This window comes from Periophthalmus magnuspinnatus, chromosome 17, assembly GCF_009829125.3.
Source record: "Periophthalmus magnuspinnatus isolate fPerMag1 chromosome 17, fPerMag1.2.pri, whole genome shotgun sequence".
Classification (NCBI taxonomy): domain Eukaryota; kingdom Metazoa; phylum Chordata; class Actinopteri; order Gobiiformes; family Gobiidae; genus Periophthalmus; species Periophthalmus magnuspinnatus.
Window position 1 is genome coordinate 11,416,308 of NC_047142.1, and position 215,517 is coordinate 11,631,824.

General features: G+C 39.4%; 10 protein-coding genes and 1 non-coding gene across 13 annotated transcripts; 4 read left to right on the forward strand and 7 right to left on the reverse strand.

The window, feature by feature from the left end:
* Positions 1 to 7,825: 7,825 nt before the first annotated feature.
* kdm4ab (lysine (K)-specific demethylase 4A, genome duplicate b) lies at positions 7,826 to 46,592 on the reverse strand. Of its 2 annotated transcripts, XM_055228399.1 has the most exons (23): positions 46,454 to 46,579; positions 44,152 to 44,314; positions 43,006 to 43,181; positions 42,273 to 42,387; positions 41,999 to 42,192; positions 41,198 to 41,247; positions 41,015 to 41,118; positions 39,330 to 39,467; positions 38,152 to 38,363; positions 37,596 to 37,765; positions 36,061 to 36,581; positions 34,526 to 34,627; positions 34,284 to 34,398; positions 32,686 to 32,843; positions 30,224 to 30,425; positions 29,771 to 29,850; positions 28,131 to 28,186; positions 22,719 to 22,827; positions 13,749 to 13,940; positions 11,954 to 12,124; positions 10,793 to 10,912; positions 10,079 to 10,171; positions 7,826 to 9,330 (listed from the first exon to the last, which is right to left on the reverse strand). In XM_055228399.1, exons 2-23 carry the CDS (start codon positions 44,287 to 44,289, stop codon positions 9,193 to 9,195), a joined length of 3,354 nt encoding a protein of 1,117 aa, XP_055084374.1. In that variant the 5' UTR covers positions 44,290 to 44,314; positions 46,454 to 46,579; the 3' UTR covers positions 7,826 to 9,192. The 2 variants fall into 2 exon arrangements, with proteins under 2 accessions (XP_055084374.1, XP_033838505.1); XM_033982614.2 differs by lacking the exon at positions 34,526 to 34,627 and having other exon boundaries at positions 46,454 to 46,592.
* Positions 46,593 to 47,251: 659 nt separating this feature from the next.
* Positions 47,252 to 61,251, reverse strand: LOC117385381 (protein ABHD8). Its single transcript, XM_033982677.2, has 6 exons — positions 60,949 to 61,251; positions 55,898 to 56,001; positions 54,022 to 54,702; positions 52,953 to 53,123; positions 52,114 to 52,330; positions 47,252 to 50,850 (listed from the first exon to the last, which is right to left on the reverse strand). Exons 2-6 carry the CDS (start codon positions 55,990 to 55,992, stop codon positions 50,638 to 50,640), a joined length of 1,377 nt encoding a protein of 458 aa, XP_033838568.1. The 5' UTR covers positions 55,993 to 56,001; positions 60,949 to 61,251; the 3' UTR covers positions 47,252 to 50,637.
* A 4,936-nt stretch (positions 61,252 to 66,187) lies between these two features.
* mrpl34 (mitochondrial ribosomal protein L34) lies at positions 66,188 to 68,351 on the forward strand. The gene is made up of 2 exons (XM_033982703.2): positions 66,188 to 66,315; positions 67,834 to 68,351. The coding sequence occupies exons 1-2, from the start codon at positions 66,260 to 66,262 to the stop codon at positions 68,144 to 68,146; spliced, it is 369 nt and encodes a 122-aa protein (XP_033838594.1). The 5' UTR covers positions 66,188 to 66,259; the 3' UTR covers positions 68,147 to 68,351.
* A 3,596-nt stretch (positions 68,352 to 71,947) lies between these two features.
* On the reverse strand, positions 71,948 to 82,182 carry LOC129457004 (uncharacterized). Its single transcript, XM_055228395.1, has 6 exons — positions 81,785 to 82,182; positions 80,507 to 80,908; positions 75,284 to 76,028; positions 75,109 to 75,174; positions 73,512 to 73,589; positions 71,948 to 73,311 (listed from the first exon to the last, which is right to left on the reverse strand). The coding sequence occupies exons 1-6, from the start codon at positions 82,097 to 82,099 to the stop codon at positions 73,094 to 73,096; spliced, it is 1,824 nt and encodes a 607-aa protein (XP_055084370.1). The 5' UTR covers positions 82,100 to 82,182; the 3' UTR covers positions 71,948 to 73,093.
* A 237-nt stretch (positions 82,183 to 82,419) lies between these two features.
* On the forward strand, positions 82,420 to 86,289 carry LOC117385323 (DET1- and DDB1-associated protein 1-like). Its single transcript, XM_033982617.2, has 5 exons — positions 82,420 to 82,736; positions 84,397 to 84,477; positions 84,917 to 84,968; positions 85,865 to 85,926; positions 86,009 to 86,289. Exons 1-5 carry the CDS (start codon positions 82,728 to 82,730, stop codon positions 86,111 to 86,113), a joined length of 309 nt encoding a protein of 102 aa, XP_033838508.1. The 5' UTR covers positions 82,420 to 82,727; the 3' UTR covers positions 86,114 to 86,289.
* Positions 86,290 to 89,402: 3,113 nt separating this feature from the next.
* Positions 89,403 to 92,377, forward strand: LOC117385667 (THAP domain-containing protein 11-like). Its single transcript, XM_033982969.2, has 2 exons — positions 89,403 to 89,623; positions 91,057 to 92,377. Exons 1-2 carry the CDS (start codon positions 89,446 to 89,448, stop codon positions 91,293 to 91,295), a joined length of 417 nt encoding a protein of 138 aa, XP_033838860.1. The 5' UTR covers positions 89,403 to 89,445; the 3' UTR covers positions 91,296 to 92,377.
* Positions 92,378 to 96,332: 3,955 nt separating this feature from the next.
* Positions 96,333 to 122,373, reverse strand: LOC117385594 (anoctamin-8). Its single transcript, XM_055228622.1, has 19 exons — positions 122,190 to 122,373; positions 114,534 to 114,644; positions 113,748 to 113,880; positions 111,900 to 112,038; positions 110,441 to 110,537; positions 110,215 to 110,331; positions 109,138 to 109,265; positions 107,333 to 107,494; positions 105,015 to 105,167; positions 104,462 to 104,588; positions 103,839 to 103,894; positions 103,672 to 103,746; positions 102,493 to 102,750; positions 101,630 to 101,857; positions 100,365 to 100,562; positions 100,030 to 100,221; positions 98,768 to 98,899; positions 97,893 to 98,003; positions 96,333 to 97,054 (listed from the first exon to the last, which is right to left on the reverse strand). Exons 1-19 carry the CDS (start codon positions 122,371 to 122,373, stop codon positions 96,413 to 96,415), a joined length of 3,243 nt encoding a protein of 1,080 aa, XP_055084597.1. The 3' UTR covers positions 96,333 to 96,412.
* trnak-cuu (transfer RNA lysine (anticodon CUU)) lies at positions 105,834 to 105,906 on the reverse strand. Its single transcript has one exon. It is a non-coding gene; the product is annotated as a tRNA-Lys (tRNA).
* Positions 122,374 to 136,406: 14,033 nt separating the features above from the next.
* On the reverse strand, positions 136,407 to 145,057 carry plvapa (plasmalemma vesicle associated protein a). Its single transcript, XM_033983100.2, has 6 exons — positions 144,518 to 145,057; positions 143,022 to 143,067; positions 140,602 to 141,359; positions 138,812 to 139,982; positions 138,426 to 138,486; positions 136,407 to 137,766 (listed from the first exon to the last, which is right to left on the reverse strand). The coding sequence occupies exons 1-6, from the start codon at positions 144,902 to 144,904 to the stop codon at positions 137,733 to 137,735; spliced, it is 2,457 nt and encodes an 818-aa protein (XP_033838991.1). The 5' UTR covers positions 144,905 to 145,057; the 3' UTR covers positions 136,407 to 137,732.
* Positions 145,058 to 166,356: 21,299 nt separating this feature from the next.
* nr2f6a (nuclear receptor subfamily 2, group F, member 6a) lies at positions 166,357 to 181,535 on the forward strand. Of its 2 annotated transcripts, none has more exons than XM_033983061.2 (6): positions 166,357 to 166,977; positions 167,310 to 168,102; positions 170,981 to 171,075; positions 175,968 to 176,302; positions 178,394 to 178,640; positions 180,695 to 181,535. In XM_033983061.2, the coding sequence occupies exons 2-6, from the start codon at positions 167,834 to 167,836 to the stop codon at positions 180,967 to 180,969; spliced, it is 1,221 nt and encodes a 406-aa protein (XP_033838952.1). In that variant the 5' UTR covers positions 166,357 to 166,977; positions 167,310 to 167,833; the 3' UTR covers positions 180,970 to 181,535. The 2 variants fall into 2 exon arrangements, with proteins under 2 accessions (XP_033838952.1, XP_033838953.1); XM_033983062.2 differs by having other exon boundaries at positions 175,971 to 176,302.
* A 2,404-nt stretch (positions 181,536 to 183,939) lies between these two features.
* On the reverse strand, positions 183,940 to 211,946 carry LOC117385649 (uncharacterized). Its single transcript, XM_055228633.1, has 13 exons — positions 210,877 to 211,946; positions 208,445 to 208,629; positions 207,548 to 207,713; positions 207,293 to 207,343; positions 206,709 to 206,801; positions 199,966 to 200,529; positions 196,733 to 196,936; positions 195,814 to 195,975; positions 188,781 to 188,998; positions 187,592 to 187,888; positions 187,013 to 187,184; positions 186,291 to 186,332; positions 183,940 to 186,207 (listed from the first exon to the last, which is right to left on the reverse strand). Exons 1-13 carry the CDS (start codon positions 211,909 to 211,911, stop codon positions 186,106 to 186,108), a joined length of 3,291 nt encoding a protein of 1,096 aa, XP_055084608.1. The 5' UTR covers positions 211,912 to 211,946; the 3' UTR covers positions 183,940 to 186,105.
* Between the last annotated feature and the right edge of the window lie 3,571 nt (positions 211,947 to 215,517).

Genomic DNA, 215,517 nt, shown 5'->3' on the forward strand with positions numbered 1-215,517 from the left:
TAAACTTTTTGTAGGTCATCATGACTCATTCTCCGATTTACACGACTGTAGTGTTTTTAGAGACTTATTTTGAAAGAGAATCTGAAGTTGATTGATACATATGTGACACCATGTGCTTATTTCCAATCGTTTTCTGCTAAAAATCCTGGAGACGCTCCGTTGCTGCTGGAAAATTACAACTCCATCCTATTTTAAATTATGCACATGTGACGTTGCTGGTGTACATTAAAATGCAGTGATTCCTGCTCTTATGCTGCTCATATGCTGTGCATTTGCTGCTTTGGTGTAAATTGGGGTCACACCTCACTCTGACTGCACCAGTCCAGCTGTGACTCCAGTGTCGTAGTGGTTTTGCTGTGGTGTGGCATTCACACTCAGAGCGATGTCTGCTGTGCTGTTATGTCACCGCCAGGCCACATGTTCACACCATAACTATTCATTTACAGTAGAAACCAGAAGTTTACAGACACTGTATAAAAACACATACTTTTTTCCTCACTATCTAAACTAAATCCTCACTAAATCAGACTAAACATTTCCTGTTTTAAGTGAATTAGGATTACCAAAATGATTTCTATTTGCTAAATGCCAGAATACTTTCTTCAAAGTCACAAGTTTGCATACAGTAAAATGACTGAATGTCTTAAAACAATTCAGGAAAACCCAGATGATGATGTCATGTCACACACTGCTTCTTTGTGTAACTTTATGGAAAAATTAAAAAAAATCAGCCAAGATATCAGATAGAAAATTGTGGACACAAGTGTGGTTCATCTTTGGGTGCAACTTCCAGATGCCTGAAGGTGCCATGTTCATCTGTTCAAACAATTATACGCAAATATAAACACCATGGGAATGTCCAGCCGTCACACCACTCAGGAAGAAGACAGGTTCTGTTTCCCAGAGATGAACGTGCTTCGGTCCGAAATGTTCATCTGAATCCAAGAACAACAGCTAAAGACCTTGTGAAGATGCTGCTGAAGCTGCTAAGAGTGTGTCATTATCCACAGTGACACGAGTCCTGCACCGACATGGTACAAGGTTTGAAAATTCATGAGCAGACCTGAAAAGACATATGCGAGTATCGTGGCCTACAAACTTGGCTCAGTTACACCAGTTCTGTCAGGAGGAATGGACCATCATTCCTGCCCACTGTTGTGAGAAGCTTGTGGAAATACCTGGATGAAGATGAGTTTACACTGTCATGTTAAAGGGGTCATATCGTGTAAAATTCACTTCTATGAGGTTTTGTTAGTTTTCCTTTATCATTAGTTTACTCAAAGTTGTATTTCGATTGATTCGTGCACGTTTGATTAATCCTGTATCACCAGGCTTCAGTGATAAACCTATGCAGGAACATACGAAAAAAACAGAGGAACATACTGTATTTTCCACTGGAATTTATGAAAGAAGTGCTCCTCCAATGACAAACCCGCCCCTCTGATGACAGACCTGCCCCCTCCTCTCTCACGCATGAGTAGAAGCTCCACAGAGCGCTGACAGATTAAGGGTATGAAGATTTGTCACTGAAACTATGGGCTCACTTGTATTATTCTAAAATTAACACATTTTACATAGAAATAGCTCTGATCCTACAAGCAGACAATACCCACGACGGCTCTTCTGCAAACCTGGCAACACTGCAGGTACCACAGTGGGGCGGAGTCCTGTTTTTATGTCATTAGGCAAGACACGTCACTCACTTTACCTGAGTATGAATGTGGTGCATGAGTGAGCCTCCACCCATTACACACTTAGAGTAACTTATTATCTGCAAAAGTCACAATGCAGTTTCCTTTAGGCCAAGTTACTGTGTAGAGGCGACCCCACTCCCAAATGAACTTTTTAATGTATATTTGAGCAATAAGATCTCCATGGAGACAGGCACTCCGTTAGAAAAGTTGCACATTGCACTTTTAAATCATGTAATGGCAGGTTTAAATGCAGTTTTTACGCAGGGAAAGGGTCAGGGATAATCTCCAAAGTCTGAGCCCTGTCACCCGATCATCATGTGGCCTCAAGAATTCAGACGAGAACGGTCAAAAATGTACTTGAGTAAAAGTACTATTACTTCAAGATAACAAGGGATTATGTCATTAGTGGCGCAGTTTCTATATTATTACCAAGACAAAATTCATAGTTCCAACCAAGATATACATTAGGACTTACTCAGTGAAGTACAGACTTACTTATAGACTTTTCCACGTGTAGCCAGGGGTGTAGCAACAAATCCTGGGCCCTCGGGAAAAATCATCTTGGGGGGGCCCACACTACATATTGTCTTTTGAGAAATAAAACAATATGTAGTGCCCTCTCTCTCATTCTGACACCCCTGAGTGTAGCCAAAAATGTACTCAAGTACTTCTCAAAATAATGTTATTCATGTTTTGGTAGTCTGATGAAAACTTATGGTAGTAGTAAAAGTAGCAGTAGAAGTAGAAGTAGTCGTCCTATCCACCTCTAAGTACTTGTTTTCACCTGTATCTTTGCCCTCTGTACACTAAAATTCAGACTAATATGTGTCAAACAAGAAGAGTTAAAAAAAAACAAAAAAAACTTATATGTGTCAACAATAAAACACAGAAATGAAAATCTGTTGCTTGAATTTTCACTATGAAGGAACTAGAGGCACTGCTCTGTCTGAGGCTCTGTGATTTAAATTAGGCTTTAAATCTAAGTTTTGTTTTAACAGGAAATTCAACAAGTGATAAAGGAAATAAAAGGTACAATGTTCTTGCCCAATGAAGGGGATGTCAAGTAATAAAGCTTTTTAGACGCATTATATAATTCATATATCATATCAAAACATAATAATTCATATCTCCTTTGAATATTGTCATGTAAGCACCATTTTTATACTGAATGCATATATTCTTTGAATGCTGTATCCTTTTGAGGTATGTCTAACAAGCACTATATTCTAACACTGAAACTATTCACTCATTATAACAGCCTCTCTTTAAAGGCAACATTGTGAGATGTGAATTATGGGAGACAGTGGGTGCTTTCCACAGACTCCCGTACAGAGATAAGGCTGCCGGAGACTCAAGGCCGGAAAAACAGACCGGTGCGGCTCGGAGAGGTGAACGAGGCCGGAAGGAGGGATTCAAGGCGTCTACCTTCTCAACAATATTTGCATATTCATGCTGCATGTTACATTTTTGTCTTTGGGGCCAGGGAAAGGCAGACAGACCGCCTGCTGCACATTCGAGTGATAGATCATTTGACCCTGGGTACTGTATTAGATTGTAACTGTCAGGGGAATAAACTTTTGAGATTTGAATTGACCGAATCCAGTCGTCATTTTGATAGAACACGCCTAACACCAAGGACACAACAACAGAATGCACTGGAAGAAGTAGGGATTGAACCAGCAACCCTCTGGTTCAGAAATGGTCCAAAAACGTGCCTATCGTTTTGAATAAAAGCCAGGGCTTAGGAGACATGGGTGGAGACTGGATTTAGTATTGATAGCATGACTGGCAGAGTGGGCACCACCTCGGACACTCCTCTGACTCTGGTTTGTTGTTGGAAGTAAAGACAAAAAACTGAAGTAGGTGTGAGGAACTTTGACCACATGATGGCACCTGATGGGTTTCAGCTTCCTCTTATATGGTGCCATTTTGACAGACAGCATACTTTTACTCCTACTTGAGTTTTTTTTTTTTTTTTTTACATCAAAGTAACAATTCTCTTGAGTAAAAGTTTTTGTTTTTATGTGAAAAACATGAGAGTTGGGTTTCCTCTCCACATACCTGTAACTTGGCCTGAAGACAGTTCAATGCAATATTGTGGTACATTCCAGGCAAAGCAATCACAGCTCCATAGAGACAAGCAGGTGACAGAGTGAAAAAAGTTACGTACTTATCCTTTAAAGGGCCTGTATCTGTTTTTCCCCATGTAATTAAGTCTGTTTTACCCCAATACAAATATATTGTAAAATAAGACCTATGTCAGCTGTCTCCATCCTATGAAAGTATTTTAATTCTTTGTGAAACAGGAAGTGCAGAGTTAGCATGCTAGTTCTTGTTAGCTTTATCATGGCTGCCTATGACAGCCATGAAAAGCTCTTATGAACTCATCAAGGTGAATAATTAGGATGCTCAGAATGCATAAAGTAAATGAGGAATAACTTCGGACCACTAGTTCTGTTTTTCATGTTTTTAAGGCAATAAAAATCAGGTACATCCCCTTTAAAAAGTGTAAAGTAGCCTTATCATTTATTCTCGACGTTGGCAGCACCAAACCTGATATTCAAGTTACCCTTTAACCTCCAAAGCAACAGTCCAAATCGTACGTGTGCAACACTCACTCTCCCACCGGTAAAAGCCTACAGGGGCTTGCAAAAGTATTTATCCCCCTGGAACTTTTTCAAATTTTTTCAAGTCACAACCACAAAATGAAATATTTTTTAATTTGCCTTTTATGTAACACAAAGTGGTACATAAGTGTGAAGTAGAAAGAAAATTATACATAATTTCCATAAACAAAAAATACAAAACTGAAAAGTGCAGCATGCAAAAGCATTCAGCCCCCTTAAGTCAATACTTTGTGGAACTGCCTTTTGCTGCAAATACAGCTGCAACTCCAACAGGTTTTCTTCCAAGATTACCCTGTATTTAGCTCCATCCATCTTCCCATCAACTCTGACCATCTTCCCTGCTCCAGCTGAAGAAAAGCCCCTCCTCCATCATGATGCTGCCACCACCGTGTTTGACTGTGGGGATGGTGTGTTCAGAGTGATGTGCAGTGTTAGTTTTCCTCCACACGTAGCGTTTTGCTTTTAGGTCAAAAAGTTCAATTTTGGTCTCATCAGACCAGAGCGTCTTCTGCCACACATTTGCTGTGTCTAAATGACTTCTAGTGAACTGTAAATGAGACTTCTTATGGATGGTTTTCAACAATAGCTTTCTTCTTGCCACTCTTCCATAAAGACCAGATTTGTGTAGTGCACGACTAAGTTGTCCTGTGAACAGATTCCCCACCTGAGCTGTGGATCTCTGCAGCTCTTCCAGAGTCATGGGCCTCCTGGCTGCATCTCTGATGAGTGTGCTTCTTGTCCGTTCTGTATTGGTGAGCGGTCATGTCTGGGTCGGTTTGCAGTTGTGCCATACTCTTTCAATTCTGGATGATGGATTGAACAGTGCTCCTTGAGATGTTCAACACTTGGGAAATCTTTTTAGATCCAAGCCCCGCTTTAAACTTCAACACAACTTTTTCTCTGACCTGTTTGGTGTGCTCCTTTGACTTCATTTTGTGGTTTGCTCCCCAACACTCTGTTAACAAACACAGCTGCATTTATACTGACACACACAGGTGGACTCTTTTTAGTCATTATTTCAACATTCAATTTTTCAAAAATCATCAGGCAACTTCTAAAAGCAATTGGTTGCATTCAAGAAAAAGGGGCTGAATACTTTTGCACGCTGCACTTTTAAGTTTTTTTATTTAAAAAAAATGTGCAAATCTTGTAAAATATTTCCTTCCACTTCACACTTGTGTGCCATTTTGTGTTGCTTATTCACATAAAATGCTAAGAAAATGTATTTAAATTTGTGGTTGTGACGTGACAATATGTGAAAAAGTTCCAGGGGGATGAATACTTTTGCAGACCACTGTACAGTATATGTTCTATAAGTCAGTGCAGGAATTCCCAGTTTTTCACGTGAGAGAATGAAGTGTAGAGTGAAGAGAGGAGCCTGCCCAGAGCCATCATCCCATCACTCACTCAGTACCCCTCTTATAGCCCCCCCATACCCCCCTGTGCGCCCCCACTCACCCCCTCCCAGCTGTGGACCCTCAGGCAAGCACATAAAGAGACTATAGCAGGGTGCAGGAGGTCTATTGCTCATATAGTGTTTCTAACAGGGACAAAAGACCTGCACTTCTAAATGATCTGAGTCTATGTGAGGGTAACACTACAGGGGCATTTAAAGTGGCTGTACCAGAGTTTTTTCCCTGTGTATTTGAGCAAACGTTGTCTTGCCGCAGTATATTTATTGTTAGAGAATCAGGAAGAGAATCAGGAAGAGCGTGATTGGCATGCTAGTAGTGATTTGCTTTACCATCATGGCAAAACTCCGCTCTTGTCTCTGGGAGCTTTGAAAAGAGCTTATAAACTCATCACCGTGAAGAATTAGGATGCTCTGAATTCATGAGGTAAATGAAGAGTGTCTGCTTTAAGTGAACTTTTAAACATGTAAACATTAAACTTGCACTGAGTAACTTTTCTGACAGAGGGTCCACCACCAGCTTAACTCTATGGTTATTTACCTGGAACATCCTACAGGTATTTTAAAGCAACACTGTGAGACTTTCTGGAGGTGGCACATTACCTACAGGTTTCCTTGGAAATACAGCTAAAACTAACATTCTCCTTGGAGACAGATAGTTTTGAATGCCATACTGTGGAAGATTATAGGTTGAAAAGATTATTTAGGTCTAAAAATTTGTGGAATAAACAATTTACTGAAGAATGTTGGTCCAGAACACTTTGTAAGACTGTACTTGTACAGTACCTGTTCAGTAGTTGCTTAAAATGATAAATAACAGTTACTAAACACAGTTGGATGTTTTAAAATATGCCTTCTGTGTTCAAAGGAAATAAATTACATTTTTAGTTTCTTCACTGACATCACTTGATATCGAGTATCGGCAGATACTTAAAGTATCGACATCAGTATTGGAGAAGAAAAGTTGTCTCAAGCATCTCTACCTGTGACCCAGGTTGGTAATAACGGAGTGATATTAAACATCGCACAGCTGGTCAGTTATGTAAAAAGATCGAGAGCAGGAAACCACCAAACATAGCTCTGTGAGCGCCCGAGGCTCTGCAGGTGCACCTGACAAGGCACAAGTCTGCACAGCTTTATATGGACCAGTGCACCTCATCTGATATGAGACGTAATTAACCGTTGGATTTATACAGCACCTCCCATGATCTCCAAAGTGCTTTAAATGCATTATTCATTCACTCATTCAGTTGGTGGTGTTAAGTTACTATTGTGGCAAAACTGTCACTGTGTTGTGCCACTAGCGTCCCACTGTGGCACCTGGAGTTCCCCCTGGTCTCCCACCCAGGTACTCACCAGCCTCTGAGATCTGACGAGATCAGGCTTTGCCAAGTAGGTTTGGCCACAAGCTAAAAAGATAATAAGTACATGACAGAACTATTTATCATCAAGTTTAGTCTAATTATTTTAGCTTTGTTGCTGCTTGAGTAATTTTTTTTTTTTTTTAAGTAACAGTACTCTTACTCGAGTACAAACTGTGGTTACTCTTCAAACAAAAGCAATATGAAATGATCTGAACATTTGTGTTTCTTGCACCATTTTTGCTCATTCAGATGATATGTTTCTCATTTTTGTATCTACATTTTGAATATACCAATAGTACCTTCCCCAAATATTTTTTATTCTTGAGCAATTTATTCCACATGTACTTCTGCACTCTTGCTTATTGAATATTCTACCCACCTTTGTTAAGCCAAGTTTAAAATTAAAAGATGCTGTACATTTTTACTGTCTTAAAAACATGAACAGAACAAGGTAATTTTAAACAGTTTGCAGTGCTCCAAAGTTATTCCTCACTCACCTTTTGCATTCAAATCTAATTAATTTAAGCGTTCCTCAATTCTCAGGAACCAGAGTGGAGTTTGCGTCACAGTAAAGTAACAAAAAGTAACAAAAACTAGCATACTAACTGTGCACCACCTGACAATCGGACAATAACAGTTTATAATTAGATGTAGATTAGCTCAAATACATGGAAAAATCAGGTACAGCTCCTTTAAGTTGTTAATAAATTAAACCACACACATGTTTTTCAATTTCCCAAAACTTTACTGAAATAATCTGTTACAAAGTGTGTACAGACAATCCTTGGCCTGATGAGAATTTCCTTTTTTTACACCAGATAAGACACACAAGTCCCACAATGAAATCAGAGAGTCATTATTGAAATATACATTACTTCAGTTGAAAAGGTCTAGGAGTCTAACAGGCAACATTAGCCGAGCCGGAGTTACCATTCGGGAACATTCACAAACTTAAGACTGGAAAAATAATAAATATATTTGGGCCAAAAATAGTTTTAGCTTTTCAAAACGCGAGTCACTCTTATAAATAGTCTACAGTAGTTACAATTCTCAATAGAAAAAACTAAAATCTACCAAAGTTTGAAGCTCAAAATAGCGAAAGACAAAATATTTTCTTTACAATACAAACATTTACCTCATTTCATTAAGTGCTTGTGTTCAAATTTGGAGCAGAAACGGATGATGCTTGAAGGGATAGAATAGGTATGGCTAGCCAGGCTATGCTAATGACGACAAACGTAGCAACGGGTACGAGGATTGAGTGAAATGACGTAACATTCTATTGGAGACTATGGCTAAATGCTATGATATGAGCTAAAGTACATAATTTGGTTTTGACGAATACAATACTGGGCATTTTTAGCAAGTAATAAGTAACCACATCAAGGAAATAAGTCGTTAGCTTAAAAACAGACTGAACTAAAAGAAAAGAACGTTTATGTTGATTATGTATCTTTAAATAACCTTTAACCCCATGATTTAAAGTCGCACTATGTAACTTTTCCATCTTCTTGGCTCAATGGTTGTTGCTTAACCTGGAATGTTCACACTATGTCATTAAACTAATCCATCAAGTAAAAAGTCTGATCTGTGGAGAGATGACCCCGCTCCGTTTTTCCAAGATATTTTTGACCAACAGAAACGCTATGTGCAAATGTGACACAGGGAAGTTTAATGCCATACTGTGGAACATTCTCGGCTGAGCGTACATAATTCTCCAAGGGCAAGGAAGTGATGGACTCCATTCCTGATGCCAGCATTAGATATATTATTTGACAGATAGAAGTCATAATTTTTTTGAGATGTCACTGTAAGTACTACTCTCCATCTATTCCCCAAAACTACTATACTGAACATTTATTAATTCTACCCTAGGATGAGTCCAGTTTCGACAACTTCAAAAGTGATAAAACTTGATAAAAATAAACACTTTTCTTGAATAAATAGTACTGCCAACAGTCATTGAGTCATTGTGAGTAGCTGTAGAGTTTGTGATAAATGGTTCAGTCCTGAGAAAAGGGAGCAGACAGGAGTGACGGGGGGCTCTTAAAGTCTTAAAGGGGCAGGGCTCCAGCAGGATCTTAAAGGGGAGGGCCTCACTCCAGGATGGCCCTGTAGATGCTGGGCTCGATGTAGTCCTCCCTGTACCTGGAGTTGATGACGCGCTGTCGTTTGGAGTTCTCTCTCACCTTGGGTTCGGTGAAGTTCTTGAAACGCATGTCTGAAGCTACTGACTGGAAGATTAAAAGAAAAAAAAGTTACATTTACTTAAACTGAATGGCAAATGTATGACAAAAATGTTTCTTTCTTTGTTGAAATTATAATAAATATGTTGACACTGAGTCAGTTACACTTCTGCTTCAGCTTAAGTAGTCACAGTAGTTTTTAGTTTTGTCCTGGTTGCCAACAGGTTTAGTTTTGGTTTGTTGTGCAACTTGTTTTATCATATTTTCATTTTGCAGTCAAGTACTTTTCATTTTGCATGTTTCTAAACAGGTCAATAACAGTACCAATAAAACATGTGTGTTTTAATGTACACAAGTATCTCATGCTCTCAAAATAACCTAAAATGCATCATCAACAGAGAAGGTGGCATTTTAGGATCAAATGTTGTGGTTCTCCACATCTGATCCCTAACTGTTAGATAGATAGAAGGAATACTTTTATATTTTACAATACAGATGACATGGCCAAACCTCCTTGTCTAGCATAAATGTGGTGTGTGCATGAGTGCAACCTCCCTTCCGCCAGTCTGCCCCAGGGCAGCTGTAGCTATAATAGTAGCTTACCACCACCAAGTGTGGAGTGAATGAATGATGCATGTAATGTGTTTGGAAAAGTACTATATAAAACTAATGTGTTATTATTATGTCATCTCAAGCTTCTCTTTCCCGACTGTGAGAATGAAACCTTTACTACAGACATGTACATGATTCTGAAGTCTCTGTACATAGTGTCTGGTGCTGGGGGTTGTGTAATTACCATTCGGGACTTGACTCGTTTGGGCAGGTCCTCCTCCAGTGTGTAGATGTCGTCTGGCTTCGCACTCACCTGAGAACCGTCCTCAAAAACCACCTGTGCAAAAACATGACATTACCTCAGACAGTAAAGTCACTGGTGAAAAGGTTTATTTTTGTTAATACACACACACACGTTTGTACATATTGTATGTATTACAGATGTTTGTGCTGTGAGGACAGGCCCCTAAATGCTGGGCTTAGTCGTAAAGTGATTCATGGAAAGGTAAAATATTGTAATGTTTGAATTTGTTAGGTTGACTGACTTATATTCTTGAGGCCTTCATATTTCACATTATGTAAATTTTCTAGTAGGGGGGCGGCCACCTGTGGAACATTCTAGCATGTGGCGGTGGACCAATGCAATTATTAGTGTAAAAATCCAGAATAAGCCAATATGTGTATAAATATAAGCTACTGTGATCTATTACTATGCAATAATAAAGAAACACAAATTTAGCGTCATGTCTGTTATATAGAAGATCTGGTTTCAAATGGTTTGGACATTTTTAAAACTGAGCTGGTAAACAAAAAGAGACCATCCCAGCCGACATAATTAGTTATGTAAATAAAAACAAAAGCTATAGCAGGTATAATGTGCCAGGGCAAATTATATCATAGTTGAAAGCTCCAAAAAGTGGATTTAGCATAATACAGTAAAAAGTAGAGAGTTGCATACCAGAAACACGGGGTCTGAATGCGCTGCTATGAACTTGGCGCCGTAGAGCAGCCCGTCTGTCCATCTGACCTGTACTGGGTCTCCTTCAGGAGGAGGGCCCATAGTCACACAGTCCCGGTCCTGTAAAACAGCACTCACTTTTACATTCTATTACTGCATCTTAAAGTGCATATGACTAGGGCTGTCGCAGTAACTGCAATATTGCAATACTGCAGCATGACCAATCACACCACACATGGGCTCAAGTGACCGCGGTAACTGCATTTTAATGAGGCTCCACACACCTGCCCGTGGGAATTTTACTGTTCAACTATAAACCAATCATGTTTACACAGCTCTAAACTGTGGAGACGCTGGGAGTATGTGTTGGAGCACAGTGGCGAGAGAGGAAAAGATGCCTCTGCCCCTTTAAGAAAAGTTGTGACTTTGTCGGCGCTTAAGTTAAACATCCCTTCAGATGGAGCTGAGTGTAGCGGCAGATTTGAATGCAAATCCACTTATGGGGTAGTGCTAAAACCACATGAATTCTGGCTCTGCCCTCGATAACTGAAACTAATAAGTGTCCACGAGCGCTCTGCCCACAATAGTTTAGTACAGGACAGTGTTATACCATAATATATTCTTGTAACTCATCTTTAAAAGTACATTTAGTGAACAGAAGTGGCTGTTTCTGATGTGAGCACACGTACATGTCTGTCACTCATGCCTGGCAGTTGTTTTATGTTGCTATTTTTCAAGTACTACCCCAATTTACATGTATTATTATGGGTCTACATGATATACAGCACACACTGCACACCGTGATACTGAGGCACGCAACGGGTCTTCCTATTTTTCCACTAATTACTTTGTTTGGCAGGGAAGTTTTAAGGGTAAGTTACAAGAAAATTACAAAAATACTGGACGTAGTTATAACTATTTTGTAATTTAGATCAGGTTCATAGTTTGCATAATGGCCTCTTTTTTGATATGATGGTTGCTAGAAAAAAATAGAAAAAACTAGGCAAGATATTTAGTAAAATCTTAAATACAAAGTTATGTTAACTATGTTCTGGTGAAATGAGTAGTCAAAAGGGCCATATGCACTTCAACAAAGAGATTTTATTCAGCTATTTCTAGTATTAGCAGCCAAAAAACTTGAACAGAAACAATAGTACTGACCACGATGTCTTCAGGGAACAAATTGTCACTGTAGGAGCCATCGTCAAACACCACCTCGTAGAAGGTGGCTGTGGTGAGGGCGGAGACTTCACTGTGGTAGTAGCGGCCATTTTTGTGCTTACAGATAACCTTCTGCCCCACCTTCAAGTCCTTCTGCGCGCTCTTGTTACGCTGGAAAGAAAACAACACAAGAAATGTGCTATTTTACATATGTAGTTATTTCTAATATTTTACTAAGCAAATTTAAGCATTTTGTGGGTGGCACCATCCTTAAGTTAAGATCCTACTTGAGGCACAAATAAATGCTTTTGAAATTCCATTGAGGAACCTCAGCCTTGGTCTAAATAATGAATGTATTGAAAACTAGTAAATGTATCATGTTTGAGTGTAAAAGACAAGCGGAGACCACAAGGACTGTAGCCTGTGGTGCACTGAAGAATGAAGCAGTTAATGAGGCTTAAAATAGTTGTATAAAAAATCTGGGGGCAAAAATTTCACATATCTTTATTTCTACAGGAAGAGCCCAATGAGAGTAGCAGACACTTTACATGAGCGCCCTGTTAAAAAAACAATACAAACAAAAAAAAACCCCAACAAAACACATAACTGCATAGGTCTGGGGAAGCTGCCTGGACCTGCCCCGCTTCAGCCCTGCAGCATAAGCCGTTCAATGAATCCACTCAGTCCATGTGTTGAGCCCACAGTCTCACCATCATGTGCGGCGTTAAAGTGCATATGACAGGTTTTCATGTTTAGTAATTATCACTTGGCTTGGTGAGATAACATCTGTGGTAAATATTTATCATAGCATGGAGTTTAAAACACTGTGGATCAATATCCTGCAAGTTTAACCTGGCAAAGCAGGTTTTCAGATATTTACCACATCTCCAGCTTACGTGGCTTTGGGCTTTTCCATTGTCTGTTTTCTTGGAAATCTTGGTTGACTGGTGGTGAGCCATGTCTGATGCAATATCTATCTGTTAAGACTTGAGCTTGGATTGACTACTGAATTTTTCTCAAAGCGTTTTACAGTAATGAATTGAAAGCGATCCCAACTTTTACATTACTTTGCTTCATTCAACTGATTGCATAAATACAGTTTGCCAATGTCATTTTATCCATGTTAACTAAAAGTACAATTGACAGTACTGATGATGGCAATGGAAAACCCAATTTCAGTTTTGTTACATGGGCTGTAATGTGATCAGAATTATGTTATCATACACACAGTCACTATAATCACTACATCGACTTAAAGAAAGAGTTTCATTCTGCTGTTTATTTATTGCAGCTCATGATTTTTTAACAGTATTGTAGATTTAGAATATTTTTTGTGGTTTAAATCTGCTCTTGAGTTTTTGCGTCAGTGGCATAAATGTGTGACTGACACGTGTCTGTGTCTGTGAACACAGATTTTCCTGTGGGGACAAGATAGTAACTGATAGGGAAATAGCACTGCTGTTCTATACTGAGGACACTGCCAGCTCAGTCCTTGTTATCTTGGCCTATGTCATCTAGGGTTGTCAAAAGTATTGAAAATCAGATACTAACTGATACCAAAACTAGTATCGAAACTAGATTCCATTTGAACAAGTATCAACAAGTATTTTATTTTATTTGTGCCATTTGCTATATAAATGTTGTTCATAATTGAGATGAACAAAAGGCCATGAGTTTCTACTGCAGCAGCAAAGAACCACCTCAGCCTCTCCATCTTCTATTACACCTTTCTCTCCCTTCGTCACATTGCTGACTGTGTGTGAGCGTGTTCATTTGTACTGTATTTGGTTCTTACCTCTGGAGCGCTGGGAGCTCTGTGTCTGTGGCAGGTGATGAAGACGATGAAGGGCCAGTCATCGGGGTGCATCAGGATCCCGGCGGCCTGGGCACATGTGGGATGAAAGGCCGTGGAGCAGCGCCCATGGGAGCACTGCACACAGCACCCGCGGGTATCGGAGGTCAACCGCGTTCGGCACAGAGCGCATTTCTGCAAGAACACAATGAGCATTGAGTGGTTTGGTCATGAAGAATGATATTGCTACACTTTAAGACCAAGTGAAGCTCACAGGGGTCGGGAAGAACGCTTTGGAGGAAATCCAACTCAAAAGGAGTCGTATCAGACTGACTTTGTTTCTAGAGAACAGAGTTGTCAAAAGTAGTTTCAATACGCAGATACTAATCTATAATAAAACTAGCATTGAAACAAAGCCCATCAATATACATCAACCTGAACTTTCTACAGAGCAGAAATGTGTGCACACATTTGCAACTATGACAGCAGTAGCTCACACTCACCACTGAAAGGCTGAAAGGAGCGCTGGCTATTTCTACACCAATTATGCAGATATTGCAATAGAATGGATTTTAATAAGTGTGTCTAAGTGTTATAGATAAGTCTAATAATATCAGACGTGAGACTGTAAGAGCACACAGAGGAAGTCTCACTTCCCTTTACCGTTTTGACATCATTGTCACAAATAGTGAAGGCCTCTGCTGGGGCCACTGAACAACAAAGGCCACTTTAGTCTTTGCTGACCAGTTTATTCTTTTATTATAAGTTTATGGTTTTGCAATGAGCCACAAAGTCTAATTTTGTTTCGCCAATCAATCGTTCAGTTTAGTTAAGACTATGGGATTGTGGTGATGTCACGTCTGGGGCCGACTGGCATCTTTACAGCTAAGCTTTGTTTTTCATCAAACAAAAGACAATTATCTTAGAAAAACCTGTTAAACCACAAACTGTATCACATATGTAAATAATGTAGTAATAATCTTGCCTAACACAGGATTACTCATGTGTATATCACTAACTGCTTGTTAGCGTTAAACAACTGCAATCTCTTTTTAACATGAGATGTGTGACTGCTTTAAAAAAAAAAATTAAAATTAGTAAACATCCGTCCATTGTTTTAATCAGATGACGTGCCTTGGACCTGGAAGTGTTGTCATACTTAACGACTATTTTAGACTCACAGAAACACTGGAACAATGATAAAAAGGTTTACTATTGTGTCCCATAGCTCCAGCAGACTGTGGACTGTGAGTCATGTGCGGCAGGAGCAGGGATGACCACACACTCTACACACTAAACACACTGTAGACACTGTACACAGAGTAATACAACAGGAGTGGGAGTGGAGAGGTCACTTCTGAGGAACAGGGAGGAGGAAGTCTGGAACAAAATGGTATTCATCTCATTTTGTTCCTATTTACTGTAATTCTTTGCCTTTAATGCCTTTATTTTAATTGTATTTCGCTTTGAATTTTATATCAATTTTAATTTGACAGATTAGACTACACATTTCACTAAAACAATCATAAAAAAACAAATATAGCATCATTATATTTAAAAAAAGGTACAGTCTGTGAAGGTGAAGGTAATAAAATGATACTTGGGAATATTTTTTTGCCATACTAAGGAAGACTACAGCCAATGGAAAAACATTTCCATGGAAACAAGCAGGAGACCTATTTGGCCTCATTCAGGCCAAATAAGAGTCACACTCACAATAAGGACCGTTTGTTGATTAGCCTGTTTTTTGGCTAAAAAAGGTACATACTGTGGCTTTAAGATTTTACTAAAGATCTTGCCTATTTTTTTCTAGTTTAAAAACAATGAATGGTAATGTAGCGGTAATTCCTTATATTTTTCTAACTGTTTCCTAGCAACCATAATGTAAACAAGGGCCAAAACTTGTCATTTATTTTTAATAATTTAATTATATCAATTGTGCAATTTAGACAACACATTTATTTTGTGAAATGAATGTTTAAACTGTCAGAAAAATGACATGTGCATAAATTGTCTCATTTTCATGACATAGGTGGACGGATTCAGTTTTAGAGCGCTACCTTCCTGTATTTTTTGCAATTTTCCTCAAGGTTTTCCGACAAAGTCTCATTTAACTGATATGCCTGTATGATAAATACTTGCTCAGAAATTAAGCATGAAAACCTGACATATGCACTTTAACGTTTAGAATTATGCATTTTATGTCCTATCACCACCTATCACTCATACACCACATTCATACGTAGGCCTGGTGGGTCAAGTCTTTTGCCCAAGGACACAAGGACAGTCTGTACATGTTTAGGTGGGGTTGTCACACTACTGGTGGCCAAAAAAAAATTCACTACCTGGATTTAACTAAGCAAATAGGTCCGAGCCTCCTCCAGTTGGTCAGGTCTAGGTTCAGCAACAGTCTGTGCTCAAAGAATGAGGTCAGCTGACACCTGAATATACTGAATGACCAGGTTATTCCATCAGTGGATTTTTTCTTCCCTGATGGCACGGGCATATTCCAAGATGACAATGCCTGGATTAATCGGGCTCAGATTGTGACAGAGTGGTTCAGGAGCATGAGACATCATTTTCACACAGACCTTAACCCCATTGAGAATCTTTGGGATGTGCTGGAGAAGCTTTATGCAGTGGTCAGACTCTACCAGCATCAATGCAACATCATGGGGAAAAATTAATGCAACACTGGATGGAAATAAATCTTGTGACATTGCAGAAGTGAAATCAAAACAATGCAACAGCGAATGTCTGTCATAATCAAAGCTAAAGGCGGAACAACCAAGTATTAGAGTGTGTGACCTTTTTTTTGTTGGTGGCGACTTTTTTTTGGCAAGTCTGTGTATAATACCTTGTATATGTATGGAAAATATTTATGTTTATGGCAAGACTTTCCAACAGGGGCATATAAAAGAGATGCTAAACAAAAAAACTCCATGAACTCCAGTACTACTACCACTACACTGCCTTCCAGATGCAAAAAATATATTTAAAATGTCCGTTTGTCATATCTCATGCTTCCCTGAACAGCACGTTCAGAATCCGCTACTAGTCAAATGTCCTTACTGGTGCGTGAGGCTGTGCACAGATACCTTATTTGAATGATCTCAGTTTTCATTGAAACTCCAGTTTGTCAACACAGATGGCTCTATTAATCTATCAGGCTTTTTTTTAATGCTCTCTCCTTGTGCTATTCTGCCAAATGGACTTTTCAGAGCTTTTAACCATGTTATAGTTGTTTTTAATTCACATTTACCCACTCTATGTTGCATTTAGAGTGATTTATGCATGTTTGAGTAATCTTTATTTTCCTGTATTCAAGACGTCTCAGATGAATCACAATTTTCTCCGCCACTGGTACGCGCCCACTGGTCTGTACTCACTTTGCTTGCCAATTTTATTTTCTTAATCGATGATACATGTACGATTTAGCAGCGTCACGTAGCCATTTTAGGACAAATGAAAATAAACAGTTTGCTATGATCTGTAGCTACACATAGTTGTGATGATATTTAGCCACTTTACTGTAACGGAGGCAGAAGGGAATCGGCACCACAATTTTCTGGAATCCAGCAAACTTGTTTCTTTTAGAGTTTATTTAAAATGTCCAAAGTACAACATAATGATCCACGGGTGTCATCAATTGTAATTATATAGCAGCAGTGTTGTTACGATACCAACTCTCATATTAACATTTCAAAGTCTATATCGATACTAAGGAATACACTCGATACTCAGTACAGATTCCAATACCACAATGGTAATTTTTTAAAAACAACACTCTTTAGACAATAGAATGTGATTTTCAACATTAAATTGTACTTTCTTTTATATTACCATGTGGACTTATATCGCTGTAATCCCTCCATGGGCCATGAGTGTATACAAATATGTGGGCTTTTACTTCGTCTGATACAGCTCAAGGTCATTTTAAAGCTATTCAGGAATGGTTCATTCTGTCGTGTGAACGTGACTTTTTTAGTATTGATACCTGCTCAAAAAAATCTACTTTTGATACTAGTTTTAGTATCGATTAGTATCTGATATTTGTTACTTCCGACAACCCTATTCAGCAGACAACAGCATAATATGTCCTAACAAATATTAAGACATTGTCGTAACACCAAGGTGAGAACTGAAACGCCCCTGGTTTGCAATTCTCAAGGCACCACGCAGGTTTAAGTTCTTCTGTTTGGGGAAAGGGTGTTGTTTGTGTAAACAAATACAAATGCCACCACAGCCAAATGTGTCTATGTCAAATGAATAATCAGGAAAAAGAACAGTAAGTAACAGTAAGGCCGGTTGGATTTTCCCACACACTTTTGGGTGTCTGTAGCTGTGGCACAAACAACCACACAATAATAATATTTGCCAAGGACAGACAGAGACTGCAGCGCATTGTGCGCTCTGCTGAGAAGGTGATTGGCTGCAGCCTTCCATCGCTACAGGACCTGTACGTCTCCAGGACTCGGGGGCGAGCAGGCCGTATAGCAGCTGACACTTCTCACCCTGGACATGGACTATTTGAGCCACTTCCCTCTGGCAGGAGGCTACGGTCCATTGGGACCAGAACCTCTCGTCATAAGAACAGTTTCTTCCCCCCTGCTGTTTGTCTCATGAACACTTTATAATATTTGCACAAAACTGGACACTTTATAACACCGGCCACTTTAATAAGCCACTTTGCACTGTTGTTCTGATGCTGCTGTTGTATATATTTTCTACCTTTTATTTTATTGTTTTTTAAGCATATATTTTTTTAACTTCGTGCATGCCCTTATTTGTATTTATTCAGTGTGTTTTATAATAATAATAATAATAATAATAATAATACATTTTATTTGAATTGCACTTTACTTTTCAAAGAAATCTCAGAGTGCTACAGACACAGAAGAAACATAAAAACATTATAAATCAGAAAAGGTAATAAGCATATAAAAAGACATTACAATTGACATTTGCAAACATTAAATAATTAATAGCAGTTATGTTGCACTTTATCACCAAAGTAAGTTCCTAGTTTGTGAACTGTGTTCACAAACGATGGCAATAAAAGGATTCTGATTTACACAATTCATTTTCACGCTTGGAGTGAATCTGCAAGAATTAGTTTTCAGTCCTGATTGACAAATGTAAAATATGTTACTATGTGGTCTTTTTTCATTTATACAACCTATGCAACCCTGTAGTTTAGTTTACATCTGAACATCTACGTCTGAAATACATGAAATTATGGCCAATATTTCTAGGCTGAAGCCATATATATCAGTACTCGAGTAATTGTTTATTTACTTAATTATTATTAATAATAAAAATAAGTTATGATCTTATACCCAATGCAGTTTGGATTTGGTTTTCCTTGATCTGAGAAAGGCATTTGACACGGTTAATCACAAAATTCTGCTGAATAAGTTGCAACACTTCAACTTCTCTGCCAATACAATATGTTAGAATTCAGTCACATCTTTCCTCCCCCCTTAGTCTCTCCACTGGTGTCCCACAAGGGTCAATTTTAGGTCCATTATTATTCTCACTATTAGGGATGGGACGATATTAAATTTTAGACTCACGATTATCATGGCCAAAATAATCGCGATTAACGATATTATCACGATAATTATTAACCTGTTAACGTTCCGATGGCCCGGGCCTACTTTACAACTTTACAGCAATGTACATACACTTCTACGTCACCCGCACAAACAATCTACACATCAAATGAAAGCTGCAGCGCTCGTCTTTCTGGATATGCAAACCATTTTCACCTGCAATCACCACAGTGCTGACAGGAAAGACGTTTTTATAGAAAAGTCACAAAGTGTGAATCTGGACTTCACTTACCATTGAGCGCTCTGGTTCTGTCAAACGTCAACTTATTCACACAAAGTTGGCCTCATTTGTTCCGTAAAGGTCCAGAGAATATAATCCAGTCAAGAAATTATGTCCACAAAATAAGATCCTCCATGTCCAATCTGCTGCAAGAAAGTACTCAAAATATGAAATCTGCTCCGTCAGTTCTTTGTATTTCTTTTGTCGATTTCAGGCATAATAAACGTCTGACAGCACCAACTTTGTTCCCCAGTGCTAAACACACGTGTTAGCTTGTGATTGACACCAGTGTTGGCCAATAAGGTGGGGGTTGTGGGTTACTGAGGCCGCAGACAGAGAATCAGTGCTACAGATGACTGAAAGTTTACACCCCACTCTTCCCCTTGTAGAATCAACCAATTACATCACACACATTTAGTGACATTTTCCCCTTACAGCCAATGAGCAGCGGGACAGGATGATGTATCACATGCCATGGTTTTCCGTAAACAAACGTACCCGGAAGAAAATGTGTACTCCTCAATGCCATGCTGCTGAAATGGACCGGTCCTTGTTGCGACGGAAGTGACGCAAGTGCCCGTCGACGAACACTTAATTTTTTTAATTAAGGCACTTTGGTGAATTGGGAAACGAGTGGATGCAGAAATGTGTGCATAATGGCGCATTTTACGCACTGTTGTTTTGCGTTTTAAACATGACGAAACTGACAAACCAAAGGGAGGACGTGACCGAGGACACTGTGGATGTTTGTACCAGTTAAACTAGAGGCATCTCTGACCTGGCAAAGAGTAAAGATCCCCCAGTGGACTCAGGAGTAAAGGACCTTATTTTTTGATGGATTGGATGCTGTTCTCGATCGGTAAGCGTGGTTTATTCTGCTATTGACTTAATTGTAGATAAAATATACCGTGTATAATCGTTAGCTTTGCTTCTGTACACATAGTGTGCATTCGGACCATGCGCTCTGGCACATTTGTGTTCAGCTGTATGAATTAGACTTAATTTGTCTATTGTTTAAAAGGTGTTGTTTTATTCTGCAGTTTGCATTATTGTAGGTAAAAATCTAAGATGTGCACACATTAGCGTCTCATAACGTTGTATTGGAACTGGAAACATGAGGCTGTGTGATGCCGTAAAGGCGATTATAATCGTGCGCGATGATCGCGATTATTAAAAAATGCCACGAACGATTAATTGCGGACCTTATTTATCGCGATTAACGGTATTATCGTATATCGTCCCATCCCTACTCACTATACATCAATGATCTCCCATCTGTTTGCTCTAATGTCTCTGTCCAGATGTATGCTGATGACACAGTTCTTTATGTCCATGGAACAAACATCTCCACCGTATCTGCCAAACTCACACAGGCCCTAGTTCATGTCACAAATTGGTTACAGCACTCATGTCTACAGCTAAACACATCCAAAACAGTCGCAATGTTCTTCACCAAATCTCATAACAGCTCCTCCATAAATCCTGATGTCCGTGTGTGCGGTGAACAGCTCCAGGTGGTTCCAGAATACAAATACCTCGGTGTCAGCCTTGATTCAAAACTCACTTTCAAATCCCATATAAAAATCATCAGTAATCGCATCAAATTTAATCTCAGCAATTTTTGACACATTCAACCTCAAATGTCCATACAGTCAGCCAAAATGTTCATACATTCCATGATACTTTCCCATATCACTTACTGTCTCATTGTCTGGTCTCACTCAACTTCTACAGCTCTAAAACCCATCCACTCTCTTTATAAACGGACCATCAAAACTCTCGATCAGAAACCACACTCTTATCACCACTGTCCAATCCTCCAAAAACACAATCTACTGAACTGGGAAAACATGGTCAAATATGCTCATCTCTGTCTCACATATAAAATCATTCATGGCTTGTCATCTCCTCCACTCACACAGTTTATTCACATCAGGACCTCTGACCACAAAAGAACCAGAGGGGCATCGAGAGGGGACTGCATCATCCCACTCAGAAAAAGTCTCTTTGGCCAAACCACCTTCTCTGTGAAAGCTGCCCATGACTGGAACACTACCCCCACCACAAATAGAAGTCTCCCCACTTACACCGCATTTAAATTACAGTTAGAGAAATGGTTAATTGAAAATCAGTCTCGTCACCACTAACATCCACCTCTTGATGCTCCTGTCTCCATCCTGCCTCTGTTTGAGTTTTGTTGTATGTCTGTGTCTGTGTATGTATGTAGACAACGGTATGTTGTGTTTGTGGCTGAAAATGAATGTATGTGGCTGAATGTGGCTTTATGACTATAAGAATGGAGTTGTATGCGACTGTATGTAAGAATGATTTTAGAGTGTAAATAATAACCTTGTTTTTATTCTATTGTATTTTATTTCCTACAGGTGGACATTTTACACTTGTCGCGGGACTACGGATGAAAAATAGCCCTCGGGCTAATTCTGGCATATTTACATGCAAATGTTTATTAATGTGCATTGTCCCTGAAATAAATAAATAAATAATTAATATAGTATGTTTTACTTTCTTAAACATCCTTATAAGCACATTAGATACATTTTATAAATATTATCGTTCATAGTTAAAAGAAAGTGTTTTTGCTTGAAATAACACATTTTATTCTCGATGGCCCATCAGTATGTCTCCACAACAGACAAACCAGTCCAAAGTTTCCCTACAGTATTTATGAAATACTCAATTAAGCATTGAGGTGGTGGTTATTTTGCACCCCTGCCAACCCTCTTAAATCTATGGAATATTTTGATGTCTGCTGGGAAAATGTGTCTGCCAATCAATTAGTCGTCAAAAAAGAGGGCATGGCAAAAAGTCTCAAAACTATAACGTGTGTCCATGTATCTGACTACACTCAGACGACTACACCTGCACGGAAGTTCATGCAAAAACAAATATTTATGCTGAAAAAAAGTTATATTTACATAGAGCCAGATTAAACGGTTTTACCAAAATCGCAGATTGAGATCATCAATCCATTCCATTTTTCTACCATAGTGCAGTCCTATTTTGATGTATGAAGCAACAATACTAGCTAATCTCTGACAAGGTTAGCGACCCATTGAATATTTCATTTCACCCACTGCACTCTCACATACAATCCAATGAAAAATGTGTGGTGCCTACCAGTCTGAAGCGCGAGAGAGGGATGGCAGACAGGTCAACGGGTCTCCTCTGGGTGATGTTGACGAAGCGCGCCTCCAGAACAGTAATGGCACACAGCACATGCACCCACCTGTGGACATAAACACTCCAATCAGGACACACTGAGCGAGACTGCGGGTTCAATATGAGACCTAGCGTAAACTCAATAGGAGACCTAGCGTAAACTCAGTATGAGACCTAGCGTAAACTCAGTATGAGACCTAGCGTAAACTCAGTATGAGACCTAGCGTAAACTCAGTATGAGACCTAGCGTAAACTCAGTATGAGACCTAGCGTAAACTCAGTATGAGACCTAGCGTAAACTCAGTATGCTATGAGACCTAGCGTAAACTCAGTATGCTATGAGACCTAGCGTAAACTCAGTATGCTATGAGACCTAGCGTAAACTCAGTATGCTATGAGACCTAGCGTAAACTCAGTATGCTATGAGACCTAGCGTAAACTCAGTATGCTATGAGACCTAGCGTAAACTCAGTATGAGACCTAGCGTAAACTCAGTATGAGACCTAGCGTAAACTCAGTATGAGACCTAGCGTAAACACAGTATGAGACCTAGCGTAAACACAGTATGGGCTCTGGAACCCAACTTCTTGAGAGGGGTTGGACATTTCTCTGGCGTTGCCCGCGGGGAGCGGCGGCGAGCTGGTGTGGGCTTGCTCATTGCCCCACAGCTCAGCCGCCACGTGTTGGAGTTCACCCCGGTGAACGAGAGGGTCGCGTCCCTGCGCCTTCGGGTCGGGGACAGGTCTCTCACTGTTGTGTCGGCCTATGGGCCAAACAGCAGTGCGGGGTACCTGCCTTCTTGGAGTCCCTGAGAGGGGTACTAGGCAGTGCACCTACCGGGGACTCAATTCAATTCAATTCAGTTTATTGTAGTCAGTGTCACAAAAAGAACAACGAAATTGTGTTTGGAGCATCCCATAAAGTGCAATCCAGCATCCCATAAAGTGCAATCCAATAAATACCCTCCGGACTCCGTTGTTCTCCTGGGGGACTTCAATGCCCATGTGGGTAACGACAGTGACACTTGGAGGGGCGTGATTGGGAGGAATGGCCTCCCCGATCTGAACCCGAGTGGTGTTTTGTTATTGGTCTTCTAGTCAGTTTGTCCATAACAAACACCATGTTCGAGCACAAGGGTGTCCATCGGTGCACGTGGTACCAGGACACTCTAGGTCGGAGGTCGATGATCAACTTTGTTGTCGTGTCATCTGACCTCCGACCGCGTGTCTTGGACACTCGGGTGAAGAGAGGGGCAGAGCTGTCAACTGATCACCACCTGGTGGTGAGTTGGATCCGCTGGCGGAGGAGGAAGCCGGACAGACCTGGCAGGCCCAAGCGCATCGTGAGGGTCTGCTGGGAACGTCTGGCGGAGCCCTCTGTCAGAGGGGCCTTCAACTCCCACCTCCGGGAAAGCTTCTCCCTGATCCTGGGGGAGGCTGGGGACATGGACTCTGAGTGGGCCATGTTCTCCCCGAACCACCCCGAACCTGGTGGTGGACACCGGAAGTAAGGGATGCCGTCAAGCTGAAGAAGAAGTCCTATCGAGCCTTGTTGGCTCGTGGGACTCCTGAGGCAGCTGTTGAGTACAGGCGGGCCAAGCGTGCTGCGGCTCGGGCAGTCACAGAGGCAAAAACTCGGGGTTGGGAGGAGTTCGGGGAGGCCATGGAGGAGGACTATCGGACGGCCTCAAAGAGATTCTGGCAAACCGTCCGACGCCTCGGGAGGGGGAAGCAGTGCTTCACCAACACTGTTTACAGTGCGGTTGGAGAGCTGCTGACCTTGACTGGGGATGTTGTTGGGTGGTGGAAGGAATACTTTACGGATCTCCTCAATCCCACTGTCACGTCTTCCGAGGAGGAAGCAGAAACTGGGGACCCGGAGGTGGACTCGCCCCTGGCTGAAGTCACTGAGGTGGTTGGCAAGCTCCTCGGTGGCAAGGCTCCGGGGGTGGACGAGATCCGTCCTGAGTACCTCAAGTCTCTGGATGTTGTGGGGCTGTCTTAGCTGACACGTCTCTGCAACATCGCGTGGCGGTCGGGAACAGTACCTGTGGAATGGCAGACCGGGGTGGTGGTCCCTCTGTACAAGAAGGGGGTCCGGAGGGTGTGTTCCAATTACAGGGGAATCACACTCCTCAGCCTTCCTGGTAAAGTCTATTCCAGGGTACTGGAGAGGAGAATCCGACCGATAGTCGAACCTCGGATTCAGGAGGAGCAGTGTGGTTTTCGTCCTGGTCGCGGAACACTGGACCAGCTCTATACTCTCCATCGGGTCCTTGAGGGTTCATGGGAGTTTGCCAAACCAGTCCACATGTGTTTTGTGGATCTAGAGAAGGCATTCGACCGTGTCCCTCGTGGTGTCCTTTGGGGGGGTGCTCTGGGAGTATGGGGTCCGGGGCTCTTTGCTAAGGGCTGTCCGGTCCCTGTATGACCGGAGCAGGAGCCATGTTCGCATTGCCGGCAGTAAGTCAGACCTGTTCCCGGTGCATGTTGGAGTCCGCCAGGGCTGCCATTTGTCACTGGTTCTGTTCATTATATTTATGGACAGAATTTCTAGGCGCAGCCAGGGGCCGGAGGGGGTCTGGTTTGGGAACCACAGGATTTCATCTCTGCTGTTTGCGGATGATGTTGTCCTGATGGCTTCATCGAGCCAGGACCTGCAGCAGGCACTGGGGCGGTTTGCAGCCGAGTGTGAAGGCTGGGATGAGAATCAGCTCCTCCAAATCCGAGGCCATGGTTCTCGACCGGAAAAAGGTGGTTTGCTCTCTCCGGGTGGGTGGTGAGTCTCTGCCCCAAGTGGAGGAGTTCAAGTATCTCAGGGTCTTATTCACAAGTGAGGGAAGGATGGAGAGTGAGATTGGCAGGCGGCTCGGTGCAGCGTCTGCAGTGATGCGGTCGCTGTATCGGTCCATTGTGGTAAAGAAGGACCTGAGCCCAAAGGCAAAGCTCTCGATTTACCGGTCAATCTACGTTCCTACCCTCACCTATGGTCATGAGCTCTGGGTAATGACCGAAAGGACAAGGTCGCGGATACAAGCGGCTGAAATGGGTTTCCTCCGCAGAGTGGCCGGGCGCACCCTTAGGGATAGGGTGAGGAGCTCGGTCACACGGGAGGAGCTCGGAGTAGAGCCGCTGCTCCTACATGTCGAGAGGAACCAGTTGAGGTGGCTCGGGCATCTGCTCAGGATGCCTCCTGGACGTCTCCCTAGGAAGGTGTTCTGGGCATGTCCCACCGGGAGGAGGCCCCAGGGAAGACCCAGGACACGCTGGAGGGACTATGTCTCTCGGCTGGCCTGGGAACGCCTTGGGGTCCCACCGGAGGAGCTGGAGGACGTGTCCGGGGTGAGGGAAGTCTGGGAGTCCCTGCTTAGACTGCTCCCCCCGTGACCTGGTCCCGGATAAGCGGAAGAAAATGGATGGATGGATGGAATGCCCCGGGCCCCCAATTTTCTGTCGACGGGCCTGCCTATACTAGTTTCTATGTACTGTTATCAAAGTATCAAAAACAAATTGATACTAAAGCTAGTATCAAAATGAAATACCCATGCGAGCAAGTATTGATTCCATACTGATAAAAAATACATAAATAAGAGGAAATTAGATCTGTTTAGGAATAGTCTTGATCCAATAGAAGAACATTATTAACATTATTTTGTGTTAAAGATTACATTGCATCTATAAGGGAGTATTTTTTATCATTGTGGTATTGAAATAGAAACTGAATATCAACTTTAAAGTTTTCTGTATCATGACAACACTATTAAAATAATAATAATCAAATAATCAAATAATTACAATTGTGCAAAACCGTCTAAATGTAACACGTAAACTGCAGTACATGTCTTTTGGTGGTACTCCGGGTTCTCTGCCAGTGTGAGAGCCACTTTTAGCAATACATTTTTTTGTGTGCAATAGATTTAACCCAGATGTTACGTGTGAGTGGTTCATTGGAGGTTGAAAGGTGCTGTATAAATGTGACCATGACTACTTGCAGGCAAATAAAATTGACTGTTGATCAAATGTAGACCTAGATCAAGCCCATAGACTTTATGACCTTTTTACTACATAATTGGTAGCTCACAATAACACAGAAATCAAACCTCCCTGATAGTGTCGCTTTGGGGCCTTAGCCAACCTTTAATCTGAACGAGCATCTGACTTCAGTAGCAAAGAACACATGTCTCAACAGTTAATAAAGCAATGCATTATCAATAACATGGGCACAGACAACAAAATGGCTAGCTCTAGGCCCTTTCCGTTTGGCTCTGCCCGATCAAACAGAAGCAGAGTGTCGCCTGAGTGAGGCTGCGTGCGGGTAGCCTGGATGGAGCGGTTAGCTGCAGGGGCTGGATGCACTACATGGATTTTACGTTTAAAAGACCCGAGCGGAGACGTCATCAATGATTCACTGGCTCAATGAACAGCGGGGAGAGGAAGCATGTCCGGAAGACTCATTTCTCTAAGCAGTTCACTGTTTACGTGACCTTTTTGTAGTAAGTAAATAGTAAGAGCATTAGAACAGTGAGGGCGCCATAGTTTTTAGTACTTGCTTTTTACAGTGACAATATATTCAAAATTCATAATAAAAAAAAATAAAAATCTTAAATGGTATGTTCATGTTTGTCAAACTGTAGTGAGTGTACCACTGGTAGGTCTGTCATGATAACTATAACGATAAAACAATTTTTAACACAGTACACACAGTAAAAATGTAATCTTCATATAGTAGGGTACCGGCCCTTTAATATTTAGTAATTGGTTCTTGATGGCTTGACACAATTACAATATCAACTGACTGTTCCATAAATAAACGATAAACACTTTTTTTTTTTTTTTTACTCAATATTTATTTAAATGTAGGCCTACCTTTAATTTGCACTAGTGGCATTTTTTTCCCTTTATTTTATATATTAGAATAATTAACATTGATGACTACAACTATACTGTATATCTTTTTTCTGAAGTGCATTACGTCTTATTGTGAGATACACAATTCATTTTTTATCATGTTATTACAACAGGATCATTAAGTTTTACAGTGGCATAAAATGGTATTCAACAGAATGGTTTATGGTGTGTTTAAAACTATCGATGGATTATTAACTTCATGGAAGGTATAATAAAGTCACATAAAAATAATGTTTAGTTAATGAATGGTTTTGAATTGTACAGTTGAAGTCAGAAATTGCTGGTCAATGCTCAAGACGCTTGAGGCTGGCAAGATCTCTAAAAATGATTAACATCTGTACAAAGAACTAGTAAAAAGCATCTTCAAATTTATCGCTTTTTTGTATTCTAAAAATGAAAGGATGAAACAAGGATGCATGTATATCAAAACATTAGAGTTTTGTTTATGTAAACTAGAACTTACTTGTCATTGTTGGCCCTTTGCAGTGCTCCTCCTCTGAGCGTACACAGACAGCAGTCCTATGGAGACACACAAAGTTACGTTTGAACAGTTTAAACAGCTTCCTGGTTTTAGCACCATCAGCACACCTGTCTAAATACACAGTTCCTTTGCTTCGTTTTGGGGAATAATTTTTTTGTCTTGAGTGTAATGGTGAGAGTAGAGGAGGCATTATACAGCGCTGGACACCTGGTACGGCAGCTGTCAGGAAGCAGCGAGTACAGTACGTCAAAGCTCCAGTGGAGCACAGAGAAGCAGCAATAAAATACAAGCCATTTGGCCCCAAACCAGGTGGAGAGGTACCTGACTGTTTTATGTAACATACTTGTAAAGGGCTGTACGCTTTTTAAACATCTTATTTCACTTTGTACCATTATTAAACGAGAACTTTCAGTAGTAGAATTTGTACAGAGCAAAAAAATATGTCTAAAAAAAGGAAATAATAATGCTTTAGTCTTACATAGTGCTTTATCCTAAAGCTTAAAGTTGCTTTACTATTGCATCCATAATTCATCCACTCCACACTGTAAGATGTTGATACTGTAGCCACAGCTGCCCTGGGGCAGACCGACAGAAGCAAGGCTGCCAATCTGCCTCTCCGATCACCACCAAACCATCACACATCACATTCATATTAGGCAATGGGAATGGAGTAGGAAGTGCCTTGCCTAAGGACACAACAACATTTTGCACCAGAACCACTGGTGACACATCCAAGTTCTATCCAAACAGAGTTCAGCTGTTTGGCTTCAGATCAGGCACTAACAAGAAGATATGGCCTTTTCTGTTACCGGTCTAATACCTGCCTACTACTATGGGTATCAATATAGTAGAACAGTTTTTAAGCTTTTAGGAATGAATTACTACTACATTTTAAATTTAATGTTCAACCATTCTACTGTAACTGTCACATAATCTAATCCTCTGATAAAATGAATGTCCTGGATCTTGGCAATTAAATGAAAGAATGATACAAAATCTTGCTTCTGTATTTCCCCAGAGTTTCATCAAAGTGTATTCATTACCCTTCAAACACAATCATTGGTAAAATAGTATTAGTCATTTTTGAAACTAAAATCCCTGGACCCGTTGAGTGCTGGTGCTGGCAGGTGCATAAGCCAAGAATGTGCCACATTCCTCCCATGTTTCCCTTTGGCCCATTGTTCAGGACTGAAGTGAGCACTCAAAGCAGAGGAAACTCGGTTACATTTGACGGCCAAGGCGAGGAAAAAAACACTGTAGATAAACAATGCTATGAGACAAAGGGCCCCTCTCCACCAAGGACCACCTCCAGACCATGGCTCTGTGGTGTGGCACATCCAACAGGCCATGATTTTCCTACGTTTAATACAAAGGGAATTGAAAAGTCAATGCCAAAAGGTAGAAAATGATAAATATGGACAATATGTACTTCCTTTGTATAGCTGCGATAGGAAGCAAGGCCATTAATACAAGGCCAGTGCTCCATCTATGTAACAGGAAGACAATCAAGAAAAGTCTAAATTGTGCATCAAAAAATGTAATAAAAATTGTGTAATAAATTAAAAAAAAATCTAAATTGTGTAATAATAATGTAATATTTGAACCAAAAAGAGTCCATTTACCTGTGATGTAGCTTTGTCCCTACAGCGAGCACACTGCCAGTCTTCCAAGTCCTCATCGTCTTCAGAGATGCCATAACAGCCTAAAAACAGGGGAAAAAGGGATTTGTGAAGTTGTGTTGTTTTATATCATACTTTTGCACATTTGCATATTGTTGTGTGAGAGCATGGGTGCTGAGCTTTGAAAGAATCTTAAAGGTAACCATAAAAGGAGGGTTTGAATTACTCAAACATGCATGGATGACATCTAAAACCTCTTCAGGCATGTTTTTTGATGAGGAACCAACATTATAACATGGTAGAAAGCTCAAAAATGTTTTTGTATAATATCCCTTCTTTAAAGAATAGAAAACTATTCATTTCTTAACATATTGTCCAACCTAATCAAAAGACTACACACAATTTAGAACTCAAACCATAAAAAACAAAACAACAAAAACAAAAGTGCAGCCTTACTGGTGTGCACGCGGACACAGCATCGCCCGCAGGTGACTAAGCGACTAGTTCCATCCTCTGCTATGTAAGGGTTGGACAGCTGGCCCTCGGAGCTGTCAAAGGCCTTAGATGATTGGGTGTTGAAGCACATCTCAGGGATCAGAGGTTTGGACCACTGGCAGTTTCCACGGGTTACTAAAGAAGTGTCGCCACCACACTCAGACTGAAAACACCACAGAGACTAGAGTCACATTACATTAGTCTGTACTAGTGTTACTAAGTACTAAGTGCCAATATTAGTACATGGGAAAAATCACATGATGCATGTTTTATCACAAGTTATTACTCAAGGTATTGCTTTAAAGCCTATTGAAGTATATCCAATGAAACTATTACATAAGGTCACAGTATGCAACTTTTCATCCATAACTTGCACTGAAAAACATACAGCCTTACTGCGAGCGGGCTTGCATCTCCACAAACCCGACTCTTATCTGGTCTGGAGGAGGGCCTCCACCTGTTTGTTTCCATGGAAATGTTGTTCTTATGACTATAATTTTCAACAGTACGGGATTAACCCTATTGTGTCGGACGCTATCGTCGCCGACAGAGCGCAGTTGTGGACTTTCCATTACCGTAACTACGAAACTAATTGTGCTATTATATAAATTCAAAGGGCATCTCAAAGCAGAGGCATGGGGCTCTTTAAATATTTTACTGGTCATTACGGTAATCTGCTTATGTTGTACCTCGAAAATGACCAATCAAAGCAGAGGTGTGAAAAAATGCAGTAGAAGCTGATACTTCCTTTAACATGATTTTTATGGCTAAAAAGAATAAAAGTCTAGGTGAGCTACACTGGTCTATAATGTGCTCAATCGTTAAAGGGTTAAACTTTTCCCATGGAGAATGTTCCGAAGTATGCTATTCACTTTCTATTTCCGTGGAATCGTGCAAGTGACGTGGTGCCCTACATACTCTACCTTTAATCAAAATGTTTAAAATTACCACAAATTATGAACAAGCAAACTTTAGCTGGTGAAACATTTTCACTCAGATTATCAGTCACTTGGCTGTGCTGTTCTTCTCTTGTGCGTGTGCGCCCTGTGCTGGTACCTGGTGGGGCGTGTAGATGAGCAGGCGGATGGAACAGTATTTACCTGTCCAGCCACAATCACATGCATCGACAAAACTTTACAAAGACAAGTGTTTCAGGAATCGTATCCTGTCTAGAGGTAAGATCGGGCCTAAAAAATCCAGCCCGACCCGACCCAGGCCCGCGGGTATTAAAGCCCGACCCAGCCCGAGCCCGACCAATTAACTTGATTTGCAGGCCCGAGCCCGAAGCAAACCCGAAATTTCATATTTTATTTGTGAGGATAAATAAAAAAAATAAAGAACCAAACAAAGTTAAACATGCATAAAAATAAGCCTACTAATAAAAAACCTTCGCCACTAACTACTGAAAATGGTCTAAGGTCCTGACAGCAAAAGTCCACGCACTTGTCTGTGATGGCCTGCTTAGCGCGAAGAGGTGCGGTCTGTGGGACAAATGATAATATAGATGTTTGACGATCATCACTTTTGCCAGTACAGCTGTTTAAATGCCTGCTCAGCGTCGAGGTGCCAGTCTTTTTGCTCTCGTATGAAAGCAAAGCGCCACATTGACTACATTCAGCGAAGCCAACGCAAGTTTCTGTAGCATTTTCAACAATCAATTTGAAGCATTTCCACACCTCACTCTTGCCGGTGCGTGTTTGCCTTTTCAGTTCCCCTGTCTTTAGTTTATCCTTTACTTCTTGCTGCTCCATATCAGGGATACCAGGTCAAAATAGATGCGGACTTGCGGAGGGGAAGAGGGGGCGTTCACGTGCGCAGAGTGTGCTCTGGCTCTGCGGCTCCTGTTTAGTAGTTAAATAGCAATTACCTTACAGCGCCTTCTCTGTTTTATCCAAATTATTATTTTTTTTATAACTAGTATCCACACATTGTTTTAGTATACATTTTTATAAACATATATTTATTTTTTAAAAGTCAGGTAGAGAGAAGCCCGGCCCGACCCGACCCGAATGTAATGATTGACATTTTAGGCCCGACCCAGCCTGAAATTCGGGTCGGGCTCGGGCTTAAGATCTTACCTCTAATCCTGTCTCCCCAATTTCAGAGGTTGTGATTGATGAGGACGCATGGTCCATTAGTGTTAAAACAAACATGGTGGCTTACATGTAAAAATAATGCAGAGGACTGACAAACAGTGTGGATTTCTACAAAATCAACGATTGAAGCACCTAACTCTAATTTATCTCAGGTCAAAGAAGTTATACATTTTGTTCTAAACAATATGAGAAATCACTTCACATTTGAGAGACACGTGATACAAATCACCTGAGGTTTTCAGGTTTTGTCATATTCAAGACCATTATCGATTCAAACAAAATGTTTGAGTGAAGAGCAGACATGAGCAGTACGCCCTCTGCTGGTACCTGGTGGTGTGTGTAGAAGAGCAGACAGATGGAGCAGTATGGGGGCTGTTGGCTCATCCTCTGGTTGTATTCCCTCTCTGCTGTGGGGTTCTCAGGCCGCTGCTGCCACAGATCTGTCAGTGGCTGGGCCCACTCCTCGTTTATCTTCCTTGGCAAGTCTACAAACACAAAGCAAAGAAACAAAGCAAAATTGTTTATTCTTACTTTGTTAGTGATCAAGTACAAACAAGGTTTCAAATTCAGGTATTATGTGTCAAAATGCAACCAAAATCACTTCAAACAAAAGCCAATACATTGTATTTCCACATATTTTAAAGGAACTGTATGTAGTGACTAAACTTGTAGATAGAGTACAAATACAGGTTTTTCCTCAGTATATGCATCAAGCCTCACGTGAAAGCTCAGAACCTCCAGCATTCACTCACTGCACTGGCTGCACTAGCACTGATTCATGATTGGTGGCAAGTGCTGGAGTTAGGTAGAGACCATTCAGGTCAAGAGAGTCCTTTTAGCTTTAACCACCTGGATGTCAGCATTGACTGGTAACCCAAACAAGAGACTCATGTGAGGCTCATTCTGCTTTCTGATTGGATAATCATCTTGAACTAAAACATCAAATTATAACAATTGTTATAATAATGTGATTTAATAACATGTTATGATAACATGTTTATTTGGGGACACAAATGGGTGAAGTGTTTGGAATTTAAAGTAAAAAATGTACTATACTGTAAGGACTTTGAGTAAGTATAATACAGTACAGTATGCTTTGTGAGATTTAGTTAAAAGATGCACAATGTATGTTTTCTGGGTGATGGTCGGCCAGCTACTATAGCTTTGGAGATGTTAATTTGCCAAGAATCTTCCAAAGAATGGCATTAAACTTACCCATCTCCATGGAGGTACCACCAGGCCAAGTTACAGGTCAAATCTGTGTAAAGTTGGCCAATGCTCACAATAAGAATGCATGTTTTTCAAGGGCATTTTTGAACCTTAAAACACATGTAACTTAATCTAATTTGAAGGGCAATAAAGCAGACCTATTCTTCCGTCTGCTCTATAGTTATAATCTCTGACACGCAAGGATCATTATGTTATAATTTACACATTTTAAAGCACAATATTCATCTAAAAGTACTTAATAAAAGAAAAAAGTCTGCTGACTTCCAGGTTACAAAACTATGGCGCTCTATAGGAGCTGACATCACCATACACAGCATCACAACAAAGAGCTGTGTAGGCCCCTTCTATACATACATGCAGATCATGCTAATAAGAAACAGATTTTTTGATCATGGATTAAGAAAAGAAATCTGAAGAACAAAGTAACTACAGAGCAGTGGGTGTGCACCAATGGTCAATGAAAACAGGGATTGATCAGCAATATGATGTCTGAAAAATTTGCAATTACAGATTGTATTTGGATTGATTTGTGCATGTTTGAGCAACTTTGAGAGGGTAAATGAGAAGGGGAAACTTTAAAGTGGTTAAAAGGTCTGAAAAGTATACATACCTGCTTTAACATCTCTATAGAGTCAGAAAAAAGACCCTCTATTAGAAAAGTTACATAGTCAACAATGAGGTAGGAAAGTACATACTGGTCTCGTGGATGACCTCAGCGAAGAGTGGGTGGGAGGGGGGCAGGGAGGGCAGCCCCATCTGCCTTTGCCTCCTCTTCACCACCGATTTACAGTACGATTCCTCCTCTGACACCTGTTGGACACAAAATACATGACAACTGTGAAAAACCAACACAGATCTGCCATCTCACAACACATATTCACTGCATGTACTGGTGTATCGCCTTATTCATGATTCATGTTCTCATAATCCTACTTACATCCCCAGAGACCACCTCAGTATGAGCACAAAGCGGTGCTGTGTCAGTGAAGGTGTCTGTCACAATTACAATGTCACTGTCCACAAGCGGAGACTGGCAACTCTGTTTGGGAACAACACAGTACACCCAGTCACTTTTCACCGTGCTTTTGGGTAGGGATGTCAAGACTCAACGGGTAAAGAGGGGGGATTTTACTTCTATGTGGTATTAACTGTTAACACATAACATTTAGATCACCATGTTACCTTTTATTGTTTTAATATAAAAGGCTGAAAACAACACATTAATACATATTAATATGTTTAAATTGTTTTTGTTTTTTTTTTAGATCAGAGTAAATGGTAAATGATCACATTTTTCTATAGCACTTTTTCACCTTCAAGGCATACCAGTGTACACAGGCACTGGGGGCAAGGAGGGTTAAGTGTCTTGCCTAAGGACACAAAAACAGCATTCATTTATGGGAGCTGGACTCACACCGCCAACATGTGGGTCAGTGGATCTACCAAAGATATTTATGTTGAGAGAGGGATTTGATCCGTCAACCTTCCGATCAGTGGACAAACACTATCAACTGAGCTACTGTCCCCCCTCTGTACTCCCCCTTTTTGCTCTCCATGCCAAATCACCCCTCCTTCAGAGCGCTGTCACAACACAATCAGTGTTCATTCCGCTAATGAAACTACTGCACATCGCATCAAGTTTATCAAGTTGTTGTAATGCGTAAAACTATGTCTGTTTATGCCACATTTACTTTGCTTCATCATTCAAAGAGTTAGATTTCATAAAGCTGGTCACAGACTAGAGGAAAGTGGTGATCTATTGGACAATATGAATTAAGGCTTTCACTGTTATGGCCTCAAAGTCAATAATCATGAATAACTGTGATGTTTTTGTCTCAAAAATGTGATATCGTGACATCCCTACTTTTGGTCTCAGTATAATAGCAAAGAAAGGGCTTTATTTGACAGATATTTAGCAGCGAGATTGTTAGAGAGTTATGCAAAGGGGATCCACCAGTACATAGTGAAAAGCTTGTGATTATTATTATTTAGTGCATGCAAAGAGAAAGAGTGGTGCTTCTACAAAAAGAATTAAAGATACTCAAGACTAGTTAATTATAATTCTCTTCTTCCTACAGATATTCTCATCTATATCCGTACAGCTGATATGCCGTTTGGGCCTTTAATTGGTTTTAACAAGACTATTAACTGGCTGATGTAGGCCCCGGAACATCTCAGTGTTTGAACATTTACCAATAAAAGCTCTTCTATAGCTACTTGTAGAATAAAGTATACAATTTGATCCATTGTGCAGTATGTTAACTGCGTTTTGAGAGAAAGCCATTTTCAATCCTTACATTGGTGTCGGATAATGTCGGGTATGGGCAAATACTTAAGTCCAAAGTATTGTTATCAGTATCAGAACTGAAAAAGCTTGATCCCTAATCCAAATGGTAGGAGAAATATTAGTATGTGCATGCCAGATGATCTCACCACCCGATTATCAGACAGTTTAGTCCTAACCCTACCCACCTTTCTCCTGTTCTTGTCCACTTTGACTGGAGAGGACATGGGACTACTGGACTCCGAAGAGGCTCTGCTCTCACTCAGCTCCTCTGCCTTCACCTGCACCTTCTCCACTGGCTCAGGCTTCACTTTCGATGGACTGCCTTCTTCGCTTTCTTGTTTAACCGTTACCGGGGTTTGAGGGGTCACTTTGTTTGGTGGTGGCCGTGGGTGGTGCTGATGCTCCCTCGCGTAGCTGTGCACTTGGAGCTGAGTGGGCGGCCTCTTCTGTATGTCCTGGGTGTAGTTGTGGACTTGCAGGATGTCTTTTGGGCTGAGGGGGCGGTGGAAGAGCAGACTGGCCACGCCCATCTTGCGTTTGGGCGTGGCGGACAGAGACAGGTGGCCATTCTGGGAGGAGATCGAGGGTGGGCGGGTCCTGGCGTAGTGTGGAGGCTGGGAAGGGTTGGAGTTGGTTTGGGAAAAGCTTCGGTGGAAGGGGTCCAGTAAGGTGAGCTTGGTGGGGGTAACGACCAGCTTTGGGGGACCTGGGAATGAGATAATGATTTTAATAATAATTTTGAGTTTAAAGTGCCTGTACCTGATTTTTATCGTCTGAAACGTGTGAAAAAAGCATTCTAATTATTCACAAAGGGGTCTGATGTCCCGGGACACAGGGTCTTAGGGGGCCAAAATTTGACCCTCTTCCTATTAATTTATATTAGAGGGAGGCCCATGTGAGGCTTCTTACCCTGAGCTGCCAAATTTCTGTTGACCTGCCTAATTCACTGTGATGAGTTTTTAAGCGTTTTTCACAAATTTCAGAGGCAAGAGCGGAGTTTTGGCACCACGGTAATGCTAACAACAACTAGCATGCTAACAGCACATCAGCCTTACTTCCTGGATTGGTTGACAGTAGCCTCATTTTACAATATAGATGTACAGGGGCAGGACAATTGTTTACTTTAGTACACTTCAGATAAAAGACCCTTTAGAGCCCCTTTAAGAAAAAACAATGAACATTTTGACAGTTTAAGACACAATATATGCCCAATAAGACAAATTTTTGAATGCTAATCTTTTTTTCCCCCCAACACTGCCATCTGGTAGCATTTGTTGTACTTTACTGAGATTACGATGCTGGAGGTTTTCTAAATGTGTTGTAATGTTTTGGTGAGACAGAATTTATTTTTAGGTTCTAAGCCTGACAAAATTAGGTGGTCCATCAAACATCAGCTAAAAGCACCCATTTGAATTACTGACCAACGGTTAAGCACCTAAAGAGGACCATGAATGTTCACAGTGATCACAGGCTACTGAAAATGTGTCTTTTTCAGATGTTTTCAGATGATCTTAATTGTTTATTCACTGATAATCTCAAAACTTTTTTGGCAGTGTTAATGTGTGCATTGTGTCACCATGGTAACAGCTGAATATTCCCCCATAGATTTTTTTTTTACATTACACTAAACCATTTACTCCCACCATGACATGTTGGATTCATCACATAACAATAATTAACGCTGCATTAAAACAAAGTGTGCACAAGACAAGAGTTGTACCTTTGTTTCTCTTGGCGTCCAGGGAGATGTTTCGAGGAGGAATGAGGCTCAGTCTGGGGCGTTTCCCGTACTCCTGATCTTGCTCGTCCAAGTTTTCCTCTTTGGGAACCACTTCCACTGGAACATCAAGGCAAACCCTGTGTCTCTTCGTCTCAATCCTCTGAGTAGTGCTAAAGAGAAGAAGAGAATCAAGAATACTGTACTCTACTCTAGAGTCTACTACTCTACTAGTACATGTACTTAGGCAGTCAGTGTGGCTGTCTAAGGTTGTGATAAAATAAAGAATTAAACAGTCACCAAATACTTTAGTAGGTATGAGGAAATGTTACAGTCGTCCAAGTAGGTTCCATAGTGGTCCATGGGTGTATACTAGTCTATGTGTCTTATACTTGTTCTGATACAGCTCAAGATCATTCTAAAGCTATTCAAGAAAGGTTCATTTCTATGACTTTTTTAGTATCAATAACAACTCAAATAAGTATCTAGTTTCGATACTAGTTTAATATTGATTAGTATCTGAGTTTCTATACTTCTGATAACCCTAGAGCAGACCGACCTCTTGCAGTCCCCATTCTCCTCTGCAATTCCTCCACAGAGGTTGCCCTCGCTGGAGCTCTCCCCCAAGAACTCTCTGGCCTCTGGGGTGGGTCTGGAGTGGTCGATGGGCACCACGTCTCGCCCCGCCAACCACTGGGCGTACCGCTCCGGCTGGTACTTCCTCACAAACACGTCCATGGAAATCTTCACCATGTCTTTGCGGCACGAACACTGGAAAAGAAATACAGACTCAAATTAAAAGGGGCTGTATCTGTTTTTTCAAGTAAAAAAGTAAAATTGGATGTACTGTATAAGCTGTTGTTAGGATCAAAAGGAGACCCCTATGTGCTGTTTGCCTCCAATTATAAAGCAATTTATCAGCCACAAACAAGGGAGTGATACTGGTGTGCTGTTAGTATGCTAGTTGTTCTCTCAGATCTATAAAAACTGGATAAATCACTCCCTCTGTCCTAGTGCAAGTTTGATTTGTGGCCACTCCAAAACTGCATCTCTGGTCTATGAAGAATTCTCACACAGAGTGCAGTGTTTTTTTGTGAAGTCAAACTGCCGGTGTTGTGCTGACAGGGCAGCCAAAGCTTTCATAAAGAATTTCGTAGGGCTTCTTCTCCATTTTCACATGAACTTAAATTTTTGAAATCTTCACACAGATGAGAGGCACTAGCCCATATTGAGGAAGTAATGAGACAGAAAACATATTTTGGGGCATTTCGCACCAATGAGCACAGGCATTGAAAACAATAACACTCCATCTTTGGTTCATCTTCCAGATGTTATTATACTTTCACAACTCAGTTCTGTCCTCTGAAAGCTGTGAAAGTGCTCATAAACTTATAATGAATGAATACAGTCAGTAATTAGGATGCTCATTAGGAAAGTGAGGAATAACTTTAAACTGCTGCAAATAGTTAAAAAATGACTAGTTTTCCCTGTTTTTAACTAGAAAAATCTGGGACAGCATCTTTAATAGATCTGAACTACTTTTAAATAATGGTTATATAATTCTGTTTTTTAAAGTATATCTGCATTGGTAACATTTTAAACTTTTGTATACATTTATGGAAATGTGTTTTTTTCCAGTACGGCCAACATAAATACTAACTGATGGGTTTTATTTCAACATGTGTTCAAAGATTTATTTCCCCTTTTAAATGCAGTACAGTTGTCTGAATCACTTACCAAAATCGCCTGCTTGCCATACTCGATCCATCTCTCAGTGGCAAAGTTAGTGGACTCAGCACAGTTAAAACCATGGTTAAATCCAGCGTGATACGAGTAGGGAAATGTCACCATGAACTGACCAGCCTCCTGAGTTATCTGGAGAAAGAAATGTAAACGTTTATTTACATTTTATTAAAGATGGAGTATTACACTTCTAAGGGGAATTAACTGCTAAGACATAACATATTTAGATCACCATGTTACCTTGCTATATTCACCAAACACAACCTATTAACATGTTTTATAAGTTTTACTTTTGTTTTTGATGCCATGAGCTGCCCCTCCCTTTGCTCCCCATGTTAAGTCACCCCCCCCTTCAGAGCGCTGTCGCAATGGTTTGAATTCTTGGGGTTCAGCTTCCTGTTCTATGAAACATTTTAAGGACTTAAGCTGTGTCCCAATTCAACGGCTGCATCCTTCAGCGGCTACATTTGAATGCCCGTTGCGTCACGAACAGCGCGATAAGGCTGTCCCATTTCAGGCAGCCCACAAATGCGGCCGACAAATGTGGCCCGCTTTTCCATTGGGATTGGCCGTGAGTGAAGGACACATCTGAGCATCATTCACAGCCTCTTATATCCCATCATGTACCATGCAGTGCTGGTCAGATGTTCGAAAAAAAACTAAGCGGAAAGCTTGTCCGTAGAGTGAAGAAAACATGCAAGTACACACTTTTAACTTTATAAAATTATGACTAACACAACTGTAAATGTGACATAAGGCCATAACGTTCTCAAAACTGCCAAATAAGTTTTGTAATAATCACTTAAGTCTCAGAGATTTGAGGTAAAAGTTTGACTGTAATCTGGTAAAAATTTATGTATTTAATTCTGTGATTTATCTGATTTTTACAATCCATGAATGTTTTTAAACGAACGAGTAAATTACACTGTTTGGACTGGGCATATTTATGATGGACAGTAATAAAACAGATATGTGCTCACACTGATGTAGAGACTAGAGACCTGTGTCTGTCCATTAAGCCCATCAAACAGAATCATATAATAATGAAATCAATGAATGTCAAAATCCTACTTTAACAATTTAAATTATTTAGTTGAAACTTTAAGGTCATTTAGGCTATTAGGCAAGAACAATGTCAAATTGGTTATATTGGTTTTAATTTTTGTGTTTTTAGTCATAAGATTTGGATCAGATTTATTATAATATCTTGGGTTCACGGTGCCACAATTTTATCACTAGAGTGCAGCATTAGCAGTGTGTCTCGGTTGCTGGGTGACAGGAGCTGCTCCATGGGCTAGACCTGTCCCATTTTGGCACAGCCTTTTGCGGTCCACGAAGGCTACACGAAGAAGCAACCTTCATTGGCCGGGTTCCTTGAAGGATGCAGCCGTTGAATTGGGACACAGCTTTAATCCATTCAAAAGATATCATATTTTGTTTTAAATTATTCATTGCTATAGTAAGTCCTAATTACTCATCATTCTGAAACCAATGAATAGGGCCTGGGAGATTACTCAAACATGCATGGATGACATAAAACCTCTTGAGACATGTTTTGATTATGGAACAACGTTATAACATGGTAGAAAGCTCAAAAAAGTACATTTTGCATAATACGCCCTCTTAAAGATTTTAATACTTAAAATGTGCCTATATTATTCAAACTTTTCTTGCATTACCTTTTCAAATGGAATCCCATATTTCTTGAGTATTGATGGAGAAATAAGAGTCATCTTGTGTCTTAAAAAAGCTTCACAGTTTTGTGCACTACCAGGAAAGAACCCTGAATAGAAAAACAGACATTTTATATAGACATTTGAATAGTATTAAAGAGCAGACGCTTCATAGAACTGGCCTGGTACCTTTAGCTAGGCGCTCCAGCCGTTTCCCATGCTCTGGTGGAATGGAGTACCTACAAAAATACACTTATTAAACTGAATGCATTATATAAGAATTTGTGTAAGTATTATGGGATTACTTTTGGAATTAACTCAAGGACAGTAACATTATTTAAACATTTCAATGATCATTTCTGCACATTTCTGATTTACCCTATATCTGGGGACAGTTCATGAAATTTAAAATCTAAATTCCTTTCAAATCAAGTGGACTTTTTTGTTTTATTTATTTTCATATAAAGCAAAAAGTAAATATAAAATAATAACAAATAACCACAAAATATAATAGAAATATTACAGAGTAATGAGATTATTCATATTTCTTTATATTCTAAGACAAAAAATGCTAATTATAAGTGCACCAATATTTGAGCAATATGTTTGAAGATACAACCACAGATATACATCGTACTCCTGTGTCTAGGGATGCAACTATGCCAATACTGGTATCGGCACAGGTGTAATTTTAAATGTAACTTTATTTATATAACTATAATATAACTTTATTTTTTCTAGAATGTCTCAAAATGTTTGAACTTTTATTCATACAAAGCCTGTTTAGTAGTCATATGAAAAATAAATAACATTTACATAACACAATTGGCTCTCATGTAATAAGTGAACTGTATTTTATGGAAATGAGTGCCAGTTTCCCTACACAGGTGTCGGTTAATATTGGGCATCAGCTGACACTTAAAGTCAAAGTATCATATTGGAGACGAAAAGACTGAGTTGGTGCATCCCTAGTAATGACATGTGACTAACCAGGACTTGGGCTCTCCAAAATGCAGGTAGTTGATACTGTAGAGATCCATGTCCTCCGTGTGCCAGGCAAACGTGGTCTTCCACATCCCAAAGTACAGGTATGGAGTGTTCACGCCCTCTATGGTGATGCCACTCTCACTCTCAACCGTGTCCAGAATAGTGCCCAGGTTACAAATGTTCCACTCCTTCACGTTCTAGAGAGGGGAAGATGCAATATGAGAAATGTTTGGGTACAAAATAAAGATGGGTTTTGTATAAAAGTATACTAACTTACTGGATCATAGAGAGATCCATTGACATCTGCTCCATAAATAGGTGGGTTAAAGGTGACGTTCTTCCAGTACTTTCTCTCCAGATCTTCAAAGTCATCATAGTTAGGACAACAGAACCTAGATTCACATACAAAGAAATAGTTAGTTCAACCCAGCTCTTCTTTTTATACACTTGTGGAAATCATTTTTAAAATCACATGACATGTGCAAAAAGTATTTGTCCTGAGGTAAACAACTGTTTCCTCTTAGGATAGATCTAAGCATAAACTGTGTTCAAACAGAAGAATCAAGAATGTGGAAGCCACTGCCTAGTACACACTCACATTAGGCTTTTTGAACCATAGCATGCTTATACTCATACAGAGGTCTGACAATATCAAGAAGTCAAGAAGGCTGTTTGTAGTGGAGAAGGTAAAGCCAGGCAACAGGAAATATCTCTAAGTTTTTGCCTAACATATGCATTTCTCCATCAAGTTTTGGACTGAACAGTGGCTATGTTCATATACACACCATGACAAATGATCAGATTTCTTCACATTTAACTGAAAAAATCTGACGTGAGTAATACAAAAACAGTATAAAAATCATATTTGGAGTGCACTTGTAACTGCAGCCAGTGTGGAGCAGTGATAGCAACAACATTCAAGTTGTTTGTACTGACACTGGACATGTGCATGTGTGGCTGGGGTGATTGTATGATTTTTAATAACACAGTGCTGTTTCTATCGTTCTCACTTGTCACTGTTGGCCATCTTCCTGAACTCGCGCAGACTCATGGCCTTTTTCTGGATGTTGTATTGAGTGAAGAGCCCTGATTGGCCGGTCACCACCTGCTGAATGGGAGCGGGGATGACCAGATCATCAATGTTCTCATAGGTTGCCCGGGGCTTCCACTCTTTAGGAGGCACAATCTGGAGACAAATTTTAGAGAGAGCATTAAGCATTAAGCTGTTTCCTTAGTATTTTAATCATGTTTAAAATTGTGGTATCCTGAGTCTGACAAAACTAGTGGAATTATGATGTTTTTACCTTTAAAAATGCCCTGACAAGTCTCTAGTGTTACCTCTCATACTCTAATTCATTAAAATACACACATTTTTGAGAGAGGAATTATTATTTTTTTTTCAATTTTAGGGATTTATATTGGACAACAGAGGCAACACAACAGCAGCAACAGCAAGGTATGGAATGAGTGAACTGAAGATTTGGAAGTGAATCATGAGTTTAATCTGCATTTTTTTCATAAATATTCAGAGTTTCCTCATACTTCCTTTCTGCATAAATAGCTGCTTTTGCATCAACTCCCGAGCAGTTGTGGTCTTGTGAGTGCAGCTTTGGTCAAATGCATGTTCATACTACTGAGATGTCTATTAGTCTGGAGAGTTTTGCCACACCTTCATTTAGTTTACTAATCCATCTGCAGGGTATGTTTTTAATCGACTAAGAATTTCTAACTAAAGAACTAAAAAGGGGCATGGTAAAACTTTCAAAACAATTAAATTATATAATTTATTGATTATATAATTACAACTATACTACAAAAATACAACTGCACAGGAGTCCATGCCAGAACAAGTATTTATGCAGAAAAGTACTTGGAAACTATTTATATGAAAGAAGAAAATGCAAAGTAAACTCATGATTCACTTCCATGATTCCTAACTCAATACATATCTTGCTGTTGTTGCCATTATCCCAACTCAATCCCTAAAAATCAAAATGAAATAATCTGTCGGCTAATACAAATATAGATTGACTAAGACACCATCGACTGACACCATCGACTGACACCATCGACTGACACCATCGATTGACACAATGAGCGACTTGATCAGCTGCAACATCCATTTCATCTTGAATGCACTGTATGTATGCACTTACTTTGGCTAGACCAGCTTTATGTGCTCCCTGTGACTCCATATATGCTATGTAACGGTTGAAATTCTTGAACTCTTCCATCGTGGGGTGAAAAGTCATGATCCCCTTGGAGGAACCATGGTTTTGGGGCGGCGCCTCCATCGCGACGCCAAAGGACAAGGGCAGTCTGTGCACAAGAAATACAAAGAAAAGGTAATCAATTATGACATGGTTAATACACAGGGATTACATAGATATGGTCGTCAATGTACACTTGAAACTTGACTAATGTATGTATTAATATTATTCTTAATCCTCAAAACTCAGAACGATTTGACCAAGGTATCACCTCACAGTTCCATATTTACTGTGGTGTTGTGGGGAGTAGGGTTGTCAAAATATAATCAATACTAAAACTAGCACTTTTGTTTGGAAAATTGCACTGTATGTTTTTTATTATTTTGTGGTATCAAAATCAATAAAATCAATAACAAGCATGAGGCTGTTTCCTTAGTATTTTAATCATGTTTAAAATTGTGATATTCAGAGTCTGACAAAAATATGGAATTATGTTGTTTTTTCCCTTTAAAATGCTCTGACAAGTCTCTAGCATTGCCTCTCATATTCGGTGCATTAAAATTGCTTTTGATTACATATATTTTGACAGCCCACAGTATTTTGTAGATGGCTACTTGACTTTTGGGGCTGTAATACTTTTTTTTTCTGTTTTGTGGTGTGACACGCTTTTGTTGCAAAATCCAAAAAATGTTTTTCAAGAACAAATCAGTTCTATAGCTATTGTAAGGAAGCCATATCACAAGCATTCTAACATTTTCTGTGCAACTCTTTTAATTTGAGACATTTTAACCTGCCCTGTGGTGTGACCTCTCCAGTCACCTCTCTGGACATTGATTACAAATTTGCCAAGTCAAAAAATTGTAATGGCTTAATGTGTCTATAGTGCTAGTTTAATAATTTTGTAACTGTCCCATTGTAAAGAATATATTTTTATTTTAACAATTAGAAATGTATTAATACAGCATCGTCATGTCACAGGACATCAAACTGGCGTATGTTAAAAATTTTACAAAAATAAGAATATGGTCATTAAATCCTTAAACACATCACAGTCATGTCTCTCTCTGTCTCTACATTTCTCTACTTAGTAAATAAACAGCCTATTCTCCATGGATTCTTTTTCCTAGAATGTTCCACAGCACTGATTTCATGCCATATCTGTTGAGGTAAGCATGCTGTATTTACAAGTACTTTCAAGCAATAGATGCAAGATAGATGTGTTTAATGCCATATTGTGGAACATATACAGAACAATCCATTGAGACAATCAGCTGGCAGACGTCTTTAAAGAAGTTACAGAGTGCCTCGCTCAGTATAAGTCGTATAGTTCTGTTCTGTATTATATTTCGAATACCAAAATTACATGAAGAAGTACCGTCATGTATTCTTTTGATTTTAAAAAACTAACTATTCTGAACACCACCAAATGAAAGAGTAACTGTGCCAGAATACAGGTTCAATATTAGCGCTTAAAATATGTATTTTCGGTACATGTATACAGTTACCGAACACTGATTGTACTGAACAAAATGTATTAGAAAAAGTGACCCACAAAGATACAATGAGAGTCGCGCGAGCCAGAATGAGCGCCTCTGATTGGCTGGAGCCGTGTCTCTTTAATTAGCCCACAGTGCTAACATTAGCCCAGCTGTGACACACACGGGGCCACGGGGAGATTCACGGACAGATCCTTTAACAGTGCCAAAAATACGACGCAAATCACTCGACTATATCCATATGTACGTGTAATGTTGGCAAGCCACGGGTTGCGCTCCACTCCACCATTTTGTGTGATTATTGTAAAAACTAAAGCGAAACCAACACATTACAAGTCTCAAAAGTTAGACCCTGGCTATTTCCTGCATTATCAGTTGTAACGTTACAAAGATCATCCCATTTGAATAGCACTGCATGTAAATCCGTTTCTCTATTACACATAATAATACAGTTATTAGCATAAGAGCAGCACAGCATTTGTTTAGTTACACGAGCATCACAGACGAAGAAAAGTGGAAATGTAAACTAGACGAACAGTAATCAGCAAAGTATACATTTAACGGTGTAACTTGCTTGCAGACTCGTTAATGTGTCTAGTATTCGGATAATACGCGAGTTACGCAGCCTCCAAGAACTAGACGCACCCGCATCGCAGTAGCATCAGCGGCTAACACTCGTGCTAATAACGTCCTGTTCACGTTTTGCAGAGATAAACATTACTCCTGCTCAACTTTAAAGTATACATACTTACCGCTGTCCGCTGGCTAATTAGGTACGTGCAGTTCGCGATATAAAGAAGCTAAATCAGAGGAGAAAACAGTACTAAAGAGAGCATAAACGGGAGCAGTTTGTTCCGTAAGCTTGGTGCCAGGGTATCCTCCATTAGCACCAGTACGCATGCGCACGTACGGGCTGGTTTTGTTTACCGCAGACGCATGGGGCACGCTCAGCCAATCAGAGGCCGAGTCTGCGCCGACCTCACGGACTGATGAAAGCATCTCTGGATTTACAGTAATGACCATTTTTAACGTGAAAAAGATATTGTTTGTAATCAAAGTGTTTCAGCACATAGACTATACTCTCATTAGTTGTATTTATAGTACTTTTAATCAGAGGTAGGTAGCACTCAGTGAAGATAACTTTTTAAAGATTATTATGATGATGATGATGATGATGATGATGATGATGATGATGATGGTGATGATGATTATTATTATTATTATTATTATTATTTTATTTTTTATTATTGAAGTAACGGTACTCTTACTTGAGTAAGTTTACAGGTGACAAAAGTTTTATGTTGGCAATATAAAATGATTTGAACATTTGTGTTTCTTGTACTTCCTTTTTCTTAATTTCTTCATGTTACATCCCATTACTCCCAACTACTTTTTACTAATAATAAGAGTAATTTCCTGGTAGTGTTGTCTGCTTGTCCTCGTGGAGATAAGTTTAATGGCATATTGTATTATATTACATAGTGCACTTTGAAATAATACCTTTAATACAAAACTATTTGGAATTATTAACAGAACATATACACATGGGTAGACTGTGAAGATCTGTTTATTTCATGCCAGGAAAGGCACATTGAGACAATAAATCCAACTGTTTTGATAGATATAACAGTATATATATGCATCTACATTCAGGCAGTGCATATAATATGACTTTTATGAATAAATGCAAGAATAACATTAATACATTGGATTAACCACAACGGGAGGAGAGCACACCGGAGCACTGACAGTTCGTGAATGCACATTTTGAGAAAGGAGAAATTGTTTTAACACCTTTCACTCACCAAGGAGACAGCAACAAACAAACAAAAAAACAAAACAACACATCAGCAGCACTTGGCGGTTTTGGAAAGTCCATATACTCAGTTCCAGTTTGTTTGTCGTCCATGATTCCTCCGTGTACATATTTGTTGCATAAAACTAGTCCTCCATAACAGACCAGTGTTGTGGGTGCCCCTCCTCTCCAGCGGGACGTCCACCTTTGGTTAACTCAAATTTACACGCTGGCAGGGGTGGAAGTAACTGAATACAAATACTGAAGTTACTGTAATTGGGTACATTTTTTGAGTGATCATACTTTTTTATGTAGAATTTCAAACATGTACTTGTAATTGTAATTGATTACAATACTACCCATGTAAATGTAATTAGTTACATTCAAAACCATAGTAGTTACTGATTACAGTATAAAATACTGATCTAAAATGCTAAACGTCCTGTTGAATTATATGTAATGTTGTGTCTCTAATTGACCCAGTGGCCCACTTTCTGGTTTGTGCAATTGTAAATAAATGGCAGCGGCTCATTTCCAGTTCTAAGTGCATGCTGGCCAAACCACATCTACGTCTCTGCATCATATTTTGTCTTCCGTTATTATCCAGCAGTATTAGCTCTTACTGCAATGGCTGTGCTACCAATTGCTTTTGAAAGTAACTATTACTTTGAGAAATATTTTTCATGTGTACTTTTTTTCCTTTAGTACAAATTTGGCAGAAGTATCTCTAATGGAAAATGTTGGGATGTAAATACATGTACCAAAAAAGTGAGTAAAATTGGTGGTATTTCGCTCTGCAGACTGCAGGTATTCAGTATTTTGTAACTACACTTTCAAAGTATTCTTGCCAACACTGGTAACTGAGTGCATTTTTTGCTATGTAACTGTACTTTTACTTGAGTACAAATGTTCAGTTCTCTTTCCACCCCTGCACACTGGACACTTTTCCACAACAGTTTGAACAATAGAAAAGCACTGCCCGGGAGCTTATATTCAGTGTGCTAGCATCTGCACCATACTGTCCCATTATGAGACAAAGTAACACCCAATACTTGAATGTTTTTGAGTGAGCTTATAGGTTCAGAATTACATTGACAGACACTGAAAAATAACATAAGAGGATAGTTTCAGTTTTCAGTTTCAGTTTTCTTGAAAGAATACAGTGGTGTTTATCTTTATGGCAGCCTATGTTTCTGCATAGACAGTAGAAATGAATGGACATGAATGATTGATAACTATAATGCATGGACTAGATCAGAGGTTCTCAAGCTGTGGTACGCAGACACCACTTAAATTCTATTGCCGTAATTCTGCCCCACCCACTTTTACCTGCACTTTCTTTGTGGTGACACTTTTGGTTAAGTGAAGAATCCTCTTAATTTCAATGAGGTGAATTTGAGTGTCTTACAGGAGGTGTATCGAGTATGTATTCACTGGGGTGGCCCAAGGGTGGCACTATTATTTATAATTTACCAACTATATCAACTATTTATGTCCTTTTTGTTATAAAATGGTGCAATATTATGACTAAAATTAAAATGTTATTTAACCCCCATACTCATGTAAAGCCTTTGAAAGTCAATTTAAAATATATGAATACGTAATAAGGAATAATAAGTACATAAAACTATTTTGATTACAGATGGTCTGTATAGGCTTAAGTGGGTGCAGTAGGCGTTGACACCATCAGGTGCCCCAACTGTTTTAGCAGCACGCGAGTAATATTAGTCGCTTGAAACTTTTTAAGGTTAGTAATTATAAACATTTTCAATTGGTATGAGTGGAATACATTTGGAAGAAGGGCAGCTCTCTTTCCACATATTTTACATACAATTTTAAAAAAGACTGTAGCTAGTGTTTGATACTAAGGCATTTACGAACACTAGTCACTTTAGTCACTTGCTATATGTAGCTACATAGCAATAAATGAGCATAGTATCACATTTGAACAGTTTTGTTAGCTAACATTTAGCATTCAGTCAATCCGTTGCATGTTTAAAGTGGAACTAAACACTAAACCAACTTTTTTGGTACTAAGTTGTGTATACAGAGTTTGAATAGCATTATCTTCAGTCCATTTTTTGGGCAATTCTAGTGTAAACTAGCTTTGTGGTCAAACATGTACAAAGTCGGTGTGTCCTGGCTCCAGTAGCCAATGCAATTTCAAGTAGTTTGTGACATCACATGCCTCTGCCCTGTTTACAGCCAACTGTTTCAGATTACAAACACCTGGCTGCAAGGGCAGAGTTTGAAGTGTGGATACCTGTTAGACCAATCACACTGTTCTTCATATGTCCAGACCAGGCCCCTCCTCCCTCCTCCCTCTTTTCTTTAGTCCTCCAGGTACTACCCAGTTCAACAGCTCTAGTTCAAATGTAGTAAATGTCAAGTTAACTTTCTTGTTACATGGTCCATTCATTTCTACCATCCACTGTTAGTTGTACAAATACACAAAGTGAAACCTACACATTTATTTGTATATCTTATGTTTTTGTTTCACTCACTGTTGCATTGTAAGTCATGCAGGGCCTTTGGATACTGATGTGAGTACTATTTATGAAATAGCATTTAGAAATGATATATTTGTGTATTTATTGCAACCACTTCAGCTATAGAGTATCATTGTATTCTCATGCATGAATGAAGTTGCATTGTGCTTCACACCGACACACTTTTAGGTTTGGATCGGGACAATAAGTTACGAAAATAAATATCTCGCATGTATAAATAAATCCACCAATGTGTGAGTGTTAGAATTGACAATACTTTTCATATTTTTCTGTTAATTTTTTTTTTCTTCACAACACCAGTCGCAGAATATATAAGTAACTCAAACACCATATGAGAAGACGTGTTTCTCGCAGCAAAAACTGACATAGTCCTTTCAAACCCCAAATATTATTGTGAATATTTCCATAAGCACAAAGTTGAAACTATATATTTTTGTGTCCCATTCTCCAGAAACTAGTCCATTCTGCAATCTGCTTTTAGTCCGCCTTCTTTCACATCACTCACTGGCCTTCCTCATCCCAAAAATGAGGCTGCGCTTACAACAGCAAACAGCCAATAGGACGCCACGGACATAAATGCCAAAACCAATCTGATTGGTGGAGAAATATTGAATTGTTTTCAGCTTTTTGGTTATTTATCTCCACCCTTTGAGATTCTTAGTGTCTGGTAAGTGTTACTGAGGGGTAGGGTCTTCTCTGTGATGGAGCTGGTTTGATTCTGGTTGGATAGGTCTGGTTCCCATAGAAAGAACTCGTGTAGCAGCGTGTTGACGGTGTCGGGGCACTCCATCATGACCATGTGACTGCCCTCCTCGATCACTTTGAGAAAGGCAAAGAGCAGGATCTGAAAAGAGAGGAAGGATTGGTGGTTTTCAGATTGTAGAATGTGACGACATAATACTCCCAAATCGGGGCAAGAGGCAGATTTCCCTATTGATCACATTGTACTTTGCCACAAAATATACAAAAGGTAAATTCACAAATGTTGAACCTGATCATTTCTATTAGTGAATGGACCCAAAAACCTTTGTATTACAACAAAAATGTGCATTTTAACAATATTAATTTTAGCCCCCATCTGTGTTAAATATTATAGACTATTGCCTGGAAGAATAATAGCGCTCTGTAATTTTTGGTTGCTGGATCTGCCCTGAGCAAAACTAGATCTATGCCTAACAGAAATAAGATCAAAATAAACACATTCTAAAAGTACACATTTTAAATTTATATGTATTTTTTACTTTATTGAATCATTTCTGCAGTAAACTTTATCTGAAGGTTAAATTGATGCGGCGCTCTAACCTGAGACCACTGAGCAGTGACAGCAGCTTATTGCTTTTAATTTAGTGGCGGACAGTGTATTCTCAAAAAGGAGCTGCGGGGGGAGCGACGTAATAAAAGAAACAAGTCCGCTGACTTCTACGAAAACTGAGGGGCCCAGTGGGAGTTGACGTCCGTAAACATCATCAAAAAAGAGTCATGAAATTGTCAGCACCTCCAATGGATGGCAACAGATCACACTAGTGAGCCACAGACTTTTTTCATTTGTACCAAAATGACTACATGACGCTGCCGAATCCAACAAGTATCACCGATTGAGAAAATAAAATTGGAGAATGGAGAAAGTAGAGAGCAGAGCAAAAGTATTAAAGTACCTGCTTAAAAATGTACTTAAAGAGTAAAAAATAAAAGTATTTTTCAAAAATTTTGAGATTTAATGAGAAAGTAATGATTTTGACGCTGGAGTTTCTTCAACAAAAACAACTGAATCAATAGTTTTTTCCTAGCTGTTTTTATTTGCATATTTTTGTTTCCTCAAATTATGAACTTGATAAAAAAAATAAACCCTCAGCCTTTTCAGCAGGTCTCAAACAGTAATAAATAAAAACTTTCACTTTTAAGTCCTGTTCAAAAATGTAGTAGAGTAGAAAGTACAGACCTGCTCTCAAATGTAGTGAAGTAAAACTAAAGTATCCCCTTAAAAATGTACTTAGGTAAAGTACAGATACCTAAAATTTGTATTTAAGTATGGTGATTTACTACTTTTACTTTGTTACTTTCCAGCACTGTAGGTCTACTTTGAACTCAACATAAACTGTGCCCATACCTCTGCCATGCGCTGGTCCTCCTCCATGGGTACAAACTTGTCACACAGGCCGTGGACCAGCAGGATGGGTGTGGTCAGCTCGGCGTGGTACACCTCGTCTCCCTCGGGCCAGTACTGACCGCTCATCATGGCCCTCAGCACAAACGGCGACACGTTAAAGGCATTCCCCTGCTTCAACAACTGCTTCTCTTTGGCACCTTGTCGAGCAAAGCCAGCCCTGCAGATCAGAGAAGCATGGTTCATTATTTTTTACAACAAGAGTACATTTTCTTGAGTGGTATTTTGATAAATTGTACTTTTAAGAATAGTCGCCATAAGAAGTATTTTTGTTATACTTGAGTACAATTATGTAGCAGTAGCATTCCACTACATTTGAACAGACTGAACATCATGACGTGGTGTAGTACTAGTGATTTTGATTTGATTTTGAGAATTTGAGTGGAGAGTTTACCATCTGCTTGTCTCCATGGAGAAGTTATTACTTTGTCTGGAATGTTCGACAGTATAGTATTTAGTTTATCTATCTGCATGAAGACAAGCAGCTGATACCACCAGGGCAAGTCACGGGTCAGATTCGTGGGGAGGGGATCCTGTTCACATTAAAGAATCATATTTTTTACTTTTTTTAAATTTAAGTGATAAAAAAAAAAACATGTAACAGAATATATGCAAGAGAGATAGTGGTAGGTTTAATGCCATACTGGAACATTCTGAGCAAAGCAACAACATCTCCATAGACACGCTGGTGGTGGACCCTCCAAACTACATCAAATACCAAAGCTAAGATGTACAATAGTACCAGAGCCTACAATGATACAGCTCTACATGGCGTGTCTTACTTGAGGAAGCTCCAGGCCAGGCAGGGCGACAGGCAGTGCAGAACACAGGAGGGCAGCTGGAAGATGGAGCAGAGGCTGGGCTCCAGAGCAGTGGGGCCTCCTCCGTTTATCATCACCACCTTATGCACCAGCTCAGGGTACTCATGAGCCAGGAACGTGCAGAATGACACCCTACGGGGGACAAGAGAAAGAACTCATATACCAATGACACACCATAAAGCACTTCTTATATGGGAGCTCAAAGTCAAAGCTGGGGTTGCTGGTTTGGGGTGGGGCTGTTGGGATTTATGAGGGAGTGTACTTTCAGACACTTTTTCATTGATTATACTCTCAGCTGTGACTAAACCAGTTTGTTCTCCTAAGCAGCACATTTTAAGACAATTTAACCACCTTTGCTAAAGCGTCATATTTTTGGCCCTTGGGCCAAGAATATGTTGAGTTTATGTCCTGCCAATGAAAAAGGGTTTATACATGATATTTACGAGGTTGTTTTTGATTAACTGAGGATGTCTTATACTTTGTTTAGTTGTTTGCTTGGTTTAGTTGTTTTCTTGTAGAAATTCCACAACAGACACATGACTCTAGTATTTCCAAACCTCATTCAGTCCAATATGGAGTAATACACATTTACTACTGACATCAGCTTAATGGCCCTCGTCCCTGCACAGGTGCTGGGTGAGGGTGAGTCAGCAGCTCAGAGGGACAGTGCACGTGCATGGGCACGTGAATGTGCACATGGATGTGCACGTGGAGGCTGCTCTGCCAGTTGTGCGGAAGCTACAACACTGCACCAGGGCGGCAGGTCAATTAGCACTGTTCATATTGTCATCTAGACAATGAAATATGATAAATGCTTTTGGCAACGAAATTGCCAAATGCATTTATCATGGAAACCAATCATACATTTCAGCACAATTTTATTTGCACTGTGCATCCTTGTTTATAACTGATTGAAAAATTGCATGCATCCATATACTTTTAAAAAATCATTGCAATGAATGAGAGGCAACTTGCAAGAAACAAAAAGTTTACCATTTTAAAACAGATGGACAAGCAGTGTAGCACTCACCCATAGGAGTGTCCGATGAGGATGTTGCGTTTGCGTGCATATCTCTTGAATATGGCCCTCAGGTCCTCTGCCAGGGCATAGAACGTGTACGCTGCTGCGATCTGTGGAGCTCTACTGGCCCCATGTCCTGCCAAATCTGGAGCAATCACCTCGTAGCCCAGCCGCGAGAAGAAATCTAACTGGCTCTTCCAAATATCCGAGGACCCCCCCACCCCATGCACGAAAAACAGTGCTACGTCCGAGTGTGTGCCTTTGCAGCTGGAGATGGTCCTCTGCGAATCGATCAGGACAGTGCGCTTGGGTCTGCGTCGGCGTCTCCGGGGAGGGGCCGCTGGTTTTTGTTCATCAGACACATGCGGGGGGACGGGGTTAGGGTCCGGGGATGAGGGCATTTCCTTGTAGTCGGCCAGTTCCACTTCCACAGTGCTGCACGGCTCCAAGTCTCCGTCCTGGCACTGAAAGAGTTCAGAGTGTAAAACATCTCCCAGGTTTTCAATGAGGAGCTGGCCGTTGCGGTAGACGGTGATTTTCCGTTTGCAGTGCACGGTGCTGTCGTCTTCTCTCAGGTCATCCAGGTTCAGTTTGGAGTTGGTTGTGTCGTTAGGTGTCACCGGGGGGCGCTCTGGGACGATGTGCCGGACTCGAAGGACCCGGCCTGGTTTAACCTCCACAAATTCATAACTGTAATGTAACAAATGTTTTAGGAATTTTAGATTTTACAATTATTATGAGATTATTGATTAGTGACACTAAAAATCCTTAATGCACTTTCATTTTTGTAGACTGGCACATCTACATCAAGTTATTTGCAAGGTTTATATACAAGTTTAATGCCATACTGTGAAACATCTCAGGTAAAGAAACAACATCTCCATGGAGACAAGAAGATAGTGGACCCCTACCAGAAAAGTTACAAAGTGCACCTTTAATCTTGATTTCAATAGTTTTGATTCATTTAAAAATACTGGTATAGATCGGATATCGGTTCCATCTGCTCTTGTTTGAACCTTGTAATAAGAATATTTTCAGACCGATTTTGTCCTAGAACTTCTCATGATGTTTGAACTTTTATTCATTTATTTGTGAAGCTGTATTGAGTAGTAAGTTAACTATGTTTTAAGGAAATAAGTGCCATTTTCAGTCCCTGCACTGATATCGGTTAATATCAGTATTGATAGATATTTAAAGTCTCGATATCGTTATCAGAACTGAAAAAGCTGTATCAGTACATCCCTATTTAAAAACACTTAATACAACAAGATTTTTTTTAAATGTTTTGAAAATGTTATTTCCTTTCTTGTCATATTTCCAGATAAAGGTCCTATAGTACACAAAACTGACTCATGTGAATGATTCAAAATGTTATAATGTTGTTGCCTCCTCAAAACCGCACCCTGAGTTGTGTTTTGTTTCATTCACACATGTTTAAGTAATTCTGTATTATTAGTCTGTCTACATCTCCAAAGCTCAAAATGCTCTGTTCCACCTTGTGATGTCATGAAGCTGTAGTTTTAAGGTTGACATCAATTTTTAGTCTCAGCTGAACTGTTTTACTTTTCCATACTCTAAAATAACCTTAAGTTACTGCTTATATTTTTGAATATTTTTGTTTTACCTTTTGTTCAATTCAGATTGTTAATAGAAAGTGGAAGCATTTCCTGCATTACCACTCAATGGCATCACAAGGAGGAACAAAGTGCTTTCAGTTTTAGAGAAGAACACAGCCTAAATATGCAGGACAACTCCACGTATGTTTATAATGAGGAAACATTATAATTTTGATTAAAATAGTGCCATATAAGCCCTTTAAATTTCCTATTCCAATTCATCAGTTATAGAGTAACATTTCCCAAAACCACACAAACCACAGTCGTACCCGTCTGAGGGCTGGGAGGACTCCAGAGGCAGGACCAGGCTGTTGGTTTTCCCCGTCAGACAGCACAGGATACTCTCGGTGATACTGGTCAACATGCTGCCCACCTGAACACATGAGACACACACAGTTAGACATTTAACAACAAACAAGGAGACCACTTACATGCCTTTGATTAACAGGTTGCGTTCATGTGATGTCACAAAGACAGCCTTAGGGATGCACCGATACTGACACTGATATCGGATATCGGTGCCTAAATCACATTCTAGTGTCTAAATAGAGTATTTCTATTATCATTGTGGTATCAAAATTGAGTTTTAAATGCAAGTACCTACAGAGTTGTTTGTTAACTCTGCAGCTCTTACAATAAGAACAGGCAATATGCCTGTATGTAAGAACAGTGTACATATTTAGACTGACATTATGAACTAATTCCCAAGTGACGCATCCAACAGCAGGTGAAGTATTGCATAATGATTTCATAAGCTCATTAGAAGATTGTATTCTCCTTCCTGTATAAGTGTGATCAGAAATGCCAGATCTCCATAGGAAACCATCTCCATGTGGTGCCATTAAACCCAACCAGTTACCTAGCAACGCACTAACATGGCCGTTCACTTCCTCCATCTGAGAAGTGAGGCGTAAAGCAGACACACACATGCACATCGCCATATTAGAAAAAAAACATAAGGCAGTTCTGATGATAATGCTTTTATATTCGCAACAATTTGTGCATCTTTTACTTCCTGTTGTTTACTAGTGCTGCACTTTGCTATCCTTAAAGGTACACTATGTAACTTTTCCAGCTGAAGGGTACGTCACCTGCATGTCTCCATGGACATGTTATTGCTTTTCCTGGAATGTTCCATAGTGTACTATTAAACTTAAATCTCAGGCCTGCTTACAGTAAAAACACATGCATTTTTCAATGTTATTTTTAAACAATAAAAAAATGTAAAATAGATACATTTAATGCAATACTGTGGAACATTTCCTCAATAACATTTCCATGGAGACAAGCAGGGGGGTATTGAAAAATTCATAAACTTGACCAAAACCATAGCACCTGGGGCCAATCATGAATCAGTGCTAGTGCAGTCTCTTATCTTTTTAATTTTATGTAACCTTTATTTTACCAGGTAGGTCAGTTGAGAACCAATTCTCATTTTCAACAACGACCTGGCCTCTGCAGCTCAGTGAATGTTTTCTGGAGGTTTTGATCTTTCACATGAGGCCTGTTCATTCACTGAGAATGAGACAAACATGCATGTGTCCTCTATCTGCAGGTTAAGGCTTTGTCTACCTTCAATACTTGGTGTGCTTTTTGTTAGTTTTTGTTAGTTTGTTGTGTTCTTTGTGGGTTTTGCAGTTGCTGTTTTTTTTAAGTTTGGTTATCTGAATTTTTAAAAGCAAAGTCAACTTTTTATAGCTTTTAACCATGTTGTTCTGGTTTCCCCATCACATTGACCCTCGCTAAATTGTTTTTGGAGTGATTCATGCATGTTTGAGCAATCTTTATATTCTTGTATTTAAGAGGGCTTTGCACCATTCTACTGCCATTTTCACCGGCACCAGCATACGCCCACTGCTCTGTGCTTACTTCATTCTTCAGTGGCAGCGTCGCACAGTCAAAAAATTCGCTAGTTGCTAGTGTGATATGCAGCTGTCAGACTGATAACTGCACATCTCTTTGTTGTGATGATATTTCCAATGACGTCCGCTCCAATTTGGCACCACGGTTTTCTAAAGTGGAAGTCAGCGGATTGTTTCTTTTATTGAGTTGTTTTAGATGAATACTGTGATTAAAATATGCAAATTATAACATAATGATCCACGAGTGTCATAGATTATAGAGCAGACACACGAACGCACATCTGCTTTAATCCTGATTTTGCAAATTATCTTTTAGGAAATGATTGTATTTGTTGCTTAGTACATCGAGTATTGTTATTTGACTTTGGCCTATTCAAACTCAGTATTATTATTATCAAGAGGAAGCAGAGGAGGAAGAGGCTGTTGCTAAGAGACCGACCACAGCTGGCAGCAGAAATGAACAAAAGACAATTTAACAAAGACTTTATCCTCATATTCTACTAACCTACATGTGAAGTAAAGATGTTTAGAGGAGCTGTGGTGGAGCCTTCATTGTAAAGTGCAAACAACACACAGTTATGAATATTTCAGCCAGATGTTTTTGCTCATAAGAAATTAATGACTCCAGCTTAGTGCGAGGAGCTGCTTAGTCACAAAGTCAATATGAGAAGGAGAGATACATCAGTTTTTTCGTGGATAAATTGTCAAACTTTTATATCGTTTTGAATTTCTAGACATGTAAAAACAATTGATCGATGCTCCTACAGGTTAAAAACTGCAGTACAATCACAACTGAACCTTGGATGCCAATATCTGTAATATACTGTGGACATATACTGTAATAGAAAGCCTTTTTGGGTTTATCGCAAGGTCATCGGATCTGGCAACCCGAATTGAGGCGCTCATTCTGCTTTCTGATTGGATATTTGGCTTGAGACGTAAGCAACTTTTACATACAAAAATACACTGTTGTTAATTAATCAACAAAGCATTTTTACTACATTTTAGATACATACCTTTTCCTTTGTCAAGAAATATTTAGTAGAATTATTTCACTTTTTTTTCTACATAATTCCATACATCCTGCTTCATATATTTGATGTCTTCTGTGTGTATATAAAATGTAGAATGTAGTACAAATAAATTAAAAAAAACATTAAATGAGAGGGTGTGTCCAAACGTTTGACTCATAGTGTAAATAGCAAAAAAAACTGCAAAGGCTCAAGACCAGAGGTGACCCTTTTTTGTGGCAGCGCCCTCTGCCTGTCAGATCCTCTCAGTTTAAGACTAGACTGAAAACCCACTTCTTCTCCCTGGCATTTAACACTAGGAAGACATAATATCTTGGTGTTTTATTGTATTGAATATAGTGACTTTTGCAATCTGCTGCCATGCTATGTTTCCTCATCTGTTATTAACTTACTACTACTTATTACTACTATTTTTTGACGTAGTTTGAGAACTGTTCAATTTTAACTGGAAACATTTTTTCAGTGTCTGATGCTGTGTCATGTAGCCTCATCACAGCACGTGCATGTTGTTTACAGGAGCTCCACTTTCAGTCAATACACGGGCTATATACAGTTCATTGATGCATACGATATATAATCAGTTTTGTCTTATGTTAATTTTATTTAAAGGTCCTATATTACGCAAACTTGACTCTTGTGAGCTTTAAGTCATGTTATAATGTTGTTACCTCCTCAAAATATAGCAGGAGATGTGTTTTGTTTCATCCACACATGTTTGAGTAATATTGGTTTATTTGTCCGTCTACATCTCCAAAGCTCAAAATGTTCTGTTCAACCTTGTGATGTCATGAAGTGGTAGTTTTTATGTTAACAACAATTTTTAACCTTTTGTTCAGTAGAAGTTGGCAATTCATCCAAATGATTCTACTGAAGGTGTATGGAGTTTAAAAACACAATGGAGCACATGTGGAGTATCACCACATGACATCACAGTTTTTTTTTCGTCTGAGAAAAGAACTCAGCCTAAATATGCAGGGTTTATGTGTTAAACACATGTGAATGAAACAAAACACAACTCTTTTGATGAGGAAACAACATTATAATATAGATCAGAAATACCATAATATGGGCCCTTTATAGGAAATAAACACTATTTTCAGTCCTGGTTGGTATCGGGGATCGGTAGATTAGACCTGTCACAATAACACATTTTGAAGCAGGATATATTGTTAAAGAGAAACATGATAATATTTAAACTACTTTACACCACTTACACAAAGCAGGAAAGCCCCAGTAAACACACTTCAAAATATACAGCATCATTAAACGGCCTGAGCTGCAACAAAGAGCTACCAGAGTGAAGCATTAAAAGCCATAAAAGTGACTTATTAAACCCTCTACGGCTTAAATGCTGTCATATTACAACAAAAATAACAAAAACCTGATGATGTTTGCATGGACAGAACAATAGTGGGATATTTTAGTATGATTGGTCCTCTTTTATAGAATATCACTCTTTTGTCACAGCACTATTTCATTTCCTTAACTAACAATTCACTGACAAATATTAATAAATAAGTTCAGTTGAAGGTTGATATTGATTCAGTATAGAACTACATATAGTAAGTCAGTCTATGGCGTTTGTTATTATAATCTAAATAACATGCTATAGATTTTGCATAATGTTACAAGTAATGTCTCATAGTGATTTTTTTTTCTTCTTCTAATTATTATTTGAGGTTTGGGTGAATTCTTATTTTATGAATGTGTGCAACAATTTCCACGCATATGAACAACATTTGTCTGTCTTGAATCATCATTTTACTAATACAACCACTCCAAAACCTCCGACAAATGTGTCCGAAACCGGTGCCAAATTACGCACGTATCCTTTTTACGCATTTCGCCTCGGAGTAGCGGTCACTCGGCCATCTTCCAATAAGCGCAGCCCTCCCCTGCTCCACTGCGGGAGAACTGGGTTGATATGTCTGTGCCAAGTCTCCTACAACACAGTCACACTCGTACACTGTGTCCTGCTTATACCCGGCGCGTAACCGTGGCCTAGTGCCCTAACCAAACCTAACCACTCCGCATTCCCACAAAAACACCATCACGGAGCATTTTAGTGGCTCAACAGGCCGCGCTGACCTCCAACCATCAAGCAATTAACCGCAATGCCACTCTGCGCAATTGACACTTGCCTTGACGCACGGCAAGGGCACAGGGATGAACTCCAACCTGAAAAAATGCGCAATTCTATGTCATTTGCGTCAGTTTGCAATGCGTACGTGGATAAAAATGTCCAAATTGCAATTGAAATACGCGTTTTTTTGCAGAATTGATGCTAGCAAATGCGTAAACACAGACACACAGCGCATTCGTTGTTCGTTTTCTCTCCTGGGGTTGTTTTTGCGCGTGGACTTTGCAGAGATTTCATGCGTAAAATATGAAATTATGAAGAAACTGTGCGTATTGATGGTCGTTTACCTGGATTGCGTGTGTCGACGTAGAATGCTGCAGAAAAGCGACTCCCAAAAATAAACGTGGAATGCATCAAAAAACTAGCATTCACTAATTAGCTTAAATGGGTTTTTACTAATGCCTGTTCTGGACAATTCCGTGCGCCATTTGCGTTTTAAATCTAATCCCATTTCGTCAATACTAGAAGAACAACAAGGAGCTGTCTGTTCTGAAACACAGCATCCATGCGTTTATCCACTGCGCACCAGCCCAACCCCACCGTGCGCCGGGCCCTCGCTGCGCCCTGTGTCCGCAGAAGAGACGTTTCTCTTCGGGCGGGGCGGAGAGGAGCACGCGCCGCTGGAGTGAAGGCGCGAATGGAGAAGGGGGCGGGGCCGCGGAAGAGGAAGCAGCCAATGGGAGAGCGAGGACTGCTTGTTGCTAAGGCTGGGCGCGCGGGGAAAGGGGGGATGCCGGGGAGCCGTGCGCGCGACCACGGTGGAGACGGTAAGTTTGGTTTTCTAGAAAGAACACCATTTTTCATTAAATAAATATATGGGCTGTTATTTGTAGAGGTGCAGGGGTGGTAAAACGCTGTTCAGACCCGCAGTTTAAGTGGAATTCTCGTCTTAACTGTGATTTTGAAATAATTATTTAGCATTTTGACATGGCTACAACTTATCGTGTTGTCATGTTGTTTCCTCATCAAAAACAGACCTGGAGTTGTGTTTTTTTCCATTCACACAGGTTTAACACACAGACCCTGCACATTTACACATTTTAAGAGTTCTTCTCCTGAACTGAAGGTAAAAAATAGCTTGAAAACTACCACTTCATGACGTCACAAGGTGGAACGGAGCATTTTGAGCTTTGGACATGTAGACAGACTAATAATAAAAAGTCACTCAAACATGTGTGAATGAAACAAAACACAACTCCAGGTCTGTTTTTCATGAGAGAACAACTGTTTAACATGGTTAAAATGTATTGATTCATTTTTGCCTAATATGGGACTTTAGCTGTAAAGGTTTGGAGGTGAATTCTAGTTTAGGGTTAAATGCACCGTAATGCTATTGCTTTTTCTGTGAACCAAGTTTATAGTTTTTTCCTTCCTGTTTCCTTCCCTCCTCCCTTATCCCCATCCTTCTTTATCTACTGCCTTGTTTCTTTCTTTCCTTCCTTCCTAGTTTCCTTTATCCCTTACTCTCTTTCTCCCTTCCTTCTGTAACCTCTTCTTTGTTTCCGTACTTCCTTATTTGTTTCCTTCCATCCTTTTTTCCTATTCTCCTTGTTTCCTTGTTGCCTTCTCTCCTCCTCAGTGCTGCTGTCTTGTCTGGTTCTGTACATTTCTCTGTGTAAGTGCTGGTCAGCGGATTTCTCGGGTTTCTGGAAGGTCCTGTGTCACATTATATTAACTCTATAGACTGGCGTGTGTGTGTGTGTGTGTGTGTGTGTGTGTGTGTGTGTGTGTGGGGGTGTGTTGGTGTGTGTGCATGTGTGTGATTGATAAAGTACAGCTCTATCTCAGCACTGCAGTTTCCACCAATAGGACGTATCATTCTTATATAAGTTGCAGTAAAAGTATCTTAGTCAAACGATTCCTCAGGCACTGAAGTATATTTGATGTAGAAAATATTCAAAGTGAGTAAAAAGTTTGCTGCTTAAAATATGAGGATTGATTATTTGTGAAGATAAGATGGAAATTCTGCTGTGTTAAAGGATCAAATTAGTTGTGAAATAATTGTGCTACCATCTTATGAATCGTCCGAATAGCAGCTGTTATGAAATCTGGTCAGGTTAATGTTCCACAGTATGTCATTAAATTATCTGTTTTGCAGTTATTCGTATATGTATCAGGTGTTATTGCTCAAAAAAATAGTTTAACAATATCATTTGCTTGTCCCCAAGGAGATAGACAGGTTTATGCCATACTGTGTAACATTCCAGGCAAGTAATAATATATGGAGACAAATAGGTGACGGACACTCCATCAGAAAAGTTACATATTGCACCTTTCAGTACACTGACTTTGTTCTCTCATTACAGATGCAATAGAGTTGTGTCTCCCCTGCAGTACGGGTCTGTTTGGGACGTCCCGCCTGTGCCTGGCTCAACGCGGCCCCTCTGATGTGGACTGGACCAGGGCTCGGTCTGTGTCACACCACTGCTGCTCCGTGTAGTACTACAGTCTGTCACAGGGTTTCATGTTTTTTTTAAATTCTCACTTTGTTTGATGGAAAAGTATTTAGATCATAGTTTTACACCAAGGGCCAGTTTGGGAAGAAAGCTGAAAAAACATGCTTTTATTTTAGTCTGTTGTTTGTCTAAAATGTTACATATTATGGTTTTAAGGCAAGGCAAGTTTATTTGTATAGCACAATTCATACACAGAATAATTCAAAGTACTTTACAGAATAATAAAGACATTAAAATCACACAAATCAAAACATAAATAATCACCTAATCTGCAACTCTCTCACCCACTCGTTTGCACCCTTTAAAAACTCTCTCTCGCACTCTTTAAACACTGTCTTGCTCAGTTTAAGAACTTTCCCATTACTTTACAAAACTTTCTTGTCACTTCTCAAATACTTTCCTGTCACTTTACTTTGTCTAATAAAAGTCCATCAGTCCATGTTTCTTTTGTCATCATAAAATTACCATTAAAGGAGAAGAGTGCAGAATAAAAACCTTTCAGTCGTATGCACAGCTAAACAGAACCGTTTTGAGTCTGGATTTAAATATTGTCAAAGTAGAGGCCTGTCTCACATCTTCAGGAAGACTGTTCCAGGTTTTAGCTGCATAAAACTGAAACACTGATTCCCCATGTTTAGTCCTGACTCTGGGCACCAGCAGGAGGCCGGTCCCTGAAGTCCTCAGAGTGTGAGATGGTTCATATGGCACTAACATGTCAGAGATGTACTTTGGACCTAGGCCATGGAGAGACTTGTCCACACAGAGCTGCTTTAAAGTCTATTCTTTGAGCTACAGGAAGCCAGTGCAGAGACCTGAGCACAGGACACATGTGCTCGTACTTCCTGGTTCTAGTGGGTGGTGTCCTTTTAAAGAAAGGATTTATACATTTTGAACTATGAATGTGATGGTACAATGAAAGCCTGGTTTAAACTTTACATTCAGACTTTAATAACAATAAGATTATCAGTGTGTGTGTGTGTGTGTTTGTATGTATGTGTGTGTGTTTGGTTTGTGTGTATGTGTGTTTGTATGCATGTGTATGTATTTGTGTGTGTATGTGCATATGTGTGTGCATTTGTGTGTGTATGGTTGTGTGTGTGTATTGGTGTGTTGATACTCTGTAGTGACATGGGGGTGTTCTACATGCAGCTCTATTGGTGGACTGTTCAGCAGTTACCATGGTGACACGATGCACATACGATGGAAATGTAAGTATATTCATGTTGTGAATAAAATATTCTTATCTTATGTTTTTAAAAGCATTTGAACTGTGTGAGTCTGTCAGACCCAGACCAGAAACTCATTGTTGTTCTACCTCTAAGTGTAAAAGTTCATTATCTCATGTGTGTGCAACAAAAGTCACTCTGCTTTGAAATGTATGAAGAAAAAACACACAATGGATTTAAACAACACATTTACAGGAACCTGTGATAAACGAGCTCTTTATGGTCAGATTATGCTAACAACAAGCAGTGCCTTCAGCTAGCATCACACCCCCAGGAAACTTTGATGACATCAGCTGCAAAATATCAAAACTTCTAAAATGCACATGACTCATCCAAAAGCACAACCCAGTGGCCCAGATACCCAGAGCTGAACACACGTGGGCCGCTCTGATCTGCTCGTGCCTCCTCCTCTTCACTCGCAGCAGGACACAACAAAACAACACAAAACACAGCTCTGAGATTTTAAACACACTCAGATGGATCATTCAAACTCGGGCCTCCGGGGGTCTCATTTGGCCCAGAGACTTCGAGAAGAATCTATTTTCACCCATTTTGTGCTGAAAAGACTGTCAAGAGGCGAAAATGAGCCCAATCATGTCTATTTACTTATATTTAATTCAACTATCATTTCTTTGCACTTTTCATTGTTTGTTTTTTGTTTCTGTTATACCTTCTTTACCTCCTTTCTTTTATCCTTCTTTAACCCCTTCCTTGTTTCCTTACCTCCTTTTTGTTTCCTCACTTCCCTCCTTTGTCCCTTCCTTCCATCTTCCCCTAACCTCTTCCTTGTTTCCTTACATACTTTTTCTTTCCTTCCTTCCTTCCTTCCTTCCTTCCTTCCTCCCTTCATCCCTTCCTCCATTCCTCCCTCCCTTCTCCCTTACTTTGTTTTTGTTCCTTTCCCCACTTCTTGCCCTTCCTTACTTCCATTGTGTTTCCTCCCTTCCTTCTTTACATCTTCCCTAACCTCTTCCTTTTTTCCCTACTTCCTTTTTTGCTTCTTTCCTTTCTTCTTTCCTTAACCCCTTCCTTGTTTCCTTACTTCATTTTTTACTCCCTTCCCTACATCCTTCTTCTCTTCTTTCTATGCTTCCCTAAACTGTTCCTTGTTTCCTTTTGTGTTTCCTTCCTTCATCCCTTCTTTGCTTCCTTTCTTCTATTCTTCTTTAACCCCTTCTTTGTTTCCTTACCTCCTTTTTGTTTCCTTCCTCCCTTCCTTCCATACCTCCCCAAACCCTTCTTTTTTCCTTACTTCCTTTTTTGTTTCCTTCCTTCCTTAACTCCTTCCTTATTTCCTTACATCATTTTTTGTTGCCTTCCCTACTTCCTCCCTCCCTTCTTTCCATGCTTCCCTAACCCCTTCCTTGTTTCCTTACTTCTTTTTTTGTTTCTTTCCTCCCTTCCCTTTTATCGTAAATAATAATAATTTGTGATGAAATGTCCCAAAATGTTACAGAATGTGATCATAATAATTTCATAAAATCTATATTCCTTTAATTCTATGAGAGACTGGTTGTTTAAAATAAATAAAAATCTCCGAATACGCTCTACAAAACACATGTGAATGAAATGAAACACAACTCTAGGTATATTTTTGACACTGTAACAACGCTAAAAGTTAACAATTTTGCGTAATATAGGACCTATAAACTATGTATTTTAGAATATTTGTGTTGTCACGTGAACAAAATCTATTCAAGAATCAAATTTGTCAGATGGTTGTTGTTTTAGTGACTGTGCACACCTATAACCAGCAGATGTCAGTAAAGTAAGCGACATAACTCCCAAGAAGAAGACGTATCTGCGCTCTGAGCCAATCACGTGTTGCCCTGTGCACACGTGACCTAGCACGTTCAGCCTGTGTGACATTCAGCCCCTCTCTTCTAATGCCTGGGTCAAGTCTATGAGAACTAAACATGAATATTGTCCGATCGTCTGTTTCTAGGCTGTGCGGGGTCGCCAGACTGCAAAGGTAATGTTAAATGTCATTATTCTTGCAAGAAGCGGCGTTATTTTGAGCTGAAAGTTGTTAGCAGGCGGCTAGCAACAACATGGCTAAGTGGCTAAAGGCTACAGACAGAATAGTGTTTTGAATTACCACACTTATCACACGTTTATTGCACCTTTATGTCTGAAATAACTGTTGTAATATTACGTATAACTAGCTAGGTATAAGTCTGAGGTTGAGTCTAAAATGTGTTGTTTTGCATTGGCATGGTATAAATCTGAGTAAACTAAAAATGGTTCTTGTCAGTGCAGTCAACACCAAACATTTCTGTTATCAACACTTTTTTTAATCTCAATTGTATAAAATTACTAAATATGAGGATAATCATTGCAACAAGGGTAATTCTTGGCATCCCCGTGGTAACAGCTAATAAATTAATAACCAGTGTCACTATAATTAGACTACTTATTGTCCAGTACAAGATAGGCCAACATGTATTTGTGTTTACTGCTGTAGATGATCAAATACTGTACATCTACGGCTTATTGTAGTTAATTAAGTACAAAAATTGAGCTGTTACTTATCGCAGCTCATATTTCATTAAAAATGTGGTTAACTTAAAAAAGGTTTACTGTGATATCCTGCCTAGAGTAATTGTCTGGGACATGAGGTTGTTTCAGTATTTTCATCCATCATTACATTTTATCGTCACAAAATATCGCACTTCAGATTGTGTTTTTATGACCATACCTAAGACAGCGATAATACCACTGGATAATGTTACAGCTAGGGATGCACTGATACTGGTTGCAAATATCCAAATACCAAATAATGGTTCAGTCGATATCCTGGTTGGATCTTGATGCAAGAAGGATATTTTTTATTTATATAGCATCTATTTTACTGGTTGTAGTTGGCCCAGAAAGTCTCATTATATTTAAGATGTATTTATCCAAGTTGTTCAGTAGTTACTTGAGGGATAAATAACAGCTACACAACACATTCAGAGCAGTTTTGTTGTATGTTATGTTTGTTTAAAGGAAATGAATGCTATATTCAGTCCTTACATAGGCATCAGGAGATATCAGAGATTGGTGGATACTTAAATCCTTTGCATCGGAATTGGTATCGTAACTGAAAAAGCTGTACTGGTGCAGCTTTGATTATTTACTGTATATTACTGAGGATGTAACTAAACTTAAACTCAAACTTAAACTGATTGAATGATTTATTTATGATATATATTTTTAAATGTGTACATATATATTATACATATTATACTAAGGAATAGACCTGATTCACGATACTGATTTTGATACCTAAAAGCTCACTATTGGAATTTTATCATACAATGTGGTCTTACACTAGTTATGATAAAACTCATGATAAAACTGTTCAAGAAAGGCCCAGTTTTATCCAGTTTATGTGTTTTTTTCAGTATCGATACTCGCTCACATGAGTATGTAGTTTCAATACTAGTTGCAGTATCGATCCGATTTTTGATACTTTGGACGACCCTAATATCTAACTTTGTTTCTCCAGTCTCTCCATGGCTAACCCAACCATTTTTGGACACACTCACCTCCGCCTCTTCAGCAGCTTTTTCCTGCCAAGAGCCACACCAGGATTCTCCAGCCCTGGTTCTCTATCTGCACAGGCCGAAGGGTCCGGAGTCTTCAGACAGCTCCCCTGGCAAATCCAACAAGTCCGTACGCGCAAGAGGGGCACAGAGTATCAACCCAAGAACTTAAAACGCAAGAGGACCCACGGCTGGATCAAAAGATGCAGTACCCAAGGAGGGATTGAGGTGTTACTGCGACGTATGCTTAAGGGGAGGAAGTCTCTGTGTCACTGAAGGGGTCTGCGGGTGGACGTTTGGACATGAGAGACTTTGGGGACAAAAGGGGTGGTCCCATACATCTGTAAAGGACAGTGATACTATGGGATGGGTGTGGTTTTGAATAAGTGTGAATAGAAGGCGGGAAAGATGATGTTGAAAAGGGGGTTGTGAGTATCAATGTTATTAATATGTGAATAAATGAGATGTTTGAATTGACTTGTTTTGGTCTTGAGTTATGTGATAATGACGAGGGATTACTGTTGTCACTCATGATACCAACATTTGAAATTTTGAGTCTAAGGAATAGACTTGCCTCATATCTGTGTAATCCCTCAGTCGTTTCTGTTTCTATTTGTTAGGTATGTCTAATGAACTACACTAAGTATGAACTGTGTCTCAGTCATATTTGCATAGTCCTTGAGGCCCCTAATGGATGCTTTCACACCTATTTGCATATGGCCGTCCATCTCCATTTCAAAACCACTAGCCCCTCCTTTGAAGATACTGAGGTACAGAGTTTAGCCAAAGAAAAGAAATGATTTGAGGGGAGTTAAAGAGACAATTTTGTTTGGAAAGGCAATCCATCTTTAAACAGGAATAGGAGGCTTAGAGTTATCTATCTCCTATTTATAACTCCATCCTCAGACCTAAATCAAAACAAGAAAAACAACAGTGATAGCTAGTACGCTCTAGATAAGAACACAGTGGCTCAGATTAAGGGGTTGTTTTAGTAGACCACAGGCCTACAATAAGCCTCTGGCGTTGAGCCCCCACAAATCTAAAAACAGCCTTAGATTTGATTTTAGGTTTTGTACTAGAATGACATGTATGTGCTCGTGTTTGTTGTACTAGGTCTCCCCCTTCTGGATATCCAAGTTTGCACATGAAATGGTTTTTATACAATTTGTTTTTTATTATTTCACTGTTGAATGTATTTATACATTTAAGTTTTGCAACGGGCTCTTTTTTCCCAATGAATCACACTCAAAATCTTTTTATTTAAAAAAATTAAGAAACAAATTATTTAACTTTTTTTGTTAATATCAGGAAAGAAGAATATAAATATCAGTGGTGAAATGTAAAAGTAGTAAAGTATTATACTTAAGTACATTTTTAGGTATCTGTACTTTGCTGTATATTTTACAGTGGATATAATTACTTACTTTTCAGCACAGTTAAACATTTTTTTTATTTTTAACACATTCATAATTTGAATAATAATAATAATAATAAAAACAGAATAATTGATTCAGTTCTACTGAGCAAAATTCAGAACAAATCTTTGTCAAAATAACTTCATTTGAAGCGTTATTACATGTCAAAATCTGCACAAAATACTATTACTTTTTACTCTTTAAGTACATTTTAAAACAGGTACTTTAATACTTTAAAATAAGTAGATTTTTTTTCATGTGAAACTTTTACTTGAGTATTTTTTCCTCCAGTTTTTGTACTTCTACTTAATTAACAAAATTGAGTACTTCCTCCACTACTGTTAAAGTTCCAGTTTGCATTTTTATGCTTAAGAGCTTTTAAGTATCTTGTAATGGCTTCCCCTCATCATTCTTGTACATTTGAGTGATTCATGCCCGTTTGAATAATTGTCCTACATTTAAGGCACGAGAGCTCAGAAAAATGTATGTTTTTACCAGTCTCCTGAAAAAATATCTACTCTACAGTGTTAGAAAAGTAGCCACAAACACTAAAAAACATAAAAAATCAGCCTCTTTCTTCGGTGAACTGCCCCTGTGAAGAGGCGGACAAGCAGCAGAACATCAGTCTGGCAGTTTGATCAGTCTTTAGTTACATTGTGTCATGTGAGTTCTCATGTGTTTCTTCAGATGGTGTCTATGTGTATATCCTTTATAACAGATGCAGCAGGTGTAAGGTCTCTCCCCCGTGTGCGTTCTCTCGTGCGCAGCTAGAATATCTTTGCGAGAAAATGATTTCTCACATGCAGAACAGCTGAATGGTTTCTCTCCTGTGTGAACTCTAATGTGTCTTTGTAAATTCTGCTTACTCCCAAGCCTCTTTTTACAAACAAAGCACTGGTGTTTGTTGCCCTCAGCTCTTTCGGCTGTTCGCGACAAGTCTCCATTGTTCAAACTGGCTCTGGTCTCTGGTGCAGACATGTTTATGGGGAATAGACCTGAGTATGGTGCAGTGCTTGTGGCTCTGATCTGGACTTGGTTGTAGTGATCTCCATCAGCCTCTGTCTCCATCTGTGCAGCTGAACAGCTGAATGGATCTCTCCAGTATTCATCATTGTCAGTGTCAGAGGAGTACTCCTTGTGTCCTTTGGTCTCTGGATGTAAATGTGGCTCTGTGCTGATGTCCTCTCCCTGTGTTTCCTCTCTGGGCTCAGTTTGTCTTTGTTGAAGCAGTGAGGACTCTCCTGACTTCAGACACACAGAACTGGACTCTGCAACGCCCACTGGGAGCTGGGGTGAGGAAGACACAAATGAACATTAATATTTTGACACTCCTGAAAACAAGAATCTGAATATTTCGTGATTTAACTCATAAAAGTGCTAAATGTTTCTGTAATTGTCTTGGTTGCGGTATGTTAGAAACATTTTTATACATGCATCAGTCTCAAGATGAGAACTACTGCACAACCTCCACATTTATTTCAGTTCTCTGTATTTTTACAGTGAGAGTCCAATGAGAGAACAGGACTCTCTTTTTCATGAATGCCATACAAATAAATGCATATGTCAATTTAAAACATGAAAAACAGGAGCAGGTGTGATTATAAATGTTTATCACCAGATTATTTAAGTGCATTAGTGGCACCAATGTGTCCAGTTTTGTCCTTAAATTGTATGGATGAAGGTATCGCCATGCAGAAGACAACTGGCCATTAGATATTGTCTGTATTAGATGCTTGCTCCCTTTTCCTCACTGTATCAAAGACACTGCTCCCGTTTGAACATTTTCATTCTGCAGATCTAAAGTTTAGGGCTTTAAACATTTAGTTTAGACCATTCATCAGGTCCATGGTGTCTTAGTCAACTAAAAACTCAATTAGTGGACTAGTTATTTGAATGTAATTTATGTGAATAAAGCCGAAAAGATGGAGCGTGGCTGTTTTTTCTTTTTACACACTTTACTAGTAGTTCTTTAAATATACTGTAGTTTATGCATGAGCCGTGAGCCTGTGAGTGCCGTTTGGGTCAGATTCATGGCCACATCATTGAAATACTTCATCTCATGTCACACACATCTCCCTGTGTCAAAGGCGCTGCAAACTGAATGTGGTAGTGTTCCTATTTTGATCTCTGTAACTGTGAGAAGCACACCTCCACCATCGCCATGGTAATGGGCATAAGTAGAAAATGTTGGCTACAGGAAGATACATCCTGATGCCTCCCGCCCCCCCTCACACCAGACCTAAATCCTCTAGAAAGATTCATGGATAAATGGATGCACAGTTGAAACTTTGGATTAGACTCTACAAGAAAGACAGAAATAAGCCATTGACTGAAGTAAAGTCAGATGTACCATGACCACGATACAAATAGAAAACAGCAGTTTCATTAAACAGATGATGACTGTCTGAACAGAAAGAAGAGGAACAATGTTGTTGTCAATGAATGTTGTCAATATTGTTTGCATATTACTTAGAACATGTAACATTAAAAACACTGCAATTTTACATAACAAGAGGTTAAACTAAAGTAATTGTCAGAAGCGATGAGAGAGATAAAATAAATCACTTTCTGTATATTTTTCTGTATATTCTGTCTGTATATTCTAACACCCCATTTGACTTCAAGTTGGCTGGATCAATAAAATAAAGACATAAGAAAGTGTAAGTGTTTACTTTTGTTTTACTAAAAAAAAGTATTACATTTACCAACTGTTGTCAAACAAACGTGAATAACCTGAACATCAGCAACTGGAAAATATTTTTTACATTTTAACATTATGCCTCAGCATAATATGTACACATGTGCAATACAACTTACAGATGCTGATGGCTCAACAAACACACAACAGATTAAGTAACAGGTGTTTTTTTTAAGGTGACATGTGCATATGACATACAGTAACAAGCCACAACACCAACAAACTGTAAAAGAGGTTTCACCATCATCTCCATGTTCAAAACACTAACGTGGAGCAGACATTACCAATGTAGGCACTTTACTGGGTTTTACCTGCTTAAACACAGAGGGGCAATTATGCTGTGAGGATAACAATGTGCACAAATCATACACACATGCACAACAGTATGTGGAAGTGTTGAATTCAGCTGTTTCTAACAGAGGACACAAAACAATGACAGATGCCACAGTATAGCTTTAAACGGGGATAAATATCAGTGCATTGGTGAGTTTGGTTTAAATTGTTATCTTTGCTTTCAAAATGCCTCAGAGATGGTTTGGACTTATTTTAGAGCATGTAAAAACATGGATACAATTTTAAATCAATGTTGATACAAATTATTTTTTGTGCTCTGACTGTAAATAAGAATTTTGTTACAACGAACAATCTCACTGAGAAACAAAAATCTACCATTAAACTTCAAAACTATATGGACATAAATAGTGGGGCACATCTTGTCTGCAGCTGTAACTATGATATGAGCATGAAGAAATGTGAATGGAAACTGAACCGACATTTTATTATAGAAAATGCTTGTGCCCTGCCCAATATAGTTATGCTTTATGTTCTATATTCTGCGTTAGCCTCTATCTACCTTTAACAGCACCCATGAAACTCAGCATTAATGTAAAACCCATGGGCGACTTTTCAGGAAATACTGAAATAAAGTTGTTCAAGTAATCTCTCCACTTTGGAACACTTATTTTCACATGACACCAGACAAGTACAAGAAATATTTGTGATGTACCGTACAAACTGGTCATGGTTATAAATACTGAAAAAAAACTCCAGCTGATCTCCATAACAGGGCGGTGTCATCTACTGAAGTAGTGAGAACAAATCCTTACGGTTCTATTTTTTTGGTTTCTTCTTTAATGCGTTGATCCGATTGTGGACATAGTTTTTTATGTCAATCCAGTCTCTGTCCTTCAGTGCTTGGGGTTCAGATTGGAGGCAGGAGTCACAGCTCCTTTTACCAGGTACTTGACCATGTGTGATGAAGTCCATCATATGCTGCTCCACCGCGGTAACTTCACAATGCGTCCAATTCCGTCTCTTTCTTCTCCCAACTTTGAGAAATAAAAACAAACAGAATATCCAAACTTTTCATTCTATCATGTATGAAATGTTTATAGATGATAATGAACGTAGAAATACCTTATTTAACCAAAGTGAATACATCCATTAATTAACTAATGAAACTCATTACGTCTTCTTTTATAAGTTTTGCTAGTCGGTCAATTATGTTATTCCTAAAAAGTCCGTTTACCTTTCTCGGAAATGCTGTGCTCTGGGTTTGCTTCAGATGTGTCCTTTGGAAGTGCTATGTTGTCTTGTGATTTGGGATCTATTCAAACAGACATTTAAGTAATAATTTAAAAAGTATAAAGTACCATTTCTTGAGTTCATCTTGCTCTTGGTTTTTTGCCTTGATATTTTGCAGTTATTAATGCCATTTCATTAGGCATGCTTTTTATTATAGCTACAGAAATCTGAACTCAACACTGGAATCACTGAAGAAGTTAGAAGTAATACTTACACACTTACTCCAAATACAAGACAGAATGATTTGACTTGATGTACACAACCAGTCAAAGGTTTGGACCATGGACTGTATATACATGAGTGGACACATCTATCCTGTTAGCTGAAACGTTCCAAATAGGAAGTGAGCATGGGCGTGCTTTCGCAATTCACTTTCTATTGAAAAACTGTGTCCCCTCTTTCTGTAACTGCTGCTGTCAGGCACATCATTTTGGCCTGAAAATGTTTATTTTAACTCACTCTACATGATCCTGGTGTTTTTATAGAGCTATTTTGTCCATAAATCAAGATATGAACATTAATAACAGACCAATGAGGCACCTTCTTCCCCGAGGTTGCTCCCGCTAGCATTAGCAACAGGTTTGATTGACAGTGTTGCTAAGCGCCTGCCCCCTGCTTAACCAGCAGTGCAGGCATGAAGGGGCGTTACCTTCAACAGCCTTTGGTTGCTATGATATTCGCTCAAAATTCCAAATACAGAACTTGGCTCCAAATTCGCCGCTATAACTTCTAACTTGGATGAGCTTCGTTTTGCATTTACGTCGTTCACTTAGTCCACTTCTGTTATGCAGTCTATGGTTTGGACAAACTTTATTTTCATTACTATGTACATTGCATGTATATAAATGGCTATGAATGAACACACATGGAATGTAATAAACAAGATATTAACTAAAAATAATTCAAAACTTAATTTGAAAATTGGATTTAAAAAATGTGCCACCCTTTACTTTGATCAGTGGTTTGCACTCTTGACACTCTTTGACCCTGACAAGGCACAGCTGTTAAGTGAAAACCATTTATGAAGACTTCATTATGAAGTTCACTGAGAGGAGGCCAAGGTTTTGCAGCTGTCAACAAAGGAAAGGCTGAGGTATTTGAATATAAAATATTAGTTTAACTTTTTCTCACTATGCGTCATAAGTCCATGCATCTTGCGTCATATATTTGATGTCTTCTGTATATATACAAAAAGTAGAAAGTAGTAAACAAAAAAAACAAAAAAAAATACTGAATGAATACTGAAGGTGTGCCCAAACCGTTGACTGGTAGTGTATGTGCCACACGAAAAGGCAGTGTGATGATGGATATACAAGCAAAAATGTCACACTGTAAATACTATAAACTCAACAAAACCCATGAAGATGAGGAGTGTGCCTTATGGTTAATTAAAAGTTTGGATTTAAGAATGGCAGTAATTTCACAATCCTCTTTACATTGGGTTTATGAAGCCTTATTTTTTTTACTTTTTTCACATGGATATTATAATTAAATCACAAACACAATTATTATGAAATAACTGCACAAATAAGCCAGGATACCTTCGATCTGATGTTGGTCAGTACTAACTCCTTCACCGTAATCATCCTCAGAGATATCCACTTCATCTGATTGGGTGAAACATATTTAGAGCAAAGTAAATTTCATACATTTACAATTGTTTAGTTTAGGTTCAATGATGTAAATTTCAAGCCATTACATAAATTTGAATCTCACCTTGAGGACTGAAAGCTGACTTTGATAAATGCATATGGATCCTTTTCCGCCTGGCTCCAGACTCACCCTGGACAGACTCCTTGTGGCTGTATTTCATATGTCTCCACAGACCTTTTCTTGCATAAAGTCCTTGACAAAACATACAGTGTACAAAGGCTTGAGGTGGTTGAGATGCACCTGGACGTCTACAAGCAACCAACTCTCCAATCCCAGAGGATGCCACTATGGCATTGTGGGAAAAATTTCCTCTGTTCTTAAGAGAACGCAACATCTCTTTTCTTTTCTTGGAGCCCTTCCTGAAGCTAAAGGCCAATGCCACATCCTGCTCGTCTCTGTGGACAGTTCCAAGATGTCTTGCTATTTTGTAAATAGGCTTTTGACAAAAAAGACAGTATTGCCTTTTCTTGTACTTGCCCATTTTTGCAGTTACTGGAACTGATGAAACATTTGTGACCATGTCTGTGGAGGACCTTACTGCGCTGTGCTCTGAAGAATTATAAACAGAGTTTTGTGCCGTACTATAATAACAGAAGGTGTCGGTCTCCCTGTAGCCAGTGTATGTCTCCATACTACATGATGTCACATTCTTTATTGAAAGTTGCTTTAATTTTTGCAGCTGATCATCCATGATTTCAAGTTCTTCACCATGAAAGACTCCATCAGCAGAATTGCCATCTGAATCTGGAACATAGTCTGCTTTTTCACAGTCTGTGATGTCAGAAACTTCATCCATGTTGTATGACATCTGCAGGAAAATAAAACAATATGAGCTGTTACCAATGACTAGTTAGTACAGATTTCATTAAGTAAAGGCATTTATTAAATATTTGTGTTCATTGTGGCTCATGCCTCTATTATCTTATCAACAGCTCTTAACATCTTTCAACACGGTAAATTGAGCTTTCTCAACAATCCTGTAAGCAAAGCTCAGAGTCTTTATCATAGCAAATTCCACTGTAGCTTTATAAAACCAATTTGATCGTGATGCAGCTTCAAATATCGAAGACACTGCTGCTGCTCTACACTGTCATTACACATAAAAACAAATCTAATTCCAGTGTCTAATCTTTTAAAGCAATTTAGATCAATGCATTCAGACCCTTCTTCAAACCCAATAAACTTAATGATGAGAGGAGAATAAATAAAGGGCCAAAAGTCTCTCCACACTGACGTGAGGTGAGCAAAAGCTATGAAATGTGCTCAAGGAGACTGAAGATATAAGTATTAACATCACTGACGATGTGAAAATATATTTAACATATTTTACATCAGTGATGTCATTTAACACAAACTAAATTCATCTCCATTAATCTTAGTAAATCCACAATGCCCAGTTTTAGTGGGGGTCCATCATGAAGCTCACATGCTCAAGTAACATTTTTAACACACTTTTAAAACACAGTCTTTCTGATAATGAGTGAGGTGAGGACCTCTCTCTGTGGTTTAACACTCTCTTCCAAAACACGGCCTGGTTGTTACCTACAAAATGAGGACCTGACGACTGATTACACTTAAAGTCAGTCCAAACCTCTACTGAGGGCTCAGACTCCCACAAAGAGAAATTCATCAATGTACTGATCTCCTTAACAGGTCGCAGAAGTTTAAGGAACGTGCAACCCTGCAAACACCTAAACTAATGCCCAATTTTATTCAATTTAGATCATTTTATTATAGAAATAGATCTTGTATCCCATTGATTTACAAAAAATTAATTGTTCCAGCAGCCTTTCTATCTGTACTAGATTATGGAGATATAATACTCATGCAGACTTCAGCCTCTACTTTGAAAGTTTTAGATTCACTTTCAGTCAGCCCTTTGTTTCATAACAGGTGATGAATTTAATACCTATCACTGTACACTCTATAAAAAAGTAGACTTGCCATCACTATGTGTCAGAAGAGAACACCACTGTATAACATGTATGTGAGCATGTATTATGAGGGACTAGGATGACAGACAGCCTGAATATCTCACATAAACTTTAATACAGGAACTTTTAATGCAAGATCCTATGATTTTCTATGTTTACAAACTGAACTGAAATGGGGAAAAAAGCTTTTGGTTATTTTGCTTAACAAAAATAGAATGCATTTCAAGTACATGCGAAACTGGACACACTGGTGCCACTAATGCACTTTATCAGATGTTATTTATACTCACACCTGCTCCTGTTTTTAATGTTTTAAATGGACCTATGTCTTTATTTGGTTTTGTTTGTATTGTATTGTATTTTAACAGGGAACTCATAAAAAAAGTCTGAGTCTGATAATCTCATTGGGCTCTCCCTGTAAACAATCCCAAGATATGATGTTAAAAACTAAGCTAAAAAAATTAAGTTTCAAGTGCTGAAGTGTTAAAGTAATAAAACATCATTACATGGATCAAATCTGGACGGCTCTACTTTAATAGTGCGTGTTGTGAGCTCTTGGGAAGCTGAAGTCAAGCTCTGGCTGGTTTCTGCCTCAGAACCCTTGGTGTTTAGATACTGTAACAAAATTGAATTGGTGAATGTTTGAAGTCAGTATCAGCACTGGCAAAATCCATCTCTGACCTTAAATGTAATGGTAAATGTCGAGGCTTTACACTTAGACTACTATGGGCATTGTTACTCCACACCCTTAAAGTCCTAGATTCCTACTAAACATTTTAATTTGAGAACATTTCATTTAGTTTGTATAATCTATTTAGTGAAGACATGTCACTTACCTTTGTGCGGCATGGCCACTGACATTTTCCATAGTCGTAGGGAATTTCACTGTTTGCTTTAGTGTCCTGGATCGCCATTACGACCTGCCTAACAATTTTCCGCTCCTATCCACAAACTCAGATCACTGTGTTGTGGCTGAGAGTTTATCAAGACAAAACTGATGTGAGCGCACGGTGAACACAAATTGTACTGCAGGTCTGGAGTTGGCGTGCCACTTACACCCATTTCTAATAAATGTCAAACTGCACAGGGAAAAAAACTTTTAACTGCATGAAACCCCTTAATATGTTTTTTTTTGTTTGTTTTTTTAAAGAATCAGTCTAACCAAAAATACAGTTTCATTTTTGACGTTTGGCAATCATAAGTGTGTTTTCTGGTTAACTATTGTTGAGGCTATGCTTTTAAAACTTCAGCACACCCCAAGTTATCACCATAAGCTCATTACTTTAAATGTAAAACAGCAGCATGCATGACTTTTTTTTTTGCTGCACCATCAGCCTGGAACAGAATTCAGTTAAAAGCAGTAGTCAACAGCAGTGAGGACGTGGTTGAAACATTCACCATATCGCACTGTCTTTCAAGTCTGGACAGGCCTGGGGGTTCAGTCCTATGGTGCCATCTCCCTGCCGGGTTATGACAAAAGCGAAGCTGCAGTACACTCTGATCCGGATGAATTTGTCAGGTGGCTCACAGGGAAACAAGACCAGTGCACAGTGGACCGGGTCTGAGCAGTTCTCGCGCATGACTGGTTCCAAGGTCCAAGCATCCAGGGTGATAGATCTGAGTGGAGGCATCCTCCAAGTGCGGGTTCTGAGAGGGAAAAACGAGACCATTCTGCAGTGGACTAGGTCCAGGCACTTTGGCTCTCCTGCTGGTTCCGAGGTGGAGCAAAGATCCAGACTGACACGTACATCCGGCCTGGTTCGTTATATCTTGTTCTGAGCTAGACACCTAACACCACTCCCTGCTCCAACTCATGTGCGTCCGGCCTGAACCAGAACTGCTCCCTGCTGGTTCAAGATTAAACATCTTTTTTAAGTAATTAAATTTCCTCTTCAGATAAAAGCAGAATTTTACCGTATTCGCTGAGCCAATGACAGGGATGAGGCAACTTCACACAATAATATTTTGGGGCGTTTCATTCAAATGATGCTGGTTTTCCTCAGTCGTACTTACCAGCAGCTGCTGGTGCGTATGGCAGGATTGGAGCTGTGTACACAAGAGCACTTAGCAGGGAGTACTTTGAATGAAAAAAAAAAAAAGAAAAAGGAAAAGATGGAATTGAATACTATTTGAATAGATTGTCTTTTGTAGTACTTTTTACTGTGGCTAGCACTCATGCCTCACAGCAAGAAGATTCCATATTCAATCCCCACGTTGCCCGTGTCTTTCTGTGTGGAGTTTGCTTGTTCTCCCCATGTCCTCTCCATGTCTGAGTGGGTTTCCTCCGAACACTCCAGTTTCCCCCATTAACCCAAAACAAGCACCATAGGTACAATCCCCAAGCAAATCCTCACCAGGACTAGCAACAAGATCATGGAGGTGGGTGGGCGCTGTGGTGCCCACTGCTCCTGAGGAGATGCCCCAGTGGTGGGTCAAATGCAGAGGACAAATTTTCCTATGAGGAAAATAAAGTGTCCCTTAACCTTACATTAGCCTTAGTCTTAAAAATCTTTCTATATGATATTTTTTTATGGCAGTATCTTCAAAACAAGAAGATATAATAATTATAATTGACAATATATTAGTTGTATGTAGATGTATGTGATATAGGGGATACTCAGAGTTTGAAACAACACGTTTGGGGCAACTTAAGACAACTAATTTACAACAGTGTAGTGTTGCTTAGAAAAATGGGAGCATTTCCCTGTTTTTCATGGTGTGTTTTCATACAAATTTCCTCATTTTGGGAGAAAACAAGCACAGACACGCACAGACAGGCACAGACACACACAGACACGCACAGACACGCACAGACACGCACAGACACACACAGACACACACAGACATCTTTCTCTCAAACCCTCAAACCTACAGACCTCCACGTGTGGCGACAGCTGAACATGCACTCACGCACTCAAACCTCCACGTGCACGTGGGCTATAAGGGACAGTGATATTGTGTTTAAATGTTGTCTTAGAGAAGCAGAGTTCACTTGTCTCCCCCTCAGCCTCCCCCTCTTTGCCGTGTGCCAGTCAAACCTGCTTGTTATTGGTTCATGTTTAGGCAAATCTCATTGGGAACTTAATTTGCATTGACCTTTTATGGTAAAATGGAAGTGTGGAGGGGGCATGGCCTGTCCTTTTATGGTGAAATGGAGGAGGGGAGGGAGTGTGAGGTAGGATTATGTGCACAAACTTCTGCTGTAGGACGCTTTTATAAATCCCAACATTTTTTCAAATAAGAATTTTACATGTTGTCCATACGTACGCTTTCAAGTGGATTTTTATGCACAAATAATTACAACCCTAGTCAATTTTGTTACCATTTTTGTCTGTTTGGATACATAGCCCACCTGTTCTTCCTTCTGTTTGACGCTCTGCTCCTCTGGCTCCTCTTTAATCCATGGAGTCTGTGGAGTGTCCTGGTTCAGACCCATCTCTTCAGCAGCCATAGTCAGCTGCTCATTCACCAAAGCTCTTAGTGTTTGGGCTTTCTGGACTTGGTTGTAGTGATCTCCATCAGCCTCTGTCTCCATCTGTGCAGCTGAACAGCTGAATGGATCTGTCCAGTCTTCATCATTGTCAGTGTCAGAGGAGTACTCCGTGTGTCCTTCGATCTCTGTGTGTAAATGTGGCTCTGTGCTGATGTCCTCTCCCTGTGTTTCCTCTCTGGCCTCAGTTTGTCTTTGTTGAAGCAGTGAGGACTCTCCTGACTTCAGACACACAGAACTGGACTCTGCAACGCCCACTGGGAGCTGGGGTGAGGAAGACACAAATGAACATTAATATTTTGACTCTCTCTCTCTGACTCTCAGAATATTTCTTGATTTCATTCAGAAATGTGCTAAATGTTTCTGTAATTGTTTTAGTTGAGGTTTTGAGGTTTCAGCATCATAACAAATGCACAACCTCCAGATGAAGGAATCACCATAACATCATGTCGTCAACTGGCCCTGAATAGACATTGCCTGTATTGCCTCCCTCTCCCTGCTGACCCATTGGGTCAAATGACAGGTATTGAAAAAACATATTTACTACACAAAACAGTACAAAAGTTCAAACCCAAATATAAAATGGCTGAGCCCCGTCAAACTAATTTAGAATGAACATTTGACAGTTGTTTGGGGTCACTGTATCAAATGCCTTAAAAGTTATTGGGGGAAAAAAAAGTCCAATATTCAACCAGCTTCACAACAGTTGTTTTGGCTCATTCTAAAATGCAGAGAAATTGTGTGATATTGCAGAAAAAAAAAAAAAACATACAAGCTTACATTTGATTTAATTAATTAATAATAATTAATACATATTGTTTGGCCAGTTAAATTGATTCAAATAATAATAATTGACTATAATAGGCCTGTATGCGATGTGTTATGGACTTGATGAACAAAGCCTTTTACGCTGTGTGTTAGTGTGAATACTGAGTCTGGTGTAAAATCCCCTCACAGACTAGAGATGAGCCATCACAGTCTGATGGAACAAACATCCGCTTTCATGCTTTATGCAACTGTATATGGTCCTGATATAAAAAGAGGTGAAATTAAATATGAACACACAAACTGTGTGCCTGCAGCCTTAGGTGCTCTGTTTCACCTAACTTCATCCTACACAATACACTGGATGAAGCCCACCTGAGCTGTGAGCGTGTCCTTCTCCTGTTTGACGCTCTGCTCCTCTGGCTCCTCTTTAATCCGTGGAGTGTCCCGATCTGAACCAGGACACTCCAGAGACTCCACGGAGAGGATCTGAACCTCCGACCTGAGCAGCTCGAGTCTGGGGCTCAGCACCGAGTCCAGACTCTCCTGGTTCCTCTGGTTCTCCTCTTTGGAGCGGCACAGTTCCTCCTCATAGTCCGCTATCGTTCGTTCAAACAGCGCAAATATCTCTTCCGCAGCCGCAGTCAGCCGCTCAGTCACTAAAGCTCTCAGCGTTTGGTGTTTCGACATTTTTATCAAACTGTTTTTAGCTTTAGCTCCGAGCTGTCTGGACTCCCTAAAATCTCGGCATTTCGTCCAGGGGCGGGGCTTAACGTTCTGCGGCGCCGCTGTCTCCCCTTCACTTATTTTTTGTCCACCACTCACCGCGCATGCGCCAGAAATCCCGGAAAAAAACAACAACAGCGATCGCTCGTATGACACAACACTCGCGCTGGGGGATTGTCCGATTACATAATCACCTTTTATCCAATCACAACCCCGCTTTTCCCTTCTCGTCCGCTGCCAGCCAATCAGAGCCCTTATTTGTCGGAACGTGCCCGCCCCTCCGTACACGAACAACAAAAATGGAGAGCGCACTCGCTGTAGCCGAAGGACGCTAAATTTAGGGAACTTTTCTCAAAATATCTCCACAGAATCTCGTGTATTAAACTCGGACGAAGCTCTAGAATTATATTGAATCAAATCTACCGGTATTTTGAGAGTTGTCTTCGTAAAGAGCGTCGGATCTTATAAACTAACCGGTTTCTTGGATACGACAAAAGAGTACACAGGCTTCGTTAGCTGTTAGCTCAAACGCTAGCGTTTAGGTTTCACCCTCATGGTACTTGGATTATAAACTTGAGAAACCGAGATCAACATGGACAAGGTAAAAATACGTTTATAGATTCATATATGTAAGTGGGAATCACGAAAATACCAAATTCTGACTGTGTAAGTCTAATGTTATTGCATGTTAAACAACGTGGTAGCTTACGTCTGATTAAATGGTTTACAGTCTGTTGAATACACACCATAACATGTGATCCCTCTCAATTGTACGAGTTTGATGCACTAAACGTGAACAAAAGATGAAGCTAAATGAGTAGAGGTCATTCACTCTGATTATTTGAAAATGGAGAAATGTTGCCTCAAGTAGTAGTGGGATAATAGACAAATCTGCACAGGTGGAAATTGACAGGATCTAAACCCTGATCAGCTGTCCTCTATAGGACCAACGTCCAGGCTAAATTTAGGATTAAAAGCATTACTAAGGAATTTCCATGGTTAAGTTAGGACAGTGTTACTGGAGGTAATAAGAATACATTTTTTGAAAAGAATAGTGAAGCCCTAACAGGTAAATTAAAAAAAAGTCACTACTTTTTGCATATTGATTGATCACAATTTTAATTAATGAAAAAAGAATAACTAGGCTTTCAATTAGGATTGTCAAGAGTCATTTGAGTCAAGATGATGAATGAAGATGTTTGGCTGCTCATCCAAGCCACTTCTTCAGTTCTCGTCAGGTTATTGGTATGACACTGCCAATATATCTGCCTGAAAGGAGGAACTAACTACACTGAAACTAAGGTTGTTTTCACATATTTTAGTATGCACTAGATTTAGTTCTGCTTACTATGATTTAAGTAAACAAGTAAATTGCCTCATCGGACTTTTACTGTTACTGTTCCTGGACTGCCTAGATCAGCCCGAGGTCAGCCCAAGGTCAGCCGCGTTCACACCATACTCACTCCGCTCAAGAGTGCAGGTGGAGACCTCCTGTTTCAAGTGCTGTTAGACCGGCCGTTTACTGCGGTCCAGAGTGCGACTGTTGGGTTCACACTGGCCCAAACGCACCGCTCTCAAAGAGAATCATCTTATACGTCAACATAACTAGTGGCAGTGTAAAAACAACCTAACACACCTATTTGTTTACAGTTTCTGTTTGTTGGCTAGGTCTACTGAATTACACAAATTGAACTACACAAAGGCCTTGTTTCAAGAAGCCAGTTTAGTCCAAACTCAGACTGTGCTAACCCTGAAAAGAGGTCAGCTCAAGATTTCACAGAGAGTCACCAAGGTAACTCACTGTGAGACTAACCTGGTCCAGAGGAGGTTTTATTCCTCTAACTATCAGTCTGCTCCTGAAGGAGAGCTCAGATCGGACAGTTCACTTTTTGATCCATATATAAATAGTTATCAATGATATAAATATCTATAACTCCATCCTCAGACCTAAATCAAAACAAGGAGGTAGTGATAGCCAGTATGTTAATAGGCATAAGAGCACGCGTTAGTGGCCTGAATGATTATGCAAAATATGACTTGGGCATATTTCACACTTAGTGTAGTTCAATAGACCTAACTAACAAACAGAAACTGAGCGATAAAATATCTTCACTCTAAAACTTAAATTAAATTCTGTCAACTGAATTATTCTTTTGCTATGTAAATATGTTTATACTAATATTAATTTAAAGTTATATTTAAATAATACTAAGAAAAAAAATATGGACCTTTTGTAATATGGCTTCCCTTGTGTTCCACAGGCAGACTTCTTAAAAGGACTCCCAGTCTATAACAAGAACAACTTCAGCAGATTCCACGCTGACTCAGTTTGTAAAGCATCAGTAAGTGTTTATATTAGAATAATACTGTCTGTGGTAATTCGTGTTTATTACAACTAGGGGTGGGTAATATGACAAAAAAAAAAAAACATAACTATTGCCCGAGGGATTACACAGATGTAAGGCCATATAGAATAGTATAAACTCATGGATCACTATGAAATTTACCTGTACAACTGAGGGACTACACAGATTAAGGCCACGTGCTAATATAAAAGAAAATGCTATGATTTAAGGTTGAAAATTACATTCTCTTGTCTAAATGAGTGTTTTTATTTATCACGGTGGTATCGGATTTGGTATTGAGTATTGTGTGAGTGTTTAAATCCAGCTGCCACTAACATGAGCCTTACAGAGCATAAGCAATAAGAGGAGTGTATGGGGAAAAAGTGTCTGTGTTTGAGCACAGAGCTGCAATAAAAAGAGATGTTGTTTATTACAGAACCGGAGGCCGTCAGTGTATCTTCCAACCCGAGAATACCCTTCAGAACAAAGTAAGTGCTTTCTAGTGTTCAAATGACTAAGAGCAGCAGGATGGAGGGTGTAAGGGCAGTTGAGTCAAGAGTCACTTGAAATGACTGCGATGCCATGGATAGTACTGAATGCTTAAAGTCTGATCAATTTGTTAGAAAAATGTCTCTGAGGCTATACACTGATAGGAAAGAGCGGGAGCAGGGTTGCCAGATTTTTTGAGAGTAACAAATGCTAAGCCTTTGAAAAAATGCCCACAACTAGAAATCCGAGTCCTCCAAAAAATCCTCAATAAAAAAGCACTTTGTTAAACGTTTTGTGTATCTGCTGAACAAAAAAAAGAAGATGATTAGGGGATGAAGAGGCTGATGAATGCGCTGCTCCAGTGCAGATGGGGTTGAAAATGGTTTATAAAACAACAGGATGAAGAGGTGAGAGCGTGTTTTTATGTGAATGGCTTTAGAAGTGATTGGTTATTGGTTTAATATTTAATTTTTATAGGTAAGTAAAATCAGTTTTGTCTCGTACGCTCTGCCCCCCTCCTTCATTTGCTCATCGCACTAAGTCACTCCCACTTCAGAGTGCTATCTCTATACAATCAGCGTGAATCCCGCTAATGAAGCTACTGCACATCACATCAGATTTGTCAAGTGTAGTGTATTGTTCTGTATTGTGTTTTTCTGTATTTATGGAAAATTTCCATGTGGGAGCATGGGTGACGTAGGCCTGTGGACAAGAATGCAATGACATATAAAACTTCTTCAAGCATGTTTTTGATTAGGGAATAATGTTAAAACGTGGTAGTAAGCTCTTAAAAGGTCGATTTTGCATAATACCCTGTCTTTAAGGCTGTAAAAATAGGTAGAAGGCTTAGGCATTTTACAATTTCCTTAACCCTAACCAACTTGTCTTTTCCCAGTCATCGTCACAGAGAAGACAAACATCTTGTTGCGGTATCTGCACCAACAGTGGGACAAAAAGGTGAGGAGTTCAAAGTTTACTGGCTGAAATGCATTCTAACATGTAAAATCTAAAACTACAACGCATTTCATTCATCTTCCAGAATACAGCCAAGAAACGGGAGCAGGAGCCGGCCGAGGGTGAGAACACGGCACCTCCTCGTAAAATGGCGCGCACAGACAGTCGAGAGCTGGGCGAGGATTCATGAACTGAGCCAACACCAGGCACAACCCACAATGCACCTGTGTCAGGGCTGATTAAAGCACATGGAAGCACAGCCCTCTGCCACAGAACTACAGTGTTGTTCTGTTACCGTGGAAACGTTTATGTTTTTCAATCGCAGAATCTCCTTTACCGTCAAACATAAATTTTACGTACACTTAAGTTTTTATTTAAGTTTTTTTTTTTTTTTCAATCGCATCAGTCAGTTCTGCATTACTGTTGCAAGAGTTATTTTTGATAAGTAAAGCTGGGGCACTGAATCAAATGTAATTAGTTTGTATACATTTGTGCATTTAAATGACCAGCTTCTAATGAAACTGCCACCTAGACAGTTGTAAGCTACACTAAGGTCACGATGGACCTCACCAGTCCCTCGGCCACTTAAAAGTCCTGGTTCTGGAAGTACATTTTCCCTTTACTTTCCCCAAAATTTAAAAAAATGTGGTAACTAATATCCAAAATGCACAAAAGCAAGATTCGGCAAAAATGTTTTAACTTTAAACAGTTTATAGAGTTTCAGAAACAGATTTTACATAAAAGTATAGGGGTTGTGATCATTAGTTACCACATAGCCGAGCTTTCAAACTTTTAATATGATCCTTTCTTCCCAAAGGTTTATGGGGAAAAAATGAATGAGAAATTTACTTCCAGACTCAGGGAGCGGGCGGTCACTGCAGAGCTTCATAAGTTTATACATTGGAGGGAAAGGTGTCTTGCTCAAGGACACAGTGGCAGTACAAATCCAGGGAGGCAATGTTTTTTTGTAAATTTTTTCTTTATGTATAGTTGTGTTGGTTCTGTGAATTTAATTTGTGCTGATAATGCCATTTCAAAAGAAGAAAATGTTTAGTTTTACAGTTAAAGTGGTGTACAGTAAATGTAAAAAAAAAAGTTTTGTCCTAATGCCTTAAGAATGAGACATGTGATTTATTTTTTTAGAGTGTTCTTGGTTTGCAATATTGTTTTCAGAGAAGAAGCAAAAGGAATAGATCTTTTTTCATCTAAATAGTTGTAGAGCCTTCGCTGCAGTGGCTTTGAAGGGCAAGTCAAAGCAAATTTCAAAATGTAATATTTTTTGAGACGATAAAATTGACACAATTACAGCATATCAATACAAACAATATAATAAATTGGTAATTCTATTTTGTTTAGATTTTATTTAATTTTTCTCAATTATTATATATTTTTATTATTTATTTTTATTTTTTTTATTTATTTGTTGTTTTTTGCCCTAAATTGTATCCTCTCATATCATCAACATTAACTGTCTACACACTGCTGTTTACTCTTGCCTTTCAGTTCCACGATGCATCATTTTTATCTTATTTTTCCTGTAGCCCTGTTGTTTAGCATGACATTGTCCAAGGGCTGCATTTTGTTTCTTTGTATTTTAATAGTAGCAAACCTCTCCATGCAGCTGTTAGGAGGCTGCTAAACGTAAAGTGCCTATGACAGGTCGGACTACTCATTTGACTAGTTGAACAGTTAAGATCATTATATTTAAGATGTAGCTAAAAATTTTACTAGTTTTTATGTTTCAAATTTTACTTCCTCTTGGTAAATCATGACATCACACTAGGGAATTTCATAACTGTTACCTAGCAGCCATGATGTACACTGGGCCAGGGGAGTAGACGGGGCGGCCCATGTGAGGTTTCTTAACCCGGGCCCTGAGATTTCTGTCGACGGGCCTGAACTAAGCCAGCCTAATGTACATAGAAATTAATATTTGACAAATGAAAATATGGAAAAAACACCTTTATTTTGTTGAAACAATTTTTAAAATGTGTTTCTTGCATGTAAATTGTGCCAAAGTTTTGGATAAAATTCTCTCTAGAGTGATGTCATCAATATGAAACTCTTAAATAGAACTCTCTACTTAAAAAACAAAACATATTTTTCAATGTTTCTTTGCAAACTGTCGGTGTGAAACCATAATTTATATTTACACCAAGTATTATCACCCCAAATTAAGTCAAAATTTGAGAATCGTCAGAACCTGTTGTATGCACTTTAATGTGTATATTGTAAATTTGTACAGTAACTTCTGACCAGGTTAAAATTCAGGGCTTGATCTGATGTTGTCTTCCCACTTCCAATTACACTGTCCTGTTTAAACCAAAGCTACACCAGACAAACTGTAGACAGCATGGACTAATTTTTCAAGTCATCTTTACATCTTTTGATTTCATAGGTTGCAAGTTCAAGAGCATGTTTCGGTATTTCAATAAAAAAACTTTGTTTCAGGCAAGTTAATGGGTCATTTTGGATAGATTTTTTTTTTTTACCAGTGTCAGACGTCATAAACATCAGGGTAAAGCAAAATTTCCATTCCTTTTTTTCCCATAAACTTTTGGGAAAATTCAAACATTAAGAGTGCAAAGGCATCACGGAGGCTAACCAGCTACATGCTAACTAAGATCCTTAATGTGGTTTTAAGTCCAAAAAGCACATTTAAAACACAATATTCGGCAAAGTTTTAAGAACTTGTCAGCTTATAAAGATTAAAAAATGTTTTTTAATAAAAGTATATAATTTTTGTGGTCATTAGTTACCACAGAATTGATTAGCCCTGAGCTTTCAAACTTGTAATATTAATTGTTTTGGAAAGTCTGTGAGAAAAATGAATGGGAAATTTACTTCCAGAATTTCCATAAATCATTGCTAGCATGATTGCATTTGAGCTCTTTACCAAAATTCATGCTTAGTTCCCCTAGTTTGAACATTTTTGTGAATTTTATCATTTTACTTCCTGGTTGGACATGGGCAGCAGATAAGACATACGTAGAGACCATTCTGGAACTTTCCTAGCAACACCACACACATTTTCAACTTTTCTTTACAAAATGCCACCTGAATGATCTAAAACTATGATTAATACGTCTATTTACCACAGGTGCTTTCCCACCAAACCAAGGAATAAGCTGAAAACCTCTGAAAGTGCACTATGTAAAATGTAAAATTTCAAGTTTTTCAAGTGTGTACCACCTTTTCATGACAATAGTGTAAATAGGCTAAGTGTTCCAAGTATTGTTGCTGACAGAGAAGAGGGGAGTATATAATGTTGCATATAAGCTATTTCTAAATTTATCTTTAACATATTAGCCATAAACCAGGTTCAAGCATTTGTATTTAGAGTATTTTAGAGTTTTAGGACAGCGACTAGCAACAGTTAAATAAAAAAAAGAGCAGTTATAAACGTTAGCAGTTATAAGCGTTAGCCGTCACGTGCGCCCAGTCTATTCACGTTTCCCCGTTGACGCGCGCGCTCATTCTCGCTTCCTTCCTCCCGGTGCCATTTTGAGGACGGAAGCCGCGATGCCGTCTGTCTGCTGCGCGGTCGGCTGTAAGAACAACAAGTCTCAGAAGAAGGGGATCATCTTCTACAACATCCCCAAAGACCCGGAGCGGCGCCTCAGATGGATCGCCGCCATCGCCCGAGAAAACTGGAGCCCAAACAACAACAGCCGCCTCTGTAGCCAGCACTTTGTGTCAGGTACAACACAGAGGGGATATAGTGATAGGGGCGCAAAGTAAAGTGCATCAGACAGCGGCATTTAGGGTTAAAACACTACTGTCATTTACAATAGACATAAATATACAGCTGAGTTTATAAAGGTAAGGCGAAAAGAAAGCGAAACAAAAAAGAGGCAACTGTATTTGAACCGTTGCCATAGCACTACGCTCACGTTAGAATAATATTATACCTAATAGGTAGTTAACAATTTCAAATAAGCTAAATATGCGCGTTAATTGGAAAAAGTCCTCAAGATGGCGTCCACTACTAGGCTATTATAAACAGGAAAAGACATGTGATTGACGTGAGTTTCAGTCACGTGACCTACTGAGGTCCACAGGTTACAAACTGCACAAAAGGGAACTAAAATAAAGACAGGTAAAAAATATCAGTGATTGTCTGTTTGTAGTGTTAATCATGTGATCATTTCTGTCTAAGTGAAACGCGTGGCTGCTCATTGGCTGTGTCCTTGAGTTTTAGAGGGATGAAAAATTAGCACTGTTGCCATAGTAACTGTTAATTCAGTCTTTTGAATGGTTTAAAGTGCTCAGAAATGTTGCCTATTCATGGGTTTCTTCTTCCTGTTGTATGCAACATTTTAAAGTCTTTTCCTCATTGAAGTTACTGTATACTATTTTGTTTTAAACTGTTTATCACTATAGTAACAGTGCCAGTTTTTCATCATTCTGAAACCCACGTATAAACAGGAAGTTAAAATGCATGCATATGAAACCCAGAGTAGGCGTACAGTTAACCTTTACTGTGTCGTTTACATTTGAATCGTTTAATACAAAACTCTGCACTGGGGCAGGTTAAAATGTGCACTCATCACTCTGACACCTATGGAGCGGACATCACTTACAACTTCATTATTACCATATTTTCCTGACTAGAATTTTTTTTCATAGTTTTTCCCTAAGTGCAGCTTACATGTGAAGTACTTTTCTAACGGCATACTTTTACTAATAATATTAATATTTTTACTGAAGTAACAGTACTCTTACTTGAGTAAATCTTGAGGTCTCTTCCCACTGTGACTAAATCTACAAGCAACAAAAGGTTTATGTTGACAATATGAAATGATTTGAACATGTCCTTCCAGATATCCAGATATAATGTGTTTTTCCTAAATTTTCTGCTTATTGCTAGAACTTGCCAGATTTTGTGCATTATTTAATATTTTGTCTTTCAAACTATATTCATTTCAAATTATAAATCATATGTTATTCTTTAAGTTACTTGAGTAATACTAAACTTCCAATAGTTTTTACTCTTACTTGAGTAATTTCTTAGACCGCTACTCTGTACTTCTACTTGAGTAATACTATTTTGAAATAACATTACTCTTACTTGACTACCCATCTCTGTCCATACAATATCACATGCTTATTACACTGTGGTTTCTTTTCCAGGAAAGAAAAGTGAAAACCAGTTTGACCCAGATTATGTCCCGAGTTTGTTCCCCTATCAGTCATTGGAGCAGCAACAGAAAATCGTCAACAGCTTCGAGCGATTCCGGAGGCAGTGGGCCAAACGGAAAAGACCGGAATACACAGAAAACATGAGCAATAATATCGAACATAACTACTGCAAGCCCCCACCAAAAACTGTCTGCAAGGGCGCTATTACCAAAATCTTCATGCCAAAATAAACAAGTCAGTTTTCATCATGCTGGCCTCCTGTCACATGACCCGAAAGGGGCGTGGCTAACTTGGATATCAGCTTTTCACTACTTTTTAGTGAATTGTTTTAGATCAAAATGACAATGGAGGGATGGGCGATATTGACAGAAGAGATATGAACATTTATTTTTTACAGAGGACGATACTCAAACAACAAAAATGTGCTAAAATGTGCCTTTAAACGTGAATGTACTGTAAAATTGAAAATCACTTTATAACTGTATTTGAGAGTTTACCCTGTTTGTTTTTGGGCTCTTTTTGTAGCATTTTTAGTTGGCATTTTAAACTCGAGACAGAACCATAGGCCGATATTTGCACTTTACACTTCGGCTGTCAGCCTTCAATCTCCAGCAGAGGGCGATATTTATTTTTCCCCAACCACCTGCCCAAAGAATACACATAAAGCTTTATTTAAAGTCGATAGGGGTGCTTGTAGTAAAGTCAAATTATATCATTTAGGGAAGATAATAAAAATCAGCCCTATATATCAGCCAAAAACAATCTGTATCTGCATCAGACATGGAAAAAACGTTGGTTGAGCTCTATTATAAACAATACTTAATATTTTTATTCTCTATATCCTTCCATTTTCTTCATATCTCGTATGTGTACTGCACTTTTTGACATTGGCTAAGTTTGTACAAAGTGTCACGGGTCTTTGCCAAAATTACTTCTTGATAAATATTTTGAATAGTCCACCTAATGATTAATGCTTGAATGTACCGGCCTGTGTGAGGGAGTATTTCTTACTATAACAGGGTCAAACTGCAGATGTTTGTATTTGTATTTAATATTTATTACATTGAAAACTGATGACTTTTTTTTTACTTTGTCATTATGTTTCACGATTTAGTGTAACCAATGTCAGTCCTGCTTTTGTGGCCAGTTTCAGTATCAATATTTCAAACTTTATAGCAAGGCCCATGAATTGAAGTTAAAGGTGCACTATGTAACTTCTAAAGTGGAGGACCCACTACTTGCTTGTTGTCATTGAGATGTTTTTTATTTGCATGGAATATTCCACAGTACAAAATAAAATTTTTGTAACAATCCTCATGTGGTTCTTTAGAAACTAGTCTTGTCACGATACTAAAATTTTGAAGTTCTATTTTGGATACTAAGGAATAGACTCAATACTCAATACCGATTCTGATACTACTGTGATAATTAAAAACACTTGTCCAGGAAGGTTCCATAGTGGTCCACATTCCATCTACCTGGAATGTTCTGAGATGTCAAAAGACAGGAGCCGCTGACTCCACCAAACAAGTACCGGTATTTACTAGAATCAAAAGCAAAATAAATCTTTACCATATATGGAGTACAGAGGTTATGCACTGAAAAATGCTCCTCAACATTCTGACTGAATGACACTGAGGCAGGGCTATAAATGCACAACAGACAAAATATGTTTCTTTGCTTAGCCTAATTTTTGTCCATGGAGATATTAATGTAGATATTTTGTAACTCAAAGTAGTTTCTCTGTTGTTGCTGACATGTGCAGAGCATACCTAGCTTGTTAGTTAACAATAGGAGGACATAAAGGACAGTTCAACTTGTCCCGGAACAATGAATCTCCTCAACACACAAACTCATAAACCTGATAAATGTGAGTGTGTCTGCAGTGTCATTGTGGTTTCACTTGAACTGTTTTTTTTCTCTTTTTTTAATGTTTACTTGAATTTCTTGTTTTAGAGTCAAGTACAAACTAAATATTTCCATCCATCCATCTATTTTCTTCCGCTTATCCGGGGCTGGGTTGCGCAGGGGCAGCAGTCTCCCAGACTTCCCTCACCCCAGACACGTCCTCCAGCTCCTCCAGTGGAACCCCAAGGCATTCACAGGCCAGCCGAGAGACATAGTCCCTCCTGGGTCTTCCTCAGGCCTCCTCCCGAGGGGACATGCCCCGAACTCCCTAGGGAGGCGTCCAGGAGGCTGGCTCAACTGGCTCCTCTCCATGTGGAGGAGCAGCGGCTCTACTCCGAGATCCTCCCGTGTGACTCAGCTCCTAAACTAAATATTTACCAGCTATAAACTTGTGTATTTGTTATTAAACTGTAGCAGCTCTTTCATATTTTACATGTGTTTCGAGCTCTTAGAGGAGAAAATGTCATTACTTACCTTTGACTCACATAATATTACCCATCACTAATAAAGTTCCTCCGGTCATGTGCATAACCTCTATAAAGCAAAGCCATCTCTCTATGACACCAGCAGGTGGTGCACCCTCCACCAGAAAAGTTACATAGTACACCTTAAAATAGTATACAAAAAGTATACTGTACGTACTGACAGGCCTGCAGCACAACAGAGTACATGAAAGAAACTCAGTGTTTTACAGCCAAATCCATTTGAATGACCAAATAATAAAACAATGACTTCTGACGGTGAGTTCAAGTGTGTTTAATTGCATCGACCCAATACATTCGATCACCACTTCATGTAGTAAAATAATTCAATACAAAAAACTGAAAAGTTAAGAAAAATAGATTCTTTTCATGGTCACAGTGCGTATATATTTGGACCTATTGCAGAAGAATTAAAATGGCTTCCTAAAAGTGCAATATAAAGAGTACAAGATGGACAGGAGATACATGCAGAGATCACATGCACCAGAACTGAACTCAGTCATTAGCCTCATAGCACAGCTGGCCTATGTTTTTGTCATATTAGGATTTACTATCTGTCGGCCTTCATTTTATTTTTTGTGTCTGTTATTGACAATTAAAGGGCCTGTACCCGATTTTCCCCCATGTATTTGAGCAAAATATGCCCCAGTACAGATGTATTCTATAGGCAACTCTTGAGGTTAAAATAAGTGCTGCTAGGCTAAACTCCACACTTGTCTTTGAGAGTTTCATATTAAAATCAGGTACAGCGCCTGTAAAGGTGACATATTATGTAAAATGCAGTTAAACAGAGGCGGAGTCTATTAGTTCTGCAGTTTTGAACAGGAAGTTAATGGACCTGTTTCTATTATTAAGCTGTTTTAGACCAATATTACGGTTTACAATGAACAAAATGTATAATATATTATACTTTCAAATGAAATACTCCAAAAATGCATTATATGTCTTTAAATATTAGGTATTCAAGGCTAATAAAATGGGTTAATTTAGGTTTCATTCTATTATATAAGGCTATACATAAGTCTTTATACAAAAAATATTATGGATATTATGGATTATGGAAGCAATCGAAATACAGAGACGTGCCCAGGGTACTTTAAACCAGGACTAGGGGGCATTTTTACTCTCACACACCTGGGATACTGTGCTGAAGAAGTCGAACTGCAGATGGCGCTATTGTCGTGACTCTACCAGTAGGAAAAGAGCAACAAAACTTTTTTTTTTAAATCATCTGAGTGGACACTTCACAGCTACATCATGTGACTACTCTGAGGAAGAGCGCTAGTGAGCAGTGCAAACTGTCAGGTATGAAAACAAACTAAACTTTGGTCTGAAAAAAAAAAAAAACAGCATTAAGCAATAGTAAATTCTGCTAAATTGATGATGATGTAATTTCTGATGTTATTTCTCTCTTTAAAACCTTCAAACCAGGCTAGAAATCTAGGGGTAATAATGGACTCAGATTTGAACTTCAACACCCACAAATCAATAACACCAGTTTTATACCATCTAAAAAAACATTGCAAAAATCAAAGGTAAACTATCAAAACCAGACTTGGAGAGACTTATCCATGCATTTGTCTCCAGTAGGTTAGACTACTGTAATGGCCTGCTCACTGGCCTCTCCAAACGAGCCTTAACACAGCTGCAGTACATCCAGAACACTGCTGCTCAGGTCCTGACTAGAACCAGGAAGTACTTCACACATGTGTCCTGTGCTCAGGTCTCTGCTCCTGTGGCTCAGAGAATAGACTTTACATTAGCTCTGCTTGTGAACAAGTCTCTCCATGGACCAAAGTACATCTCTGACATATTAGTGTCACATGAACCATCTCACACTCTGAGGACTTCAGGGACCGGCCTCCTGCTGGTGCCCAGAGTCAGGACTAAACTTGGGGAATCAGCATTTCAGTTTTACGCAGCTAAAACCTGGAACAGTCTCCCTGAAGATGTGAGACAGGCCTTTACTTTGACAATGGTTTTACATTCAGACTCAAAACGGTTCTGTTTAACTGTGCATACGACTGAAAGGTTTTTATTCTGCACTTTTCTCTTTTAATGTTAATTTTATGATGATTATTTATGTTTTAATTTGTTGTATTGTGATTTGAATGCTTTTCTTATTCTGTAAGGTACTTTGAAATACTTTATGTACCAATTGTGCCTTTATAATCCAACTTATAACTTAAAATGTGCCAGTTATGCTACGAGGCCAACACGTGTAAAATCAATCACATGAGAAGCAGTTTTCTACATAAAAACATGAGAAAAACATGACATTCGCTTTGAAGAGCCAGCAAGGGGCGTCATGCAGCGTTCAGACCCCAAATACAATCGGCACATACACTTTCTGTGACTGTAACTGTACACAAGTGAGAGAGGTTAGTGGACAGAGCAGGAGATGGGGGTGTCACAATACTAAAATTTCAAACTTGATTTTGATACTAAGGAATAGACTCGATACTGATTCCGATACCATGATGATAATAAAAAATTTCCCAAATTAAATCCTAGTACGTTATTTTATATTACCATGAGGCCTTATATCTCTGTAATCCCTCAGTCGTCCATTGGAGCACTTCCTGTATTACCACATGACATCACAAGGTGGAACAGAGTGTTTTCTGTTTGAGAGAAGAACTCAGCCTAAATATGCAGTGTTTGTGTGTTAAACATGTGAATGAAACAAAACACAACTCCAGGTCTGTTTGTGATGATGAAACAACATTATAACAGATCAGTAAATCGCGTAATATGGGCCCTTTAATGCCATATGGTGGAACATTCTAGGAAAGCAATAACTTCTCCATGGAGCTAAGCTGGTGAAAAGTTACATAGTGCACCTTTAAGTGTTCAAACTACTCAAAATTCCCCATCTGCTGCTCTGTCTGTGTGGTGAGAACATTTGCATCCAAAGTGTCTCTTAAAGTTCAAGCGCTCGCACGAGGAAGCTTATATTAACTTTTAGTCCCAGCGCTGTCCGTCTCTGCTCCTCTGTCCGACTCATTCGACGGCAGCTCCTCTTGAGTCCCGCTCTGTACCTGCGCTTGTGTCCCCCCATTAGCGCACACCACGCTCCCCTCCGACTTGCTAAAGCTAAACAGTTTCCCCGGGCTAAATGTCCTATTGGGAGACTGCGACCTCTCCTGGTTGGATGAGGGAACTGTTGAACTGGCTGAGGAACTTGGACACGCCCCCGTTGCTGCTGTTGTTGTCGTCGACGCCACCGCTGGCTCTTTCTTCACTTCTGGAGATTTGAGAAACTTCAGAAACCCCGGTAGCTTAGCCTCACCTCCCGTCGGTGACTGGGCGGGAGACTTGGAGCCGCCCGATGAGAATTTGCCCTGCAGTGGGATAATCTGCTTTAGTTTCATGACGTTGTTGTTCCCCAGGAGGGAGCTGGGTCTCTTGGGCTTGTCTCCGGATTTGCCCCCTGCGCTCTTGTCGTGGTGGTGGGGGTGAGAGGGGTCGTTTCGGGGGCAGTCGGAGTCGTGGGCGCGGGCTTCGGCCTGGAGCTCCGCCTGCCGCTGAAGCTCCTCCTCCTCGCGCCGGCGTCGGAGTTGCTGCTGGAAGTGCTGCTGTGCCTGGAGCTCGTGTTTCTGGGAGGAAAGAAAAGAGAAGGTCAGGACTGGAAGATTATGTAGGAAAAGATGTAGCCAGAGGATGTAACTTTTTAAGCAAAAAATAGACTACAATAGAAGCGTTTTTTTTCATTTTGGTTGTGTTTGTTGCACTGAAAAACATGCATCCTTATTGTGAGCGGGCTTGCATCTACACAAACTGGACTTCTGCTTGTTTCCATGGAAATGTTGTTCCTTTGGGTATAATCTTCCACCATATGGCTTAAAACTGATTTATGTCAATGGAGAAAATTTCAAATTTCTTTGGCTGTGACTTTGCCTGAAAATTTTGCAGTTACAAATGAGTGTATAACCATATTAACTTTATGAGCATATCAAGGATTCTCATTGAATACTGCCCCCTGTCTTTCAGGTCCTGCTTATATAAATCTATCCATGAGTTTCAAAATGATGAGAAATTGTGAACACTGAATATTATATATATTCAGACTAAATATTTGAATGGTCAAAATGGCAGCTCAGCTTTAGGCTCAGTTTTATAAAGGCAACAGCCACACCTCAGCAGCACCACTGCTCCAGTAGTGGATTAAACAGGTACAAACTCAATCTACAAGATCATCAAGTTTGAGACATTATATGGAGTAATGTTTTTAAGAAATCCCTCCAAGGTAAAACAGTTAATACAAAATAACAGAATGGCAGCTATCCATGAATTTCAGGATGATGAAAACCTTGTTTCCATAGCAATGAACAATTACAAAATATTACATCTTTTGAATGGTCAAAAGTCGTCACAATATCACTTATGAACAAGAAGCTGAAGCCCATGATAGGTTCTAGTGTTAGATGGTGTTACCTTGAAGGCCTCCCTGCGCCGGTATTCCAGCTTGGCCATCTCGTCCGCCACCCAGCCCGGAATATCTGGGATGGCCACATGGATCACATACTTCAGCAGGATGGCAAAGTGCTGGAAGCAGAGGACATGGTTAGGATGAGGCATGGGAGGATATCAGTGGTCGAACACAACAAAGTAAAATTTTAGGTATCTGTACTTTACTTAAGTAGATTTTAAAGTGGATACTTTTAACATTTACCTGACTACATTTAAGAGCGGCAGATGTGGGTCTACAGGGGTGCAAAAGGGTGCACTGCAGGCGGGATAAATAATGACACTTAATATATTTTGCACCCCTTGACACTAAAAGTAGGGGTTTGTTTTTAACACAATTATAATTTGAGCAAACAAAAACATACAGATTAAAACAGCTTATTCAATTGTTTCCATTGAGAGGGTGTGTCCAAACTAGTAGTTGTGTATATGTATGTGTAATCCTTCATCCAAGTAGGTTCCATTGCAAAAGACATTTTATTTAATGAAGTAAACAAAACTTGTGAGTAAATACATTTCATCAGTCAAGACACTTCTTCAGTTCTTCAGGAAACTGGCCTTATACCTGTTTGATCACTCCAAAAACTTTTGTTCAGTTGACAGAATAAAATCCCTTTTGTTCAGTTTTATATTGTTATAAAAGATGCAAACAGAGATCACTTAAAATGGTTGTTTACACATTTCAAAGTAAAACATTATATAATTAGTAGCCCTGATGAAGACGCATGTCGAAACACGTTGGCATTAAAAAATAAATAATAACTACGCATATCCAAGTGCCTTGGATCTCCTCTTACATCTTGTAATAAAAAATTGTTTGTGTTGTTTGTAGTGAGGCATACCTCGAGCAGGACAATGGAGATGATGGTCATCTCAGGGCTGAGCCAGGGGAAGAGCCTCTGCAGCTGCCCACACTGACCAATCAGGTAACAGTTCACTATGATGGCGATCAGACCCATGGCCTCCATTGCTGTCTGCGCAACAACACAGAGGCACCAAGGGTTACACATCCACAGCTCCAAAAAAACATCTCACAGCCCATTTAACTGACACACAGGCAAAATGATTATTGATAAAAGTGCAGGACAAGTGAAGGTCACTTACTATCTATGATCAAACAACCTATATAAATGATGAGTACTTAGTAAAAATACAGATACTGTAGCAAAAAAATACTGAGGTAAAAGTATCACACGAAAAAATCTCCTTTGTAGTTTGGGATACATTTACCTTGAACATTTACCAGAACTTATGTTTATATCACGGCCCCCATCCTTAGATGAATTACCGTGTGTTATGTTATTACTTTGTGCAGGTGGAGCTGGATGATGCACTCCCGATGCGTGCGTCAAGGGCCCGACGTACTGCACCTTTAAAAGCTCGTGCATGTCAGAAGCTCGTGCTGGCTTACCCTGCTCCCAGTCGGTCACCTGCACGTCTCCTACTTCTTTTTGTTACCTTATTTCGCAATTCATTTGGGTTAATAAACACCTTATTTAATTGAATACTTGGTTTTGTGTATTTCCCATCATGGCTTGGAGCCGTGTTATGACATTTACATTTGAGTTTCACTATTTCATTGTTAAATCATATTTCTAGATTAACCATGTACTCAAATCAGGATAAATACTCTTACACTTTTAACCTACATAAGCAGTGTAAGAGATGCAATACCAAGGCAATAGGGCCCAAAAGTATTTCAAAAGCCAGATTAAAACATACTCTTGTCTTCAGCATGCTGGGTACTAGTACTAGTGTTTAAAAATTTCAAACTCCAATTCAGTACTAAGGAATATACTTAATGACAATGAAAACATTCTTTATTTAGACAACAGAATGTGATTTTCAACATTAAATCATAATACTTCCTTTTATATTACCATATGTAATCCCTCAGTCGTCCAGGTAGGTTCATAGTGGTCCATGGGTGTATACTAGTCTATATGTCTTATACCTGTTCTGATACAGCTCAAGATCATTCTAAAGATACTCTTGATACTATCTGGTTTTCCATACTTTTCACGGCTCTACTTGGTATTTTATTGGACATTTAACTTTTATGTTTAGCGCGGCAGAAACAGTTTTCTCTGCCGTAGTGTCGTACCTGCCACTGTCCGATGTTCTCCACCCTCTGTCCGAAGGGCCTCTGCAGCCCTGTACACAGTTTCAGGGCGTCAGAGCGAATCTCGATGATGTTGTTGATAAGCGCACACATGGCGGCCAGCGGGAATGCCGAGGAGAACAGGACCACGTACCCGAACTGGATGAACATCTCCTGGTAGTCCTGCAGTGTGTCCTGGGAACATGCAAAGGATCATTTCTGTCCTGATGATGTGATTTTTTTTTTGTATTGACACTTACTCAACTTGGGTATCTAGTTTCGATACTAGTTTTACTATCTGATTTTTGATACTTTTGACAACCCTAGTTCAGTCCCACCTCATATGTCTGCATGCAGCTCTCGATTTCGGCCTGGGTCAGGGTCACAGTTTTGGGCTCCTCTGGGGGATCCATCCAGGACTTCTTCTCTCCTCCTCTTTCCCCAGGGCTTTTCTTTTCTCCTTTGTCCCCTGTGTTTTTCCGTTTATGACAAGCTGGATCTGAAGTCTTTGACACTGTGGCATTCTCCTTGGTCTCCTGGAGGGGAGATAATTGCTGGGTTTTAGACATAGACTGTATAAAGTGGACTAAGGGAGTGTGACGTCACCCATAGCACTCAGCTCCAGTCAAATGAAGCTCATTGAGGCTAGCAGAGTTCCATATTTGGAATTCCGAACATGAGTATCATAGCAACTAAAGAGCCAATCAGGAGTGAGGTGGTTGAAGGAAACACCCCTTCCCGCCCGCATCGCTTAGCAAGGAACAGGCATGAGGAACAATGTCAATCAAACCTGTTAACAATACTAGGGGGCACAACCTCAGGGAAAAAAGGCGCGTCATTGGTCAGTTATTCATGTTGATCTTGATTTACAGACAAAATAGCTAAATAAAAACAGTAGGATATAGATCAGGTTAACACGAACATTTAAGACCAAAATGACAAGGCTCACTGGAGTAGTTACACAGAAAGGAGCAGTGTTTTTTCAATATAAACTGAATTGGAGCCAGAGCCGATGAGCCGGAAACTTGCCCACGTTCACTTCCTATTTGGAACATGGCAGCTAGCAGGCATAACCATGGGAACTAGGGGTGCTGCACCCTCTGCGGAAGAGGACATTGATGTTTTACGCTCAGGAAGTTAGACTGACTCTTGTGAGTCCGTGATATAACCAGTGACATTATATCCACATGTAGACGGCGAGTTTCATTATTTATCAAAATCTGAATTCCTTTAAAAAAACAAAAAACAAAACTGCACCCCCATCCAAAATTGTGTTCCCGTGGCTATGCTACTCGGCTAGCTATGTCCATTTATATATAAAGTATTCGGTCTCAGATCACCTCCCAACATTCTATAGGCCAATAATATTTAATACTGGTGTAATAAAAGAAGTTTACAACTCTAAGGTGACAATATTACTTGTTGTTAAGTTCTATCTGCATTCTGAGTAGTTATGAATAAGAGACTGATGTTTAAATCTCTGACCACAATGCAAATGGGAAATGGGTTTTTGCTCATAAAAAATGTATGACTAATCTCGCCACCCTAAGTGTAAACATACATTTCTGGTTTATTTTGTACTTCACAGATTGTTTCCTCTCACCTGAGCAGCCGCTTCACCATCACTGTCATCGTCACAGCTGTCAGACATACAGGCCGCGTCCATGGCCTCGTCCCCCAGGGTTGGACTGTCCTCCCTTGGCTCCTCCTCCGTGCCCCGCCCCTCTGCTCTGGAGGCCTGGTAGTCCACTCTCTCTGTGAAGCTCACCTTTCGGTTCTTCAGTGCGTTCTCCGTCAGGTCCCACTCCTCCTCCGACAGCCTGAACCCAGCCTTCAGTAGGAATATCATGATATCAAATTTTTGTGTCATGATTATTGTAAGGAAAAAACACCATGATTTAACAATGTAATGATTATTCACAGTTATTGACACCAAGTGAAATACTTAAAGGTCTTATATTACACAAAACTGACTCATGTGAGCTTTATTTTTACTCATTTAGTCATGTTATAATCCTATTACCTCTTCAAAAACATATCTAGTCTTGTCATTTAATGGTAGTTTTAAGGTCACCAGTTATTTTAAAGCTCAGTTGAACTCTTCTTTAGCTGTTACCTTTATTTTTTAATATTTTTGTTTTACCTGTTTACCTTGTTTTGTTCAACTCAGATTGTCAATAGAACAACTCCAATCGAGGACTCTAGTTTCAATGAGCTAAATGCTAAAACAATGTACTCATAAAATGATTCTCGTGAACTTGTATGGAGTTTAAAACATAGTGGAGCACTTCCTGTTTTAGCACAAGGTGGAGTATTTTCAATTTGAGAAAAGAACACAGCCTAAATATGCAGGATTTGTGTGTTAAACATGTGTAAATGAAACAAAACACAACTCCTGGGATGTTTCTGATGAAGAAACATTATAACATAATTCAGAAAACAGCTTAATAATCTTGACATCCCTACTTTCAGATCCCCACGGCGCTTTGGTATCTCGCTGTGGTTGACGCTGATGCCTTTGGGGCCCAGGAAGGAGTAGGCCGTGATGGAAGCCTGGGCCTTTCCTAGCACCAGGCGGCCGTACTTTAGCGCGATGGCCTGGAACAGCTCCCACAGCACTTTGGGGGTGAAGACGCCCAGCTTGTTCTGCTCGTACAGGTAGGGCTGCAGCACCTCCTTGATGTTCTGGAGAAACTGGCGGAAGATCAGGAGCGTGGCCAACATCTAGGACCATAGATATGAATGTGATATGGATGAGGCTCTGACCAAGAAACATGTTTGAGGAATTATTGGCCTTTTGGCGTATTTTTGTGTGCCTTTGATCTGGCATTTTAACTTTTTACTTAAAATATGAAAAACAGAACTAGTTAATTCTATATGCTTTGTAGTAGTGGTCCAAAGTTATTCCTCACTTACCTAATGCATTTTGAGTATCATAGTTATTCACTGCGATGAGTTTATAAGTGTTTTTCTCAACTCTCAGAGACCAGTGTGGAGTTTTGCCATGATAGTAAAGCTAATATACAATGTATTTGTACTGGGGCAAGACAAATGTTTGCACAAATACAAGGACGAAAATCAGGTACTGGCCCATAAAATAATAATGTATACAAAACAAGCATTGTTTTTGCATCAGTTGCATTCCCCATATGCAGATTTGGTATTAGCCTGTCATCTACAAGCAGCTGTGGGAATGAACCATAGGACAAAACTAAAGCTAGCCAAGCTAATATAAGCATGCAGTTGTAATGAACACAATTTGATGGCTGAAATGCTTGGAATGAGTCTGGCAGTGATTTATAGATTTATGAACAGCAACTTCTACCTGAGAAGCAACAATCCATGGAAAATTGAATGGAGTAATTTCTGAATGAAGCATGAATGAAGCAAAATGCTTGCTATATTTTTGAGGAAACAACATTGTAACTCAGTTAAAAGTTCAAACTATTCAATTTTGCATAACTGTCCTTTATCTTCTGTAGATACTAATCTTATAGTGAGTAGCTCTCCTGTCTATGCCCTTGTCCACATAGAAATGCATTAGTGTTATTTGTTATTTATGTGAGAACAGATTTTACACACGGCTCCCTCAGTCCTCTGAGCACTAAAACTTTCATGCTTCTATAAAAAGAGAGAGTGCAGAACCTCTTTGAGTCGCTCCATGTCTTTGAGGTAGAAGGCGATGTAGAAAAGGCTCAAATATGAGTTGATGAATTCAAACTGCAAAAGAAAGACAAGAGAGCTGGTTTGTACATAAATATAGTATAATATAATGATTTTACCAGAGCAGGAGCGGAATAGGAGAGGCTTACAAAAACCATCTTGATGATGAGATTGTTCTCGTAGGCACTCTGAAGTCTGTAGTTCTCTGCAGAAACACAAGACAATGAGAAACAGTTACAGTATGTATCTTAATGCCTCATCAGTACCAACCTTTCAACACTTTTATCAATGCCATATTGATCTACAGTTAGCTTCTAATTTAAAAAGCATTTGTAAAGCGTCTCAATACTTATTCATACAGGCACTAGTAGCTTTAGTATTAGCCGTTCATCATTAACTGATCAATGCAGCTACAGAAATGCAGTGCTCTACTTTTACTTTATGATTAGGTGTAAATGGTAAATTAAATGATCACAATTATATAGTGCTGTTCTACTTTAAAGCACTTAAAGAGTTTTACATCACGGAACCACTCACCCCCCCCCCCCCCCCCCCCCCCCCCACACACACACACTCAAACACCAGTGTGTGCAGACACACACTACCAACTGAGCTACTGTTGTCTCTTTTGTTTTAAAAGCCTTTAAAACAAAATCAGTCTGCTATCTATAGTAAAATATGTGCTCCAGCACCACTGATTTTCAGTTTTTCTCTCAAATGTACATGTCTATTTCCAACACAACTCCAAACTCCCTGTCTAACCCTCTCATACCCATGTCATTGAGCCAGTAGGCGATCTTCTTGTACACCTCATCACAGATGGTCACAGTGATGGCCAGCAGGATTTTGGGGATGAATCTGGTGATGCTCGGCAGCTCCTGGATCTCCATCACTACCTCCTGTGTGAACAAAAACATCAAACTTTAATGGACTCATTTTATATCAAGTGGAACTGGAAGAAGTCCCACAGCTATTTTTATACCAGTGTAATGAGCCTTACAAATGAGAGAGGAAGTGCTCAAAGGAGGCACAGTAAAATTTAGTTATATTTTTGGACCCTTTGAACTTACATTCAGTTTCACAGAAAACGCTAGAATTATGTTTCTGAATTAGCAGCATGATTGAATGATATTGTATTGAAGGAAGTTAAAGAACTGTAATCAGACTGGTTAAGATGTATGTACTTATGTTACATTGCATCACATCTTGGGACACTAAAATTATTTATGTATGAGAAAGAGGTCAAAGTCATTCTGGTCACGTAGCATCCAAAACCTCACTGTAGCTTACAGAAACCGTAAGTTATAAGACATGTTTTTTTATACCTGTAGCTCCAGACAGAGCAGCATAGCGAGGAAGACAAAGCAGAGGCAGAGGAGGCAGATGGGCAGGCTGACCAGCCACTGGAACAGCGCCCTCTTCCAGGGAGGGTAGTAAAACTCCTCACAGCCTGTGATGGGGCTGCAGCGTTTCACCCCCTGAAAACAACAACATTCTACTTTAGAATGTACTACATCTACATTTGTGTTTTTATTTATTTGTTTTAAAGGTCATGTTATAATGTTGTTACCTCCTTAAAAACAGACCTGGAGTTGTGTTTTTGTTTCCATTCACACATGTTTGAGTGACACTTTATTATTAGTCTGTCTACATCTCCAAAGCTCAAAATGCTCTGTTCCACCTTGTGATGTCATGAAGCGGGAGTTTCAAGTTAACAGCTCCTTTTACCTTTAGTTCAGTAAAGATTGGCATTTCCAGGCCTGAAATTATCCAAATGATTCTAGTGAAGGTGTATGGAGTTTAAAAACACAGTGGAGCACTTCCTGTATCACCACATGACATCATAAGGTGGAACAGAGTGTTTTCTGGTTGAGAGAAGAACTCAGCCTAAATATGCAGGGTTAGTGTGTTCAACATGAGGGAATGAAACAAAACACAACTCCAGGTCTGTTTTTGATGAGGAAACAACATTATGTCATTGATCAAAAATTAGTGTAAACTGGGCCCTTTAAGAGAGTTTTTGGTGACATCTACTGGCAAACTCACACTCCTCCTACACCAGCAAAAACCTTTCATTGTCCTTGAGCAGATTTTCAGTCAAGGCACATCACTTTTCTCACACATTCTGTGCTGAAAAAGTGTAGCGCCCAACGTGGGGCTCGAACCCACGACCCTGAGATTAAGAGTCTCATGCTCTACCGACTGAGCTAGCCGGGCTTGAAAAACGAGCTTCCTGTGAGTCTTTTCAAAGGGTCCCCCAGGGCCCCCTCCTCTCATTCCTTCTATTCATATCCTTCAGGAGAAGGGGAGCGGGGGAGGAGTGGGGGGCTGCCTCCACTCAGAGCAAGGGTGCAGGGCAGAGGTGAGTAGTAGTCACATCACACATTACACATTACATTTACTTATTTTTATTTTTATTTTTTTTAAGAAATTGTACTTTTCAGAGTAGTTTTCCAACAGCATACTTTACTCCTACTTGAGTAATATATTTATTGAAGTAGCAGTACTCTTACTTAAGTAAACATTTTGCTTTCTTTTCCCAATGGGTAAATCTACAAGTGACAAAAGCTTAATGCTGACAATGTGAAATCATTTGAACATTTGTGTTTCTTTCAATGCTCCTCATATGATATTTTTTTTTTCATTTTGTGCAGATTTTTGTGTCTTTGTACTTCTACTTGAGTAATACTACGCTGAGGTAATGTTACTCTTACTTGAGTACAATTTTTGGCTACTCCACCCACATCTGGTCCAGGGGTCAGAGAAAGAGTGACAGACAAAAAATGGAGATCTCATTTGTCTGTATTCATGGATGAGCCACTAAGGCTAAGTTTAAAGAGAGACGCTGCAATGAGCCAAAGTCTAGACCGACCAGCAGTAGGTCCATAAACTAGCAACAATAACTCAACATGGCAATCCCGGTTACTGGAGTCTGTATGTGTTGTTTTTTTGCAGAGAGCAAAGTGAACTACAGAGACCAGAATCCTTTGCTCTGGCTCTGTGCAGCACAACATGAAGAAATTTCTGAACGTCTAAACATCTCACTTTACATTTATACAGTTTATTTATAATATCTAAGTAACAAGATCTGCATGTCAGTAGTGTATTTCAGTTTCTGTGTGCTAGTTTGTAGTTGTTTAGTTATCTATTGAAGTGAAAATGCCCTAGAATAAAATATGCTAATTACAGTTTAAGATTTGGCAATTCCAAGTCACTGATATAAAAAAGGCAGTGTAATTTAAGTCTAATTTAGTTGCCGTTTTAATAAATACATTCTTGTGAGCTTTTAGCCATTTTAGAATTCTGTTACCTCCTCAAAAATATACCCAGAGTTGTGTTTTGTTTCATCCACATATGTTTGAATGATCCTGGTTTTCTCCAAAGCTCAAAATGCTCTATTTCACCTTGTGATGTCATTTAGTGGTAGTTTTCAAAATATCATCTACCGTTTACACAGTGGAGCACTTCCTGTAATACTGCATTAAATATGTGTGAATGAAGCAAAACTCCAGGTCTGTTGAAGAAACAACATTATAACATAGATCAATATGACCCATTTAACTGACCTGTGACCTTTATACATAACTACAAATTAAAAGTAGAATTAATTATCATGCGACTGAAATTCATAGGCAGTGCTCACCCTGAACTGTGGTCGCGGCTCCTCCAGGGACTCGGCGGGGGTGTCCAGGGTCCCCCACCTGTAGGCCAGCTCCGCCTCCCTCCTCTTCCACCTCTCTAGGAACAACGTGGCCCATACCACATTGAACAAGGCGAAGACCACGCAGCAGATGTCCTGGCTCGTCTGACAAGCAATAAGAAAAAATAAATAACCAAATTACTTTTTCATTCAGCAATTTATAACCAGTTAGTAAGTACTCAATTCTGGTACCTAAGTTAAAATACAGATAATTGAGTAAAAAGATACTCAAATAAAAGTAAAAGTATCACATGAAAAATTTTGAGATCTAATGAAGCGTCAAATGTAGTGATTTTGATACAGATTTGTGCTGAATTTTGTTCAACAGAAACAACTAAAGCAATAGTTTTTTTCTAGTTGTTTTTATATTTTTATATTTTTGTTTGCTCAAATTATTAATATGTTAAAAATAAGCCTTCAGCCATTTCAGCAGGTCAAACAATAACAAAAAAAAATACTTTTATTTTTCAGTCCAGTTAAAAAATGTAGTGGAGAAGAAAGTACAAATACTGCTCTCAAATGTAGTGAAATAAAAGTAAAAAGTATTCACTTTAAAACGTAAAGTACAGATACCTAAAATGTGTACGTAAGCAGAGTACTTTACTTCTTTTGCTTTGTAACGTTTCACCACTGACACAGAATCGTTTTATGTTTTAGTATCAACAATGTGAATGCGTTAAACTTTATCTAACCACCTAAGATGTTACGTTACGTGTTACGTGTCATATGTTCTATTGAGTTGCCTTGGATCAAATTGATAGAATCTGGGTTGCTGTTGTGAACCTACAGACCCACCACAACCATCAAATGATTTACACTGACATATTATTTATATAGACAAGGTAGATGAAATATTAAATCCAAGGACAAAACAACAATATGAACTGGCAGTGCAGGAATGGATTGATGCAATTAAATTAACTCATCATAGGAAAAGAAACATGATTACAGTATATAATAAAAATAAATCAACAAAACTATTTATTTATTTTGGAAAACATCAATTGTCACAGCTAATTTCAAATGTGATAATACAGGGGAATGGGTATTACGACAGAAGCTTCATTTAGGCAAGGCCACAGTACCATTTTTAGCTCAGAAAAGCTTACACGGACAAAGGGACACCTGGAAATACTGAAGTCTTTTCCTGCCGATTCTGCACTTACTGAACGTCATATACGCAAGCAACTGTCCGGAATGACCTAAACCGAAAAATTGAATTCTACTTCGTTTTACTAAACTCAAAAGTGTTGTTACGATACTGAGGACTTGATACTCAAGACCTATTCCAATACCACGATGACAATAAAACACTTTCTTTAGACAGTAGAATGTGATTTTTAACATTAAATGGTAGTACTTCTTTTATTTTCCCATGTGGTTTTATATCTGTGTAATCCCTCAGTGTCCAGGTATGTTCCATAGTGGTCCATGGTGTACACTAGTCTATGTGTCTTATACTTGTTCTGATACAGCTCAAGATCATTCTAAAGTTATTCAGGAAAGGTTCATTTCTGTCCTGTGAATTTGACTTTTTTAGTATTGATACCTGCTCAAATTAGTAGTTTTAGTAATGATCAATATCTGATTTTCTATACTTTTGACAACCCTAATATCCAACACTATACTAGGAATATATTCCAACTAGGGATGACATAAAAACAGCTTTTGTTGTTTAGATTGATATGTGCCCTGCTTTATGAAAAGACATTTAAAATTCAGTTCTTATTTTGGTTGTACTTTCGTACCTGGTCGGCCTCAGCCAGGATCCACAACAGGAAGCCGATGACGGCGGGGTACAGCATGGAGTTGGTGTAGAAGCCCAACCAGGCAAAATACATGGAGATCTTCACCCCAAAGTAATCACAGATGTCATCTAAAACAGACCACAGGAATTTAACACATATGATAGATTAAAGTATCATAGTTTTCCATTTGTTGGGTTAAACCAGACATGCCTACCTCTGATTCTGTAGTACATTTTCCATTTAATTTCCGCATCATAATAACAACCATAAAATGTAAAGTTGTAAAAAAATAAAAAATAAAAAAATAATATATATATATATATATATATATATATATATATATATATATATATATATATATATATATATATATATATATATATATATATATATATATATATATATATATATATATATATATATATATATATTAAAAACTTGATAAAAGGCTAAGTTAAAGAGGCTGGATATTTTTTTCCCCATGTAACAAAGTAAAATGAGTTTTGCCCTAGTACAGATAGGCCTATATTGTAAAAGTAGCTCTTAAGGTCAAAATGACACAGCCGTGTCACACAGTTTCATCTGGTGCACTGGTAGCGTGCTAGTTGTGGTTAGCATGGCTCTATGTTCCCATATTTTATGAGTTGTAGATTTATTACACTTAAGACTAGGATGATAAGAATGCATTAGGAACACCAAGGATAAATTTGGACTTTGATGTATACATTTTTTATTTATTTATTTTAGCATGAATTTACAATTTTACAAGAAGCATTGAGTTCATATCAGTGTTTAAATACATTAAATTACAAACTAAAATGTTTAAAACCACAATGCTCAAAAGGAGTAGGAAAAAGATATTTAAAATTAAGGTGTCCCCTGTTGTAATGACTAAAGTAGATTTATCCAGAATGATGCATATAGTTTAAACGTTTTACATGTACACTGCAACTACAGTTTTGAAATTAACTTAGATGATAAAAACCAGGTGCAGTGCCTTGTTGATGGGTCTTTACTACCATATAAATGATTTTATAGGTATAAGTGGTCTGTAAGTGTTATCCCAGGAGGCCGTACCTAAAGGCTGGCGCTCGCAGACCGCTTGGACCCAGGACGTCATGAGCTGGTTCAGGATCCTCTGCTCATGAAGCGGGAACATTTGGTGGATCACTCCTCTGGCCACAAGCTCTGGGACTGTTCAAAACATCCACAAATTTAGATTAGAAAACATTATATAATATTTACTGCAGAATGAGAATAAGACGATGATTTTGGTCACTGTCAAGTCAAAAGTGGCACGTACTGATTGGCTGTCCCTCCAGGAAGTTGATGTTGTGAAGCACCTCCCCCTGCTTCGCTCTGAGGTTGTCCAGCCAGTATTTGATGATGCTCTGACGTTCCTGAAAATAAAATAAAAAGACTGTGAGTTTAGCTAGTTAAATTAAAGATTCACTATGTAACTTTTCTAGTGGAGGGTCAGGTATCTGCTTGTCCACTTGAAATGTTATTGCTTTGCCGGGAATGTTCGATAATATGGCATTAAACACATTTATCTCCAGGGACGCAGGTAGGGGACTCCAGAAGGCCAAATCTGTGGAGAGGCGGATTTTTTAAGATATAAATCCCTGTCACAATAAATCCAGGATACACAATGCCATACTGTGGAACATTCTAAGCAAAACAATAACATCTTCAAGCATAGAGACAAACAAGAAAAGTTACACAGTGCAGCTACTCAGCTGGACAGTGTCAAAGGGTTAAATTTCATATATATTTTTTTATATGCGTCCCACCTCAACAATGGAATAGCTCCTTATTGTACTTGTTTTAAGGGGGAACTCCATACTGAGTATCAAACCTAAGACCTTCTTGCCCTGAGGCCTTAGTGCTTATCATGTTACAACCATGAACTGTAACCAAATACTCAGATATCAAGGTGTACACCAGTCAAAGCTTTCCATTTTGATTTTTATCCATTTACATAGTAGATTCTGAATAGAGGCATCAAAACTATAAACATGGCTATGAAAATGGAATGTAGTAAACAGAAAATAAAGTCAGAATAACTTAAAACTAGTTTAGATTTTTGCTTTTACCCTTTGTTTGATCACTGCTTTTGACATTTCTTGACCTTGACAAAGAGCAGCTGTGAAATGAAAACCATTTCAGAAAACTTCAGTGAGAGGAAAAGGAAAAGGAAAAGCGTTTGCAGCGCTGTCAACAAAGCAAAGGGTGCCTCTTGGGAGAAATTTTTATAAAAAATATTTGTTTAAAGGTGCACTATGTAACTTCAAAAGTGGAGGGTTGACTACTGCATGGTATGTTCCACAGTATGGCATTAAACATATCTGCCTTGCATATATTCAATTACAAGAGTTTTATGACTCAAAAATTCCTATTATGATTCTTATTATGCAAAGGCTTGCTTCTCCATAGATCTGGTCATTAACTTGCCCCCATTGTGATAACCACATTTATTTTCATACTGTGGAATAATCAAGGAAAAGTAGTAGAATCTCCATGGAGACAAGCAGGTGGCAGACTCTCCTCCAGAAAAGTTACACAGTACACATTTAACTTTTTTCTTCCCTACATAATTCCACACATCTTGCCTCATATATCTGATGTCTTCCGTATTAATAAAAAAGTATAAAATATCAAACGTAAAGAAAAAACAGCAGTGAGTGAGTGGGCGTCTTTGACTGGTGGTACATTTAGCTCCTCAGGGACAAAGAGAGTCATATTGATTGACTGATTGTGACCTGCGAGGTGAAGAAGCAGAGCTCACTGTCGATGTTCTCATAGATGTTGTCCTCGTCACAGGAGAAGCGCCTCATGCCTCCTCCAAACTGGGGCTTGACGGCCTTGTGCATGCCCATCTGCTCGGCCCCCCTCAGCAGGCTGATGACGGAGCACACATGAGCAACGGGATTAACGCAATGACGACACAGATGTTCAGCAGATTAAATACAGACACACACATCTATGGTTTACAGCAGGCGTCCTGGTCATGTTTTGTTATAGGCAAAAAAACGACTCATAGCAAACTGTATGTTGAATTGCTGAATAAAGTAAATATGGTTTAAACAGGATATATGTTGAGATTTGTAAACTTTATTTTCTCATAAAATTTTACTCTCCATTTTGACCCATTGAAAGCTGTATATTTTGTGAAATTAGGTCCTATCCATAGACCGTATATATAAATGGAAATAGCTAACCTGCTAGCCGTCTCCATCGACTCTGCCTCCAATTCACTTTGTACTGAGAAATTGTCACCGCTCTCTCTGTAATTGTTGCTGTCAGGCTCGTCATTTTGGTCTCGTATTAACTCTCTCTACATGATCCTACTATATTTTGTTTTTGTGTCTATAAATCATGATATGAAAATGAATAACAGGCGCCTTCTTTCCCAGAGGTCATTCCTACTAGCATTAGCAACAGGTTTGATTGACAGTGCCCGCTCCCTGCTAAACCAGCAGTGCGGGCGGGAACAGGCGTTACCTTCAACAGCGTCACACCAGATTGGCTCTTTGGTTGCTATGATACTGGAGCTGAACGTCACACTCACTTAGTCCACTTCTATTATACAGTCTATGGTGCTTTCACACAATGAAACTATTCAAATAAACAATATTACCCTGAGTTAATAGGTTTGGCAGGTCAAAATTAATACCAGAGTTAAATTAATTCCACAGTGGTCCCGAGTCGGTTGCATAGTTATTTTGGGTGTCCCCGTCTCCAGATATTGAGAATACCTGCACTAGAATGCATGTCTTGCTAAGGCAGCAAAAAGCAAGTACGACCCTGTCATCATCTATTTTGTCTCTGCTTGGCATAAAGTCAGTCAGTTCATGCAGATAAGTACAGTGTTTCTCTCCTTATCCAAGGCTGGCTGACATTGACATAAACATCGTTGGTTTAGTGGTCAGCTCCGTCTACCGACCCACAGGTTGGTAGTGCAATTCCAGCTCCCACAGATGAATGCTGCCATTGTGTCCTTGGGCAAGACTTTTAACCCCCCTCACCCCCGGTCTCTGTGTACACTGGTGTATGAATGTGTGAATGCATGAGATGTAAAGCGCTTTGAGCGGCTTAAAGGTGGAAAAGCGCTATGTAAAAATTTGACCATGGACCATTTTAAATAACATTAATTGACAGACTGGATTACAGTACAGTAGAAAGACCTACAGAAAACCTACAACCAACCAGCAACATCCTTCTGTTTCCATTTACAGCTGTGCAGCTATGTGTGCCTATGGCGTCCCATGGGGATGTGCCCTTGAAACATCCCCTTCACACCAGGGGAGAAAACTCTACAGTATCTGTTAATGCTGTTAAAAATCTATGCTGCACAATAATTGATCAGAAAAAAGAAAACGCAAAAAGGCTTTTAGGCACAGTTTAACTGCGCCACACCAGTCCATGCACCCTGTGTTGGCCATATTGATGTCATGTTTGCTCAGAAATTAGAGCTGAAGTACTTTTACCTGTTCTCCACTTAGTACATATACATTTAGTTATATCAGGAGAAAGACCAATGCTACAGTGCCTAACGTCTCAAAGACAGTGATGAATGGAAAGCTGAAGGTTTTATCTTATAGTCTTACTTCTCAAAGGAGGTGGTGATGAAGAAGGCGTTGGCCTGCGTGTGCTTGTGCTGTCGGACCTGGATGTTGACCTGAGGGACGCCCACTCGGATCTGATTCAACAACCACAGCAGCGTGTGGTCGTCAATACTATCTGCAACAGCAAAACATTCATGTTTATATTTGGCCAAACGAATAAGATGTGAATTGCTGTGTTTTGTTTATGTGTGATAATCTTTTTATGTGTCTGAAATGTTTTGTCTTGGGGTCTTTTTATGTCTGCGTTTGTTATTTGTGTGTGCTGGAAACTGATTCTTTTAGCAAGTAGAAATAAAGATACCTGAATCTGAATTGTACTATTTAATGACTAAAATGGATTTGACTTTTTAAACTTTGATAAACAAAGAGTGCATTTAGAGCCTTTTTTTTTTTTTACACCAGCAATCAACATAATTTGTTTCTGTTTGTGCAAATGGACTCTCTGCTTTATATGAACTTTTCCATCCTCTTTATCCAGCATTCTTTTGAGATCTATTTTACATTTGAGTGGTCACATGGACGACCAGTCAAAGGTTTGGGCCCACCTTCTCAGTAAATGTTTTTTTTCTTTGTTTACTACTTTCTACATTTTATATACACAAGAAGACATCAAATATATAAAGCAAGATGTACGAGATGATGTAGTAAAGAAAAAAAGTTCAGTGAGAATCTACAATGTAAATCATCCTAGAAACAAAAAAAAAAGTGTGTCCAAACTTTTGACGGGTAGTGCTTATAGTTTACATAAAGTAGTTGATGTGATTGTACCTGGGAAGGTCATGAGGATGTCACAGTTCTCGGTGGGCACCATCTTGAGCCAGGACTTGCGGGACATGATGTAATGCCGGGCCTGCAGCAGACGCTTCCCAAACAGTTTATCTGAACAGACATGAAAGCCACAGGGGGCTACAGTCACAAAGTCGGACATTTTTAACTAGAGCTAGACCTGTCATGATAACGCATTTTGAAGTGCGATATATTGCTGCGGAAAATATAGGCGATAAACGATAATACTGAAACTAATTTATGACACTGACACGAACGATTCAAGACCAAAGACAGACGCTTTGGAACAGCCTCCATCCAGTCTGAAAACGCACCTCTTCTCCCTGGCATTTAATACTAGCTAGACATAATACAGTTGTTTTTTTCCTATGTATCGTTGTGTTATCTGTGTATTTGTTTTTGTTGACTTTTATGTGAAACACTTTGGTCAAATGAAGTAGCTTTAAACGCGCTATAGAAATAAACTTGAATTGAACTGAATAATCTTAAATCCGCTTCAACCCTCTTGCCCCCAAAAGTTATTGTTCCATCAACATCTATTGAACGCGGAGTCGATATAGTAATTATCATGACAGGGCTACTATCAGCGCTAACTCACAGAACAGAGAAGAACTTGTTTAAAACGTTAGCTAGAAATGTGTCACTTGTGTCACAAATGTGATAGCAGCTTTTTTCCTCACCTGTAAGAAACTATCAACTTTAATGTATCGACCAAAAAGCGATGACTGTTTATTATATGAATATTAACCATTTGAACCAGCAAGAACAAAAAAACAAAAATCACAATAAACAGCAGGTTAAAAAGTAGACATCCAATTAGCTTAAGCTCATATTAGCCTCAACTGTGCAGGTAAGAAGCAAAGAGGCAGGTCAAATCACCTAATATTGCCCTAAACACCAACTATTCCTTGCTTACGCTACCTTATGCATTTCGACCATCCTAATTATTCACCACGATGAGTTTATAAGCACTTTCCACAACTCTCAGAGCCTCAAGAGCTGCTTATACAATATGTCTGGACTGGGGCTAAACTAGTGGTGAATGAAAGATACCGAGGTAAAAAGTTGCTCAAGTAAAAGTATCACATGAAAAAAATGTACATAAGAAAAAGTATTATAGTACCCGTTTAAAAATGTACTTTAAGAGTAAAAAGTAAAAGTATTTCACACAAGTGTCAGGGTAACAGTGATATTGTTTCAAAATGATACAGATTTTGCTCAACAGTAACAATACAGACCAAGTTCTTAGTTTTTCTCATGAAATTTGCATATTTATTTTTGTTTGCTCAAAGTCGAAGCTTGTACACAAAAACTTTAGTCAGAATGTTACCACAAACATGGTAAAAATAACTCCTCAAATCATATGAAAAGTACTTTTTAGTTTTCAGCCCAGTTAAAAAGTGTAGTGGAGCAGAAAGTACAGATACTGCTCTCAAATGTAGGGAAGTAAAAAGTTTCCACTGTAAAATGTACTTAAACAAAGTACAGATACCTAAAAATTCTAAAGTACAGTACTTTACTACTTGCACTTCGCTCACTAGGCAAGACACATGTTGTTTAAATACATGGGAAAAATTGGGTTCAGGGCAAATTAACTGCTTAAACTACTGTTAGCTTCAGCACACAAGCTAGGAACTACAACGACAAAGCAACTGCTAACTTTTTTCAACTGCACAGAGGCCTGAGTTAGCGAAAGTGCTGCTAGTACTCAGGGACATTTTACTGAAAGAATCCAAATATAAAAGCTTCACGGAGGCAATCTGAGCAACTTCACTGACTGTGTTCTGCCAAAAAAAGACTTCTGAATACAGCTTCAAAACGAGCGACATGGCAACAGGCCTGGTCTCGCTAACACTTGTATTACATCGACTCATTGTCAGATTTGGAGTTGTGTTCGCAGTGCTAGTTTCTTCCTGTTTCTCTCACACATGGGGAGTTTGTGGACGCTGACCAAGTCTCACTGTCTGTGTCACAAAGAAATGGTCTTTTTACAGTTCACACTAGTTTTCTTCAACGTGGACATAATAAAACTATAGCCTATATGTGGAGTAGGCTACAGCACTAGGTGAGTGATATTGCAATCCTTAAATATACTTAAGGTTATGCTCAGGTACAAGTCATTTAGTGGCCTTCTAGTCCGAGATGAGTACGAAATAAGTCCATACGTCTCCCAGTGCAAGTCCAACTAGTCCAAGTCCACGGCCTTTAAATAAAGTTTTGACTATCAGACTATTTTACCATCAGACTCTAAATTATTCACGGTTAAAAAAGGTCAAACCAGCTCAGATTATGTGATAAAACTGCCGACAAAACTAAATCTATCCCATATGAGCTTGCTATTAGTTGCAGACTATTATTTTGAAATATGAACAGTTTAGATTGGTCGTTTTAATGAAGAGGCAGGAGGCCATTACGATTATTGATGCACCGGTCCCATACTGGTATCAGATATCAGCGCCAATACTGACAAAACTCACTGGATCGGATATGGGCCTCCAAATATCAGTTCAGCTGATTTACTGGTTGGACATGTAAACTGATGTAGTGAGATTTACTTTTCGTAGTTGACCCAGAAAGTCTCATAATAATGTTTGAATTTTTATTTATACAAAGTTATTCTGTAGTTACTTAACACATTTGTTTTCTTTTGTCACTCGATTCTGCTTATAGGCCAAAGTGACAATGATTATTAAGACACTTGTAGTTGTTGTGTTTTATAGTTTAGTTGGTTATTTTCCTGTAGATATTTTAACTCAGTTTGTTAACTTATCTTTTACATTTCTGTTAATTAAATCACAACTTTATTTTACAATTTTTTTCTGTTTTTTGTTACCTCCCTGACCCTGGCCAAGCTGGGTCATAACACCATAATCACTATATAACATGATTGTCTTTACAAACAGCATCATTCACCGCTGGAAGAGTTGTAGGTTTGAGGAAAACAGACTCCCCCCTTCTGTTGGTCATTAATTGCTGTCATAAACTTTCGCTTATGACAGTGCCCTCAGTTCTTTTAAATGGTTTTAATAAAAAGGCTATGAATGTGCAGTATATCACAGATCCCAGGAGGCCCGATGGCTAATACAGACATCCATCACCCGTTTCATTGCAGCCAGTGAAGGTGAAGCCAGTATAGTGCTCCTATCACATCAGGTGGGGTTTGTCCTTGTAAAAATATGAGCCAGAGACCTTCCGTTTAGGACTGCGTCATTAATCGCAATTAAACTGAAATCGTAATTTGCATGGACGCAATTAGCAAATCAAAAACGCTGCAGTTTTTGAAGTACCATCATTTCCTCTACATCCTGTCTTATTCTGCATAAAAACGGCTAACCTTGTAATTTAGATCTGTACAAACATGTTCTGAAATGTCTTGTATTAGTTTGTCAGTTCAGATTTCAGTCTTTTTGTCAATTCTTCTGGACACGTTTAAATTGTACTTTGAACAGGATCACATTATTAAGACATAAATCGCAAAATCTAATGGCAATTCATATATTTTTTTCCCCAAATCATTCTTGTCTGAGCAGCCAGTCCCTGATATACAGAATAAATACAGAATGGTCTAGAATCGGACCAACGAGCGTCAAAAACCCCTGTCCTAACCATAGACTGTATAAAGAAGTGGATTAATTGAATGTGACGTCAACCATAGCGTTCGACTCCAGTCAAATGAAGTTCATCGAGGCTAGAGCAGTTACAGGGGCCAATTTGGAGCCGAGTTCTATATTTGGAATTCTGACCACGAGTATCATAGCAACGAAAGAGCCAATCCACATTCATTTATATATACAGTCTATGATCCTGACTAATTTGTATCACGTGTTTCTAAAAGCAGAAGACGTCTCCTCTCGAAAATTCTTGTATGATTCAGGACAAAATATACAACTTTTACCTGAGTCTGGTGCTTCTATTGTGGATTCTGCAGACATCTGCTCTGTTTTTCAGTCCTATGTGTAGTTTTGAAATGTGTTTATTTTAACACGACTCTCTGATTGGTTATTCCGCCTGTCAGCCCTCACCCTCTGGAATCATGGAGACAGGATACACTTCCAGATTCACTCGTCTTTGTAAAGTTTTGTCAAAGTCGTTTTGGGTCAGCCCTACCTACCAGGATGCTCTTCACTTCCTAGTCTGCCCTGTTAACATTGTATTTGCATAGTGGAATAACTTGGGTCTGTCAAATATTGTCTTAAGCATTTAGCCATAAAGAGCACATGGCTGTTTGTATGTTCGGCCTCTTTGTTTTAAGTGTATAGCGAGGTGCTGTTTGCCAACTAAAGGTCGGAGAGTCATATAAACTCATATGTTTAGCCTACACAAAATATGTCACGGTAATACAAGCTCAGTAATCCTTTGTCCTTTATTATTATGAGTAATGGGAAGTATTTAGTTACACAATACTGAATAAATTATAACGTAAAAATACAATACAGGATTAAAAACAGCTTCATGTTTGTTTCACTGGTTGTTCTGCATTTCCTATCGTGGATTAGAGAAGAAATAATCACACATGCACACGCTATAGGAACGACGCTTTCCATTTTTCTCAAGCGTAAATTGTGTGATCAGTTACCGCCATGTATTCCTTTGATTTTAGAAAGTGACTGTAATCTGAACACCGCCAAATGAAAAAGTAACTGTACCAGAATACAGGTACTCACTATTATTATTCTGAATGCCTATTTTCGTTACATGTATTTAATTACTTCCCAACACCGGTCATTATTGTGGTTTATGGGATGGGCTAAATTACTGTTGTTCGTTTTGAGATACATTTATTTTGTGATATAATATGATAGCGGATCATGATAATAACTATATCGACTTCAATCAATATATTTTGGGGATCAGTATTTATCGTGAGTACTTTTTCTTTGTAAAAAGGGAGAGATTTGTGGTATTTTGGTTGCAATACAATAAGATTTGCGCTGTAAAGGGTTGAAAAAGTGACTTCTGTGGCTCATTATTGGTTTGTTCTGCTGTTTATTTGTTGCAGCGCAGGTCTTTTAATGATACTGTCTATTTTAAATGGTTTACTGGGATTATCTTGCATTATTGTTATTGTGTCAGTGGCATAAAGTAGTTTCAATATTATCATTTATCGCTGTATAATGTTGTTATAAATCGAGCTTCAAAATGTGTTATTGTGACAGGTCTATGTGGTAGTGTAAGATAATGGATCATTTTTTACCAATAAATGATCCGACTTAATTTTTAGATATGCCTTGTAATGGTGTTTGTGCCATCACCTCAAAAAATGAAATTATACTGACATTCATTAAAAAATGTCTAAAATAGACTGATCTTTCGGTGCACATAAATGCTACAGTTGAGTAGGCCCCAGCTGCCAGCGTTGCTACACTATATTTTTCAAACATTCATAAGTTTCACTATCTGATCAGAGGAAATGAGCCGACCACAATGAGTGAAAAAAACTGTCAGTGAGTGTAAAATGTAATGTTAAAAAAACACTGAACAATTTGGCAAAAAAACTGAACTGCAATTTTTCTGACAAACATTATGATTGTGATTTTAATGATGTGATTCTGTTCAAATTTCACATTTTAAACGTGTCCAGAAGAACTGACAGAAAGACTGAAATCTGAACTGACAAACTAATACAAGAATCACATTTCAGAGCATGTTTGTACAGATACAATGATTTTAAGCAGAATAAGACAGAATATTCTGTTGTCTTGTCAGATCTCAGAAGATAAGCAAAAACTGTCGTTGTGTCCTCAGGCAAGACACTTGGTGTGTCTTGCCTGAGGACACAATGACACTGTTGAGTGGTGGTCTCAGGGTCGACTGGCAGCTTTGTTTCCGTCAGTCTGCCACAGGGCAGCTGTGGTTACAATAGTAGCTTACCACCAGCGAGTGTGGAGTAAATGAATAATGCACAAAATTGTAAAGCGACTTTGAGCGTCTGGAAAAGCGTTATGTAAGACTAATACTTTATTATTATTATTATTATATGCCCATGGACCACGATGTAACTATGGCTGAGAGATAACGCAGATATGAGGCCACATGGGAATATAAAATAAATACTATTATTTAATGTTGAAAATCACATTCTATTGTCTAAATAAAGAGTGTTTTATTATCATCATGGTATTGGAATCTGAATTGAGTATCAAGTTCCTTAGTATCAAAACTGAGTTGAAAATGTTAGAATTGAGACAGCTCTATAAGCAGCAGCACCAGCAGCAGTCATCTGACGGCCCGCCTTTGTGTCATTGAGCAGGTGTATATCTACCTCTTGATGTGCTGTAACTTGTCAACTTGTCAATTGCCTTCAAGCAGCTGACCTAACTGCCTTTGGGGTGGTAGTTATTGTTTTTAACTTGATTTAACATATTTAGACGTCATATTATTAGGCTATAATGAGCATGAGCCTCTTGCTGTGGAAGTGGTCAGTAGTACTCTGTGTGTAACATGGAAGTCGAGGGTTCAATTCTCACGTGGCAAACACCCCCAGGGAGAGCAGCTGCCAGGAATAACTTACTGTACTATAGTGTACACACTGTGACTTTTTGTGACTCGAGTTAGCTCGAAGGGAGTTAAAATACTGGTCTACTTCAGCCAATATCATTTTAAAACATAATAACTTTACTTAATTAAAAAGCTGCACTATGTAACTTTTGGGGTCCACTGCCTGCTGGTCTCTATAGTGAGGTTGTTATGTCACCTGGAACACTGCATAATATGACACTAAACTTTCAGTGTATCTCCACGAAGACAAGCAGTTAACGCAACCAGGCTAAGTTACAGATCTGATCTACGGAGCGGCCACCCTGGTCTTAGTAAGAATGCACGTTTTTCAGGACAATAATAACACCTGTATTTGAATAAAAGCTTGATATAGAGGTTTAATGCTACAGCCTGGGCCAAAACACAAACAAGTGACGGGACTGCCTACCTGAAAAGTTCCACAGTAAACCTTTAAATCACACCATGTAATAAAAAGCTGCTAATTCAATAAATGTCCTTTGCTATATGAATGTGTCATGGGTATTAAGATAAGTGAGGGTTGTTTTAAAGTTGCTGTAAACTTATTTCATTCTAATGTGGGCTTATATGACATTTGCAGGTTACATTTTTGACATTTATATCTTTCTTTGAACAGGCTGCCATCCATTGCGCACTGCTCCTATAATAATTGTCATACATAACGCATGCAATCACTCAGAATAACGAGGCTTGAGCTGTGCCACATTAAAAACACCGCCGCATTCTCGTTTCAAAGTGCTCTCGGTCACATCCCGTCACCGTCCCGGGAGCAAACGTGCCCTTGTCCACCTGCGCACCGTGCACCAAGACGCATACGTGACGCACACTTTGTTTAACTCCACGTTCGTTAGCATACTTGCATTTTTTGGGTGGTTTTTTTTTGGTCTGAAAACGCGAAAAACACTGGAGGAGAGCTTATTAATGAATGCAGAGGTGCTGGGAACGCCACTACACCGGGCCTGGCAGCGTCGGAATGCGTAAAGCTCACGTTAACCGCGCATAACCGTAGCGATACGTGTTTAAATTGTTGTTGCTAATTGTTATAACGGTCATGTATGCTGCTAATGTTTTGGTGTGTTCACGCGGGCATGCTGCACGTCGGTATGTTTGGCGTGGACTTACCGAGCACGCCGTACGATGCCGAGGACGTCTGCGGGGCTCTCTGCTGCTGCTGCTGGCTACTGCTGTCCGGTTGCTCACTTGGCACCGTCCTGGAAGTGTCCATCCTGCCCGCTGCCCCCTCCGTGTCGTCTTCCGCGGAGCTCGTGCTGGTGCCGTTGCTGGTGATGTCGCCGTCCGTCTGCATCACGGTTGGGTCGGACGGTGAGACGGGTGGGTGAGCGGGTTGGTTGGTTGGTTGGTTTTTGGTTGGTGGTGCAGGTTGGAGAAGGAGGAGGAGAGGGGGGGGGTGCACCGCAGGGGGTTAGGTTGGAGGTAGGAGGGCCGAGGATGTGGGTCACGGCATCTCCGAGTCGGTTCCGCGCGCGCACACACGGGCACCAGTCGTGACCGGGAGACTCCACAACAGGTCTGTACGTGCGGTGACGTCACGGAGCGAGGGCGCACGTGTGGACCAGGGTGGACATGTGGAGCTCGCGTGACGTAAACAAAAATAGACTACTACTGCAAAGTGAGGTGGGTAAAGGAGTCAAAAAATATACTTAAGTAAGAGTGAAAGAGGAATGTGACATCAAAATAATATTACTCAAGTAGAAATACAAAAAAGTAAGAGTGAAAAAGTATTTGCTCAAGTAAGAGTAACTGCTGGGACATAATTTGAAGTTAATATAATGTGAAGGACAAAACAGTAAATAATGCACAAAATCTATTTTCAAAATATAGACAAATCAAATCACTCATATTCAACATAAAGCTTTTGTCACTAGATTTACAGTGAGAATAACCAAAACATTTACTCATGTAAAAGTACTGTTACACTGTCAAATAGGATATTACTCAAGTAGGAGTAAAAGTATACTGCTAGAAAAGTACTCTGAAAAGTAAAATATCTGTAAAAAAGTTACTCAAGTAAATGTACTGGTAAAAGTACTACCCACCTTGGAGTACAACCACTTAAAGTTAAAGCATCTGGTCTAATTAGGCTGGTTACTAACAACATCAAGCAGTGTTGGGAAGTAACTGAATACATGTACCAAGAATACGTATTTTGAATACTAATATTGGGCAACTGTATTCTAGTAAGTTACAGTGTGTCCAGTTAATTTTCTAAAATCAAAGGCACACACTGTGATATCTGATCACACATTTAGGCTTCAAACTGCACAGAATCAATGAGAAAAACAGAAAACAGTGCTCTTGTGGTGAGACATGTGAAATTTTCCCTTCTCCAATTTGTGATGAAGAGTGAAACAAATATAAAGTTGTTTTGTTGCATATTCACACTATAATTTAAATGCAACTTGGTGTAAAGGTATTCTAAGTATTCAGAACACAGTACTCTGATGGAACCATGTAGCGGAATATGTGACAGAATACATTTGGACGCAAATATTCAGTATTCTAAATACAGTTTCAAATTATTCTTTCCATCGCTGCCAACAACACCACTACTACTATGGGCCTACTACGATAGATTAACACTAGACTACTACGGCAAATCTGCACAATGTACCGGTAAGTAGGTTTAAGATTGAAACCAGTATTTGTCAATGAAGACCTACACTCCTACAGTGCACTTGTAAAGTAATAGCTGGGCAACAGTAGCTCAGTTTCGTAGAGCGTTTTCCCAATGATGTGAAGGTTGGTGGTTCAGATTCACTGATCCACAGGTTGGCGGTGTGATTCCAGTTCCCACAGATGAATGCTGTTGTTCTGTCCTTGGCCAAGACACTTAACCCACCGCACCCCCAGTGTCTGTGTACACTGGTGGAAAAGCACTATGTTACTGTAGTTGTGAGGCAAAGACTTGAATATTTTACATTTAAATATTCAACTGTCCAAATTTTGCAGAGGATACAATAGTCTACCAGCAAATTGAGTTGATTTGTGCTAAACTTATTCAAACCCAGGAGTAGGTCAGTCTCTATATCTGATAACTTGTAAGTTCTTGCATGCAGACTTCTGTGTAAACATTTGAAGATTTGAAGTACATACGGCTCCAAAGCTCAAAACCAGTTCATGCTTGCTGTCCCCAACCAGTCCAGAAATAAACACATTTCAAATGACGACCACTCCTCACTTGGTCCATGCAAAACATATCTTTTAAAATAGAGCTAAACCCAAGGACACAACCTGAGCCTGTTCTTTAAGCATACATCATGGTGAGTTAAACATGTTCAGATGTCAGCAGCACGTATGTCTGGCATTTGTGTTGACCTGTATAGACTACTGGTGGTTTTCAGGTTCAGTTCTAGTGCGGCCAGATTCGTGTAGGAATGGGACAATAAACAATAATATTGTTTATCGTAAAAAACTGGCCAACAATAATCGTTCATGGGACATTTTATATAATCATGATAATCACCAACAAAGATAATCACCAATGTATCACCAGAATGTGCAGAAAAAAAAAATAAAAAGTTATCCACAGAGAAGTTTACGGGGAGGGACAAAGAGGTCTGTTGTCCCAGGGTTTAGGGCCCCAGAATTGGACTCTCTTCCTATTCATTTGTATTAGAAGGGGGCCCATGTGAGACTTCTTGCCCCAGACCGCCACATCTCAGTCGACGGCCCTGCTCATCCTGAATATTCTCCGCTAGATCCTAGTTGTTTTCACTGGTAACAAAGTACAATACTATAACAGTTATTTAAAAATCAAACTTAGTCATTACATTAAAATTATAATTATTCATATCCATAACATTTTAAAACTGTCAGCAACTTATCGTGTAATTATCGAGACATAATAATTAATCGCAATTATTTTGTCCATGATAATTGTGACATTGAATTTCAGTATCGTCCCATGCCTAGTTTCATGAGATTTTGTTTCTGTATCAAAGTTCAACAAGCAAGTGAGATATTCAGGCAGTCTAGTGTCGTAGTCCCTTAAAAATACATTTATACAGTGTTGTTCTGACAAATAGCGATGGCCAACCTGCTTTTTCATAGTGTACAGTGATGGGTTTTAAATTCATCACCTGATATGAAACGAAAGGCTGAGTGATAGAGCGTATTGATTACATTGTACTTTGATGTGAAATATTCAAAAGCACAAATGTTGAACCCAACAACTCAGTGTATAACAACAAAAATCTGTATTTATCTGCTCCCATCTGTGTTAAATATTATTGTCCTGTAGAGTGTGGTGATGTCATCTGAAAGACAGCAATAGTCTTTCTTTGGACACTTCTTTGGATAGCTACAAAAACACAAGTTAAACCTCACAAACAGCTCCTATAGCAGGGTTACGTAGACGCTTGGACATACTGTAATCCATCACTGTCATTAGTTCTGGTTTGGTTAGGATTTGAATATGTTTTAACCCTATCTCTGAAAAAATTAGAAATAGCCAATCCTATCATTGCTTTAAGTATGATGAACCTTATGTACAAGTGCACACAGTCTGATCAGGAGGCAAGTCAAGAGCGAATCATTTAAAGGTGGAGGGTCTGCCATCCACTTCTCTCCATGGAGTAGAAGAAGAAATATAGAGCTTGCATCTGGTCTATAGTTATAATCTATGACACCCATGGATTATTGTGTTATATACTGAACATTTGAAACTGCAATAACAATCTAAAACAACTTAATCGAACAATAAACAAGTTGACTTCCGGGTGCAAAAACTGTAGCACTTTCTACCTATGGAGAGCTGCAGATCACATTTGCAAGCAGCATTTTTTCATTTGTACCAAAATGACTATGCAACACTGCTAAATAAAATTACTTTGTATTAAATGATCGGCAATATGGCGTCTTGAAAATAAGCAACTAAAGATTATTCCTCAAACATGCACGAATCACTCCAAATACACATCACTGTCACTGTGACGCTAACGACAACTAGCATGCTAACCGTGCACCAGCATCACTTCCTGGTTCGAGGATGATAAAAATACTTTAAAATTAGATGCAGACAGCACACAGTGGTCTAGTTTTGACAATTTTCACTTTATTACATGGGGGTAAAATCACGTGCTCCTGCTTTGGTCCACATGGTTGGGTTTGGGCCTAGTTTTATCCAAATTTTCTTATACATATATATATATATATATATATATATATATATATATATATATATATATATATATATATATATATATATATATATATATATATATAAAATTTTCATGTAGGGTTTTTATTTTCTGACGTTAACAAAACATAATTTACACACTTCTGCCGCTCGTGTCAACAGTCGGCTCATATGTGTAGTGCAGTGTATTGATCGCAGCTCTCAATGATTCCGTCAATACGTTCATTTGAAGTGCACACTGGGGAGCTGGCTTTCACTGAACTCACACGTAAATCCTTCAGCCAAGTGTCTAATACCAAACCTGTCTTATAGATTTGAAAGCCACATGTCAATACACAAAGACATATTGCAACTATGGGATTATTTTTTCTCTCCCCTCTCACTCTCCCCTTTAGTCCAGTTCATTCCATGTTACTATAATGCAGGCAGCTAATAATATATACTTTGTTTTTATATTTTCTTGTATGTTGCCAGATAACAGTTGTTTGAAAGTTAAAACCATGAAATCAATAAATTTTGCAAACACTAAAATGTATGTAAAACCGTGCAATTGCAATCTCCAATCTCCAACCTCTAGATATTGCCCAATCCCTTACCTTAAAGAGCTCATATTACACTATTTTCTTTGTTATACTGTTGTTTCCTCATCACAAACAGACCTGAAGTTGTGTTTTGTTTCATTCACACATGTTTAACACACAAATCCTGCATATTTAGCCCTTGTGATGTGACTATGTGGTAATAAAGTTCAAGATTACTCTACAACTGTTCCAGAAGGGTCACAATTCGTTTTTTTTCATTATTGCTGCTTGTTAAATCAAGTATCTATTTCCGGTAATGATTTTAGTATCGGTTAGTACCTGATTTTGATACTAATGACCACCCTACTGTAAACATCACGCACACATGACCTTGAGCAGTTCACTTGATCTCCAGGAGCAGCAGACACATGCACAGATCAGGTGTCTCTAAGGAGAAAGAGAATCCTCCACACCGGTGTTTCTCAAACAGGGGTCTGCGGCAGCTTAAAGGGACAGTATCATGATTCTTTTGAGCTGTTAATCACGTTACAACAGCGTTTGTTTATCAAAACCTGGAGTTGTGTTTGTTTCATTTATGTGTGTTGACTTAGGCCTTTCATAATAATTACTACATCAACTTATTCAGTATATGACACATGGAACTGTTATTATGGGGCTCAATTTTGACAGATTTTTTTCCTTTTTTTCATTTATTAGTTAATTCTGTTGTTTATTTGCTACAGCTCAGGCCTTTTAATGATTTTACATATTTAAAAATTGGTTTACTGGGATTGGAATGGCATTAAATAGTTTCAATATTATCAGTTACTGCATTATTTCTCTGTAGCGATGTGTCGTGTTGTTGTGACAGGTCTAGTTTGGCTAATTCTGTGTTATATTTCATTTCTTTTTTTACATGTGTAGAATTAATAGAAGGGTTATTAGTTATTAATTCGATATTGTGAAAGCTTAGGTTCAAGTTATGCTGCACACATCAGGAAAATGTTAATCTTCACTGTGCTTAGTTATGATAATACCCGGCAGTGGCCACTAGAGGGAGCCATTTAATTGTGTTGTGGATTGTATTTAAAGTGTTACCAGTTTTATTACTATCTCATCACTATCTCATCCTTTGCAAATGTATTTCATTTTCTGTCAGCTGTTTAAAAATAGGATGTAGGCTATATATTTTGTTTACCCATAATTATATTGGTGACACCCTAAAATAATTGTATTGTTTAGTATTTTAACGTTCAGTTTATCATGAGAGACCAGTATCTGTCTTTTAGATTAAAACGTAACAATGCCATATCATTAAGGCGCTGTACGTGATTTTTACCATCTTAAAAACATAAAAAACAGAATTATTATAAACAGTTTGCTGTAGTCCAAAATTATTCCTTACCTCCTTTTCAAACATCCTCGTTATTCACCATGATGAGTTCATAAGTGCTTTTTACAGAGCACAGTTTTGCCATCACTGTCACTGTAACAACAGCTGGCATGCTTGCACGCACTTCCTGATAATCGGACAATAAAACGCTTTATAATTAGATGCAGACAGCACACAGCGGACATATTTTGAGCTGTTTATACAAAATATCTGTACTGGAAGACAAATTTTACTCAAATAGTGTGAAATACATGTGACAAAATCGGGTACAGGGTCTTGAATTTCTGAAGTGTCATCGTGACTTTACAAAACACAGATTTGTCAACCAAAAGTGCAAAACCTAAATAGTTAGACTTTCTCTTGTTTTGGTACATTCTCAGGACATCCTCCATCTTGTATTGTCATTGTGGCTAATAGTTTCTTAGAAGTAGTTACCAGCTCATTGTAGGCTCCAGGAAACAGGAAGTAGTAAAATTTTAACATGTGTGGGATTTTTTTTTTTTTTTTTTTTGTTGAAACAGCATGTTACATATTTCTGTTCCTTTTAAAGCAGACCTATTATATAAAATTCAGAGCTTTAACCATCTTATAGTGGTTTCCCGTCACAATTTACAGTTTTCTAACGCGGAAGTCAGCGAACTTGTGTCTTTTATGAAGTAGTTTTAGATGAATATTGTGATTTAAAATGTGCAAATCATGACATACTGATCCACGACTGTCATAGAGTACAGCTATATAGCGTACACAAGCACAATGTCTTCTTTAAGGCATTTATTTTGTCCTCGTACCAAAAACACACCTGGAGTTATGATTTGTTTCTTTTTTTTTTTTGGTAATCACATTTAAATATGCTCTACCTGATTTGTAAGATTTTTAAACCGTGAAAAACAGATCTAGCCCATTTCAAAAGTTATTCCTCACTTTTATGCATTCCAAACATCTTAATTATTCACAGCACACCAAATTTTTTCCCCAGAGGGTCTCACAATGAAACATATTTGAAGCGAAGGGCCACAGCGTCAATACAGCGAGTCAAACGGTGCATTTAACACAGGTTTAACAGAGCTATTGTATCTTTAATAAGACTTGGAAGATTTTTATTTTTAGGTCTTTGTCAATGTGATGTTATTCAGGTTATAGAGGTAGAATCTCTTCAGTCTGTAATAAAAAATGTTTCCTGATCAATTGGGCCAGTTTAGGAGGAGGCATGAGGGCCAACAAAAATTGATCTGAGGGCCACATTTGGCCCCTTGGCCGTAGTTTGGACTGTCTTTGTTTAGAAGCACTTTTCACAACTCTCAGAGACAAGAGCCGAGTCTGCCGTCATACAAATGCTAACAATATTTTTCATTGGTATTCATCAACACAATACAATAAAACATACAGTCAAAATACAATACAATCATAGACTGTATTAAGAAGTGGGACGACCATTTATACATACAGTCTAAGGATACAATACAAAATACAATAAAATAATGGGACATTTGTGCACTTGACAGAACTGATCATGGGTAAAACTTCCACACAGCAGCACCAGCACCGTCCCAGTGTCCAGCAGTGATGCAGTGTGAGGCTCTAATAGACTCCTGTCCTGCACGCACTGGCTCTACAGCAGAGCATTAGGGATCCATACTATCGGATTGTGGATCACCCGCACTTCACTAAAGACAGAAGAGCAGCTAACACGCTCAGTTAACCATCTCATTACGATGTTCAGTGTGTGGGGACAGTTCAGCTGGAAAAATACTCACGCAGTACGCTGATAACTCAAGGTCTTTGCTAACAGGAGGTACAGGAGGTATAGGAACAATGGATGCAGATGAGGAAACTGCCAAAAGCTCCCAGGAGAACAGCTTATATAATAGTATGTAAGCATGTATTCTATAGAACATATGCCTTAGTATCGAAATCAAGTTTGAAATTTAAAGTTTCATGGCACGGTACATATTTTAGAGCGACCCTTCTTTGGAACATTGCTATTTTTCAGATATCATCACAACATTCCGTAGACTATTCGGAAATGCTATAAACAGCCTATTAACATGTTTAGCGTATTTCAGTTTAGTTTTTCTGTTTTACGCAGCTGTGTCCTCGCCCCCGCTCTCTGTGCTAAGTCACTCCTTCTTCAGAGCACTATAACATTACAGTTGGTGTACAATTCACTAATGAAATTACTGCACATCGCATCAGGTTTGTGAAGTTGTAGTGTATTGTTTTGAGCTTTGGACAGAATCGCACTGCTAACCTTAAAGAGGATCCAAATAAGGCCTGGGAGAGATCACTAGATTACTCAAACATGCGTGGATGACATCTAAAACCTGGAAAAAAATGGAGTACCGTAATAACGTGCGGAATACCCCCGCTTTAATGTGTTTTGTCCTGGGCAAATAACAACATGCCATACACGTGTACCATAAAATGAATGACGTCTTCAACCACTTCCTTATTACCCGGTCTCATGCTTTGTGCCCGTACCTCCTGTCTGCTGTGCGGCTGGGGTCACGGCTGGGGTCACGGCCTCTTCGCGGTGCCCTCCGTTCCCTCGTGGCTTTTCAGCGTTCCGCAGCAAGTGATGGGTGTACCAGCCGGAGGAGAAGGGTAACAGGTCAGGGGTAAACAGGAACTGTAATCAGCGGCTACAGTGAAGAAGGGAGGTTTAGTACCACGACACAAAGAGCACTCACAGAGGAGCCCAGGTGAGACAGGAAGTCATAATCTTCAGACTTCCTGTTTGGGAGCAGCAACAATGGCGCTGTAAGTTAGATGACTGTAGCAGGAAAGGACTGGGGGATCAGTTAGAGACGCTTATCTGAGGCTACAGTGACAATGATCATTTTATTATTTTAGAGGTAAACTGTGTAACTTTCTCCTGTTTGTCTCAATGGAGATGTTATCGTTTTGCCTGGAAAGTAACACAATATGGCATTACAGTAGATCAAGATACAGCTCAGGTTAGTGGAAAGGCAAGCCATCCAAATAGTAAAGACAATTTGAGCTGTGAAATGTGAAATTAGCAGACTGGCACAACTGAAACAAAAACACAACTCCTCTGGCATGTTTTTTGAAGGATTTTATAAGAATAAAAGCAAATATAAAACAAATGTTATTAGATTATTGTAGCTAATTGTAGGTTAATTTTGACTCTCTACTTTCCCAATGCATTCAGAGTATCTTAATTATGCACACTGATGAGTTTATAAGCACTTTTCACCTTTCAGAGACCATGCAATGTAATGGTAGCAACAACTAGCATGCTAACAGCACACTTCCTGGTTTGCAGATGATAAAATGCTTTAGATGACTGCTTTTACAATATATCTATACTGGAGCAAAACAAATATTGCTCTATTACATGAGCCATTTTATGTAGTAACACTATATTTTTAGTGTCTTGCATAGTGACACAACAACAGTATGGTCTCTAGACACGATTGAAACTGATAAACTGATTACTGTTTATGTCATAAAGTATTACTGTATGTTGGACATTAATGAAAACTCTAAACTTTTTCATAACAATGGAGAGTTCTTATCGGGCGACTGGGACTAGATCTCAGAAACAGGAAGTGGAGATGGCAGGAAGTAGTGACACATACAGACAGCGGCACTAAGCTAACATCACTAGCCTGTAGCGCTGCTCTTGTTGTGTCCAGTCCGGGACACTGTTGGCTGCAGGATTTCCTCTGAATGACAGAACGCTCACTTCTTCCACTCAGATGGAGGACAGTATCTGTTGGTTTAGCAGAGGCTTGGAGTTGGGCCGGTACCTCGGAGCTAGCTAGCCGTGCTCTAACGCTATGGGTGTTTGTTGTTTCTCATGCCTCCTGATTTTTTCACTTCTCTGCTACTACTATGTGTACATGAAATGAAATGAAATCAGATCTTATGTCCAGACAGTTACTCTTACTTGAGTCGTAGTTTCTCAAAATACTTTTTGTCTCTTCTTTGTACTTGTATGTAATAATTAGAGGTAAATATACACTCCAACTTGCGTGTAATTTTGTACTTCTCTTTGCTCATCTAACTGCTTTGTGTATATTAACTTTACTGGCAAACTTCAATTGAAATGCCCATTGCTACTTCGTTCATTTAACGTTTGCTAAATTCACTTCACAAGGTTACAGTGGCTCAGCAGGTAGAGCCATTGCCCTTTAACTGAAAGGGTCATACTGTTATTGTGTCCTTGGGCAAGACACTTCACCACCTTGACAAATAATGAATAACTGATCCTGTGCAGATGTGAATGCAAAATTGTATATTAAACTGCCATTTATTAACAGACAGTGTTTGGAAGTAACTAAATACATGTACTGCAAATATTTATTCAGTATAAGAGTATAGTATAGTATAGTATAGTATAGTATAGTATATTCTACTATACTATATTCTTAGGCATTCATACTTAATTGGAAAGTGCACATTACTGTTCTTCAGACAAAGTTAGCCAAAATTGCTGCTATAATGAGTAAAATTGATTTTTTGCTGAGTCAGGTTTCACTTAAATTATTGTACAGTAGTCTATTTCTACCATATTTGAATGGTTGTGTAGAAATCTGGGATAATACTTACATAATATCAACTTTTCTACTCCAAAAGAAGGTCGTTAGAATAGTTAACCAAGCAGACTATCTAGCACCGATAAACCCTATTTTTATTAAATTTCTTGTAAAACTGTTTGATCTTGTTGATTTGAACTGTAATGATGTATAAGACAGATAATCATAAGGTCCCCTCTTGTTTACAGATGTTATTCAAACAGAAAGAGAATCAATATCATCTTTAAAAAAAAACAGGTATATTCAAAAAAGTAAGACAAGAACCAACAAAAAACATCATTGTATTTCTGTTCGAGGAGTTAGTGTGTGGAACAACCTTGATGATAAATTAAAAAGCTCCCACACAATAGAAGCATTAAAAAAGAGGTATAAAACATTACTTTTTGAAAAATACAGGACTCAGGAGTGATTTATGTGAACTGTCGTGGTTTGTAGTTTTTTGTTTGTTACATATTGAGTCATTTGTTGTAGAACTGATGCTGCGTTTGTTGGAATTCTTGTGCGTTATTATTAAATAGTTTTGGGCTTTATAAGTCATTTTTACTTCAGCCTAAACCCTTTCGCTCATAGTAGAGATGTTATGTACAACCTTATACAAATTGAATAATGTTTGATTTTGAATGTAATGACTGAATAAAATAAATACCACTACTACTAATAGTGCAGTGCAGTAATAATTTTATGTAACTGTATTTAGGTAAACTTACTTTTTCATTTGATAGTATTTGGAATATATTTACTTTTCTGAAATCAAAGGAATACTTGGAGGTACTTGATCACACAATTTTGGCTTGGACTGTGCATATTAGTAAGAAAACACAGTGATAAATAAATGCATAACAAACAGTGCAACAAAAATAAAGCAGTTTGTAATGATATGACATTTTTACACTATAATATAATGTAACTCTGTGTAAAAGTATTCAGAGTATTCAGAGCACAGTATTCTGATTGGCCCAGGCAGGTATTCAGTATTCTGTAACTGAATACAAATCAAAGTATTCTCTCTTATAAAACAAAAGTCAAGTTTAGCGAGGGTCAAGGGAAGTGTGTTTTTTCTGATAGTTTCACTGCCAAATGACTGTGGAAAATGAGCCAAAAAAAGCCGTTTTCAGTTCATCTTTTCACACCAGAGGACATGTTTTTCCATGTGTCAGCTGCTCGGTTTGGAAAGTACATCTGAATTGCCTTCAGATATAATATTTTTTCAACAATTCTTTGGAGATACCAGTATTATTTTACGATTTGTCTATATGATATTTTGGAGGTGGCATGGAAACAAGTAAGTGGCGGGCGTTCTCTAGGCCAAATAAGAGTCAGGTTTGTGGGGATGCAAGCCCACTCACAGTAAAGACACATGATTCACTGCCAAGTAGAGTAAAGTTTTCACCAAATAGTTTTTACTTTTACTTTTGTAGACCTAGTTATTCGAGTATGTAGCATAAACTGTATTAGTAATACATATAAGTGGACTAAGGGAGGAAGCGAGCACTTAGCAACGCTGTCAAACAAACCTTTTGCTAACGCTATTGGAGCAACCTAGGGGAAAGAAGGCGCCTGATTTGTCTGTTAATAATGTTCATATCTTGACTTACTAACACAATAGTGAAATAAAAATATCAGGATCATGTAGAGCAGGTTAATATGAACATTTTAAGACCAAAATCACAAAGCTCACCGCAGCAGTTACAGAGTGAGAGGTGACAATTCTTCAATGTAAAATGAATTAGAGCCAGACACAATGGACCCAGAAGCACACCCATGGTCACTTCCTATTTTAAACGTGACAGCTAGCACGTTAGCTATGTCCATTTATATATACAGTCTATGGTCACTACTTGGTATTTCTACTTGAGTATCAGTACTTTATGACAATATTCGGCTACTTCCTATATTCAAAGTGTCCTGGATAACCCCGTGCCTTCTCTTTGGGATTTATGATCTTGTTCCTCACTATTTGCCACTCCAGTATTGAAAGTTCAAAAAGCTATCAATGATTTAAGTGAGACGATGGTTTTGGCCACAGTTTTGACAGATGGAATTTCAATGTTTTCACTACAGAACAATAGCACATTTTTCAAAAACTACAGGGAGTTTTGTTTACTTTACTTCAAAAGAGAAAAAAAGTTGCAGAATTCATTAAGTTTAGGTTTTACTGGAAGTGTAAATGTTTTTGTTTGCAGTTATGATGACATTTTTTTTTAATTAAAAGGCCAAAACTGGCTCTTGTGAGGTTTAAGCCTCATTTAAATATTGTTACCTCATTAAAAACACACCTGGAGTTGTGTTTGTTTCATTCACACATGTTTGAGCTTTATGGTAAGCTAATGGTAATTGTACATAATAATAAGATAATGTTAGCCCATGTTAAGTACTCAATATTCCATGTATTGTTCAAACTACTATTAAAACCTTATATGATGCATTTTATTATGAGAAGTTTGATGTTTATACTATTCAATACTTACAATCAGGGGCGTTGGACTGAGGGGACGGGTAAAGGGTACTGTTTACCCAGGGCCCAGTGCAGGGAGGGGCCCCTCACAAAGTCTGTAAAATGCATTGCTCATCAGACAATATGTACTGCGGGCCCCCAAGATGATTTTTACCTAGGGCCCAGAATTTGTTGCTACACCCCTGCTTACAATACAATTTTGAAAACACAGATATTTTACAATGGTGAAATTTCATTCGGCATCTGTGAGTGTGTTGGTTAACGTAAGGGTGAACTGTGTTACTTTTCCTTGAGGTGGGGTCTACTTTGCCTGGAACCTTCCGCAGTGTTGCTTTAAAAGGATCTTGCACACTTTTATTGTTCAAAAATACCTTGAAAAATATGCGTTTTTAGGGCAAGACAAATTTTGCTCAAAAACATGAGTAAATTCAAAATATCCTTTCTGTCTATTATGGAAAGACAAAAAAAGCATTATAATTTCTCGATACCAATTCCAATACCACGATGATACTGAAACATTTCTTTATTTAGACGATAGAATGTGATTTTCAACATTAAATTGTAGTACTTTTTTATATTATCATGTAGTCTTATATCTCAGTTGTCCAGGTATGTTCTACAGTCGTCCATGGGCATATATTAGTTTATGTGTCTTATACTTGTTCTGATACAGCTCAAGATCATTCATTTCTGTCCTGTGAACGTGACTTTTTTAGTAATGATACTTTAAACCCTACAAAAATAACTTTGTCTACTCTTGTAAGTGACTTCACATAGCCTGTAGCGTTGTTCACACTACATCAACCAAGATAAAATCAGGTATTCATGACTGTTTATACTCCAGAACTGAGCCTAGCAGTAGCTGATCTGTAAACAGCTATAACTCCCACCATGCACATGTGTCTATGCAGTACTTTGGCCCCTGGATATCCGGCCCCGAGCGCTCTCAGGGGCCCGTACATTGTGTCCTGGGCTGGTTTGTATACCTCAGCCCATAGACATAAATAGAGAGAGCACTTGGCTGTATGGTATGGGCAGAATCTCTAGGGAGTGATTCAGGGACTATTAGCTACACAATAGGTGACGCACGCTGTGGTAAACACATGCTAAACATGGCCTACCGGTGATATGTCAAAGTAAGTACTCTGTTTACAAGCCAAACAATAGCTTTATTATTCATATGTAGAGTGACAAAACAGTGAGACGTGCACAAACTCATTCACAGGTTTAAATTACTCGAATGCATGTTGTGATTTGAGCTGTTTGATTTTATTTTCTGGACTTTTACAGCATTTTATCTTTGAAATTAAAAAACAAAAACACACCAAAGTCGGACAATGTAATGAGTCGATACATTTAAACAAATGCTTAAACTTAAAGGCACAGTAACAGTAGCACACCATCTGCGTGATCCCTTGGAAAAAGAAAGTTAAAAACATACTTCGGAACATTCTCCATGGTGATACATAAGTTGTATGCTTTACTGTGGAAGGTTACAGCCAAAAGACCAATCAGCCTGCTTGTTGGTCTGCTTGTTTCCATGCAAAGGTCAGGTTGGGTCAGGTTTGCGGAGATGCAAGCCCGCTCACAGTAAGAAGCTTTTCAGTGCAACACATCAAAAATGAAAAAAAAAAGCTTTTATTTTAGTCAATTTTTGGGCTAAAAAGGTACATATTGTGGCTATTTCAACTACAATATTTTGTTTCTGTGGAGTTTGAAAAGTGACCTTGAGCTAACATGGTGGTCGTGGTCACATTTTTATATAGCGCTTTTCTACTTTCAAGGCACTCAAAGCATTTTACATCAAGGAAACACTGCCCCATTCACACACCAGTGTACGCAGACACCAGGGCCGAGGTGGGTTAAGTGTCTTGCCCAAGGACACAATGACAGCATTCATCTGTAGGAGCTGGAATTGCACCGCCTGTAGGTCAGTGGATCAGACCGCTCTACCAATGATTATGTCGAGAACGGGATTCGAACCACCAACCACCACTACCAGCTGAGCCACTGTCGCCCAACAGTTAAAACAAACACAGCAGTTATCAAATGTTGTATTTAAAAGAAAAACAATATTACAACAAGATTAAACTGTTGCATTGTTAAAAATGTGTCCTTTAAGAGCATATAGATTCAAGCACAATAACCTGTTGCTAACGCTAGCAGGTGTGATAATAAGACGCCTGATTTGTCTGTTATTAATGTTCATATCTTGAGTTACGGACACAATAGCGAAATAAAGACACCAGGATCATGTAGAGCAGGTTAGTACGGACATTTTAAGACCAAAATGACGAGCCTGACAATAGCAGTTACAGAGAGAGGGGCTAGCAGGTTAGCTATGTCCATTTATATATACAGTCTATGCACACAACATTACTGGACACTGGTTTTCATCAGTAACAACTTGGTACAGGTAGTTTGGCTGGGCAGATCCCATCACTTTCAAAGAGGAGAGGGTCTTGAACACTTTGAGGCAATCTCACACCACTATTGTCCGTTGAAACCCCACAGTGGAGTCGGGGTTGCCATATACTCACGTAGATTAAGGTGCTTAGAGGTTTTCTGTTTCAAATGGACTACCCCATCATGTTGGATAACTCCCGTCTCTCTCTATGGAAGACAAAAGAAGACACAACAGTATTTATTTATTAAAAGTTTGCATCAAATTACATTTACAGAAACTTGGTCATACTTTCTTGCAGTCAGAATAAGATGTCGGTTTGGACAAGTTGTTTGGCTATTCAAACTTTACAGCGCAGAGTATAGCGTAAAGAATAAATGAATCAGTTAAAATCACTTCAGTTCCAAGTATTCTTCTTATAAGTAGCTCTGACTACTTAAACTTCATACTTTTTCATTCCAGTACATCAAATAAGTTAGGTGCTCTGCCTTGTCACAAACAGAGGGTAAGTGTGGTAAGTTGGTTTTTATATTTGGTGAGGGCCATCATCACCACTTGCAGATATAATTTGGTTTGTTGCACTGGATAGTTTTAAGGTATTTTTTGACTGCTTTCAATAATTACTTTCTAATTGAAAAAAAAATGTTAAGGCACTCAAAGCACTTTACATCAAGGAACCACTCACACATCCACACACACATTCATACACCAGTGTACACACACACACACACACACACACACACACACACACACACACACACACACACACACACACACAGGATAAAGGATAAAGTCTAAAGTGTACTTGCAATACTTTTTTCAGTGTAAAAAACATTACATTTGACTATATAGTGTAGGAGCAGCTTACTCTCGTCCGGAGGGGTTGATGATTTGTCTCAGATTCCGCATGTGTTCATCAAATGAGATGGCTGAAGACATAACAAAAAGAAAAAGAATATTTAATCAGAACATTTCAGTTACAAGGTAGTAAAGTCCATGCACACATCTTAAGTCATTTATCTTGAGTTTTAAATCTAAATGTCTACAAATGATGTATACTAAAATGCAGTTCAGAAGTTCATATTTCAGTTTTCTCTCACATGTTCATGGATTCTGAACTGAATCCTTATTTTAAAACATAAATGGCAGATCTTTTCACAGTTGCGATAAATTGTGCAGCTGTATAGTTGACCATCCTTAGTTTTTGGTTTGCAATGTTCCTTCAAATTTACTTTTACACCTACAAATACTTACGTTCTGCGAATGCGAACGAGTTGCTCCTTCCAGAACCAAGAGATCCAAAACTGTTCCCGCTGCTTGACGATCCTCTCCCTTGGTTACTTCCTAGTTTGCTTTGGTCCGAGTTACTGCTACTACTGCTACTACTGCTACTACTACTACTACTACTACTACTACCACCTCCTAACCCAAACCATCCTCCGAATCCCTTATTGGTTGTTGCACTTGACCCAGATGAAGGGCTGGAAGAACTTGAGGAACTTTTGCTGGATGAGGAGGACAGTTTGTTTTGGCTTGAACTTCCAGAACCTAGGCTTGAACTTGAAGAACCAAAGAGGGAGCCTGAGCCTCTTGAGTTAGATGTTGTCTTGGATAAACTGGAAGAACCGGAACCGAGATTTGAATTGCTGGAGGAACCGAAGTTAGACCCAAAGTTGGAATTTGAAGAGCCAAGATTGGAATTTGAAGAGCCGAGATTGGAATTTGAAGAGCCGAGATTAGAATTTGAAGAGCCAAAATTAGAGTTTGAAGAGCCAAAATTGGAATTTGAAGACCCGAATTTTGAGTTTGTAGAACCCTGATTGGAATTAGAAGAACCAAAACCGGAACTAGAACTAGACCCAAAATTTGAATTGGAAGAACTTGCACTGCTAGACCCAAACTTATTCTGATTTGAACTAGAAGAACTTGGATTATTATTAGACGACCCAAATCCAAACAGCGAAGTTCCTAACCCTGTGGAAGTCTGTTTATTCAAGCCAGTCCCGGATGAGCTTGGATTTGACCCAAAAGACGAGCCAAACGACGATCCTTGATTACTTGATCCTGGCACATTCAACCCAGAAGATCCAAGACCACCACTACTACCGGATCCGAGACTTGACGATCCCAGTCCGGTTGAGGAAGGTTTGTTAAAGCCTGTGTTGGTTGAGCCCAGGCCTGAATTTGACCCAGTTGACCCATATGGTGACCCGAGTGAGCTAGAAGAGCTGGAGGAGGAGCCAAAGCTGTTGCGGTTGAACTGACTCGAACCTCCAGAATTAGGATAGCCAGAGTTGGAGGAGCCGGTGTTGGAGGAGCCGGTGTTGGAGGAGCCAAAGTTGGAGGAGCCAAAGTTGGAGGAGCCAGTGTTTCCCCAGGTAGAGCCAGGCTGGTTCCCTGAGCGAGGGAAGAAACCAGCTCCACTCTGCAACAAAACAAAGAACTGTTTACTTACAAAAAGACAACAAAATGTATATCTGATTTATTTGAGTTAACTTTGTCTTACTCTAGTACAGATACATAGCAGCTCTCAAGGTTAAAATAAGACTGTTGCGTGCTGTCTGCATCTAATTATAAATCCTTTTATTTTAGTTATTTTTCACATTTTTAAGACAGTAAAAATCAGGTATGATGTAAATTTTAAAAGCATATTATATATTTTAAAGGTGGACTGTGCAATTTTTCTCCACAAAAAAACAAAACAAATTGTAATCTGGCTTGTGTTCATAGAGATGTTATTGATTTGCCTTAACTGTTCCACAAACAGATGATGTCACCAGATCAAATTACAGGTCAGATAGAAGGAGAGGCAAGCACGCTCATGAATTTGACTTTCCACCTCCTAAAGATACACCGATACTTAGGGGAGTAGGCAAGAGGGTTATGTTGTCTCAGAACCCAGGGTTTTAGCGGCCCAGAAATGGACCTTCATCCTATCAATTTATATTAGAGGCTGGCCAATGTGAGACTTATTTCCCCTAGCCCTGAAAGTTCTGTTAGCGAGCCTGTCCAATACCTGTTAAACTCTATATGTGTGTCCTTACCCTCGGAATACACGACATGTTGAGGTGCATGAGCTGTTCCTTCATATGGGCCAGCTCTGTGTTCTTGAACTTCACGCTGCTCTCTAGAACCTCGATCTCTCCTTTCAGCTTCAGCTTCTCTTTCAACAACTTCTCCTTCTCCTCGTCGTTCTTCAGATGGATCCTCTCCACGTTCTGCTTGTGTTCCCTGATCAAACCTGTACGATTTTGACTGCATTGGTTGTAGTCCCTGGTCATACGCATGTTCTCCGCGGTTAAGATGCTAATATTACCCTGCGACATGGACACCTTATCTCCCAGGATGTCCAAATAGTTCTGAAATTTTCTGACGACTTCTTCGGAGAGGTTGGTGCAGTTGGTTCGGATCTGCTCAAGGTATTCTGTCTGCTTCGGGCAGGTGAGCTGGAAGGAGTGGTACGCCGGGAAGACTTTATCGATTTTACTGAGGAACGCTTTGGAAACATTCTTAATCCCACTCAAGGAGTTGATGAATTCATCCTTGCATTTGATTTGGTAGAGCTCTATGGCTTTCTCGTGTAGAAACTTGTCTCGCCTGAGTTGGATTGCTTCCAGGTTGATGTTGTCGCGGTCTTTGGCCATCTGGTCCATCTCCATCTGCATCTTCATGGCTGTCTGAGTGAAGTTGGCCTGGATCATGCTTACTTGGGCTCTGCAGGATTCCATCTGCATTGCACAGTTACAGCCACTGCCACCCATACCACCGCGGAACTGGAAAGGGTTAGGAGGGGTCCGGAGCTCTGAAAGACAAAAGTATAAGGTGATATTTTGTTTTTTGTTTTTTTATCTAATAGGTTGGCTTTGGTTCACATGATTCAGTTTTATGATTCGTTTAGTTAAGTCAAGAGCAATGGAGGTTATAATCCAAGAGAAAATCCAAATTTGGACACACCTACTCATACAATTATAATTTTTTTTCATTTATTTTTACTACTTTCTACATTTTAGATACATATAGAAAAAACATCAAATATATGAAATGGTGGTAAAGAAGGAGCTGAGCCCAAAGGCAAAGCTCTCGATTTACCGGTCAATCTACATTCCTACCCTCACCTATGGTCATGAGCTCTGGGTAATGACCGAATGGACAAGGTCACGGATACAAGCGGCTGAAATGGGCTTCCTCCTCAAGGTGGCTTAGGGACAGGGTGAGGAGCTCGGTCACACAGGGGAGCTTGGAGTAGAGACGCTGCTGCTCCTCCATGTGGAGAGGAGTCAGCTGAGGTGGCTCGGGCATGTGTTCAGGATGCCTTTTGGACGCCTCGCTAGGGAGGTGTTCCGGGCACTTCCCACCGGGGAGAGACCCCGGGGAAGACCCAGGACACACTGGAGGGACTATGTCTCTTGGCTGGCCTGGGAATGCCTTGGGGTTCCACTGGAGGAGCTGGAGGATGTGTCTGGGGTGAGGGAAGTCTGGGAGTCCCTGCTTAGAATACTGCCCCTGCAACCCAGCCCCGGATAAGCGGAAGAAAATGGATGGATGAATGTATAAAGTAAGATATATGGAATTATGTTACAATAAAAAAGGTCAATAATTGTACTAATAAAAAAAAAAAAATCAGATCCTCAAAGTAGTCACCCTTTGCTTTCTCGCAAAATGATTTAACTTTTTTTCTTTACTTCATAATTTCGTATATCTTACTCTCATATGATGATGATATGATATCTTCATATGTATCTAAAATGTTGAAAGTAGTGAAATACAAAAAAAAACAACAACTATGAGTTAGAGGGTGTGCCCAAATGTTTGACTGGTAGAGTATGCTGATGAAGATATAACTTTGCCGGTAATATTTCACAGTATTAAACATATATATTTAGCATATCTTCAAATGCTGGTGTGCTTGTTGCATAGAAATACAATGAAAAACATTACATAAGTGTGTTCCGCTCACCTTTACCTTTACTTTGTAGCGTCACATGTTTGTCTAATTTAATATCACTAACGTTAACAACTAATGTCCGTCTGTAGTCCTCAGGAGGATCAAACTATGTACAGTGCAAATTAAGTGTCCATGGAGATACATAGTTTAACACCTAGCATAGTAATACAATCTCCATGGAGAATGAAAAGTTACATAGTGCACCTTCAGTCAAAGTCCATACACTTTGACCAGATTCGCTGGGGTCATTTTAGCATTCCAACAGACTCATGCTAAAAAGCTAATTTGCTTTTGTTCTTAGCCTCATTTAAACTGTTTCACTGCACCGTTTCTCCTTGTAGGCTTACAACAGTACGACTGAGGTGGGGTGCTCAAAATGTGAACAAAATGAAGAAGGATCAACAAATCCATCTGTAGATATGTAACACAGAGGTTTAAATAAGAACAGATATGATGTGGTGAACAGTGATCCAAGAAAAATGAGTCAAGGAAAAAAATAGTTCCAAAATGTGGGATTACCTGGCTGCGAGTTACGGCCCATCAGGTTCTCAAAGGTGCACTGTTGCTGTTGGACAAAGAGACAAACCACATCTCAAACATTACTCTTATCAAACAAACAAAATAAGGTTTATTTGAGCCAGATTTATGTTTTGTTATTATAATTGTGTAACAGTGCAAATGCATGTACTCCTCTTCCTCATTTTACTGTAGACATCTGCACCATTCACTTCCCTTTATTGCAGAGACATAAGCCCGTTTCTTTTTGTTAAATGGCCAAATGAGGGCATAGTTTTCATTTAGATTCTTGCTGTTTTTTGGCATTAGCTGAAACAGAAACTTAAGTTAAAATTAAGTTAAGTTTGGAAATACGGTAACCATAGTGACCAGTTCCTTTTCCCAGTTTGAGCAAGTGAAGAGATATATAATTGTATTTTCTCTCATTCAGTTGCTTCCATATATGCCTTTATTGTGATATTTTATCTTGTTTGCTATCTGCACCGCTTTTATGGCTATTAAAATACTTTCTCCATTTTGCGCTGTGCGATTTAACCTCCACATTTTTTGTACTATGATTATTAACTGTTTACAATTTCACTCTACTTCAGTCTCCAAGTAATGCCTTTGGAAATGTAAATGTCCTTCAGAAAATATGATCTATCTTTAGTTTAAAATACTGTGAAATAGCTGAACCTGTTGCGTTCTGTTGTGACATGTCTCAATAATTTCATGTAAAAACTGGCAACTTTTTAGATTGGAAATTGTATTGAATTTTAAAAGCCACAGTTTGATTGTGTTATGCTAATCCCACACTTTATTTATTTACATTTTACTTAAAGTGACAGTATGTAACTTTCTGCAGGTGGCAAGTCAACCCCATGAAAGCTAAAACCATACTTTAGAACATTCTCCATGGAGACAGATTAAGTTTTATGCCATGCTGTTGAATATTATAGCTAAACAAATACCATTTCTATGGAAACAAGCAGAGGCCAATTAAAAGTCAGGTTTGTGAGGATGCAAGCCCACTCAAAGTAAGAACATATGGTTTTATATGTGTTTTAGTGCACCATAATAAAAAACAAAAACAAAAAAACAAACAAACATGCGTTATTTTAGTCAATATTTTGGCATAAAACTTGCATAATGTGGCTTTAAAATGATTTCTTATTGTTTACTTACAACATTTTACCCATGATGCCCACGTACCTCACTGACTTTGATTGTTTCATTGTTATTTTCTAGTTATTATTAGCAATTTTTAATTTATTTTTTGGTATAAAAGTATTTTTTGGCGTAAAAGTTACATACTATGGCTTTAAGTTGCTTCTTTGTTTATTTATTTACCAGTCACCAGCTTCTTCTTGATGTGGTACAGGAGGAAGTAGGACACGTACTTCACCGACTTTAATCATTTTACACTATTTTCCATTTATTTCACAGCAAACGTTTATTAATTTGTTTGTCATTCATTGTTTCTAATTATTTATTTATTTATTTATTTATTCACCACTCACCAGCTTCCTCTTGATGTCGGCCAGGAGTATGTAGGACATGTTGGCTGAAGCCCTCAGGACAGTCAGGTCATACTCGTTCCTGGTCATGTCCTGCACTGTGGCGTTGAGCAGAGAGGTCAGGTTCCTCCTCTGCTGCCTCAAGCTCACCGTCTCCAAGGAGAGCTGGCTGAAGCGCATCTCCATGTCTTGGATCCTGGCCACCGACGCAGAATCCTGCTGCTTCCCGTAGACCAGGAAGAGGACCAGGCTGACAATGATGAGCGACTGGATCAGTGAGGAGAAAAAAAACACGATCCGCATGTAGTAACCGCAGCTTTTGCCCTTCCTCGCGCGGTATGTCATCCTTTTGCGCGCCTCGGCACTGTACTTGGACACCGGTGAATACATGGTTGTTGGTCGAGCCCCAAAATTCAAATATACATCAATAAAAACAAAAAGAAAAGTGAGTTTATGCTATGTTCATATCTAGGAGTTTAAGATGTCAGTCCATGGTGCTAGAGCTGAACATGGTAAGAAGAGTGAAGACTGAGGTGGAATTTATAAACTTGGATGCTGGCACGGGTCTACGGATAGGAAGCGCTCCATGCCACTGGTCCCCCTTCTCTCCCTCCCCTCTCCACCTCTCTACTCCTCCCTCCCTCCTCTGCTGCTACTGAACACAACCGCAGTAGACAATAGAATCTGAGGAAGGTATTGTTAGGGCAAAGGGTGGCCAATATGTCTGCATGTAAGAAAGACAACAGTGCAGCATCAAAGTTACGCTTAAGAAAGGGTTGAGGGCGCAAATTAGCAATCTTGCTTCCACCAGGCTACCCCAGGGCAGTAGAGAGAGGGGCTATAGAGCACTTTGGGTGTCTTTAAGGGCAGAAAGTTCCAAAAGATGCACAGTAGCTGAGGGTTTGGGGGGTATTTCCTCTAATAATACAAATCAAACAGGCATCTCACACCAGCAAATGTGCTAATTGCATAACATAATAACTACATGTGGTTTATGGCATTTCTTTCATTTCTCATAATCACATTTTTGACCCCCACGCCCTCCCGTACCCTGCCATTCCCGACTTCCAGCAAAACGTGCTAGCAAACATCTTTACAGTGTGATGACTGGTCCTTCCTCTTTGGACTCTGCAGACAGCACAGTGACGCTTTCGTCCCGCTCGTCTCCCTTTGAAGCTGCCCATCCTGACGTGGATCCTTTAGCCCCCCTTCCCCCGTCTCCCCTCCATTCCGCTCTCCTACCAACCCGTCCCGTACGGCTCTGTGGGACACTCACATTTACATCACAACTTTGCAGAGGTGGGTAGAGTAGACAAAAGTTGTACTGAAGTAAGATCAGTGGTATAGTGTAAGAAAGTAGAAGTAGTAAAGTACTGTACTTAAGTATAAATTTTAGGTATCTGTACTTTACTTGAGTACATTTTACAGTAGATGTTTGTACTTTTACGTTCACTACATTTGAGAGCAGCTATCTGTACTTTCTGCTCCACTACATTTTTGAACTGGACTGAAAAGTAAAAGTATTTTTATTATTGTTTGAGACCTGCTAAAAGGCTGAGGGTTTATTTTTAACATGTTCATAGTTTGAGCAAACAAAAATATACAGATAAAACATCTAGACTGATTCAGGTGTTTCTCTGAACAAAATTCAGCACAAATCTCAACACAATGACAACATTTGAAACTTTATTAAATCCCAAAATACACAAATCTCTGCACAAAATACGTTTACATTTTACTCTTTATGTACATTTTTAAATGGCTACTTTAATATTTTTACTTAAGAAGATTCTTTCCTGTGATACTTTTACTTTTACTTCAGTATTTTTTGGCTCCAGTATCTGTACTTAAGTAACACAATGGAGTATTTCTTCCACCAATGAGTAAGACTAACATTGCTACAAAATAATATTACTCAAGTAGAACTACAAAGTAGAGGTCAAAGAAATTACTCAGTTAAAAGTAAAAAAGTATTTGGGAAAACTACTACTCAAGTAAGAGTAACTTAAAGAGTAACTGCCGGGATGTACACATCTGGTTTATAGTTTGAAGAAGGGCTTAAGTTGAGCCGGAACAGGATCCAGGCAAAAATTAGAATGCGTTCCACCCAGAGTTTTCTTTGATTCAGTAACTACACTGGAGTTAATTTGTTCACCATATTAAACTCTGTGTCCCGTTTACAGTCTGAACCAAAGTGGGAACATACAGGGACCAGGCCTTGGGTACAGCGCATGCGCAGGCAGATTTGTGTCTTACATTTGTGCCTTTAGGCTAATGGTACAACTTTTGTTTGAATGACTCTACATCAGTGTCTGATTGAGCCAATACAAGGAGCACACTAGGACAGGGCTGAACTGTGACCTGGTCAGGGCGCGAGTGCGTGGGATGGCGTCTGTCAGACTGAGCGTTATAAACAGCCTTGTGTAAATGAGCATCTTTTGCACCAATCCAGATCTGTTCCAAACTGTAGCAGAGTCAGACTGAGCCAATACAGGGCACAGGTGAGAGAAGGAGAGGGCTGAGCTCTGATGCAGGGACAGAGCACCTGGGAGGGCATCTGGGCGCTGTGGTTACAGTGGCAGGTGACACTGTGACTTGAGTCAGATTGGATGAACATCCTGGTGCAACATGTGTAAAAAAAACAAAAAAAAACAAGCTCCAACAAATAAAATGACCTTTTATACGGCTTAGATTTGAGTAAGACAGTCGATTGCATTGTATTTTGGCATTTCTGAGCCTTTATACTCACATACTGTGTGTGTTTCGGTAAAGTTTGGACCTTGTTTGGACATCGGTCCCAAAGAGACTTTTTGTTCAGGTACTGTCTGATTTACACATGAAGCACTGGGCGCGCATCGCTTCCTGCCTGGTGCCACTTCAGAGGAAACTGGATTTATTTTTTTATAATGTTGATGCGGTGCAGATGAAAGCGCTAACAAATACAGGAAATCAAGGATAAATAATGTCCTCGGCGTGTGATGGCTTGTTTTTGGGGTTGGCAGCGTAAACAGGAGCAGGCGTGGGTTGAGATTACATTGGGGATGTTGGAAAGTCATTTGAGTTGCGCGAAAATAAAGCCGAGGTTGTGTAATGTTAACAGAGCACTATTGTATCACTGTCAGAGTGGACAGCACATCTAAACACGTGTGAAAAATAGGATCACAGGCCAGAAAGGAACACATCTAAACATCTATATTTGGACTTTGTTGGTCTTTTGTTTTTGTCGTGTGACAGGTTAGACCACTCATTTCTCTAAAACACAGTTAACATCATTTTGACATCACATTTTTGATTTTACAAAAAACTTTGGTGAAGGTTATAATTTTACTTCCTGGTTGAACATGGGCAGCAGATATGACATATGTAGAGGTATGTAACCCAGCAACCATCATGTTAACAAGGGCCAAAACTAAACTCTGAATCACACAATAGTTATGATTTGACAGATAAAAATACATGACAACACCTTTATTGAGCTAAATCAATGTTAAAACTGTCAGAAAAAATATTTTCTTGTGCGTAAATTGTCTCTGTATTCTAAATGGACATAGGTAGAGGTGTTTATTTTACAACTTTTCTTCACAAACAGCCACTTAACTGATGTAAAACTATCATAAATATTTACTACAGCTACTATCCACCAAACCAAGTCATAATTAGAAAAAAAATAGATGAACCTGTCAAATACGCTTTAAATGATTCTAAGAAATTAGTATTGATACTTTGCAGTGACGTCACACTTGGGGTATTCTACATTTATCTCTATGGTGGAATGTTCAGCAGTTTTCATGGTGACACAATACACACATTAGCAAACAAGTAAGTTTAAGATCTTAATTTGGAGTGTCTAGTCCAGTTATCCGGTTTTCCTGACGTGCATGTGCTGTAAATGTAATGAGCAGTAATCTAATGGATACACCACATGCTTTTTATGCTAAGACGTTCTTATAACAATCAGTCAGTGAAAACAAAATCACAAGTTAGATCTGTTTTTCATAGTTTACAGTTTTGGCTGCACTTTGTTGCCGTCCTCAAAAATGTCATGTGATGTTTTAAAGCAAACCTATTCTGCAAAGTCGTCTTTTCAGAGCTTTTAACCATGTTGTAGTAGTTACCTTCTCATTAAACCCTCTTAAAGTTTTATCTGGAGTGATTTGTGCATGTTTGAGCAATCTTTAACCAATCTTTAATCTTTATTTTCCAGACGCCATATTGCCGATCAACCCCCATTTTCACCTCCACTGGTACACGCCCACTGTGACGTACTTACTTCATTCTTCAGTTTTATTTTCTTTTTTTATTCGGGAGCGTTGTGTAGTCACTTTGATACAATTTTTTTTTTTTTATCTGCTACTTAGGTGGGGCTACACGGCTCTTTGTTGTGATGTTCACGGCAACGCCAACGGCCTTGTTCCTTTTATGAAGTTGTTTCAGATTAATTTTGCGATTTAAAATGTGCAAATTATAACATAAAGATCCACAGGGGTCATAGATTATAACTATAACTAGAGCAAACACAAACACAATATGTCTGCTTTAACAGTTTACACTAAGCTTCAAACTTTCGCAGTCCCTGACCTCCTTTCAGCCTCCTTTAGGGCGTTTAACCTCCTGAACACGGGTCAGTAGAACACATGGTACTGTGTGTAGTGTCTATTGTATTTGTGTACATAAATCTGAAGTGGTTGGGGTTTCACAAAGGACAGTGTGAAGAGCCGGTTTCCTCACACAGAAATGAAGGACACACACGTAGAGTTCTGTGAAATGTCAGGGAGGTATTGTATTATTAAAGATAAGAACAACAGAGGAGTACTGTTTCTCTAAGTGTGCAGGCCAAAGTGGAAATGCCATATCCGGGTGTGCTGTCTACTGTCGGGAATTAGGAGACCAGTTTGACCCATAAAAGCCCATTGAGATAAGAAGCACAGCACACATTATACTGGCTTTAAAAAAAAACTCACTTTATTTTGATTTATGGAAATGTCTATATTGTTATGTAATACAGAAGAAATATTACGTGTAAATGCTGAACTTTTTGTGATCTCTATGTACATTTTGTAGTGCAAAAGAACAGTAGGCCTTCATGGTTACTGCTTTACCTAAAATATACCCAAATATGGCATTAAACGTATCTATTTTGCATTTACCAGGGCCGGCCCTAGCTTTCAGGGGGCCCTAAGCTGAATTTGTCTCTGGGGCCCCCGACAGTGGATGTACTCTGGCTCAGCTGTTGGTGATTCACATTTGACAACATTATGACTCTGACCAGCTGTTTTTGTGTTTATATGACCAGCATCGTTAGACTGAAAACATCCAGAATGTCACAACTACCACAGTCACAAGAACAGTGCACAAACATGTAAGGGGGAGTCTGAGGACCTCATCCAAAAGATTTGTGAAATTCTAGACATTTTTTCCTGGTTTCTGGTGTTTTTTAGTGTGTTGCAGTTGACTAGAGTGGGGATTATATTTATATTATAAAATGCAGAGGTGGGTGGGGCAAAAGCCAAAAGTTGGACTCAACTGATAGTACACTTCAAAATAATACTGGCTACTCGTGTAGAAGTGCAAAGTAGTGCTTCAACCAAAACTTTTACTCAGGTAAGAGTAAAAATATGGCATCAGAACACTATTATAATTTCATTTTAAAAGGGTTAGTCAAGTAAATGTAAAATTCAAGAGTAACTGAGTACAATCCACAAAAAATGACTAACCGTGGTAGCTATATATGGTCGCAGCTGAGTAACACAACGTAAATTAGCATACATGATTAGCAAACAATTCACATAAATGCACATAATAATTAGCCTATACAATGTGCATTCACGAGTCACGACTTGTTCACAGGACATTCAGTCAGTTTATCAGCGTTACATATCTGAATCAGGAGCAACCTGCAGGAGCCTAAACATTCACAGAAGCCTCGCTGATGGCTGATTGTGAAAGAAAAAAACAATAATTAACAGCAGACACTTTAATGCACTGACTCACTGTGCTGTGTTCAAGTGGTCCGGAGATATCTCCTTAAGTATTATATAAACGTACCACTTTATCCTGACAGGTCATGTCCATTAAAGTGAGGACTAAATTACAGGCTACTTCAAGTTGTCTCATCATCTTTCCCAAAACAATCATCCTCTTTTCTTGATGCATTTCCCACGACTTTAGATAAACCTAAGCTCGCTAACTTTCAATCTAACTTTTAAAGCCATTCAAATGTACCTCAGCTGCCTCAGCGCACAGCAGCAGATATTTTGCTACTATAGATAAAAAACAAATGAAATTGTTTGAGAGGGATATTTAGACTGTTGCAAACACACAAGCCCTGTTTACAAAAAAAATTCCATATTATTTTATTTTCAAAATAAATGTATGGGCTCTTGTGGGCCCTCTGGTAGCTTTGGGGCCCTAAGCAGCTGCTTAGTCTGTTTATAGGCTGGGACTGGCCCTGGCAACTACTCAGCTCCAGGTGTTTTATTGTTAAACAAAATAAAACAATCATTCATGGATCAGATCTGTCACTTGGCTTTATATAGTGTCACTTGTTTGATTCTGTGGATATAAATGAAGTTTAATGCCATACTACGGAACATTACCAGCAAAGCTATAACATCTTCAAGGAGACATAGTGTTACTTTGAGCTTATTTATTAATTATCGCATATCGTAATGATATATTTTGTATGTATAGAGGTTATGCAAATGATAAGGACTGATATTTTCCCCTGTAAAAGCTCAAAACACATGTAAAATGTGAAAGAGCTGCTACACTTTAATAACAAATATAAAAGTCTAAAACTTTGCTAATTATTTAGTTTGTACCTGAATCAAATAAACAACAGAAGGGTCTAGGACAGACATGGGCAAACTACGGCCCGGGGGCCACTTACGGTCCTTTGGTTTTATAAATCCGGCCCGCTGAACGTGACCAAATTATATTAAAATAGGTAAGGGTAAACCTTGTTCAAAGTTTTTCTGCTGTGTTTATTTAACTGAAATTTAATAAATGACTGGCCCCTGGTCAAATTTTATAACCCTTGTGGCCCGTGTGTCAAAAAACCCTGGTCTAGGGTAACCAGATTTTCTAAATCAAAACTGGGACACAGCCAGGCTGGGTGTGTGGTAATAATACAAATGTGAAAAGAATGTGTAATTATTACTTAATTAAATATTGCTTAATTAAAACATATTCACATCTTGTTGTGAGCCAGTATAATCTGAGAGACTTCACTCAGAGCAATTAAGTACATATTTTTGTGTTGTGCTCATTATCAAGTGTGTTTTTTCTGCGTTTTGGCTCAACAAATGACAATTTATACCCCTCTTTACTGTTGACGGGGATCAAATTGATCAAAAATAGGGACACCTGGGACATTTTTTGTTTAAAACTGAGACAAATCACTGGGTTTAGATAAATCTGCTGGAGCAGTAAATAGGGACATCTGGTCACATTTATCACTGATGCAGACTTTGGATCAGACACAGATGAACTGTACCTTTCGCTCCTTAAATAACAGGTTTATGTGACTGTGTGGAGAGGAGATTTATTGTTATGGAGCGTGTTAGTGAAAAGTGTCCTTTATCTCCTCCTATCATTAGCTAACAAGCTAGGTATGCTCTGCACAGTCAAAGTAAGAACTGTTTCCATTTCAATCTATAAAAATAATTTGAGCCAAAAAAAAATGTTCCAACTCAAATAAGAGTAAGGCTACTTCAAAATAATATTACTCAAGTAGAAGTACAAAGTAGAGGTCCACAAAGTTACTTAAGTAAGCATAAAAAATACTGACAGCATTTACAGTGGTAAAACCTTGGCAAATCCTTTTTTTTTTTTTTTTTTTACAACTTTTTACACTTTAGATTAACTGATGGTCAATATGTGAGCGCCCTCTGGGGACAGGACGCAGCAGAGGCACATTAGAGGTATTGTGTATTGTCACAGCTGAACAGTGGATGATTGTATTGTGATGGGTGGTTAAGTGATGTATCGTGGATCACACTGCCACACTGTGGGATTGGGACTCAACTACAGCTAGAATGAGCCAGAGTCTTCAGGTGGGGGGTAGCTTGTTTTAAACTTAATCTATACTCAGAAAGTGTGCCCTCTATCTCAGTGGTTCCCTACTTTTTCTGTCTCAAGTCCCTGTCTCAAGTTGCACAATAATCTCAATATTCATCTAGAAAGACTTAATAAAGGAAACAATGGGAATTGACCTCGCAGTAAATGTCGTCACAACAAAGAGCCACATGCCGTCGGCTCCTCTTATGAATGGCTGCAGATCACACTAGTGAGATGAAGATTTTTTTCATTTGTATCAAAATGGCTACACGACGAATCCTACGTGTATCACAGGTTAATAAGTGATTAAAGATTGCTCAAACGTGCACAAACCACTCCAAGTACAACTTTGCGAGGGTAAATGAGAAGGAAACTACTACAACACAGTTAAAAGCTCTGAAAAGTTGACTTTGCAGAATAGGTCTGATTTAATACATTTCTGCCAGATATATCATCATAAAATGTACTGCAAAGACTATTTTACATTCAAATACCATTCAACGCCACCTTTCTTGTAAATCTGAAATCATTCCAAAGCAACACTGTATATTGGCTCCCGCTGCTGATAAGATGCTGTGATATGTACTATCCACCTCCCATTGTTACAAGTACAAAACTAACTTAAAGGAACTGTTGTCAGTGCCTTAACCTGCTGACACAGGACACTTACAGGTTTTTCCTCACTCTGTGATTGGACAGGCCTTGACTCATGTGTGAATTTACTCATTAAGTCACAGAGGCTGCACTAGCACTGGTGAATGATTGGGGGTTTAGGTAGAGTCGATTCGGTTCAGACTCAGTCATTTTAGGTTCAAATTATCTGAATTTCAGAACTGAAACTGGCAACCCAAATGAGAGAGTTGTGTGAGGCTCATTCTGCCTTCTGATTGGATAGACATCTTGAGAACCTAAAATACTGAGCTCTAACATAAATAACTTGGCCACAATGTCCAGTGTTTTTGTACTTAAGAATAATTCAGCGTTACAAAGAGCTATATTTGATTTCAACATGTTTAACTTGTATATGTGGACATTGTCAGGTCATATTTATGGATTTAAAATCAAAATGTTACAAGTGGTTCCCAAAAGTAGTTTAAACCAAAGAGATGCAGAGAAAAATATACAGGAAGTTAAATTTGACAATATATGTCAATAATTCTGAATCAAATTTGCACATTTATCACTTTCAAATTCAAAATGGCATCACAATAGCCACCATATGCACCCGTATCTGTATTTACCATCTACTTATCCCCTGTCCAGCGCCCCCACTGCAGCAGCTGGACTTTTCACAGCCTGCTCTGGTCGGAGGGTGCGATACAGTGCGGTTCCCATCATGCATCACTCCCATCATGCATCACTCTGCGTCAGCGGCTGAAAAGAACCCGCTGATAGACGCCTCTGCTTGGGTTAGTCGCCCATCCTCCTCTGCTTCTTTAGCCAGCTAGCAGATGTTTTGCCTTCCAAGCCCCGCACAAAAGCCCTCTGTTTTTGTTTCCACCGTGGTCCATTCCTCTGGGGTCAAAGGTCACGGCGGTCTCAGGCTGAAACCGTCACCACCGGCCGGGCCTGAACATTTGAGGTGCACCCGGGCGTGATGAAAACAGGGTCGCTGATGATTAGTTTGGGAGAAAAGGGGTGCGTTCCATATGTTGATGCGCTAAGCTAACACCTGACACGGATTGGGTGCACTAGCTAGTTAGCAAGTAGACGTAAACTGTAGATCTTCTTTTGTAAGAGTAACATTACTTCAAAATAATATTACTTAAGTAAAAATATAAGTAGTGGCTCAAGAAAGTACTCAAGTAAGAATAACAAAGTATTTAGGTAAACTATTAAAAAGTAACTGCTTAAAATTTTATGTGTATATGTGGAAGGACAACACACAAAATAATGCACAAAATTTGGTATTTTAAAAAGGATAGACCACAAATCATTTAACCTAGTCAACGTAAATGTTTTGTCACTTGTAGACTTATACACAGTGGGAAGAAAAGCCAAAACTTTTACTCGAGTAAGAGTACTGTCAAACATATTGCTCAAGTAGGAGTAAAAAATTGTGTCTGAAAAATACCTTGGGAAGTAAAATTGTATTAAAAAGTTGTTGAAGTTACGCACATACGTAAATTAGTACTAACTCATTTCTTACTAGCCGTGGTGGTTAGCTAACAGGGGTCGCCCAAGGGGAGAGCTCTGACAGTAGAAAAGAGAGGAGTGATGGACTGTGACGTCAACCATTATGGTAAATAGAGCCCCGGGCAGTACTGTACAGTAGCTTTTCAGCAATAACAATAGCAAAGCCTTTTAAACAGAATGAAACCATTTGAGTTTGATAGATTGTTTCAACCTCCTTTTGTCTTAAAAAATCTACCACAGAGATTTTCAAAACTTCTCACTTGAAGTACCTCCTTAGCTAGTCGTGGTGGTAATTGGAGCCAAACGGTATCTCCTTTAACTTACAAGAGGAGCGAAACTGAACTGATTTAAACTTCAAGTCAAATGTTTAGGAGGAACTTTTTATAGACTGCGTGCCATCTTTTATGTTCTTGAACCAGAAAATAAAGTCTACATCCACTACATACATTGCGGTATCGTAATCGATATCGAGTATTGAGTGAATTCCTTAATATCGAAATCGAGTTTGAAATATTAGTATTGTGATAACACTAGTCTCTTCGAATCATAAGGGTTTTGGAGCAGTTTTTGAACACTTTTGCCTTGGCATTTCACAGTAGAAAAGGACAAAATGTATCAAGCAGTTATTTTATATGCAAAGAACACATTTTCTGACTGTACTCCTTTCAGTGATTTTGTGAACGAGTCGGCTCCTTAAGGTGAACACTGGAACCAGATCTAATTTTTAAAAGAACTGAATGTTTTTCTTTGTAATTTTGATGCATTTTTACACTGATTAACAATGAACTGACCATAGACTGTATATATAAATGGACGTAGCTAACACACTAGCTTCCGCGTTCCAAACAGAACGTGATCATGGATGCTCCAATTCACTTCCCTCGTCATGATCCTGGTATTTTTATTTCACTATTGTGTCTGTAAATCAAGATATGAACATTAATAACAGACAAATCAGGCGCTTCTTTCCCCAAGGTCTCTCCCGCTAGCGTTAGCAACGGGTTTGATTGACAGCGTTGCTAAGCGCCTGTTCTGTGCTAAACCAGCGGTGCAGGAAGAGGCGTTACCATTCTAAGTCTCGCTCTGGATTGGATCTTTGGTTGCTATGATACTCGTGGTCAGAAAAGAGAAGACAATGGAACACTCCCACTCTCAATTTGAACCATTTTAAACACATCTTATCCGGTCATTTCTCTCTGCGATTAGTTTGTCGTTAAAATGAGTCCTCACATTGGCTTTTGTCATGAAAATAAATGAAGGGCTCTTTGAAGTGAACGGATCAAAAAGATTCGGCTCCCATAAAAGACTAACCTCATTGTTGTCAGCAGTTGGAAATAAATCACGTGGAATTAGCTTTTTAGTGCAACAGCTATTAGCATCACAGCGCTAACAGATAAATGCGTTTTAGTGAAGGCACTTTCAGGGCTAAAACGATCAAAATACAACGAGTTATTTCAAGTTTATTTATCAGCTGCAAACAACTTTATGTCATAATTAAAAACCCAAAAATGCACATGCACATTCCAGTCAAGCTAGTGCTAATCCGGTCCCCTGGTGTGTGGTAACAGTGCTAGCTACTGCTCGAGCTGGTAAATTGTGCATAGATCATGTAACGTAGCGGCTTGTAAAGTTTAACTTGAAATGCCAGCACAATGCAAGCTGTCTGACACATGTAGAGGCCTGTGCGGAGGCAGGCGGGGTTCAGTCAGCCCCTGCTATCTCTACCGACGCAAAACAAACCCAAAGACGGAGAAAAGAGGACCAGAAAGAAAGAGAAAGAAGTCACAAGATTACACACTTATGAATCATTTTATCTTTTGCAGACTTGTAAGAGTTACTATATATGACGCTATGGGAGGGTCTGAAAACCTTTGTGTGGCATGAAGTCCTTTCCATAATTTCAACTATAATTGGGCGTACAGAAAAGACATTGAACCCCAAGTTGTTTTACGTGAATTACTTATAATAGACACATGCATACTGCCATTGTGCCACTGGGCCAGACACCACACTTTGCTTACAAATGTGTGCGTACAATAATGAGTGAGTGATTGTGACCATTGAGAGGTCTAGTCTAGTTTAAAAGTGTGTGCTGTCAGTGAGTGGGTAGAAAGTGATAGCAAATGGCTCTGTGTTCAGGAATGTAAGCACCACCAGTGAAATGTAGCCTACATGCAAAAGGTCAGTAGGTCACTGCTTTTGTAGCTGTGGTATTTGATTTTTTTTTTTAGATTTATAATCATAATACAATGGAAATGCACTTGCTAACTAAAAAGTAAGTCTATGGAGACACAACTGGCATACATTTTCATGGTTACCTTAGGATTAGCAACAGGAGGGCTAATGGTCAACTTTGTCGCTATGTTTATAGTGTTGAGATTTTCTGTCCGGTCAGAACCACATGCTTTGACAAAACTGCACAAAGATGATTGGGTCTGGAACCATATCCCGTCTCCCTGATTCCAGAGAGTGTGATTGACAGGTAGATTAACCAATCAGAGACGAATAATCTGTTTGTATCAAAACATAATGGTTTATGTGGAAAAAAAGGTGGAAAAAAATAAGGCAGAGGACTAAGAAACAGTGTGGTTTTCTTCAGAATCAACAATCGAAGCATCAGACTTATCTCAGGTAAAATAAGTGATAAATTTTGTTCCGAATGATGCGAGAATTCGAGAGGAGATGTCTTCTGCATTTGAGAAACACATGCTACCAATTAACGATTGTGGTTGGACCGTCTCAAGCCTTACTCTAGACCAGAGGTGTCGAACTGAAATTCACAGAGGGCCTAAAATTAAAAAGTGGGACTAAATCACGGGCCAAACTAAATATTTATTGAAAAATTTCAAGAACATCTGCATGTTTTTTCAGGAGTGGTGGATTAAATTTGAGTGAGGCGACAGGTAGCAGCTTATGAGTGTCAACAGAAGAGATGGGAGCCAGAGCCAACGTATTTGCAAAGCATTCTGGGATTTGAAGTATTAGCGGTGCAGGTGCTATAGTGGTGTGGTGGCCAGCGGGCCAGCTCTAATATATATTTGATATAATCTTGTGGGCCAAATATAATTATATCAAGGGCCAAATTTGGCCCGCAGGCCTGAGTCTGACATGTCTGCTCTAGACCATTCAGGATTTGAATAGAATGTTTGGACTGGCTGGTCAGGCAACTTCTAAACCAACCAACATATGCTCTTTTTATCCATTCTAATTTATAAAGACCAATACAAAAGTAAGGCATAACAGGCATCGTGTTGTTAGGCAAGACTGACACTTCAGCATAGGTGCCAAGTCTGATTCTTTATAGCGACTTTGGAATTCTTTTTTTGGAAAGTCGCTTGTGAATTTTGAGAGTCGTGGGTTGCGATTTTTTGGCTTGCTGTCGAGTGACACGCACCCGTCATAAAAGAGCTGATTTAGATTTTCTTTTCAGTTCTGTTTCACTTTAATAGATTCAGTAATTGTGATATATAATTTATGGTAATGACCAAAATACAAGCTGTTCATGTTTTAAAGCTGTTACTGATGTTAAATATGCCAATAACAACATGTGCATCTCATTAGCGCTTGTTCAGCTGTGACACACAACATTTAACTAGTTGCTTTGGGGCTTCTCTTTGTAAGGCTCGGTTTACTTGTTTTGGTCTTTTTTTCAAAGGTATAGTCGCTTGTTGCTCTCTGAAAAACCCTGCACCACATGGCTGCCCCAACATGGCTGCCACGAGAAGAACAGCATAACAACATAACAAATCACTGCACAGCTTGTTAGCAGTGGCAACAGCTAATCAAACATAAGCAAGTTGATTAGCCTGTATGAATTTACAAGACACATACAAAAGCATACTTCTACTTATGAAAAGACACGCGAAACAGGCTACACCGGCAGTTATAAATGTGTTGCTGCCACCTCCGTAACCTTTGCTTAGCCTGCTAACGAAAGAGAGACAACACACACTCAGCGCGATCCGTGAGCATTCATCTTGTGAAGAGCTTATGCGCTTGGAAACAGAAAAGGTTACTTCTTCTTCTGTGGTCGCTGCTCATTTCTCAAAGGCTTTTGTGTGTCAGCTCTTTGTGTGATGTGAGCGTGGAGGTCGGCCCCGGAGGTCAAAGCGCTAACTCGGGCTGCTAACATGCTAACGCCCAGGGTCAAACTCAGATAAAAGACAGGGAGAGATATCTACAATCTGGGATAAGGGCACAACAGATAACCCTTGTAAACAGGCTAGTCCTGATAGAGACATGAAAGCTAATAGGGCTACGTTGAGAAGATTACCAAAAAAGAACGTGAATATTCTAGTTTTTCTGGGACATTCCGGTTTCCATCAACCCAAAATATGCACAAAACAATGGGTAAAATGTTCTAGCTAAAGTAGTCCTGACCAGACATGTCACGATAACAGATTTTGAAATCTAATTTTGCTTATCCATCCATCCATCCATTTTCTTCCGCTTATCCGGAGCCGGGTCGCGGGGGCAGCAGTCTAAGCAGGGACTCCCAAACTTCCCTCAGAAGCCCCTTATGAAGAGTGTAAAAACAAGGCAAGCTACATCGCACGGACTGGCGTTACCGGGGCCCCACCCTGGAGCCAGGCCTGGGGTGGGTGCTCGACAGCGAGGGCCTGGTGGCCGGGCCTTTCCCCACGGGGCCCGGCCGGGCTCAGCCCAAAGGAGTGACGTGGGGCCGTCCTCATGTGGACCCACCACCCGCCAGAGGATCCGTAAGGGGCCGGTGCTTGAAGGGCGGCAGTCGAAGGCGGGGGCCTCGACGGCCGGATCTCTAATTTTGCTTAAGTAAATAAAAAAAAATAAAAAAAACATATGCTGCAATAAATAAACAGCTAAATGAAACAGTTTAATCCTTAGTTTTCATCAGTAATGAGTCAAATAAGTTATTAGTTCGACGACTCAAATATCAACGAAAAAGTACACACAGAGACAACATTAGCAAAAGTTGGATTTATCGCTTGCTATTTGTTGCGCTATGTCCTCTGTTTTTACAAAGACGTTACTACCTTGTATGGAAGTTTCAAAAATAGGGCATTAAACTTATCTTGCTTGCATCCAATCCATTACAGGTGTCTCACTGCTAAACAAAATACCTTAAAAACACACATTAGCCTATTATTGTGAGTGGGGTCACCTCTCCCCAGATGTGACCTCTACAGTATCAAACTTAACGACATCATCCATCCTATTCCACTTGCACTGCTAGCATGCTAACACCTGGGGTCAAACTCTGATAAAAGCTAGCCAAAATGTCTCCAATCTCGGCTAACACTCCACAGATAACCCCTGTATGCAAACAATGCTGCTCTGAACATAAACGCCCCTCACGCACTCTTATCTTCACCACATTTGCCACAGATGCCCTCCCACCACCCTCGAGACAGTTTTATGATACCCCTAAATCCAAACCCAGAAAAAACATAGCCCGTGTTGTGTTGCGGGGGCTTTTTGTGAGGGGCTTTTGTACAGCTAATAGCTTATGGGAGAGGTTAGCCTGGGAGGAGAGTGTGTGCTAATGCTAACCCAAGTGCCCTTAATTAGGCCACTGTGCCGGCCCATTGTCACCTCTTTTGTCGGGTCGAGATTAGTCTTGTCAAATAAAAGCTGCTTGTAGAAAGAGAAAGAAAGGGTCCAGCCGGGATGTTAATCAATAGTGAGGCGCGACAAGAAGAATAGAACAACGCAAACAATGGCTCAAAGCTGGCGCTGATAGGGTTAAATGTGTGGGAAATGCAAAGAGTGAAGCTACACTGTGTGATTAGGAGTTTACTATGGGACATTTCAGAGAACTTAAGCAGAACAAATAGTGACATATTACAGTCACAGCAATGGTGAACAATTCTATTAATATTATGTGAGCAACTTTATTAAAATATTTAGAAAAATATATATATTAAAGGTACAGTGTGCAACTTTCTTGAGGTGGCATGTCACCTGCATGATTCCACACAGAAAGTTCAAACCAGACTTTGGAAGATTCTCCATGGAGATAGAGGTGTTTTATGCCATACTGTGGAATATTATAGCCAAAGAAACTACATTTCCATAGAAACAGGCAGGAGGAGCCCCTTCTCCAGGTAAAGTGGGTTTGTGGAGATACAAGCCCCAAAATGAATGATGAAAAAATAACATGCTGAAGGTTATTGATTCTGTTTTTAAGCAATGTTTCAGTGTTTCAGTGTTTCAATGTTTCAGTGTTTCACGATTTCCTTGTGTCAGTGTTTCAGTGCTTCATTGTTTCAGTGTTTCAATGTTTCAGTGTTTCAATCTTTCAATGTTTCAGTGTTTCAGTGTTTCAGTGTTTCACGATTTCCTTGTGTCAGTGTTTCAGTGCTTCATTGTTTCAGTGTTTCAATGTTTCAGTGTTTCAGTGTTTCAATTGCACTAATTAGTTTGAAATGTTTAGATTAGGTCAACATTATTTATCAGATTGAATTTAGTCGTTCAATTTGAATGTTTGCTTCAAAAGGATTTTTGATAACAGCTGCAAGTTTTCTTTTCAAAAAGCCACTACAAATAACAGTTATTACCCAAATTGCACATAATTAGCTATAATTGGTTCGTAAAGTGAATGGGGTTTTGTTGTGTTACAATCAACACATTGATGTGGTAGAGTAGAAGAAAACAAATGACAGAAACCCAGTTTAAAGACGCTGTATCTGATGTTTACTCTCTTTAAAATGTGAAAAACACAACAGTTCATTTGAAACAGTGGTGCCGTGGTCCAAAGCTATTCCTCACATTATCCATGCCGACCATCTTATTCACTGCTATTATTTAATAAGTGCTTTTCACAACTCTTACAGAGTACAGCGGAGTGTTGCCATCACAAAGACCTAATGCTAACAACAACTAGCATGCTAATGCACACTTACTGATTATGGGACAATAACATGCTTTAAAATTAGATGCAGAAACACAGAGAGCTGCTTCTATAATAGACAAATTTTGTTCACAATACATGGAAAACAGGGCTTTTAGAAAAAAGAAAATAAATAAAAGCAGAGATTTTGGTATAAGTTTGTGAAAGACCTCTGAAATGTCCTGTGGTCTGTCAGAGATGGGAGACAGCTTTGAGGACTGTTTGAAAATATATTTACAACAGCTCTCAAATCAAATTTTGGTTTTGTTATTTGCTAAAGAGACCAGAGTGTTCTGCTTCCTCTGTCTTTGAAAAGTGTTTTTGTGTATTGAAATGTCTCTTGCTGTGCTGACCAAACATGTCCTCAAAACACCAGAGGATTGTGGGGGCTTTTGCATTTCAAAAACTTGTACAGCTCCACAAACAGTCCAGTTGTCATGGCGGTGGCACATTCCTCAGATTTTGTCCTTTGTTTCATGTGCATACTTTTTTTCTTTCATTATACCACCAAATTTCAAAATGTCTCATGACATAATTTGGAGTTGATTTTGGAAAGACAACCGACTGTCATTTTTCCTAAGACGCCATTGCAATTAAATTTGTGTATCAGATTTTCAATACTTTTGATAGCCTTAGTATGTGCATTATAAACACGTCTGGAAGCGCTAACATTTGAGAAAAGACTGAAATATGAACTGCTAAACTGATACAAGAATCCCAGGCTTCTCAGAACATGTTTACTGACATCTAAACTACAGGGTTAATAGAGTTGCAGCAGATTTGCTAATTGCGGTTCCACTTATAATAACTACATGTTTAATAAGCCTTAATAAAGCATGAACACAGACTGAATTCAGTTTGTTAAGAATGATTCAGGCCCTAACCTTAACTCTCAACCTCTTAAGCCTGACTCTCATACAGATCTATTGTATAAGCAGCTCTTAAGGTCAAAATGAGTCCACCGTGTATTGTCCGCATCCAATTAAAAAGTGATTCATTGTCAGAGAATCAGGAAATGCACTCTCAGCATGCTAATTTCTGTTAGCTTTGCCACTCTCTCTCCACCTCTGAAGTTGTGTAAAGCTCTTATAAACTCATCATGGTGAATAATTAGGATGCTTTGAATGCATAAGTGAGGAATAACATTGGGCCAAACTGTTGCAAACTGTTTCAAATTTACAAATTGTTTTTACATTTTTAAGTAAAAATCAGGTATAACATTTTTAAGTAGTTACTAAGCCTGACTCATTCTTAATTAACTACTTGTTCATCATGAATTAAGTCTTTGTTTCTTTAGTAAGGCTAGTTAAGGTGTAGTTATTATGAAGTTGTACCTCATTGCCTAACATTCGATTCCATTGCGATGATTCTTCCCGTCCTGTTTAGCGTCACTGGAGCTGTTTATTTCTGCATGCAGACTTGTCATCTCCTCTTCAGACTGCGGCGAGATACCTCCGGGATCACCGCGACCTTTGAACCCACAGGTCAGGAATGTGTTGCCCCTAGCGAGGAATCCAAAACCGCAAGCCTGCAAAAGATCCTAGCTAAAGATGCCGAGTCCTCAAATATTTGGGCTGGTCCGTAGAGACAGCTGACGGGTCTGACTGGGCAGACAGACTCCGACACATATTTAGATCCATGATGCAATGTGTGTGTGTAAACTTATATGTACAAAGAGTGTTACTGAGGCTGTCAACAGGAGCAAAATAAGGAGTGCGAAGGGTAGGTTATAAAACATCGGGGTCAAAGGTCAAACTGGCTCCCTAAGCTAAAGTCCAACCAGACCGCCCCTTTTAAGGACAAATACACTGGAAAGGCCTATTAGCACAAACTTTGTCTCCCCCCAGTACAGATCTATTGTATAAGCAGCTCTTGAGGTCAAAATAAGTCAGCTGAGTACTTCATGCAACTTATTATAAAGCTTTTTAGCGTGCTAGCTTTACCGTGATGGCAAAACTCCACTCTGGCCTCTCTGAAAGTTGTGAAATTCTCTTATGAACTCATCGCTGTGAGTAATTAGAATGGTCTGAATGCATAATGTAAGAGAGGAATAACATTGGACCGCTGCAAACTGTTTCAAATGAACTATATTCCGTTTTTCATGTTTAGAACAGTAAAAATTAGCTTAATCTCTCCACAGATATGACCTGTAAAGTGGCCTAATCGATTCACCTGTTTTTTCTCTATAAGGCAAATCGATAACATCTCTGCAGAGACAAACAAATAAGTATTGTGAATTATCCGCATATATTGATACTTCGCAGCTGATGTCATCAACATTCCCCATAATGCTAACTGTAGGCACTGCTCTGTCTGAGGCTATGTTAGACTTTAATCTTTATTTTAACACAATCTGACCATAAAGAACTGTCTTATCTGGAAATACAGCAGGTGAGATGATTTGCGCTGTTAAATAAGTCACTCTTAAATAAAATTACAGTCACAAGTTAGCTAGCATTAGCCAACAGTTTGCTACGCTGTGTTTGCTAATGTGTGCATTGTATCTTCATGGCAACTGCTGAACATTCCACCATAAAGATACATGTAGAGCACCTCCAGTGTGATGTCACAGCAAAGTATCAATTATTCATACTGATGCAGCAGTCGTCAATATTTCTACAAAATCCCACAATAGGGTGTAGAGACATAACAGAATATAGACATTATTCCCGTATTCCTCTGAGTTTTTAAAGTTCATACACATCCAAGCACTGGGCTCTTTACCATTTCAGTGCTAATATTGCTCAAGACACGACGCATGTCAACTTTGATGCTAGCAGCTATTGTTTTTAGCCTGGTTTGAACTGCTTCACTGCACAGTGCAACAACAGCATGTCCATGTGTCCTGAAACCGCGAAATATCTATGCTAAGATCTCCAAATGTATTTCCAAAAACCTTGACCAAACCAGATCTTTATCCAGTCCTCTCTATCTGCCGTACCCTGAGCATACCAGCCTATCGATATCAATTCACGAGTAATTTAATTTGGTCAGCTATGAGACTTTACCATAGCGACAACTTAGCCTAAGACACACCTTGATTAGCCTAGCGCTTACACTTTAGCCTGCCAATTAGCGCCTTAGCCCCTGGTCTGCGGACGCTCTAGCCCAGCCTCGGCCCTCTGTTGTAGGCTTGGGTTTGCTGAGGCCTCGGGGTCATGCTCCGTGCTTCTCCGATCCTCCACATTCCCCTCTGCTCCCACTCGCTTTGCTCTTTGACCGCTATGGCCATATAAGGCAGCGGGCGCCATGGCAACTGCCCGGCTTCAATAGCTAGTGTCAAATCCCAGTGAGCACATAGCACACATATAAAAGCACAGGCCGCCCCCTCCCCCTACACACACACACACACACACACACACACACATACACCTCCCTTCGGCTAAGGCAAACATAAACAGGGGAGGTGCGAGCTGTAAGCAGGCTGTCCACATGTAAAGGGCCTCACAATGACAGAGGGGTCCCACGCAGAAGAAAGGACGTATCTGAGGAGACATGTTATAGAGCTAATTAGAAAAGCACTGATCCCGCTTTCACCGTGCCAATACATGGAGATGCTATTGCTTTATTGAAATTTTCCACAGCATGATATTAAAGTAACTATCTCCAAGCAGGGCAAATGGTTGGAGAAGAGAAGACGGTTCGCTGTTCATATAAGCCGCTTCTTCAGTTCTGGTCAGATTGTTGGTGGACACTGCCTTATATGTATCTGAAGGGAGGGGCTAACCACACCTTTGCCTTTTGCTATAGATCAGACCTGGACGACCGAGGGATTACGCAGATATCTCCAAGGAGACACGCAGAACATGCCACCATGACCTAGTGCAGTTCAGATCAGCCAAAACCTGACCCCATTTACATTTAGAATATATGTATTTGTCAGCAATAAAGGTATATTAAACACATGGAAAAGACAAGTTTAGTGCCGTTCTGTGGAAAACTGCAGGGAAAGCAATAACATCTCCATGGAGACAAGCAGGTGACGTACCCTCCGTAGTGCAGCTTTAAGCATCTCCACTAATGTTACACCAGAACAGATAGATAAAGGGCTGGATGGAGCGATCATTTTATGTCCTGGAACCAATACCCAGTCCAAGTATCGGAGCTGATTCTAAATTGATACCACTATCGATATCTGTAAATTCCACAAATACAAAAGCGGTGAGTTTTGGTCTGCTATAAATCAATATCAGATTTGTGATTTGAATGGTCACTGTTATGATCCATTGTCCATTTTATGATGGATTTAGAAATCCCTTATCCCTCTGATATGTTCTGGTGTAATGACGACAAAGATGAAATGGTTGTTTAATTCTAGTGTTTATAAGTTGGCATCATTTTTATGTAAAGCCTGGAAGAAGCGGCAGATGAGTTTGTTTAAATGAGTCTATTGTTTTTTGTAACACGTCTGGACTATTGTATTTTGTTAATAGCGTCTTATAAATCCACTAAAGGACTCGGCAATCTCTGTATGCAAGTAAAATCTAAATAAAATCAAATCATATTATCCAAATAAGAGGCCGCAGTTATTTAGGATTGTAGTGAAACATGAAAGTCCACTGAAGAAACCCGCCGATGTCCACAAACATGATCTGAAACACATGCACTTTTACATACATTTTGCAGTTCATGTGTCATATTTTGTCATCACTTCCCTAATTTAACATATCTGCATGACTACTTTAAGTGACCTCCCCAATATTACTTAATTCCTGGGGCCTCCACCTTCTTAGAAACGGCCCTGCGCGCAAAAAGCCAAAGAGAAAAGACCTAAAACTACACCAAGCTGTTGTAATGTGATTTGACTTTCCCACCCCCACCTCACCCGGAGAGAGGGAGCCCACAGACGGAGCACTCACACTCGGAAGCACGGACGGTGGTGGAGCAGCAGCCAAACACACAGCAGCTAACGCTAAAGAGGCCGCCAGTCATTAGGTCTGAGTGGGCAAACACTGACAAAAGACTGAGGGCTGAACGCCAGTGGGAGCCAGCGGCCATGGAGCTCTGAACACGCGCGTTTACTGGGACCGTGCTGGGCTCCGTAGCTCCGGGGACACCGCTTCCGAGACTTCCCCCTTTCTCACGAGTCACAGGAGCGGGTTGATTCGACCAGAGAGACCCGTCCACGTCCACGTCTTCGCGTTTTTTGCAGCTAAACGGACGGACGGAGCGCGAGCGTACGCACCGCTTCCATTACGCACCGAGCCAAACCACGCTTTCCCGCACGATTTATCTGTTTTTTATCAGAAGACGCTTGGATATCTCTATCGGGGTTTACGGAAAAGCAGCTGGCACGATGCTGAGAGGATTATTACGGCAGAAAGACAGCCCCTTTGGTCGGATAGAAGATCTGAGGGTTTAGCGTCCGACGGAGCCAAGGGGAGCGAGCTAACGCGTTTCGGTAAGAAGTGTTGAGATTTACGTGGTTTACCGTGGTTTTAAAGGGATTTAGAAGCGTTTTAGATGCTAGAGGCACTGTATCAAAGCTGCTAAGAGCTTTCAAAGCATGTGCTAGCTAACCTGAAGTCCATTTTCAGCCATTAACGTTCATCCATCCGTGAGCTGACCCGATTGATAAATGGAGAAATTGCGCGTTTTCCTCGTCTAAACAAACCTAACCATGAGCGTTTTCTTTCCCTTGCGTTTTCTTTAACCTCCTCATGCATTATAACGTGTTTATATTGCTGTAATGTCGTAATAACTGGTTTTGTTTACGACTGTTTCCCGTTAAAGGTTTCCTGAAGCGACGCCAGGCTGCTAACCTAGCTTTTGGAGAGCCATCGGACGCACACACCACCTCAGGAGCTGCTGGCCCAGATATCGAGCCGACTGTGCGTTAGACTGTTAAAGAAATAACAGGGAACATTTGGGGGGATATTTTGTAGCACGCAGAAAAAGTTGCTGCACTTGGAGATTGTTTCCAGGTCATAGTGGAGGGGGAGGAGACAAAAAGGAGTGCTGTTTTTACGCCCCAGTTCAAACCATTTTTTCTTTTTTTTTCCACTTTGGCATCTGGTTGTTTAGCTGGGGGATATTTTTGTATGTTTATCATATGCAAGGACAACATAAGAAAACCAGAAATCTGTACAATTTGTAGAGGCAATTCACTGGATTCTTCTTGCAAGGTTATGGTCATGCATTTTAAACAGTGACCTTTCCAATCATAGGACAACCTAATATACATGTTCCCCTGTGACAGCAGCCAGTAATTTTGGGTGCGTGTCCAATTTTCTATTCTCTGGCGGGGTAACCAAGAAATGGCCATGGTGAGTGGGGGCTGGGGAGATCCAAACGGGGGCACCAACGGCTTGGGGGAGAAGGCGTACCTGAGGGGGGAGGAGGAGGACGGCTCTCCCCAGGCTGGAGGAAGCGACATGGAGGCCGGGGAGGATGACAAGGCTTGTGTGGTGGACTGCGTGGTGTGCGGAGACAAGTCCAGCGGGAAGCACTACGGGGTCTTCACCTGCGAAGGATGCAAAAGCTTTTTCAAGAGGAGCGTGAGGAGGAATCTAAGCTACACCTGCAGGTGAGGGCGGAGAGAGGGAGGGAGGGGGGGCATGGATGAAATAATACTGGTCATTTTGAGATACGGCTTAAAAGTGTCATATTATACAGAATTGACACTTATGAGCTTTTAGCCATGTTAAAAATGTTGTTACCTCATCAAAAACACACCTGGAGTTGTGTTTTGTTTCATTCACACATATTTGAGTAACACTTTGTTATTAGTCTGTCTACATATCCAAAGCTCAAAATGGTCTTTTCCACCTCGTGATGTCGCAGAGCAATAGTTTCCAAGTTAACAGCTACTTTTTACCTTTAGTCGTTTTGGGCTGAAATTATCCAAATGATTTTAGTGCTGTATTATCGAATGACATCACAAGGTAGAACAGAGTGTTTTCTGTTTAAGAGACAAACACAGCCTAATTATGCAGGATTTGAGTGTTAAATGTGAGAATGAAACTAAACATAACTCCAGGTATGTTTTTGATGTGGAAATAACATTATAACATAGATCAGAAAATAGAAAATGGAAATGTTATTGCTTTCACCCGTAATGTTCCACAATATAACATTCAACATTATATATTTCCATGGAGACAAGCAGGCTGTGCTACCAGGTAAAATCTGTGGAGAGAGGAGCTTGCTCAGAGTAATGCATCATTTCTGAGCAATAAAACACCTAGAATTGAATAAATGCAAGATAGATAAGTTGCCATACTTAATGCCATACCGTGGTACATTTCAGGCAAAACAGCAACATCTCCATGGAGACAAGCAAGTGGCAGACCGCCTACGAGAAATAACAACATTGTCATAATGATGAATAAATAACATAAATTATTGCAGCGAAAAATAACATTGTAAACTATTTTGTAACACTGATTCTGTAGCTCCATCGTACTTGAAGCTCAGAGGTTCACGAGCTGCAGTAAATATGAAGCACGACATTACATCATTTATATTAACGTAGCATGTCTATTGTAAGTCATACTGTTATTAAATTCACAATGTTTAACAACTTTTCTACGTTTAGAAAACATGGAAAAACATCAATGCAAGAGAGGTAAATATGGTAAAAATAAGATAAGAAAAATATATTTACTTTTTTTCAGATCATTGTAGTAAGTTGATATATTAACAATTTTGACCGACTTTGGCCAGTTAAAAGATTCACTCTACAACAATACAGTGGACTTGTACATTATGAAATAGCACGCTGGTTTTGTTGCAGCGGCATAATAACAACAGGGGAACGGCATAGTCAATTTATCATCTGCTCTTTTGTTTTTAGGTTTCTGGATCAGAGCAGCACATAATAATGAGCAAAACATGAGATACATTCATACATAAATATTAACGGCACAGCAGTTGTAATGTGTTGCTCAGTGACACTGTGGCAGAATGCAAGACTAGACCAAGCTGAAATTGCACAACCAGAGTAATCAAATTAGTGTATTACTTTTCAGACATTATGAAACATGACAAAAATCTCATTCTTGCTATGACATTTTAGAGTCGCCATGAGTAACTGTTCTATTCACCATACTACCTTTCCAGATATGAACTGTTGAATCTTATTAATTACTACATTCTCTTCCAACCATATTAAATGAAAAAATAAATTCATTCAATTAAAATATAAAATAAAATATATAATAATAATATTTAATAAATATATTTTTTACTCTTGTGTAAAAATTGACATTCAAAAATGTGAGCTTATATTTGCAGTTTGGTCCATTTAGCGTTTAAAAACAATGATGTGTGGATGGTTTTTAGCAACATGACTTACTGCTTTTTATATTAGCTCAGACACTGCATGATAGAAACAGTATAATATAGGGCAAAGAGCATTGAAAATCAGACACCAATCGATACTAAAACTAGTATCAAAACTAGAAACTCATTTGAACTAGAATCAATGCTAAAAAAGTTACATTAAAGGACAGAAATGAACCTTTCACACATAGTACACTATTAGCATTCTTCTTTAAGTCTATGCAGTACAAGCCAGTAGTTGCAGTACCTAGCCACAAATGCCATGTCTTGAAAAGGATGTGTTATAGAAATGTTTCAGACCAAAATAACCATGTATTCCAAGCATCTGTTGTCTCTAAGTGTGACATTGCCTGCATCTTAATGGAAAATGTGCAAACCTAATGTAATATTGATGCATGCAGTCACTCTCAAGTACTTCCACAAATGATTCCATAACTGCACTCCAAAAATCGGCACCAGGCTCAAGTGTTTGGGCGTAATTATCATCCCAATGCATCGTCCCACACAGCTAAATTACGCCTCGAAGGTTAGCCAGAACTCATTTTGGTCTTGAACGTTAACGTCTCTGTATCTGATTTTTACAGTCTTAAAAACGTAAATTTATTTTAAACAGTTTGCAGCGGTTGAAGGTTATTCCTCTCTTACATTATGCATTCTGTCCATGCCAATTATTCACCGCGATGAGTTTATTAGCGCTTTTCACAACTCTCAGAGACGAAAGCCGAGTTTAGCCGTCACGGTAAAGCTAACAACAACTAGCGTGCTAATGTACAATTCCTGATTATCGGACAATGCTTTATAATTAGATGCACACAATATTACATTATTATACATATATATTTATATTATTTATACGATATATATCTGTACTGGGGTAAGACAACTTTTGCTCAAATACATGGGAAAAGCACAATTTGTACACAGAGTAATTCAAAGTGCTTTACAGAATAAGAAAGACATTAAAATAACACAAATCAAAACATGAATAATCACAAATAATCAGAGTGCAGAATAAAAACCTTTCAGGTATAGGGCCTTTTTTCCTTTGGATGGAGAAACACACACAAGTATCATGTTTAATCCCTCAAAATACTCAGTTGTTGTTATTTTTTTTTCTTTAGGTCAAATCGAGAATGCCAGATCGATCAGCACCACAGGAACCAGTGTCAGTACTGCCGCCTCAAGAAGTGTTTCCGAGTGGGCATGCGCAAAGAAGGTAACTACTCACACTACTTCACGGGAACCTACTGATAGTGTCCATGTGCCGGGACAGTGGCGTCTAACATCTTTGGCCCTGTGACCACTCTTAGGGCGATAAGAATTTAATTGTGATCTATATTGTTAATGATGCTAACAACAGCTAACATGCTAACACACAGTTCCTGATTTTCAGACAATAAGATGCACGATAAGACACGCAGCAGACTTATTTTGACCTCGAGTGCTGCTTATATAATATATCTGACACTTTTTGCTCAAATACATGGAAAAGTCGGGTACAGAGCCTCTAACTGCTTTGGTTGTTTTGAATCATACTTTTTTGGAAATTTTAGATATTATTGTTCTGTTTTTATTAACTGTTTTTGTAGCTCAATGTCAAAAGCAATAACATTTATATAATAGTGCAGAATGCCCATAGATCTGAGAGTTTTGACGATGGTGCAGTCGGTTAAGCTTTTGCCCACAAACTGACTTTTCACCCTGCGCGTTTGGAACCTCAACCAAGACATTTACAAAACAACAAACCTCAAAAAACGATATTCTTTTTCTCCATCGCCCACCCATAAAAGATAGTGAGAGTGTATTTTCTTTATCCGACCACAGTGACTCAGATCTGCTGTGTACCTCTCCAGTATCGTCATAACAGGAGTAAGTAAGCTGACATGTGTCTGGTCCTATCTGCTCCCAGTCACTCATGTGTGTCAGATCACTGTTACTGCCGGTAAGAGGGCTTTCATACCCTGACTGCTCCTCACTCAGTACGTTTACATACACAGAGAACACCGAGTGCGCTCAACAACCCAATTCAAATCGTCTTTGTCCTAAATGTAGACCGGGACAAGGCAAAGAACCACAAAAGTGTGAATACTAAAATTTCAAACTCGACTTCAATGCTAAGGAATTGACTCAGTACGCGATGCTGATCACGATACCACAATGAAGATTAAAAATGCCACTTTTTATAATGTCATTTTCAACATCAAACCATAGTACTTTCTTTATGAAGCCATGAGTTGTCACACTTGTTCTGATAAAGCTCAAAATCATACTGAAATTTTTAAGTAAAGCTCAAAATTTGTCCTGTTAATGTGATTTTTTTTTTTTTTGCAGTATCGATACTTGCTGAAATGAGTATCGTGTTTCAATATTAGTCACTAGCCACTGTGCCCCAAATTGAAAGTAGACATCAGTGCAAATTGACTGCATCGACTCTGGCTTTGATTCACTTTCTCTTGAAAAAACGTTGCCCCTAGCTCGCTCACTGCTGTTGTCAGGCCCGTCGTTTTGGTCGTAAAATGTTTTAATTTTGTCCGTAAATCAAGATATGAATAATATTTACTGACCAATCGGACGCATTCTTTCCTCGAGGCCGGCTCCCGCTAGAAACATGATTGATTGACAGCAGAGGGCCAAGTACATTCAACACCCTGGCTATTGATTGGCCGTTTGATTGCTATGAAACATGCACTAGCTTCAGTTAGCTGGCTCGCTCAGTCCACTTCTGTACACAGTGTATGGTACAAATGGGGCGGCTAAAAGACCTTAAGATGCACCTAGTAATTTAGCTTTAGCTCTAAACTATGCAGCTATAGTTGCTAATGAAAACAACTGTCATACATTTGATTTCCAGGCAGGCTAGGAACTGTATTTTATCAGTTATTTGCTCTCTGCAGTACAAATAAACACACTGAAGCTCCAGTAGTTTTTACTTTCACAGTGTGTGCTAGTCCGTGGTGGTGAGCCCTAGTTTGTCATTGCTGCTGATCTAAAATTAGTGAGTACACATCTAAACACATGTCTTGTATTTTCCTGACTGTTTCTTAACTCCTGCAGTTGAACGCCTCTTACTTTGCCCCTAATGTCATGTAATGTAATGTAGTGTATGTTATCAGTTTTTCCTGGCGTGCATGTAAACGTAGTGAGCGACAGGGGGATCCATGGCTTTCACACCTGTAGCTCTGTAAGCCCCTGTTAAAGCTGGGCAAACATCTGCTGTTGATCTGCCCCTAAGCCCACAATCAATACAGATCCATGCAGACAAATGAATTCACTCACTCAGGAAAGTATGGCCTTAAGACAGGTTAAGGAGTTCCCTGAACAGCGTGGAAAATTTGAGGTGTATTATTTGAAAAACTGCTCAATTAGGATGTTATTGTGTTGCCTGAAACGTTCTACAGTGGCAACAAATGTATCTGTCTGACATTTATTCAATTATGGGTGTTTTTATTGTTTTTTTGTTTTCACGTTAGTGGCTCTGTGGACCGACCCCGGTACGAGCTAGATTTAGTTCCATTTACTTCACGGTTGAGTCGGCCTTGTTCGCATCATTCACCTCAAACACCGCTCCATGAGCCACGTGAGAGTCCATCAGCTGGTTGGCAAACTTATTTCCATGACAACGTTCTTCAAGCGGACAAAGCCCCATGAATATGCACACACTCGTTTCCCCTATACACGGTGGTCTTTTCTTTAACCTGTGGTATGTACACAGTGAGGACTGTACGTGCTGGTGGCAAAGGAGAAAAAGATTTTTGAATGACACACACAGACCCAGACTCACCTGCACAGACAGAGGCATCGAGGAGTCTCTGATAAGTTTCCAAATTTCCTTGTCGACGAACGTGTCAAACAGCAGCTCTGCAGCGGCCATGATCAGAACGCTTTTTACTCATGTCCAAGCACTTTTACTGTAACTGTGGACGGCCTAAGGTTAACCGTGTTCACACTACACTCACTCTGCTCCAGAGTGAAACAGGTGGCCTCAAAGCGGCTCTACTCACAAACGCTCTCGGAGAGGGCTTTAAGTGAGAATCAGAATACGACTGTTGGGTTTACAACAGCCCAACTGCACAGCACATGCTCTTTCTAACTCGTGGCAGTGTAAAAATGACCTAAAAAATCCCTTGAAAACTTTGCACTTGTACTGTGAACAGTGCGACCTTTCTACAGATCTTTGTCCTGGCACCATCATCTTCAGGTCCCCATGAGTTTACAAACGTTTTTCACAACAGAGAAAAGCGAGTGAAAAGAGAGGACAGAGCAGAGTTTTGCCATCTCAGTAATGCTAACAACAACTAGCATGCTAAAGGAGGACTTCCTGATTATCAAACAATAAAATGCTTTATAATTAGATGCAGACGGTAAGCAGCCCACAGTCGCATCTTCAAGAGCAGCTAATACAATATATCGGCACGGGGCTGGGGCAAGACAAAATTTGAGAAATTGGATACAAGGGAAAAATTGGGTAAGAGACACTTTAAGACAACATGTTGAAGAGGTTTACTGCTTTTTTATCCAAAAAAGTTTTCAGTATGATCCCGAAATGCATGCAATCTTTTACTTTCCTCTCATAAATTCCACCTAACCTGCTTTTATCCCTTCTCTGTGATTTATAACTGTTTGCTCATCCCCATTATCACCGTGAAGCTGCCTAATGGGAGACTTTACTAGCCCCTGAAGACAACCCCCCTCCCCCGCAGCCAGAAGGGTCAAAGGTCATGGGCAGATTCGCTAATGGCCGCACATCCGGCCCTGTCTCCCTCCTCCAGGGCGCATAATCAGAGCAGGCGTACAGCGCTCCAGATGCATATATCTGCGCTCAGTGAACCGTCTGTGAGGCTGCTGGCCATGAGGCATTTTTGAGTTTAGCCAGACCTCCTCTTGTGTGAATGAAAAGTATAGAGCTTTGTTCCAAGGGTGTTTCAGATGTAGGGCAGAGGAGAGGAGTACTGGAGGGATTATCATTAGAAAGTATTACAGACGATCCACCGTATTCTTTGTCTGTCTGTGTGCTTTTGGTGGTTTTAAGCTCTGAATGATTAAAGGAGAGCTGCCTAACTTTTTGATGAGGTATCTGCCACAGCTTGTCTCCAAGGAGATGTTTTTGCTTTGCCTGGTATATCCAACTCACCCGGCTCACAGCAGATTGAAATGTGCAGCACTCTGAATTGAGTTCTACACATCAATCTGCAACGGCTCTCGCTGAAATTGATTGGGGCCTATTGGTACATTCAAACAAATAAACAAGCTGATTGGTTGTCACAGCGCAACAAGCGGAGAAATTTAACTTTGGTTAAATCCAGTCGAGAGAAAAGAACAGACACAAATGCACAAAGCTCTTACCTTCAGCTCATTTGCACAAACAAAATGGCAAAAGCTGAAATAGGCTGAAGTGTCTGTCAGCGTCGCCATGTTTGTTTCGGCTTGAGCGCTTCACCTTTGACTTCCACACAAACCACAGTGCTGCTCTGTGATTGGTCCACCAACCCGCAGCAGAGTCCTATGACACGAGTACACCAGGATGGATTCTCCAGAGTTTATGAACTCACAAATATCACAAGACTCCATCTTGCTGCTGTCTAGCATTTGTTTAATCAGTTGTTTGTACAGTTCATAAATACATTGTAAAGCATGCATTATTGTGTCCACAGATCTGACCTGTAACTTGGTCTGAGATTGATACATTTAATATTCCTCAATTAGACTATGTTATCACCCCAAAGTAATACTGTTGTTTAAACAATCCATATCATGTAAAAGTATGGTTGAAAACTGAATAACTTAACAGCCCAGTTGTCCTGGTAAACAAATTATATTTTTCATGTGGTTGATGTTAGAATCAGTCAAAATACATTTGCAAACTTCCTTTGTCTTTACGGAGGACTACACCTTCACCATCAAACTGAACCTACCTCACAAATACAAATACTTTGAATATTTATACTGCAATGGACATATAATGGTGATAATTATGACAGTTCTGCTTTGTGTTTAAAAGTTTGCAGTGTGACTTACAAGCACTCCATAACTCCTCCTTAACTTATTCTTCTTGTCCTCTGTGTCCCCTCCTCCCCCTGTCCTCCCCTGTGCCCCCAACCCTCACCACAGCAGTCCAACGCGGCCGCATCCCCCCTCAGGCCAGCCTCAGTCCCTCCATTACTCCCATAGGGGGCGCCAGCGGTCTGGGAGGAGGAGACTTCTACAACAACAACAACAATGGCGGCGGGGGAGGGGGCCAGCCGGTGTCGGAGCTCATCTCTCAGCTCCTCCGCGCAGAGCCGTACCCTAACTCCCGGTACGGGCACCAGTACAGCCAGCAGAGCGGCCCGGACAACGCCATGGGCATCGACAACATCTGCGAGCTGGCCGCGCGCCTCCTCTTCAGCATTGTGGAGTGGGCCCGGAATATTCCCTACTTCCCCGAATTGCCAGTCTCTGATCAGGTGAGAGTTTTTTTGGCTTTGTTTCTGTGTGGAGTTTGTATGTTGTCCTTGTGTATGAGCAGGTTTCTTTTAGCCACTGTTGTTTCCTCCATCAACCTCAGTGTCTGTCTGTAGTATTTATTTTTTCAAATAATGGCGTCAATTCAAATATGGAACAATTTATTAAGGATGGACTGGTATCGGCCGATATCTATAATGGAAATTATAGTATATCTAGGCCTGTCAAAGTTCACGTGTTAATCATGAGACATGTTGTGTTTTGACCAAATGCACATAAGTTAAGCAGTGAAGCTTCCCTGAGGAGAAGTGCTCTGGAGCAGCAGTGACCTCACGTGCCGCCCATTGACTCTATAGCCCCCCGCATTCCAAATAGGAAGTGAGCATGGGTGCTCTTCCGTTTCCATCAATTCATTTTCTATTGTAAAAACTTTGCCCCTCTCTCTGTAACTGCTGCTGTCAGCATTCTAATGGGCTACTCCTCTTTCCCAGAGGTGGCTCCCGCTAGTGTTAGCAACAGGTTTGATTGACAGTGTCCCGCTCCCTGCTAAACAACCGGGGTGGGCAGGAAGTTGCGTCACCTTCAACAGCCTCACTTCAGATTGGTTCTTTGGTTGCTATGAGACTCAGTTGGAATTCCAAATATGGAACTTGGTTCCAAATTTCCTGCTATAACTGCTTTGAGCCGAACGCTGTGGGTGACATCAGTCAGCCACTTCTTTACACAGTCTATGGTGCCGCCTCTGTTCTTGACTGGTTATTGAAGGATCCGTCAAAATAACTGCACAGGGCATTACCCACACTCATATTGATTTTTACTTTTCCAGATGAGATCAGATCTAAAACCCCCATATAACATATATCGGTAGTTACTTATCTTGCTGCTGATACAAATGTAGAAGATTTTTCCACGCTGTGTCTTTTTATGGTAGGTATGATTATTGGTATGATTATGTAGTCAGGCCATTGTATTTTATAATTGCACAAAACATCATTAGTTTTTGTAACTTGAAGGAATATTGTTACAAATGGTGAGTTTACTAGTTGACAAGTCAAAAATGTCCCAAAGCAATTGTTAAAAACTACCACAAACAGTTAAACTTGTCAGCACATGGACATTAACCCCTATCAACTACAGTTAAACATATTCAGGTATTTCAAATATGGGAACTATCGTCCATGGTCATAGCAATTAAACAATTCAAATCAAAATATTATATGTTTTGAATGGGGAAAGGTCCTCTTTTCTATGGGTCCTCACAAAGTCCTTCAAATCAGGAAGGAAGTGTTTGTCTGAAAGTAGGGAACGACAGAGAAAACAGAGGAGCAGCTCCAGTTTTAGTCTCATCATATTAATGATAAAAAGTGTAATGTATATTACATATATATTGGATATTGAGTATATTGTAATAATCAGCAGTGATGCATGTGCGATGTACTCTGCAGAACTGGTGTTTAAAGCAAAAAGATTCATTAAAAACATATCGTACCCATTGTAATCAGTCCACCCCTTTTTATATGGCTCTTTGATATCAGACTGTATGACCAGTTCAATTCCAGACAGATTTAGTTCTGGAGGATTTTGACTTGAAGCTATATGAAAGTGTCACTGAACTCTACACCAACATTGCTCTGTAACTGAGCAGCAATAGATTGGTCAATCTGGTAATGATATTAAAGTACTGAACTCTTTGGTAGCAGTGGGTTGGCATCACACTTAGAAGGCTGAACATGAGTAGGACTGAACATGGGGCTTGTAGACAGGCCCACCTGAGGACTCTTGTTTTACATATTTAAACCATCCTCTACCTAAAACCACACTTGGACTCACATTTGCATGTTCAAAATTAGCTGGAGTAAACACAGTGAATAAAACAAAACCCATGCAGTGAGCTCACAGAAACGATATATTACAATGTAAACTGACCAGGCCTCTGTCTACTTGACTGAAACCAGCTGGATCTTGAGAGATGAGCTTCCCCAGGGATCACGGTGGCACTGATGCTTCTGTCTGAGGAGTCACGGCACCATTGTCTCCTCCCACCCCTTAAAACCCAAGAACGACTCTGTACTCACTGATGTGTGTTTTCCCAGGTGTCTCTGCTGCGTCTGAGCTGGAGTGAACTCTTCATCCTGAATGCGGCGCAGTCGGCTCTGCCCCTGCACATGGCGCCCCTGCTGGCCGCGGCGGGTTTTCACTCCTCGCCCATGTCTGCGGAGCGCGTGGTCTCCTTCATGGACCAGGTACGAGTGTTCCAGGACCAGGTGGACAAGCTGACCAGACTACAGGTGGACTCAGCGGAGTACAGCTGCCTCAAAGCCATCGCACTGTTCTCTCCAGGTGAGGACACACACATGGAGGAGGATGGGTTTGTTATAGTTAGTCCTCTCTCTCACTTCTGGTTTGGCTCTTGCAGCTTTTGTATTGCACTTTACACCAAAACTATGCAGTGTTTGAGGCTCTGAATGTAATTTTGTTATTTTATTATGTTATCTTCTCTTCTGTACTTCTATGAAAATGTGAATGCATTTGTTTAGTTAAAACCATCATTTGGAAAATTCTCCACGAAACAAGCAGGAAGGACTTTTAGAGCAAAAAACAACCAAAAGAAAAAACTAATGAAAAAGAAAAACATGCTTTTTTGTCTGTTTTTGGATAAAAATTACATCAAAATACTGTAGTTTCACCTGGTTAATTGGTCATAAATGTGTAACCAAATAACTCAAATTAAGACACATTCACATCCTAATTATTCACCTCAATGAGTTTATAAGAGCTTTTCACAACTCTCAAAGGCCAAAGTGGAGTTTTGCCATCACGGTAAGCTACCATGCTAACTGCACTTTCTTATTATCAGACCATAAAATACCCAATTTTAGATGCAGACCGTACACAGTGGACTTACTTTGATCTCAAGAGCTGCTATATCTGTACTGGGGCAAGACACACAAAAAAAAATCAGGTACAAGCCCTTTGAAAACCTGCGAAAAGATCAACAGGATGTAACTGTTAAAAGTGTAGCTATATGAATAATGTAGTGAGTTTTGTACTTCGAGAGGTCAACATTTATCAGTGACCATTGTTTTGACCTCATGCTGGAGTCAAAAGAAATTTTTGTCAGAATTTCTAAACTTGTAACTGCTCATACGGTGCCAGAGATAAAACTGCAGTGTCTGTTTTTGTCCTCATCACACAGAATACATTAAAGTGAAATGAAAGACAAAATATTTTCTGATCCAGAGCGCTACTGCTGCTGAAACTGTTTTCCAAATGTCCAATAATGACCCTGTGAAGTAGCCTACTTTAGCAAGCATTTAACTGTGCACTAACAAAGCCATGGAAAATCAATAGTCTGGTTCTTTCTCATGCACACAGGACAAAAAGAGGGCTTGTTTAGTCATAACAACCTCGAGATGAAATGCAGGAGGCTCAAATTACAATTTAATTTCATGGCTATAACACTTTAACAATTGAATTATGTTTGCTTTTATTCAATGACCACTTCACTGTAACTGGACATTCAACTTTTAACTTTGGCACCATCTTCTGGCATAATCAAGGAAATGCCCCGAGGATTAATTTGGTCTAAATGTGTGGTAGTTGTTGCAGATTGTTATAGTTTCAAAACATTTCCCAAAAACAAACCGTTTTAGCGTGTAGGTTTGACAGAAATATTTGAGCCGGTAATGGCAGCATCACGACTGTTTACGTAACCAGCCCACACAGCTGAGTAATGCCCTCCTCAAGTTTTCATTGCTCACTTCTGTCCCTGGTTTGAAAGTTGGGACCTAAACTGCAAGACAAATTATAAACATTTTCAAAATTTTAAACCTGCACTTTTTCATTTAAATGAATCATCAGATACATGGATTATAAAAACATATTTTTCCCATTTATTTCCCATCCCGTCACCATAGTTTAGCCGCTGATGGAATAATCATCTCCTCCTTACTCCTCTGCCATACCGTGGAAGGTTCCAGGCAAAGCAATAACATTATCACCATGGAGACAGTGTTATCCTACAACAGAAAAGTGGATCAATATAGTGCTCAGTTTTTCACCTGTTATTCAAGGGTTTTACGCAGATTACTTTCAATCAATGTTATAATGTTGCTTTCTCATTAAAAACATATCTGGAGTTCTGTGACTAAACGTGCATGAATGAAACCGTATTCTTCTCTCAAACTGAAAACACTGAACTAAATATAAAAGGAACCGTTGAAAAGTTCTAGTAAATGACATCACAGGGTGGGACAGAGCATTTTGAGCTTTAAGGATTACTCAAACATGTGTGAATGAAACAAAACACAACTCCACGTATGTTTTTGATGAGGAAACGGCGTTATAACACACCTGTCAGTTGTTAACCTCTTCCCCCCTCTGCTCTCCCCCAGACGCATGCGGCCTGACCGACTCGGTGCACGTGGAGTCCCTACAGGAGAAGGCCCAGGTGGCTCTGACCGAATACGAGCGCATGCAGTACCCCAGCCAGCCACAGCGCTTCGGCCGTCTCCTCCTCCGCCTCCCCGCCCTCCGCGCCGTCCCCGCGAACCTCATCTCACAGCTCTTTTTCATGCGCCTGGTCGGTAAAACTCCCATCGAGACCCTCATCCGAGACATGCAACTCTCCGGGAGTTCTATCAGCTGGCCATATGTACCAGGGCAGTAGCCATTTCACCTTCCCGACTACCAGGACTAACAGGACTCCAAGGGTTGCCAGATCTGATTGAAAACTCTGGAGCGTTGCCAGATCAGAGATGTAGCCATTATACCTCCCAGGCTACTGCAAAAAGTACCCGATGCGTTCCATCTGTGGCTTACAAACAGGACTCCCAAGAGTTGCCAGATCTGGATCAAACTCGGGAGCGTTGCCAGATCTGGTTGAGAATTTGGGACCGTCGCCAGATCAGAGATGGGACTACCCTGCCTACCCGGACAGTAGCCATTTTACCTCCCCGACTGCAAAAAGTACCAGTTGCGTTCCATCTATGGCATACAAACAGAACTCCAAAGGTTGCCAGATTTGGTGAAAACTAAGGAACGCTGCCACATCAGAGACGGGACAAGCCTACGTGCCCAGAGAGTAGACATTTTACCTCCCAAAAACGACCCATCACGTTCCATCTGCGGTTCACAAACAGGACTCCCAGGGTTGCCAGAACTGGACCAAACAAACCCAGAACGTTGCCAGATTTGAGACAACCCTACATATGCGGAGTAGCCATTTTACCTCCCCAGCTGCGTCTGTGGCTTACAAACAGGACTCCAAGGGTTGCCAGATCTGGTTGAAACTCTGGAGCGTTGCCAGATCACAGATGGGACCCCCGGTTGGGATTCATTATGGTGCAAATTGCCGTAACATGTCAACTCCACAGGGCAAGAAAGACTGAAAATGAAGATGTGGTAAGTTCGGTGGAAGGTTAAGCAGGTTTTTTTGTGAGCTTTGAATGAAATGGGACAAAATCATCAAAAATTAAAAGCTTTCAAGACTGAAATTTGGTAAGGAAAAAAAAAAGAAAAAATCACCAAAGTTTTTACCATTCAAGTCAAAACATAAACATTTTACATTGCCGTAAAAATCGGATTGATACCTCAACTTTTGTCAAAAAAACCTCTACACGCGGATCACCAGAAATCGCCTTCTTTTTGACGACTGCCTTGTTTTTCAGTGTGGACAATAGGGGGCGCTGGTTTGATGAGTCTTAAAGCAAGCATTTGTCTTTCTTCTTGTATCTTGATTTCACGTATTTTATATGATCAGCTGAATTGTGAGTTTGTTTTTTTTATTTTTGGTAAATGAAAAAAAATTGTCTGGTTTTCCGGATGTGAAACACTACCAGATTATGAGCTGTTTTTACTGCAAAACATTTCTACATGAGTTAAAATTGTATTTATCTTGATTTTTTTAATTTTATTTTGTGACTTATTCTAGGTTTTCATAGATTTTTACATTTTGATGAAAAAAACTTCTGGAGTAGTTTTTCTCCCATTTTAGGTAGTATTTCCTACTTCAACTTAAATATATAATGTAATGTAATAATTCTGATCAAAATTATTCAAAATTTGTATTAAGTTACTGGTATATTTTAAAGGAAAAATAATGATCTAGGATACAAATTTTTCCCCTATTTTTGGCAGAATTTCCTACTTCAATTTTGACAAATCATTGAACTTAGAATTAAAGGTTTTTAAATGATTTTGAAGTGACCTGAAAATAATCATAATTTTGACAAAATAAATTCGTAAAACAATAATACTGGTCGAAACTGTTTAAATTCAAGGTTAAAATTTTAATTCAACTATTATTTTAACTCATACAGAAATGTTTGTTGCAGCGCGAGTTTACTTTCCCCTTAAAACTGTATTGTTGTAAATATTTCAGGCCAATTTACGTTTTGCATGTTTTTGGCCACATTTCTGAGTTGTTTCCTTCTTTCTTAATGTGTTTCTTTCCCTGTTACTCCTATATGTTTTTTCTATGTGTATTTTCATAAAAATACCTCTGCCATTTTTAGATGTCGAAACGAGCTTCATGTATCGCCATAGAAACTGGCCCCACAAACTGTAGATGTGACGCCGAGAGTCACTGTTAACCCGGGATCTGAGTGGAGTTGTATGGGGAGATTTGAACATTTTAATATCTGATTGTTTTTTTTTCTGATACAGAATACCAAATTTAGTTCTCAAAGGGTACATTATATTACCAAAATAACTGCATAAGAAAAAACTATAATTATTTTTTTACATCAGGTAATAAAGCATTTGTAAAGCGGTTATGTACATTGTGTTAAAATATAAAAATACTGTGCAATTTTTGAATACCAAATGTCACTATTTCTTTGACGAAGCTCTGTGTAACTTTTCTGGTGGAGGAACCTGCTTGTCTGCATAGAGATGTTATTGCTTCGCTGTGAATTTTCCTCAATATGGCATTAAACTTCTCTATTGCAGGTCTAGCCACCAGGCCAAGTTATGAGTCACCTGCTCACAGAGACTAATTGTGTTTTTCAGGTATTTTAGGGGTGAATAAGACGCCTAGAATCAAATAAATGCAAGAAACACATGCTAATGCCATCGCAAAGAAGTAGCATCTCCATGGAAACAACCCGCTAAGAAACCCCCACCTAGAAGTGACACAGTGCTCCTTTAAATCACACCTTATTTGTCTCGTATGTAAAATTATGTTAACTATTTCAAACACAAACCCTCCCCATACAACGCCATTTTAAATCCCCGATGCTCATTTTTTTACAGCTCATTTCTGATTGGCGAGGACGTGTAATGCCAAAACGTCACCGAATTTGCCCCGCGTTGGGTTTACCTCATGTAAGTGTCTCCAAAAGCAATGTGTAGTCCATTCATGCGACGTGCAACATGACAAGACTTAAGCATTTATTACGAAAAGATTTTAAAAAGTTAAACGGGTGAAACTGATGATTTGATGATTTGAGAATTTTTTATTCTGTCAGAAAATGATTATAGCCTACTCAATGTTTTCCTATATTTGTGCTTTGAAGATTTCATGTGTATTAAAACAATGGACAGATGATGGTGTCTATTTCTGTTTGTTTTTTTCTTTCTGAAGACTTGAAAAAGTGTTGTGTTGCATCTGTATGAGGAATGCCAAATAAAACACAGGGACATGTACGACCAGCTTTTGTGTGTTTATCCCGAGAGCATTTAAAAACACATTTTCAGATTCAGAGTTGGTTAATAAATTGTAAATACTGGATGGAATCATGCAGTTAAAATTACCTTAGAGTATTTCTTAAAGGTCCTATATTATGCCTACTACACAGATATTTTTCTTGGGTTAATCATATTTTCCAGTTTGATATGATTGACAGGTGGATTGTCACAGAAATGCACGGTCCACCTGTATCAAAACAATCTTGGCTGTGTGTGTGCCAAAAAAATACCTCTTAAATGGTACTGACATTTACAAGCATTTAAAGGACCCACACTGTACTATTTTCTGATCTGTTTTGTTGTTTCCTCATCAAAAACATACCTGGACTTTTGTTTCTTTCACACATGTTTAACACACAAACTGCATATTTAGTCTGAGTTCTTCTCTCAAGCAGAAAACACTCTGTTCCACCTTGTGATGTCAAGTGGTAATACAGGAAGTGCTCCACTGTGTTTTTAAACTCCATTCACCTTCACTAGAATCATTTGGATGAGTTCAGCCCATCACCGCTGAACTAAAGGTAAAAGGTAGCTGTTAATTTGAAAACTACTTCATCACATCACAAGGTGGAACAGAGCATTTTGAGCTTTGGAGATGTAGACAGACTAATAATAAAGCGTTACTCAAACATGTGTGAATGAAACAAAACACAACTCCCAAGTTTTTGAGGAGGTAACAACATTATAACATGGCTACAATCTCACGCAAGGACCTTTGATTATGTTATAAGAGTGTTGCCTCATCATTAGCTTAGTCACAGTTGTATTTTGATTGATTGATTCATATTTGATCCTGTGTCATCCTGAGACTTGAGTGTGAACATTTATGTTTTTACCTACCTCTTATCCCCGCCCACTGCTCTTAAGATTATTCATAAAAGTACACAGGGTCATATATGCAGGGTTAAAAAATGTCAAAAATAAACACAAAAGTGAAAATCTGTTGCTTGCTACGATGAAACTCCATTATGAAGAAGTGGGACCAGCAAATGAGAATCGGTTTTGCAGTTTTGAACAGAAAGTCAATGGACCTGTTTCTATTAAGGAGTCATTAATGAACTCAATATTGTGGTTTACCATGAACACAATGTAAAATTTGATCTGACTTATGTGACAGTTTATTATTAAATACTAGAAGAGACATAAAATGTTTTCTTTAATCATGTTTTCCTCATTGAAAACACTTTGTTTTGTTTCCACTATCATATTTTGTCTCCCCTGTGAGAGCTCAAAACACTCATCAGGTCATAACCCAGATTGCTCCTTCATGTTTTTATAGTCCACACACCTCCATCAGGCGCCTTTGGATCATTACAAATTACAAAGCTTACACTCTGCCTTCAGCCTCACTTCAAAGATAACCTTTGAAGTGAAGCAACTTCATCACGAGCTACTTTAGTTCACTTTACTACTAAACTTCTCAGTGTGTCAGCAGATGGAGTCTTTACCCCATCTGCTGGTGTTTTACTGCCTTGCATGTAAAAATATCGACACAGTGTGCTCGTCAGTTGTATTTGACACATATAAAACCTAATTTCCTTTTCTAATCTAAACATGAAATGCCAAAGCAGATCCAAAAGTAGTTTATGAACCAGAGTAGTGCATTATATAGGACCTTTAACTGATGTGAGGTAATATAATGTCTTTAACATTACGGATGCACCGATCCAGCTTTTTCAGTTACCGAGACCGATATTCATACTTTGAATCAAAGTATCTGCTGATCCCCGATATTAACCAACATCAGTGTGGGGATAGAAAATTACACATTTTCCTTAAAACACAGTTCACACTGTGTAATGTAACTGTAACTTTTTATCCTTCAAATGATTAGTTACCAACCTTCGTATGACTAAAAGTTTAAACATTATGAGACATCTAGGCCAAAATCAGCCTGTTAATAGTCTTATTACATCATTTATCGGCCCAAAGAGGATATCAGCTGAACTGATAAAATGGAACCGATACTCAGCGCAGCTCATTTTTTTTGTGCCGATATTACCACTATCATGTCGGTGCATCCCTTTTCAACATGAACAGTAAACAGACATAAATGTGTTGTTCGTCAGGTGACCCGTTCAAACCAGAACTACAGAGTTGAGTTCATACTGTGGGGTCAGCACATGCCCTGGTCGTAGTTCTTCACCAGACGTTTGATATGGAAGAGTTTTTGTCTAAGTTCTCGGCATTGTTTCTTCTTGGCTTGGTAATCTGCTGTCTGTAAAGAACACAGAAAAGAAAAGCAGGCTTAAGTTGGACTGAAAGAGTGGATATGTAGTAATGTAGGGTATTTAGACTTACTCTTTTTAAGTCCTTCAGTCTGTTGTACTCATCTGCTACTCCCTGTAATGGAAAGTCATAATGATTACTCCATTACCGATTACTGTGTCTTAACTATACAAAATATATAAACATAGTTGGGTTATATGGTGATAATAATACATTATAGTTTAAAAGTACTTAATGAAGTGTGTGTGTAGTCCTAACTTGGAGGTGTAGTTGTACCTGGTACTTGATGCAGTTGTGTAGTCTATCTGGAAGTTGATGGCACTCTATGTGGTACTTGATCGAGGTGTAGATCTAGACTTATGGACTTATGCAGTTTTTTGTTTGTTTTTATTTGTATCATTGTATATTTTACCTGCACGATTGTGAAAAAGAGTGTTTTTATTGGGCTCTCCCTGTATAAATAAAGATAAATGAAATTAATGAGTGTAGTCCTACCCGGTACTTGATGCAGCTCTACCTGGGACTTGAAGGAGATATAGTCCTACTTGGTGCTTCACTGAGGTGCAGTCCTACCTGGTATTTGGTGTACTTCATCTAGTGTGTGTCCATTTGATACTTGATGGATATGTGTGGTTCTACTTTTGTAGTCCAACCTGTAGTTCTGTGTAGACCTGATACTTGATGCATGAAGTATGAATGTACTGTTCTACTTGGTATTTGGGAGGTAAATAGTCCAACCTGGTACCAGATGCAGGTGTAGTCCTACCTGGTATTTGATGAAGGTGTAGTCCTACCTGGTACTTGATGGAGGAGGGGTCCAGTATGTCCAGCTCGCGGCTCAGCTTGTGCATCTGGTCGCTGATGTCGTCCATGTCCGCACAGAGGCTCTTGTACTGGGCCAGGTCTGAGTCAAACTCCCGTTTGTACTGGCGCCGCTGCTCGTCGCTGATGATCGCCGGGTACTGCCTAGAGACACAAACAAAAATATTCTTTATCCAAAAACAATATGGTCGTAGTTGTTTTTCTCATCAGATGTTATTACAGGAAATAATTCAAAAGTTATACTCTTTCAGAACATTGTGGCCACAAAACTCTAATTTAGTTTGATTAGGGACTAAAAGTTGAAACGTCCCTTTTTAACTGTCACACTGTGGTTTGTTTTGGTCCTCTGTGCCGTAGAAACTTGTTTGGAGCAAGAAGTGTTAGTTCAGACAAATCAAGAACAAAATGTTCTTTTCATGGTATTTTAAGCAATAAAAACACCTGTAATTGAACAAGTTGAACACCGGCAAAATAATCACATCCCCATGGAGACAAGCAGGTGGTAGAACCATCAACCAAAAAAGTTACACAGTGCAGCTTTAAGCACCCACCTGAACAGATGTTGTGAGAGGTCTTGGTCCAGCTCGTTGCCCGTGTCTCCTCCGGTGGTGTAACCCGTCTCCCACTGGGACTCCACCAGGTCCTCAGCAGGCGGCCTGGGGGGCATAGGGGGTTCCTGGCTCGGTGCTCTGTGGTTTTTGGGGGGCTCCTGGCTCGGTGCTCTGTGGGACCTCTTCTCGGGGAGTTTCCGGGTGCTCTGGGTCATGTCTGAGTCGCTGCTGCAGAGGGGGGCGGGGCTCTGGTGGTGAGGCTTGGTACTGCGACGAGCACTGCTGTCTGCAGACACACTGCACGCAGAGATACATGTGTTTGAAAGACAGAACTATGCTCTGTGGGTCACGTCATTGTCAGGGGCAGTTGTGCCGTGTATAATAACAATGGCATTTGACCAAACATTAGACCCAGGTCTCCCACTGAAATAGGCATTCTTCTGTTAAAATGTAGTCTTATTGTGGGGGATATAGCTCATAGATTAATTTCATTGGCTAAAGGCTAACTAACCATGTGCCACTGTGAGATGGCAGTGGCACTAGTGCATACTGTCGTTGTGTCCTCTTTCCATCAGTCTGCCCCAGGGCGTCTATGGCTACAATAGTAGCTTCCCACCACCAAGTGAGGAAGGGAATAAATAATGCTATGTAAAGAGCTTGGGGTGTTTTGAAAGACACTATATAAATTCAATTTATTATTACATTATTATTGTTATAAATGACATAATTATTCTCATGACCCCCGTGGAGGCACTGAGCCTGAGCCACAGCTGTAGAGTTGACAGGGTGGGTTTTAGCCCCCAGCATCACCACTGCAATAAATTCGAGCAAGACTCTTCACAACATGTTTATAAGTGCGATTGTGTGTTTGATTGGAGTCAGAGACCACTAGTTCAGTTCCAGGGCGGTTGTTGTGAAAGAGTGTAAAATGTTATTAATATAGTATAAACCGTCTGTGAACAGAGAAAACTGCCTTCACATAAAGTTGTCAATAATTTGTGCTCCAGTGAGAGCTCATAAATGTGACTATTTATACACTGTGTACATTTGGCATTAAAGCAAAAGTGCATGTGTCAGTAAATGCCACTTTATAGATATTAATAATGCAAATGTTGTATTAATGTCACTGCAAATTTCCCTGAATCTCCAGTTGAAATGCTTTTAACATGTTATTCTTAACTGCACTGACCTGTTGCAGTTGTAATTTTCTTCGCTCTGAACGCTGCCTGTTGGGTTGCTATGGGAGACGCTGTGGTTGCCATGGGAAACGCTATGGTTGCCATGGGAGACGGTGCGGTTGCCATAGGAGACCGGACAGTTCTCCAGTCTGAGGTCTGGAGCAGTGGTCTCAGAGATGACCAGTGTGGGGGCTTGCTGCGTGCTCCTGGAGTCTCTGGTCTGGTCGCCCTGTGAACAGGACAGCAACAGGTAAGATTAATGCCATAGTGTGGAACATTCCATGCAAAGTAATACTAGCCCCATGCGTGACAGAGTGATAATAATAGAATTGTGATCTGATCCCTGTGACGATCTGCTGTTTGACACAACACAGACACTTTTCCCCACCCACTTCTCCGACAGAGGTTATGCACCGACATCATTTTATTTGAATAATGCTCCTCAACATTCAGACTGAGCGGCACTGAGGCAGAAATATGAACAACACAACAGATAAAATGTGTTGCTTTTCTTTTTATTGCTTCATTTATATCCATGGAGCTGTTGTTTTCACCCCAAAATAATTATTTCCTTAACACACAGAAGCATGCTATTTAAGGAGAGAAGGGTTCAGTTCATCTGTGTTTGATCCAAAGTCTGTGTCAGTGATAAATGATACAGACTTTTGGATCTGTATCATGTAAAACAGGGACATTGTATCTGCAGTGGAATAGGTTAGGAATTCAAATACTACAGTGACAATTAAAATCATTCTTTCTTTAGAAAATAGAATGTGATTTTCAACATTAAATGGTAGTTCTTTCTTTTATATTCCCATGTGGCCTTATATCTGTGTAATCCCTCAGTCGTCCAGTAGGTTCATAGTGGTCCATGGTTGTATATTAGTCTATGGCTGTGTCTCAATTCGCCAAATGCACCCTTCAAGGGTCCTTACGAAGTACTCTTCAAAAGTGTAGTTTGAAGGTTCCGGTCGAGAATCTACCCTCCTCAGTGTAGCCGCCATCTTGCTGAAGTGGGACAGGCCCACACCACGGACCGCACTTCCACCGCTGTCTTTGAGCGTACGATACGTACATTACGTACGTTATCTTTAATGATTTATTATTTAATAGAAAAAAAGTCAAGATGTCGTCTTCGCAGCCGTTTCATTTTTTTTAGATTGAATATCAATAGGCAAATATAACGTTCGAGGTGATTTTTTTACTCAATTGTAGCTACTTCATAACTTAAACAAAATATACCTTGTGAAAACGTAATAACAGAGACAGAGGTAACAATATAATTTTTACATTCATAGTCTATAAACCAGAGAACACTGATTAGTTGTACATATAGTGGGATATTGCAGTTTAATGGTTCGGTATTTTGGCCAGTGGCTACACCACTTTAATAACAGTAGAGGGCACTGTTTCCCTTCTATGTCGTGCCAGTTCTTTTCATCTGATTATTATAAGGTATTTTCTAGCAGTGCAGCGCTACATCAAGCTAGTGTCTTGATTTACTAACACGAAGGTAAATGACACGTGCCCACGAGGGGCGCAGACCTATGGAATGTACCGGAACACATGAAGATTTTGTGCACGTCTCAGGACTCTGTTCTGTCCTTTCCTCAGAGTCCGTTGCTTCATTGTTCACATTACCTGTGTGCAACTCATTAAACCCTTCTGACTTTACGTTTCAGTCTCTTGGTCTTTGACGCTTACAATAGAAACGAAGATTCTTACATTATTCTTATTGCAGTAATAATTTTTAATGATAAAAATGTCTTCTTATTGTCTAGCAATAACTGCACATTCCTTTATTCCATGTAACTCCTTTTTAATCATCAAACACACTGTACAGATCTTTATTCAGATTTAACAGTTTCATGTTGCTCTGTTGTAGATGAGGTAAACCAGTACGAACATTTGAACGTATATTGCGCAGTGGACTCCATTTTCTTCCCTTTTTTGCGTAGGCGCGGTGCATGACGGGATATAGAAGTGCGTGAAGTGTGCACGGATGCAGGCTTCGGTTACGTCTGATCTCCATGGAAACGGTGCAAAGGGAAGGGCAGGTTTGTCGGCCGCATTCAGTAGGGTGGGTTGAAATGGGACAGCCCTTGTCGCGCCGGAAATTACGTCACTGCCCTTCGAACCGCCCTTCCAATGGTGATTCTAAGGCCAGGTGGGCGAATTGAGACACAGCCTATGTGTCTTATATTTGTTCTGATGCAGCTCAACATCATTCTAAAGCTATTCAGGAAAAGTTCATTTCTGTCCTGTGAATGTGACTTTTTTAGTATCGATACTTGCTCCGATGACTATCCAGTTTAGATGCTAATTTTAATATAGTTCAGTATCTGATTTCCAATTCTTTTGACAACCCTAACAGTAACTACTTTCATGTGTTAAAAAAGGGGACTGTCAAAGCGCATGTCCGTCAGAGCGGTGGGTGCCATTTTCTCATTGTAGCGGGTGTAGCGTTGCGGCGTAGTCTGGGTCATGCATGTTTAAAGAGCAGAGCGCGTGACCCAGATCGTGCATCCTGGGCTGGAGCACTGATCTGATGGAGAGGGCCATGCTAACACGCAGGTGAAATGGAGCTAATGAACACAAGCTAGGTCAAATCTAATAATGCACAGTTATTGTTATATTTTTGTCTTGTTTGAATTGGAATCACTGCATCAAAAATGTAATCCTTTTGTTTCTTTCTTCATTTATTTTTCATCTTTTTTGCTGAATTAAAAATGGTGGGGGTATAATTAAATGCACTGTGGAGTTGTTTGTTTCTATGGAGATGTTATTGTATTGTCTGGAATGTTCTGCAGTACAGCATTAAACCTATTTATATCCACAGAGACAAGCATGTGACTGCACGAGGTAAAAAATCTGTGAAAAGGCGACTCCACTCACGAGAATGCATGTTTGAAAATGTGTTTCTTTAACAATAAAACACATGTTGCTGGGATATAGAGTGCACACTTTTTCACTGGTGAATTTCTCTGTTTTCAGATGGGCGTGATTGACAGGTGGATTAGCCAATCAGGGACAAGTGTGGTGCGTCTGTATCAAAACAAATATGGCTGCTTATGAGGAAGAAAGAGTGAAAGAGGAGATGGACAGGGGAGAAAGAGAGAAGAGAGAGGGGGAGAGAGAGACACAGAGAGAGCAGGCAGGGAGAGAGCAAGTAATAAAAAAAGAAAACGTGAACAGGGGAGGAGTGAGAGAGGAGAGAGAAGAGAGAAACAAGCATGGAGTACCAAAAAGAGAGAGTGAAAGGAAGAGTGAGAGAGTAGGGAAAAAGAAGACATCAAGAGAGAGAGAGAGAGATAATACAGCAAGAGGAGATAGAGAGAGGGTTGAGAGGGAGAGAGGAAGAAAGGGGGAAAAGACAGGAGAGAGTGAGAGGAGAAAGAAAGAATAGAGAGGGTAAGGGAGAGGAGAGAGCAAGTCAGAAAAATAAACAGAGAAAAGAAAAAAGGGAACAGAGGAGGAGTGAGAGCGAGAGAAGGGCCCTCGGAGTTACCATGGCGAGGAAACCCAAGCCTTTTATCCATAATCCATGACGACACATTCATAAAACATGTCTCCTGCTAGGCGAGCATCTCCCCCTGATACTTCACAACAAGACGCTAAAGTAGGACGCATTCTGAGGCTAGTATCTCTCTGCTAATGAGGCGGACAAAGCGTGCGAGGCTAGCTAACAACAACACAGTCAGGAATGCACATTCAGAGAAAGAAATGTGCAACATTATATGAGCTACTGCAAGTAAATGCAGTAAAATGTGCAATGTGTATGGTTCAGAAATAAGCAAAAAGATTATTCAAATGCCTATTCTGGAGCACAAAATACACTGTCCAAGAAATGCATTTTCAAAAACAAGTAAATGCATTTTGTGTGTTGATGTTGGTGTACACAAAACAGTACAAATGAGTAAATCAATACCAAAATATCAATATAATGAGTTGGGTATTGAAAAGTACTGATTCTCATGCAAAAAGATGATTTAAAATAAAAATAAGTAAATAAATAAAATAAAGTTGTTTTTAAATTGAAAACGCTTTAAATATATTACAGATTTTTGTTTACATTTGTTACATTTATCTGCACATAGATTCTAATTTTTAGATCAGTTCAAGCTGGGAGTGGAGCGAATATGGAAGATAATTTATTTAATCAGATTTTGAGTTGCTGTTGAATTTCTCACTTTTTTTCTGAAAAAAGATGTTTAGTTGTTGAAATTCTATATTTTCACGGTTTAAAATTTCAGTATAAAAATCTTCTTAAATATTCAGTGCATATATTGTCAAGTCTTCAAATTCAACAATCAAATTCAATGTGTAAAATTTGCTGTTAAATTTTTTTTTTAAATTGCGGCAAAGATCCAAGACGCCATGGCATAAGCGATCGATCCTGACTGAGTCGATCTAACTGACAACCAGGAAATGCTGTTGAGAATCAGTCTGATTGGTCAGAATTAGTCTAATCAAAACCTAATTTCCTTGACTCCCTAATAATAAAAAAAAATACATAAATGTGAGTTTTGTGTTTTATAGTTAAGTTGTGGTTGTTGTTGGTGTAGAACTTATACATATTCACTTATATGTATGCATTTGTGTGGCTTTAATTCTCTTTTAAACGCACTTTTGGTCACCTTGAGATGAGTATTTCACATTTCCTAACTTAAAATAATGTCTGCACTAGGAAAACAAATTTATAAACTACACCTCCATTTCTAATGCAGCATTTAGACATGGAGCTCCCTCTGCTGTCAGCACCAGGAAATAACATTTAGAAAGTAAACAACTCAAGCCCTTATCCCCTGTGGATGCTATGCTAACAGAGCCACATGTTTGACTGTAGAATGAGTCTGGTGATGGTTTATGAGTTTAAAAACTACATTTATTTATTTTATTTATTTATTTATTTATTTATTTATTTTAATTAGGACAGTGCATATTAATCAACATGTCAACAAATAGCATCAATGTAAATATGCCGGAATTAGCACAATAGCTACTTTACACCCGTTGTCCTAAGGCAGGTCAAAAACAGGAAATTTAAAGAAACACAGACAAACCAAAAGTGCACATAGACATGACAACAAGTGAACCACAATAGACCATATTCCGAGTTTAAGATGTCCCAGGAAAAAAAAAAAGAGAAGTCTGGAGTTCTATCTGTGACGCAACTAAATGGGGAATGTGGAACAGAGCATTTGAGTGCTAAGAGAAGATTTTGGATGAAATACGCGTGAATGAAACAAAATACAACCCCACGTATATTTTTTATCAAATTTAAATAGGTCAAAAAAGTCAATTTAGCTTATAAAGTGTTCTTTAAAAACACATCAAAAGTAACTCTATGGCACTGTAATGTGAAAGTAAGTTTAGTTGATTTCATCATTGTACAAACCCCTGGCCCGGCTTTTGGGTCTATAGTTTCAGGAGCTGATCCTCTCTGATCCTCTCATATCCTGTGTATCTTTGTATCTGACTGAGACAGCACTTTTGTTGTACAAATGAGTAGCACTGCAGCTACACCGGGCTCACGTTACAGGGATGACACCAGCACTTCACCCAAATAAAAGAGGCAATGGAGCAAATTATGTCAGAAAAGGAAATATATCTGAACAAAAAGTGCATAAATGTTATTAAGAAATCCATGTAAATTCAAACTGGAATCATTTGATCTATCTCCATGGAGACAAGCAGGTGACATCACTAGGTCTAGTTACAGGTCAGATCAGTGGGGAGGTTTTCCAAGATATTTTTGAGCAATAAAACACCTGGGTTAGGGTATGCAAACACAGTATAAAAGTTACACAGTGCACCTTTAACCCTAAAACTTCCCTTTCAAAAAGGCACACATAGGACCAACATTAATGTCAGCTGTAAAAATTAACATAGATTAATGTGTTTCAAAACTTTTTTCTATTAAATCCAAAGATCCAGTCCAAAGATTCTGAGAGTTCCAATGCAGTGGCAAAAAATATTTGGGGAACTAAAAACTTCAACATGAACTAGGCCTTTACACAAAATTTGGTGTCTTTAGCATTAACTGAATTGAAAACGAATGCCAATTAAGTTTTTACAAATGGCAAAAATGTCCACAGGGAAGCCTAAGGGTTAAATAAGTCAAATCGAACCATGGGGGTTTAAATCAGACAACCTGAGCCCAGGCTCAGAGGCAGCTCCTTGCATACGAGCTGCAGCTTTACCACTGGGATGTCTCGGTTAATACGTTTCACCACTATTTGTAAAAAAGAAAACTGGATCGGTATAATATTTCAAACATTTCACACACGTTTTTTTTTTTCTTCTCTGCATTCCTATATTAGCTTCTGTATTCTCCCTAACTTGTTTCAAAGGCTAGATGCTAAGTCACTAAAATGATGCTAAACATGTCACTAAGCGTATTTGTTTCTCTTATCAGGCTGTGGTTAATGATCAGACAGAGTGAAACCTGGGTGTGCCTTACATAAACAACCCTCTCTCTTTACAAAGACGATGATTTTTACACAGCAATGACCATATAACGTTTATACCAGGAACACAGGGAGACAGGGGCTCAATGGGTTAGAGCACAAGAATCCAAAGGTCAGTGGTTCAAATCCCACTCAGACCCGCCCACACTAGTGTTTTAGACAATTCACTAACCTCGTATGAAGAGAACTGCCGCAACAATAGTCTAATCAAGTGTGGAGTGAATCATGCAATGTAAAGTTGTTAAATCTTTAGCTGTAAGTAGAAAAATTATAAACTTAGTAGTAATGTCAGAACAGAATATAATTTATACATTTGTTTTCAAGACTAAGTAAAAGGCCTCGATACTCGATATCAATGCAGATACCACTGTGATAATAAAAAAGAATAATAATTGTAGTTTCTTTACTTTTAAGATATGGCCTTATACTAGTTCTGATATACGTAGATCAAGACCATTCTCTGGCTAGGTAAAAGTAGATAAAGGGGAAAAAAAAGAAAGAGAGGAAGTGTCCAAGCTTTCAACTGGCGTGTATTCAAAGTAGTTGGAGGAAAATTAACATCCCTGAGCCTCACCCAGTGCTGGAGGTCTGGGCTGTCTGCTCGTGCCCTCTGCGGTTGGTCCCATATGATGTTGGACTTGCCGTGTCTCCAGATCTTGCTGCGGGTTTTGTATGAGTAGTACGCGGCTAAGGACAGGGCCAGGACCACCATCAGACCCAGCACCAGAGCCACAGACTGAAGAGGACAGCAGAGCAAGTGTTATTTAACAGGGACAGTACTTTAAACAAGAACTATTGTGCTTACGTCTGCTAGATAGTTATAATCTATGACACCCGTGGATCATTATGGTATAATTTGCTACACACTAGCGAGGAACCCATTTTATTTAATTTGACCAAAATGACACTGCTGAATCTTACGTGTATCGACGGTTAAGAAAATAAAATTGGAGAATGAAGTAAGTACATCACAGCATGTGCCTGTGGGAAGGGGATTGATCAGCAATATAGCGTCTTGAAAATCACTTCTGAAAATAAGTGATTAAACATTGTTCAAACATGGATATGACAATTGAAAAAAGATGGATTCATTTGTATTTGAGTTTTCATGTCACAAATACAGTACATAAGTGTGTAGCCAGCTTGTTACTGTCTTTAAAATGGACACTGTGATTCTTAGTCTAATGAGGTTCATCTGGTCTTGCAATAATGTATTTTAAATAGATTCTTTTTTAGACCAAGGTCACTAGCGCTCTTCCTCAGAGTGGTCACATGATGTTACGATGACATGTCCAGTCAGCTGATTTTAAAAGGTTTTGGAGCTGTCTTCCAACCTTCCTTTCCTGCCTCCACTGGTAGGGAGACAGTGCCAAAACCTGTTTAAATCATCTGAAGAAACACGTCACAGCACCATGACGTGATCACTCTGAGGAAGACCACTCGTGAGCAGTCCAAACTGTGTTTCTCAGATAGCTGCTGGCCAGTGCCCTGACCTCCTCTGGGTCCATGTAGCAGTAGTGGTGGAGGTACTGGGAGTACATGGGGTATCCTCCTGGGAAGCTTCCTCCAGCTGCAGCGCTCAGACTGGGGCTGCCGGGGTTGCTCTGGCACATCATCAGCATGGGGTTGTAGAGCATACTCTGAGAGCTCTGGGACATGGGGTTCACTCCAATCACAAAGATGATGTCGATGATGCCCTGCACGCAACACAATATGCATACATTTTTTAAGAGGTTTAAAAAAACTGAAAAGATGTGTGTTCATGGCTTGAATAAAAGTAACATTTGAAGTAAAATACACTCAGTTAAAAGTTTGGACACACTATTTTTTCTTTATTTTTACTACTTTGTACATTTTAGATGCATACAGAAAATATCAAATATATGAAATAAGATATATGGAATTATGTTGCAAAGAAAAAAGTTAAATAACTTAACAAACATTAAAAGTCGCCACACTTTCTTTTGTCGAAAAATATTTAGTTCACTTTTTTCTTTGCTACATAATTCCATATATCCTATTTCATATATTTGATGTCTTCTGTATGTATCTAAATTGTAGGAAGTAGTGAACATAGAAGAAAAAAAAATTGAATGAGAGGGTGTGTCCAAACATTTGAGTTGAGTGTATTTTTAAAAATAATGTAAATCTAATTTAAAGGGTTTTAAATATAATTTGTGTTAAACGTGTCTGTAATGTTCCACAGTATGGCATTAAAGTTGACTATCTGGTATTCAGTTACAGGTATTGTTGATGCTCAAAAATATCTTAAAAATATGCATTCTTACTTTCTTATCTCTGCACAGATCAGACTTGTGATTTGGGCTGGGGGGATCACCTGGCTGTTTATTTCCAGATGGATTGATACAGTTAATGCCATACTGTGGAACATTCTCGACAAAGCAAAAACATCACATGGAGACAAACAGGTGGAATCAGCTTTTGTCAATACCAGGTTTTAGGAGGTTTAGCTAAATTGTAAATTGTACTTAAAGGGCCCATGTTATGTTACTTTCTGATTTATGTTATACTGTTGTGTCCTCATCACAAACAGACCTGGAGTTGTGTTTTGTTTCATTCACATGTTTAACACAAAAACCCTGCATATTTAGGCTGAGTTCTTCTCTCAAACTGAAAACACTCTGTTCTACCTTGTGATGTCATCATGTGGTAGTACAGGAAGTGCTCCACTGTGTTTTTAAACTCCAGACACCTTCTCTAGAATCATTTGGATGATTTCAGACCTTGAATTATCAATCTCTACTAAGCCCAATGTAAAAGGCAGCTGTAACTCGAAAACTACCACTTCATGATATCACAAGGTGGAACAGTGCATTTTCAGCTTTGGAGATGTAGACAGACTAATAATAAAGTGTTACTCAAACATGTGTGAATGAAACAAAACACAACTCCAGGTATGTTTTTGAGGAGATAACAACATCGTAACACTGCTTAAAGCTCACAAGAGTTTTGTGAATTTTGTGTAATATGGGACTGTAATATATAAACTATTTAAAGAAGAGTAGTCGTGCTATTACTTTGTAATATCAAAAACTATTATTTCTTTAAAAAATATATTTTTGCCAAACTAATGCAACTTAATACTCCATACATCTGGACAAAGGTATATATTGAAAGTTACAGCAAAAATGTGTTTTATGAAGTACAGTGATTTTGTGCTTTTGCGCACACAGCTCATAAAGAGAGTAAGACATGACAGTGTGTAATGTGAGAGGAGGGAGGGGGAAGCTGCTGATCTCACCATGGGCCGGATAAAAACACTAAGGAGGCGCTATGGATCGGGAACTTTTAGACACTCCGGACGTATACACAATATATTTATATATATATATACACAGTAAGAAGAGTTCAGTCCTGAAATAGGCTGCTGTCATGTGAGGTCATTACATAATATGGGGCTTATAGTTGTAATGGTTGATTTTGCTCTTAAATTATCCAAATGCAGGTAGAAACATTTAATAAGATTAACATGTTTAACAACTGATGACTTTACATTTCTAGACTAAAGCCCACCACACACTACAGGATTTTTCAGTCTTAATGGTTTTTAAACGTGCAGCAAAAAGCGCACACCACAGACACAAAGAGAATCAGATGAGATTTTGAATCTCAGTGAACAAAGACTGCAGCGGGATATGGCAGTGAAGAGACAGTGCACCACAAGCTAAAAGTTGTGAGTGCACCTGGTGTTAGCTGTTTCAACAGTAAATCGACTCACTTTGACATTCTAAAGAGTTCAGAAGATCAGAACATTGCACTTCTAGTCAAAACAAGTCAAAACTGTGTTTTTTTTATTTGTGAAACATGGTGCAGTAGTCCAGATAAATAAAAATAAAATTTTAATGCACAAAAGGCTGGAGGAAGTAAAGTTATTATTGCTAATCTGCAGCAGCTTCAGCCCGATCCTCGCTGTGTGGATGTAAACAGACACACGTGAGGAACATTTTGTGGACTGGGTGTCATTACTTGCAGAGGACAAATTCTAATGGATAATATGAATGGGAATGCTGCAGCTAAACTTCACAACTTTATGAGAGGTGAATCATAAAATTGTCTAAATAATTTTTCGCCATTTGCTGTGTTTGTATTTTACATCTCTGTGTTGTGTGTTTGTTTGTATTGTACTGTATTTTAACAGCTCACAACTCACCCTTTCCTCACAGCCTATAACCCCCACAAATGACGGCTTTCTCACTAGTTTTGTCTGTCATGTCCTTGTTTTCTGTTACACTATTGTGAAGTATCTTTGAGGTACCGCGAAAAGTGTTATATAAAACAGATGCACTATTATTATTAGAGATACACTGATAAATCGGTTGGCAGATATATCAGGCTGATATTTGCACTTTTTAGCAAATCGACAACCTTAAATTTCAAGCATAGGCTGTTTTGGCCCACCTTTATTTGCTTTATTTGAACACTTTATTGCAAAGATATAACTGCACAAAATGTAACTACACTGCTCTTTTAAAATTCGGTATATAAGGGCTGTGAGTTTGGAGAAAATTTCCAAAGTTTCCCCAAATTACAGAATTTGGGGAAACTAATCAAAACTGGCCCTACCTATCAGCCTTAAATACTGGCGGTTCCTCTGAATTCCAAACAATCAGAAAAAGAGAGTCTGGTATTCTCATTGGGCCGCTCCTTGCTAACTTAAGATAGATAAAAAAAAACAAAAAACTTGTGTAGCATCCGTGTGACTCACCTGCAGCACGGCCAGTATGATGTCGCAGATGAACACTGTGAGATAGAACCTACAACCTCTCATGGCTCTGGAGCGTGAGAAGCTACCAACCAGGAAGCCCAGGGACACCAGGAAGTTCACTGCTGCTACGGTGATCATGGCCGACTTGGCTGCGTGCGGCGTCATGTAGGACCCACCGTACCCGTAACTGCCCCCGTAGTACCCGGGCCCTGACCCCGCCACCCCTCCCCCGCTCACCCCCACATACCCCCCGTACCCAAACCCATTCATGTCCCAGACCAGGGTGGAAGCGACGCAGGCGAAGATCAGGAAGCACATGAGGACGGTGGCTCCCTGAAGGATCTTGACGATGCCGGGCGGAGAGAACCAGCGGTAGAAGTGCTGCGGCCGCTCCTCTGTGTAGTAGCCGTCGGGGAGGGAGTAGCGGTAGTCCACATAGCGGGCTGGGGGCGAGTGCACGCTCCTGGGGGGGTACAGGCTGGGGCTGATGCTGTACTGGGGGCTGTACAGAGGGGGGCTGTCGTAGTGACGAGGGTCGTACATGGTGGAGGAGAGGAGAGTCAGCTGCAAGAGAAGCAGGTTTAGAACATGGTTAGGCATTTTTAAAGAGGGGGAATTGTCCTTCTGTGGGGTATTAACTGCTAACACATAACATATTTAGACCACCATGTTACGTTTTATTGCTACATTTGCTGAAATCAATATATTAACATTGTTGATACTCTGAGACTCCCCTCTCTTTGTTCCTCACTCCTCCTTCAGAGCGCTATCACAAAACAATAAGCGTGGATCTCACTCATGAAACTACTGCACATTACATCAGGTTTGTCAAGTTGTAGTGTACCGTTTTGTATCATGCTTTTGTATATTTATGGAGAATTGTTGTGTGGGAGCGTGGGTGATGTAGGCTTGTGGGCGGAGCACTGGACAGAATCTTACAGCTCCACCATAAGGAGGGTCTGAATACGGACTGGGAGAGATCACTAAATTACTGAAACGTTCACAGATGACATCTAAAACCTCTTCAGGCATGTTTGTGATTGAAGAAAGCTAAAAAAAAATATTTGCACTTTTACTGCACTTTTAAATCTACTATTGACAGTGGGACTGAGCGGTTGCTAGTTCACTTTGCCTTGTGCCCTGAGGCAAGACACTTAACCCACATATGGGAGTTGCTGGTCATAATAATAAAGGGTTCTTCAAAAATGTATGAATAAAACAAAGAAAAACTCCGTTATTGAGAAGATAACCACATTTTAACATGCCTTAAAGCTCAAGAGTCAATTTTAGGTCCTTTAAAGTGATCTGTGCTCCTGCTCTGGTCCCTGCTCTAGTTCCTGGTCTTACATAAGCAGGCTCACCTCAGTCCCCTCCTGTCCCCGTCTATGAACCCTTTTGAACACATCTGTGGTACAGCTCTGCAACTCTACCTCACTGCTTCTATTATTCACAATGAGCACACTGACAGCAGAGCAGAAGAGGAGCGGAGCCAAGGCCATAGGAGTAGGGCTGGAGTGACAGGAGCACAGGCGACAGGAGCAAAGCCAAGGCTACAGGAGCAGAAACAACAGGAGCAGGAACAAGGTGACAGGAGCAAAAATAGTTGTGACAGGAGCAGAACCACAAAGGAAAGGAGCAGGGTCAAGGGGACAGGAGCAGAGACAGGAGCAGAGACGACAGGAATAAAAGCATAAGGAGAAGAGCCAAGTAGAAAGGAGCAGAGTAGAGGTGACAGGAGCAGGGAAGAGCACCAGGAGCAGAGCTAAGGCGACACAAGCAGGGGTGACAGGGACAGAGGCAAAAAGAGCACAGATGACAGAAGCAGAGACGAGGCGACAGGAGCAAAGCCAAGACAACAGGAACGGGGCAATTGTGACAGGAGCAGATTCGACAGGAGCAGATACGAAAGGAGCAGGACCAAGTGAACAGGAATTGGGCTGAAGTGACAGGAGTAGGTAAGAGTGACAGGAGAAATGCAGAGGCAATAGGAGCAGGGCCAAGGTGACAGGAGCAGACCCCGACAGAAGCAAGGGCAATGCGACAGGGGTAAAGATGAGGTAACAAGAGCAAAGCTGAGGGGGTAGGAGCACAGAAGAGGGACAGGAGTTGAGGGAGCAGGGGTGACAGGAGTTGAGCACAGAGAACAGGAGCAGCCGCTGTGGCCCTAAACCTGCTCTGCCCCGAGGCCATGTGAATGTGTGTGCACCTGCTCCCAGCGCAACACACACACTCAGGAAACACAGTACAACAGCAGACAGCTAGCCATGTGTGCTCGCAGTAAATTAACATTTAAAAGTCCAAAATGTTATTACGCCCTCAAAAACAGACCCGCAGTTGTGTTTTGTTTCAGTCACACATTTGAGTAATCCTTTATTATTAGTCTGTTTACATCTCCAAAGCTCAAAATGTTCTCTTCCACCTTATGATGTCAAGAAGTGGTAGCTTTCAAGTTAACAGTGACCTTTTACATTTTGTTCAGTGGAGATTGGCAATTCAAGGGCTGAAATCATCCAAATGATTTTATTGAGTGGTGTATGGAGTTTAAAAACACGGTGGAGCACTTTCTGTATTGCCACATGACATCACAAGGTGGATCAGAGTGTTTTCTGTTTGAGAGAAGAACTCAGCCTAAATATGCAGGGTTTGTGTGTTAAACATGTGAATGAAACAAAAACCCTAAGAAAGAAAGAACGTTATAACATAGATCAGAAAATATGGGGCTTTTAAAGGAGATATATTAAGTAAAATTGACTTATGACCTTTTTCAGAATGTTATAACAGCATTCTCTCATCAGTAACTTAACAAAAGTTGCATTTCGATTCATTAATTAACATATGTGCAACCCTGTACTGACCTGCATTTGGGGTTTGAGTGCTCCCAAAATGCCTGTTTTCAACTATCCCCTATTCCCACCTACTTTTTTGTATTTACTTGTAATCATTCAAAATATTCAGACTCTGGGTCACACGTGTAGGGTTCAAAATTGTTACAACATTACTATTTCTCAACAGTAAGAACACAAGAATGAAAATTTGCTGCTTACTATGGTGAAATGCCACCGTTCCAATATGAAGACAGGAAGTCAACGGATCAGTTCCTATTACTAAGTTGTTTTAGATCAATATTACGGTTTACAATTAGAGATTGACCAATATGGGCTTTTTCATGATATCGATAGAAATTTTTAGAAGCCAGAGAAACTGATAGCTGATGAGGTCTGCAAGTATTTTTTGGCAAATACGTAAGGCTAATTTGAATTATTTTACTCATTTACAAACTCACCCATGACCTCACATTTGTGAAGTGTTCTCTTAGGACTAAAGTTTTATAGACATTACACAGGCAGCTGGTTGACCCAAACAAAATATCAGTGTCTGCTGGAGTTATAGGGCTGATAAGCAAAATGCTAATAAGTGCAACTATCGGCCAGATTCATCGGCCAACTGATATATTGATCTGTCTCTAGCTACAATAAATGAAATGTAAAATCATAATTTGTGTATATTATTGTTTAATACTAAATAGCTCCCAGAAAAGCATAATATGTCTTCTGTGACCAGTGGTGGTGAGCTTTTCCTAAAGCTACATCTGCCTCTCTGATAGAGATGCGGCTGCCATTCAAAACCTATTCATGGATTACCATAGTGACTGACAGCTTAAAAGAAAATATTATATCTTTGGAATGGGAAAAAGTCCTCAAAATATTGCATATAATAGGGAGTTGAAACCCATGAATTGATAGATGATGATTTGATGATGATTGATAGATTGACACTTATAAAACCATGTAACACCAAAGGACACAACATTATGCAATTCTATAGTGGGGTAGATGGTTCAAAAAGACAACTTTAGGTCTCCCGTTATGTAGATGTTATTCCTTTACTTTGTCCAGGTCAGTGATGTTTAAGGTGCCATATTACACAAAACTGACTCTTATGAGCTTTAAGCCATGTTTTAATGTTGTTACCTCATCAAAAACATACCCGGAGTTGGGTTTTGTTTCATTCACACATGTCTGAGTAATCCTTTATTATTAGTCTGTCTACATCTCCAAAGCTAAAAATGCTCTGTTCCACCTTGTGATGTCATGTAGTGGTACTTTTCAAATTAACAGATACCTTTTGTTCAGCAGAGATGGGCCATTCCAGGGCTGAAGTGAGGTGAATGGAGTTTAAAAACACAGTGGAGCATTTCCACATGACATCACAAGGTGGAACAGAGTATTTTCTGTTTGAGAGAAGAACTCAGCCTAAATATGCACGTGTTAAACATGTGTGAATGAAACAAAACACAAAACAACGGGTATGTTTGTGATGGGGAACAACATTATAACATAGATCTGAAAATAGCGTAATACGTTATGGCGTCATCACGTATGAGTTTACGTCCACTCTGTAGCATGTTGTACAGTTGTTATAAACTTATAACTTTTCACATGACGGTAGAGATAATGATAAACGGAATGATCTACAATTTATGAATTTAACAAAAACAAAGACTCCAAAATACAATTTAGAGACTGCTTACCGTTAGTTTCTGAATCGTAAAAAAAATAAAATAAATGTTTATCTTAATTTTTATTTAATTAGTGCCATGTTAACTATCACATCAACTCCCCACTTCCTTGCAACTAAATAAAAAGTTGGTCTTAGATAAATATCGACACAAATTCAAACACGAATTTACCGAAGTCCAACGGCCATGGCGGGTAAACTTTGCTCTCGCGTCTCATATCGACTTGGAAACATCACCGGTGCCCCCTGGTTTAATCCTCGTGTGAAGAAGCAGCGCAGCGTGGCTCCTACACAACAGAACTATTAATCCCTACACTGAAGTTTCATTCCGTGGGCTGCGCGTCTCCCGTGGACTCTGCGCTCGTGCCCGGACCGTGCGTAATCTGTGCGTAAAGGACGTCTCATCTTCAGCTGAGCACGCGCCTCACGCTCCCGGTGTTCGCAGGTATCATTAAACTCTCTTGTTCAGAGCATGCGCAGTACACTCACAGTACAGCCGATCTGTGTGACTGTATACAGTGATGGGGAAAATACTTTGAAAATGCATTTAGTTACAGAAAATACGGGTTCCCTGCATTCAAATGTACTTTGTAACGTATACATAGTCCAATCAGAGTACTGTGTTCTGAGTACTAGGAATACTTTTACACCGAGTTGTATTTTAAATTATTGTTTCTACTTTTCTCACTAGTTACCTGCAGTTTGAAGCATAAATTGTGTGATCAAGTTCTGCAATGTATTCCTTTCATTTTAGAAAAGTAACTATCTAAATTAGTATCCAGAATATATATTTTGGTACATGTAGGCTATTCAGTTGCTTCCCAATACTGCTTCTATGTGATTATGAGAAGTGGTTAATTTACATCATGAACGCAACAAAAATTATCAACTAATAATAACAGTGCATTGACATAAAATACAAATAATGGCTTTTTTTCTAGTAGATCAGGCTGATAGATCTTTCAGGAGAAGGGCAGATTAAGTGGGACAATTTATTTTAAAGGTACAGAAAGTAAAGTTAAAACCACACTTGGGAGCATTCTCGATGGTGATAGATAGGTTTTATCCCATACTGTGAAATATTATAACTACAAGAACATTTCCATGGAAACAGGCATGAGATGCAAGCCCACTCACAGCAAGGACGCATGTTTTCTGCCTTATTCAGTGGAATAAACACAACCAAATTGTAAAAAAAAAAAAAAAAAAAAAAACACATTCATTTTTGTCTCTTAAAAAGTTTGATACTGTGGCTTTAAATAACATGGAGAGTCAGTTGGGCCTCTGCAGACATGGTACAGACATATAGAGTGGAGGAATATGCCAGTGATTATCAGACATACTTTACACACAGATTCTACTTTTTTAGATCATTATTTATATAACTCTGCATTCCCAGGAGTCACCAGGTCATGTCTAATACAAAAAATCTGACAAACTTCCCCAGGCACTGCCCACTGCTCCTGACAGGTTGAAGAATGAGTCAAATGCAGAGGACAAATTATACCTTATATCTTATTGACTTCATGATTACCAGTTTAGGAGTGACATTTTCACAGCCCTTGATGATAAACAAGATTGTATATCTCTGTTTATTGATTTAACTAAAGCTTTTGATTCAGTTGATCATAAAATCCTCTTGAAGCACCTGAAGCTACATGTGACTGGTTCAAAAATTATCTTTCAAAACAGAACCAAGACAGTAGTAGCCGTTTAGTTTAAATACAATTTTTTTTTTTTTACTTTAAGCCAAGGAGTGCCCCAAGGCTCAATCCTGGGCCGCTACTTTTTAATTTATTTTTAAACTCCAGTGGTTGCAACTAAAGAAGTCTCATACATTTATATGCAGATTATGCTGTTTTGTATGTAAGTGCTCTCTCTGCTGACCTGACGATTTTAAAACTGCAGCAAGATGTGCAAGCTAAATCTTTATACACTAAATGGTACATTGATTGAGGAGTCACCATCTATAAATATCTTGGGTTCTCATAAAAACGAGAATATGGTACTCTCACTGGATTCTCCCTGTATAAATAAAGACAAATAAAATGAAATAAATGAAAAGTTGGTCCCAAAATATAAACAAAATGTTTATTATACAAAATAGAACATTTCATTTGCATTTAAATAAAAAAACATCAAAATATTTAAGGAAAAGAGAGTTTTTTTTTTTCATGTACAGAAGATTATTTTTGCATCTTCTGCTTTTTTTTGTCAGTTATCGCAGTTTGGTCAAAAGTGTGAATTCTGCTTTTCAAATGGCTGAGTTTGGCCTTTAGATAATCACAACGTTGCTTTTTCTCCCAGAATGTTGGATCCTGGAACAGACAGATCAGAGACATTTACAGCATTATTCTAGGGCTGCGATCCACTAAAGAAATTCTTGCTGGACTAAAAAAAATGTACTGCTGATTGATTAGTTGACTAAAAAGGGGGCGTGGCAAAAGCTCTCAAAACTATTGCGTATCTCTATGTATCTGACCCCAAGACACAAGACTACACCAGCAAAAAGTACCAGGAAACAATGTATTTATATAAACGCAAATAAATGAATCATGAGTTTAATCGGCCTTTTTACAGATAAATATAAAAAAATACCACATCTCGAGCTAACACGTTCACTCTCTAACCTCTCGTTTCGGCAGTTGTCCCATATAAATCCTTATCTAAATAAAACCATTATTCGACTAGTACACATTTTGGTCGACTAAGACTCCATCGACCGACTAATCGACTAAACAACTATTCAAAACTATTAATTATTCCAAACACCATATATGTAAAAGTGTTTCAGAATCTCGGTACTTACATTCTTTTTCTCTTCTAACGTTTGTAATAGGCTCTGTATCCTTTGTGGATTCTGTAATAGAAAGAAAAATATTGTTACTTTAACTTTTAGGAAGAAAATGCTTATTCTGGTAGACACCGCCATTGTCATTGAGTAGTCAGAATATGCATTTTCAGTACATGTATTTAGTTACTTCCAAACACTGTTCATACATAGTCAAGCTCTAAGCAGTGGTAGACACATTGTGCACAGTACTGCTTGGTGGTGAAGTCTGACCTGTGTGCTGTCCCTGAGCAGTTTGTCCATTAGCATGTCTAGCTGTCTGAACTTGCTGAGGGTCAGGCTAATGTGGCGGTGCAGGTCTCTGTACTCCTGGTACTGGTCATTAAACACAGCACGGTACTCCTCTCTCTGCTCCAAACAAGTGATCTCTGGGTACTTCCTGTAGCAAACAAACACAATAGGGTCATGTGATTTATATGGGACAATATCTCATCATAACGTATCAGATATGATAGATATTTGTTTTGTTTGTTTTTATTTGTATAGTTCTGTGTTGTAACAGGGTGCTCATGAAAAAGAGTCTGGTACTCTTATTGGGCTCACCCTGTATAAATAAAGATAAATTAAAATAAATGACAACAACAGGAAAATATACATTTATACAAAATGTCTTTCTACTTGTGTATAAAGGACCAGGTTATTACATAATTGGCTGAATTTTAAGTTTTAAATGCGATTTTTAGACTGAAAACGACCATGCTATGGACATTTGTTACCACATAGCTTGTTAGTCTCTATTGTGCCTTTCAAAATACAGAGGAATTTTTCTTCCAGCACCTGCTTGTTTAACTCCATTACAGCAGGGGTTTCCAGACTTTTTCCTTTACTCAACTCCCTTTAAATGAAAATGCCAGAGAGCTGCTAATTTTGGTAGTCGGTTTGGTAGTAAATATAAGAGCTCCAGCAAGCTTTAGATGGGTACAGTTAGATGCCTATAAAACATAAATTATAAATTCACAGTGGTAATAGGTATTGAAATCATCAAATGAGTGATTCAGAAATCTATATATATAATTCAGAAATCCCTTAGCGAGCTGCTTAGAAGGAGGTGGAGCGTTAACGGTTGGAGATCCTTTTATTACAGTAAATAATTCCAGTGGATTCACTCACATGATGTAGTCTGCGATGATGCACGTCTTTGTTGCTCCACTTTTGTTGATGATGCTTTTCACTGGAGGTCTTTGAGCCTCAGGACCATTCACACTTTTACTGTGGTCTGTCTCTGTTTGGTCCCTGAAGGAAATCTGCTTTGGTTTGTGTGGGACCAGTGGTATCGAGTTTGGAACATCACTGGGCTGAAACAACAAGTACATGCATGACATACAATCTTACAACAATGCTACTTACTGCAGCATTTGATGGTTAGATTCTCATTAATAATGGTGTTCCCTCAAAACCATAACTGTTTTGTTGTGATGTCTGAGTAATCCCTCAGTCATCCAGGTATAATCCATAACAAAAGAAAAATTCTGTCAATTGGACAAATTCATCCAAGCATATTTTAAAAAAAAAATGACTCAAGGGCAGTTCGCACACACAGTGTAGTTCAACAGAACTAGCTAACAAACAGAAACTGTAAACAAATAGGCGTGTTAGGTGTGTTCAGAGTGAATGCTCTTTTACATTGACCTAACTAGTGGCAGTGTAAAAACGGCCTTAGTCTCAGTGTAAATAGCTCCTCCCTTCAGATAGATATAAAGCAGGACGCCAATAATCTGACCAGAACTGAAGAAGTGGCTTGGCTGAGCGGCCAAGAGGAATAAGAATAGAAATTTTCTTTTCCTGTGTTTTGTTGATTTTTTTTGAGTAATTCTGCTTCTATTCTCTAGCGTTGATAGGACATCCTTCACAATGCCATGCCCATCCACCATAAAAAGTTGAAGAGATGGTTTTTCCCAGTCTTCATTAGCTCACTCCAAGTTGTATTATGATATATACGTAAAGGTATTATGGTCCATACATTTTTGAGATAGTGTTGTCAAAAGAATTGAAAAATCAGATATTGATACTAAAACAAATATTAAAACTCATCTGAGCAAGTATCGATACTGCAAAGTAAAGGCCTCATGGTAACAAAGAATTATTTTTAGAACTATTTTGTGCATGAAAATTACATTCTGTTACTAAAAAAGTGCATATTTTATATTCATTGTTGTATTGTAATCGGTATCGACTATTGAGAGAATTCCTTAGTATCTTAATCGAGTTTGGAATTTTAGAATTGTGACACTAGTTTGAATTATCCTGTAATAACCTGCATTTGAGGCTTGAGAGGTCAGAAATTTCACTCACTCCCCACAGTAACTTAACCTGCTTGTACTCATAGTACTTAAAAGCACCGGTCATTGCTTAAATAATAAATGAATACAGTAGTATAGTCCTCCATATCTTGGAATTATTAACAGTTTAAAATCAAAATGATAATTTCATTATTGTAATCCCTCAGTCATCCATCCTGTGACTTTCTTTATTTTAATGGTGTAATGTGCTTTGTTGACCTATTTGTATGATGTTTATTGTTTTTAATTTAGTTTTTAATGATGTACAGCACTTTGGTCAGCTTTGGTTGTTGGAAGGTGCTATAGAAATAAAGTTTGATTGATTGATCCAGGTCTGATCCATAGTAAAAGCAAAAGTTAAAGACTTTTCACTGCTGAAGACTTTGAAGACTTTTCTCTGTTCGTCCAAGCCACTTCTTCAGTTCTGGTCAGATTGCTGGTGGGCACTGTGTTATATCTATCTGAAGGGAGGAGCTAACTACACTGAAACTCTAAACAGCTATTGTTTACAGTTTCAGCCTTAATGGCCTATATTCAACCTTTAAAGGCCCCACTGGCTCAATCTATTGGTCTCTTTGTTTTCTTTGTTTGTTTTGGGTCTGAGGATGGAGTTATATGTGGGGGATAGTTGGTGTCTAAGGCCTCCATTCCTGTTCAAGGAAGGATTGTCTTTCCATATCCATACTCTACAACAGAGAGCTCAAGTGGTGCCCACAAACACAGAGGGAAAAGTGAAGGAGGAACAACACATGGACAAAGCCCTCTCGACCTGTGGATCTCCAAAATAGGCCTTCAATAGATCTAAAAGATCAGATATAATACACACGCAAACTTCAGCCTCTGCTTTGAAACCTTCAGATACATTCTTTCACTCAACCCTTTGTTTCATAAGAGGTGATGAATTAAAAATCCATAACTGTACACTCTATGAAAAAGTAGACTGGCCATCGCTATGTGTCAGAAGAGAACAACAATGTATAAAATGTATTTGTAAGGGACTACTTGATTGCTGGGTTTCAGATAACACCACAACATTCTATAGGCCAATAATATTTAATACAGATGGGGGACAGCTTAAATTAATATTGTTAAAAAACAGATTTTTGTCTGGATTACAGTGAATTCTTGGGTCATTAATAGCAATGATCAGATTCACCATTCGTGCATTTCATATTTGGAATATTCATTGACAAAGTACGATGCAATCTATAGGGAAAACTGGCTCTTAACCACATCTGGGTGTATCACTTTTGTTTTACTCACCTCATTTAGACAGTATTCCCTCTCTCTCCTCGCTGCCTCGTGTCTCCACATCTTCAAACAGACCAGGAAACTACCCAGGTACAGAACCATGTTGATGAAAATAAAGGCCGTTCCCGCCATCTGCCCTCCCTCCACCCGACACAGGCTAGCCATGATCGGATTCACCCCAATCGTCGAGAAGCACAGCCCTCCGCGGTTCAAATCATTCAGGTACACAATCCCAGCCGACATGTACAACAAAAACATCGTTACATTTACAAACGCTTCAGTCAGTGGCCACCAGCGGGAGTCAAGCAAAATCGTCCGGTAGTACATCGTCATTCCGGCAACCAAAAGAACAAATGTTATGATCCAAGAAACTCCGGTTATCGCGAGTACAAACGGCGTCATTGGCCCGCGATAGCTGTATCCAGAAATCCCATATCCGTTGTTGTACGCTCCGTTGTAAATCCCATACGCGTTGGACCATTCGCTGTCTTTTTGGATGTACGCAATGATGCATGCAAAGACCATCCCGCCAAAAAGGAGCTCCAATCCAGCTAGCAGTCTTAGCAAACCTGGCCATGACTTTAAATAGGCGTATTTCAAGTTGTAAATCTCAACTTTTTCAGCGTAATATTCTGCCGGGTGGATACTGGTAAGTAATGAATCTTCTTGTTCATACCTCAAAAAATTCTTATCGGAATTTTGACTTGAATCGCTTTGATAAAGGTCATGCTTTCTTCCAAGTAATGGGCTAACCGGAGGGCTAACTCGGGTTCCGTTTGGGAGAATTTGGAAACCGCTAGCGCTAACATCGGACTCATCATTTTCAGTTTTTTTATTTAGGCGTAGAAGACTTTGAAGTCGGCTTTTGAGGCTAGACTTGGGATCGCTCTTGGATGGGTAAGGACTAGTGCTGGATGTCCCTCCTGTCGAACTGGTATCGTCAGGTGTAGGGGTGTGGTCGACCCAAACAGGAAGTGGTTTCTGATTGGATGTTTCGTTCAATGAGGAGGTTTCACTTGCACTCTCATCCTTCTCGCAGCTTCTCATGCTTCAACTGCAAGGCAAACTTAAAATACTGAATCCTGTGAGAGAAAAGCAGAAAATAAGTTAGTAATAATTACATTTGTGAGGCATTAAAGCTGTACTGTTTAAATTTTCTAGTGGGGTTTCAGCCACCTGCTTGTTGCCATGGAGATGATATCGCTTTGACTTTAATGTTCATCATTCCAGCATTTAATATATTGATTTAATTTAATTACAGGCACTTTAAATAATCTTGAAAAACATGCATTCCTACTGTGACTGGGCCAGGTCGCTCAAAGGTTACACAGTCATCTTGGAGAGTTACAATGTTGGAATAGGCCGCTGGTTAAAGTGGCTGTACGCAAGTTTTGTCCATGTAGTCTTACCACAGTACAGATATATCCAAAAGCAGCTCTTGAGGTCAGAATAAGTCTGCTATGTACTGTCTGTGTAGAATCAGAAAGCATTTTATCACCCAACAAGCAGGAAATGTTAGCCTGCTTGTTGTTTTTAGCTTTACTGTGACAGCAAAAGTACGCTCTGGTCTCTGAGAGTTGTGAAAAATGCTTATAATCTCATCATAGTGAACCGTTAGCATGCTTGGAATGCATTAGGTATGTGAGGAATAACTTTGGAACACTGCAAACTGCTCTTCCATGATTTTAAGACTGTAAAAAACAGGTAGAGTGCCTTTAATGTTATCCAAATAATGAAATGTTCCCCCGTCCAGGGTTTTATAAATCAATCAGTCTCATAAACAAATCAAAATAACTTTATTTATCTGTTAGAATCTTCAATAGCAGACAAAGTGCTAGAACAAGTATGGACACTTCCATAAATGACTGCAAATGGCTATGAGGGAAAGAAAGTTAGAAAGTTAGCTAGCTTGTCACACAACCCAATTGTCACATGTAATGCTATCTCATTACATGTGACAAACGGTAATGATTAGCATACCGAGCTAAGTAAGTACACTATAAACAAGGTATACTAGCATAGTACTAAATCAGGTCTCCCAAAAATAGATCTATGCTCCCAAAGCACAAGAATGCAGCAGGCCTCACCTTTGACCCCCGGAGCCCTCAGATGTTGGGGTTGTAGTTGTAAACAGACACTTGTATCTGATCCAAAATGGCGGCGGCTGTGTCTACCTGCTCGGCTCTGTTTCACCGCAGACTGAGGGAGGGTTTGATAAAGGCTGTGGTTGAGCTCAGAGGAACAGCAGTTTGTTTAATGAGAGGCTAAAGATTAACACAGTGGCCTTGACCGCGTGGGACTGGTACGGACGTCTTAAAGGAGCAGGCGTCCATAGATTTGAGTCATTCTGTTGAACATCTCAGCAATATTATATCATAACTTGTATAAATATATTGAAACTTTGCAGTGACATCATGCTGGGGGTGTTTGTTGTGTATGTCTATTATATATTATATATACATATATATGTGTATATAATATATATATATATATATATATATATATATATATATATATATATATATATATATATATATATATATATATATATATATATATATATATAATACACACACACACACAAATTAATTTAAACAATACATTTTCAGGAGCCTGTCATCAATACAAGTGTCAGATTGTGTTAAAACAAAACTCAGATTAAAGTCTAATTTGAGTAACAGCTTCAGACAGAGCAGGTCCACCAGCTAGCACCATGCACCCTGAGAATCTTGATCAGCTGCAAAATATCAATAGGTATAAAAAATGCCTTTTAGATGGATAAACGTTATAAGGTTTGAGTTAGCATTACTCCAGGTATTTTAACAGTAATAGATGGTAAAGCCTCAAAAACAGGAACACTTTCTGGAGAGGGAGAACACTTGATTTTTCTAAATGACAACATTTAGAAGAATCAAGTGTTTTTGAGAAAAACAACTTAATGTTAAAGTGTAAACAGTTATTTTATAATCTGAGAACATGTTTACTCACCAAGCTTTTATTACATTGTGTTGGTGCAGTGTAACATTATTAATACAAAACCCCTTCCTTTTTAAAAAATTAAAATAATTACGTTCACATAATATAAATGAACATTTTAGTTTAGTTATTGGGGCAAGTTTTTATTTTGCGGCAATGAAAACATAAGAGCTGTTGCTCTCTCTCTCTTTCTCTCTGTGTGTCTCTCACTCTCTCTCTCTTTTGCTCTCCCTCTCTTTGTCCCTGTCTCTCTTTCTCACTTTGTCTCTCTGTCTGTCTATGTCTCTGTGCTCTGAGTGGAATAAATCATAGTGGTGTTATTCTACTATGACATGATCAAATCTCTCTCTCTCTCTCTCTCTCTCTCTCTCTCTCTCTCTCACACACACACACACACACACACCCCCCTTCTCTCTCTCTCTCTCTCTCTCACACACACACACACACTGACTCTGTCTCTCTCTCAGTCTCTCAACCTTTCTCTTTCAGTCTCACTCTCTCTCTCTCCCTTTCGCAGTCTCTCTTAATCTCTCTCTCAGTCTCTCCCTTTCTCAATCTCTATCTCAGTCTCTCTGTCTCTCTCTCAATCTCTCTCTCAGTCTCTCTCTCCCTCTCTCTGTATCTACCTCTCTCGCTTTCCCTCTCTCTGTTTTTCCTTCTCTCCCTCTCCCCCTCTCTCTCCCTCTCTCTGTATCTATCTCTCTCGCTTTCCCTCTCTCTCCCTCTCTCCCTCTCTCCCTGTGCTCAGAGTATCAGTAGCACTGCTCTGTTTTCATACTGAACCACACTGGCTCCTCCTGAGTGTAATACCGTCAGACAGACACTAGAGGGCAGTAGCCTCCTGTAATATTCACACTCACCTAAGTCTAAAAGATTCTCTACATGCATCTGGATTTATTCATTGTAATTTAATAATTTGATATGTTGTTATTATTTCAGCTATTTAATTTTGATAATAGTCTAGTTTGTATTTTGTTTTTGTTTTTCTTCTGTTTTTCTTCTCTATAATCCTTTGTAGCACACACATTCCAAACACTCCTTGCCATCCATCTTTTTTAATTCATTTTTGTATTTTATTTGACCCTGTTGACAGTCTCTCCCGTCTGACCGAACAGTGACCGTTTTGTCTTTTGCGTATAACAGAAAAGTGCCCTTCCCTTTAAAGGTGACATCCCCATAGTAAATCAGTGGTGTTATTCCTCAGTGCAGACTAATGCGCGTTAAAGGGACGTGCCTACTGATCAGGAGGACGGGACGGTGACGCAGCTGTTTGTCTGTCATCATTCAAACGTGTCTCTGTGCGTGGACTCGAAATGCCACCACGCCGCCCGGGAGTTGAACCCAAGACCTTGTGTTTATTCCTTAGTATCAAAATCGAGTTTGAAATGTTGGTATTGTGATTGTTACAGAAGAGGTATAGAGGTATAATACTCCCTACAACAGAAGCACAGTCACACTGGACTGCACTAGACTGAAATGGACAACACTTTCATAATGTTTTGAGGGTTCATTCAGCGAGTGTAATTTGGAGAGACCCTTGGCGCAGAATAGAAGGCATGTCTCCATAGTCAGTCCCAGGGCAGATGTGGCTATAGCTCACCACAAGTGTGACAGAATGTAATTATAAAAGCTCTTAATCATGAAGTTATAGTGTAAATAATGAGTAACATATTCGTT

Bases quoted from the DNA above. Each gene is read 5' to 3' on its own strand.
- mrpl34 (XM_033982703.2), top strand. From the start codon at position 66,260: ATGAATATTGTCCGATCGTCTGTTTCTAGGCTGTGCGGGGTCGCCAGA. The intron at 66,316-67,833 runs GTAATGTTAAAT...TTGTTTCTCCAG, and splicing joins GGGGTCGCCAGACTGCAAAG to TCTCTCCATGGCTAACCCAA.
- plvapa (XM_033983100.2), bottom strand. From the start codon at position 144,904: ATGTATTCACCGGTGTCCAAGTACAGTGCCGAGGCGCGCAAAAGGATG. The intron at 143,068-144,517 runs GTGAGTGGTGAA...TTTGTCCAACAG, and splicing joins CCGACATCAAGAGGAAGCTG to CAACAGTGCACCTTTGAGAA. The intron at 138,487-138,811 runs GTAAGTATTTGT...TTATGTCTTCAG, and splicing joins CTCGTTCGCATTCGCAGAAC to CCATCTCATTTGATGAACAC.
- LOC117385594 (XM_055228622.1), bottom strand. From the start codon at position 122,373: ATGCAGACGGACGGCGACATCACCAGCAACGGCACCAGCACGAGCTCC. The intron at 112,039-113,747 runs GTAAGACTATAA...CTCCGTCATCAG, and splicing joins ATCACCACCTCCTTTGAGAA to CCTGCTGAGGGGGGCCGAGC. The intron at 102,751-103,671 runs GTTCTGCACTCT...CTATGGTCCTAG, and splicing joins ACATGGAGCGACTCAAAGAG to ATGTTGGCCACGCTCCTGAT.
- kdm4ab (XM_055228399.1), bottom strand. From the start codon at position 44,289: ATGGAGGCGCCGCCCCAAAACCATGGTTCCTCCAAGGGGATCATGACT. The intron at 41,119-41,197 runs GTACCAGGCCAG...TTTTCTATTCAG, and splicing joins GCTGGAGCGCCTAGCTAAAG to GGTTCTTTCCTGGTAGTGCA. The intron at 9,331-10,078 runs GTAATTACACAA...TTAATCTTCCAG, and splicing joins AACGAGTCAAGTCCCGAATG to TCAGTAGCTTCAGACATGCG.
- LOC117385667 (XM_033982969.2), top strand. From the start codon at position 89,446: ATGCCGTCTGTCTGCTGCGCGGTCGGCTGTAAGAACAACAAGTCTCAG. The intron at 89,624-91,056 runs GTACAACACAGA...TTTCTTTTCCAG, and splicing joins TAGCCAGCACTTTGTGTCAG to GAAAGAAAAGTGAAAACCAG.
- LOC129457004 (XM_055228395.1), bottom strand. From the start codon at position 82,099: ATGTCGAAACACCAAACGCTGAGAGCTTTAGTGACTGAGCGGCTGACT. The intron at 76,029-80,506 runs GTGGGCTATGTA...ATTTTCCTGCAG, and splicing joins TCAAACAGAAGGAAGAACAG to ATGTCATACAACATGGATGA. The intron at 73,312-73,511 runs GTAAACGGACTT...TATTTCTCAAAG, and splicing joins GCACAGCATTTCCGAGAAAG to TTGGGAGAAGAAAGAGACGG.
- LOC117385649 (XM_055228633.1), bottom strand. From the start codon at position 211,911: ATGAGAAGCTGCGAGAAGGATGAGAGTGCAAGTGAAACCTCCTCATTG. The intron at 208,630-210,876 runs GTGAGTAAAACA...TTGTTGTTTCAG, and splicing joins GGGAATACTGTCTAAATGAG to CCCAGTGATGTTCCAAACTC. The intron at 195,976-196,732 runs GTCAGGGCACTG...TGTCCTCTTCAG, and splicing joins GCTACATGGACCCAGAGGAG to TCTGTGGCTCTGGTGCTGGG.
- LOC117385381 (XM_033982677.2), bottom strand. From the start codon at position 55,992: ATGTTGACCAGTATCACCGAGAGTATCCTGTGCTGTCTGACGGGGAAA. The intron at 53,124-54,021 runs GTGAGTGCTACA...TGTCCCCCGTAG, and splicing joins CTCATCGGACACTCCTATGG to GGTGTCATTCTGCACGTTCC. The intron at 52,331-52,952 runs GTAAGACACGCC...TCTGATCTGCAG, and splicing joins CTGGCCTGGAGCTTCCTCAA to GGCTGGCTTTGCTCGACAAG.
- nr2f6a (XM_033983061.2), top strand. From the start codon at position 167,834: ATGGCCATGGTGAGTGGGGGCTGGGGAGATCCAAACGGGGGCACCAAC. The intron at 168,103-170,980 runs GTGAGGGCGGAG...TTTTTTCTTTAG, and splicing joins AATCTAAGCTACACCTGCAG to GTCAAATCGAGAATGCCAGA. The intron at 176,303-178,393 runs GTGAGAGTTTTT...GTGTTTTCCCAG, and splicing joins AATTGCCAGTCTCTGATCAG to GTGTCTCTGCTGCGTCTGAG.
- LOC117385323 (XM_033982617.2), top strand. The intron at 84,478-84,916 runs GTAAGTGTTTAT...TGTTTATTACAG, and splicing joins ACTCAGTTTGTAAAGCATCA to AACCGGAGGCCGTCAGTGTA. The intron at 84,969-85,864 runs GTAAGTGCTTTC...GTCTTTTCCCAG, and splicing joins AGAATACCCTTCAGAACAAA to TCATCGTCACAGAGAAGACA.